General features: G+C 37.2%; 4 protein-coding genes and 2 long non-coding RNA genes across 20 annotated transcripts; 3 read left to right on the forward strand and 3 right to left on the reverse strand.

Moving 5' to 3' along the window:
* Positions 1-15,711: 15,711 nt before the first annotated feature.
* On the reverse strand, positions 15,712-25,534 carry LOC135448522 (uncharacterized). Of its 2 annotated transcripts, XR_010440484.1 has the most exons (6): positions 25,423-25,534; positions 24,200-24,346; positions 22,556-22,629; positions 21,503-21,801; positions 17,841-17,972; positions 15,712-16,688 (listed from the first exon to the last, which is right to left on the reverse strand). It is a non-coding gene; the product is annotated as an uncharacterized LOC135448522 (long non-coding RNA). The 2 variants fall into 2 exon arrangements; XR_010440483.1 differs by lacking the exons at positions 15,712-16,688; positions 17,841-17,972 and having other exon boundaries at positions 20,489-21,801.
* Positions 25,535-35,173: 9,639 nt separating this feature from the next.
* ARHGAP11A (Rho GTPase activating protein 11A) lies at positions 35,174-47,139 on the forward strand. Of its 2 annotated transcripts, XM_064713420.1 has the most exons (12): positions 35,174-35,376; positions 37,869-37,939; positions 38,262-38,358; positions 38,877-39,127; positions 39,600-39,760; positions 39,871-40,017; positions 40,626-40,700; positions 41,335-41,502; positions 42,636-42,771; positions 43,089-43,197; positions 43,937-44,084; positions 44,471-47,139. In XM_064713420.1, the coding sequence occupies exons 1-12, from the start codon at positions 35,248-35,250 to the stop codon at positions 46,051-46,053; spliced, it is 3,075 nt and encodes a 1,024-aa protein (XP_064569490.1). In that variant the 5' UTR covers positions 35,174-35,247; the 3' UTR covers positions 46,054-47,139. The 2 variants fall into 2 exon arrangements, with proteins under 2 accessions (XP_064569490.1, XP_064569491.1); XM_064713421.1 differs by lacking the exon at positions 40,626-40,700.
* Positions 47,140-48,684: 1,545 nt separating this feature from the next.
* On the forward strand, positions 48,685-84,117 carry SCG5 (secretogranin V). Of its 12 annotated transcripts, none has more exons than XM_064713422.1 (7): positions 48,756-48,860; positions 49,136-49,203; positions 50,000-50,232; positions 61,417-61,566; positions 64,449-64,561; positions 69,212-69,265; positions 83,365-84,117. In XM_064713422.1, the coding sequence occupies exons 1-7, from the start codon at positions 48,810-48,812 to the stop codon at positions 83,701-83,703; spliced, it is 1,008 nt and encodes a 335-aa protein (XP_064569492.1). In that variant the 5' UTR covers positions 48,756-48,809; the 3' UTR covers positions 83,704-84,117. The 12 variants fall into 12 exon arrangements, with proteins under 12 accessions (XP_064569499.1, XP_064569494.1, XP_064569503.1 ...); XM_064713428.1 differs by lacking the exon at positions 83,365-84,117 and adding an exon at positions 71,335-71,406 and having other exon boundaries at positions 48,780-48,860; XM_064713429.1 differs by lacking the exons at positions 49,136-49,203; positions 83,365-84,117 and adding an exon at positions 72,617-73,309 and having other exon boundaries at positions 48,685-48,860.
* LOC135448036 (uncharacterized) lies at positions 79,243-87,669 on the reverse strand. Its single transcript, XR_010440382.1, has 4 exons — positions 87,347-87,669; positions 82,194-82,284; positions 81,318-81,449; positions 79,243-79,862 (listed from the first exon to the last, which is right to left on the reverse strand). It is a non-coding gene; the product is annotated as an uncharacterized LOC135448036 (long non-coding RNA).
* Positions 87,643-96,597, forward strand: GREM1 (gremlin 1, DAN family BMP antagonist). Its single transcript, XM_064713436.1, has 2 exons — positions 87,643-88,865; positions 95,349-96,597. Exon 2 carries the CDS (start codon positions 95,350-95,352, stop codon positions 95,902-95,904), a length of 555 nt encoding a protein of 184 aa, XP_064569506.1. The 5' UTR covers positions 87,643-88,865; position 95,349; the 3' UTR covers positions 95,905-96,597.
* Positions 96,598-110,598: 14,001 nt separating this feature from the next.
* Positions 110,599-239,061, reverse strand: FMN1 (formin 1). 2 transcript variants are annotated; one of them, XM_064713531.1, is made up of 18 exons: positions 237,153-239,061; positions 234,972-235,089; positions 225,770-225,802; positions 216,645-216,706; positions 199,224-199,990; positions 195,501-195,651; positions 185,414-185,501; positions 176,691-176,752; positions 175,525-175,613; positions 170,753-170,882; positions 169,213-169,359; positions 165,961-166,020; positions 163,947-164,067; positions 152,528-152,620; positions 130,696-130,747; positions 127,470-127,619; positions 119,198-119,282; positions 110,599-118,150 (listed from the first exon to the last, which is right to left on the reverse strand). In XM_064713531.1, exons 1-18 carry the CDS (start codon positions 238,542-238,544, stop codon positions 118,106-118,108), a joined length of 3,645 nt encoding a protein of 1,214 aa, XP_064569601.1. In that variant the 5' UTR covers positions 238,545-239,061; the 3' UTR covers positions 110,599-118,105. The 2 variants fall into 2 exon arrangements, with proteins under 2 accessions (XP_064569601.1, XP_064569602.1); XM_064713532.1 differs by lacking the exon at positions 225,770-225,802.
* Positions 239,062-239,519: the final 458 nt, after the last annotated feature.

A 239,519-nucleotide genomic window follows, 5' to 3' on the forward strand; every position in this document is an offset into this window, starting at 1 on the left:
GCCAGGCGAGCCTCTGTGCCGTGCTGAGGTGGGGGCACAAAACTCAGGTGGCCGCGTTCATGATTGACATTTTAAAGGCTTATCCTGCGCCTTACGCTGTCCCTCCAGTTTAACTGCAGAGCAAGGAGAGGGGCCCTAGTGGTGTTCATGGTTCTTGTATCACGATTAGGAGTTTATGAGTGCTCTTGCAACTCAACGTTGTCAACTTTTCCGCTTCTGAGAAGAAATGGCCAGGCAAGAAATCTGAAAGGGCAAAGTCACCCTATATCTTGTAACCGAAATTTGCCCAAATTGTCTTTTTTTGAGAAATTCACTCAACAGAGCAAATATACGGGGTTCCGGACATGCTGCATTATCATAGTTTTGGAGCTCAGTTTATGTTTTTAAACATTACTTAGTCATCACAATGCCAATGTGCCTCACACCAAGATTCAGACAGATTTCATAAACTGGTTCTTTAATTCTAAGACTAACTGACAAGGTTCAGATATTCAAAGTAATTTTCTGCCAACAATCTGGGCACATTTCAGGTTTCCAAAATTATAGTTTTGCTCACTGGCTTTTCTCAGAGGCAGTGAAAAATACCATTATCACAACAGGGCAACTTGACTTTTGCTTTGCTGAAGAACTTCAGGTAAAAGGAAAAACCCTACATATTCCTGCCAATCACATTCAGTAGGTGCCATTCTTTTAAGTACGTTTTAAGGTCATTTAGCATAGAGCTAGGAGTCCACTATGGTTTAAGAAACCCAAATACATTAATATATATCCAAAGTCACATATCATCCTCTGTGGCAGTTGTGTTGGTAAGCCAATCTCCTGGCTGAATTGTACTTCAGAGAAGTACATCCCAGCCATCTTTGCTTTTTCTTTAACGCATTTTTCTTAAGAAGTTCACATGCGTGCATACATACACACACAAATAGATGGAGAGATTGAGGTTAGACAGAAAGAGTATGTTCTGGCTTTGTGGTCTGAAAGTAATCCATAAGTAAATCTTACAGTACACAATCTCATACAAATGTTCTGTTTATGTGCCCAGACAGCAGCTCTGACATACTGACCCCTGAATGTGACCTTTTGATGAAATGGTCTCCTAGTGTAAAGTAGATTCATGCTTGGTTTGTTCTCAGAGGATCAGAGATATGCTCTATGGAAAAGCAAGACATTTCTTCTATTCCCAGAGCTCCACTCAGTAGTTAAAGTATAACATGATACTAAGCCCCCATGCTAGCAGTTACAAGATGCTTTTGCCTAGGACAGACCATATTGCTCCCAAGGGAACATGACCAGCTAGATATTTTGGTACTCATGTGCTCAGATTCCTGGAAGATTTTGCCACAATAATAACTTATAAATTGTATTTTACCATCAGAACCAAGTGAAAGAACCATCTTACTGCCTCAGCTCAAGCTGGATCTTTGGAGTTTAGTTGTTCGTCAAGATACACATTTTCCCCTCCAAATTACTGCAAGACCAAAAACATAGCTTGGCCTTGAATCAGAGTAAAAGTAATTTTATGAAAGCTGTGATTTCAAATCTATTTTAAGCTTATTCAGTTTGCTGTTTTTCCTGGGTCCATACCTGCTCCCTAGAATGGGCCAACTAGTGGTGCATGTGCTACATACAGGGGGTGGAACACAAAATCCAGGGAAAAAATAAACTAAGATAACCTAAATAAAAATTATAGATGTTCTTTCATACAGTACTAATTATTTAAATCATTTCACCACCCACTCATATTAGCTCAACTGTTGCCACAACCAAACGGTGCATGAGAGTGAGACGATACATTTTCCCAGTAGCATTTACTTAGATCTATTTAACATAGATGATTGTAAAAGCACAGCCTCATTCTGAAAGCTCTTCAGTGTCCTTGTGGTGTGAGATCATGAATGAGAACGGTCCTTGGCACTGACAGAAGATCTGGTATGTGGCAGGGTCAGTAGACAATATTAGGGAGGCAAGCCAGATAATATAGTGTAGGAAGCAGTTCCAGAAAAGGAGAAAAGCTTGCTAACATACTTGGTAAGAACACAAAATAGAAACCTTAGAAGAGTCACTGTATGAAAAGTCAACATTGCAAAATCTTATGCAAACTAGGTAGTAATCAGAGTCATTGGATGTAACAAATTGTCCTCAGTGAGAGGCTACCAGCAATTGCGCATGAAAAGCTTCCATCTGAGCTGTGATATGACAAAGGTGTGGCTGTCCTGTAGTGTCTGCCCTGTTTAAGGTATCATCTAAATGTACTTCTCTGTTATAATTAAAGTTTGTAGATCTTAAAACTCTTAAAACAGTTTGTTGGTGTGAGTGTTGATATCTGTTGTAGCTAGCAGAGTGGTTCTAGTGTTTGTTCCAAGCCTGGGTTATCCCTCTTGATTATCATGATCTAGGCTTTGGGTACATTCACCAATTTATCAAATATTTCCATTTTTGGAAGGTTGCAGGGTTAGTGCAGATTTTGGTCTGATAACCCCATTGAGGTTATCAGACTTTGGGTGATTCTCTCGCTACTCTATACTGACATTTCTTCTGTAAAGGTTGCTTCAGTTGAACATTAACATCCAGCAGTCAGCCTTTAGTTGAACAAGGTGAGAGACACAAACAGAATTCATGAAAGCAGAAAAGAAAAAGCTTAGAAAAACTGCCAGAATCTAGAGTAGAGCATGGAATACTTGGACTTGCTGGTTTCTAATTTTGCCAGAGCACTTTTTGAGTTATTTGCCAGCCATGGATTCCCCAGCATTCTCAGTGAACACTCAGGCTGGTGGTTACAGCTACTATGAATAACTTTGTTCACTTCAAATGCCAAAGGTCTGTGGGGTGGATTGAATGAGCCCAGTCCTAGTAATGACCCATGTGGGTGTAAACATGCTGCCACTTTATGGAATATCTGTGAGTCTTAGTCTTGGAAACTATAGGCAAGACATAGCTTGTGGGTAAAGGCAATAACTTTTATCAGACCAACTGGCACACTTAAAAAGCTACAAAATTTTGAGTAGATTTAACAAGAGTTTCTGTAGGGAGTCTCAGAATCACACAATGTCTGACTTAGGAAGGGACCTCAGGTCCAGCCTTCTGCTCAAAGCATGACCAGGTGTTGGTTGCTCAAGGCTTTATTTAGCTAGATCTTGAAAGCCTCCAAGTCTGAAGACTGCATAGCTTCTCTGATAAGCCTGTTAGAACATTTGACTGACCTTATGGTTAAAAAATCTGGAAAATTAAATAATCTCTACATCTAATTACTGTCTAAGCTTGTTTTCATTTATTTGTTGTCTCTCATACTCCTGCTAAGCACTGCTGTGAAAACCTTATTGAGGGAGCCTTCTCAGTAGTAGTCAGTCGGCTCTTGCATCTCCCCTGTGGCCATCTCTTCTCCAAGCTGAAAAGGCCAGTTCCTTTAGCATGTCCTCTCAGGACAAGTGTTCTGTGGCCCTCTGGTGAAGGCAATACAGTTTGTCGATGTCCTCCTTGTGCTGGGATGCCCAGAACTGGATCCATCTAGTGGTGGTGAATCACTTCTCCCTCTCTGCTGGCTCTGTGAGTACAGCCCGGGCTGCTGCTGGCCCTCTCTGCTGTCAGGGCACACTGCTGGCTCGTGTGCAGCCCCTGCCTGGCAAAGCCTCCACCTCCTCCCCAGCAGTGCTGCTTCCCCACTCGCCAGGACCCAGCCTACATTGGTGCAAAATCTCTTCCTTCCTAGGTGCAGGACTGTGCATCTGTCCTGGGTCAGTCCATTCCTCCAGCCTGCCTGGGTCTCTCAGGATGGTAGGCCTGGTCCCAGGTGTACTGAACTGTCATCCCAATTTAGTGCTGCCTGCATCAACTAGAGGAGAGAGCACTGCACCAGCTCCCCCAGCACTGCTCACTGCTGGTCTCCAGCTACAGTAAAACACCTGCTCCCTGAGCCTGACCATTCAAAATGCTTTTTACTGGGCGTGTATCTAGTTGGTCTGGTCCATCCAGACCTCCCGAACTGAATGCAGTAGTATTACAGGAGGTCATGTTGAAATCGAAAATTTACTGAACTTAAAAACCAACAATATCTGGAAATCTGTGGAGTTTTGCCTATATTATACTACCTGATTCTAATAAAGGCATTATCTATCCCTAAAAACTTTGTCTTGACTGTGTTTTTAAGCCATTGCAGTTATGACAGTATAACCACGAAGAGAGGCCCCTTGAAGACTTGCGAACTTCAAAATTCATATCTCATGTGTATGGGTGTCAATATTGCCTTTAACTATAAAACAAGGTATCATTTCTTTCACAGCATCTCTGCTTCCATTTAAATCATAGTATAGATATGTAGTGGGGGCAAACAAAGAGGCATACTGGTGGGAGTTGCCATTTTCAACTGCTTTGGTTACAGAAGTTAGATGGCTTGTTGTCACTAGGGAATGAGGATTAGAGAAGTAAAAATATTGTCTCATGACTGAAATAAGTAGAAACTTCTTGTGCGTCTTCTGTAGGCTCCAGAGTGTTCTTGCTCTTTAAGTGACGATGCCAAAAAGAGCTTTCTACACATTTATTTGTTGTATTCTTCAGGTGCTGACTGGTCATTCTTTTACCTGCAGGAATTGCAGAAATCTGAGTATTCAGTAGTGAAAATTAAATAAAAACCATGTCCTTCATGCAAAGGACTAAGTAATGCTGATTAGTTTTTGTAAAAAAAAAGTCCTCATAGTCTCATTTTGAGTACTACAACTTCTGTGGCCCTTTCCTTGTGCATCTGCTCCCCTTTTTTAAATAGAAAAAAACCCTCTCACTGTTCTTCACAACAATGAGTGAAAAAATCTTTTTTTATATATATGCAGCTGTGTTTGTAAATATTTATCCAATTGCTTGGTAATATACTCTGAAAAGAATTGCATATGTGCTTGTGAAAGTGTTCATATATTCCAGGAATGCACATGAGCACATGGTTTTGCAACCCAAATTAGAGCTTTTCTCATTCAGTCCAGGAATTTTGAGACTGGTAAAGGAATAAATGCATCAGGTAGTGCATATAGTACTCCAGTGTCATCAGTACTCTGATTGGGATTCTGAGCAGAGACAAATACCTCCAAAATGGCCAAATTCCTCTTCCCTTTTTCTTCTTTTTGGATAAATCTTACAACATGAAGTGAGCTAGCACAGTAAAATTTAGATATTTCTAATTTTTAATAACTTGGATGTTCCTTCTGTGTGCACTCTGGGCTCCCTCACAGATTTAAAAGTCAGCAGGGAGTCTAACATCTGCTTTAAGAACTATGCCTAAGTTTATCATTAGGTGCATATACAGGTAATGTGCAAGCCACTGATTGGCAACAGTCTTGCACTATCAGCCATGTATAATTGAAACTGAGATTTTGTTGTTGCTTTTAATCAAGAAAATTTTAAACAAAAGTGGATTAAAATGAATTCTTCTAGTAAAATTTAGAAAAAACAATTAAGATGTATCTTGATAATAGATAAAAATATCAAGAGGTCTGGTGGGTTAGGAAATGCTACTAACTGGTGGCATTCTTTGAGTAGATTCACACTGATTTATGTGGCTGTTAGGCTCAATTCCCCAGCCTTGCTATTGATTCAAGATTTTGATATTTTTCTATTTAGAAGAATGCTGAATTACAGTAAACATTGATCATCTGCCTATAGGATCATCTGCCTACCTTGCATGAATTTCAGAAGCAGCACAGATTGGGGCAATATGCAGTGAAAGATCATGATATTGCAAACTGAAATCTGTATTCTGTATCAATAAAATCATTCTAGCATCAGCAAAAGACAAAAGTTTTTATTTACTTTAACTGAGTCCCACAGCATTGTCATCATAACTTCTATTTCTCTCCTGTAGCCCATAGCAAAGTAGCTTTCTTTCCTTTATGATCTTTCAGAATAAACATATTTGGTCAGATTTGATTTGGTTGCTTACATGTACATACAGTTTGCCTACTGATTTTGATAAGAATAGCACAAAACACCTTATTTCTTAAAACAGATGTGTATAAAGTATGGATAGATAAGGTGAAAAACAGCTGGTACCCTTGAAATAACTGTCTAGAAACTCAAGATACAGAAAGGAAAAGCATAACAATACTACTAAGAATGCTTCTTTTTGGTTCACCATCTGATTTAAGAGAACAAAATAGCTACTTAAACAGGATGTAGATAATATCACCCCAAACCTCCTTTGTAAACATTTTCCAAGGAGACAGTGATTAGCTACTTCCTTTACAGGATATTTCTTGGTCAGCAGCAAGAGGCCAGACATCATGCTCTAGAAATACACTAAGTGTATTGTTTAAACATTTTTCAATTGGTTTCACAGTTAAATTGTTGCGGATATAACAGTCCCTTTGAAAGTATAACAGGATGAAAGTTGGGCTCTCAGAAGTGTTGGGGTTTGGTTTTTTTAATATAATGTTTACTTAAATTTTTCCTAAAATTACACTGGTCCTTCAAGTTAGAAAGAAATGTAGACATGGTTTCCATGTGCTTTGTTTCTGGTGGAGCTGCTTCAAAATTTCCAAAGTGAGTGGACAAAATTTGATTTTGCTGCTGCAGTGTTCAAGGTCAGTGATAATAATTTTGCCCTCATTACTTGCAGTGACAAACTCAGGGGTTGTGTGAACAAGTAGGAGTGACAGCTCCTGCTGACTGTGAGGTGAGAAGTAAGGAGTAGTCATAGGGGTTTCACAGGACGTGGGTGTGGTAAGTGGTGTTTCTCTGCCCTTTCTGACTCCATCTGCAGGGCAGGAATCTTTTCCAAGGGGAGTTCACCTTGGAATGCAAGGTTGTGCTGATTTGAACTACACACCAAACTGAATGCTGAAAATGTAATTGGACATGATATGCCACGTAGACAAGCCCCATTCTTCTCTACTGAGGGACTCTCCTGTTCCACCACTTTAAAGGAAAAGTTCTTCGCTCTTCTCACCAGGTTTTGCTTGCCCCTCTCTCTGTTTCTCTGGTATGCTCATTATGTGAGTCAAATGGAGAAGAAAGAAAGATAATGCTGCAAACAGTAAATTTACCAGCCCTGTGTGTGCATGAAGGGAAAGATTAAGCTCTTCAAGACTCTGTTTTCCCCTCATGTGTTGTCTTGTTCTCAGCAACTTTCTATACTTATGGCTAGACCTGGAGGCTCTTTCTTCCACTGACCCAGAAGAAGAGTGATAGACTGAGTAATTTAATTGATGCCTTTTTAAGCTGAAGAGAGCTGATACTTCATAATATATTTGGAGCTTTTTAGAAAAAGTCCTGAGGGTTTTTTCAAACCTGTTTACAAAACTTGCTACCATTCACAGTACTTTATTGAACTCGTGTGTGGTCCCTGAAGAATATCATCAGGATAGGGCAATACACTGGTCAGTCTCTATAGGTCTTACAGTTATGATGAAAATACCTTGAAGAGGTGGAGGAGCAAAACTGTTCTCAGACCCTTCACAGGAAAATACTTAACACTCTTTTGTCAACACCATCAAACTTACAGGAAGGGAATGTAAAACCTGCTCCTCAGTTTCGTAGATTTAATAGATGGTTTGAAATAAATGCTGTTGGGAACAGGATCAGGAAAATTAATGCAATAAAGAAAATTTTAAGTAATTTTTCTCTCCAAAAAATGGATATTGGTGGTCCATGGTGGCCAGATGTGACATGAATAGAGGGCAATGTCAATTACTTAGACCTAAAATGATGCAAATTTTTCTGAACTCCTCAGATCCTTTTCTTTTCCCCATCTTATAACTCCTTACCTTTTCAACTTTAAAGCAATGTGTATTGTTTCCTATTTTAAAGGTCTGCTCAGAATAGCAATATTGTTAAGTATTACTGCCACTTTACTGGATTAGATGCCCTATCCATGGCTGGCTTCAGTTTTAATCAGGGAGAGTAGATGTAGCAGTACTGAACAAACTGTAATGGTGAATATACACCACTATCAGTGCTCAGTAGCATATAAATAATTGAATTATTTGAAGGTATTTAGACAGCAATTCTGCAAATTCAGTGTATTCACCTCTAAATGCATCCTTATTGCAAAATGCCAAACAGGGAGCTGAAAATTCATATGCTGAAAATTAATCTTGTTTAAGATACATCCCTATTTATTAAGAGATCCTCTTAATAAATAGGGATGTATCTTAAACAAGATTAATTTTTAAGGGGTCCTTGTAAAGCCCTAGCCCAAGCATTGTTAGGTTCAGGAACTTAGTCTCTAATTACAAGTGTCTCTGAATATCTACCTTGGAAAACAATGCACAATTGTCAAGACATGCCAAAAACTTTCTGTGCTCACATTTCTGCTTGTCAGTCTACAAGAGGTTATGCAAAGTATCTGAAGCTTTTTGTAGCCTCTATTGTCTTTCAAAATTGTTCATTTGCAGCTTTTTATTTTTCTCCTTCAATTATCAGTGAAAAAGGTGATAGTACCTTTCTCTATCCCAGCTGAAACGAGGACAAACTTCTGAAAGCTTCTTAAATCCTGTGATATAAACATGAACAGTGAGGACTTACGACAACTTGAAAACAATACAGTAGTGAAAGTTAGAGTTTCTTCTTCTGTCTGAAGAATGATCATTTGTGTGTGTTCTCTACCTATCTACCTGTCCTATTTTATCACTTCTTTGGAATTTTGAAAGGAAGATCTGTTAATGTTTGCTCAGGATGACTCACAGGTTAAAAAAAGTGTGCTACTTTTTTGTCAAATACAAATACATTTTAAAATTTGTATTTAAACTTAGTATTATCTTCAAAAGTTCAGAAAAGAGGAGGGAAAAACATTGCCAGTAAACTGTGTGACTAATGAGTCAGAGTAACTGAACTAGTGTTCATAATGCAGATTGGTTTATGCTGCCTTTAAGAGCATGCCACACATTATTATTCTCAGCATCAATTACAGAATACTATTTAAGACTGTAGACAAATAAAGAAAGAAAGAACAATAAAGAAATAAAGAAATTGTGCTTAGATGGATGGGTCAGATTCTATCAATATTCAAATCACTATTTTAAATGGTGCAAAGTATTTGTATTCAGATAAGAAAGTTAAGTTCTTTTGTCTCAGTCTATGGTTGTGACAATGAAAAATAATTCAAACTTTAAATCAGAATAGGTCTGTAGACCCCTTGGCTTTTTTTGCAGGATAAGTGGCAAAAAATAGATAGTAGCACACTGTAGGGGTAATTGCTGTTTGGGTTTCACAACCTTATACCTCTTTAACCTAGTTTGATGATTCCTCAGGCACCCAGTGGGAAGCATGCACATGCCATACTGACTTTACAACATTATTCACCACCACTAGAAGTCAGGCAACTGGGTAGGTGTGCTAGACCATCTCATTTTCATACAAAATTCCAAGATTTTGTTGTACTAATCATTGTGGTGATGTTCAGAGAAGCAGACATAATTTTAATATTTGGCGTGCTTCCATAGGAAGTTGTTCCTTTGGAGCTGTGTAGATTGCAGAACATGCCGAGGTATACCATACAGAACTGGAGAGTTATTTGATTTTTTCTTTTGTTTTTGTGTTTTATTTGCCTGTATTTCCTTTTATTTGCCTTTATTTTAATTGCCTGTATTTACTTACATACAGTATGAATTACTTTGCAGCCACCTTTGCAGGCATTGTTTGTAGGCCTCAAGTACTTTCTTCATTTACCTTATTTTCCTGTTCCTTGAACCCTAATCTCAGTGGTTTTCAAAACATCAGGGATAAGAGGGAATTCAGGAAGTCACTCCAGCTGTTTAACAAGCCTATCTCAATCATGAGCCTTTTCTTTCTCATTTTTGTGCCATTTATGTATAGATCAGAACACATTGTTTTGAGCATTTTAAAAATTTTTACCTGTTGTGCAAATGCCTCCTTTCCCTTTTTTATTTGTGTCCTGTCTCTGGCTCTCACAAGACAAATTATTTTAAAAAGCAATAACTGAAAGCTCTTTATAGTTGGTTTATGGAATATATTTGAAAAACAGCAAAACAGTCCCAGTATACAAAGTCCTTGAGCGACCTTTTGAGTGATCAAACACGATGCTTTTTTGTAAGCTTAATTCTTTCAATATTTTTCATACTTTGAAAAATTTCTTAAAGGAATGTTCTAACTTGAAGCTGTTTAACTTAGCTAAACCTTTGTTAATTTATTTTATTGTCCATGGCCATATGGTGGTAAGTTCTGACAATTTTAGTATAGTTAATCACACAGAACCTGGGGTAACTAAGGAACTACCAACATGGCCATTTTACTAAATAACAACTGTTCAGCAGGATTGATGCCTCATTCCATAGAGTATTTTGTCTTTCAAAATCTTTAGACCCAAGTTAAAATTCTTAATATTCTGACATAGCTGCTTCCTCAATCTGGTGGCATCTAAGCTCTGTTTCTGGTCAGGCTAGTAAGCCCCCAGCAATCAAAATCCATTGGCTATTTGTTCCTCTGGATATGTTGCTCAAATCTCCTCTTCCAAGGAAGTGTTCTGGTAGTTGGTAGTGTTCATGTTTGTTGTGTGCATTCTCCATTTTCGTTTTTGTTGTGTGCACACAAGGGGTTTTAGTTATTGAATAGGAGAGTGAGAGCATCCTACCCTATAGCCTGGCATTTAAGACATTAGGATAAGATTTGAATTTTTACAGAGAGAGGAAATAATTGAACTTAGGCATCCCCTAGAATGCTATCATGAGTGTCAGAGCATTCTCTATGAGTGAGAGCATCTCTATTAGGGCTCCCAGTATCTGAGCCCTTGAATTTAAATACATTACAAAACCAGACTGTTAAGTTCCTTGCCCTTTGAAGGGAATCTGTCTTCAGAGAAAATTCCATAACCTCATATTAAAGGAAATGTCTCCTTCCAATGATGACCTCTTCTGCACCTCAAATGATGTTTTAGGATATAATCTATCAGAAAGAATGGCCATTAATTGTGTTCATTTGCTCCCAGCTCAGAATGCAGTCTTTGGTCAATCTGAGTAGCTTTAGGTTCTGGATTCTGTTCCATGGCCAAGCACCTAAAGTGTCTTGTTAGTGCTCAGAACTGTTAGCCAACTCTGTGTTTCATGGCTAAAAAGAAAGCTGTGGAAGGGCAAAATACTGATTTTAATGTAAGAAGCTGATGCAAGTATCTTAACTAAGGCAGACTTCCTCTTTAAAATATTTCATCAAAATCCAATAAACATGTCTTAGGTATTCTGTTGCCTTATGCTTCCATCTTTCCTTGATTACATCACTTTTTCACATTGCAATTGTATTGCTACTGTTTGAAAGTACCACCCTCTTAAAATGTGCAATCACAGTGATTGCACAACTAGCTGTATTCATTACTATAGCAACAAGAATAAAAACGTTCTCTAGCCCATCCCATGTAAATGGTCTCTCACTGCATTTTATTCTCATGCTGAATGAACATGTATGACACAATGGAAATTGTGTGCTTTGGTTTGGTTGAAGGCTGCTCACAGTGAGGCAAGCGGAACTGAATTTTACTGGAACCCTTGTTTTGAAAGGGGAAATAAAATTTCTGACCTGCTCTGGAGTACTCAAATGAAACAAATGCACTGGCTCTCCAGCTTCCATCACACCCTCCTGCTCGTAAGGAGACCTCACCAGCCGGACAGGGAGCAGTGATTGTAAAGAAGCAACTTCCAGCACGAGACACGTGCTCAAATGGAATAGTCTAATGTTAGAACTTCAATCATTGCCTTCCTTGAGCCCCAGTGAGGCCTTGTCTATGCTGATATTTTTTATTAGCTCTTGCCTCATTATGGCATCTGAGATCACTAACATAAATATTCTCCATCATGAACATAGCTTCATCCCTCTTTTCATCTGTTTCCTCTTTCTTCCTTTAAGTACAGCAGTGAAGCTCTCTGCTGCCACCAGTTCTACTCTCTGAAGGAAAATCTGGAAATCTGATACCATCCTTCCATGAGCAGTTATTCCAGGTAATTTCCTCCTTTAAACCTCAGTTCATAATATTGCATTGTTTTATGAGGTTTCATTTTGTTGTTGTGTTTTTATTTAATGAAGATTTGAATACACATGAAGACTCTAAAACATAACTGAAGAAAGTGCACAGTTCTGTTTATATCAAAACAAAAGTAGTATGATTTCTCTCACGTGAATTTTCCTGCTATCAGGATGGCACCTACAACTGTACCCCTATTTTCACACCATTTGTATAATATTACCTTTGAGACCAAGACTTTGGAATTATGTTATCTGTGAGACCAATACTTTGTCTGTACATTACTTTTACTGTACCAGTTGGCAACAGCTTGCCAACAGGTTCAAAAGGCACTACCAGGACGTGTGTGCAGCCATCCATACACACCCATGGTGATTGCACAAGTTTCATTTCCTTAGCAAACCAGACTGAAAAAAGACACAAAACAGAGAACTCAAAGCTGTTTCTCCTAATCCAGCATAATATCCACATTCTAGCAAGTGAAACAACCCAAGTATTTAGTTTCCCCTGTAAGCTGTATGTGTAAAAAGCAGCTCCATTCCCTGCTTATCGGGCTTAAATGCAGGAAATCCTTTGTTTGCTATTAGTCAGTTGTGTAATTTTGGTCAAATTCTCATCTCCCTCATCTCATTTCCTTTTTTGCCTGTTTAGAAACAGTATGGTCAAGCAGGAACAAGCACTTTGTCCATGTCTTTACAGTACTTAGCATGCTGATGTCCATGAAAGACTCAAAAACATAATTTATATAGCAACATTCCTTTTGATAATTATTGTATAATTAACCAAAACAGAAACAATATTCAGTCACCAAAACACAAAAAATAGAGCTGTTCACAACTAACTTTCTGAAGTCTTCCTGCAGATTAGAGGGGATTTGTTTATCAACTAGCCAAATTTAAGCTTGTACAACTTTTTCTGGATAATTTAAATGAAAAAAAAGAATACAAATAGGCTGCTTCTTATGAAGAACTAATCTAAATGACTAGTTTCTTCTCCTATTAAGTACCCTTCCTAAGGATTCTTCTCCTAAGCAATCATTTATTTGACTATTTAGAATATGCCAGGATCTTAGGAAGGAAGGATTACTGTCTTTTTTTTTTCATAAATTGAGATTAAAAACTACATAGAGAAAATATTTTTTTTTCAGTTCAAAAGGACTACACAAGCCTAGCTTACTCATTACCTTACTACAAACAGATCAAGGGATGGGTTCTATGATAAAGTAGTAAGGGCACACCACACCCTGCACCCAGTTCTAGCAGAAAAAAGGAGAGGTTTTCCTTCACACTGCTTCTCTGAGATACTGTTTACCTCTGCTTTTCTTTCAGCACAGACTAAAACTATGGATTTGTGCCTTAGGTTTAACATCTATAAATAAGGGTTCTGAACTGTTAAAAAGCTCTTATTGATATACCCATAACTGTTGTAGTCTGATTTTGCATGAGAAATGTGTGCTGTGCTTTGGACTATTACAGCAATGATCCCACAAAGCCTGTGCAAGTTATGACAGTCAGTGAAACTTTAGCTTAGTTTGGATTAGATGTCCATCATTCGCCATTTATGTTAAACCAGAAACAAGTTTTATATTGACAGAGTCACCTTCTTCCTCCAATTACTTTAAGGTCTCTTTCTTCTGTACAGTGTTTGCAAAGGCAAATTTCTCTTTCATGCAGTATTTTTAGGAATTTCCAATGTTCAAAAACTTCTGATAATTTTTCCTATCTGATTGATAACTAATCAAAAGTTGTTCCTGATTCATAATTGGAATTCAAGAAAAAAGCTTTGAAAATGAGATAGGCTAGCATACACAACGTCAATTAACAGCCAATTACTCAACAATTCTTCTAAGCTGGTATTAAGTGATGCTGCATGCAAATTAGCACGGAACAGAGGAGCAATGATTACAGTTAAACTGAGGTTTAAGACATGGAATAATGAGAAGCAAATATGTTTTCTGTGCTAGGAATGTGAGAACTGTCGTTCTAGAGTGAATCAATTCTCCTTCCTTTCGACCTTGAATCTTGCATTTTCATCGTGTGTACTTGCAGACTTCATTGACTTATTTTTTACTTAGACTGCTGCTTAGGAAAGAATTCCAAAGAGCTGAAGTCCAGGCTTGTGATGAATGCAACAGTACTACCACGAAACAGGACCTCTTCAGATCCCTTAAATGGAAAAAAAAATCACTTTGGGTTTGGGTATTAATTCTATTTTTTTTTTTTTTTTCAAGTGTCATGTGGTCTTTGAAGCAGCACATTGTACGAGTTTTGTGCACTAACTACAGAACAGTCTGTTCTTAGAAAATGGATAATGCCTCACCAAAGAGCTGAAGTATAAGGAAACTGGTGTCAGGAAAGGCATATAAAATATCCTAGAGAGATGTTTTCTGTCAGTTGGATGCATGACACTTGTACCCACAAATCTGTACATGAAGCAGAGAAGACTCTTCTTCGGGTCTTGGGCAGGATAAGAGTGATATGATGCATGTTTTCAGGACAAATCCTTACACCTGAGATAAGTGAAGTTGATGTTTAAAAATCTTCAAATGATGAATATGGGAAATAACCTGAAAACACAGAAAATATTATTTAACATTCTAATGGAAAAAACCCACAGATATTTATCCTTTCTTATCAGCAAATTCAAAAAATATCAGAATGTATGAAAAAAATTACTAAGCTTTGCACATTTATAAAATCTAGCTCATATCTTACTGATTCTGCCATTTGTTAAACATTCATCATTACACTTACATCATATCTAAAAATGAGTCATGCACTTCTATGTAGAATTTCAATAACATCCTGGTTGCTAGGCTACATGTGATCACTCTGACATATAAAGTACCTCTTGGAAATGGATTTTTTAAAGTATATAATGATCAAATTTGTAGAATTTGTTTATTCAATAAGCATTTCTGCCACTAATTAGGCAAAACAGCATGATATTTTATGCCTTTAAATAAATATTTAGTTGTATTGCACGTGATGTCTAACAGACACATATGACTTTTTTTTCCATTTCAGTAAACAACTTTTTATTTCTGCCATATGCATGTGAAAGAGTAGTTTCTTGGGTGATTTTGGCTTGTTTTTTCCCCCACTGTCCATGCCTGTCACCATTATTACTTGTCTTTAACTGGTGTTTATCTTTGCTTCATGCTCCTCCTAGCTTTTTCTGAGGACCAATCAAAGAAATCACCTCAAATATGCATATGGATTTTGACACATGCTTCTATGTCTTCATCATAGAAGTACAGGCTTGTTAGTGCACATTGGCACTGGGTTTGTTCCTGCATTAACTGCTTCCTGGCAGAGACTGGGGAGATTTCCTGGTGCCACCACTCCTCCATTAGTCCAACCTTCTCCAGAATTTGTGCTCATGACAACATCTGAGCTTTGGGACCAGAGCTATCTCTGCCACACTAGTATTTAATTAGTATCCTAAATGACCTGTGGGAAAAAGATCAAACCTGCAAAGTTATGGGGTTGGTATATGAGAACACCAGAGCTCAGGCTTTCTGTAAAACTGGTTGATTAAATGAATTACCTTTTTCGGTTCTGTTGCAAAATCAAAAAAACCCAAAAAACCAGAAGGTGCATTCCTTCTACGTCAGTCCAAAATATTTATTTCTTCTAGCCAAACATTCTTCTTAGTATGGATTCACAAAAAAATACTTAATTGTGATTTTATTCATTTATTCTATGTAGCACTGGAAACATTTTGTCTTTTCAATTTTTTTTTTAATTTAGTTCAGGCTTGATTTTTCAAAATAAAACTTCAAAAAAATTTTCATCATTTATGAAACAAAATATTTTGCCCAAAAAATAGCAAAAAAAGAGATACTCATTTTCTGCCTCTTAGCATTTTCACATTCAACTATTGTTAGTACAGTAGAACAATATTTCTTTATTGATCATAAAAAACCCCCAGATTTATATAAATGGTCATTTTGGTCATTAGGTAAGCATGCATCAATAGACAGTGTGTACCTAAATAAGAACATATTTTTCCTGCAGGACTCCTGCCTGATGTACCTTCAGTGCACATGATAATCAGTGCTCAGCACTGATTAATAAATAAATGATGCTGAGTGCTAATTATTGAGATGCCAGTATTGTGAGGGGGGAAAGTGGCATTGAAAGGGAAATTGCTGTTATGTGGTGTTATTGCTGGAGCTCTTAGAGGGTCATTCTTCAAACAACACTTGCTTTGTCATTTCATTAAACAGTTCAGTTGGGAGATACAGGAGTGTGATAATGGAGTTTGCTGGCAGCAAAACGTGTCTCTCACTAACACAGAAGGCGGCGGCAGTGCCCAGGAAGACCTGGGTGGCTGTAAGAACTGGAACCATACACAAGGGATAAAATGAAGTACTGTCAAGCACAAGTATTCTTTGGGACTAATACTGAGAGTTTCTGTTCATTTGTGAGCTTACTGGCGGGAAACAGCTGTGGTGGGACACAGAGGTTGATCTCAGAATGATTCATGAGTCACTGGTGTGACATGGCTGTAGGAGAGAAGTGCACCAGGTGACACTGGCCACAGCAGTGCGGGAAAGCAGTTGGGTTATTTGATGGGCAGGAGCAGGAGTATCTCATCTGCAATAGCTCTAGGCATCCAAGCTCCAGAAAGATGATTTCAGAGTGAAACAAATGTTATGGAAGGAGGTGTGCCATTTCTCTGCTCTAGTCCAACCTGTCATAAATCCTTGTTCATTTAGCTGGATATATGACATTTCATTCTAAAAAAACCCAAAAAAAAAACATTAGCAGGAAAACAGAAATTTTCTATGATGCAGACTAAGCATTAGAAATTTTTGGCAAAATGGTCAGTAGAATTTAGAGATGAATGGGTTATAATTTTTCCTACTGTGGGCATGCAATTCTGTAATCATTAAGATTGATTTGGAACATTTAGGAAAATAATTAGATTATGTGGTAGTCTGCAATTGCATCTTAGGTTGAGCAACCTATGACATAAATTAGGTCTGATATTTGTATGGTCCTCTAAGGAATTTCCCATTTCCTGCAGTATACTGCTCAATGACTTATTTACAGTTTATTGCAGTCTGCACTGAATACAGGAATTAGCTTCCATTTTACAATGTCTGATATTAATAACTAAATTTAGTAAAAAGTGAAAGAAAACCTGTTCATGTTGTGATAAAGAAAACCAAAGTGCAAGAATAAAATGCAGAGAGTTAAATCAAATCATGTTGCATGTCCCATGTAAGATATCTATAATCTTGTTTTCCAAATATTTAGAAATTTATATTAAAATCATACTCATCATTAACTTCTGCTGAGGAAACTCAGCTCTGCTAAAAGTCAGATCATAGGTACCTTATTTTTTCTGTGTCTTGAATGATACTTAGATTGCATAACTGTATGGAAGAGGCAATTTAATATAAAATCCTCCAATATGTTCCCAAACACTAGTTCAAGCTGTAGCAAAATACCGTATTTCTTTTCACCAGATTTGTCCCTATCAAAGAGAGATATTTTTAAAGCAATGCTTTGTCTCAAGGTGACTGCTAAGGGTTGAAACTGAAATGATGCTGAGATACAAGCTGTGCAAAAGACTTAACTAGGCTGAATTAGTGTAATTTGATTGCTGCTCTGATCAGTCACTGTAATTGTCTGCCTGAGCCTTGTTAGAGGATCAGCCCCCACAGGCTCTATTTCCACTCCACAGGGTTTCAGTGGTAATGCCAGCCCAAGGCACTGCTGTCTTTGCCACGCCTGGGCAGCCATGACTGCAGTGCTGTGCTCCACGTCCCCTGCCTCATACCTGACTATGGAACAACGTCAGACAACTGATACGCCTTGTTTGTGCATGTTTTCTTATTTTTATCATAAATCATTCGAGCCCTCCAGTTCACAGAATGACTCACATTGATGCTCTGGCTTCACCTAGAAGGGGGTCATGCACCACCACTTGAGCCCAGCACTTATCAATATGAATGAATCCTCATAGAGCCATTGCTTGCAGAGCACGTCGGTGTTGGACACGAGATGTCTGACCACTGCTTGGGGAGACAAAAGAGTTACCAGTTAATTACCAGATGAAACAAGTTTTAATCAGGGTAAGAAAATCCACAACATCACCTTGGAGAATTTAAAAATGTCTGACTAGATTGATTAGAAGTTGATTGCATTATTTAATCTTTTCATGCTACACAGGTCTAGAACATAGACCACATGATGTATTTTTGCTCAATTTTACTCTCAAAGGTTGTTCTCTCTTGGTAGCTGAAATGAACAGAAATACCTAGCTAGTAGCAAACAGTAGCTTGAAGAATTTCAGCCCAAATATTTGCAGTTTGCTAGTTAAAAACAAGAAAAAAATAATTTCTTAGTATGGAAAATCATAAGGATTAAAACACTTAAAAATGCTAACCCTATAAGCATTGCACTTACCATCTTATATAAAAAAAGTCAGGAATATTGTTTTTGAGCTGTGGTTTTACCCTGTCTTTACATGCTCTACTTTGATTTTGACACTGCTTGTACAAGTGCTTCTAAAAACTGTGAGCTGGTAGGTGCCTTCAGAATGGGCTTCTGAGAAATCTTTGTGCCTGACAGGTTGTGATTTTGTAAAATTTGACAAAATGAGAGCATTAAGCTCATTACCAAATACCAGTTTCTTCTTCAACTTTCTTTCTCAGTCATGTGCAAGTAGTTTCTGTTTAGTCAGAATTCCTGAACTGTCAAACCTGAACTTTTCTCACACTAAGGTGCTGCAGGTTGCACACGTGCATTTGAGAAGTCTTCCTTCAGATGTTCATTGAGCTCTTGGATTTGAGCCAGAATTCATATGTTTTTCATGCATTTCCTGTTACATTACTCTAGCAAACTCACCTGCCATAGGCTTTAACCAAAAGGGTCATTTTTGGATACCATTTCTTTCAAAGAGAAGGTAAAAGTTGGCCATTTTAGCGAATGCACTAATTAGAGTAAAAGCGCATCTTTCTTTTTTACATGCTTCTTTTAGGTGTGAAAAGCAAGTGAAAATTTACATTTCTTCAATAGATAGACTCTACTTTCATGTTTGTATGGCATGTAATACCCAACAAATCAGACTAGATAGCTTTAAAATAAATTCGACAATTGAGAATTATATTTTACTCATGGAACAAATTAGTTAAGGGAAAGAAAGGAGTAAATTTCCGTGTAGAGAAGACAAAACTACCTGTTATTGAAAAAGCTGCCAAGACTTGCTCACCTAATGCAAAATTTATCCTATTAGAAATACTGCTTTGGTTTCACTATTTTCTCTTCCATGCTCTCACTCTCCTCTCAGAGTAGTAATTTATTTGCTGTCTTTAAGAATTTAACTCTGTACCCTGTAATCTCCATGATTCAGTGATTACTTTAAACTCAGCCACCTAAGAATACAAATAACACTTATAATTCTAAAAGTCAGTTTAAAAATTAGCCTTAAATTCTAGCCTACTGATGACTGACCATCTGCATTCTGATTACCCCACCTCTGTATACACAAGCATTCAGATGAAAGACCAGGGCTGTGGACCATATCCAATCAAACACATCTTTTGCTGAATGCATGAGATAATGCACAGGCCTAAATATTATTTTCCTATAGGGTGTCAGAAACTAAGATGAGAACAGACTAGGTTATGTATTCTCCTATTTATACCTACTTTTATCCTCAAGAGGAAAATTGAATGTATATGTAGGTAACAGAAAAAAAGCCCTTTTAGTGAGAGCCTTAGTTGCCCCACATTCAATATTTAACTATGTATTCAAGAGACAATTTCCACTATAGAAAGAAGCAATTTTCAGAGATTACTACAGATAAGTACATAAAGTTTTAGATGTTATTAGCAGTGTTTCTGAAATTTGTAATTCTTGATTAAAGAGGAGTCTATGTCACTCAGCATTAACCCAAAGAAAAATACATATCCTTAGGCTCTAAGGAGATCTTAAATGGATGTTCCTTTTACAGCCTGAGTATGTGTTGGAACTAAAATAAAAAGAGAGAAAAAGAGCAAGAAGTTCTGTAAAGAAACATCAACGGCCATTAGAGAAAGAGCTTTTAAAAAGAAGACAGTAGCATATGGAAAATAATCAGGCACGGCTATATAGAGAAGAATAATTTTGAAAGTAATAGAATGCTCAAAAATGGGTAAAACTTGCTTGTGAGGTGTCTTGTCTTTAGTTAAAGCAATTTTTAAAAGGTTTACCAAAGGAAAGCCTCCCTAAATACTATTGTCAATGGAAAATAACATTTTTTATTCAGATATTGCAAATATAGTAAATGTCTGGTTATTGTTGCCTGAAAAAAATATATATAGATAAAATCAGTTCAAATGGATCAACCATTTTAATACATTTCAATAAAACCACTAGAAACTCTGTGTGGCTTTGAAAGTAACAGAACATTTTCATTAAATGGAAACATTTGTTGCCAAAAGAATGGCGCTTAGTTCTATCTCTTTAATGAGCTATTTTTGCATTTAATAACTTGGACCATTTACCACTGAGATTGATGACTTTTTAAGGCTGTTGTTAACAGTGTTCTTCTCTATTTAACCTTGTTAAATCTTTAAATAGATATCCTTGTATTTCTCCTTGATGCTAAAAATGGCTTCCCTGACAACATACCTTTTAGTTAATTTTTAGATATTGAAAGTTTAAAGTGGCCTGAAATGCCCAGTGTAATTCTGAACCTGAATCCAAATTGTTACAAATTACTGTCTGAAATCTGGATTCATTTTGTGATTGTGATGCACATCCTTCCTTTTCAAAATGCCTTCTCTAGTAAGTGATCAGGAGCAAAACTTCATCCAGTCATCCAGCATTTCAGCATAGAAAGGGTGATGCAAACCACAAACAGCAGGGCACATTTAAAATTAAAGGGCCCATTAGGCTCTTCCTTCCTGTAGGCTCTTTGAAAAATTCAATTACCAGAAATATCAAATCAGGCATATGCTTTATATATAGCATACCACCGTTTGTTTGGTTTTGGTCTAGTTCCTAATCTCCTATACCATCAGCTTAACATGTTACAAGTAGGCTAATGTATAGCTATAATTAATTGCATTAGTCATTGAGAAATAAATTCAAATACTAAACTTGGGAAGTGTGTAATCCAGAGTTAGTATGATTGTCAATCCGGACATTATTAACTCAAATGTTAATAGATACAATATCAATTAACTGCTAGAAAAGAAATGTTTTTAAAATTGAGGCAGCATTTTGAAGGTATTTCCAAACATTAACACATTTTAATTTTGTACCATTTTCCATTGCAAACATTTAAGAATATTTGAATCTGTAAACAAATACTAACAAAATATGCCAAAGCATGCAGAAATACAAACATAAAAAGTAGGTTCCTAGTTTATTTTTCTCAGTTCTGATTTTTGTTTTCAATTGCTGTTTTAAGGCTGCTCAGAATATTTGCCAGGGGACCAACAACTCCTATTTTACTGAAGGAAACAAGTTTTTTACACAAATAACTAGAACGCAGGTCATACTGGAGACCATATGTACCCCATTGGATTGATTAGATTTGATATTTTACAAGTACCTGGTCCGCACAAACGAAAGAATCTCAATTGTTTTTTAAAAATTTGCATGTTTTTTGTCCAGGTCACATGTTACTGGTGAGATGAAAGACTGCTTTGTTCTTCACAAGACTTGTCCAAGTCACTGAATAGAGTGAGTATCATGTCCTTTTGGTTGATTATGTCTTCATCTCATCTTCACCTTGATGAGAAAGCATGGAACAAATTTGGACAAACAACATAGGAATCAGATGCTGCAACTGTGTTGGCCATGCCACATTGAGCAAACCCAGCAAAATCTTGTTTGACTTGGAAACAAACACTAGAAATCAGAGAGAAAGGTATGTCAGTACCAGTGGCCACAAGATCAGAAGGCTATCGGTTAGGAACAAGTTGAACTCCACCCAAAACTCAGAGACATTGGTGCTTTTTGTTGGATGCTTTTTTCTCTTTGAAAAGAGGTTTAGGTTGGTTTGGGTTTTTTTTGTTTTGGTGGTTTTTTTTGTTTTTTGTTTTTTTTGGGGGGAGGGGACAGGGGGAAGACAACTGTGTGAATTATGAACATTTTTCATTTATATTTCAAGAGAAATTTCTGTCTATATTGTCTTATGCCAAGTTTATGGTTCATCTCCCTGGAACAATATGCCAGTGCTGTGTTTTCAGAACCTGGCTAATTGAAAATTTCCCAAGTTCTTGCACAGGAGTGACAGACACAGAGCAGAAGAATCCCTTGGCTAGAACAGGGATTGCACTGTGTTGACACAAATTGATTCACTTCCAACTGAAAAAACAGGTAAATTTTCATCTTGGTTAAGAGTTTGCAGAACAAGAACTCTCATATTGTAAATTTCTCAAATATTGCCTGAAATTATGACATTTCTGAGAGGGGGCTCTTTGCCAACACTGGGTGGCATTGTACAATATGGGACATTATAAAGTAATAGAATATGTACACAGATTTTTACAAGTTTATCATCTGCTGCCTTCCAGCCCTCAGGTTGTAAAAATACTGCGAGGAACTCACAGCTAGCTTAGGTACACATACTTGTGCAGCAGTTTTGAGCACACAGACAGACCTGATGACTTTATGTTTCCCCTCAAAGGAAGTGTTCATGTCTTCGTATATAATTAGTTCCACTATGAAGAACACCTTAGAAGAGAAAGATTTGGTTCTCTTGTTAGACTTGTGGTTCATGGGGGGGGATGGGGTTGGTGGTGAGGTAGAAGAGAGGGTTTTGCACTTAGTCATAAGCGGTGCTGGGAGCAAGTAAAACCATTAGTATAGACTAGCTCTGTGTGGGATTCCATTACCAGCACAGTAAGAGATACTCACAAACAGAGAGTGGTTTCAGAGAAATGTCACAGGATGGAAATTTCATTCCTTTCCAAGCTCTGAACCTAGGAGCTCATTTCCATTAGGGAACAAGAAAGAACAATAATAAATTTCCATGCAGAGCAACACCCCCAGTGCATCGCATAACACAATTGTGCACAGGGGGTGTTGCTCTGCATGGAAATTTATTTAGACAGATATGTGAGCTACATTCCTGATGATGAGTGAAATTCGTTTTCCTGACAGTTATGTGATATTTTATAATATCACATCATCATGTGTGTCTGTCAAGAACTTTCGCATTAAATTCTATTGAAGAGGCACAAAGGCAAGTTCAGTACAAACACAAGTTCAGTACAAACACCTATATTTGAGGAAATTAACTGGTTTTTAAGGAAATCAATTGAGTTATTATCTCAATAATCTGAAAAACAAGCTAGAAATAAAATCACTTCCCTGTCTTTTACTTTTATCTCTGTGGTTTTACCTCATGTAATTTTAATGCTTGTTTCTCCTCTTGTTGTATAAAGTACAGCATAACCAGAAGGACCCACCTGACTAAAGTGTATCTGACAAGTCTTGATATATATGATTTTTTTAGCAAATAATATGCAGCAAAACAAAGAAAACATTCTCGGTCTTACATTTTCAGTGGTAGTTAGCTAAAACAGAGACAAGCAGCTATTCAAGTTGCAAGCTGGTTTTAATAGGATGCTATTTCTTAGGATGCTACAAAGCCAGAAGGATTTTAATGGTGTTGCTGATGATTTACAAATTAATTAGGCTCATAATCAATAAAAATAAGGAAATAGAGGGAATCATGATAATAATGGATGAGATATGTTTTCATATCCACAGAGTTTTGAAAATCTTTACATTCGTGAAATCAGAGCATTTAAAACTTTAAAGCTACAACTGGACTTTGTTTTTAAAAGTAGGAGCCACTGTTGCAACTTTACCTGTACTTGATAGGAAAATCCAGGTCTCTGGGGTGCTTCTTAGTGGCTACACCAGTTATTCTTGGTTCTGACTATTGCTATGCATCATGTCCCACATAATTTGAGATTATCAGTCAAAATGGCATTTAAATTCAAACAGCTCCTAAAACATTATGGCCCTTCTTTTAAATATTAAATATTTAATTCTTCTAAATATTGAATTCTTTTAAATATTAAATACTATTCCAGCCAAGTTTTAACTTACGGGCACAGGTCTCAGTAGCAGAAGTTAAACTGTAACAGTCTGACTGTGCTGACACATGAGCCTGCAAGCAGTGTGTCTCTGGGGCCAAGAAGGACCATGGCATCCTGGGCTGCATTAGGAAGAGCGTGGCCAGCAGGTTGAGGGAGGGGATCCTGCCCCTCTGCTCAGCCCTGGAGAGCCTCACCTGGAGTGCTGTGTCCAGTTCTGGGCTCCTCAGGACAAGAGAGACAGGGAGCTCCTGGAACAGGTCCAGTGAAGGGCAACAAAGATGATGAGGGGACTGGAACAGGTCACTTATGCGGAACAGCTGAGGGAGCTGCGCCTGTTTATCCTGGAGAAGAATGAGAGGCAAAGCTGTCAATATATATAAGTACCTGAAGGGTGAATGTCAAGGGGATGGAGCCAGGCTCTTCTGGATGCTGCCAAGTAATTGGACAAGAGGCACAGGAAGTTCCACCTGAACATGAGAAATTACTTCTTTACTGTGCAGGAGCACTGCAACAGACTACCAGGAGAGTTGTGGTCTCCCTCACTGGAGATATTCAACACCTACCTGGACACAATCCTGAACAACAGGAACAATCCTGAATAAGTGACCCTGCAGGAGGTTGGATTAGATGATCTCCAGTGGTCCCTTCCAGCCTCAGCCATTCTGTGATGATATAATTCTGTGACAGCTGCCAGGGGGGGAGGATCATTTCCAGCACTTGAAGCCCTGTAACTTCTGTTCTTCTCTCCTGTGTGCACCTTGTCCTTCTACCTTATCCCTCGGCTGACCATGTAAAGCCAACAGAGCTACCCTGTCCCATGCAGAAGCCATGTCCCTCCAGCATGGGACTGTATTTCAGAGGTGCAGGAAGGGCAAATGGGTGGAAAGGCAGGACCAGCAAGCCACAGAGATAACTCTGCTTGGCTTCCCGTGCTCAAACCCTTCACACACAGACAGGTTTCGAGCACATCGTGAGGAGGAGAGGGAGGCAACTTGGCAACACCACTGCCTTACAGCCCTGGCACGATGCAAAATTCCTGGGGGTTGCATTTGGAGCCCTTTTGTGTGGACAGTTAAAAGGTTTGGGTTTAAGGACATTCTATCATATGTCCCAGAGGTCCAGAAGCACTGAACACAGTACTGCCTACATACTTTCAGAAACTCACATAACAAAGTCATTTTCTGAGCATGTACTTTTAAGATTTTAAAGTCTAAAATATTTTCATTAATTAATTTTAATTATGGGAAGGTTTGAGCTTAAACTGGACATTAAATACACTGAAAATATATCTTGGAGAAATGAGTAGAAAACTAGGAGCCACCATCAATGGAAAATGAAGAAAAAGCCCAAATAATCTATTTTAGTTTAAGAAAAACCCAAACCACACAAAACCAATTTGTTAAGAACCACAAGTTACCTGTTGGTTTCTTCATACAGTTCTTTTCATAGTCAGTCATGTAGCAGACATTTGTTGGGGGTAAATGAAGGTGGTATAGAATGTAATCTTATCCCCTGAAGAGTTGCAGCTGAACCAATTACTAAAGATTAGGAGCAGGCCTGATGTTAGCAGGTCACACCTGTAGCCAATAAGAAGAGCGTTATAAAAGAGTGGATCGGTGGAAACTGGAGTCAGTTGGCTACTGTGAAGGCAAGGAAGAGTCAATGCCCAGAGGAGCTGTCTACAAGAAATATCAAGGAGGTGCAAAACTCCAGCAATGTGGAACCCATACAATAGAGTGACAATAGAACCTTGCTATGTAATGACAACAGATGTTAGCCTGGTGTCATAGGCTTGAATCTCAGTAACTGACTGAAAAGAGTGGGAAGGATTTTATTTTTTTCAAAAAGCATCAGGTAGAAAGTGACTTGGTAAAGATGACAGCTGACTAAAAAAAAACAGAAAAAGCAGCTGCCTACTCTTTGGAGCAGCTGAAACTGAACAGTTTGACAGGAAAGGATGCAGCTTGTTTTCTTTCATGCTCTATCACCTCACCCAGCAGTATTAGCAGCATACATCAACAAGACTGTGTTCAACAAAGAGCCTGCTGAACATTTACAAGTTGCTTGGCATCAGATACGCTGTACTGCACTAACTGCTGAAAGCCAAGGACCTCTCCAGAGGTGCCTTTTGTTTTGCAATCAGCATATGGTTTCTCAAGCAGGAAGTCAGCTTCAGGGGTGGTGGTTTTTCTGCAGCTAAGATAATCAACATAGGAATTGTCTGATCTTTGTACGTTTTTAAACAGATATTTTTGTGCAGTTGATGGACTGAGTTAAGTAGTTTCACTACATGAAAATGACTAATAAAGCTATAAATAAATGAATGTAGGAACTACTAATGACAATTTCTTCACATTCCAACATTGAGGGTTTTTTTCAATCTATATATTTTAATTCTGTCTTGAGTACTTGTATATTTATGAATGATTGAAACCAAACAGAAGAAATAGTATGCTTATGCAGTAATATGCTAACTACTTCGCTTTCTCTTGTCCTGGTTTCAGCTGGGGTAAAGCTCATTTTATTCTCAGTAGCTGATGCAGAGCTGTGTTTTGGATTCAGTAGGAGAATAATGTGAATAAAACACTGATATTTTGGTTGTTGATAAGTCATACTTACCCTAAGTCAAGGACTTCCCACTCTGCTCTGCACTGGTGTGGCCTCACCTTGAGTCCTAGCTGCAGATTTGGTCACTGCAATATAAGAAAGACATTAAGCTATTAGAGAGAATCCAGGGGAGGTCAACAAAGGTGGCGCAGGGCCTTAAAGGACAGTCATATGGCTCACGTCACTTCAGCCTGGAGAGGGTCCCTGAGAGGGGACCTCACTGCAGTCTACAGCTTCCTCATGAGAGGAAGAGGAGGGGCAGGCACTGATCTCTTCTCTGTGGTGATGGTGACAGGACCCGAGGGAATAGCCTGAAGTTGTGTCAGGGGAAGTTTATGTTGGATATTAGGGAAACCTTTCCCCACAGGGTGGCTGGTCACTGGAACGGGCTTCCCAGGGAAGTGGTCACAGCACTGAGCCTGACAGAGCTCAAGAAACTTTTGTACAATGCTCTCAGGCGCATGGAGTGATTCCTGAGGATGGTGCTGTGCAGGGACAGCAGTTGGACTCGATGATCCCTGTGGGTCCCTTCCAACTCAGCATATTCTGTGATTCTGGACTTTTCAGTGTCCCATCCCCTGCCAGTGAGGAGGCATATGAAAGCTGGGAGGGAGCATGGCTGGGACAGCTGCCCAAAGAGATTCTATAATGTAAAAAGCTACAACCAATATATAAACTGGATGGAGTCACCTGGAAGGGGGTCAGTTGTGATTCAGGAATGGGCTGAGCATTGGTCAACATGTGGTGAGAGATTGCATTGTCAGCACTTGTCTTTCTTGTTTTAACTCCTTCTCTCCCTTTCATTTCCTATTATTATTATTCCTTTGTTTCAATTAGAAACTGTTCTTATATCAGCCCCTGAGTTCTATTCTCTTTTCTTTCCTGATTCTCCTCCCCATGCCATCAGTGGGGGGAAGGGGAAGTGAGCGAGTGGCTGTGTGGTGCTTTGTTGCCGACTGGGGCTAAACCATGAACGTGAACAGGGGAAGTTTTCCTTCACTGAGAATTACACGATGTAGGTTATTTAAATAAGTATCTGACTGGCAAAAGAAAAATTCCTACAGCAGTCCTACAGCTGTGACACTGGAGATGGTGGATGCCAGTCTCCCATTCCTGACAAAATTTTTTTCCAAGAGCATTTGTAATTCATAGCCTGTTTCTGTTGGAAATGTCTTGCTCCCCTTTTCTCTACCTCCTTCTGCCAAAAACAAATGCCACAATACAAAAAGTGCAGTATTTAGTTATTTTGTTGTATTCCGTTTTTATTATTTCTTGTTTTTGAAGGAAATATGGATTATAACCATTTACTTGATAGAATAGAGGCTCAGAAGATACTGTGATAACTTAAGAGTAAATTAAAATTGGATGTAGCGTGGGAAGCTAGGATGACACGTAGTGTTTTCACCTTGACAGCCTTTCAGTGGAGGTGGCACAGCAAAAGATCTTGACACATCTTGACATCAGCATGAATGCCTTCAAGTGAAAGGCAGGTAATTGTTTTCAATGCAGTAAGAATCTAAACTGATCAGTAGTCATGAGGCAAAAAAAAGAATTTCTGTATTTCCTAGATGAGTGCTGATCTTACGTATATTTTTAGAGAGAAAGTAAGTAGCTAAAAATAACAAAAAATATTAAAATAACATGTATAAAAATAGCTATATATATAAAATTAGAATTGCTTTTCCTAGTGGAGTAAAGAGCGGGAAAAGTCCAGCATTGCAATTTGAAAATTTGAACTATTTGGAAATATCATGATAAAAATGGTGCAATATTCCAGAGATCACAAAGAATGGGAGAAATTTAAGTATACACCAGTAGGTTCTATGTGTATATTTCATTAGCTCTCTCATTAAGCTTTTCTGTTCTTTTTGTTTCTGAGTTGTTGCCTTCTCATTCTTAATGTATTTATCCAATGGCATCCTGGCCGGTATCAGGAACGGTGTGGCCAGCAGGAGCAGGGAGGTCATTCTTCCCCTGTACTCAGCGCTGGTGAGGCCTCACCTGGAGTACTGCGTCCAGTTCTGGGCCCCTCACTTTAGGAGGGACGTTGAGATGCTTGAGCGTGTCCAAAGGAGAGCAACGAGGCTGGTGAGGGGCTTGGAGCACAAGCCGTATGAAGAACGACTGAGGGAGCTGGGGTTGTTCAGCCTGGAGAAAAGGAGACTCAGGGGTGACCTTATCACTCTCTTCAGCTTCCTGAAGGGTGGCTGTGGTGAGCTGGGGGTCGGTCTCTTTCTCCAGGCAACAACAGACAGAACAAGAGGACACAGTCTCAAGCTGCGCCAAGGGAGATGCAAGCTAGAATTAAAGAGGAAGTATTTTACAGAAAGAGTGGTCAAATACTGGAATCATCTACCCAGGGAGGTGGTGGAGTCACCATCCCTCGAAGAGTTTAAAAAAAGACTGGATGTGGCACTTGGTGCCATGATCTATTTGAGGTGTTAGAACATGGGTTGGACTCGATGATCTTACAGGTCTCTTCCAGCCTAGAATTTCTGTGATTCTGTGATTCTCTGCCAAGCCTGTACAACAGATAAAGATCCACCCAAAAATAATAGAAAGGTATCTATATGTGCAAGAGTTTTCAGAATTGTGGCCCTGTAAGTAACATGGTTGTTTCAAAACTACGTTTACATACATCCCTCGTGACAGCGAGATGTCAGTGCTTTTTGTAAAAGTAACTCTAATGAAAATAGGAGTAATAAATGTGACCATGCTACTGCCAGCTATATTAATACTGCATGTTTGTGTCTGGTTTTCTCTAAAAGTTTGTCAGTAGATGAATTCAGATCCAAAAATGGGTGGTAAAGAAGTTATTTTGTGGTCTCTTAAACAGCTGCCGCTGTCTAAATTGACATCTGATTTTATTTCATATTTACTAACCCCATATTTACTTCATATTTACTACAACCCCTGCTCCTGAAAATGTACATGGTGCATGGGCTGAATATTTTGTGTGAGTGTATTTGAAGATATGTTCTCTGCTGATTTGGACTCCATAGCCATTAGAGGTCTTTGTACTTAATATAAAGGTAACAGGATCAGGCCTTATAGGAGTAATTTATGTCTAAGTCACACAGTACCACTTCTACTCAGTTACAATTACTGATGCTTCAGGAAAAAAGGGGTCAGTATGTGGTTAATGGGACTAAATTCCAGGAGACCTGGATTAGATATTTAGTTTAGCAATTGATCTTCTTAGACAAGCCAAATCATTGACCTATGCCTCTTCTACCTAATAATACCCCCACTGTCTTGCTTGCTTGGATTCCAAGCTTTTCCTAACAGATCCTATTTTCTTATTGGATACACTTAGCACCTAACATAGGGAGGCTAAAATGCTAAGTCCAGCAGGCACATTTGTAATTTAAATGTGTTAAAAGAAAGGGAAGGGGAAAAAAAGATGTAACAAAAATAACAGTGAAGATTCCTTCTCCTAAGCAATTATCTTTCTTCCAGTAGGAAAGAAAAACAAGTGAATTTATATAAAGAAATTAGATGAAAGCAACTCCAACGATGGGCACTGGGCTATCACTACAACCCCACAATGAAAAATTGTGTAACTGATGAGTATAGTATGAATAGGGGGAAAACTAAGAAAGGAAACTGTGTGTACACTCTTCAAGGTAAATTAGCTCAAAACCACACACCGGGTTGCTTGGGCCAAGGGATGTACTTAGACATGCACAGAAGAGCCCTCCAGTGACATGTGCCTCACTGTACAGTCTGTGAAACTTAACAATTTCATGTACGGATTTTATTTCTTCAAATACTCTCCCTGTTGGAATATTTAAACAGCTTATTTGGGCCTCACTGCACACATGAAAATCCCATTGCATACGAGAAACAGAGAACAGAATTAAAGCAAGGGAATCTGCAGCTTCTGTCCTCTGTTGTTTTCCAGTAAAGTTCTCTTCTGAATTGGCAAAAGAAATTTAGTTACTGCTTGTTTTGCCTAACCCAGCTCTAGCCCTAGATAAAGCAGCACAACCCTCAAGCCTGCACTGATTCCTAAAACTACACACATTCCATTGCAAAATGATCTAGTGATCATTCTACCTAGCAATGCATTACATTTGTAATTTGTTAAAATTCTAACGCTATTGTGACAGTACTTTGATAGTACTGATGTGTAGTGATGAACAATACTCTTGTAACATTTAAATTCTTTAGCACTCTTCAAACATTCAAAAAACCAAAGGACATTAATTGTGTAGGCATTGCTTAAAGCTTAAAAACCTTTTTATGCAAGAAATTAAGTCTTCATCAAGAAAATAACTGTTGAAATCTTAATACCTCTCAATGACAGCCACATTTGAAGAGCAATTTTATAGCATAATGATCCTTGTTGCATAATTTGGACAGACTTTTGTTCTCATTTTAATTTCCCATACACTGCTTGCTTTACCATCTCTCCTTCCCACACCGATTAAAAGGGAGAGATCAAAAGTCAGAAGAGAAAATCCACCGAGTTTGGGCCTGGAGTTAAACTTCTAAAGGCTTCAGCACATCTCCTACTTCAGACATGCTATGGCAAATCTGACTAAAGCACTGGGTGCTTCACAGGAGACTTGGGCAGCTGCATTCCTCCTGAGATCCCACTGCAGACACAAGCCCAACAGAGCAACTTTAAACCCCCCTCACCTTCCACCCAGGACTAGAATATCTAAATTTCCTGTTCTTTGATTTCTATGTTCTTGAGACATCTAAAATATGAACCTAGCCAAATGATATGCCAGAAGAAGAGGCACTTTTCTTTCTATTTTACCTCATATTTAAGGTTGTCTGAAACTAGAAAAGAAATAGAAAGACTAGAAATCAGTTTCTTATTCCAAACCTTGCTCCAATGATCTGATTTGTTACTTACTTCTGAAAGTAAGTCTATAGGACTGGGTAAACTATAAAATGGAGTTTCAGATTCTTGCTTTATTATCAGCTGGAGGAGAGGTTTAAATCCATCTTTTATACATTTCATACAGTTACAGACTTTTCCAAGGAATGCCAATGTAAGTGCAGGCTGAACAACATGAAAAGATGACAACTGGGAACTGGACTAAATAATTCCTCATTAAGAGAGAAAGCCAGGAAGAGACAAGAACGAGTAAGAATGTTCAGAATGAAGTGTACTAAGAGTCAGATTCTGAGGACATCAGTGATTGAACCTCCTTTGTGCAGCTACTTCTCAGAGTTTCTCCTGAATTATACAGCCTGGCTTTCTCCTCATGTGGTCTTTACTTTTCATAATCTGCCCTTATGGTCTTTCTTCCCTCAACTTGTCTGTTGAAGAAGTAAGACAAAAGAAGTGCTTGTACTGCTAGAATGTGGGATACTTACACTTCCTCCCACTGAGTTCTGAGTTCGTTCAGGGAGGGGGCACTTTGGAGTAAGGTCTGTTTTTCACACACCTCATGTTACCCTGCTCTTTGGTTTTGCTTCCTCTGGCTGATTTTCTGGTTGATTTGACCACTAACTCCTCTGAGTGGTTACGCAGAGAAATGAAATTATTAGTATGCATTTAACTTCTCTTTCAAAGCTATCATTTCTGCAGTAACTTCCAAAATTCACAAAATACCACACTAAATGTAGATGCTCGGGGTTTGGGGTTTTTTTCCAAAATGTAAACATATACCTATATATGAATAATGAAAAAATTGTCTGTGTGGGGATGCAAACATTAATGTCTAACAAGCAAAAAGGAGTGTAAACTTGGCCCACCTGATGATGAAAGAGAATGATGTAATTTACTTCACCCAGGACAGGACTTCACTAATAGCTGCATAAAATTACAATTATATAAAGTTCCAGAAGGTTGGCATGCCAATTCTGAGACAATTTGGGGCAGGGGGAGGATGAGGGGAAGATGCCTGTCCTGGTTTAGGGCAAATTTTTGGGAGGAAATTTCTGAAGTGGTCTCCTCTAGAAGGCAAATTCAAGTGGCCCCTCCCCCTAGCGGTTTGGGAAAGATTTCCTTGGAGAAAAGTGGAAAAAACTGTTTATTTAACAAGCAAAGAACTCACAAACATGGAAAAATGAATACCATTAAGCAATGGAATGTCTCCTTGTTGTGAAGAGATGGCAAATTCAGGAAGTCCTTGTTGTGGGCAGCAGCTCTGCTCACCCAGTGTGTTATCAGTCCCTCCTGAGCTGGGAATTGCCGTGTCCTGGGCCGCTGTGGGCCACAGGCATGAGCTCACAGTGTTTCTCTGGGGTTTCAGTCCTGAGCAGGTTTGAACAGCTCCAGGAAAGAAGACACAGTCTTGGGAAAACTTTCCTTGCTGCAACTAATGGGGAAAAGCAGTGAAAAACAAAGCAAAACTCCCTGTTTGTCTCTCACTGTCCATGCTGCAGACAACAGAGAAATGCTGCAGAGAAAGAGAGCTGAAGCTCCTGCTTTTAAACAGAGTCGTCCCACCACTTCTCCTTCTCCCCCCTTCGCTCTCAGATCTACTTTAAAAGCACAGAACTCACATCTAGCATAAGCAGAATGGACAACTGGGGATACAAGCACCACACAGTCATGCCAGGACAATGCCAAATAGCTGGTTATTTTCCCTAACTCCATTTCAAATGGGTGTCATAGATTTGAATTGGGATGCTACAACTGGTTGCAAAACTACAGTTCTTATTTGCAAAGCACTTTTTCCTGCTCCAGTCTCTACCTGCAAATAAAACAGAAACATGCCAAAATAGTCACCAAAAGAATATTAACATATTTGACAAATGGTATTAACAAAATTTGGATAATACTGTCACTTTAAATATCTCCTGCAAAAGGTAAAAAAGTTATCCACACCACTTTTTTTTAAGTAAAAATAATGCAGTAGATACTATCACAACCTCTTTCTTCTTAAGTGAATACTGAACAGAAAATACTCAATATGTAAAATTCTGATATATTTATCCAGTCACAGCTCCCCCTTGTGTAATTCACCATTACTACAAAATACTAAGTTGGAATAGAGATTGTTTAAATTAAATTTTATGGTAGCTATTTACTTGATTACTTTAATTTTTCTCATATTTAGAGAAATTTAGTGATATTTTAGGGTTGAAACTTTGTATTTTCATGCCATTTTAATGCCGGGATGTTTCAATGCTAGGACAGATAATAATACTTACAGTAAGGATACACTAAAACCACATTTAGAGGAATATTACTTTTGTACAATGACATGATTTTGACATCCATAATCAAAATCATGGGGCTTTACTTAAGAAAATTTGTATCCAATCTGTTTTTTATTACTGCTGCTAAGTCTTTCTTCTATATAATTTGTAAGAGGGTTCACATTTCACTGACATTTGGAAAGTTCTATTCTCTTATTCTCTAGCTTTTGTGTCCCTAAGTGCTCAGAGCCCTGTAATGAGCTTATTATCATTCTGTGTCTAAGCTTTGTGGTAATCTTAGTCTTTCTCTCAGTGAAGTAAGACTCACTTTAGAGCTAGTAACAGAACACTTGTAAAGGAAAAGCTGGAAAGCTTTTTTTTTGTACAGTGCTTTTTTCTGACTACACAGAAAGACAGCATTTGGTTAACTGTAGCGCTGTTGGCACTTGAAGAGTTACTTTGGAATAGGAAAAAAAAAAGCAACAAACAAAACCCAAAAAAACCAATCCAAAAAACACCAAAGAAAAAAGGAAGCAGTTCTTCCTATAATAGCCGGGTGCAAAGCCCAGAATGACTCTGCTGCAGGAGGTGTCTGAGTTCACTGTACGGAACGGGCAAGGGAACCCAAACGTAGAAAATACAAGCCAAACTTGGTGCTAGTGGTTCAAGCGTCACTTAAAGTGTGGAGTGTGGCTTTGTCAGCAGAAAATGATGGAAGTAATGGATCACCTCGGGCAGACCTGCACAGAGCCCACGTAATGCAGGGGAAAGCAAAGACAATGACGGGAGCAGATGGGAAGAGCCTCGAGATTCTCTCTGTGCTGACACCTGACTTTCCCTGGCCATCAGGTGCGGTGGAAGTCCAAATGCAGTCTTTCTGTGTAGTCAGAAAAAAACACCGCACCAAGAATAAGCTTTCCAGCCTTTCCTTTACAGTTTATCCCCCAAACTGCGGTGGGCAGCTGTTTTTGAAGCTTATTTTTGGAGAAAGAGACACTTGTTTCCCAGTGACCAACCAACTGAACCATCCCCAAACTCGGCACCGCCGGACACTTGTGCGGGCAAGGGGCGAGCACGTGTGTGGGACGAAGCAGATGTGGGGTCGGAGGGCTGAAGCCACTGAGGGGATGGAGGGCTGAGGCAGATGTGGGGACCGAGGGCTGAAGCCACTGTGGGGACGGAGGGCTGAGGCAGATGTGGGGTCGGAGGGCTGAAGCCACTGTGGGTATGGAGAGCTGAGAACGTTCCCACCGCCCCGCCCCTCCTGGCCCTTAGGCATCCATCGCGATCGCCGGCGAGCGGAGCCTTGGCTGCGCAGGCTCCGAGGCGGCGCACGGAGGCAGGCGCGACGGGCAGCCCTGCGTGGCCGTTGGGCGGCGGGGGCCTGATTTCGAACGGCGAGCGGCCCAATGAGAGGCGCGGGCGGGGCCGCGCGCTGGGTTTGAGCCGGGCGGTGAGCGCAGCCGCCATGGCGCCTGCCGGGGTCTGAGGGGCCGGGCTGGGGAGAGACAGCGCGGGGGGCGCAGGGATGGCGGAGCAGAGGCGGAGGCTGGTGCGGCTGGCTGTGCTGGAGGAGCTCAGGGCTTCGTACGGGATCAAGGTGAAGAGCGGGAGCTGCCTGGCGGCGGCCAAGGCGCCAGGAGCTGCAGCGGCGGAGGTGAGCGGGGCGGGGAAGCTCCGGGGCTCCGCTCCCCGGGCTGGGCAGAGTCGGAGCTCCCACGGGTGCAGGGGCTGCTCCTGTCCCGGGAGCGCTGCTTCCGGCAGCAGTGGTGTTCCTGTAATGCAGCGGCTCCTGCCAGCCCCCAAAGGACATCGCCTCCCGCAATGGGAAAAGAGCTTTCCCCCTTTCCTGCAGCGTGCTCCGGGGGCCATACAGAGCCGTGTTATGGCTCGGGAAGGCAGCGGCTCCGTGCGGGGCTGCCCCCGCCCCCGGCAGTTCGGCAGCCAGATGGCGAAGGCGATGTGTTCCTCTTTTGTCCGCGGGCTGGCTGGCCGCTGAAACACCCACGGTCGCCTCTGATCCGTGCGAGAGCTTTCTGTGCTTCACTGTGACTGATGTCGCTCAGGACGGAATTCAAATCTTAGTAATTGTGTTATTTCTTGAAATATAGCTGCGGTGTTGTTTCTGAAAGCTGTGTGTCTTCTACGTGATTTCTTAGATTTTTGGATTTTTTGAAGGGCTTTATTTGCATAGTTTCTTAGTATAAAGCATGACTAAGTAATTTGGCACAGACAGGTCTTGCCTTGCTTTGCCAGTGTTCCAGGAATGAAATCTCTCCCGTGACCTTAAATATCAGGTTTGAATTGGATGAAGGAAGGGTTTGCTGTCTCATGACTGTTATTTAAAACTGACGTATTATAATGGATGCCAGCACTGAGTTCCATTAGAGAATATTGATCTTCTGGTAAACTCATTAATTTATAAAATGTGGACCATGGTCAAGTCCTAAACAAGATCACTGTGCAACTGATAAGGCACAGAGCTGAACATTCTCAGACTGAGCCTTTCTGTAAGGCTGAGAAGACAATACACAATGCTGCAGTAATCCTTGGTCAGTATAAACTAAAGAAGTTGGGAAGACTTGCTTGAGGTGGGTTGTTTGGAAAGGGAGAAAGCAAGGGTAAAGTTGGAATTAGTTTTCTTCCCCTTGTCAGTATCAAACATGGTTATAGACTCTTTTCCATTTGAAGGGAAGATAATAGGAACTGTGAGCAATATATGTATGTCTTGATAAAAGTTGTCCTTGTTGCTGTCTGTAGTGCTTAAATTGTATGCAAGGAAGAAAATGCATAGTTAACTACTGAGAAGGGTAGGAAAAGCTACAGAACAACATTTGTTTTGCCAAGGAATATCTTATTTCTGTTACAAGGGAACAGACATAATTTTATTGGCTTTCTTATTTATTAAGAAGCAATTAAATCACAACTTCTGATACTTCAAACAAAACCTAGTGAAGTGAGCATGTCAGTTAGGAATTCTAAATGCTGAATTCCAAATCACTGGAATTTTCTAGTATGTAATCTTGTGCATACAGAAAAATTTTATTGGCTTTCTTATTTATTAAGAAGCAATTAAATCACAACTTCTGATACTTCAAACAAAACCTAGTGAAGTGAGCATGTCAGTTAGGAATTCTAAATGCTGAATTCCAAATCACTGGAATTTTCTAGTATGTAATCTTGTGCATACAGAAAAAATGTTCTTTGGAATTAATTTTGTTTTTGTAGCTTTGGTAGCAGCCTGGAACACAATGACAGATGTGTTGCTTCTCTTTCCTGACTCTGTTATGTTTGTTTTGTGTAGGACAGATTAGATTGGGTCCCATGGGTTAGTTACTGATTAACTGTTTTCCTGACATGGGCAGCAGTTGAGTTTCAGCTGTGAATGACTAACAGTTTGCATTCAGCTCTAAGAACAAGTTGGGCATAATCCCCGTCCTCTTCTGGCTGGGAGAGGGACTGCCTTGCATGTTCTGTAAACATAAGCACATAAAGTAGAAGTTCTAGGATGTAGAAATTGTTGGTGCTGTGGGTGAACATCAGTAGTAATGACTGATGAGCTTTACTCATTTTCTAATATGTAACATACTCTAATGTCTTGCTGTAAGGCAGTAGAGAGCAGAATTTTAAGAACAAGTACTAAATATGAGGTACTGATCAGTTGTCTAGATTGTTCTGTTGCATTGAATCCTTCCTAAAAGAGCAATCTTGAGTGTCTGAGATGAGGAAAAATTTATTTTAACAAAAGTTATTTTAATTGTCTTGTCTTGATTTTTAAGAAAAATAGGATATAGTCAATTTGAAAAACTAAGGTGAGATTCCCAAGCAATCTGGTTAATATCCTTATTGATTTGTGAATCTTATAAGAAAACTAACTTATTGTAAAATAAGAAGTGTAGAACATACTGCAGAAATGCTTTCTACTCTTTCACAATCATCTAGGGTGTTACCTGCCACTAGAATCAGTTTTAGATCTCTGGAGATGACACTGCTTTTCCAGACAATACCTCTTATCTGTCTTATCTGAAAGACTTTGTTTTTTGTCTTAACTACCCTTAATGTCTACTTGTGGAATGTGTGCTTCTTTGCAACATGTGGTTGATAATTATTTCAACTTTTGAGTGACAATATTTGGATTTTGTATTTCAGGGTAAAATCTTTGGAATATCTTTTCATGCGTTGCCACAATCACTTGTGCCGGAGTATGGTTATATTCCAAGGTAAAATAACAATGTATTTTTAGATTTTGTGCTTATTTTGCTTTCTTTGTGGTATTGAACCTTTGTCAGAAGAAAGAATGTAATATTTGTTCCATGCCTGCTGGACCTTCTGGGGGTTGTAAGAATGATTCCATGTGGAAAAGGAGGGATGCAGAAGTTAGACAGGGAATTCAGAGCTCTTATTCAGATGTATTTCTTTATACTCTTGTAATTTGGGGAAGTTATTCTATAATCTAAGTTTAACAAAAAATGATGAAATAGTTTTTGTGGGAAAACCCCAGGCTTTATTCTGAGCACAAAACTGTTACTGTTCTTTTCTCAGCTTTCTCGTTGATACGTGTGAATATTTGGAAGAATATGTTCATACTGAGGGACTCTTCAGAAAGTCTGGATCTCTTGTTCGCTTAAAAGCTTTAAAGGTATTCTCTAAAGCTGCTCTTTTTTTCTTAATAAGCTGCATTTTCACTTGGCCATGTTCTAATTTTTGGACTCTTTTCAGTCATATTCAAGTTCTGATACTGGAAATAGATAGGTAACATTGCCTGCTTTAGAAATGATAGGAGATCTAGTCCAGAAGCTGGCAGGCTTCACCTTTTTTTGCCTTTTAAATATCTTGCCTTCCAGGTGATGAGAATAGTTTGAGACCAAACAAACCCATTAGAATTTGTGCACACTGGATGCTATGAGGATACTTGTTTAGCAGTGTTCTCCTGGTGGAGGGAGGATGGGAAGCCTCTAAATTAATACATATGATCTGACAACCTTGCCTGTGTCTCATCGTCAATAATGTAGTTGAGTAAAACATGAGAAGGCTGAAACTAACAGTGGGGAAGGTATGGCTGTCTGTTGTGACAAGGGCTAGGGCATTACTGCCCAAATTTAGAAATCTGACAATATGCTGAAGACTTTAAATTGTGTTTCTTGTGTAAAATTTCAGAGCAAACTGGATCAAGGTGAAAACTGCCTCTCGGCTGCACTACCATGTGATGTTGCAGGGCTTCTCAAACAGTTCTTTAGAGAGCTGCCAGAACCCATCCTTCCACCTCACCTGCAGGAAGGCCTATGCAAAGCTCAGCAGCTTGGAAATGAGAAGAAGACTGCAACCGTGTTGCTGTCCTGTTTGATGGCTGACAGAACAATTGCAGCTTTGAGATACTTTTTCAACTTTCTGAGAGCTGTGTCCTTAAGGTCAGTGTAAAGGCTGTGCTTGTAAACAGCTCTGAATTCCCTTAACTGCTTCTCTGTCCAGGCAAGTGCTGTAACTTTGTGAGTGGTTTGCCATTTTAAACTTTGATATGTGCAGATATTTACTTAATTCAGTCATAGTCTTTTATTTCATAAATCCAAGGTTTTCTTTATGAAAACTTAATTAACTGGAGACTTGACTTTATTCAAACTTTGTTCAGCAGAATTACCATAATTTGATACCTTGCATTCCCGAAAACTGAGAGGGTTCTAGAACTTCTTGATTTCAGTAAACATAGTTGCTCAATTATCTGGCTTGGAATGCATAAATCTGTACATTAATCTTGTTGTATAAGCACTCCAGGGAATGAGTCCGTTTTTATTTTTTTAACTGCATTTGTCTTATTTGGTCTTTTCTTTCTCCGCTGTTTATATTATCTAATAATTTGAATTTAAAAAACCTTTTCTTGTTAAGATCCAATGAAAACAGAATGGATAGCAGTAATCTGGCAGTGATTTTTGCTCCCAACCTCTTGCACTCGAATGAAAATGAAAAGATGTCCAGTAGTACAGAGAAAAAAATTCGCTTGCAAGCTGCTGTTGTGGAAACACTTATTGACCACGCAGCGGAAATCGGTAAGGTGATAAATGCTTATCAGCCTGTCTCAGTGCACCACCCTGTGTGTGCAGCTTTTCTTTTCTACTTTAAAGAATCATTAAAAAAAAGTATCTCTTAACTATTCCAGGACAAGTACCAGAATTTATCTTGGAAAAGATTCCTTCCATGTTGGGTGTTGATGTCTTTCAATCTACTCCCTCACTGTGGGGCCACGAGGACAGTGAAAATGAATCTCCCAGTGAATGTAAGAGGAGGAGGCACCGAAGTGTTGGGGGTAGGTATGTTTTGTGGAACTTTTAAAGCCAAAACCAGAATTTAGACTTCAGGTAGTCTGACCCTAAGCACTTGCTTCTTCCACAAGCAGAACAGATGTCTTCAAAACTGGTTGGGTTTGATTTGAAAAATGTATATAAGACTTCAGTAATCACATTATTGTATATTTACTCAGAGTTTTCTTCTCTTGTCTACTAAAGAAGCTATTTTGGATTTGTATAGCCAAATTAATGTTTTGGCTTTTTGTTGAGTCAACTTCAGATCCTGTTGCAGAAGGCTATAGGGTTGGTTTGTTGTTGCTAATTTTGAAATGGTACTTTAATGTGTGTTGTACTTCTCTGCTCTGTTTGTTTGTTTGTTGGGTTTTTTGTTTGGTTTTTTAAAATAATGTTTATTTTAAGAAAAATAGATTTTTCAGCTATTGTGAAAGCAATAAAAACTATGTTGGTGGGAAGATCTGGGTTATGATAATTCTGTACATAAAACAACATTTAAACTGATTTACTTTCTTTCTCCCTGAAAAAAAAATATGAGTTAAGTGTGAGTTGAAAATAGAGCAAGACAGGCTTCACATTTAAATTTGATTGCTCGGTGTGTCTTGCATTTCAGATATTGTTAGTGGAGCATTGAATAAATTTAAATCTAACAGAACCCCCTCCACTACACCTCAACAAGACAGCAGCGGTAGGTACTGGTGTATTTGTACTGAGTAAAGCCCATGCAGTATCTTCTGGATTTGTTAACTATATTCAATAATATTTTAACTAAAGAATTAGAACTCAGTTGAAGGCTAGTGATTAAGTTTAAATTGTTTAAAATGGAATATAGTTACATATTTATTGAGGATACTGCATTTACTGTAATTCTTGGAGCAGCTACAATCACTGCAGTAGTGGACTGTGTGGTTTAGCTCTGTGGGGATTACCCAACCAAAATTGTGCTTTCTAGCTAATAAACCACTATGGCCTCAGTGCAGTAGTGCAGCATTTAATCATCCCTGGAATGAATCTGCCAGGACTAAAATTCTTTCACACTTACTGTCTCTAAAGCTTTCGGCAGATGACTTTACATTTACTTCCTCCTAATGCCTATATTGTTTTATTGATCTGTGGGTTTGGATTTTGCTATCTGGTACTCTAAACTTGCAAAAAACCCAACAAAATAAAAAATCCAACCCTAAGCTATACTGATTGCTTTGCATGTTCAAAATGCATGCACTTTGGCTAAGCTTTTTTCAGAGTTAAAAACCCAAAACAACTATTTACTAAACTCTCCAGCTTTTAAGCTATTATTGCAGATTTGGTTTTCTTAATTTCAGTCCTTTCATCAGCGACTCCGGTGGTTCTTACTCCAAGTACCAAGAGGAAACTTCCAACTGATTGCTCTCAGGGCTTGTCCAGCAAGAAGAGACGCTCTTTTAAGCACAATTTTGCATTTGAGTTTTTACCAAGTAGCATATTTAACAGCAGCTCAACACCAGCATCAGGTACAGTGCTGTTACTTTTTCTTTGCTGCTTTTAGTGAATGTTGGTGGCTCTTAATTTGAGTGGAGCCATTTGTTCTTGTTAGACAGTCTTTGATGCTCATTGCTAAAGTGTTCCTTGCACTACTTCCCCATCTTGGTAAACAGTGTATGTTTATGTTCATTGGTAACTCATGTTACATAGACTGAGCAAAAGCCAAATTCTCTTGCTTGTTTTTTTGTTCTGTTAATCTCTCATACTTGCAATCCTGATGTCCTTTTACCTTTTTTACTCTCTATCATCACTCAGGTTATGCTTTTTTTTCTTGGTGCACAAATCCATGAAGACTGCCTATGCTTCCAACCTTTTGGAAGTTGTAGCCTTTTGTCTCCTAAATGCATAAATAGCTGATCCTAGCTCTATGAGAAATGTAATTGTTGCTTTTATAAAGCTTCTTTCTTGTGTCCTATCACCTCTTGTTTTTCCTCTAGATGCTACATCTCAAAACTCTGGAGAAAATTTTACTTTGGTTTGACAATGCTTTAGTACCACTTTATTCTACTAGAGTGCTTCCAACAATCAAGCTATTCTGAGAATCCTGTTTTATTTTATTTCATTCTTTTATGTTCTGCCATCTGAAGTTAGAGTGAAAGGATATTTCTAGATTGGCTGTTTTGCTTGATTCCCACCCCCCCCCCATCCAATAAGTGTTATAAAGCTTAGTGCTTTTTTTATTAAATCATTTCATGTTCTCCATGTTTCTATGGATAAGCAAACAAAAGCAATGATGTTTTATAAGGTAGCAATTCAAATAATAATGCACACTTCAAATAATAATGAGGCTAAGTCTAATTTTTTGTTCTGAGCTCTTAAATTTGAGGAACTGATCTGATGATAATATTGTGGAGACTTATTTGAGGTAGTGATATCTGTAGCCTGCAATTAATTGCATTCCAGCCACTTTTATGGATGCTACAAGCAACAGCTTTGTTTAATTTTAAGGCAGAAATCAAAGTAATTTCAAGGCAGCACTCTACAAAATAAGCAAAAAAATTGTCCTGTTTAAAAACCTGTTCTTTATTGTTAACTTGTAAGTCTTTATCTGAAAAAAATGTGACTATTTTAAGTTCATATAAATACAATTTTGTCCCTGTAGTTCAGTTTGAAGCAAGTCCTTGTGTGTGTCTTGATTCATCACAAGCCTCACTATCTCCTTCAACCATGGGTGAAAATCATGTGTCCAGTACAGGGAATAGAAGAAGTAAAAGACTTGCGAGCAAAAAACTATACAGGTAATTAACTCTCAAAACCTAAAGATAAATTGGAAAGGTGTGTCTATACCCCTTGAATAATGACCTCAATCTGTCCCTAAAAATATTGGGTTTGGTAAATTTTTATAGTAGTCTTATAACCGCCAGACCTTCTGATGTCGAAATTGAGCTCAAAATAAAATAAGATCTGGTATTGTAGCTTTCTGTGCCTATTAAAGAAAGGTGGGCAAGAAGGCAATAAAATAAGTAAAACAGAAGGAAATAACTGTGAATAAATATTAGGGTGTTTTCTTTGTCCTCCTAAAGAATTTGTCCCTTCTTCCCTTGTGTCCCTTCAGGGTTGAATCAGGAAAGACAGGTTGTTTTTCTCCAAAAATAAGCCGAAAAGAAATGGTTCGTAGGTCTTTACGCTTGAAATTTGGTTTGGGGAAAAGCAACAGAGAAGTGGTAAGTCCCCAGTCCTCCCATTAGACTGTAGATTTTAATTCACAGTTTGGGGCATTGCTTTTCAGGAGCAGGAAGGATGTATTTAGTAATGGAGGGATCCCAGTGTTAATTGAACCTGCTTGAGAAGAAGCTTGAGGTTTAGATGCGTAGCAGTAACAGATCAGCTTGTACTGTGTTTGACTGGCATGGGGCAAGACACTGAGGGAGCCCTGAATTGACCTAGGAGCAATTCCTTGCCATGTAATGTTAATCTTACCAGTAAAAATGGGATGGGGATAATTTGTGGAAAGTAGCCACTGCTCAGAGGCTTACTGAGAACTGGCCTGACTGTTGTAAGTGATGACCTTTGCATCCTGTGTGGGTTTGGGTTTTTTTGTCTGTGGTGTTTGTGTGTCCCTTTTCATCTTTCCAATTCTCTCCCTCATCCTGTTGGGGAATGGGGAAAATGAGCAAGTGGATGGATGGGAGCTTGCCTGCTTGTTGGGATCAACCCACCACGCTTGTGATCAGTGTGTGTCAGAGTGTCTGACCTGGCACTGCTCAGTCACTGTTCACAGTGGGATTGAGTCTGCCTGACTGCAGGGAGGCTCTTCCCCTCCTGGGCCTGCAGAGGGGAAGTATGGCCAAGAAAAGGCTGCTGTGGCTGATTTGTGTAGTGCTTTCCTGAAGTTTCATCTGTAAATGAGATTCCAAATTGCAAGTTTTATATAAAGCAATTAACACTTTTTGTTTGTTCAAGAATATTGTATCAGGATCTGCAGCTGGCAATAGATCAGAAAATATTGGAAGGCGTCTTGCAAGTCAGCAAGGTTTGGAAGGCAGAACGGAATGTGCAAGAAGAGACGTACTCTTCAGCCCGTATGTCAATGAAAAATTCCCTAAGAAAGGTGATTGCCTAACCAAATATATTAGATGGGGAAAACTATTTTTACTTTGCAAAAGCAACTTTATGGATAAAAGTATAAAAGCAATTGGATTAAAAGTATGCTTCTAGCTAAGTCAGAAGTGACTTACATGTTAATGGCTTCTTGGGAAAAATAATTGATTTAGAACAAGCTGTGTTTCTAATGTATCTTAGTACCTCTCTTAGTTAAACAAGAGGAGATGCGCTATTTCACTTAATAATATAACCTTTTTTTACATTTCTGAAGTTTAAGGGCATAATAGCATCTTTAAATTCAATGCTGCTTTGATAATTATTTTTCAGTAAGAATTTTGTCTATGGTTATTAAAATCACAATAAATTATTCCTAAATGCTGTATATATTTTAAGGTTCAAGGAATGTAAGCAAGTCAGAAGAAAACTTGCTAACTCCAAAATGTCACAATAAAGTAGTTCACCGAATGTCATGGAACAGTCCTGCTCTTACGGATTCTCAGGTGATCAGCAAGAATGAGCAAATTCTGCCTGGACACTCTGAAATGGGAGCCAGCTCTTCAGAATCTGTTTTGATATTTGGAAAGCCACCAGTTATTCCAGATGAATTCAAATCTGCAACTGTAAGCAAAGAAGACAACAACTTGGAACTTGTGCTGTGTGAAGATGAAAGTAATTCAACTGCAGAAACATTACTGAAAGTTAAGCAAGCCTTCTCTGCATCTGGGAGTATTCTTCACAATTTGATAGGTGATAAGAAATCATCCCTCTCAGTTGTAGCAAGTGAAATATTAAATGAAAGTCCATGTCCCTCAGGGCTCAGTTCTGCAGAAGAATTGTTAGTGGAAGAAATTTCTGAAAATCTAGCAAATGTAAAATCCAGAGAGCTGTTGCACCCATTTAATCCATCTTCTGCTGCTGATAAACATCAATTAAAAAAAGAGGAAATTGACATTTTGGAGAAAAGAAACTTCAAAACTTCTACTGAGGTTGAACTTCAGGTCCCGAAACCAGATAAAGTAAAAGAACTTCCTATGCCTCAAGTACTAGCCAAGGAAGATAAGTTTACTGTTGAGAACAGTTCAACAAAAGATGACTTACACAAATCAGATTTCTCTGGAAGAAAAGAGGAAATAGAATTAATTCACTCAGAAACAGCTGAAATCTGTATGGTGAAGTGCTGTAATTTGGAAGAGGGTACTGCTAAACCTTCTTTGGCAGGACAGCTGCCTACTTCACAGTTGCCTAAATCACAAAATGAAATGAGCAACCAATACTTGAAAGCTGAAAATTCGGGTAAAGTTTTAACTAAAACATCAACTGTTTCTGACCATGGGAAGGTTTCTGACCACATACAGTGGTTCAACCAGCTTTCATTACATGATAGAAGTTCTGCAAGCAAAACAAATCCGCCCCTGAAGTTTCAACGTACTCCAGTTAGACAGTCTGTAAGAAGAATTAATTCCCTTTTGGAGGCTAACAGACAATCTGTAAGCTCTCACACGGTTAAATCAAATGGTGTTGGTTCACCACTTGTTAAATCTTTGAGCTATGATTCTGCCTTATTCCCCTGCACAGAAAAGCCCTCAAAGAATTCCATGCTTTTGCCTCGCAGGAGTGAAAGCACACGTGGCCAAGTTTCTGTAGCTTGTAAGCAGCTAGACTTAGCATCTAAATCATGTTACAAGCCGTTAAATCCATCAGACAAGGCTGATGCTTCTCTCAGAACTGTTGGAATCCATGAACAAAAAGCAACTGTTCATCCATCAAAGTCTGTTCTAGAAGATCTAACCAATCATGAAATGGTTAAATCCACTTTGCAAGTTAATGCAAATGTAAGTGTTCCAGGTGCTGGCCCGGGAAAATCTGTGATTGCAAGAAGTGCTTCAGGAAAAGAGAGAGTTCGTTACAGAGGCTCTCCAAAGAATCCAATATCAGATGTAAAACTGCTACCAACTGCAAAGCCAGTAGACTTATAAGATCAAATGTGATGGCTAAATGGATTCTTTGTAACTTGGTTAACCTTTGGAAAAATCTAAATCTGTATGTTATTTTCCTAGTTCTTTTTATTTGTAATATTTCATTTGTTTTAAATGAATGAGTTGTGAAGATGTACAAATAGCAACTTGTTTCATGTTGAGGTTTTCTTCATTTACTGAAAATTCTGTAAATGCTAGTCAGTTCAACTAAATGAATTTGATTTATAAGAAAAATAATCTGTTAATCTGTAAATAATCTAACACAAATGTTTGTGTTAGATCTCAGGTTTTGATTATCTCAGCATCTAAAACTATGCTGCATCTTCCAAAACTTCTTGCAGTATTTAGATTAAGTATCAAGTTCAAAAACAATTTCTCAAATATTTAAAGCAAATTAAACAGACATATAAAAGGAAGTGTTTTGATGCTGAGTATTAGTAGTGAAATTTATGTACTTTTTTTAGTTTTAAGTGTACTGGAGCACCCCTTGATACTACTAAGTTGGACCTCATGTGAGCTCTATTTGTTTTGACACAATGTGGGGTTTTTTTGGTCGGAGTGAATTGGGAGTGTATTTTACTTGTTTAGTAGGTAAATCTCAAAATGCAATCCATGCATGCACACACACTGGAGAATTATTAGAACACATGGAAAATAAATGTGCAATTTATTCAAGATTTGAAGTCTTAAAACTTAATCCAGTGTTGTTGTCTGCAGTAGGTACCAAGTATTTTCAGTTATGAATAATAAAATTGTTTTATCTTAATATGAGAGGGGAGTTTTAACTTATTTTTAGAGCTGTAGAATTATGTTAACTAAGTGGTGCAGAAGCCGAGTTTAGATGCTGAAAGTGTTGCAAGAGACGAATGTAAGAAGCCATAGCGTGTTAAAGGTTGATTTGCACAAGCAAATGTTTACATCTTTTGGAATGAAAACTGTTTGTCTGTCATCAGTTGTAAAATTAGTTGAGTAAACACTTGAAACTGTTCATTAGCTTTTTATATGTGTGAATTGCTTATTGGCAAAATGTTACAGCTGAAGCACTGGATACTTTTGGTTTTAATAAAACCATTGTTTTTTCCCTTTTCTGAGCTTGTTCTTCTATAATGACTTGGAAAGTTTGATTATGCTGTTATATGCAGACTGTAGACACCAAAATTAGTAAGTCTGTAAATACTGAAGCCAGAAGTAAATCTGTTCTGGCTGTCCTTTTTGTTCATCTTAGCTACATATTGGTACTTCTCACAACCAGCAAAAGGCATGATGCAGCATAGCTTATCAGCAGTGGCTTTCTGAACTTCTTGAAAGGATATGTTAGTCAAAATAGTCAAAAGAAAAGTTCTTTTCCCTGTCTCCTGCACCATTTATCCACCAACTTGCAAGTTGAATTGGGTCAGCTCGATCTGTGGAAAACTCCTGCCTCACTCTTGCTACATTGCTGTACAATCTAATACCAAGCAGCCAGCCATGCAAAGATCTTAACCAGATTGCTTGGTGGTGTGCTAAAGAATGGGAAGCTTCAGTTTGATGAAGTAAAGGAGTGAATAAGGCAGCTCACCACCATCCAGAGAGGAGGCTGCTTCTCCTGGCAACGTGCCCCTACCTGCTGGCAGATCCCTCCATAGGCTGAGCAGGCACCAGAGCACCAGGGTTTAAATCATCTCATGGAGGTATAAGTAAGGATCAGCAAAACAACTTCAGCGGTCATGGCAAGGTGGTACGAGCTGGAAATAGGACAGAAGGAGATAAACACAGTGTCAGGAAGAAAATGAGGTCTGACTCCTGTAATAGTGAGGGGTCACACTGATTTTTATTTAGAAGACTAGGACTTGTGATTGTCAAAGCTGCATTAGCATTCAAAATATTTGGTACATATTAATATTATCCTATGTGGTGCAGTAAGCTAGTCCTGAAACATCTAAACTTGGCTTAGGGGGAATTTGGAAGGGCCCTGACAAAGAAAGCTGTAGCTGAAAAAGTTCAAATTCTGTTTTTAGAAGTTTTGCAGAACAGTTTGGCCATACAGCCCTTTATATGAAGTTGATTAGGTTTTGCAGAAAGAAACTAGATGCCAACTGGAAGTCCCTACTGCTAAATCCTGCAAGTTACACCTTGCATAATGTACCAGAGACCAGTCAAAAAAAAAAAAACAAAACAAAAAAATCTACACGTGCAAATGTATTCCATGGAATGTTGTGGTTTATGGGGTATAATTCAGAGTTTTTCTGTGGATAGTTATATTAAACTGGGATGTGATGCATTCCCCTGAGTAACAGTGAAGGCGTGATCCATAAAACAACCTTTAGAAGCTACTGTTTTGCCAAGCTGTGTTAGATGAGAGACTCCATTTAGCAAGATACTGTCGTAGTTATCTTCTTGATAACCTCCGCTCTGGATGATGTGTCTACATTTGCCTAGTCTGGAGCTGTTTACCTCCAAATCCTTGGAGATGGTTGCTGTGTTGCTGCCCTGCAAACCTGCAGTTAGGTAACACTATCACCCTGTAATAAACCACTGATCATGTTATTCTAGAGACAGAAATCACAGCAGGAAGATGGATGCTCTCCCGGGAATATCCAATATCTTATTTCTGTCACCATTAATGCATCAAAACCCTTCAGTTTCATTTTCAGTCCGTTAGGTTAAGAAGGGAGGTTTTTAATACCCCCCGAGCTTTGTGTGTCTGTGGGACACAGCAGCGCTCGGTGGCGGCGGCACCGCGGGCCGTTCCCTCCGGCCGTGGCTGCGCACGGAGGATGCGCGGCCGCGGAGCCGCCGCCCCCGCAGAGCCGCGCTGGGAGCGGGAGGTGAGCGGGGCGCTCCGGTCCGGCGGCTCCGAGCTGATACCGGCCCGGCAGAGGGGAGGGGATCCCGGCCCGGCTCTCCGGGGCGCGACGGTGCGGGGGTCAGCGGGGATGCTCTATGAAATGCAGATTTTCCCCCGCAGCGGCGGCTCCCGCGGCCATGGAGCGGGAGGGCTGCGGGAGGAGCGTGGTGCGGCGGGGGAGCCGCGCACAGGCGGAGCGGGGAATGTTCCCAGCTTGGGGGTTTTCAGCCATTTTTGCCTCAAAAACGTTTCCAGGTGCCTTGCGCCGGAGGCTGGAGCACTGGAGCATCTTTAAACGTCTGGCGTGAAGAAATCAGGCGGCTGTGCGTGTGTTGAGGAATAAAAGGGGAACTCGGGGGGTTTGTTTATCCAGGGGACTGCAAGTGATGCATTTCAGTTAGACTCTGATGTGACGGGGAAAGGAGCTTTAAGAAAACAAACATTCTGATTAAAATTCAGCCTATCAGATGACCGTAAGCGGTACTTGCTTGTTGTGGGCTTTTTTTGTTGTTGGCTTTGTTGGTTTTTTTTTTCCTAATTAAACTACACTGTGCTGCCATTTAGTGAAAGAGATTCAAGGAAACAAACATATTTGCTTCAGCTGGGAAAGACGGTGCATACGACATCGGAAGCCTTTTGTCTTAAGGTGCAAACCAAATACATCCAGGTTGTTCGGCAGTCTCGTATTGTTGATTTTCCAGGCAATGAAAGAACAGAGCCTGGAAAACACAATTCCTGGAATGAAGAGTTCTTGGCTTTTAGACCAGAGCTTTATAAATAGCATAGTAAACATGGAGGGGGTGGAGGGGTGGGTGGTGGAGTGGATGATCTATTCTTGTCAAATGAAAAAGTGGATTCGTTTTGTTAGCAATGACTGTTAATGTTACGGAGAAATGGAAATCAGCAAATTGATATTGCAGTTTGCTGCTTAATATTTCTTTTAGAAGATAAGAAAATATCTACCCTATGGCTCTCCCCACCCAGTTTCCAGCTGGCTGGAGTGCCCTAGAACCTGAGGTAGTAAAGTACAGTAGTAGGATCAGGTGTTATCTCCACCACATATATTGGACCTTTTCCCCCCTCCTATAATTTATAATCAAACTCCTTTCTTTTTGACAGGATGAAAGTGGCTGCCACTATGGTGTCTACCTTGCTTTGCAACATGGTGTTTCTGCTGGCATTTGGATTGGCTTCAGCTTTTAGCCACAGCCCCAGGACACCTGACAGGGTTACTGAAGCAGATATACAGAGGCTGCTCCATGGGGTTATGGAGCAGTTGGGCATTGCCAGACCCCGGGTAGAATATCCAGCACACCAGGCTACCAATCTTGTTGGTCCACAGAGCATTGAAGGTACTTAATTTCTGTTTAGCGTTCTGATTATTTTTTTTTCAGTATGCTTTGGTAATAATTAATATTTTTATAGATACAGAAAATATCCTGAGCTTAAAGTCATAGATGTCTTCATCATGTTGTTGCTTGATCTTTGTTTTGAAATCACCATCCATCTTACACCTTCCTTAATGTTATGTTTTTGGTAGAAGTAGAGGGGTTTTTTAATGTACAGGCTTTGCAGAAAAAGTTATGTTGTCTTGGCATTGTCCTCAAAACAATTGGTTTGCCAAATTATTCCTGAATGTTATGTATACATATATTACATATATTTTTGTCATGAAAGAAATATTATCTGTAGAGTCCAAATTCCATGGATTTTTAGAAACATTTGCAAATCAGAAGAGATCAAGTGTTTGTGGTGCCATATGAGATAAAGGGATAAACCTTACAGTGGTGGTGCTCCTCTCCCTGTGTCCACTAGTAGCACCTCAAAACCATATTGCAGGGATGAATGCTCTGGGCTCACCTTTATTTTTTTTTTTGGCCAGTACTCTGATCTCACACTGTGTAAGTTTTCCTTGGAATCGGTCTTTTATGGCTATGTAAATAATTGGAAATATCTGGCTCAGATGTTAGGATGTTGGCATAATGTTTCAGTATGTAGCTATTTTAACAGAACAAACCAGATTTTATTTTGGCATGACAGCAAGAGGTTGAAGGTATGAAATTCCAAATATTATTGTTTATGTGTGAATATCAAAACAGGATAGAACCCCTCAACCTTCCTCTCAGAATTAAATCAGTCTGACAGTGCACCGAGACTCCACACATCCTAAGTCTCTGTTCTCTATTTATCCTCATTCTGATCTACAGGCTGTCCTGACCAAACAGATACAATTGCTTTAATGACGCTGAGGAGAGGATTAAAGCTGTAAAGGCAGATAATTTCTACCAGACAACTGCAGACCTAAGTGTATATATATATATATATATTTACTAAGAAACTTTGATGGACACACATTTTTCTGCAAACTTAAATAACAGAGACGAAGTTTAAAGAGCATAATTTGGTCTGTACCTTCTCTCCTTTATGAATGTTCACACATAGAGAAATTGGGACAGATGGTAGAAATGAGTAATTTTAATTTCTATTTGCCTTTTTTCCCTAGATATTGTTTTAAAAAGAGAAACCTTAGAAAATATAAGCAAATCTGAATCTCTGGCAAATATTTAATCTCAGCTGTTTGATGTTACTTTCTAATTACAGTGGTAGCAAAATCAGATGACACATCTCTTTGTATAAGTATCAAAAGTTTTCAGGTGTTTGTTATATTGAAGTAATGCTGGTTTTCCATTTGTCTGTACAGTCTTCCACAAACACCAGGTTGGACAAACGTTTTCTATTTCTCCTTTTTTTTTTTCTTTTAATAAAAATTCCATCTGTATGTCATAGAGTAAAACTAAAAGATGATAAATCCAGTAGCTTTGTCATATTTAACTTTCCCCTCTTGCTCAGATGAGGATGACTCTTTTTTTTTTTCTCAAGCCTACTATGGATATTTAACCATATTTAACCATAAAATTTCTGTAAAAGCGAAACTAAAAAAAGGACACTCTTCAGAAAATACATTTAGCAGCATACTCTCTCTTTTTGAACTGATCAGATAATTTTCCTGTTGACAGATTTAAAAAAAATTACAGCTTTCTTGTTGATGGATTAAAAAAAAAAATATTACAGCTTGTTAATTGAAAGAAATTTCTGCCTTTTCTTAAGTTGTAATCTATAAACACCTGGCTTTTTGTCACTTAGCAGCATCTATAAAAAAGACTGGAAAACATAGAAAATCAAAATAGGGATTTTTAATGAGTAGCTGTGTTTCTGTACTTATTGCTCAGCTTATCACTAAAATAGTATGCAGGCCTTACTGGGCTATACTCAAGGTTTCTACAGATAAGAAAGGGGCTGCAGCTATGTTAAAAGAGAACAAAAGAATAAAATAAAAAAAATGCATGCAACATTTCAAAATACACAGAAGTTAATTTTTCTGTCTGGTAGGGCATTTATGAAGTAAGAGACCGCACTTTTCTTTTCTTTCCTTGCATGCTTACAATTTTGTGCCAATATTTAAGGTTTTTTGTTTGTTTGTGGTTTTTTTGTCATTGTTTGATTTTCAGTTGTTTTTTATTTTCTGAGGACTGGAAGGGAATAAGCATATAATGTCAATTTCAGGCCTATTACACCCTGCATAGGACGACCGTAAAAATCTCACTTAAACACATGGGGGCACCAGCAGCTCATCTTGAGCAGTTTATAGCGCTTAACTTCATAATTGGAAATGGGAAGTCCCATTTTGCTTTTGCAAATATCATTGCCTACCATAAATTCAGTACAACAGAAAGCCTCTTGTGTGGTTTGTTTGTTTGTGTTTGATTTAGTTGTTTTTAGTTCTTAAAACCACCCAAACAGAATGATTGTTGGTAAAGGTGCTGGCATGACAGCCCAGAGCCTGAAGTCTTCAGTCTGCAGAAAAGGCATAATGCTGTCAGCTTCAGTGGCTGCATCAAATGATGTCTCTTAAATTGTGATTGTTTGCAGGTATAAAGAAGTTTTAAGAATACAATGCCTCTCAGGGAGGCTTTTGATTCTCCTGCAGAGACTCCTCATAGCTGCTGGAAACAGGCTGGGGTTTATTTGATTGTTTTGAAAGGAAATGAGTATGTTTATTGTTTTAGGAAAATGTAATTACTGTTTGTCAGATTGAGATGATAAAATTCAAGAGACTCTGGAACATTATGCAAATATGTCTACTAACAACTGGTAATCAATGGCTTGTCAGCACAGCCCCTGTACAAATATCACTCTACAGCATCCTGCTGTCCATAAAATTATGCAGATTACTCATGCATGTTAATAGTGTCTATTCTGTTTGCATTTTACTAATAAGACAAGTAAAGGTTTTCTTTTTAGTAAATAAGAGTATTACTTTGCTGTCTGTCCTGTCCTGCAAGACAGGTACTTGTTTCCTACAGGAACAGTAAAATCTTTGTATTAGAAAGTTACAAAAACTTTTGCTGATGAATTCCCTCATGAAACCAGCACAGAAATTAATTACCTTTGCACTGATTCACTTTCAGGTTAACATGTGCTGTGCTTATGCCCCAATATATTTGGACTTGGGTGACTGCAGGTAGTATTTGTGCCATATCTGGGGCTCAACAAGCCCAGCAGTGTGGTGGCTGCAGCTCTTTGCTGCAGTTTTTGTGCTCTGTGCCAGAGGCTGTGCCAGCATCCGGGGGGAGCTGTGCTGGAACGAGGGGCAGCTGCTCAGGGCTGAGCTGGGGCACACCTCCCACAGCCAGAAAGGCTGATTTGTTTGTTGTTGTGGGTTTTGGTTTGTTTGTGTGTTGGCTTTGTTTTGTTTTCTTTAAATCTAATTAGCCCAGAAAATATTATTTCAAAATTTCATATGGACATCTCAAATTTTTAAGATGAAATGGAAGTGGCAAACTTACACGTCTTTACACAACAATATGTGAATATCTAGATTTGTAGAGATTTGACTAAAAATACCTATTTTCTTTGCATTTTGTTCAAAAAATTGTAGTGTTAAGTGTAACCAGAATTTGAGTATCAGGCAGTGATGCATGTCATAAGAGAGGTGCCTTAGAATGCTGATTTCTGAATTTAAGAGGTAATGATGGTGCCAAATGACAGCAGTGACTTGCAGTGAAATCTCTTTATCTGAGTGATATGGCACAGGTCTGTGAAGAAACTGCACACAAAATGTTTATACCTCTAACTCCACGAACAGGAAAATGATGAGGTGGCGTGACTTTATTTTTATTAAGGAAAAATCTTTGAAATTTGGCCTGTAATATCCTTGATTCCATATGAATTTATAAGCCATGAGCAGCAGTGAACAGGAAAGCCAAGCTGGTGTTTGTGCTGCTGCCTGGAGGTCGCACCAGGTCACCTCAGTGTGTTTCCAGCTTTCCCTCTTGAGGAGCAAGGGCAGGATCCAGCAAGGGCAGTGGTGTTAGCGCTGTGAGCTCTGCCCCCAGTGAGCTTTGGGAGCTGCCCTTCCTCCATGGCCCAGAGCTGCAGCAGCGCTGCTCCTGTGTTCTCAGTGTGGCTGGGCACCTGCAGGGGAAGTGCTCAAATCTAGTGTGCTTGTCAGAGAAGTCAGCCAATGGAGAACAAAAGAAGAAAAGAGAATTAATCCCCATTTCTCTCTAGATCTGTTATTTGCAGGTGGATACGACTGAGGAACCCGTTTAGATTTGAGGCTTTGAAACCTTCTCTTGAAACATCCTCCTGTTGTGATTGCAAGAGAGTGTGCAGGCATCACATTCCTCTGCTGAGGAGCCAAGAAGATGAAGTGACTCCAGCTCTTAAAACATCCTACTAACCCCTGTTGTGTGGTACAGACTCCTGCTGCTAGTCAGAAAGTCATCTTTAAAGGATGCCACCAAAGGAGAATGAGTCCCATCTCAAGCAGCTTCTGGGAAGGATAGATGGCAGGTCTGTAGGGATTTAGAGTTAAATAGCTTGTCATCTACCTAAAGATAATCAATCAGTTAGAATGGGATTTGTAGCCACAATTATTTTTTGTACATGTTAGTAGAGGGAAAAGTCCAGTAGGAGAAGTAAGAAAACTGAAGAGGAGAGGGAACATGATAGCTTCTGTATTGTTTGATGCTTTATAGTAACTGCATTTTCTACTATTGGCAGAAGGTATAGAGAAATGTAATATGAATCTATAAAATTCCACCTACCATTGGAATATGGTCGCAAAGTATTTTTAAAAAGTCTATCAGTGAAGGTTGGCCAAATTATGATGATCCCTTGTGTTTAAAGATTTTTTTCTCTGCTTGTCTCTCATGAGGAGATGGAGGGGGGACCTCACTGCAGTTACAGCTTCCTCATGAGGGGAAGAGGAGGGTCAGGCACTGATTTTTCCTCGATGGTGAGCAGTGACAGGGCCCAAGGTAATGGTAATTTCAATAGGCTGGATATTAGGGAAAGGTTCTTCATCCAGAAGGTGTTTGGGCACTGGAACAGGCTCCCCAGGAAGTGGTCACAGCCCCAAACCTGAGAGAGTTCCAGAAGCTTCTGAACAATGCACTCAGGCACACGGTGTGACTCCTGGGGATGGTGCTGTGCAGAGTGAGGAGTTGGACTTGATGATCCCTGTGGGTCCCTTTCTGCTCTACATATTCTGTGATTCTGTGAGCATGCCAGGATTTATACCTTTCTGCATTTTTTCTCAAAATAAGCTGCATTTCCCATGCTTGCACCTGAATTTTAAATTAACTTGCATTAAGAAAATACTTTTAAGTTTACTTGGTTCTATGAAGAGATATTTTAGATATCTAGAGAAGAGGAGTCTCCTCCTCCTCTTGATTTTGGTGTTGTGCCAGGAGGTAGGATCTCAATCTGCTGTTGAACCAGCTGGGGCTTTGAGCAGTCTGCATGGGGAATGGAATGGAATGGAATGGAATGGAATGGAATGGAATGGAATGGAATGGAATGGAATGGATATGAGTGGGGAAATGAACACGAAAATGTTGTGACGTTCAGCGGTGCAGTAGAGACAAAACCGTGGATGTTCTGGATACTTCTGGTCCATCCAGGCTTCACATTACAGGAGTGAAAAGAGTCTTCTCTGAATGTGTTGGCACTGGTGGAGCATTTGGACTTCTCGTGCAGCTGGTCTCAAGTGAATAAAGTGCTAGTGAACAAAGTCTTACAGTCTTTCACTCTCACATTTGCATTTATAGGATTGAAATAATGTCCCATCCCTCGTGGGATAAAGGAGGTCACTGTTTTCCTTCCGCTGCTGTGTTTCCCAGAACCACATGCTGCACACGTGGTCAGGAGTGAGGTTGTGCTGTGGCAGTGACAGGAGGGTGCAGTTTGCTGGCTTGGTTTCATTTTTTCTCACTCTGCTGGTGTGTGGGGGCTGCAAGGCAGGGTGGCAGAGGGGCCCCTGTCTGTGTGCTGCACGATGCACTGTGTGTGTGACACTGTGTGTCAGCTTATTCACGTGCTGAAGTGCAAGAGCCACTGCTCAGCTGAAGGACAACTTAATACAGCCCATCAGAGGACTGTTCAACCAAGGCAGACATAACAGTTTTCTTTTTTTTTTGCTTTGTCAGCAAGTGGCTGCTGGATTTTTTTTGTTGTGTATACAGTTTGAATAATAATGACATATAAGCTACTGTTATAAATTTATTGTGAGAGGCATGGGCATTATTTTGGTCCTATTTCACAATAAGAGCCTTTAATATCTTAAATATTTGTACTGTTTGTAATTAAAATATTGGATAAAACTGAATTCTTTGCTGAAAGCAAGGTCAGTAATTGTACGATTTGTGTGCTTAAGGCTTTAGAAAAAAATGCCCCTCTGCAGAGAAATAGAAAATTAGTCTTTATAGTTTTAAGAAACTGTGTCATTAAGGAGAAGACAAGCCAAGTCTGGAATGCCTGAGCATGTATAGCTGTAGTGTTTTTGTGTTTCTCGAGGCATGCTCTTGAATGGTTAAGGAAGTTGGCTAGGTTTGCATTTTTCCATTCTTTGTTCTCCTGTGCTTTTTCTCCTTCCCTATTCTCTTTTTTAGCAGCTTCTGTGGAATAGACAAATGTGGTCATTTATAATTTTTTGAGTTCTTCTCACTTCCCTTTGCTTAATCAATTTCAGCAAGCAGGATAGGACTCTAGGAAGAAGCTAGCAGAATTACAATTACAGCATTGGGGCTTTAAAGCCCTTTGAAGTGTTAGAAAGGGTAGGGAAAATGTAAATGCATTTTCTGCATTCAGGACCTTTTGAGAGTTTACATGATGATGGTCCTGCAGATAATAAAAGAAAAAGCAAGTTTGTGGGTGGTGTCCCAGTTTAACATGTAAGAGCACTGGGGAGCATTCTGTCAAACCTGCCTTCCACCGGGGAAATGTTCCTTTTGAACGTGACAATGACACAACAAATGTAGATACAGCAAGGTGACTGGGGATGAAAGTGCAAGACAGTATGGGAAGCTGTCACTTCCCATAGGAAAAAGGAAAAAGATGTATTTCTGATGTGATGAGGAGACATTGTAAACAATCTTGAAGATTTTTTTGTGATAAGAACAAATAGTCCAGATTAACAAAAGATTTTGCAAAGTAGGAAGTATGGTATTACATTTCTGATTAATATGTGTTTTTGCCCTTGGGAACCTTGGGCAAATGAGAAAAGCTGTATCAGGCTTCCCTTGCAGCTCATGTGTGCTTGGAGTTTGTACAGGTTGAGATAAGAGATGTGATTTTTGCCCAGGGAGAAGACCCCTGTGAATCTGTGAGGGGCTTGGACACTCTGAGGCACCTAGTGTGACTTGCTAAGTAAAGGGCTTTAACTTGGGATTGGGGATTTATTTATGATCCTTCCTATTTCATATCTCTGTGCTATGATTGGCCAGACTACCTCTTTTCTGAATTCGTGACTGGGGAAACTTTCTTCACTGTGACATGGGAAATGGTTTCCATGAGACTAAAAGGCAAATTTGTCCTCTTAAAATGTTTCACTCTTGAAAATCATTCTCATTGACTTTGTTAAACTGACTCTTCTGGGGGACAGCACTGCCTGTTTGTGTTTGACATGGAGGATTGCTCTCCACAGATTTGTTCTCAGTGCTTTGCACAACCAATAGATGGGTAGCAGCAGCTAAAACTTCAGTGGACTAACAGCATTTCCATTTTTTTTCCATTGGATGTGTTTGATCAGGGAAATATTTGATACCTGGAAGAAATTAGTTGCTCTTCATGTTTCTTTTTCCTTTTTTTTTTTTTTTTTTTCCTTGTCCTCCAGGAATGGAGTGGCTGTGTTGTCTGCGTGGGTGGGACACTACTGCTCTTACAAAGAAATGAGCTGAAATGTATGCACTTTAAACTTGTAATCATTCCAAGGATCTCTAACTGAAATCAGCTGATCAAATACTTTTCCAGAATTATAATAATGGTAGAGGCATTGTTCTTTTTTTTTTTTTTTTTTGTTTACCACCCTGCAGCAGTTCAAGACTAGTGCTAGATGACTACATATATGCATATATTTTAAATGAAATTCAAAGCTTACTTAGGACAATGCTGATCTTAACCCAAGAGATCTAGACCTCTAGTTTATCCTATAGGAATGTGAAATACCTAATAATAAATGCTCACAAAAATCCTGCACATGAAAGGGAGCTGATTGTTTTGGAGTGTTTTCTTTGTTAGTATGCGACACAGAAAAGCCTGTTCATCTAAGTAAGGAGACATGGAAAAAACCACAGATTTATCTAGCTCATCCTTCCTCAGTACAAGGGTATTGTCTGTACTACTCTGGATTTTTGGTAGTCCAAGTTTGAATAATTTAACAGTAATATCTCTCATGATTCCTCTGGATAGGAAATTATGAAAATTTCTTGGTATTGAGTTGCCTTGTCTTTTTCTTTCCAGCTCTGCCTCAAGGTTCAAGAAACTGATCTTCTGCTATTTTTTTATATATATCTGACTGTATATGTATGTATTCCAATATTTTGACTTGGTAGCTGCAGTGTATTTAATCCTAATATGTTTCTTTAAATCAGTAATTTTATAATACCAAAACTAATGCAACTAATGAGAGTTACTGTAATAGTACCCCGACTTCATATATTCATAGCATTTCATTTTTATTATTGTAGTCTTTGCTGAGTGTACTGTTTATCCGAGTTTATAAGAAATGAGCTTTGCTGATGCCATTAAATCACTCAAGTGTGCTAAATTATGGCACCAGAGCAGGTGCTATTGTCTGCAGCTCTTTCGGAAAGAAAGGAAAAACCCTCAAATGATCCTGGACATTTATACCTAAAGGAAACAATCCTTTATATTAATATAAAAAGATTGGTTTGTACTCAGTCAAGGGAATTCCTGGCAGTCGGTTTAAACTTACATGTATATATAGCACACTGGAGCCTGCTAAGTACCTCTGTTTTCTTTATGGATGGAGCTTTGGTGCCAAGAGGTCTGCGCCACATGCAAGCACAGATAGGCTTCTATCTGATGGATTGTCCCATGGTGAGCCCCATAATGCACAGGATGTTCAAACACGTATTGATTGCGTGCTCCTGTAGTTTACAGCAGAATCATAACCTGGTGCTTTTAAGTACATACATGTAATCAATCTTCATGTGAAGGAGCTCAGGACAAAAGAAGACTTTTGTGCTATATATTAGACATGATATTAAATTACATTAGTTATAGTTTTTTTTAACCTCATCACCATAGCATTATTGTGTTCTGAGTGTGATTTTTGTGTGGGCTATGGACTAAAGCTCGCAGTGGGGATAGTGCTGTTCTGGTTTTAGAACCAGGTCTCGTGGCAGCTACATGCCAAATTCCCATATAACAGAGATGCAGTTTTTTTATAGGGGTGGTTTTATGTTTTGTTACATATCTTTTCTGCAACACTGCATGACAGAATAAGAGACTTGTCCTTGAGGGGGAAAATTAGCACATTGTTTAGATTTTAGTCCATTGTGCAAATAAAATGGAAATATATGTACTTATAGACTAATTTTCTTTGCTATAATGCCAACATCCAACTGGTCATTTGCAAAATCAATTTGCAAAATTTGCTTCAACTGCCATTTCTAAATGTAGAAATGAATACAAAATTTGAATTTTGTATTAGAGTGCCTTCTGTTAGCAATTTTTGCAAGTGATTAAGTTAGCTCACAATGTTTGGCTATATAAAAGATGATTTATGCTGGTAATATTTATTTGTAATTTGGGACAGGAGTACTTGAATGATTCTTTTGGAGCAACTTTCATGTTCGGAGGCTTTATGCACATCTTCTGGATCTATGAAAAATAAATACATTTGAAATAAGACTATTTGGTGATACTATGGTGATTTTGCTATTTATCCAAGCAGTTGTGTCTGCATTCATTCTTTAACTCATATTTTCCAATTGTTCAAATTCCTTTTCTCTCAATTCATTGTTAGTAGAATTTATATGTTGACTGTATGTTGTTATCCCTCATTATATAGGGCTTAAAAAAAATACTTTGCTGTCACACAACCAACTCCATTGCTGCAGTCTGTGTGGTGGATGTCTTTGTCAGGGAGAAAGAACATGCTTGAAACTAACGTATTATGTCTGAAATTCAAAAGAATAGTGTACAATAGTATTTAAAAAAGCTCCACAAGCAGCTGGGGTTTAGCCTGTGGATGCATTTGGCCAGTAAGGCATGCAGAAAAGATCTGGGGCAGATAATTATTTGTAGAGAGGCATGGAGAGAGAGCATGGCCTGAGCTTGGTTCCCAGATCTTCAGTGGAAGGCCCTGCTCATCAAAGACGGGCCCTTGTGACACTGAGGTGTGTGGGAGGTGGGCGCAGTGCAGCAGCGCTGGGTGCAGGTGCCCAGGCACAGCAGGCCCAGCGCTGTGTCCTCTGCCCCTGCCTTACAAACCTGCTGCACGCTGCTGCTGTAACCCTGCAGTGATGCTGCCCTGGGTCCCACGGGGAAGATCTTGTGTGTTAAAGCGTGAAGTCACTGCCTGGCATGCTTTGTAACACACTGACTGCTGTGGAGGTATATGTGAACATCAAGGACTCTTCGCCGCTTTTCATCATTACAACAGGAAATGCAAATTTACATTTAAGAATTGGTTTTATTTAATAATGTTTTTCTAGGTGTACACAACCAAATTTATTAGAATACCGTCTTAAGCCCTCTTGGGACTTAATTTATTAATGTATTTCTAGGCTGTGCAGGTAGTGTTTCTTTCTACAGCATCATTGACATTGTCTTCCTGCCATGATGCCAATGTCTCCAATTCTTAGTTGCCATGATGAACAGTAATAGTATCAGTGACTGAAGATAATTGTGCTTTAAATATATCAGGTTTCATGATGTCTATTTCTTTGCATTTTCTTGCCTAAAATTTTCATAGCTAAGGAAAAAAACAACCATAAGACTAATAATGTGTTTCCTAGTTTCATTTTTAATTATCTAAGTTACTGGATTCAGGTCACATGGTTATGTTTCTAAAAGAGATACTTGAAATCTAAACTTGGATTTGTCTCTAAAACAATTATATATGTAGAGAGAGAGATATATTTTAAATTGTAGATTACTTGCACCAGCTAAAGTACTTACACTTTAATCTTGTGAAACGACTGTGCATAAATTGTTTTTGCTAGGTGGTGCTCATGAGGGTCTCCAGCACTTGGGTCCTTATGGCAATATCCCAAACATCGTGGCTGAGCTGACAGGAGACAATGTGCCAAAGGATTTCAGTGAAGATCAAGGATATCCTGACCCTCCAAATCCCTGCCCTATTGGAAAAACAGGTAATTCAGCTCTGCCCTTTGTACCTCTGGCTTCACTGTACCTCATCCTGTCTTTCAGCACTGTACAGCCTGTCATGAGAAATGAGGGTGTTTTTTCATTCTATACCCCAGGACAAGAACTGTTAAGAAATTGGATGTTTTACTGTTTCAGATGAGCTTTTTTTTTTTAATCTTTTCTTAAGAATATGTGCATATCCTGTATTGCTGTATGACACTGGAGAAGGTGGAAGAAATCATCTTGATCTCAGAGTAGAAGATAGTGGGATTTATGAGAGCATCATGTTCCCAAAGGAGTTCATTTTTAAGCTGGCCCCTGAAAAAAGTTATTCTGTACAGATGAGATTTACCCTTATTTTAGAGACTCTCATTGTGCCAAGAGGAATGAAACTGTCTGCCCTGATCTCCAACCCAGACCATGAGTCAATATTTAAGATCCCTCGGCTCCAATCCATGCAGCTTTGCAGCTCATCTGTGCCAGAAGAGGGGAACGGCAGGGCTGGCTGGGGCAGCGCAGCCTCCAGAGCAGAGCTGGGGCAGCGCAGCCTCCAGAGCACTCGCGGGCTGTCCGTCCGTCCGTCTGTCCGTCTGTCCCCAGGCCGACACTGCGCCGGCACCGAGCCTGGGGGCTGCTGCCCAAGGGTCACTGAAACAGCCCTGCGTGTGCATGATGCGCACATACCCTGAGAGAGCGGGTCCCCTTCCTCTTGCTTGAGCCAAGGAATGACTTCCAGGACTGAAAGCAGTAGTAAAACACCCATTGGCTGCCTTGGGACCTGGAACTGGAATGAGAGCTCTGATTTTTTGTTTGTCAGCTAAGAGATCCTTTCAAAATGTTTTCTGTTTAGTCTTCTTTTATATTATTTGGATTATGCAGAACAGTTGTCAGTATTCTTATTTAAAATGTTCTAGCTATCTTAGAATTAATAAGAAAATAATATTTGTTATAAAAGTTTTTTCACTGTGAAGTGTTTTTGCATTTCATTCAAAAATTTGACAACATTTCAAATAGTCCTCCCTTACTGTTTCCTATTACAGCCCATTTGGTGATGATGCTTTCATCTCTTCTGGAATAATACCTCATCTTCCAATTTGTTGTCTGACAAGTTGCAAATGATGGGTTTAGATTTTCTCACACACACAAGCGCACACATGGACTTTCTATCTTCCGTGCTTGTCCATTAGACTTCTGTTCATGATTAGATACATAAATTAAAAACATGGCATCCAGGGAAATGCCTTTGAAAATCCCTTCCATTTTTTTGTCTTAGGTGAAATAAAAGTTGTTAGCTAAGCTAATACAGTCAGATCTGAACACGGGACTTTGCAGGGAAGTGCTGCCTGCTCAGATAAATGGCTCTGTCATAGGTATGCTGTGAGTGAAGATACTATCTGCTAGGATTAGAGTAAAATGTTTTTCAGAGCCTTAAATGGAAATTCAAGTGGTGACTGTATTATGCATACAAATTACCAGAGGCCTTCCTCAATCAGGTCTGTGGATTTGCTTAATGGAAAACAATTTTTCCAGTTACTGTCTACATTTGCACATTCCACAGCAGGAATGCATGAGCCTGGAGCAGCTGAGTGGAAGACTTTGGATTAGCAGTCATAGAGGACACCCATGTGTCCAGCTGCCCTTTGTGTTTTCTACCAAAAGACACAAATGCTCTGAGGTCTACCACACTTCTCTTGTCACCTGTTTCTCTCTTGATATAACCTTGCCCCTGATGAGACTGAAATGATTTGTAAATGTTTTAATAGTTTCTGAGTTACTGAGCTAGTATGAAGAGTTTTCCCCTGTTTTCTATTGGCAATTTTATTTTTTACCAGTCCCAATGAGAAAAGAGAGAAAGCTGGATCTGTTGAACTCAGAATAACCTCCTCAGGTCATTGAATCAAGTCAGTCTTAAGTCAAGGCTTTACCCACATCTGAGGGGAAAAGACAATCTATCTGCAGATCTTTTTACACGATGACACGCACGGACAGAAGGGAAAGTCCGCAGGTGTGTGCTCTGGAGTGCCTTGCTCTGGCCCTGCAGCTGTTTGGATGGCCAGCATCATGCCCTGGCTGGTAGGATCTCCTTGGGTATGTCTGAGAGGAACTTGGACTGCAAGCTCCCCATGCTGGCTGAGCAGTGGGAGCTCCAGGAGCAGACTCCATCCAAAAAGCTACTCTGGCCTCAAGTTACTGAGCCTTTGTGTCAGCTAAAGATGACTTACTTTGGTAAAAAGACCCCAAGTTTATTTTTGAAAGGATATAATCTTGATGTGACGCTGCCCACGAAACCATCCATTATGGTTATAGGAGGTTTCTGGACCAATTAGATTAGTTGCCAATCTACAGAAATGTTTTCATCATAAAACTTCTCCTACATAGCATTTTTATGAGGTCTTATGATGCAGAAATGATTTTCAGGCAGTTTGAACAAAGTAGCAAACCAGAAATGGAGCTCCAGGAAGAGCTAGCTACTCAGTGAAAGAAATTCTGTCTTTGCTCACAGCACTGTTTTACCATGATTTTCAAAAGTATTGCCTTACCAATTTCTAAAATGATTTGTGAGCACTTAAAAGGGAAAAGAATATCTCTTCTGAATCAGAACAGGATGCAATTCTAGTTAAAATCAAGTGCAACAATTAAAAGAAAAACATAAAGGAGGGAAAGAGCTTGGAAAATAAACTCCTTCAGTTTTTATTAAGTTGTGAGGATTTTTTTTTAAACAAATACATTCTGAAAAATTTGTTTAAAAAAAAAAAACTGGTATTTTCCAGTCATCCAGTTCTTTATGTTTTTTTTTAATTGCATGATTGCATTTAAGAAGTTTGCTGACTAATGTGGCACACATTGTGTTTCAAAGCTACTGAGCACTCAGTGCTTTCTTTTGCAGTTGATGATGGGTGTCTGGAAAACACCCCAGACACAGCAGAGTTCAGCAGGGAATTCCAACTGCACCAACACCTTTTTGATCCAGAGCATGACTATCCCAACAGGGGCAAGTGGGTGAGTACATGCTTCTTGCTTATTTTTGTTGCACGTGAAACTGGGTAATGTTTGCTGTGTGGGACGCTATGAAACCATGAGGACTATTGTCCTTAATGCTGGAAAAGTTATCACCCTGAGGGAAACTTCTCAAAAAAGGTGAACTTGGCCTGAAAAACAAAAATAGTGCTTGTGATTGATAAACACCCCAGAAAAACAGAAAGCAGAAATCCTTGTTCTATTACATGTCCCAAAGCATGACAGCTCGATAAGTGCCAAAAACCACATTTCAAACTACAGTGAACATGCAGCCAAAATTAGTGCAGAGTTTAAGATTTCAAAACATAAGATGGCCTTAATCTGAAGGAATATCCAGGTTCAGTGACTATTCACTGTTCAGCTACATATATAAGAAATAGAAAGAAAATACAGATAGATAGAGTTCAGCAGCTTAAAACAGCTTAAAAAATCTAGGATGACAATTTGCCTTAAGAAATCCTCCTCACCTTAAGGATTTTGGAGGACTTGAAGCTGCTTCTTCCTCTAGTCAGGTTATGCACTGTGTTATATTGAACACCTGTTTGACACATCACATGTAATAAACACAGTGAGCTACACTAAGGGCAAGAATCTTGCTCCGAGCATACAAGGACTTTAATAACTGCAGCTAGACTATTTCTGCAGGCCAGAGGCTCCAAAGAAAGCTCTGCCACTTAATCTTGGATTACATCAGTTAAAATGTCCAATCCCAAATCCATTTTCAGGCGCCAGGAAAACAATAACAATGATCATAATTTATGCTTGTAGAGCAAATAATGAAATCTCATTTTACATTGTTATAACACTTCAGATTGCACTAAATCAGTGCTCTGTAAGCATACATCGATAAATGGACATGTTTGGCAGTCTCTTCTCCTGCTGTAATTTTGAGACAATGATTCATCTTCATAATCAAACCAGTATAAGATTTATAGTCTTAATTACTTATGTGAGTGCTAAATTTCTGGAGAGAATCATGCCAAAAATCCAAATTTTGGAAACTTGTTGCATTCTAAGTAATTACCATCAAAGGTTTTCATTTAAAAAACACCAGATGGTGAACGTTCTTATTTATGCCAGATAAGGCTGTTAGTTTTCTTATTATTCATGAGTACTTTACTTCCATAATACCATTCTGAAGACTACAAAGGCACTACTGTAAATCTTTGTCCTATAGCAATATTTCAGAATCAAGCATACATACTGTGTTGTCATCAGCAACATATATACTTAATAAATGATAGTAAATCATTAGTGAATCCTGGGCTTTTTTGTATCTCCATCCATCACTACTAATTCAGGAGAAAAAGCTGCTCATGTATGGATTAAAACACTTTTGGGTACTAAACAGTAATCATATTTAGCTGCAGTTTAGCCAAGTCCAGATCTTTTTAATTAGCGATGAAACAGCTGGTCATGTGCATGAGCAAATATTCTGCTGAGATCCAGGAGAACAACCCTGGTCATCTCCTAATTACATATTGCCAAATGGTAAAAATATAAATACAGTGGTATCTTTTTGTGGCTGGACTTTTTCTTTTTAATTCTCTGGAAAAATCGGGTAAACACTCTTAAAAATTAGCCGTTTGCTTATGAAGCAGAGCTGAAGTAGATCAGATCCTTTAGGGCACTCGCTGTTGTCTACAGTAAGTTGTAAATGACCAACGCAGCTGGCTGTGGGCTGCCTAGTGGGTAGCTGTGCATCCTTACCCTCCTGCTGCCCCCAGCGCCTGAAATTCCCTCTGCCCACAACAGTTTGCTCCTGCTTCTCCTGTTGAAGGGCCCGGGCCGGGGGCAGTCGTGGTTGTGTGCTCACAGACTGTGTTTCCAGCAGCTCTTGCCAGCTGAGTGGCACCAGGCTGTCAGCACCAGCTGCAGCTCCTGCAGCCCGTGTCTGCTGGGCCCATGGAGGCTGGCGTGTGCTCCCAGCTCCTGGGGAGCCTCTCCCCGGCCTTTTCCCACCACTGTGTGCTTGAGGAAGTGTTACAGCTCCCCGTGAGCCAACATGCGTTCCTTAGTGTAACCACAGAAAAACCCAGATTCCATTAGCAGGTCATAAAAAAAGGACCTGTTTGTCCTCCTGGGACAGAAACAGGTTGGTTGGGTTGTTTTGGTGACACACTGTCATGCTTGCAGAGCTGTGGGACCTCTGCAGGGTCCTGTGAATAGCACACATTTTATAAGGGTCAAGCCAGTCTAGAAGCTGTCTCATGCAGCAAAGTACGTGGTTATGCAGATGCTAAATATTACGTGTAAACACTGCTAATATGTCTGCAGATACAAATATATAAATCATAATAAATATATACTGGGTTAGGAGTGGGAAGAATTTTTCTGTCTTTGGGACCGCTCCCCATATATCAATATGCTGGCCAATGAGAAGTCTCAGGAACAAACTCTGTTTATAGAGTGAGATCCATGGCTTGTACTCTCCTCCCCTCTCCTCATATGGGGAAAACACAGAGGGGACAGTGGAAATTGTAGGATGAGTGACTATTGGAGTTTTCTATCCTTGTGTACAACTATAGTTTCTAAGATTTCAGAGTTTTTCCCCCCCAGTTCAGGCTCTTCCTTATAGGACATGCACACTTTCTGTGTGCCTTTCTTGCATCTTGCAGGTTGGCTCTTTGGATGGTTTGAAGAAGTGTTGTTGGCATCCAGAAACACTTGCACACAGATAATTTACACTATATAATTTACAATCAAATGTGAAAACCTCTTACGTATTTGGTTGATTTAAAGCATTTTAACTTCTGATTTTTTTCCACCCAAATCCCAGCGTGTGGTACTCTAATCCAAGTAGCCAAGAGGATACAAAGGAAGCTCCAGGAGTGAGGGAAAAGTAGAAAATCACATGCAGCATGTCTCTACATGAGGTGTGTCTTTAACTGAAGAAAAGTCTGTGCCTTCATCCTTCACAACCTCTCAGTGAAGGATGAACACTTCATGGGCAGATTTAGGTGGCTGATGAGGTCAGGCCATTACGCAGTGGAACATATTTTCAGGATTGCTGTTATCATACAAGTATGTTCTTAGCTCATGCTCCACAACCATATTTGCTTTGTAGTCCACATAATGCTACAGCAGTACTTAGGGTCTTAAAACATTTTCTCAAACAGACTAAACAAAATATGGTTTCCTAGAGCAGAGATAGTTCAATTGTAAGAAGTTTTTCAGAATGACAGAAATGTTAGCTCCAGTAGTCCATGAAATTATTTTTATTTCAGAAACACCCTTTTTCCTCTCATTAAAGTACAAGGTCAAATACTTTAGACAGAGAAGCTTTGATGGTACTTTGTTTCCTAAGGAGAATAATTCATGCATCCTTGAGTTTCCTTAAAATGTTAAATTTAAGTTTTCCTGAAGTGAGCTCGCATAAGTGTGTAGCCAAGAATGTCCCCCTTGGCCAACTTCATCTCTGTTCCCTTTTGGAACAGCTCAGACAAAATAACTGAGGTTGGACAAGAGATAGGCCTTGTGAATTTGAGGTTTAATGAACACAAGAAGTACAAAACAGACAATTTTGGCAGATTTCATTGTAACACTTGAAGATGTTTGTTTTTTCTCATATCAAGGCTGCAGAGAGAGTTAGACGTGTTTGGTGAATTTGTCTCGTGCTAGAGTTACACTTTCTATTTATATAATCAATGTTAGGTCAGTTGTTTATAGCAGAATTAATGGCCTTGTTTATATAGTCTTCTGCTTTTATACATGTAATTCTTCTCTCCTTCCATTTTCAGGTTAGGGTTTGGTTTTGGTTTTCTTCATAACATAGAATTGAAACAAAATGTGTTGAACATGTGTGTGTTATTCCAGACTTTATTAGAATTCACTACTTATAAGAAATACAACAATATGTGGATGCACTTATGTAAACTATGGTCAGAGGGGGTTTTTTGTGTTGGTTTTTTTTTTCATTTTCTTTTCTCATCATCATAACTTTCTCTTCTGCCAAGATGTTTCTGGCAGTTTTTAAAAGGTTTGCCATTAAAAATGTTATAGACCAAATGGTTTTTAGAAGCTTTATTGAGGGCACTACTTAAACAAAGGAAGAGTTGGCGCTGAACTCCTTTCAGCAGAACTTTGCACTGGCAAGTGTTGATATCTGGAAGGGAATAAGCAAAGACAACAAAACAGTAGGAATGACGCCTATTTCTGTTTTTAAAAGGAATTAGAAAATCCCTTGTAAAGCAAATTTTTTTGCTTCTGTTCTTGTGTCACCTCAAATATATATAAAGATATACCAGAGGCAGGACTCCTGCTTCTTCTCCCTCACGTTCTTATTTTTTCTTTTTCCTTCTGCCTTTTCTTAAAAAAAAAAAAAAAATTATACCATGCGTCACATGATAGGGAACATCCAGACGGTTCAGCACATACTTGAAGTCCTTATTGCCTGAACACAGGGCATAACATAGTGGAAAATTACTGGCTTTTAAATTGTTGGTAAGGCTGTGACTTCTCCTGACGAACTGTGAATCTTAGTAGGAATACACAGATATTTGTTTGTGGTTTATTTCTCCCATAAAACAACACACTCCTCTAGACTTGATAGTATTTCATAGCAGAAGTAGTATTTTAAAAGAAGAGTGTAATGGATTTGATGGCTGTGTTGGTTTTTTTTTTCCTTTTCAGAACAAGAATTTACTCTTTGAGAAAATCAGTGATGGTCCAAAAAGAAGAAAGAGGGTAACTATCTGAATATTTCATAGCCCCTATATAATCTAGAGACCTAATAAAAATTAAAACCATATTGCTGAAATGAAGAGATAGTCTAATGCATTATACTTTAGATTATGTGTCAGGAACTCTCTGTGATAAACTGCTATAGCTAGCTAAAGGACTGTGCACTGGGCACAAGCCTTATTTCTCAAAACAGACTCTTGCTTTCAGAAGATACACTCAAGTGTAGAACATTATAAAACCTTTTATTGTCTGTCTTTTAAAGCAGATCCTATTTGCTTAAAACCATTTAAAATTATTTCAAGATCTCTAAAATAATCTCAGAATTTGAAAATTCCCGCTAAAAATATTAGTAAATTTAATTACCACTATCTGTGTGTGTGAATATATTTTTGGGTGTAAATAACACTAGAGGTGGTTCTTTATCTGATCTACCCCAGATGAAACTCCCATCTCTGTGTCCCTTGCTTGAAAGACAAAGATGAAGAGGTTCTCACTGTTCTGCTCCTGTAACAAGGAAGGCAACCCACACAGAGAGATTCTGCACAGTCTGCCTCATACTCTCTCTTTTTTGGTAGCGTCAGCCTTTCTTTAATTAAAAAAAAAAAATCACTTTCAGTAAGAGTCGACATCTTCAGCTTTGCTGCTGTGTATTATTTTTACAAAAAGAAAAAGTCTAGCTCTCTGCCAGAAAGTAGCTTTTCAAAATATGACAGCACAGTTTATATTGTAAATGAAGTAAATATAGTTTAAAATAACAAGCATAAGCAAAGATGATTTATTTATTTAATAACTCTCAAATTTTAAGTCTCTGCTAGAAAGGGAGAAGATGAGTTGATTTTTTTCCTGATTCAGACATCACTGGCAGCTGGTACTTCAACCATAAGTTAATGATCTGCAAAGAAGTCTGTTCCACAATTTTCAGATGAAGACAAAAGTCCTAAATAAGTACAATAAAAATGAAAGATAAAAACTCGTGCCATCCTCCTCTAGATCATTATATTGCTTATATATAGTAATCTATTAAAGCTGACCTGAGCTTAGTACTTGCTTCATGCTTACATTTGATTTTTGAGTTTGTTAGTTGAAAAGTAAAAAAAGGTAGTCACCTGACTTTAATTTTTAAGTAGAATTTATTCTGGAAATAATTCAGCAGAATATTTATTAATAGCTAGAACAGCATGTTAACGTAGAATTCATGCAACACATACATGAGGGAAAAAAAAGAAAAAAAGAACATTTTCTTTCTGTGAGCTGACTGACATAATTTGATACAAAAGAAGAAGCACTAACTGGAGGCACTGGGCAGCTACATGGCCAGGGGTAGCCCAGAGTTTTGAAGGTGAATTGCTTTACGGACTTATGAAATAATCAAGGCTGATTTTCCTTGCACCTACATGTCACTTAATGCTAAGTTCATTAGAATTTAATAGAATCAATATAATTTAAATTATTTTAGGGTAAAACTGTAATAATTACTAATGATTTAATGAACAATTCAGAATCTCCACTTTATCAGCAGAAGAGTAACCTAGAACTATCAGCAGGAGAGTGTGTTTTTCTAGAAACCAAGAAGTCCCCTGGATTCCCCTCCTGCCTTTTGTGCTCCCTGCCACTGCTCCCTGCCTTTCCGCACTGACACAGTTTTGGGATCTGGCAACAAATTGATTTTGAATGTCCCCATCTGAGGTTAAAACAAGTCCTGTGTAACAGTGTGTCAGCCAAAGTGTTTTGCATTATATTTTGTGTTTTCTTTTGTTGGTTGAGAAGGATTCAAAATTTTATGTAGTTTCATTCTCTTCAACTTTATTTCAAAAAGTAGCAAGCAAGTACCATTTCAAAAAAAAAAAAAAGACCAATTAATCTTCCTAGGAATCTTCAGATAATTCTTAGAAGTTTATGCAATGGTTGAATTTCACTAAATTAACATTAAACAGAACTTCTTTAAACAAACACAAACAAATCATTTACATATGTCTTATTTCTAACAATTTAAAGCATTGGAGTTAGTTTATTTTCAAAGATTTTTCCACATTCATTTCTGGTTCTTAATATTTTTCTGTTTTCACTTGCAGCAGGCAAAACACCCAAACCTAACAGAAGTAAGGCAAAAGTGCTGCTCTGTGCTATGACTAAGTATTAATGATAGCATCCACAAATCTGGAGAAACCGAAGGGCCTAAACTGAAGATAGATAAACCTCAGATATTTTCCAGAGATTTGACAAATACTTCAGATAGCTGAAAATAAATATTTCATGCCCATTATGAATGCTTTTTTTTTTTTTTTTTTTTTTTTAATTCCTAAGTTTTGGTGAAAGAAGCACAGAAATGTCTCAACAAAAGTAATTTCTGGGACACACAGTCAGCCTGACAAGAATCAGGAGATACTGGAAAATTTTCATTCCTCTGAAGTTTTTATTAGCATCAAAAAGCCTTCATGCTAGAATTTTTGCCCGTATCTGTGTGAAGAAGACAATATACACTTGAATTTTGCTTACACTGACACTGTAACAAGCCAGAAAGCAGATGTAAATGATACTTAATACTGAAGCTCCACTGAACAGCTTGCCACTTCGCAAATACAGTAAATACATTTTACTCCATTGGTATAGATAAAATTCAAGCATTTCTGTGTTACTCCATCTACGATCTCCAGGCAGTTTTGAGACAGGATCTGTTCATCTTCAGCCTCACATTGTGCTGCTTGCATGGTGCAAAGTGAAGTTCAGCCCTCTCCAGGAATCTTCTTTCCAGCATTCCCTTCTTCTGGCAGTGCTACGAGAGCCATTTTCCATGCCAAAACCTTGTTTGGCTCTGCTTCTTTGCCAGCAGCTTTTTATCTCAGCATCAAGAGAGGAAGCAAGGAGGGGTTTCCTGGAGAGGAGACAGGCTGAACAAGAGGCTTTGGTCAAACTGCAATTGTGGTCTCTGATTTGTATCCCAGCACAATGGCCATCAGGGGCTGGTGATTTGAGCTAAAGCTTACCTGTGCTTCTCCAACAAGTTCTGTCCTGCCTCAAGAATTAGGGAGTTAGAGCTGCTGGTGCTTCTCTGCTGAGCTGAGGAAAGGAGGAGTGGAGCAAAAACGCAGTGTTTAATTGAGATTGTTCTATATTCCTGAAAAGCCTCCTTCACTTGTATTCCTTTCAGTGGATTGAATTAAATTATTGTGAAAAAAGAAAAAAATAGAAACAAAACATTGGTTGACTTTTAGATCTAATCCCTGCCAAAGCAGTTTTTCCCATGTCTGTAAATATATGACAGATAAGAAATACATAAATATGTTCACTAATCCTAGTTACCTTTTATCTGTTTCCCTGTTTCTAATAAGTTTAAATAATTTTAAACTTTTTCAGAGTGTGAACCCCTATCTGCAAGGACAGCGACTGGATAATGTTGTAGCAAAGAAGTCTGTTCCACAATTTTCAGATGAAGACAAAAGTCCTAAATAAGTACAATAAAAATTGAAAGATAAAAACTCATGCCATCCTCCTCTAGATCATTATATTGCTTATATATAATCAGCTATTAAAATCCTTGTGAATGGCAGCATGCTTATTATTTATATAATTGTAGATTAAAAACAGCTGTATTTATAACAGCATGTTCTCCTAGATGATAAAAGTATGGTTCTGCTTTTTGTTAAGTTATGGTAAAAGGATATTTTTGTTGTTTTTATTTTAGTCATGGAGCAAACTTTAAAAATGTTAGTCATTTTTGATAGCTAATGTGAGGTAAATGGTCTTAATGAGAAACTTGTAAATAGGAAGATGAAAAAAAATGCCAAGTCTGACTCCAGCATTTAATCTTAAATGTTACTGTGTTTGACACATGAAAATTATAGTTTTATGTTTTGTTCACAAATATTGTTACTTAGCAAAGACAAAGTATTTATTTTACGCAGGGAATTTTGGCTTTTGGTCCATTTTAATAAACATTTAAGCAATCTACAAGGTTTGCAAAGTGACATTTTCCAAAATATTTCAGAGGCTCGTTTGTCTGTTATTGCTGTGCAAATTTAAGAATTAAAGAACTGCTTTTTGACTGTATTCACTGAAATGTTTTTCTGTTAGTTTTAATCATTCCATGCCCACAGCTCTGCTGAACACTTGAACATCTTCCTTCCTTATCAATGGAACTGTTAAGTGAAAATTAATCTCCCCTGCTGTCCTTTGTCTCAGTAACTGCAGCATTTGTGCATTACAGTGTTGTTAAATTATAAGTAAAGATGGAGACATTTGTCTGTGTTAATAAGGTTGTGTCAACAACCTCTGAATCTAAATCCAGGATATGAAGGTCATTACAGTTGATCTTCTGAAAAAATATGCTACTCTTATACCACTTGTAGCTATCATTGCTATTGAATTTGTTCTGGGAAGCTTAAATTGCCTTCTTGCCCCTAGGAGATGGAAGAACTTTATATTCCAGAGTTCTCCCTTTCTGAAAGATGAGAACACCCCTGACTATTTCAAGCCATGTGAATGGAACACTGGAATTAGGGAAAATAGCATTAGTTTACAGCTGATATTACAAATAATATGAGGGAAATAGTGAGGGAAAAAAAAAGTAGTTTCCTTTCCCATCCTATAGAAAGATAACAGGGAAATAATGATGACCTCTTAGAAAAAAGAAAAAAAATAAACAAGAAATTAAGGTTCCTAGCTATATAAAATTAAAGTTAATAGGATGGCTCAAGTATTACTGTTGTTGGCATTTGCTTTTCTTGTCCCACCTCTTAGTTATTTGTAATAAATTATATATGTAGAGAATTGGGCCTTTCGAGCCAAATATGGGTAGATTGCAAAATTTTGGAATGGACTATCATGCCTTTCATCATACTTCCTTTTTAAAAAAAATCTTGAAGAGAAAAATGAATAGTATGTCATAAAGTGGGGTTTATACTCACACAAGACACAAGCATGAGGAATTTCAATGAGTCACAGAGCTCCTTTGGCTTCCAGTGGCTGGAACAGGATGGGAGCAATTTAGCTATCCCTGCGACAGAACTTGGATTCTCTGCCTCTGGACCTTACTCTTTTTATCTGCACTCCTACTCAGTCTTCAACAGGTATTGAAAGCTGCAAATCTACAAAGATTGATCCAAAACCAATAAAGAGTCTATATGTATAATGGCCTAAATCTGACTTTAAAACTTACTGATGCCCAGTGGCCCAGAGTGTGTGAAATGGTCATTCCTTCCACCCAACCCTGCTGCCAGCCACTGGTGGAGCTGCAAGGCTTCCAGGCATTTGGAGGCCACACTGCCATTCCTAAGAAATTGGTCTTTCTTCACATCCTTGACTGTTCCATCGATACTTCTGAAGCAATCTGAGTTACATTCTGTCCTTACAGCTCCGGTAAAATCCGTTTGAATCACAAAAATGAAACAACCATGATGGCAGTTTATTTCATTTCTAAGCTCTTTTTAAGGACAAGTGCATAATAAAAGGAAGTGTGTACAGTAAATGGGGAGCTTGAAAAGGGAAGGGCAAAGAAGCATTGCTTGCTTAATAGTATCAACAATCCCACATGTAATTTTGTGAAGCACTTGAGGTCACTCCAACCCTGTGTGGAAATGTGAAATTCAGCAGTGCAGACTGGCCAGAACAGGGGTACCAGGCAGGCTGCCTGCATGCCACCAAGAGAAGCTGCCCTCCTGTGTATGACAGACCTGCACAGTGCAGGCAAAGGAAAAAAATCACAATTCAGACCTGGTTTTGTCCTTAAACACAAGCAAAGAACAAAGTAAAAATCTTTACACAAAACGATGTGTCTTACAGGAACTGTCGGCTGGAGCAAGTCAAGTGTGTGGTGGTGAGCAGCTGTCTGCTGAGTTCATCAGGCAGCTTGAGTGCATCACCAGGAAGACTCAGAAGTACTATTGTGAAATTTTAATAAAATATAGCTATTGCACCACAATAATGAATTTCATTACTCTAATTTCAGCTTTATGGCAGAGCTGTCTTTTGGTACTGGCTAGTCCCATACTGATTAAAAAAAAAAAAAAAAAAAGACAAGCAAAAATCCTTGTCCCTCCTACTGTTCCAATTAGAGTCCAAACATCCATATGTAGTTTTTTAAACAGAATAATCACAGTGCTGGTCTTTCAGAATCAATGAACAAAGATACCAACTATCCCACCTCACTCAGAGTTCACTAAACCAATATTTACAAGAATGTAAGTAGCTGCACAGGTGTAATTGCCCTTTTACCTTTATGATGCATGTGAATTAAGGAGCATGTATATTGATACTGTTGTTTAGAATTTTCATCAAATTAAAACCTTTTAGAGTATTTTAAAATTTGCAAGTGTGTTAATTACCTCTAATGCATTAGAGACACAGTGTGCTAGAAGGAAGCTATACAAAATAAAATGTATTGCCCTGAAACATTGATTTTGTCTGGTAAAGAAATATTCATTACTCTAGTTTAAAAAAAGCACTGTGTAACTGATGAGAATATTTGATTTGTGACACAAAACTTACTCTGGGGGTGCATGTGCATACACACACACAATACACTTTTCAAAACAATACAGTCTGATAATAAACTCATTAGTAAAGAATATAATGATGTTAACCCACAGAAGAAAGTAATATAAATATGCTTAGTGAATTGTTAAGGAGGGGAAATCATGATATACTTCTAATTACTGGCACATTTGCATTCACCAAATGCACTAAAACCATGCTGCTATCTCTGCAGCAGCTCAGGGCAATCCAAAGAAAATGGGTACTGCTTCTCTGATGTCAGAGTTCTGAGAGTCACTTCCAGGACTGCATTTAAAGCTGGCCTGAAGCTTATTTTATCAAAATGTGATGAAGCCCATCTAATCTCTTAAACTGAGGAAGGGCACAGGCAGAAAGATGACTACTGACTCCTTTAGGTTTTTGGCTTTGTTGTCAACAGAGTGACACTCAAGCCCCTTTGTTTCCATATGTCTGTAGCTGGGGAAGCAGACAGCAGCTTTTTCACGATGAAGAGGAGACTTGCCTTCAAATCAGGCTCTAAACAGTAGCTCTATGGAAGTGTTGAAAAGGCTTTGTTTTCATTTTCATGCTGTACAAAAAACTAATTTTTGAACATTTAAATTTTTTGGAAAAAGCCCATAACAACATTAACCCAAAATAAACTTGGAATCTTCTGGCCTGTTTGCTGGTAAGCTCACTAAACCAGTTCTCACCTCAGCTTGTAATGTGATACAATTTTAATGCAGTTACTTTTTTTTTTTTAATGTAAATAGACAATGCCTGGATCTGTAGGACAGAGACCTTAAAGACAACTTTTCAGTTTTCTGAAGTCACACACCCAGATTTATGGAAAGAGAAGGGCAAGACAGAAAGATTCAGAGGATGCTACCACAATCCCATGAAAATTTAAGATGTCCAAGGAAAGGACAGTTCCACGCGATCCACAAAGGAGATGAGTATGTCCACCATTTTATTAGCCAAGCGTCACTTATCTGTAGGATTTAAGGCACCTCTCCATCTAAGCCAGAAGTATCAAGGCTGTCAGGGAGAGGACATTATCTCAAATTTTGAGACACCTGAATCCAACATTTCAGGTTAATTGAACTGACAATTAGATTGAATTATATTTCTGCTATGCTTGATATAATTAGGATGTCAATGTGATATGCCCTAAAGAGAAGACAGCAACAACAAAAACCCAACAGAAAACGTTGACTCCACTGCCATATGAATATGTATGCATACACTTAAAAATTCATTTTTGTTTAAAGGCATGCAATTACCTTCAATACTCTTTAAAAATAATCATATTCAGGAATTATCTCAAAGAAGAAGTGTACTTTTAAAATAAAGAAGTTACTGTGTCCCTTAAAATGTCTGTCAGTTTGTCATGCCTAGGGTCAATGGCAGATTCCAACCATGAGCAAAGAACAAATTCCCTTGAAGGGCTCAGCCACTGATGGTGATCTGCTTACATGCAAACTAAATAAAAACTGAAAACAATTGTAGGCAAAGGATGTGGAATTGCCATCATGAAGATCCCCATCACTTACCAATGCAGCTGACTACTATAAGACTGGGAACCAAGCCAAGATTTTCAAATACAAGAAAATGGAAAGTTTTTTCTCAAGTACACTCATGGTCTAGGTCTACCATGCGCAAGCATTTTGCTGTTAGGTGAAGAATGGCACTGAGCTCCAGTTTACCATCCTAGTTTACCATGAGAAGGAAACATGTAGTTTCAGTTGTCATGCTTGCTTTATTTATGATGATGACTGCTTTGCTGAGATTACGTGAGTCCTGATGGTTGGGAGAGCTGCTAACCATGTGTTCAACACATGGGAGCATAACAAACATTAAATACGAGTGTCATGGCAGTAGCATTATCAAATGGAACTTAAAGAGCTTTAAAAAATCCCATTTTATTAATGAGGTCTGTATTTGTATGTGGGGCAGAGGTAGACGTGGTAGGAATTGAGAATAGTTTCAGACTTTAAAGATTAGGTAGACCTGAATCACCTCTTTTTCATTTTCCTCTGTAGTGCCTGTTACCAAAACACACAGAATGCAGCTCCTAATGCAATGCATGGTTGTCTTTTAAATTTAATCACTGTTTCCTCATCCTACTCTGTTCTCCAAGAAAAACAGTGGTGTGAGTCAGTGGCTGAATTTCTTGGTAAACTGAGGGAGGCAAAGGAGGAAGCCCAGATAAAAAAAAGGAATGTGCTTCTTGTTACTAGTCTCAAACTCTCCCTCCTTCCCTAACCAGTGTCATTCAGCCAGAGACCATTAAATGCATAAACACTGACTCCTTTTACTCCAGATCTTTGTTCTGAGCCTAACCACCATAAGACAGTGTTACTTTCCTGGGAAGCACTGAAAATCTCCATTACAGATGACAGTGATTTTTGGGTCTGGGTATTTTGGTAGGTCACAAAAGGTGCATATGGCTTGGATGCTGAATTCAGACATCTTTTAACTAATTCTTTATTCTGAGAAACACAAAAAAAACCCCAAGCCCTAGCAGTTATTTCAGTGCAATATCTGTATTCTAATGCCCCAAAGTTCCCTAAAAGTGTCAGAAATTAGGCGGTTCTGATTCCTCAACTCAACAGAGAACACCTTTCTACATTGGAAATATAAAATACCACAATGTGGCATTTTATATTTCTAAATGGACAAAACAGTCTCATGAAAGAGCAGGTTAGTCCATCCAGAGAAGCACTCATAATTCGTCATTGGCTATTTTTTCCCTTTCTTAATGGTGCAGTGACTAAGAGAATTGCAAAACTTTGATTCCAATGAGTAGTGCAGTGGCTGTAAGATTTATGGACTTGAAAGCTGTGTTAAGGCACTTGAAGAAACCTATTTTTAATGCTGCGTAAACCATTGATCAAATTTTTTTTTTGAAAAGAAGAATTTAAGTAAATTCTTTAAAAGTCAATGTTCTAACAGACAAGCATGGCTGTTGTAGTTCGTGCACAGACCCTGGCTATTGGCTGAATTCCCCAACCCCACGACTGAGCTGACACAGGACTCTGCATGCCTGGGTAATGTATGTGTGCACAAGTGAAAAATAAAAGTACGTCCTGCTTCTGACTCTTTATAGCTTCATCCTGCTAATCCCACAGTGTCTCCAGCTTTGCTGCAGCCTTTCTGGTGGCTACTGCTCTGAAGTTGTGCTGTCTTGGAAGGCTCCTTTTCAGGCAGTGTCTTGAGTATGAAGTTATCCAGCAGGCAAGCAATATATGCCATAATGATACACATTTCTTTCAGTTAAAAATATATTAATTGGTAGCTGAGACTATTTTCTAATTTTTAACCATACTGACTATTTTCTGCTGTGTTTTTACATTCTCAGCAGCAACCTTTAAGCCCTTAAAAGAACAAGAACTATCCACAAAGCTGAAGATAAGGCCCTCATAAACCTATCCTAAAATATCAGCTGCTTGTAAAAAACACTTTGTGTCTATCCTGTTGTGCATCTGGAGGTTCTTGATCGGGAGGTTCACAAAACTGAGAATAATTTCCAATTAAAAGAAGGGTGAACAGTTGCAAAGAAGTGCTGGCTGCAGTAAAGGCCTAAGCACCCACAGTTGGCCTTGTGTCCAATGCAAACAGCAAAGCCCAAGCACATGCTCCTCAATCCCTGCCTCTCTTTCCTGATTCCTCAGGCAGCTAAAGCCTATGCACAGCTATGCTTTCCTGAAATCATGGACCTCAGGTGCCTGAACTCCTATACATGCCTAGGACTGTTTGAGACTCAGTGAACCTGCACAGCTCTACACCTATCTCAGTCCTAAAGCCAGCCTGAATCCACAGACTTGGCAATTCTTCCCCTACATTCCCTGAGGGAGCAAGCCTGGCAACTGCTCATCTCACACAGGCCTACAGGACCAGGCATTGCACAAAATACCACAGCAGACATAGACAGTTTAATTAAAAAAACTGAAAAGTGTCTGTAAGAGTTATGGCAAAAGAATCAAAGCTCTAATGACACCAGAGAAGGCAATCAAGAATGAACACAGATTTGCTACCCCAGTGGTTCATATGACACGCTGAACACAAGGATGGACAGGGTAACTGGGCTCTAGCCAGTCCTCAAGGAGTGATTGGGTAGCTGGGCAGACACCTGAAAAAAATACAAGAGTAGTCTGAGAGATGGCAAAACCCAGCCAACCACCCACCTCCACCCTCCTGAGCAGATGGCTAATTCTGGCTCCTTGTCTTGATTTAGTTGTTTTCTGAATTGTTGAACAGTTTCAGCAGGGGAGGTCCAGGTCTCACACAAACAGGCTCTCATGGTTAAGAGGCTGCCCCTCTGGGGGTGCTGGTTGGAACACCTCCAGTGAGTACACAGACACCTTCTCTTTTCTGATTCCTGAAACACCACCAGCCTCCTTTCACTCACTTTTTATGTATTGTTTTTTTTCTTCAGGAAAGATGCATTTAGCTGCTACCCAAATTCTTGGAAGAATGTTACATTTAGCGAGACTTGGAAACTAACAAGAGTTCATTTGCTGGACTGTGCATTCTTTATTCTAGTAACTTCAAAAGTATCTTTAGATCATTTTGCATCTTTTGAAAAGGAAGCATTTAAAAACTCCACTTCCTTACTCACTACTAGCATTCCAGTGACAAATTTAATCTTGCAATCATTGTAATGGATAGGATTTGCTGACCAAGAGCTCCAGCGAGCCCACAGGACCCTGTTAGTGTTCCTAACATGACATCCCCTTACAGCAAGACATGCCATATTATAAGCATTTTCAGCACTGAGGTTAAGGCACAATCTTTTTATCCACACCAGCATGACTAATTCTCTTAAAGGTGGTTTCAGGTGGAATTTGCCCCATTAAAATGTGCATGTCCAAGTACTGAAGGGTTTTTCAAAGCTTTTACATAACCTGGTGGCAGTGTACTCAAAGCAAGAGGGATCTGAACTCCAAATCAAACAAATCATTTGATTGCAAAGACTAAGCCAATAGAAGTACTTGGCTTTACAAACTACTTCTCTAAATTAGGAACAAACAAATCACATTTGGTTATCTTGGGGGTTTTTTTCTCCTGGAAAGGTGGTTTTGTTACACCTGATTACAGCAGTCACCTCCCCTCCTAATCCACAGAGGCTTTCTAAACAAGCTGTCTGATCTCCACAGGACAGAGATGAGCCTGTGCCCTCATCTGGATTTATCTCAATTGCTAAATGCATCAAGATAAAAACCACTGTACTTTGTCTCTTGTAAGTTTTTACATCATAGCTTTCTTAATGTAAAAACTTCAGCCAAAAAAAAGGCACAGCCAAAAGAACCCATAAACCCTGAATCCAAGAACTTACTATATTAATAATTAGGGTTTCTTCTTTGCCTTGCAGCACAGGAGAATATCCTGTTCATTTATCTTGTCTCTTTTTTCAGATCAGAAGAATAAGAAATGGCTAAGATGATTTTTTTTAGTGTATCAAAACTTTTAGAGACATCAGTTCCCAAGGAGTCTTTCCTCTAAGTGTTCTAGTATATTAAAAAGTATTTTCTTTTACTGTGAATTCCTACGTTCATTCTGAAACCCTGACAAGAAATAATAATACCTCCTTCACAAGAAGTCTAGTTCCATCTGGTTGAGAACCAAAAAGCCCTGCCACAGTCTGATTTGAAGTGTAATTGATTTGATCACTGGCGATTTCACTTCTTCGCTTACGTCTTTAGTGCATTAAGACTTCCTGGGGAGGGGAAAGAAAACTGTTTACATTTTTTAGACTTTTTATAAGTGCATCCAAAAGCTCCAAGTGTTTGGAGCCTGATTAATTACAAACACCTAGAGGACTGCTCCCAGTCCTATTTACAGAATCTGTCCTAACATCAAGTGACTTAACACTTTTTCAGGCACTTTGAATCACATGTTGTGAGCGGGAGAAACAATCATTCAATCAAACTGCCAATGAAAGCAGCCAGTGGAGAACTGCTGGGCAGTGTGGTCAGCCCCAGAATGCAAGATGACAGCTCCTTCTGAACAGCTCTACAGAAAGGAAGAGTGATGTCTGCTGGAGCTATGTTTGGAGAGTTAAGTAACAGGACTCAAAAAACTCTAATTAGAACTCAAGATAATGCAAGAAATGAGAGATCGATGAATAAATACCCAACTGCCCTCAGCCAAACAGGATCCTTCTGACAAGGAAACAGAAGAAGCAAAACAGAGCAGTTGTTGGAAATATAAAAAAAAAGATTTGGCCTTAGGCTCATGTGTGTAGTTTCCCAGAAGTCTTTTTTTTTTTTGGCAATTTTTGAAAGAGTAAATTTTTGGTAACCATACAGATTAAAAAAATAGACTATTTTTGTGTGTTGTTATTATTGTATTTCTAATCTTGAAGTCCATAAAGTTTAGCATTTTAATATGCACCCTAACTAGAAAGTTCTTTAACAGGGGAAAGCACTATATATAAATAATTTCTTTTAGCAAGGCTCACCTGACTGAAGTCTCTTGGATTGTTGTGTGTGCTTCACATAATACACTCTGAATAGTTCCACTGAAAACAAAGTCAAGCATCTGGCAAGCCCCTGCAGGATTCAGGCCCGAATCTAATTTCAGCAAAAAAATGAAGTATGTGCACAAATCCACCTTTCTTACCAAAGCACTTAACTATCAGTTTGCATTTATGTATATAGGAAAAATATGATATAAGTCAACCAGCAATTCTTTTAGGAAAAGGCAACTGGTTAAACAATTCTTTGTCTGCCTTTAAACTTTTTTTTCTCTATGACAGTGAAAACTTGGCATATTCACTGGAAATATTCTTTTTTTTTTTATTGGGGAGAATTAGAGAAGTTAAAAGACCTTCTTCCCTATTAAAAGCATTTAGAAATTTCAAAATGGATGTATTCAAGCACATTGACACAAAGTTGTGAAAGTTAAAAAAGGTATGTTTCATCTTTCCAGATTATGTTGAGCTTTCAACTCCTCTTATAAATTGCTTATTTCACAAGTTTGGTACTCAATCAGCTTTAAGGACTTAGGCCAAAATTATTCCTTTGAAAATTCTGTTCCCTACTGAAATTTATAGGTGGGGAAACGGAGTCAAGAGAAAATTGGTGTGATTGAAATAAAGTGAAGGATGAAGGTGGGGGGGTGAACTTGTCCCTCATACCTGTTCTTGACAGGGAGTCTATCTAAATAAAAATGTCAGTGAGGAAGAGTTTTGTTTCTTCCCACCTCCATTAGTATTCTCTCTGAGAAGTGCAGCAACTGATGCTGCAGCAGTACAGCTGTTAAACAGAGTTCTTTCCTTCCTGTAATATGGCAGCCTTTTTTTTTTTGTGACACTGGATTTTAGCTAGAAAATGCAGAAATTCTATGTTGTTGTCTCAAACAAAAATCAGACAAAAAAAAAAAACTTCAGATCTTTCATTCCTGCACAGCTACTTTTTTTTTTTTTTCCTGGTATTCTGTTTTTACATGGCTACTGCCAGGAAAAGCAAAAAGAACAGATAAGATTTCAATTTTGAAAGGAGGGCAATGGAATAAAAAACCAAAACCAAACCAACCCACGACAAAACAAACCAAAACAAACGCCTTGCAAATCTCCTTACATAATAAAATAGCTTTCCTGTCTCTCTTATTCTTTTTTTGTTTCACTACAGACACAAGTGGCAGAGCGAGGAAAAAAGCCTAGACAGATCTGTTGCCTCCCTGGTGCCCACCTCACCCTCCAGAGCGACACTGTGTGTGTGCTCCAAGGTTGCACAGAGTCCCCCACGGGTAACACCCTGGAACACAGCAAGCTGCCCTGCATCACAGCAAGAAAAAGTAAAAGGGACTATTTTGCCAGAACTGTGTACAAGATATCTGTTCATGTGTTAAAAGTGTATGAAATCTGTCTGAGATGTTGGGATGCAGTAAGGTTCGGGAAAGGAGCTTTTCAGTTTTGCAGCATAATTATATTTCATAGCTGTCATATAGTGAAATATGCATGCAAATAACACATTGAGCTCCTCAGATGCCTCTTTCCATACTTCCCAGTTACAGCTTCATGCTGTAAGGGCTTCTGATGTTCATACAAACTCAGTTTGCTTAGCTGAGTCACTTCTCGCATCATGTTGCTCCAGAAGTGCCCTGAAAGCAAAGCTTGTCAGCAAACACCTCCTACAGCTCCAGGAGACAAAAGAAAAAGAAAAGCAAATGCACGAGGGCAGAGGGATTTTATGACTTTCATTTTCTTGGCAAATTCTTTTATAGTCATCAAGTACATAAGATGCATCAAAAAATTGTGAAAAAGAGTTTAAAAAGTTTAGCTTGACATATGACATTGCTTCATTTGGCATTAACGTTTATATTTGTTCAGCAATCAAACTTCATCCTAATAAAATAAGCTTTTCTAAACAGCTTTTGAAAAATAGTCACATATGGATTGTATTATGTATGTAGGTGTTTTGAGGCCAGAAAACATATTTTTTGTTCTCTCTCTGCATCACATAGCTGAGTGGAATGCTGGTGGGTGACTGTGGCTCCTAGGTGTGGACATCATTACAAGCCCACAACCTCACTCTACACGCAGTATATGCCAAACAAGAAATGTATATGCCAAACATTTTCAAACATACCAGGACATCATACTTTTCAGAGCAGAACCCAAGACTTTTGAATTACTTAGATGCTTAAACATTTTCTCTTGAACTCATTTATTCGTTTGATTTCTAATGTCCTATTTATGAGGATTTTCAAATTATTCCTAGATCAAGCAATATTTTGAAAGTAAAAAACCCTAAAATACTTCATTTTCAAAAAAAAAAAAAAAAAATCCTGCCCCAAAATAAGCACTTTTCCCTAATTAATTTTCTTGCATGCAGCTGGTGGAAATCTGTGTGTTAAAAAGTTGATGTTCTGTCAACATAAATATAAAATACTGCTTTTTCAGTAAGTACAATATTTTCCAACCTCCATCATACAGACATTAATTCTAAAACTCAAATGAGAGAGAGATTAAAATTCCTTAATTAAACAGAATCTTGCCAACATGAAGCATAGTCTTAAACTTGATTTTCCAGTACATTTTAAGAGAAATTTAACTCAACTCAGAATACCCTCAGCTTTTTTCTGGTACTACTTTATAAGGCTTGATACGAAGCACAATGTTACTTAAATTAGAGCATTTTTTCATATAATCATCTGCAATGGAATAACAGGAGAGTACCTGCACAAGAATACCAGGTCTGCAATGTCAGTATACCATCGTGAAACCAACATGCACATCTCTTTCCCTCACCTCATGCCAGCTATTATTGTTTGCCTTCTTAGGTTTGAAATAACGAGCAAAAAACCCCATTTTATTTGCTGGTTTATGATGAAGGTTTTTATCCATCACTTTTGGATATGTCTAAAATCCACAGGAAACTGGATTCTTTGAGTGTCAGTTCTTTCCTATGACAAAACAAGGAGTGTTCTTCCCAGAGAAGCTCACACACCTCAGCAGGAATGTAAGGATGGACATTTCCACGAGGGACCCACACAACACACACTACCAATACCTTGCTTTGGCCACAAGTCATGAACCACTTCTGAGACACTGCTGATCTCCTTCACCAAGCCAGGAAGGCAGCAGTGCACACCACCAGTAACTCAGCAAGAGCTCAGTCAGGGCTTGCTCTAGACTCGTCACAGCTCAGCTAGAAAAGCTATGGCTGTGTTGGTGAGAGAAACCAAGCTCCTTCCTCTCCTTAACAGAGGAGTTCAAAATACCAAGCAAAGCAGTTCAGATGTGCCCTGTCTCTGTTGGACAGCCTGCCTTACTTCTGACCTGGAGGAACACATCTAGAAGTGAGAGATACTGGCTTGCCAGGTGTATTAAAACCAGGATCTCAGCTGTCATGGGTCACTTACACCTCCCTGAGTCATTAAAAGCTACTCCAATTTATTCAAGAAGAGGCTCTGGCCCCTGTGAGTTTTGGCTTCTCTGCAAAGGCTTTCAATAAGGTGCCAGCTGTCCTGGCAGTGAGGATACTTTGAGTAGCACCCAAAGTTAGCAGTAGCACACAGGAGCTCAACCCAATAACATTTTTCTCTGCAAGAATAAAGTACAGCACTTCCTTTAAGCTTACACAATTCTTACTGTTCCATTGAAACAAAGAACAACTCACACAGTGAATACCAGCAAGAAATGAGAGAGGAAATAAAAAAAAAAAAAGCCAAGCAAAACAAGAGCAAGCAGGTAGTTGTAGTTGTCAGGTTCACAGTACGCACCACTACCATCCAATGACATTAAAGCTCTTCATTTCAAACCTATACCTATACCCCAAAAACCTGCACATTTCCATAGGCCTCTTTAACACTAAATAATTAAACAACATTTCCCCATGATTATTCCAGCTCCAATTAGAAGCCCTGATGAGAACTGACAGAATTCAAGTCTGAGTATGGTAGTAGGAAGAAGTATTTCCCTTTCAGCACTGGGTGCTTTTTTAACCAGTCTTTGCTTGGGATGTAACCAGCACAGCTGAAGCTTTGGAGCAAACCCATGGAATGTTTTGTTAAGGATTCCAGCAGAAATAAAGAACTCTTCCAAGCTGGAAATTATTCCGGATACCTGAAAGAATGATGGGGGAAAAGACGTATTTCCCCCTGCCTCCCTCAATCTCAAACAAATAAAGAGACTTAACATTTTTTTAACATCCTTTTAAAAAATATTTAAAAATTTTTTCTGCTTTCATTCAGTCCAGATGCAGCTCTAATTATTTATCTTGTTGGTACCCATATTTATTTTTTGTATTTTTGTGAATGAGCAAGCAAATACTTGCAGAAATAATTCTACTTTCCAACTGTCAAAGAAATCTGAACACTTGTCGTGCTTGACCCAAGGTGCTAGTGCACACTTGGAACACTGCAGATCATGTTAAGGGGAAGAAACCAGATGAGAAGATATGGTATAGGATATTCAGCTGCAAGAAAAGGAAGGTGGATCTTGAGGAGGGAACACAACTTCTATATCAGGGTGAGACACAGAGCAGGAGAGACCCAACAGACCCCTTCAATTCAATTCAGCTGCTCCACAGAAGGAAATGGAAAAGACCACAAAGTCTCAACATACTGAGAGGTGGGACTGGTGACCTTTTCTTTGGAATCACGAAGGAGGGACACCAATTACTTAAAAACAAATAAAATAAAATACAAACAATAGCACTTTTATGAGTAAAAAAAAACCCCAAACAAACAAAATAATACAAATTCTCTAGGCCTCTCCTTCTACCCACATAGATGTCATTTGCTGTAATTCCTTGCCAGTAATCCTTCCCCCCTTAAATGTCTTTGAATTTCAGTGGCTCCTGCACACCAACTCATTTTCTCTCTCGTGCTGCCACCTACCACTGCGCTGTGGTGACTTGCCCTGTGAAGTGATGGTTTTTTTAACAAGTTGTCACTAAATGTGTGTGAATTATTGTAACGGGCCTAATTTACTACCTTGCTAAGCACTCAGGCTCTAAGGGAAGCCAAGTCTCAGTCTCAGCAAAAAGCAAGCTACCGCTAAGTACTGTCAAAGTCAGAAACTTGGCGTCTTGCCTAGCTCTGGCACCCCTAATGTAGCAAATCCTTTCATTTTAATTTGTCTTCCCCTTCTGCAAGTAAAACTACCTCTTAGGTGAGATCGGGGCCTGTCTGAGGTGCAAGGCGGCTGCTGACTGCTGGTGACAGAGCAGGGCTCGTTTGATTCACGGGCAGTAACTCGTGCCCAGCAGCCAGGAGAGCCCAGACCTACCGGCACCACCTGCAGCACTCGTGTCCATGGCAGAGCTTGGCCCAGCGCTTCTTCTGCGGCGCGATGCCCGCAGCTGGAGGCGGCAGCTGACACACGTCTCCGTTTAATTAGCAAGCCCGAAAGTCAGCCCGTGGCTCAGAGGCTGCTCCTGCCCGTACTGCTTGTGGGCAGCCCGGTCAGACACCGGCACCGGAGCGCTTGGAGGACGGGGGCCGGCTAGCACTGGAGGAAGCGCAGGCTTGGCTGCGGGCTCTGTCCGCCCTCCAGGGCTTGCCCCTCGGTACCCCCAGCCCGACGCTGGCAGCAGATTCGGGGCGCGCCTTCGGGCAGCTGCAGCGCACGGAGATGTTCCCGGCTACTGCTGGGACGGGCTGGGTCCCTAAAGCGCTCAGCCCCCGCGGTTTCTGCCTCCTTTCGGGCGGCCCCCGGACCCGCGGGGCTGGCTGAGCCCGGCTGCGCTGCCCCGACGGCCGCGCCGCTCCCGCCGGCTCCGCGCTCCGCCTCGGCGGGACGCGCCGCTGCTCCGCCGGCCTTGCCCCTCTCGGGGGGCCTGAGCAGCCCCCCGCCCTTCGAGAGACAGCAACGGGACAAAGTTAAAAACAAAAACAAAAAACAACCCTCCCCCAAAAAACCAAACCCTCAGTGATACAGAGCCATGAGCGCGGGGCTGCGGATCGGGAGCCACGGTTTAACACCCCTGCACACAGACATTGCCAAAGAGGCTTTTTCCTCCAAAGCTGCGAAATTCCCGGCACACTGCAGAGCCTCAGAAAGCCAGTTTGCAATGGGAGGGCTGCAGAGGCGGCTGCCTCCCCCGGCCAAGGCAGGCCGGTCAGGGGCTCCCCGCAGCCGGACCGCTCGGCCGGCCGGCCCGTGGGCAGGGGAGCGCCCAGCGTGCGCGGAAAGGCGGCGGAGGCGGTGGGAGGGGGGTAGGGTTTAATTCTTCTTAACTGTCATACTTTAATGGGGATGGAAAATGTGAATTTTCTGTGCATTCCAGGAACAATTCCTTGGGGTGGTGACCTTTAGCACCGATTCTCTGAAGACAGGAAAGTAGTCGAGTGTTTATCTGGATGACTGAAAGCTTTCCCTGGTGGAAGTTTATGGAAGTGTTAAAAGGGGCGGATAACACGGGCTTTGGAGGCGCTTGTCCAATGATCTGGAGGGGCTTGGAGAGCAGATCTCAGCTGGCAGACATTTAAATGGGAGACAGCTCGGCGCTGCTGCAATTTGTAGGCAGGACCCGACATTCTCTCTCTCTATGGACTCCCGGGCAGCTTCGGGCTCCCACGCCACCCGCTCCACCGAGTGACCCATCGCTCAGAGCCCCGCAGAGCCCCAGCCCGCGCCGAGGAGCCGCCGAGCCGAGCCGAGCCGAGCCCCGCCGCCGCGCAGGTGAGCTGGGGCGCGAACGGGTCCGGCACTGGCGAGTTCGGCCAGTGTCTGTGGGAGGCACAATGTTAAGCTCTCTATCCTACCTTCAGAAAGGGGCAAGGGAAGGAGCTGTTCACCGGTGTCTAGCAAAACTCCAGGGCGTCTCGGTTTTGCAGGGGGTGACGCCCGTCCCTCCCGTCCGCGGGAGCGAGGCGCACCAAGCTTTCCGCCGCAGCGCTGGGGATTAGGGCACCGTCACATCTCTTTCGCCTCACAAGCACGGGGACTGCAAAAGCCCCGTTAGCTCTGCCTCTCATCTCCGCCTACAGCATCACTCCCGACAAATTGGATTCGGCGCCCACCCGAGACACGGAAAAATCCCGGCCCGGCCTCTGCACGGAGCGGGGCGGGGGCAGATCCCCAGATGCCAGCCCCATCCCATCTCGTCCCGCCGAGCTGCCCTCTACGAGGCCGCTCAGCCCCCGGCTCTCTCCTGGCCCGCCTTTGCAAACCTCCGCTCCTCGGAGGAGCGTGCTCCGGGTACCTCAGGAGCTCCCGGGGCGGGGTGCGCGCAGTGCGGGAGCCTCGGTGTGTGCCGGCGGGGCCGGGTGCCGCGGGGCGCAGCCTCCGCACCGGCAGCGCCCCGCGTCCTTCCCCGCGCAGCCCCGGGCGGAGCGCGGCGCCCTCGGCCGCCTCTCCGCCCAGCCCTCCCACCTGACTCGGAGCCGCGGGAGTTTTGTCGAGCCGGCGGCTCCGTGCGCCCGTCGGTGAGCGGTGCCCTCACGGCGCTGGCAGCCCCTGGGCCCGGCCGCGCTCCTCCCGGCGCGGGGCCAGCGGCGCAGGGCTTTCCCTTCTGGAGGGCAAGCCTGCTTGCTTGCCCCGTCTGTTTCAATACGATCCCCCGTGGGTTTGGCAGTCCTTCAGCGAGTTTGTCCTCCCTTGGGTTAATCCAGACGGCGGCCGTGCCCCGTGGGAAGAGCCGTCGGTGTCGCCTGCCGCCGCCAGCAGCGTCCCCGCCCTCGGGGAGCCGGGCCGAGACGCTCCCGGCCATGCCAAGCCAAATCAAGCCTGCGGTCTCCCCGCCTTGCCGGCAGCCGGCGATCCCCGCGGCGCAGCCAGGCTCTCCGTGTTACCTCCTCGGCTTGGGCGGTGCGGCCGTGCGGGGGCCGGCAGGGTGCGGGCCGGCAAGGTGCGGGGCCGTGCGGGGCCGGCAAGGTGCGCGGCCCCCGGCCCGCTGTACCGCAGAGTCCCTCCCCGGCCATCAGCTGCGGCCTCACTCCTGGTGTCCCATTTGTGGCTCCTCTTGGCGAACGAATGGCAAGCGAATCCCGTTTCGGTCGCCAGGGCTGAGACACAACCTCCCTTTGCACAGCTGGGGCTCTGGGGCACCAGCGCGCCTTTGGCTCTCCCTGCTGCTGACAGACGCCGGGTTTATCAGGCGCTTTGTGAGCGGCCACCTCTGGGTGCAGTGCCAGTGGCTCCCCAGCCTCAGCTGCCTCTGAGCCCGGCCCGCGACCCGAGGGCTGCAGGAGCGCTCTGCTCCTGCCCCGCTCCTCTGTGAGCCCGGCACACCGGGAATAACCAGCCAGCGTGCGCCCTGGGGCCCTGGGTGGGTGACAAAGGCACCGATGGCCGTAGCTCTCCGCTCCTCTTCAGCCTTCAGTGCCAAGCTGTGCTAAAGCATTTGGCTTTTTTCTGTCGGCAGTGCTACCCAGAACTGCGTAGCTTCTGCTGAACGCTCTCCTTTTCAGCACGCACGGCAGCGCAAAGAGAGAAGCAAAGCTCTCCCGGTTGTTTAGGGCTCCCTGAGGAAATGTGTGCGCAGGGAGTTCGGCGCTGGGAAGCTGGGAGCTGTCAGGCTGCGTGGGCCTCTTCAGGCGAGGCAAACCCGGGTTTGGTACCAGCCAGGGCCACCATGATGTTCAGCATCCCGGGAGTCCCATAGGATGTTCTGCAGAAAAATAGTTTCTTAAACGGGGAATTCTCAAGGTTTCAAGGGTTGGTTGGTTGGTTTGTTTGTTTGTTTTAAAATTGCTGCCTACACTCCTTATATGTCTCAAAACCCCCCATCTCTATGACTCTCAAGAAGAAATTTTCTGAAATGTAAATAAATCCAAATTCTATGAAACACAGATGTTAGTTTTGCTGTCTTGATTTCAGAAAAAAATGCAGTTTTCTGGGAACTGCCATTACTATGCTTTTTTAATATTTAAAAATACAGATCTATGAACTATGAAAACATTACATAAGAGTGTTTCTGTAATTCAGACGTAATATGCAAGGCATAAAATTATTCTGATCCTTCGGGACAAAACCACTTCTATTTTCGCAGTAGTCAAAGGGATTGTGTTTTGTGTCTTTCTATGACTTGTATTGGAAGTCCACCAAATAATTGTTGGTTGTTTTTTATTTAGTTCTTCATCAGATTATTTTTCATGTTTCTTCTGAAGCACAGGAGTCCATGGCTCTTCATAATATTTTGCTAATAAAAGGGGTTTACAGATGAGGTTACAGGCCTGTTAAGATCTGTGACAATTTTGCTGGGTATTTCAACCAGCTTTCCATCCAGATCTTTTAAACAAGTTGTGTTGAGCTAAAAATGTCATTAGTAACTTTCTGACTCTGCCTAGGAACTCATAGGGAAATTCTGTCTATGAACTGACATGTGGAGATCCTTAATTCATAGCAGAAAATGTATAAATGAAAAAAAATTACAAACTAATTGCATGAAATAGTAAACCTGAAAGAATTTACATTTCTCTTTCAATAGTTGCTAGTATTAATCCACACGTTTCTTAATCTGTTTTAGATGATGAGATCTCAGGCTCTAGATAAACCACATATGAAGTGATATGAATGTTAGGGCCCAATTCTGCTCCTGTTTGAAGTCAGCAATAAAACTTCTTTTGGCTTTAGGACTAAGAGCTTACAGATGATGAAAAGTGGAACTCAGCAGTGGAATATGGAAAGAATAGAGTTTTGTAGTATTGTGTTACTTTAAAAAAAGAAATAATAATTCTGTCATATCTCTCTGGATCTGAATGAAATGAGGGAATTGATCATTTTGGTTGTGGTCAGCTGTTTGTTCAAAGGATTCTTAAATGAATTCTCCAAAGGATTTCTTGTTATGCCAGTGTAACAGCCAGTTGGTATCAAGTAATGAAAATTTTGCTGAAACATGGAATATAAGCTTTTACAGCCTGATTCTCACAGCTGCAGAGCTACAGCTTCTGCAGAATTATGACTGTAATGAGGAGAAAGAGCATTTACTTCAGGAGACATTTCTCTTCAGTAAAACTTTTGGTATGGTAATGCTGATTTTAGCTAGTCCTACTGTCCTCTTCTCTGTTTTACTTCTTTCAGTAAAAAACCCTGCTAAAGAAACATTCACAACTGCTAACTCATAGAGAGATGAACCACTTCACTTCCTAATGTGAGCCAAGGTGTCATCTTCTCTCATAAGCAGAAGCATTGATTGCCCTGGCACCAGAGGTGTTGCAGGATGCCCATACTGCATTTTGGCTGCTTTCCTTCCTGAGCCATACCACTTCACTTTCCTTTATGTTTTTCATTTTAAAAATTAAAATATTAATTTTAAAATAAATTTTAATCAGTTATTAAAAAAAAGATCCTGCTTAGCTGCTGTTCACACATCCTCTTCTGAATTTAACCTGTATTTATCCCTACATTTCTGAATTACTTTTAGATGTGTGTTTCGGAAGTGACCATAACAAATGTTTCTGCTAAGTGGCTAATTTTTATTTGAGTTACAATTTCTTTTATGGGCATGTAATGCAGCTTCCACCTTTAAGGCTGGAAACCAACCCAGTGAAAAATTACCTCTTCCCAGTTTAGGATTACACTGAAACACATTCTTGCATTTCCTTAGGGATAAGCCTGTGCTTCATAAAGTTGCATGAATCTGGGCCACAGACCTTACAATGGTATATATTACTATGAAACTCTCCCCAGATTCCCATCCCAGAATACACCTCATTTTTGTAGGACTAGACCTTGCTGTGCCATCTGTGGTGGAAAAAAAAAAAAAAAGAAAGAAAACAATGTGTAGCTAATCAGTTTTAAAAATAAAAGTAATCCAGGAATATGCATGTTGGTGGAACCTCATCCAAGTTGTGGGACACTAAATAAAATAAACACCTGAAGTTTTTTGGCACTGCTTACAACCTAGCAATTTATTTTCAACTTCAGGCAATAACTTTTTTTTTTTCTTGTAAGACTGGCACCATGTTGAGTAAATAAAGTGCATATTAAAATAGTAGTGACTAGACAGTCACCAGAGAAATAAGAATAGTTTTGGAAGAAATCATTCTGATCTCTTAATGGAATAAGCAATAGTTAATAATTCTCTGAAAACTTTTTTTTAAGAAAAAATTAAAACTAAGTGTGTCTAAACAATATTCAGGTTGTAATAGAGATGAGGAGAAAACATCAAATGAGAAGTCCAGGCTGACACTTGAAATTATGCTGTGTTGTTCCTTAATTGGAATTCCCAACTTATTTTTGTCTATGTCAAAGTCTTAAGGTTATTAAAATTGTGCGTTCCACACCATATTTCATTTAGATACTAACAGCAGCCCTTCCAGATTGTCTGTTGGAGTCACCAACTGTATCATTCTTACACCCCTTCCTTGACTGCCAAACACAGGACATGCTGGTGCCCAGAGTACTGAAATGATGTGTACATCTGTGATACATCGGGAACCCTAGGTGCTCTAGAAATCTGCTGACAAACACTAACAATTTTAGATCCACAAGCAACTCCCTGAATGTAGTAGAACCCCCTATGACACCTTCCTACTTCAGGAATTCCTCTCTCAATCCATTTATGAGAAAGGCTGTTTGAACAGCACAACGTTTATTTTCTCCATGTGACTGGGAAGACCTAATAACCGAGAAATTAGCAGTTATTTTTTACAGCAAACAGTACTTACCCTGAGCCTCTGCTGAGTCTCTAGGTGGCCCTCACAGCGCTGGCATTTGGCTGCTTTCCTGCCTAGTTGTGTGGTCTCAGCAGAGCGGATGAGGCCGTCCAGGACAGTGCCCATGGTTTCACATGTTTCTCGGGCAGTAACACAAGAAGGATTCTTCAATTTAAAGGCTTTTTTTTTCCATACTAATAAAGCAAGTCAAACAAGGGATATAACTGCAGCATTCCAAGCAGGTAGAAAACAATGACTTCCTCAGCATTTTTTTTTCACAGTCCTTTTCCTTTTTAATGCCTGTGCCTCTTCACAATTTTCGTGTTTTACAGTGGTTTTTTCACAATTAGTTGCTCATTTCTGGTGCCTTCCTCCACGCTTCCACATGGAGAGTGTCCCTCAGAGACTTATTACCTCACCTGACTGTCTTGCTACCCATAGCTCCTTTCAGAAAAACTTGGGGACCATGGTGCTTCTGGAAGGGGGAAGTGTGACACTGATGAGCTTCTTCTGTGCTGGTTGGTGTTTTAAGCTGACGGAACAGCTTCAAGAACTCAGATTTGGGGAGCAACAGAAATGGTGGAATAAGGGAGGAAAGTAGAAGTAGGAAAGTTTTTCCTACCCAATAATTAGGTTTGGGGCAGCCATACGGTTTTGAAGGACCTGATCATCTCCACTTAACTGCACTTCCTGAATTGGTCTTTCTTTTATATGCAAAAACTCTGTGATATTTAATGTCATTTACAAAATTCTGTCCTCCAACAACACCATTCTGTGTAAAATGAATAAAATTTAGGGATCTGAAAAATTCTCAGTACTGTGATTGCATCTGTATTACTTCAATCAAGAATTCAGCACAATGTGTGAGAGGATGTAGTTTGAAATTATAAGACACATGTCTTTTAATGTGTACCTAAATATTCTTTTATGTTTGTTGCCTGACTTGTTGCACATCTCTCAGCTTAAGCGTCATTGCACTCAGATACATTGGACCCCTTTGGAGGTGCAGTGTGGCAGAGGCTGGGAAGCTGTAAAACAGGCTGCAGGTGTATACAACATATACATTATATACTGGATGTACATTATTCAAGGAGCTGTATAAAGTTTCTGAGTCTGATTAGGAAACAGAAATCTAGACTACATCTGCTGAGACAAAGACTTGAGCCCTCTGGTATTGTAGATAGCTGTATCATGTAATGAATCCTTGTGTAGTATAAAATTTGTTCTTCCATCATTGTAAGTAAGAAGCAATCTTCCTGTATGTTAGTGAGCTGTAAGAAGGGAATGAGAATGAGGGTAATGCACTTGGAGAAAAAAGCTGGAAAAAGATGGAGGACACACAAACAAAATTTTGTTTGGGCTTACTTTCAATCCTCTATTTGAAAGCTTTTATCACTTGGTAATTTGGGAACAGCTTTCCAGCTGGTACAGGCTTGAATTCTTATGTTTTATAAGTGTGTGTGCGCACATTTTTTTATGGAGCTGAAAATGTAGTGCATACCTGGCTTCTGTTGATATCTGAAATCCACAACTGTGCTTTATTTCCTCACCTTCCTTCCTGCAGGATGGTCCGCACGCTGTATGCCCTCGGTGCCCTGTTTCTCCTGATGGGGTTTCTGCTGCCAGCGGCCGAAGGCAGAAAGCGGAATCGTGGATCTCAGGGCGCTATCCCTCCTCCTGTCAAGGATCAGCCCAATGATTCGGAGCAGATGCAGACACAGCAGCAGTCAGGCTCCAGGCACCGGGAGCGAGGGAAGGGCACCTCGATGCCTGCCGAGGAGGTGCTGGAGTCCAGCCAGGAGGCGCTGCACATCACCGAGCGCAAGTACCTGAAGCGGGACTGGTGCAAAACCCAGCCCCTCAAACAAACTATCCACGAGGAGGGCTGCAACAGCCGCACCATCATCAACAGGTTCTGCTATGGCCAGTGCAATTCCTTCTACATCCCCAGGCACGTCCGTAAAGAAGAAGGCTCCTTCCAGTCTTGTTCCTTCTGCAAGCCCAAGAAATTCACCACTATGACTGTTACACTCAATTGCCCCGAGCTTCAGCCCCCAAGGAAGAAAAAAAGAATCACCCGGGTTAAGGAGTGCCGGTGTATATCTATTGACTTGGACTAAGTGGAGAAAAAGTAGCAATTGCACTCTGACTGTATGCAATCACCGCCGTTGTGAGAGTGAGTGGCATGAACTAGCCTACCTTCAAGGCTGGGCAAAACTGAAAGGGACCTAGTGAATTACCTAAAACAAGAAAAAACCCCCCCAAAAGAAAGAAAAAATTAATGTAAGGAAAGGGCATGCATGTGTGTGTGTGTAAGGGAGAAAATGGAGATATGGATGAGCAAATGCATGAATGTTCACTACAAAAAAAAAAAAAAAAGAAACCAAAACAAACCAACAAACAAAAACAGCGTTTGAGACATTAAAAAACCCCTAATTACCCATAGCCATGAATTAGGTTTCCGAATTCATGTGTATATTCACAATTTTGCCGCTTGCTGGGAAAGTGGAGCTGTGGCTTTTGCGAATGTTCACCTTTGTGCTATTTGCTTTTACTGTATTACGTGAAACATCAAAGCCAGAGGACAATATATTTCAAAGCACGAATCTATTCTTATATAAGAAATAGACAAAGAGCAATTTCAAGTGTAGCACAGCCATCACTGAAAATAGAAGCTGTGTTGAGAGTTTGTAACACGCTTCTTCAATAAAAGAGCTGCAATCCAAAATCCATGTCTGGAGAACAATGGGGGGATGTGGGAGTGCTGAAAAGTCAATATAGGTGGATGGGAAACAGATCTACAGCAACTTAGAAAGCAAAAGGTCAAAGCAAGTAGACAGGGAGAATACAAAAGGGAGTAGAAAAAGGAAAGGTACATAAATAGGAAAACACAGAGGAAGAGATATTGTCTTCTGTTTACGTTTTGCTTTAATTTATATACCTAGTCATATATTACATAAATTAAAAAGAAACTATATACCAGGCTATAAATATACTTCTGATGGCTCTCCAAACCAAACAGAACCCATTCTTATGCCACTAGATCCATTTGATGTCTTTTATTTCTGATATCAGTTACTCTTCATATCTACATATATATGTATATGCAGTATCTTTTAGGCAGTGGTATCTATACATACATGCAATGAGTGTGCCTACTTCATTGTGTGTAACCAAACTCTTCTTTTTCACACACATACATAACCACAGCACAAAAATCTTGCTAACCAAGATCAAGTACAGAATGGCAGTAATTTAGTACATAAAGAGCAGAGCAAAAATTAAAACAAGCATCATGTGACTGAAAATGCAATAACCACACAAGAGAAAAGAGACACGACATTCATGACTAGTAAACATTGCATTGTTATTGTTATTTTAGCTTTGCCACAGGCATGCAGTTTGTTGAAACAGAGATGCAGAACTTTGCCAGCAATGATCCTCTTTTTATATCTTTTACCACAGACTTGAATTTAAACTGGATTTGGAGTAAGTAAAGAGAATTTCCTGAACACTTAGGGCTGACTGCCCCTCTCATCTGGGGGGAAAAAACATAAAAGGGGACACCCTATTTCCAACAGCTTGATGACTCTCACCTGTGAGGTTATCTTGTCTTTTCTTTCCTTCAGGCTTAGGAGTTTAAAATTGATCAGGGCTGCAAAGTTTGGCAAGAGCACAGAAGTTCCTACAAAAAAGTTATTTTAATGAGGTGTGTCCTGGGATTGGACCAGAGAGGCAGCACATCCATGCATGTTGTCCTTGCTATCCTGAGCACTCGAAGGTCCACACTTACTGTGTGATGGGTCTTGGAGGGTCCAGGACTCAGTTTCCCCACTCAGCAGCAATATTCTGTAGGATTCACTATCGGTATGACTCTGCTCTCTCCCACCAGATGCCTCTCTCCACCACAAGGTGATTATTTGGACATGATTTCTTGCCATAGACTATTAAGGAGGACAATTCTGCCCCTGGTAACATGCCCAGAGGGAAAGATATGAGTGGCATGTCACAGGTGCATTCTATGTGGCCTCATTTTATCAATTTTCCCACCTGTTATGTAATGCATCATACATTTATTGGTGATATCCCGCATCTCTACAGCTCGTCCATTTTTGTTCTAAAATCCACTGCTGTGAGGTCTGTGTTTGTAAAATTAAATGATTACAGCCCATTTATTGTTATTATTAAAATGCATTTCTTTTGGTATACTCTCACTCAGCAGTTTGACATGTTTTCATGGATTTTAAAATCCAGTTTTAAAATCTGGAATTATAGGAGGTAGGTTTCCACTGTGTGGAATGTGAATAGTTAAACAGAAAGATAAGGATATTTAATGTTATTATTAATACAAATTCTCTTTCACTGATAATAGGCAGGGAATATTTTCATTTAAATTGCTTTTTAAATTTTTTTTCCCCAGGGGAAAGGGCCAACCTCAGTCATTGCTGGAAATTTTGTACTAGCTTGGGTTTTTGTTCAAGAAATGGGAACACCTTATGAATGATTTTTTTTCTTCATGTAGAATTGACAGCAAAATTCACATTTTCTTTGACAGAGACTGCTATGTCCCTAACCCCTTAGCTGTTAAGCATAGCTTCAGAAACTCCTTTAAGTTTTGTCTAGAATTCTCAAGGAAAATTGATATAAGTATTCCAAATCTTTATGTTCTAAAACTGCCTGTGCATAGATCATGATGGAACTCCCTTTGAGGCAGATCCCCCTCACCCATATGAATTGCTAGTCATTGCCTGAGAGTAAGAAAGTTCTGCTAACTTACAATTATATGAGATATTTAATATCAACCACAATATGTATTTAAATGTCTGCTTTATTCTAAAAACAATGGACTATATAACCTAAGGCTGCAGTATTTTCATGCTCGGTCTCACAAAGCAAAACTTGGTTTAAAATGAAGTTTTAATTATTTTGTAACTGAATAGAATTGGAGGTTTTTTTCTTCCCAGCATTTTATACGTCATTTTAACTACTAGTAACAAATAAATAAAATATCTTCTCCAGCCTGTGTCTATTGTTGTTTGTTTTTTGGTTTTTTGTGGTTTTTTTGGTTTGGTTTTTTCCCCCCCTTCCTCAAGTTTCCAGCTCTTTCTGGATCTGTTGTACTTTATCCTGACTTCTGTGGTTTCTTCTAATTATAAAAGGCTTTACATTATGACAATAAGACATAGAGACAAGCAATGGCACCATCATTCAACACGGCTACTTCAATAAGGCTTTTAAATGAGATCTGTCACTTGCCCCTCACCCTTCCACAATTTATAGAAGGAAAATCTCAATCTTTGCTCACACTTTTCCCCTTGTAAACCATAGAGTGACAGTTGAAAATATAAATCAGCCTTGAATTGTTGTAGAGTTAAAGCTGGAGTTGGCCTGCCTGCCTTGTGCCTTATCTCAGTTTGGTGTTTAGCTGGCAGTTAAGTCCCACTTCTGGAAAAAAAGAGTAAGGAACACCTTTACAATACAGCATATTACAAGCTGCAAACAGGGACAGAGGAGATGCAAAAGAATTATAAAAAAAGAGCAGGAAGATTTGTCACTGCTGGCAGCACATGTGCAAGGCCAGGGTTGAGGAAGGACTGCAGCCAGGGAGAACACATTTCTTCAAACTTTCCACCCTTTTGGTTTAGTCTTACTTCACATCTAACTTTGTCGTGCTTCTAAAACTTGCTGGAAATATAATAAAATCAGAATATAAGAATCTTTTTTTTTTGGAAGGTAATCGACTTTTTCTGGTCTGAGGTATGGGCACAGTTGAGCAGAATGTTTCTGTGAGAAGTTGTGCATATCTATCTTTATTTAAATATTTAAACCAGAGAAAAACCTCCTGGACTTAGCTTTCTAGTACTCCATGGAACCATGGTCTTACTAATTATATAGTAACATATAATTTAATTATGGTTTATATTTGTCCTGCATACCAGTTTTGAATTGAAGATAATCTCCCATGTGCTTTATAGTTAGTTAGAGAGACCAAAAGAAGGCAAGAGAGAGAATTCACACACCTTGCTCTGCGGTCAGGGATGCAGGCAGAACAGAGACCTGCTTTCCTGTGTGCCCAGTGGGCTGGGCTGGGTGTGTGAGGGGTTCTGGTGTCTCTGTCAGCCATGTGCTGCTGGGAGCTCGCAGTGTGCGATTCCGAGCGCCGGGAGCGGAGCGCGGGCTCTGCCGGGCGCTCCCATCTGAGCCGCACATGTGCGCCGCGGGCACCGCGCCTCCGCTCCGCCAGCCCGGCACCGGGCACTGGCCTTGGCAAAAACGGTGGGGTAACCCCACCTGGTCATTTACCTTCTCCTGAGTGACAAAACAACCCAAACAAACAAAATCCCACTCCCAAAACAGAAAAAACCCAACCCAAACAAAAAAAAGCAGAAAGGAGAATTAGAACTGCACCCTTGGGGCTGATGTTCCTTTTCCACCATAGATGTAAACCTACAGGTTTTAGTTCCAAAATGTTGCTTGAAGGAGAACAACCAAGTGAAAAATGCCTAGATCTTATTCACTCCAAATAACTCAAACCTGCCCCAAAACCCACTTTGTTAGTTACTGAAATACAACAGTTAATTTTGGCAGAAGAACATCCAAATTTTTTTCTGAGCTGTCCTGTTTACCTGGATGGTTGCAATGCACTAACCAAAGGGGAGAGCTGCATCATTTAAATTTTAAGGGACTGAAAATTTAACATGTATTTGTATTTAGCCAAAACAGTGGTTCATATTTTTAATAACCATCAGATTTATTTTTTTTTTATCAGCTGAGATTGAAATCAGAATTCCCCAGCAATGCACAAGTGTCACAGAGAGTCCCAGTGCAGATTTTTGATGCTGCCTTGTAATGCATCTATATAAAAACATCTGAAGCCTATGCGCACTGCCTGCCTGGGAATGTAGCTGATGACTTAAAGTGCCTTGTGTGGCTTGTGGCTGCCTGAATTCTTCCTCAAGCTTTCATGGGTCTGGGTGGAGGAGTACAGAAATTTTAACTGTCATTTGCTCACTTTTCTATTATTTTCTAAAAGTTTTGAAAATGAAATTCAGAATCCACTTTTTTTTTGAAAAATCAAGGAGCAAGATATGAGAAAGTCTATACTGATGTAAAAAAAGATTATTTCAGATTGCATTAAAACTCCCCTAAATTCTAGGCTGTGATAAGCAATAACTCCTCCTTGCTGTGGTACAGATGTAGATCACATAGCTTGGGGATGGATCAAATGGAAAAATTACACTGACTCACAATAAAAGTTCTGCAAAGAAAATTGGAACTTGCCACATAAGCATTTCTTTTTTTAAAGAATCCATTGTGGAAAAAAAGTAATATTCCAGTTCATATTACAAGAGCAAAAAGGAACAGAGGTTAAAAAATCTCTCTCTCCAGAATATTTGAGAGCTATGTCTTACCTTTCTGTCTAGTAATATCAATAAGTTTTCTGCTGAAAGCAATTGGAAAGAACCAATGTGTTATTTACAGCTCATATGGGCTAGAATACTCAAATTCATTAATCATGATTTTATCATATGGCATCACAACCGAGCACTATTGAGATTTTTGATTCATATAATGATGAATTTGCAGGCAATATTGTCTTTCTTTTATTTAAATTTTTGTAATTCAGTTTTTGAGGTGTAAGGACACATTAAATTCTGTATTTAAGAGAAGAGATGTACTCTCAATCTTAGCTTTGTATTATTCTATTGTTCTATACAGAGAATTAAAAAATCATGCTATATAGGGATAACATAAACATACTTCTCTAAAAAAAAGTGTAAAAGCCAAGCCATGTATTAGTTATATTTAGAAGTCTGAAAAATGTATATTGGATAAGATCATACATAAAACTATTGAGTACTGTGCCAAAATTCTTAATAACACACTTTAGGAGTGACTACAATGACACTAGTTAGAAGAGTAGTCATGAAGAATTTCTTTTTTTAAGGATGGGGACAGGGTTTTGTGTATTCAGTTAAGTTTATTTCTAGACAATTACCCTGAATGGATGAAGTCTTGCTGAACTTCTCTCTTTAGGATCTGAAGGACCTTGAATGTTCCTTTGAAAACAGATGTTCACGAGAGACGTGATTTCCATTTTTGTTGTTAATTTGTTTCAACTTCAAATGAATGAGGAGACTAGAATTTGGGTGTTAAGTTAGATTTAGCAAATAAAAAGGAGAGAGAAAACTATGTGTACAATGGCAAGAACTTATTGAATGGATCTAAATCCTATGGTAGGTAATTTGATCTAATTTTTGCAGAAAGGCAAATGCCAGATGTTTGCTCCACTTTGATCTTAATAACACTTTAGGCTGCAGACAATAAGATTGGTTTAAAATTTATTGTCTCTTTGATTTCTCTATTCTAATGCTTTTTAAATTCTTTACACAAGACAGATCTATATATAGGCAACTGGGGTGGCATCAGAAGCATTGTGTACTTAAGACATTCTTGAAAACCTCAGTATGGAACAGTGTTTGCTTTTTTATGCATCAAAACAAAGCCAGATTTTATACAAGCAACATTCAATTTTCATTTTATTATAATGTCTCTTTTTATTTTGCGTATGAAGTTCTGACAGTCGCATCTGTGGCACAGCTCCTTATATGCTTTTATCTTTCAATAACCTTATTAAAAGTCAAGACAATATATTAAATCAACATTAAGCAGCAGGAGTTGAAAGTTAAGCTAATCCATTCCTTTGCATTGGGAGTGTAATCTATGTAGATCTCTAATTTCACCATTGCATTGCTTTTAGTGTTCTTTTTGTACAGAATACGCTTTCTGAAAGGAGAGCTGCTGCTGAATGAACACCAGTGAAAGATTCTGAAGTACCATAACATCCCAGAGGTGTCCAACTTGCCTTTGATCTGGATCTTCCCATTCAAGGAGAACATTGCTCTGAGAATGTGAGTTGAACTCATCTTAGAGCTGCTTTTTAAGTGGTCTCAGGTTTCTCCCACAATCTCTTATATATTCACTGCTCCTGAGAAATGGTTAAAAGCAAGCAGAATGTCTTATCATGATTCTCTAGCATAGTTCATACCCACTGCTCCCTTAGATCCATGCATGATGTCTCAACAATTGGTTTCACTCTGCTCAGCTCAGTAGTCTGAAAGTTCAAAAAGTCAGTGTCAGTTTTTCTCTGAAAGAAATTCTGAACTTTGTCTGGTGATGAAAATGCCATTGCTCAGCCAACAGAGAGAACAGCTACCCTGGCAGGTTTTCTTAAGCTGTCAGCCTTGATCAGAAGTCAGCAGGCTCCCTACTCCTGCACAACTAAGTTCAGTTCTTGCAACAAACTCCTTTGTAACCCAAAAGAAAAACTCCTTCCTTCAGAATCAAATATTTTAGTTCATTACCAGGGACAAAGCATTACACACAGATGTACAAAATGTTCATCTCTTTCTATCACATAAGCTAAGTGAGAAGACTTGCAATTAACTCACCTCAGGAGAGAAGCTGGGTGAAACAAAAGACTCTTCCAATGAGAATTGTTCAAATGCATCTTCACATCTTTTCTTCCTTACAATTGCTATGACAACAGAGGAAAAAACATCTTTATTTATCACTATTACATTGAAATACTGTTTGCATATTTCCAAAGCACATTTTGCCAGTCCTCTCCTTGACATGATATACAACCTGTGCCATTTGAGAAGGAGCCATTTGAAACGACTGGACAAGAAAGTCACAAAACACAGGGAGGTTTTAATGGTAATTAATTTCAATGCATAAGCACTGATTACCTAAAAGGACATGAGTTTTCTATAGAGGCATGATGTTATGAGACTGAAAATCTTTTGCAGCACTGGCTTTTGTACATCATAGCTGAAAAGTGTACAAATGCTACCCAGTGAAATTTAATGGAAGGCACACAAGGAAAGATTTTAGCCTCGACATTTATCTTTACCAACACATGAAACCACCTTGATCTGTTTTACTGTTGATGAAAAACGAAGGTAGTGTCTATTTCACAGGAGAGGATAGGAAGTAAGAGTCAGTGTGATGGATGGTGAAAAGAAACAGAGGGCAAGAGCAAAGAAATATGAGTGTCAGGCACTGATCTCCAAGATGAGGTCTAGTCTGCTGTCAGAATGTGTCTAAATAGCTTATAAATAACAGGAGAGATGTATTGGCATTAGTGTGAAAGGAGGAGTGTACTCAGTTTGTACTGTGTTGTCAGAAGCGAGCCATCTTATATTTGTTAGCTATAAATAGACTATGCAAGTACAAATCAAGCACAGATCAATTCCTGTGAAAATATTCACTTCAAGGCATTTATCCAGCAGATAACACAGCAACAATCTCTACCATCTCTATCAAATCTGTCAAATTCATTCACAGGGACATAACTACACTTCAGGTTGGCACAAAAATCCCAAAGAAGTTTTAATCTCATGAACTTGTTACAAGTAATAATTTCATTGCAAATGCTTGAAATTTATTCTTTGATTAGTATTAGTCAATGGGTGAAACAAACTCTACTTTCTCCCACAGGGACAAATGAGTGTTACCAGAGAAATCTTTTAATCTTCTGTAACGAGTCTAAGTGCACCAATTTAGGATGATGTCACTTTGCCTCACCAGTTCTCTTTAACCTGTTAATCCCAACAGCAGCTCGATTTCTATCTGGGGCTGACATGCTGGGAAAAGGAAGACCAAAATCACTTGTTGAGGTGACACTGAAGGGTTTATGCTAAGGGAAACCCCTGGAAAGTGGGGTACTTACATCTTATTTTGCCAGCAAGGGATTGAATTAAGGGAGGCCTGCAGGACCAGAAGTACATCTGTGGGGCACCCTTGACAAGTTCAACAGTTTGCTGCTAAAATCTCTCCCTATCAATGTCAGAACAACCAGCATCTGCTGGGAAGTAACCTGATTTATTATTACATGCCAGATATTTTAATGATATTTAGGGAATGTTCCATTCAATATTGCAAGTCCTGCTTGATTTAGGCAATGTTTCATCTCCAGTGACTTGTAATAAGTATGTTTTTCTTTGATTTACTATTTCTTTGGCAATATTAACTAGTCTTGGTTCTGGAGTTTTTTGGATTTCAGAGGCTTCAATAATTCAGTTTGCTGATGAACAGCATACTGTCCAATAGCTAGAGAAATTGGTTCTCCAATAACCTATGGATTTTGTCTCTAGGAATAAACTAGTCATAGGGTCTATTCAAATGAAATGCTACAAAGGAATTACAGTCTGTAGCCCTCCCTCAGGGCTCATTGTTGGTGATGATGAGAAGTGTATACCTACAGTATTCATTCAGGTCAAAATAGCCTGGAAGTTGGGGTGGCAGCTTTAAATTTTCCAGCTTCAGCCTCATCTGTTTGTGTTTGCATAAAACACTAACCTTACAGCAGAGCCTCAGACAGGACTGGTTTCATGCAGAGGACACAAGTGCCAAAGCCTGTGTGTAGGGCAGTGTTTGACTTCCATAAGGTAAGGCCTGGAGTGCACATGACCCTGTGAGCTGGGATCGGATGTTACACCCCGAGGCACAGGTCAGCATGTCCGTCATGCACAGACGAGATCGGCTGCACCTCTCGCTTGGAGAGGGATGTTATTTTCTTAAGGAGCAGGATGTTATTCCTAGAGGTCTGCCCCTTGGTAGGGTCAAGAGTAATATTTTATGGTTAATGTTTATGATTAATTTTGGCTGTGGCCTTTCCTTTCAGAATTTGTATGGTGTCAGTTCAAGTTGGTAAGGGGAAAGCTTGACAAGGTTAAGGCGTGAACCGTCTACTCACTTTTCCTTCCAAAGTAAATACTACAACAACAATGCACATGGGAACCAAGCAGCACATTCCTAAATCAAACCAGAAGATTCATACAGGGAACTAAAACAGTAGGGTCCAAGAGAGTGGGTTTTGCCTTTTGTTTTTTTAGTCCAAAGGATACACTTTCAGAAAGATGCCTTGGGAATTAGGTCAAAATAATCCCAGGAGCAAAAAGGGCAGTTGGGCATCAGATTTCTTGTGCTCACATTACTTAAAAATTAATATTGTCTTCACCCCCATTCTCTCAAAACTCTGCTGAAGTAAGGCGACTGATTCTCAGCTGTTTAATGCTGTTCCAAGGAAAGAACATGCATCACAATGTGATCCAAGTTTACACTAATTCTTACTTTTGGAAAATATCCCAATCAACTTCCCAACTTTGAATAGGATCTTTAGATTCACATGTAATTTGTTCTCTTTTTAAGTATGTGAACATGGAAACTGTTTTCCCTTCATGTTTTTTATTAATGTCATGATTTGTCAACAGGCTTGCAAGTGTCCACTTGGTTTGATATTTTAGAAGATACTTAAGATCAGAAGAGATGGGAAACCTCTTTTAAAATCTCAAGATGTTTTTGGTGCAGGGACATAGCATATAGTCCCATAGCTTGCTTTCTGTGGCAGTTTCAGCAAACAGAGAGCAAAGTATTCTTGTGATATTGTGAAAACCTCCAAAAAATACTACTGTATATAAGCAATAAATATAACTTCAGAAGTGTGTGCATGAAGCAGTCTCAGAAACCCATCGTAGATCTGCATCACCCTTTTGGAGTGTTGGAATGTATCATCCAAGGGGTGTGGTGGGAAGATCATTGTATGAAAGTTTCTGATAATGACTTTGAATCTGGAAGAGAGGAAAAAATTCTGGCCTTGGCCAGAATGTTTGTTACTCATTCTTAGGAAATATATTTTTTTAAATCAGAGAATATATCTCACCCTGTGCTTTCATTTAAAATTCTGAGCAATTAAAAAATCTTTCAAATCTTTAATAGCACTGAACTTCAGACCCTAAGGGTAGCAATGTGATCCATAAGTAAAACCCTATCATGAATGCATAGCCTTATCAGGACATTTGCAGTGCACCACTGCACTTCTCAAAGACAGGATTGCTACGGTTGCTGTGAATCCCATATAAAATGAGCACTGTCAGCCTTCATAAACAGTGGAAATCAATGATTATCAAAGTAAAAAACAAAGGGGCATTAGCACACTTGTCTGATTCACATCAATCAATAGCCAAAAATACTGCTACAGATGCTGCAAGAGCGACTAAACTAAAACATCACAATGTTTCCATTTTTGAGGTTAATAAGAAAAGCAAAAGAAAAAATACCGACCTCAGAATTTAAAAATGTTTTCCTTGACTCACACACATGGTTTTTTGGAGCTCAACTGTGTATGGCCATTTGTGGGTTAAGCTTTTTGTAACAAGCTGATTTCAAGTTTTACTGTTCAGCTACTTATATATTTATAAAGTTCTCAATGGTTGATTTACACTGTCTTGATTAGTTATGAATCACAGAGTGGAGTTTTGTGCCTGACTCTGTGACTAATTGAATCTGAAATGAAAACTTGTAAGTACGAACATACTTACAAGTATGACCAAAAATATGGCAGAGAAATTTAGAGATCAATTATTGGAGCAATTTCAAATGGCTTAATCATTTCAGTCTTGGAATTTGCAGCTTGAATAAATCTTATTATTAGTAATGAACAAATATTGGAGCTGGATAAATGCACATGAAACTAGCAATGGTTTCTTAAACAGGGAGGGAGAAAGAGGAAGAAAAATTTACAAAGAGGAAACAATGCAAAAGGAAAAAAAAAAAGAAAGAAGTCTTAGAAGTCTTATAACACACTGTGACTGAAAATATTATTCCTCACTCACCCCTCACATTCTTTTTAAGAAGCTGCAGAGGGTTTTCATGAAGGCCCAGCATGCCTAAACAAGTTTCACTCAGAAAGAATAAGTTGTAAAAGTTAAATCACCACTCATTTCTTTTGAGCCTGTCTTCAGCTGTGATCTGTGGAGCTTTAGTTTCTCCTTTCAGGCATAGATAAAACAGTACTGTAAGACCAAACTTGAAAACCCCTAACTTTTCCCAAGTGTCTGGGAATTGCCTTTATAATTTCACAGCATTTCTTCAAGCACCAGTGTGTATAGTAAATGACCTATATACAACCCAGGAACTTCTGGAGCCCATACACCTGTTCATCCACCATCCTACAGGAAAGATTTGGCATGTTCATGAATGTGTCAAAGATTGTCCCTAAGAAGCAAAAAGCCCTAGAGCAAATGGACACAATGAAATGTAACAATTATATAGAAACCAAAACCAAGACTTGCAAACTGTTTTCAACACTTTTTTTGATCCTTACCAAAAACCTAGCATGCCTGCCTTTGAGGCTTGCACTTTTTTTGCATCTGGAAGCCCTTGGTTTGTTGACTTAACAGTAGCGGCATCTCAAGAGCAAGGACTGCTTTGTTTGACCTACTGTATTCATCAATATTTGCATTGCTAATTTCATTATTTTGTAAAGGACCTTGGGATTTGTCTCATGAAAGAGGTTACACATAGAAATCCCCAGTCTGCTTTGATTAAAGTTTTTTGACCAAAACATCTCAATGCTCATTTGCTTTTAAATTATTTCAATAACTACAGTTATCCAGCTTTTGGTGTTGATTTTGCATTAGGTGTCCTTTCCTAAACAATGCATGTATGAAAATTTCCTTGTAGATTGCTGAAATACAGATATTAAATCTATGACTGGATCAACTTCTTTTGCCATATCAACAGAATAGCTTCTCTTAGAGATATATATGCATTCATATTTTTAAAAAATATGCATATGCCCATATATGTACCTGCATATTTATATAAAGTAATTTAAAAACTGCCTGTTTTTATTTCCAGATTTAACCCCCGGATAAATGGCTGTGAGATTTACAGACATGAAACAATTAATCTCTGAAATTATTTAATTGCATAGCTCTAATCTGCCATTTAATTAGAGGCAGCATTTTGCTTTATAGGATTTTAAATCACTGTATCACAAATTATTTCTGTATTTATGAAGTAACATTGTCAACAGTTCCAGAGCTTAAATACATTAGCAAATAATAAATAATACTGCATCATAGAAAATAAGATTTATGTCTGATGAGAACTTTGTGTGTTCCGAAGAGTAGCATTTATTTTGGACCTTCAGGATTTGCCTTACAAATTTGGACTTCTGTTCAACGTGTATGTTATTATTTTTGAAAAGAAATTCACTTTATCTGATATATTTTCTTCCCTGCCTGTGGTATTTTTATCTCAGAATAACACAGGCACAACTGTATGGCAAATACTGCTTTTCAGCTTGGTGTTGTGTTGCTAAAAACATCCTGCAATCAAAGAAGCATAAAGAAAGTTCAAGAACTTCAGGCTCCAGCACTTCTTTTGGACCCAAGGACTGAATTCAGGTTCTTAATGAATGAAGTTAGCTGTTCAGGTGTTCTGACATCCTGGCATATCAGGATTCCAAAAATGCTTACGAAGTCCATCTTTTCAGCAGCACATCAATTTTTTGTTTTAGAGGATCATGAAACTGGATTGCAAATAATATGGGAAGGAACAGAGAACTGTCTATAAGCTGGATTGCTTTGCTTAGCTACTTTTAATTAAGATGATGTAACTGATTACATACTACTTAACTATTCAGTGTTTATCTTGATATTTCTAACATGCTCATCATTGTGGCATCTGGTATGTCTTTATGGACTCACAGAATGGTTTGGGTTGGAAAGGACTTTAAAGATGATCAGATTCCAGCCCCCCTTCCATGTGCCCCTGCCAGATTTGTCTAGTGCAATTCCTATGTGTCCCCTTCTACAGAAAATTGATTGCAAACAGTTCTTCATATTTGGTTAATGTCTGCACCTTGGTGATTGTTTTTGGCAATATATCTTCAATTCATCTATGTAGTTGAAATCCTTAGATACTTGTCTTTTCCAGTCAAACCATGATGAAAAATGCAGATTTTTCAACCCAAAATCCATTAATCATGCTGCTGTAGATTTGCCGAGTTTCTCCACTCCCTCTTTTAACCTGTTGTGATTTTCAGGGTCAGTCATAGAATATATTTGCTCTTAATTTCTCTTGACATGATCACTCCATCCTCTGCTTGACTAAGGATAAGGATTTTCAAACATATACATTAATAATGTTTCCAGAAACATCCAAAACCAAATCACAGTCTTCTGGTTTTAAATTTATGTGATGTGTGAAGCTAAAATCCCACCCAAAATTGCCTAAAACAAATCTGTCTTTCGAGCGTTGCTGAGCATCCTGCTGAAGATGCTTCCAGTTCCTGTAGTCCCCAAAATGGTTAGCTGCTGAATGAAATCACAGCAAAATTTTCTACTGAAACTGTAATTGTTTTCTGTTCTGGCTGCAGGAAAACTGGAAAAAAAATACATTAATGACAGTAAGGTTTCCTACACTACCAATATATTTATACAAGTAACAGTAAAATCTAGACAAAATTATAATTAAATTCACAGTTTTTTTCTTCCCCTAGAAAACAGGATACAAACATTCATGTTTGGATACATGGATAATAGAAAACACTGCGATTCTATTTTATGATGATTTTTTTGTTAGTATGGTCTGAGTTACTGAAAAGCTTTTCAATATTATGCATCTGGAAATGTGAAGAGTTGCCAAAAGCAGGATGAGAACTAAGGAAAATCTTCATCTTCAGATGTGTGCAAATTGTTTCAGATTCACCCCCCCAAAAATACCGTCAAGACATTGACTTCAGAAAGGTAGATATTCAAATTCTTTGCAGATCTGAGAAATAATGTCTTTTTTAACACGCACACTGAACCTGAGATATTAACTGTGTCAGTAAAGTGTTGTAAATAAAAGAAGTTATTTAGACAGAATTTTTCAAACAGAGAAACCTACAGAATCCCAATAACACATTTTGCATACAAAAAAGAAAATTGAAAAAATTATCAAAAATACTGAGGAGGAAAATATAGTCTTTTATTTACAGTCAATGTCTCCTTAAGAATTTAGTTTAAAAATAAATACTCCATCCCACAACAATAACTATTACAAAGTCATTCATAGCACATGTTGGTTTTTGAGAAAATTATACTTTCAGATACACAGTAGAAACACACACACACACACACACACGCACACACATATATAATTACAACATGGAGCAGGGAAAAAGCACCTGAATCTATTTAACTTATTCTTTTAAGACATTTGTAACATATTGAATCAGGAACTATTCCAAGGAGTTTAATTCTGAAAACCAAAAAAAGCTAAACCACATTAATATTACATTATTTTTGCTTTACATATTGTAGGATGATAAATGCAAAGTTAATTTCAATTCAAAGGACAGCAAATATATAATTGCTGACTGTATTTGCAAACATTCAAGCAAAGCTCTGATTTTATTAAAGCAAATCCCACATGGACATCAGAGGCCTAAATGCTGTTATGTCTGTGAAACTTGCTAGGTACACATAGAACACTCAGCATTGCAAGAGATTTTACCATTTTGCTACATCTTCAAAGAGAAGTTAAGCAGCCAAAGAGGCCTCTCTTTTGATGATTTTGTATCATATGGAGAGAAGAGACGAAAGCATACCAACAATAATAATATTCAACAGAGCAAATATTTAACTCAGAATGATTGGAAAGGAAAAAGAACCCAAATAGCTAAAGGGAGGTTGAAAATCATACTATAATCCTACTAAAAACACTTTCCAGTGGTCAGGTCTTGATTTTTCATGTCATATTATTTTTCCATTTTTGCTGTCTTAGCTTCTAAATGTGGCAAAGCTTTTAGTACAGTGAGCAGTAGCTAAGTACACTGGCAGGGGCAGCTTTTGTTCTTGAGGCTGATATACTCTCCAGCAAAAATAGTGTCATTATATATCTGTATTTCTTAAAGTATATAGCTCTGTTATTCCTGGGGAACATACAGTAGTCATCATCTGGGCATTCACAGCTTTGCTGAAAGCACCTACTTGGAAAGAAACTGCTTTTATCAACTCTCTATGCAAAGTCCTTATCCAGTCCCATCTGACAAGGAGCATGAGTCTTCCTTTGCAATAGGTATCATGGTTTCAAAACCAATGCAATATGACAAGCACATTTCATTTGACATAGCTTTTGGCCCCCAAAATCTGTTCAATTTCCCTCTCAAATCTCTCCCTTCTCTGATCTATATGGAGATGAAAGTGTGTTGTTCAGGCTACATGCCTGATGAGCACACACAGAGATTATTTCACTTGACCACAGTAGCACTCAGGCCCCCTTAGAAACTTACCCAAGAAAAGCTGGCTTGATTAAACAAATCCCAAACAAACCCAAGCAAACACTTGAGTTCAAAAGAAAATCCACAAGGAAGATATAGTGAGGTTAATATTGTTGTTTCAATGGCACTGCAATGTTTTCACTCTTTACAGCCCTTCTAAAACACACTGGACTGTAACACAAACTATAAAAATTAATAGAATGAGAAAAAGGTATTATTTTTATCTGGAATGAAATCAGTTTTATTTATTCACCTTCCTGTCAGATATGAAAAAAAGTCTAGAACAGAACTGTGAGCTTGTTCTGCTTTGATTAATTACAAAATGGTATGCTCCCATATAAAATCTAGAAGATACCCATACCACAAAAAATCATCCTAATCAATAGAAAAAAAATTATAAGAACATGGCTTTTTTCCAGTTTATAGTGATTAGCTGCTATTGGCAAATACACCTCTAAAACTACTTTACACCTAAGAAGTATCAGGGTCTATACAGCATCTATGTTAATATGCTGACAACTGATGCTCCAAGCTGTGGGAAGCAGTGCCATAATCTTAGATTGGTACCCAGTTTCTGCAGTTTCTATAACACACTGTCTGTGGATAGCTGCTCAGGATTTATTCAACAACAATGGATTGTATTTACAACATGCCAAATCAGACAGTAAAAGTACTAAACTACAAGCTTGGCCCCTCTGGGAGAAGTCAGAGAGAAAATGTACTATATAAAGTACTCAAATGCATAGTTCAGAGATTGAAAAATCATCTTGTGGAAGATTAAAAAAATTAAAGACAATTATCAACCAGTCAACAGATGTAACAGGTCTTCTTTCTACAGTCACTTGAACTTCTATAATGATGCCATTCATCAGTACCAATATAGTACACAAATCTCAGCCTGTCAGTACTCTTCAGGTCTTTGAGCTCACCAAATACATAATGGTTCAATGTTGATCACAAAAACATCCTAACATTCTTAGTATTATTTTGTGCCACCGTTAACTTCTAATTGCAATGAAGACTGCAGTCATCAGTGACGACAGAATTTGGCCCCATCACTTGGCCCTATGATACAAGTACCAGCTTATGATTGAGAGAGGCTGAGAAGGCAGATGTCATGGCAGCTAAACTCATCTTACCTCTAGGACAATATCAATGCTCCTGCCAGGACAACACTGGGAAAACTGAAACACAGCTGTCTGTCAGGACTCTGATGATGGATTGCTCTTTTAACAGCTTTTTAGTCAATATTCTACTGGTCAAAGCACAAGAGTAAGACAATATAAGTGATTTTGTTCATATCAAATAATCACGTGATCAGTACATAGGCACAGGATGATGCTCATATACATGAATGCAGCATTTCTGAAATCTGTAAAACCTAATGAGCGGATACATACAACTCTACAAAACTTTTGCTATTTTGGAAGTCTTCTAGCTTTTACCTTAATCTGGAAATATAGGTGTGATCTCTTCCCTTTTGAAAATCAACCATTGAGATTATTTTCCAGTCTCCCTTCCAGGAGTCCCCCAGGCAATCTATGCTCAGGGAATTCTGTAGTGTAGCTCCTGAGAAACAAGCTGCTGGAAACTGATGGATAAAGCAAAGATGCCCTGAAACAGCCTTCTCCATCCTCCAAAAGCTCCCAGGACTCCAAAACCTTTGTAGGCAGATCACACCACAGAAAAGAAATCATGTCCCACACTGGGACAGTTCAGTACAGTTTTCCTAACAGGATTCTAAAAGATTTTATCCAGTTCCATGACCCCATGGTGTTCCCTATGGATATTTTTTACCATGTGGGCCAGAGGAATACAAGCATAAGTAAACCTGCATGCATATATAAGCACTATCAGCCTGTATAAAAAGGCTTCTTATTTACTCAATATTAGCTTATTGAAGGTGAAATTGAGGTGAAAGAGTATGAAATGAAATTAACCAGAAACAGCTAATGAAAAAAAAAAGGTGCAACCTTTAGTTTAGTCTGAGATGACACCTGGCAGAAGGAGACCACAGGAAATGCAGTGCTGTTCCACATTAGGGAAAAGCTTATGTCACTTGATAATGTCCTCCCAGGAAGGTGGAGCACTCTGTCTCGAAGCCATTTATCAGTTCAGCATTTTTACTTCATTGGTTCTTACATTATACAATCTTTTATATCCAGTGCTTAAATTTTACTAACAGGTCCTAATTTAAAAGCTTGAATTCTATGATATATCAAATAAAAATTTAAATACAGTTGAAGCTTGCAAAATTTCCTAAGATGGTACTGTTTAAGTATACCTCATTTTCACCAAGTGGAAAAAAAATTTTTGTAACATTGTTTTGAATACTTTTAAATTGAGAGAATTGTTTATAAAAACAAGCAAGAAAAGGTCTTGTAGGCATTTTGAAAAAAAAAACAAACTTGCAAAGCCAAGTATTTTTGATGAGGTCTACCAATTTTGCTTGCACAACTTCTGAACTTTAGATCTCCAAAACAGTTGCATAAAATTCTTACAGTTTAAACCCTATTTAGCGGTGGAAATATTTAGTAATGATATTAGCAGGCCATATCTAAAAGTAGAGACAGTTATTTAAATCTGGCACCATGTTAACTGTACCCAAGGTAAAGTCTCTTGCAGATGCTCAAACCTTTGACTACTAAGGAACTAGGGTTTCTAGGATTCTGGGATTTCTCACTGTGCAATCTAAAATGCCAGCTTTCTCAGACCTAGCCTGGGAATCTCCAAAACAGTGTTTAATTTCAGAGCATATAAATTTTCTACCTTAATGCTGTAAGATGCATCAAACAAATGTTAATTATTAATAATTTGAAATAGAAATATTTATATACAGAAACTGAAGTTCATAGTTTCTGTTTTGATGCAAAAAATTCTAAGTTAAATATAAAAGTTTAATATTCAATATATACATTTACAAGGCTATGATAAAACACAAGGCAAAACAATTGCAGGGGTTAATGATGGCAAAACACCTGTGTAGTTCTCATAGTTAGATAAAAACCTAATGAAAAAATCATTTTTCAGACCTCAAAGACACTAAAAGGTCATCCATTTTAAAATCAACAAGTGATAATGTTGTAAATAATGTAAAGAGGACTTTTCAGTTTATTATCTACTCATTGTACATTGAATTCTTCCTAATAATTTGATTTATAAATCAGTACTTGTCAGTGTATTGTCAGTGTGGGTAATAAGCACCTAATGAGTAACATGGGTTTTAATACTCCTATGCTTTACAGCCTTTGAGAAGCTTGGCAGTAACAGAAGTAATGAAACCAATACACAGCAGAAAATTCCCCCTCTTGAGCCACATCTACTTTGCAGTCACAGAAGTGACTTCTGTGAAGTGAGGTATTTTAAGTTAAATTGTAACTGAAAATTGTAACTGTCTAGCTATTGCTGCTCGGCTTAACTGAGTCCACTCTTTACTTCCTTGACAGCAATGTAGACATGTACCACAGACTCCTGTTCCATTCCATCATTGTAGTTTCCTTCTCCTCTCCTTCTGTCCTTTTATTCTCCCCAAACTAGGAAGCTCAAGGTAAAGTGAGGCATCAAACTAAGGCCTAAAGCTTAAAACATAATGTTTGGTGACCTTTGGTGACCCCAAAGATGAGTGGTGGTTGATGCACATTTGTTATGCCTGAAGTGTCTAAATATTTCAGAAATAAACAGCTTATGTAGACATATCTGTAAATATCTCCTCTCTAATACACAATTTTAGTTAAAGCCAGCTCCTGTGGCTTCAATCACTGCCTGAAGACACTTGTGGGAATCACTGGGGGAGAAACTGTGATATTTACCTGATGAATGCCATCTTACAGTCTTCATTAAGACAATGAATCAAATAATCTAGGTGTGCTATATAAGTGTTTGAATCTTCTAAAAAATAGCATTAATTCTCAAAACCTTGGCAAATTGCTAATTTGATAAAAGAATTATAAGTCTGATCAAGGAATGCTTTAAATGAATAATTTTAATTTTAATCCCTTTTTATATACATTTTTCAACATTTCAAAATGAAGTCAATTTGAACTGAAAAATGAAAATTCACATTTAGAAATTTTGAAACAGGATATTTCAATAAGTTAAAACCTTTTTTTCCACAATATACTTTTAATGGGAATAATAAAGACCATCCATTTTCACAAACAGTGCTGCTCTTGCTGAATAATACTTCAAGTAATTAATTTCATTGAAAAAACTCTCAGTCAGGTCAAATGGCAATATACACTATCTTCATGATAGATAGAAAACTATATAAAAAAATAAACACTGTTTGCTTAAACACTCATCAGAATTGCCTTGCTTGCTATTGTTCTTTGGCTTTTATAGGCATTATTGCTCTTCTTATTTATCACTAATAGTGTTGAAAAGAAATGTATGTCACCTAGTTAGTGGAAGACAGGAAACTTAAATCTTTGGAATTTTCTTTTTCTCTGCAATGGGACTAGTCAGAATACAAATCAGATTATTTTTGCTGGCATGTTGTTGACTGCTTTCATAAGAATTATGCTTACATATCTTGAGTATATCTGTAGCAGGTCTAAACTCCAAACATACAAGAGACTCTTGAGTCTTTTGTTTTCATTTATGCAGGAATGAGAGGGACACTAATTTAAGAAATCTGCACTGAAATCCTAAGTTAAATTATGAATGTGTCTCCAAAACTGCTATTTTTCTTAATATAAATGTACGCTGCTAGGGGGGGACTTTGCCTAGGTTTAATCTCAGTCTCTATGGAATTTGCTGTATGATAACTGATGTCTGTCTCATGCATATTCTGTCCAGTTTCAAAGCAAAGGACTAATGCTATTCCCCTACTAGCTTTTTGCACCTCTTTGCTTCACCTAATTTCTCTTTGTAACCAACTTCAAACCCCATTATCATAAACTCATTTTCTCTCTTGTGGACAGCAAGCAGAATCACTTTTCTCTTTTACCTTAAATTAACTTCTGCTTCGAGATTTCTCCTCCTGAGAATCCAAATCCTTAAAATGCAATAAAAATCTTCAATTAATGGTGGGTATTCAGTAGGGTTATTTCTAGGCTCTGCCACTTTATGGCAATGGTTGTAATGTTACAGGAGGACAGCAAGACCCTGTTAATTCTTTCTGAAGTTTTACTTATTATATTATATGTGTGTGTGTGTGTGTGTGTGTGTGTGTATATACACACACATATACACACACATATAAAAACCATATATATATATAAATATGTAGGTATGCTTGACACATTCTTCATACAAATACAGAGGAACAAGAGCAGGCTGCATAATGTATTTTAGAGAGAGATAATTGCTGTTAAAAAGAAAGCTTTCAATGGAATTAAAAGTCAGATGTTTAATGGCAAATGCCTAACTTCATGGAGAGATATTATTGTATCTTAATGAATAATGACCTATAAACTCATCACTTTATGGAATTGTTATTTGCAATATATACTGAAATAAAAATATACATTTTATAATTTTTTCTTTCGAAGCTCAAAATTTAGGAAATGTTAGATTAAAACCATAAAAATAATAAATCTGTTATGCCATCAATCACAAAACTAAAGAATTTGAATATTCCTTTTTATGTGCAAAATATTACTCCCATTTCAATGAATGGCATAAGCTGAAGCTTCTATAAAAATATTCATAGTAAAATACAGCATGAATCTATACTTACATTTAATCAGTTTAGAAAGATGCATCCAATAGTTAGTCACTGTAAAATTATTTAGAATCAGTCAATCTTACCTCAGTTACTGCTGAAGTAACAAAAGTATGCTGCAATAGACCTTTGTGAACTGAATGGCATATTTGCTCTCATCTACATAAAGCCCTGTAAATAACCTACAGGTTGTTAGTCATTACTTAACTCAGCATCCAAAATGCTCATTTTAGCTCTTCCATATTAATACATTATACACAGAATATTTTAATAAACCATTGACAACAAGATGCATTTTAAGCAATGTAAAGAACAGTTACAGAAAAAAAAATTGACTTCCCACGTAAAGACCTTCTTAGAATTCCCTCCACTGAACATACAAACCCCTCTGAAGGAACTCAAAAGTCTTTAATGGATTGTCTTGGGATAGATCAGCAAAGCAGAACTCAGTATCTAACATAAGGTGCTTCCTGGCCATTGGTGTAGTAAAGCATCAGGAAATGTATGAAATCCCTGCACTGTTTTCATTCATCTTCCTTCAGTTGGCAGTCACACTGGCTTCCTTCTGACGTAGTCTTTCTTTCTGTTAAAGAAAAAATAAAGAGTTTTATTTTAATTCTTGTCTATAATTTTCCATCTCCTCTCAAGTTCCCATGAGCTTTTGGTCTAGAAGATGAAGAAGTAAGTCAGTTTCAGTTTTCTTCAATTAAAAAATGCTTGGAGCACTCAAAGACGGTTTAAAATTTTGAAACACATTACTTACTGAGTTTGCTTTCACTACATACTTGTCAAATACTGTGTACCTTTAAAAATACACATCTGTGATGACCACTGCAGCTAGAGAAAATGAGATACATTACAAATTCATGTGACTCTAATACCTGCTCATGTCTGGAATGGCTTCTGCTGACATAAGGGCTCTAATTTAGCATTAGCTAGATGATCTTGCTTAATGACCTCTTTCCAGGCAAGTGCAGTCATTCATATCTCTGCTGCCTGACCTGCAACTGATACGCTCTGCTGGGAATGGAAATAATACCCTGATTCCTTCATGTACATTTTCTTCCCTTCTCTTGCCTTCTAGAGTTTGAGAAATGCTTGTCTAACCTATATGCCTTGCACACAGATAAAAAAATGAATTAAATACAGTGCAAATTATCAGCTCTCTTACTGAGTTGTATCAAAACCACTGGTGTACAATAAAGAATAAATGGGAATTTAATCCCTTCTACCACTATTCCATGGAGAAAACAAGATTTTTAAGGTTTTGAAAAAATCAGACACTCCAGCCATTGGACAAATATACCTAGTGAGCTTCTGCACTTCGAAGCATGGAAGAAAATACAAGAGACTACAGTGGAAGGGAAGAAGAAAGCACAAAAGCAACTCTTTTTGTTATCTAAAATAGCAGAGCCATGCTTAGGCACAATTGAACTAAATGTTAAACATAGCTGTTGACTACCAAAGGGAATAAGCTTTAACATTTCTCCTTGTGAAGAAAATCACTCTGCTGCATTCAAACTAAAACTACTACGCTCTCCAACAACAGCAGAAACCAGCCATCATTTTGAACGACAAGAACGGTGTCACAAAACCCCTTTGGAATGTCATACTGAAAACCACATCATACCAGGCTAGCTGTAGGATTGATTTTCTTCGTTTCAACTTTCTTCTCTGCAGTTAACTTGCTCACTGATTGCTGAGCCACTTTAATTCTGAAACAGAGAAAAGGAGTCATTAGATTTGATGAAATGAAAGGTATTCTGGCTCTGCTGGATATATACTTTGTAAGAAGCCTCACCAGTAACTTTTCTTTGGGCACATTCGCCCAACAAACACTACTTCTATTTTAAGGCACTTAATAAACTACCAAAAGTAGATCAAAGTACATTTTCAAATGGAGAAAATCAAAAGCAAAAGGACAGCCTGTCTGTATTGCTCCTTGATAATGTCATTGGAAAAATGATTTCTCTCTTCTTGCAGGATCTGGATTTTATGTAGTATCTTTCCCACCAAAAAAGCTGTGCTATCAAGGCAAAAAGATCCTCCTCTGGAAAAAAAAAAAAAAAAAAAAAAGAGCTAGCTGGCTTACTCTGTTGTACACACAGAATATGCTATTTTAGCAGGCCATTTGTCAGGCTATACATTACATTTCCTCTGAAAACCTTGAAATGAAAGCATCTGCCAGTTTTCTTGGTAATGTTTTCTGTGTTGCTTTGGATGGAACTGACTGACCAGCCTCACTGATGTGGCAATAGGAGGTGCAAGAGGTTCTTATCTCGGGACAGTTAAAGCTGTCTTGTGTACAGCAGCAGACCAGTCTGCCAAAAGTACTGTAGAGATAGAGATAAGGGAAAAGAAGAACACATCTGATTCCTCTGCTTCTTGCCTTTTACTCTCAGGGTCTTGCATACAGAACCTTTCCTTCTGTGGGGATTTAACAAGAAGAACCAATGAGAAGTTTAATCAGGAGGAAGAGGAGAAACAGAGAACTAAAGAAAAAGGGACTTGATTCTCCTTGTACAGACTGGAAAGTGCATAGGAAATTATGTGCTAAACAGTGATAAAAAGGAAATTCTTGGCACTCCTAATAGAGGATCTTTTAGGATCTTTTTAGCACCAGTGCTAAGTGCCTCTATAATACTGATGGTACATTCAACTACTTTAAATTCTATATGCAAAATGCAAGAAGACGGAGGTCGGGAGTGAATTTTTACAAGCAAGGAGAACTCAGTAAATCAATTTTCAGTAATGTACAGCAAGTCAGTCTTTTACTAGAAGCAACACAATTCTTGGCACTCTCAAACTGAAAAATTCTACTTTCTTCTCCTATTTAACTTTTTCCACTGGCAGAAATAATTGCTACGGCCAGTCAAAACACATTTAAAATACCCTGTCCAGTTCAAATCACTTTTGACACACTAAATTTTTGAGGAATTTTGGAAGAAAAGCAAAAAGAAAAGTGGATTATAGCTGCAATTACTGATGTGTACTTCCTTGTTGTAACACTAGCAGCAAGCTGGATTCTTTTTAAAACACAGAACACATTCATATGTCCATTACTGTCTTTATCAATGCTGGAAATGTTATCAGTGTTGGAAACAAAAAATTTCTTCTCAACGTATTTTAGAAGCACGTACAGGATAATTCCTGGTGTTGTCTCACTTTCGAGTGCTTAAGAAGAGGAGAAAACAGTTACACTACTTTGAACTAAACTTACTATTTATTATATTATTATAAATGATTATTCTGTACATTTTTTAAACACAGCTGGTGTATTTTTAGAACTTAATTAGTGTTCCCTGTTTCTACATGTAAACAACTATGTGACAACACACCATTCCATCCCTTTATTTTTGTTAATCTGCACAGGATTAATGCAGGATGACTGCATCCTGTGGACAGCATGCTATTCCTCACAGCTACAACATTTATGCAAGGATGATGATGAATTTCAAGATGGTTTTCTTCTCATGAGAATCACACCAAGTGCTCAGCTTCTAAACTCTTCCCTATTTTGAGCACATTTTCTATCTGATCATATTCTCCTTGGTTCTAGAAGTGTTTTCAAATAGTTTTCAAATGCCTTGAGTCCACGCTTTCCCCCAAAGGTAGAATTATAGGGATCACAAACTTTTAGATTTAAAAAGAGAAGATTATGCCTGCCACTGATACAGACCTAGCTCTGTATTATATGGCATATTTTCACTGTTTCTAGGATATAGTGATGTTCAAAAATAGAATGAAAGATGGAGCCAAATTTTCAGCAGGGCCTATTGCAAAAGGAAAAGGGGTAATAGTTTTAAATGAAAAAGCCAATTTAGATTAGGTACAAGGAAGAAGGTTTTTACAATGAGGGTGCTGAAACAGAATCAAGCCCTGAGATGGAGGGCCACAATCTACAGGTCACAGTCACAAGGACAGTTTCAGATAGAGAGCACTGGAGAGGACAGAGAGACCAGAAGGGATGACAGAATAGCTGAACCACAACACAAGGGTGACTGAGCACTGGAACACGTTGCCCAGAGAGGCTGTGGAAGCTTCCTCACTGGAGATATTCAAGAGCTGTCTGGACACAATGCTGTGCCATGTGCTCCAGGATGGCCCTGCTTGAGCAGGGAGGCTGGACCAGGTGAGCCACTGTGCTCCCTTCCAAGCTGGCCCATGGCTAACTGAGCAAGCAGTTATGAGGCCAAAACATTACAGAATGCAGCTCACTCAAGCCTTCAAATCTGATGAGCTGCAACATGGATGTGTTCAAAAGAAAAGTTATTCTCCTTCAACTGTGATCGAAAGAAGTCAATGCACCTTAATTAATAAAGAAGATATGGTGTCAAACTGAGTGGTACTGCACATTAGCACATAATATGGAAAAATATTGAATTAAACATTTAACAAAACTATGTATTTTTAAATATGAGAACCATGACTCCAATACTGCATATGTACCCTTACTATAATCTATGCGAATGTAATTGGCTTTTTCCTGACTCTATGTGGCAGGTGGTGTCTTCCCCTGTAAAATGGATGAAAGCCAAGCCTCAAATTAGAAGTGATTAGTGAAAAATAAAGACATTATTTTTATTCAAAACTATTTTCATTCTGTACCTAGGGATGCAGAAACCTGATCTAAACATAAGGCTGTGTTTATTATAAAGAAGTTTCCTTTGTAAGCTCAGGAAAATACGTTTTTTCCTTACAGGAAAAGATATTACCAATCCAGGGACTAAGTAGATAAACTGATTATCATTTTCACCTCTGCTTTCCACTCAAGTCAGACAGATGGCACACTCATCCTCTGAAGCTTCCCAGTTAGGAAAACCAGAATCCCTTGTAAATGAACCAATTGCTGTTCACATATTCATGTTCTGGATCTGTTATTGTGCAACAACAGAGACCAAATTATCTGGTTTTCTCTCAGCTTCTGAATAATCTGGAAAATCCATTCTTTTCACTTCTACAGCTCCTTTCATGCAGCTGGTGGGTTATGTGGATAGCTGAGGGTTAGGAAATAACTTGGAATGACAGTTCTGTGTCACCTGAGCTTCCCATGACTAGAACTTTAAAAATCTCCCATAAAACTGCTTTGGCATAGGGAAAAGTTGTGCAAACAAAATTTCAGATATGGGCGGAAATGAACAAGCGGAGGTAGCTACAGTCAACATCAACTGTTCAATCTGGAGCCAAGCTGCATACCCAGTCCAGACCCTTAACACAGCTGAACAGTGACTTCCCTTGGGACAGTGAGAAATCCCCTCAGCTCACATTCCTTTCATGTGTTAAATGCCTTTCTACTCTCAGTCCTATTTCTGTATGCAGCTCATAAACTAAACTCTAGTCATAGCTCCATTTCCTGAAAAATGTTAGCCTGTGAAATAAAACAGGTTAGATTTCAGTATCAAAATTTTAGAAGACAGGTGTTTGTGTAGTACCTGGCCTGGCAGATGGTTTTACAGAGTACCTGACTGGCTTTAAAAGAAGTCTTATGCCAGATTATGAAGTTTAAACGTAGCCACTTCTATTACTGTGTTGTACAATACAACTTCCCATCAAGCCTTCAGGCCTAAATCTTCCACTAAGAACTTGGCCATTACTGATCAAATCCTTAGATTGCATGAAAACTAATTGTTCACTAACTAAATTAGTAAAATACAGTAAAATGTATGTTGTCAGTGGATTTTGTCATTAAACCTCAAATTGCCAATGTTTGAAATGTTTCTTTTTATCTAGATGTACTGACAGTGGTTTATATACAAAGTCATCTACAAAGTAAGTGAAAAATTTCATCTATGTAGCAACAAGGAATAAGATATTAAATTTTTTTTTCTTTTAAGAAAGTTGATGCATAAGAAAAACCAATAGGAAGACAAGGGCTGAAGAACAAAAATATACTTCAGTTTGTCTGAGATGGCCACTGGCAAATATTTAGGACTATATAAAGACAGCTAAAGCCTAGTGATAATCAGCAGAATGCTTTTGCAGCTGGGAACTCTCTTAATGTGTAAGTCCTTCATAGATTTTGCTAATATAATTTTGTGTTGCCACCATTTAGAAGCAATGCAAGCTTTTACCATCTGTGACATCTTGTGACAAAGTATTTCTGTTTTCAAGATGAAATATATAATTCTGTTCATTAAATAGTGATCATGTCTTCTCCAGCTATTGAGACAAATTTTGGTTCTGTTTTTGATTTCTGAATTCTGGCCTATTTATATGCAGATTCAATCTGAAAGAGATTACTTCATCCAGTACAGTAACCATTGTAGCAATCTTATCCTTGCAAGAGTCAGCAGTGAGCTGAGTTAAATTAAGAGCAACAATTCTTTTCTGTTTTAATTATTTCATATTTGAAGGGTAATAGGCATAAACATATTATTGTAATCTTTGTCACATTTATTTTGCAAAACATAATCACAGTTTGTGATGAAATTCACTTCAAACTACTAGTATTTCTTCTGTATTTATACTTTTTCCTTATTTCAGACTTGTCTAGGACATCCTCTTAAAATATTATTTAATATGTATAATGGATTTAAGTTGTTATAAATATGTATTTGTTTTGGTTCTGAATTCATAGACATGCCCACTGCAAGTAAAATTAGTACTTTAAGAAAAGGAGGTGACAGTGGAAGTATCTGCAATCCACCTTGCTCTAAGTACTTTATTGCCAAAAACTCAAACATTTTAGTCTTCAATTCAGTTATCATCTCAAAATTTCATACACAGAAAAAGCATAAAAGCCGTTGCTGTACCTGAATGCATACATGATGTAAATTATAAAACTGTCAAGAACAGGATTTTGATTCAAAAGAGCACCAAAAAAAAGTTTAGGTGCACTTACATTCAGCTGTTTGTCACAGAGGATGTGATTGTCAAAGTAAATTTTATTTCATTGTACTTGAATTCTGGTATTGAAGTGAAAGTAAACTGTCATCCTATTCCTATCAGATATATGGTTTGGAAAATAGTTTTTATTTTATCCCTATAGTCATTTAGATATCATATATCATATATCGTATATCATATCATATCATAGTTTTTTATTTATCTGTAACTCCATCTTGCATTCCCAAATTATGTGCAAATTTTGTCCAGGAAAGAGACAATGACTCAATTATATTTTGCAGGCAGCTAATTTATTTTCATGGTGAGGTTAAATGCAGGGCAGCTCAGCTGAAGTGTTTCCTCTACTTTAAGAAAAAGTGTCATTGAAATCTCATTAGATTCCTACAGTTGTCTTACATTTGGCAGCCAAGCAGCTTTAGACAAAACAGGCTCTTTGCAGCTGAGACTGTCATTTAGTTAAAAACAGCACTCTTTTTTCCTGAAACTCAAAGATTTTAAAGATGTCTGTTATACAGTGCAATGGAGTAAGTTTGGGATATAAAATTTTAATTTTGGAATCATAGATCTTTTGAACTATTTTTACTAGTATTAAGTTTAACCTAATAAATTTTTAATAATTCCTTTTATTAATGATCATTCTGTCCATGATAATCAATTTTTTATGTGTCATATTTATTGAAACACAAATTACAATCCACTATTAACGTTCCTATGTAAATGTAATTAATTAGCTAATTCCTATGCATTTTACATTGGGTTTCTTCATCTCCTGAAATCTGAAAGGTGGAATAGGAAATATGTTCACATAATGATATCAATGCCTCCGTTTCAGAACTTACATTTGCAATTACTGACTTACATTGATGTTTCTTCCTCTTTAAAACTCCCTTCAAAACAAAATAAGGGTTCATAATAAAAATGTTCTCTTTCCTTTTTTTAAATTGAATTGCAATCTTTAAAAATGCACAACAAATAGTGCATCCAATTAATTAGCTAGTTAAGGAAGACAGCTGTCCATTCCTGTCATTCTAAGGTTTTTAGTTACCAGTGTGTACAATGATTCTTCCCTTGCTTTCAAACTTTTTTGGACAGCAGTTCATCAATTGTTCGTCGTTAAACAGGACCCTTAAATGATTAAGACTTTACAAGACATTTTCAGGTGATGAAAAAAGCTTTGCCATCATTCTAATCTATTGATTTCACTGTGTCCTTCTTTTCAGTAGCACACTACAGAACAATTTAGAATGGTGAAAATAGCTCTTCTGTCATTCTAATTGACTATTTACACAAGGCTCCTCATTTTAACAGCTGAATGAAATTTTGATGAATCCCCCAAATCTGAATGTAAAGGGCAATGAACTGTCCTTCTGAGACTAATGAAACTTTGTAAAAATAATTCGAAGTGAGCTTTGAAGAACAGTCTATATGACCCAGAAAGTGTCAGCACCTAGAAGTATTACAGTAACTGCTGCTCTGCATTCTACTGGTATTGCTTTACCTGGAACAGGAATAAAGGCATCTGTCAGAGGAACTGGTGATATATTTGTTCTGTGTTTTTATTTGTAGATTTGATTGATACAGCTATTAAACCACAAGAAACGGTCACCTCACAAAAGTATGAAAGCACACAATATAGCAGTCTACTTACAAAGATTTTGTGATTATTGTATTAAGATAGTTAAGAAGCTATGTATTGTTAACACTTCAAATCGATTTACTTGAAAGGATCATTGTGTACCATTAGCAAGGTGCTAATTACATAAAAAAGAAAGGTCTGCATGGTCTGGAGTTTTTATTCTCAGGCAGTTAACTTCTATTCTTCCCAACTGCTTTTGGAACAAAAATAAGTCATGATTCAGCAGAAAATTTATCCCTGAGATGATCTCTATCATGACCATAGCAATATGCTTGGTTTTTTTTTTATTTTATGCAGTTTTTAACATGTAAACCAAATTTGCATATTGATTTAGATACAAAGAAATAAAAGATTCTTTGTAAATGTTTGCATTTGTCAGTTTCAAAAAAAAAATCAATCAACAAATGATACAAAAAGCTACAACTATCACATGTTTTAAAACTGTAAGATCTATAAAACAATGGTGATAAGGTTGATAAATCAAGAATTCATAACTTCTACATCTAGTCCTTCAAAAAACCTACTTTATAGGAACTGAAAGCTCCACTGATTTGAAGCAAAATGGAAAATATAAGTGTAAATGAGTGTTCCACTTTTGCTTGTTCTTTTAAAGACATTTTAATCTACCTCTTTGTTAATTTGGTATAAACACCTGGATTTAAATTTCATGCTGAAAGTAATTGCTCCATTCTTTTCCAAGGAATGACTACATTACCACTCTAGGTCTTTTCAAATGAATTGCAACATGCTGAGCGTGATGAGATTGTAGTAGAATTGCTTTTTTTTTTTTGTGTAAAAGACTTAAAGTTTCTTTAAGAAAACCAAGAAAATAATTGAAGGTTTTAGGTTTTTGGGTTGTTTTACTCTAACTAATAAAATCAGGAGACTGTTGTGAGATCTAGCGGCAAGCAGTTTGATGTCCTCAGCAGGACACCAAAACTCAGAAGTAGTGCTGTAAATTCAGTGTGGGGCTTCGACACTGTGCTAAGTGTGGCCTGAATCTCTGGGGCTTCTCTTTGATGCAAGTGCAGTATATTAACTGGAAAAGCATTCACTTTTATTTGTCTGTACTGTCTGCGACAGCAATATCGCCTCATTTAGGCTAGTTCAACATGAAAATGCACAGAGAAGCAATCTGTTATAAATTAGCACAGCTCTCCTTTCATTTTACTAGCTAGTAATTGGAAGGGGTTACAAAAGTGTAATTTATCAGATTATATGTGTTTATCTTTTTGTGGGGACAGCATGCCTTTGGTGAATTTTCCTACGCACCCTGAGGGAATAATCTTTCCTTGATGTCCATTAGATCTGAAAGAAAACAATGACGCCTGTGAAATATAGGAGTATAATTTGTTGGGTTTGAGAAGCAGCAGTTTCCCAGACATCTAAAATGGTATTAATGACTTTATTAGAACCTTACCGTTCCTTGGAAATGCTTTTGCTCTCTCGTTTCCAAATGGTCTTGAAGTCACTGCAGAATTCGTACCACACCGTGAAAACGTAGTTTGGTGTGATCTCCTTCTCACCAGGCTTTGGCTTTATCCCAAAGTATCCCACTGTTTCTTCAAAGCTGCAAGGCAGGGGGAAAGAAAAGAAACCAGTCAACACATAAGCCCACTGGGGAAACAGTTTCTCTGATTCAGTAGTCAAGGCTGGCAATTACCATACCTTCTCCTTAGCCTTGGAAATCACAGCAGCAATTCTCACTAAGTATAACTAACCTTCCAACACCCACCTCTTTTCCAGGAGGGTAACTTACAGATGCACGAGTCACCACAGAGATCTGTCACACTGGCAAATCATGGGTGTTCAATTATAATGAGAAAAGCTTAACTTCTTGCCTTACAGGAAATGCTGTAATATATTTATTTTATTCTGCTGAACTTCATCAAGACTCTATTCTCCCATTTATCTTTACTGAAGGACTCTGGAAAAGCCACACACCAAGTCAGGAAAAAATCTCTAGGTTTGACTGAAGATAGTCTTCTAGTATTTAGGGAGAAATGGGAGTAGCAACAACCAAGCCACAGACAGTGCCAATAGTAATTCTGCAAAAGTTTTACTGAAAATAATCTCCTTCCACATGTGTCAATAAACAATTAATTTTAAAAAAATACACTGCCAGCATTTGAATACTTTTAAAAAGATTTTATAATGTGGCTGTTACTGAATTACTATACAGCTGGACATTTTCAAAGTATTCTTTTATTACAGACAGTAGTTCCAAGAGCATTTTAACTGATTGTGCATTTTTAACCTTTATGACATTGCTTTGTAAACATAAAATGGAACAACTCACATAACTAGGTACTTATATAAATAAAAGTATGTTCACTTTTGTTAAAGTTGAATCTCTTTTCTCTGCAAAGTAGATGCAACAATCCTGAATCATTTGGTGATATTTATTAAAAATAATGCTATAATTTAAAAGCAACAGTAACAACATATTTAAAATAAGTAATATTTCCTGGAATAATCATTTTATTTAATCAGAAGAAAGCTATATTCTTCTTCAGACTTGCAAATAGGTTCTTAATCTAAACACCGGAGGTGTGAATCTTGAAAATAAAATAAATAATTTTGAAGACCTGTATTGAGTCTCCAGCCATTCAACTTGTTACATGAACAATGGATGCAGCTTTGGCATCTTTCTTCATTTATATTTGCATTGCATGTTTTCATACAGAAATACAAGGTTAGGCCCAAGATTTTTTGACTTAGTTTGAAATTAAAGCTCTTTAGTTGGGTTTGAAGGATATAAAGTATTCAACAAAAACTAAAGATATTATCCAAAATAAAGCAATATATGCTCCAGCTACTTCACAAAGAACCTTGGATTTTATCCACATGAGCCAATATGCTCTGGGGTTTTTTTTTTGACACTTTAAAGATAGAAACCATGCTGTGCAATATCCCATACTGTTCAAGGTAAGCTATTAAAATAACAGGTTTTTTTAATCCTCATATGTGATAACCTTAACCTTTTATATTTCTTGCTAGGTTTTTCATGAAACATTTAACTGTATTTCAAGGTAATTGATGTTCCATATTTAAACAATCAGAAAGAAATATGTGTATATAAAGCCATAACACTCGGAGTTAATGGGTCTTGCAGTGACACTAGGAGGAGAAACAGAAAAATAAATAAACAAACAAATAAAGCAAATACTGCTTTAAATATCTGTGCAAAACGCTTTAGTTTTCAGACTCTAAAAATACTAAAATACCTTAGTCATAATTATGTGGTTAAAACCATTTATGGTACTGGGCAATGTCATGTGCATTACATTCACTTGGGCCAAATACTCCTCAGCTGTTCACAGCTCTTTCACTGGGATAGCTTCACCAGGAGCAGCAAGAACAGAGGCTCTTCTCAGGTTTGCTTCATGTAACAGCAGCCCCAGGTACATTGTGCATTCTTCAACCTAACAGAGCCCTTCGCCATCCCTGCTGGAGCATACAGAGGTGGGATCCTGAAATCCTGCACCGTCTTTCTCTGCCTTCATCCTGACACCTTGCATCCTCTCTTCCTTTCTTCATCAGCCCCCATTAGCACTCCTTTGCTTTCACCCACATTAATCTGGCTTCCTGGGCTACTTTCTGCCTTTCTAAAGTAGCAATTAAAAATACTGAATATTCAGTTAGCAATTAAAAACTCCAAACTCTGTGTTGGACAACTAATTCCCTAAAACAGCTACAAACTGGGTGCAGCTCCACACCCTGGAGAGTCTATTCTACTCCAGAAAGGCTACAAAGCACGTAGGACAGGAAAGAGCCTTGTGCCAAGGAAGTTAGGTTTGCAGCTAAGTAGAGTCAGTCAGAGACTTGAAATGAGGAGGTGAAGCCCCAGCTGCCATCAGCCAGTTGTTCAGCCAATATTTAGGGATCTTCTGCAAGCAGATGGGAGCAGCTCTCCTAAGACTTGAACTGCATTTGGGAAGTGCCCCTGATCTCCCTCTTCCTGACTGCCTAGGAAAACTAACTGAGGTGTCTCGGGTGGAGTGAGTACGGACTGTGAAAAGTACAACTAAAATCCAAACTACCACAGGTCTGCCTTCAGTGACCAGGAAGAAAAAATATTGATGGGACGAAAAATTAATTTACTCCAGTTTATTTCTTGAAGGTCCATAGCTAAGATGGATGTTTCACTCTCACAAAACTACAATTTGGTAAACAAAATGTATTAGTAACATTAACTTATTGAATCTTTTACTATCAATCTATAAATCAATCTCACTTTTTCCATACTTTGACTCTTTTGGCCTAAGTGAGGCACAAATATTCAAGCAATAAAAACACTGGGATTTCAATGGCTTCTTAGGCGACCGAGTGCTGTATTCTAAGTGCTCATAATGTCCAGTGATGATGAAATACATTTTTATGTTCTAAAGTAGTTAACCAGTTATCTATCTTTTCTATAAAAGCCTTATTCAGTTCAATGCTGATAATTATAAAAACCTCAAACACAGTACACTGTTTGGATAAAAACACAAATTAAGTTTTTCCTGGAAGATTATGTAAGAGTTTTTCAGGATACATATTACTTCTATGAAATACAAATCCTTTTTGCTATTTAATGTAATTCCTAAGTTCAATAATATCTTTGATCAAAATAAACTGTTAAAGAACACTAGCAAAAATCTTACCATTTTTGAGCATGTTCCAAACTGTTCTCTTCTTTTTTCCGTTCTTCTTTAGCTGCCAATGAGAAACATTTTAAAGGTATAAATAACTGTCTTATTGTTTTAGAAACCCCACAGATTATATATTTCTTCTTTTCAAAACTGCACAGTTTGTATAGTAAGCATAACAAAAGTAGGAAACACTTGCTAATTTTCAATTTTTACATATTTTTTGTATACAATGAATGTTTCTTCTGTACCAATAAAATGTATTGGAATTGGAAAGTAATTTAAAATCCATATAATAATATACAGTGTTAGGCATAATTTGAATAAAATGTAAATAATTAAACTTCACTTTCAGATTTTTTTTGAAAAGAAAATATTTTGTGTTTGTTTCTTTATTGTTGCAGGTCAGAACTTATAAATTTAAATGTGTTTCTGCACAATAAATGACTGAAAGTTCAACTGCAATTGAACAGGTACCAAACATAGTTAGCACAAACTGCTCCTTAGAGCTGTCACATTTTGTTCTGGAAGCTGGAAAGTGAAAACACATGTAGTAGGTTTTAAATGTATGGCATGTACATGATTTTTTTTGAAAAATCAGCCAAGAATTTGAAATATGGGTAGTGGATCTGAGCCCCTCTATTACAGAATGCTCACATGAACTACTTAAAAGGATTTGATTTTCAAAAGATACACATTCTCTACTACTGGAAAGGTTTCCTGACCTGGATACTCAAAGCAAAACCATTAGTTTTTGTTGATCAAGTCTTCTTAATACAGAAGAGCAACTTCAGCTGCAGCAGAATACCACCTATATAAAATACTGCTACTGTTGAAAAGTCATTCCTACTCCATATTAAAATAATCCTGTAAATGGTAACCTTAATATAAACAGAATTCAGACAATTTTTTATACAAAGATAAAGAACTTTATCTTTTTGCATCTCAGTCCACAGGAGTGCCTGGCTGAAGTACAGTTACAAACTTGAGTTCACAGACAAGGCCATTGAGAAACTGGTCCCGAACAACTCCATTTCATTATAAAGTGACTGACAAAGAGGTTTTTACTATGATAGTTTAAAAGGAAAATAAAACTTGATTGCTTCAGCACATCTGCTGTTAAACAAAACAAGTTAACCTCAACTCATACATTTCCCTGCCTTGGGTAAGTGTGTTGGAGATATTTGTTCCTATTATTTCAATGTGGCCAATAGCCAGAAACAGTGTTGTGTGCCCTTTGCAGGGAAAGCAATTAATTCTATATGATTAGGTTCAAGACAGCTGCAAGTGAAATATATAGGGCAGCTCTGATTTATCCCATTCACCTCAGGGTCCCAAAATTTGCCTAAAGTTAACCCAATATACTTAATTCATTATTTTAATTTTATACCTTTAAAAGCAGAAAACACAGGTTGGCATTCTACTGATTCATAATGATATAAAATTAATTACACAAGCTGAACTATGTATAAAATTGTACAATGCATTATTACATTAATAATTTCTTCTTGGTTTTCGAAGAGATGGAAGATTAAGTATGGCAAATTTCCCAATATAGCTACATTCCCAGCTACAACAGAAACAGTATCTTCAGGTCCCTACCCATGAAACACAATAACTAACAAGGACAATATGTTTATACATTTATAGTTAGGTGGCAAGACCGGATTGACTGTTTTTAATCTTGCAAGAACAGGATAAGGAAAGATAGTGGAAAGAAGTTTAAAATTTTATACAAAGTAAAAAAAATGTGTGACTTTTAGGAAGAAACACACAGAGTCTACATTAATATAACAGTGTTTGTGTACCAATAAAAGGCAAATCAGGAAGGAAGAAAATAGCTGTATTATATGGCAAACAGTATTTTCTGTATTTTTAACTGTAAACACGTCCACCCAGGAATTGTTTAAAAGCATTTATTTGAAATTTATATGTTGAGACTTGTTTAAAAAATAAATGAACAACTCCATGTAACAAATTCTACAATGTGTAAGACAAGAAACTAGAGCAATTCTCTTATTTTCCATAACATTTCTAACTAATTTTCCACTCAAGATCTGAAATATCCTGCTCTTTTTCTCCCCCTCCAGAACCTGCAGTGACTACCACAATCAATGCTGTCAGTATAGGTTTCCATGAAACAATGTAATTTCCTCAGGAGAGCCTTCAAAGCCCCATAGTCAAGATACCAATCCTTACCTAATTTGTGGAGTTACTGAAGACAATTCATATGAATTACATAAGTGAAAGAACCTATTTTTTTTTTTTTTAATTTCTCTAGCAACACCATATCTGCTTGCATAGGATTTGCTTTTTGCAGAAGTGGAATGATGTAATCCTCCCACCCTTAGACCACGTGTTTGATTTCAGTTTCATCAAGTTAAGACTATATTAGCAGCCATATCAGACTGGCACGGGAATTCATCCAGCCTAATTATGCTGCCCCCGGCAGGCACCGAGACAGGTGCTCAGTTAGAATTATGGACCAGGACAAACACACTTCCCTAAGTGAACTCTCTGCCTCTGAGATTCTGTAGCTCATACAAAATGTTTCCTGCATGAGTGGCATTGTAATGTAAGCCTCAATGGATTCTTCTTCAAGAACATGCTCATTCTTTGCTCAAGCTTTTAGAAGCTTTTTAACTTCCAGACCTGCTGTGGCAAGTGTCCTATACCCCACTATATGCAGCACATTTTGTTTGTTTTGAAATGGACACCTGATATCACTCTTGTATCAGAGAAAACCTGACTGCAGTAAACACTGCAATATGGTGTCTACTGGCATGAGCTTTGTGATTAGGATGCTTTTGAAGCAAATTTCCTCAGTATTCCCCATTTAATGAGCATTGCTTTGGTTTGCAGGTAGGTTTTGGTGCTTGTAAATTAATTTCCATTAAGAGGAAACTAAACAGCAAGCTCCACAGCAAATGGACTCCAATATTTAATAGGGAAAAAAGGACTAAAATAAAATTTGAGCCTTCAGACATCTTTAAATACATGAGATGGATGATCTAATTAATTTGCCTTATGAATCGCATATTTGTGATGACTTCCTTTTACTGAAATGCAGATGTCAACATGAAGATTCATGATCCTCTAACAGTTTAAAAAATGAAGTAGTATTAGAGTGAAATGGTAAAAAACCTCTCCAATTTATTCTTTCTAAATATTCTACTTTTTGAGGATGGAAGAGTACATGAAACACTATATTGAAAATGAGAAATTACCAGAAAAAATTTTTTTTACAGGTCTAATGTATGCACAGCAGCTTCCAGTTACAACAGAGCCAATACTCTTCATGCATCAGGCTACTATGAAACAGATCTCTTAAGAGCAAAGGAAAGAAAATACTGGATACCAGTACAGACTGAAAACTGAGAAGGTCAGTAACTAACAGTGGCAACAAGAGAACGAGGATGCACTAAGAAAAGTGCAGGGAAAGACGAAGAAAGACAAAGAAAAATGGGTAGCCACAACTACACAAAAATCTCTCAGTTAATTCTGCCCCTCTAGTGAAAAAGTCTAGTCATTGAGTCTGACTAAACAAATTTTCTGGTATTTCTCTCAGACCTTAAATATATGAATGCACTTAAGAATGTTAACTCACTCAAGTGTATTGATTTAGTTGGACACATTACAGCTTTTCTTTTGTTTTTCAGTATTTTACTACTTTCCTAATTGAAAGATCTGATGCATAAAGTTTTTACAATTTTTTAAAGCATTTTGGAGCAGTGAAAATTTCCACAATTACAAGAAAACTTTAACAACTACCCGTTAGGGTGGAGATATCAGAACTCTTCATTTTATATTCCAAGGCCAAGTTCCTGTGATTCAAAAATACATGCTTTAAGAACTTTAGGAGACTGCTTTGTAAATTACAGTGTTTTCTGCATAGGAAAAACACCACCCTAAAACAAGCTATTTGATTTTTTTTTTTCCCTTGAGGAGGGAGATATGCCTTTTCTGACTCATGTCTTCCAATCAATCACACTTAAGACAGAATCTATAGTAAGACATAGACAAAAAAAAAAACCCAACCAAAACTCAACCTAAAAAGTAAACAACAAAACCAACCAATGAACCAAAACAAAACCCCTAATGACATTCCTCTTGGAGCTTTATAAATCCTGGACAGAGACTGTTAAAACAGTGACAAAAGGTTATTATGATATTTCTAGTCTCACGGGAACCCACCTTCCTCATTAGTCAAAACTAAATCTCTTAGGTAGGCATGTTGAAATGTAGCCAAAACATGAACCCCATCCTAGAAACATAGTATACCCCCCAAGAGGTTATCTTTTCCCAAGGTGAGGAAAGTCACATTCTATGACATTATCAAGGTAGGAGAACAAGTGACAATTGACCTTGTTTTCTCAGTCTTTGTAAAGCATGAACCATGCTTTGAAAGCATTATCACCATTTGAAAACAGATCCAAATCTCTTAGATATTATCACTGGTGATATACTTGGGTATCAGAAGTTGAACCCAGAAGGCTCCCAGGCTAGAAGTGTAGTAGATCTATTTCTACCCTCAAGTACAACTGTCATGCAAGAGAAATTGTTTAATTAACCTGTTTAATCAGGGATTTTGGAGAATGGAAGAAAAACCTCAAAGGTGTCCTAGGTGGGCAAAATGACTACAGAGGATCATCAAAACCTCTGCAGTTATACAGTTTTTCTGTTTCTGAACAAAATTCTTGATGTGTTCAAACTACTAGCACACTGCACTATGGTTGTGCTATGATCAGCAGGATTAGAGCAGGATGAAATAAGCCTTCTTTGGTTTTGATTTCAATAGATCTGTTAACACGGAAAATTTTTGAACAGATTTAATTTTTAGAAAATGCTTGACTCAAGCCATATTGACCTAAAAGTAGCATGATGGAAAACAAACTTTTCGTAAGGATGCCCTTGCTAGTACATGGCATTTCTTTGAGCTGCAAAGAACTACCACAAACAATCTCAAATCCTTCCCAAGGCCTGCTATGTTAGAATCACTATGGGTTAACTGTGGCCAGTAGCTATGCACCCCACAACCACTCACTCACTTTTCCCCCTTCCCCCTCAGACAGACAGAGGAGACAACAGGAAGAGCAAAAGTGAGAAAAAACTTATGGGTCAACATAAACACAGGTCAATACATGAAGAAAAGGGGAAGAAAAAACTGAAGCAATGCAAGGGCAGAGTGATGCCTCACCATTTTTGGAGCAATACTACCTCTCCCAAAATCCTTTCCTCTCCTTCTTCATTGCTGACCATGGCATTACATGCATGGAATGCAGAGTTTGACTCAGCCATCCAGGTTGTGACCCCTTCTAATTCTTGCCTACCCATGCCTATCACTGAGGGGACTGAGTGGGACAGAGAACACCCTGACAATGTGCAAGTGCTGCTCAACAATAGCCAAAACACTTCTGTACTATCAACACTGTTTTAGCCACAAACCCAAATCGCATCCCACACCAGCTGATACGAAGAATATTAACTCCATCCCAGCTGGAGCCAGTACAACAGCACACAGCCATGGAGAGAAATCACACAGCCATGGAGATGAATCCTGAGATTTAGACAAATTGGATAATTTGGCTGTTTAAATACATAATAATCAAGACTACAGTGCTTTTAAAAAAAATTATAGTAAAGGTGTCCAACAACTTGTAAAGGTGTCCAACTTTCAATGTCCAGCATGTTAAACAATCTGTAGTTTTCAATGCAGTATGAAGCTTTATTGTTCTTGCTGATGATAGCAAAGCCAACAGCATGTAGCTAACAATTCATTAAAGTGTTCATAAGTATCATCAACACCCATTTAATCTTTTTATTCTTAGCGTAATCTCACCATCTAGAAAAAGACTGGGCTCTACATAAAAGGCCAAGAATAGAACACATTAGAAATGTTATAAAATAATTTATATTATATAACATGAGAAATTGTATTTTAATACCTGACACTGCCAGAATCTGCTTTCTTGAAATGCCAATTTTAAAGGAATGGAAATAAAATCATAAGCATCTTCCAAACAAATTTAAAAATGTCAAGTGCAAATAAACAAGTATTAACAAAAATCCACATATGAATGCAAAAGAACGTAGATTCAGAAAATGGATTGTCTTAATTTTTTAAAATTTTGAAACCCTGGAAATATATTGCTTTTTAAAAACATGGTATGACTAACAAGTGTGAGTCTGGGTGCTCAGTATGAAAATTGGGGCCTTGTAATTGTTAAAGACATGGAAAATAATTTTCTACTCTAGTGTCATATGCTACTAGGATGAAGTTTTTCATTTCATACAGATTGAATCTAATTTTAGAACAGTTTTACTTTTTGAAAACATATTATATAATAAAGAATTTAGCAGCAGAGGGTATAGAAGTCCTCAGAAATTAGGTACTCACAGTAAAAATAATTCTGCAATTTCAGATATTTATACTTTTAATTCTAATTACTGAGCAAGTTTTCTGAATAATCTTAAATTTTTCACAAATTATGATGCTTCAAAAATTCTAAAGGAGTTGTGTATCCTGATCTAGGAAGAGATATTCTCGAGAAACATCTGTCTAGAGCTATACATAAAACCTGAATTTTCTCCTACTTCTTTATTTTTATATTGAGTTACTTCTAATACAACTCTGTATTTTGGGAAACAGTATTACTTTTAATTCAGTTCTAAACAAAAGAATTCTTATTACTTAGTTAATTCCATGTATAAACATAGCAAACATGAGAGAATACTCCAGTGTAAAACATTTTCTGTTTTTTTTTGTTGAACTGTATTAAATTTCAAATTTTAATATGAATGCAAATTAATTCCAATTACTACAGTCCACCATCCTCATGCTGGTGCTTTTTTGCCTTATAAAAATGCTGCATTTCAGAAATAGTGAAAAAAAATTATGTTCTATACACGACTTCCTAGCAAATAATTTTCTAATATGTATTACTTGATAAACTGTCTTTAGCCAGTTACGAATTTCTAATTGGTAGGCTTTATAAACTCACGGAATTGAACAGACAGCCTGGGAATTCTATGGAAGTATTTGACTGTATGACTAATACAGTTTTCTATCATAATGCAAAAAATCTCCACATAAAACAGTCCCATGCCCATGGAGAGATTTTTCCTCTAAGCTTTCAGTTAAACAAGAAGCTCTGGGAGAATGGAATCAATGAAACTTGGGTCTACTGTGGGTCTGTACTTCAGCTAGTTCCCAGATGGATTCATTAATGTTTAATTAAGGGGTGAGTTCACGGTACAGCCTTGCTCTCCCTGGAAGGCTAATAGGGTCACTCTTGTCTATTTAGCCACGTATTTTTATTGAGATTTTAAGAGCTTAATATCTCAGGATCTCTAACCAATTTTGACCTTGTCACATTTGGTAAAAATTGGACAATGCATTAAAAATTATTGGCAGGGGAATAATCAAAAAGCAGTGTGATCACATGAGCCTTGTTTCTTTTATCTCTTCTTTAAATGAAAATATATCACATTTTTAACATGGAATTTGGCTATGCCTTTTTTTTTAGACAGTTTAAATACTGGTATAGACATCTTAAATCCTTTCAAAACAATCTTCAGAACACTTGCTGCCATGAGGTCTTAATCACCCTTCCCTGAAACAGTTCTCACAAGTTTATTTTCCTCTGCAGTGGTGCAAAAGTTTTTTTTAACTAAGAAACCCACATCCAATGATGTGAATGTATAAATGTTCTTACAGCACAAAGAGTCTCTGAGCAGTCTTGGAAAGCTTCTTAACAAATAAATATCCCACAAGTTACCAGGAATATAAGTTGTCAATCTGTATATTAGGTATGCATCAAGAAAAAAATCAATGTTTACCATACAGAAATTGTTAAATATTAGATTCAGTATTTTTAATGTTATGAAAACACAATGAATTACAGACACTTGCACACACAGAGAGACACACAATACCAGCACAACATGCTCAAGCAACACATTCAAGAAAGTGTTTATTATCATAGGTAATAAAAAACCTAGGAAATTATGCTTTCTTTTTAAAGTGATAATGCTGTCTATAAATGTGCCAGAACAAAGTGTTGAAGGTCATTTTACCAGAACATTAAAGCTAACCATGAAGAAAAAAAAAAGTTATATTTATTTTCATAAATTTTTTTATTTCTTAAAATGTATGTTTCTTGGTATGATGCTTCTACTGTATTTTGTGAAAGAGGATTTTTAAACTAAACAAAAATTAGCTACCATACAAAAGAGTAATTTTTAATTAAAACTAGGACTAACCCTAATCTTATTTTCCTTTTTTCTGGAGGCATTAATTAGAAAAGAAGAGTTAGCATTGCATTTTCAATTTTATTCATTCAATTAAATTATTTGAAACTCCATTCTCTTAAAATGTAACCAAGGCATTAATCTCACATTCTCCCACACTTTGGTGATCCAGATAATAACTATTTTTTAAAGCATGTTAATACTCAGCACTAGAAAATATATTTTCTAATTCTACTTTCTTTCTAATAAACACCTGTAAAGTTGTGTTTTAATTCCAAGATTAATCTCTGACTACATGTATCTAAAGAGTTTACGGAACTGAACAATTAGTTCTAATCCTTTCAAACAGAACAAGGTTAAATTCAATCTCTTCTGCGTCTGGGAAAACTAACTATCCAGATTATCTGTAACTACAATCTCTTTTTGTAAGCAGAAGTAAAAATTTTGAAGATTGGCCCATTCTTATACCAAGGACCATATTTTTAAATAGCTGAATGATTATTGAAAGCCAATAAGAAGTAGGTCATCTCAAAAAAAAAAAAAAGAGTACTATTGAGGAAAAAAATTAATTGATAGTGAATCAACTGCTAATCTGGGTAAAGCATGAATAATTATACAAATATAATTAAACTAATTTCAGAAAAGCTGTGTGAAATCTGTGGCCTGAAAAGTCTGAGGAGAGAAAATCCATAGCAAAGCCTCCTTCTGTGGAATGATAACAGTGATTTATGAAGCTCGAGTTATTTCTGCTGATTGGGCTCAGTCAAGATTGGTTTCACATGATCAGCTAAAGTACAGGAATCCGTGATGTGTTGTGGCCCCACACGTTTGAACACACTAGGACAGCTCTTCTAGGTGATCCAAACCTTGGGGCGGGGGGTTAAAAGCGCTGCTTTGTTTCCCTGCATTTTGCCCTCATTAGGACACACTCCTCTGCAAAGCTGGCCACTTCTGGTGGTCGGGAGCAAAGTCTCATTGTAAATGCACAGCAGGATAGTGGCAAAGCTGAGATTAATTCTCCATAGATTTATATAGACCTTTCTCACTGTTGATTGCTTGTACTGTTTCAAAGGTGCATACGTTGCCTTTTTTTATTGCTGCTTACTGACTTTATTCCAGCATATGGTGGTTGGCGCCATGACACAAAGTGAACATTTTATACTAGAATTAAAGTGGATATTTGACAGTTTCTGTCAGAAAGTTCAGAGCAAAGAATTTGTGAGACAAGATTTATTGCATATTTTATATGGGACACATCTGTTTCTTTGCTATGTTTCTCTTTAAACAGAAAAATAGCAATGAAGTTTCTTTAAGAAACAAAGGCTGTCAATAAAAAGCATGAACAGAAAAACTGCATTATTGAGAATGAATTGAATCAGTTTGACCTTCTAAAAATGTGTTGCTTGTAAGTATGACAATCACTTTTCCCTTTTTGCTTAGCCCTATAGACTATAGATTTTCAAATACACAGCTACCCATATTTGAGAGTAAACAAAATAAAAATGAAAATCAAATTAAACCTAAGTATTGATATCGGATATTCACATTTAAAAGCAAGGTGAAATTATTAAGGTAGATTTTTCCTATTTTTTTTAGAATCTGTAACTGCATTTTAATGATGTGAAACATGTCAAATAAACACCCCTTTCTCTGAAAATGTCTTCTTAAACTATAGACTATTTATAAGGAGATATACAGCAAACTTACCCACATTTATCTATTAATATAACTAAATCTGATGTAGTTTGGCCTCTTTAGTTTAATTCAGTCTTCTTAACACTGAATCAAAACTGAATTTGAAGAACACCTAGCAGGATTTTGTTTCAGAAAAAAAATTTGCATGCATTAAACAAGAAAGTAAAAATCTTTCAATAAAATTCTACATTTTTAACCAACAGCAGTACTGTTTAGAAAGATTCATATTTAGTGTAAAACCCTAAGATTCAGCTTGAGGAACATGGTGTTCAAATAGGTAGAATTAAACAAGAACAAAAATGAAGAAAATATATTCCTCTCAAATCACATATGCTTTTATGAAAAGGGATGGGTGTCTTATTACTTCTAATTAGAGAGAACAACAATAGAAAAAATCCTTCTGTTGAAATATGCAAATTCTAAACAAATAGTTATGGCAAATAGTTAAAAATACTTATAAGCTCAATACTTTCTTAAACAAAAATATTGTAATTTCCTCTATGAAACAACAAATATTCATCAAATTATTTCCTACTTACAACGCATTAATTCTTTTTTTTTAACCCAAAGATTTTCTAGAACTTCAATTTATGTAGGAAAACTTATCTAGATACTAGTTTGAAAAGCCTTTAATTTGAAATAAAATGTTAAAAAGAGGCAAACTTGGACCTGGAGTATTTCTCCTTACCACAAATAAAAAACAGGATACTAACATTAAAAAGTACTTTGTTAGGATTCTTTTTAATGATGAAGAAACAAGAAACACCAAACTGCATTCAAGTACAAGGCACTGATATTTTTCTGAGCTTGTCTTCTCTGTGATAAACACTTAGAAGAGTGTATTTAAAAACAGGATCTCTCTATTTCTAAATAAAAACCTGCAAACCTACTATTCTCCTTATGGGGAGATCTTGGGAAAAGTAAAGCATATGTGACACATTAGTCAGGTCATCTGATTCATTCTTTGAAAGTACTCAGATACAGCCATGATGAGAAAAATGAGAGTGTATATAAAAAAATAAATCTCAGCCTAATTTAAGACTGGGAAAATAACAAGAGTTATTACTGCATCTACCTGATCTATTCTGGTGTTTTACAGCTTGCTTATTTTCTATTGACTATGCTGGGAGCATAGAATTTTTTCCTTGCAGTGTATGGAAACATTTTAATATGTATATGTTTATTCTCATATAAAAGGAAAGAAGAGGACATAAGTATTGGATAACAAGTCCAGGGAATGTGAGTGCACCAGCTCAGCACATCACTGCAGACTTTGTGCTTGCTGTACTACTAGGCCTTTATTATTACCTCTGTGTTTATGAGATACCTCCTATCTCTTAGAAATGGCTTTTACTCAATAATTATAGCAATAATTAAAGTTTTATTTGACTTCCATTTTGATTTGATATTGTCTATTGGGCCACACAAGCACTATTTCTGAGAAAGATAGTTAACATGAATAATTTGCATCTAAATTCTTATGTTGTAATAAAACAGTCATAATAAGCTTAATTCCTCTTAGTTTTTGTCTCTGTTTGAACAAGAAAGTTTTAAAATTTAATTAATTAAAAAATTTAAAAGTTAATAAATCATATGTAGGTGAAAGTAATAACATACACTGGAATTTGGTTCACTGCATCTATAACCACAGAATCTTCTTTACATCAAATATTTAAAAGGGCAACTTACTTCAAAAAAAAATCAGAAATTTGGAAAGAAATTTTAAATCCTGAGAAAATTTACTTCATTCATGATGAAACCAAACCTGTATCAAATTCCATTACAATGAAAAAATGACTGGAATTTAAAAGAAAGAACAGTCAAGGGAGAATAGTCAAAGTTCCCCTACCATTATTTCAAATAGACATCATAGAATTTGCTCTCCTCATTAAACCTGGGGATTCTCTGGTCTAGGAGCTGCCCAAATACATGCAAGGAAAGAATTCCTGAAGCATAAAGCTTAATAATCTTTAACATATGCCCTATCCAATTCCACTTCAAGTCAATGGTGGGTCAAGCCCTTTGTGTAAAACTGAAGTTAAGGAAACACACTCTAAGATTTACTGATAAACTGTACTGATAACTCCATAGATAATCAAACTAAACACATTTTATAGAGCAGTTTTTTCCTTTTAGCATGATACTTTTTAATGTTTGAAGATTTCTGCTTGGCCAGAGAAGATACCCTGTTGTGTCTAGTCAGGTATCCCTGCCAGTCCTGGGGCACCAGCAACCTCTGTAATCCCACATTCTGTTCCAGAGACGGCAACACTTTGTGGAGGGACATTTCAGACTGCAAGACATTCCCAAGACTTCATACACATGCTTTGTACAAACAGTTATACCCTGAAGTCAGTTCAGAAGCTGAAGCACTTAAAAGCTATTTTTTGACACTTTCAAAATGGTTGACTTGGAACAATGTTTAGACAGCTGAAAACTTCTGATGCTAAAAAGTTTGAATTGATTTATATGCCATGAAAGAAGTACTGTTCTAATCAATTTCATACATACATCCCTTAAGAGAAATTAAACTTCTGATTTCTCCACCTCAAGGTGTTCAAAATCATGGTAAAGGCTCTTCACAGGACAAATGTAAAGTTTTGAATATCTTGCCCTGGCATCTGAAGTATTTAGATGCAGAAGCATCAGAGAAGTTACAGGAAGGGTTGAATGATGACCTGAAATCAGGCCCTTTTTTTACATTTTGGAGAAGTCTGTCTTTAATCACAGCTGTAATCTCACAATACTGTATTATCCATATGGTTTTACTCTGTCATTCCTCTATTTTGAGAGCTTAGTAGCAACCTGGTGCTATGTCCTTTAACTAGTTTGAAATTTCTGATAACTGCCCTATGAACATTGTGATTAATATTTCTGTTCTCAAAACAATGGTCCATCCTGTTCAACAAGACTGGAGGTTTTACCTGTTCTTAGAAAGGAAATCAGAGCTCACACCATAAAAGAATCTAACATAGAGAGCTTCAATTTCTTGATGAAATGTTCAGCGTCTAGTATTTTTTATCAATCACACCGGAAAACATTAAAACAGGATATTCATGTGCTTGCACAGGTCCAAAAAAATGACTGAGAAAAAGTATTAACATACCAAAATTACAGAAGTCTACAGAGAAATTCCACATAACTGCTTACCAGATTAAGCATGCTATTGCCATAATCAGTTTGTATGATATGGTGCACTGAAGGGCTTTTCCAGGCTTAATGGTGTGAAATTACAGAGCACAGGGGACAAACACAAGGCAAGAGTGACCAGTGTGAGGTTAAGTGACTGGGGTCTCCTGAGACCAAGTGTATTTGGGCTTTTCATTATCTAAGTGCATGAATCTCTTCTATCCAATCCTTTCCAATTCTTGGCTCTGCTCTTTCCTTGCAGCAGTATCTTCCATGTATGTAAACAGCTGCTCATGAGTTATATAATCTAAAGTAATGAATCAGTGAGCATCTCCATTTCCTTCAACAAACCTTTGATACTCTATCTGTTCAATTCTGACTTTGAATATCAGAACATGAAGACACAAAAGGAAAAAAAGAAATAGGAGATCATGCAGGAGATTCCTAAGAGTATAGTGAAAAAACCCAGCTGGACAAAAAGAAGAGCCTAATAGGATCTCTATGCAAAGCCAGCATATATAACCTACAGTTCTATTTACCTCTTAAGCCTATCCTAAAGAGAATGGAAGAAATACAGTGGATTTTAACAGCAAGTAGAGGTTACAATGAGAATTTAAAGAGGATGCTGAACTCCAGATAGCTGATAGTGGTTATAGTAAAGGCATCAGTAATTCTAGGAGTAGATTTTATAACTATCATATACATAATAATTTTGTATTAAATCAAGGGTATTAACACGAACATTCATTATGTCACTTAGCTGCTATTAATCCTTCTCTATCATGTCATGCCAGTGACTTTGTAACAGCCATGGTAATTCAGTATACCACAATCAAATTGTAAGGAAGTTGGAAGGAACTGTTTTCTATAGGTTTCCTCCTTGTTTTCTAAGAGGAGATGACCACTGCATTTTCAATTACCAGTTTTTCTAAATTACATTCATAATACACAATAATCTTCCAATCTGTATAGTAAGAAGTGATATAGTGAAACTGGCTATAGTAATTTGATGTACATCTGCTTCAAAAATAATAAATTGAAAGTTTCCTGAAAAGTCATAGCTGTAATTAACACCAATTTTCAGGACTTTGATGTTGATAATTCTTCTGGTAGTGTGGGAGAAAATACTCACTTCAGAGCAAATTCTTGTTCTTTGAATCAGTTCATTGTCAATATTGCATTACTTAGGAGGCATATGGATGCAATCACATTCCAGGACAACTTATTTGGTGTCTTATGGACTGGGGCTATTGTCTAACTATATAATCTCAGAGTACCCAGCAGTAAGGTTCTGTGCTTTGCAGACTCATGCCAATTTATGTAAGTCACTCTTTCATCTGTTTAAGTATGACAATCTTTAGAGTGATGAAAACAGTTATGTCTATCACAAAGTTTGAAAGATTAAAGTAATTCTGCTCCTGGCATATAAAACAGCGTTCCAGATCTGAACACAAACTCTGCCTGCTCTGTAATGTCATTGCTGGGAAGCATAAAAAGTTTTAAGCAAACATTATCACTGCAAGGAAGTATGACATATTTTTCATGTTTGACACTGGACATAAATATCCTCCCACACTGTTTAATGTGAGAAATGCATATGTGTGGCAGAGATAATAAAACATCTCAGTGAAAACAAATGAAATGAAAAAGAAGTTACGATAAGTAGAACAGAAATAAAGCTTTGAAGTTAAAAGTCTTCATATCTGTACATTTTATTCACAAGAGGAAGAAGCAGTATTTGATATGCAGAGTGGATAGTCACACAATCTGGAAGAGTCTCGTACTATGGTTATCTGTTCAGAGAGATAAATTTTAGCTGACAGAAGCAGCTTCATACTTGCAGGTAAGAAAAATCTGGTCAATTGGAAGACCCTTGCAAGTGCTATTGCTCTTGTGCTGTTGTTTACACATGGTATTTTAACAGACAGCTGTTACTGAAATGTAACAGTGTTCTTAAAAATGATTCTTGATTTTCTTACTTCACTTGTTCAGCATTAAAACATTCAAGAGCTTAACAAATAAAATGCAACACAAGCACCATAATCTGTAATCTGACATGTATTTTAGAGCAGAGGAATACAACACAAGTGGGAAGACAAGTATGTGATAATTTCATATACAATTTTAGAATACTTCTATTTCTTTCTGTTAATGTTCTTGGAGAGAAAAGCTGTAATTTTACTGCAGAGAATCAAGAATTTTAAATAGTTCCCAGAGGTTTCTGATATTTTGGGATGTCATTACAGACAAGCTTTACCAGGTAACTGCTTTGAGTAACAACTTAAAAGATAATCTCTGTATCTGTCTTAAAAACAATATAATATTGTCACACTATGAAAGAAAATAAGTGACAATGCAATTTTCTTCCTAATCTTTGACTGTAGTAAGATGTATAAAGCTATGTCCTGATGATATTAAGAGAGAAAAAATAAGTATTATTTTATCTTGGAAAAATGGTGCCTCGGTTCTTGACTTCTGATTCACTACTGCTAAATGACATTAACATCTTGCTTTATACTTCATAGACTGCTTTGAGAGAAAAGCAGCAATTTTGAGTGGAAATACTTTTTTTCCTGTAACATAATAAACTATTATATTATCTTCCTACACCCAAAATATGTACAGGGCTATAAGCTAATAAAAGGTTGCTTTTCCAGGGTTAATACAATAGATGCTACTAGATGAGAAGATAATTCACCATGTATGAGCACCTGAATCCACCATGTATAGCACAAGAACAACATCTTGGAGAGAATATTTACATATTGAGGAACTAGTAGGAAACGATGAACAAGAAATTCAAAGTTGGCCAGCTGCCATCTTTTACCATAGACTCATAGAATGGTTTGGGTTGGATGGGACTCTAAAGGACATCTCGTTCCAACTCTGCTGCCATGGGCTGGTTGGAACAAGTAAACCAAGTGCTCAGAGCCCCATCCAACCTGGCCTTGAACACTTCCAGGAATGGGGCAAATCACAGTTTCTCTGGTCAAATTGTTCCTGTGCCTCACCAACCTTACTGTGAAGAATTTCTCTCTTATTTTCTAATCTAAACTTACATTTTTTTTCAGTTTCAAGCCATTCTCCCTTGTCCTATCTCTACATATCTTCGTGAGAAGTCCCTCTCCAGCTCTAGATTTAGATACTGCAAGGCAGATTTAGATGCTGTAAGGTGTCCCCAGAGCTTTCTCTTCTCCTGGCTGAACAGCCTCAACTCAGCTCCAGCCTTCATGGCCTTCTTAATAGAATTTATTTATTATCTTCTTTCCCAATGGACTACCTCAATAATCCTCTGTGGTGCACATCAACAGGCAGATAAGTAAATGTGGCTCAAAATTCCTGTTCTATACCAGAAATCCATTTGAAAGTGCATTGGACTGGATGCATGCCCAGGTAGCTACTGCAGCCTGGCTAAAGTTATTAAGATGAAATCACTCAGCAGTTAAAAGTGGATTTGTGGACTGTTTCCATATGGTTGCTAAGCTTGTCTGAAAAACTCACTAGCTCCTGACATAATACTGTGGTGACTAGTTTGGTCTATGACTGTTTTTCTATTGCACAGTCCCATAGATAGCACAGTGTTGACCTTTTATGTAGTATACAACACACAGCAGTTGTAGCAAAGCAATTAATCTAACCAATGTTTCCCAAATGTTAGGCTAGAATTCTAAACATAGGACAATTTCTTTTTGTTTGGGATTAATCTCAATAGATGACTCTATTTTACTAATCACTCCCTCTCCATCTTGCTTGTTACCTTGGTCACATCAGTGTATCACGCACCTTTCCCAAATAGCTTTACTTTCCACTACTAATGAAATTCAAAAATTGTTCTGTTTCGACATCAGACTACTCACTTCCCTGACTCTGTTCTAAATTAAATGAATTCCTGTAGTGGCAGAGTCTTCATCATCAAGATGCTTTATTCTTAGAGAAATGAAGAGAAGCAGATACGCTTTTCCTATGCTAACTAGCATAAAGACTTCATTTTCACATTCCAGTTCATGAGGGAGGAACCCAAGCCCAGATTTAAGTTTTTGCATGCTTTCTGACCGGGACCCAATGAAGAAGAATTTGGAAACATATTTTACAAGATCCTGCATGAATTTATTTCTACATTTACTAGAATGGACAAACAAGATGAAATAGTCAGGTGGCAAAATAAGAAAGAAATTTAATTAACATTAGTCACCTACTCCTGTATGTCATTTACTTTCTCATTTGTATTATTCTTGAGGGAATGCACAAGGAGAATATGAAACACCATGGAAAACACCAATGGTTAATAGCCCTTCTAGTGACCTGCACATTTGCAGTAACAAAAGTAATTTTTTCTCCTTTTCAAAACAGAGTAGTTTGCGTCTTTCTCACAGTCATCTAAGTATTCTGATTTCTTTTTGGTGAGAGATAGTTTCATATGAAAAGAGGAGTTTTTTTCTAAGAAATTCTGAGCAAGAATTTAATGAACTAAAGAGCATTCCAGACCACACAATAATTTCATACTTTCAAATACCTTCTTGCATATCATAGCAATTTAAAAGGAAAATAATTATGAATATATTTTTAACCGCCCCACACGGTAATTTCAATGGAAATACAGTAAGTGAATACTAATTTATAATAATCAATAGTTCTCCATACTATAGGAAAACTAATATAATTGTTGCACATAATTAGATTTACTAAAGAATATTTCAACTTTGTGAATAATCTAAGCCTTTTCCAAAAAGCATAGGCATATCAAATGCAGCTAGTGAAGCATTAAGACAGTTTACACAAGATGTCTTTAATGTGGGATTCACTAAGTACTTGACAAAGATTATCTTTCACTACAAAAACTAGCAAGAATCATTATTTAACATTCTGTGTATCAGGAAAGAGGGGCACTCTCTGAAAAGGATATTAACCAACTGCTACCATCACATATAAAGTAGCTAAACTGGGAATAGAACCCAAAGCTTCTGGCACCTAATTCCCTGCTGAAGGCACTGGGCTACATTACATGCAGTTATACAAACCAGCACTGACATCAGCAGAAGTACAGTTTATCCCCTCTAGCATTTTAGAATGTCAGTCTCCATAACACTCTCAGTGTTTTTTGTTACAACACAGCAAGTATTAGATTTAATTGGTATTAATTACAATTAGGAAATGTAAACACTTCAGTATAAGCAAACCGGAATTTTTTTTCCTTACAGTATTTCCAACTTCACATTGGCTAGAAATGATGGGAATTGCGCGTGTGGGAAAAACCTCAATATCTATGAGTTCCAGCCGCAAGTTTCAGAAAAGCATCTGAGTTTTGAGTACTTGCTGTGAGCTGGCAGAAAGATAACAGACAATTTTTTCTTACGTTTGCTAAATCAGCCACAACTCTTTTTTAAACAAACAAAACTGAAAACAGATGCTTATTGGATGCTCAGTATTATCAGCTAATTTCAGAGAAGCGGCTGAGTTTGCAGACACCTCTGACCTTGACATTTGTCCAACGCCTACTCTAGTGCCATTAATCAAGATGGATTTCTGTGTTATTTTTCCCTATCTTTAATGTGGAATTCTATAGGATTTCCATTCTAATGCCCCAGAAAGTACCATCCACCATTATAAAGATTCAAATCAATCAGGTGATTGACAGAAAAATAGAGTCAATCATTGTAGAATCTGACAACCTACTGAAAATTTATTTCAGAATAAGGTAGAATTAGGATGTCAAAAGATGAGAAGTAAATGATATAAAATTAGGTGTGTCTGATTAGATACCATAAAGCATAACATTATAAAGCAAAAGAAGAACAAGAGAACATGAGAAAAAGTGGACAAGTGTGTAATCCAGGTGGTTTTTCTCCTTCTAGTATACAAAAGAGCTCACTAAAAAGTGTCCCAATAAATGTAATACATAGAACTTACTGTCCTAGGACAGCTGCAGGAATGTATTCTCTCCCTCTCTTTTTAAAAAAATATATACATTATTTGCACACATAAGGATAAAATTTTCTGTCACACTGACAAAGATAAATATACCTCACTTTTCACATCAATAGGCATAAACAGGGAAAATATTTAGAAGAGTATGTTTTTCTATTTGAAATGATAATGCACAATTCAATTGCAATTTTATCTAAAGCAGAACTAGTCTTCTTCCAATATCAACTGGGTACTTTTATAATATTCCACGCATAAGAAAGTGGAGTATGATAAAAAGGGTAGCTCAGTATTGCAGGAGAAACCAGGTACTGGGTTGGCTTTATTTTTTAAGACTGTGTTGATATGATTTGCAATTCCTTCTGCTGGTTTTGGCTGGTGTGGAGCTAACTTCACAGGAACTCCTATGGTGCTGTAAATTGGATTTGTGACCAAAAGAGTGTTGATAACACATCCATGTTTTAGCTGTTGCTGAACAGTCCTGCACAGCATTCAGGCCTTCTCTATTTCTAATGCTGATATGCAGAAAGTAGGCTGGAGATGAACAAGAAGTTGGGAGGGGCCAAGCCAAATCAATCAAAGGGATAACTCATAGCACAGAACATCATGCTCAGAAATAAATTTGGGAAAAAAAGGAGGAAGCAAGGGAGAAATTCAGAGTTTTGATGCTTGTTTTCCTAAGTAGAGGTTATATGTGATGAAACACTGCCTTCCTGGTAATGTGAAATTTAGAAATGTGTGTTCTAAATGGAACTTAGAAATACTGTGGCCAACAAGATTAGGGAAGTGATAAAACACACTGTACTTGGCACTGGTGAGGCCACACCTTGAATCCCATGTTCAGCTTTAGGCCCCTCACATAAGAGAGACCTTGAGGTGATGGAGTGTCCAGAGAAGGGCAGCGGAGCTGGGGAAAGGTCTGGAGCACAAGTCCAACAAGCAGCAGCTGAGGGAGCTGGGGGTGTTTAGCCTGGGGAAAGGGAGGCTCAGGAGGGGCCTTATCACCCTCTGCAACTCCCAGAGAGCACAGGGGGTCAGTCTCTTCTCTAGGGTAACAAGTGACAGGACAGATGTGTCAGGGGAGGTTCACACTGGATGTTGGGAAAGATTTCTTCACTGAAAGGGTTATCAAGTACTGATCCAGGCTACCCAGGAGAGTAGTGGAATAACCATCCCTGGAAGAGTTCAAAAAGAGTGCATAGGGACATGGTTTAGTGGTAGAACTGGCAATGGCGGGTTAATGGCTGGACTTGATAATTTTTAAGAAGTCTTTTCCAGCCTTAATGATCCTAAGAAATGGATCATTTGTCTCCCCATGGAGGGGCAGCAAGCAAACAGCTGAGTGGTGCTAAGCTGCCAAGTGCACAGACCATGAGAGTCCTTGTGAGATCCAGGGTGCAGCAAGAATTACAGAATCTGTGATACCATTGTGGAAGACACCATTTGGTCAGGGTCCTGGCAAGACCTGGGCAAAATCGATTATTACAATATTTTGGCAAGCTAGATCAAGAAACATGCTGGAGATCATAATGGTTTGTAGAAATACAAACACATACACGCACACACACACACATTATATATATATATATAAAATATATATATACACATATATTTAGTACTAATTCAATCTTGATATCATTGTTAAACTGTAAGTGAAAACTTTCAATTAAATGCATTAGAAAGACGATGAAACTGTCCTGCAGTGACATCAAGATTTCCATTACATTTTTTGTTTTAAAAATTCTGTGGTGAGGAATTTGCTGCTTAAATACTGTCCAAATACACTTGCACCATGGCCTGGGAGAACTGCAAAGGAGAATATCAGCTTATTTACCAGTACAATGTAACTGCTACTTTTGAAACAGCTTGTTTTTAATTGTCAAAGTATTTACACAAGACAGCCTAATGAAACAAAGTTATTAAAAAGACTTTAGGACAACCTTCGTAAAAAGGATTAAGCTAATTAATAAATTACTACAATAATCTGAATGATCACCAATATTCTGTCTGGATGAGCAGATTCAGGTAGTTTAACTGACTTCTCAGATAGAAAACTGTTAAATTGTTCACCATTTCTATGAGAAATGCAATTAAATTCTCAACAATTCTAATATCTCTGTCAAAAACACAGATTTTTTTTGTTTACCCAAGAAGATTGTACTCCTACAAGGAGAGGGGGGAAAATCTCTTCCTGCATATATCTTCCACAACTGCAGAAGCAATGGTGCTGTAAGAAGCAGGCGATGGGGAACACAGTAGGAGAAACAGGAAGAAGCAGGACTGTTGTTTTCAACAGCAACCTGCATTTACATTGCCCTCAGTTGAGCACCAAGTTGCACCTTGGTTTTCACCCACTGCCTCCAGACTCTAACCTGGTAAATCACTTTTTTAATGCTTATTTCTGTCTCACACAAGACAAAAATCTTTAAATATGAATAAGTCAGTTCATAAGCCCAAACTAGGGAGAAAAGATGACGTATATATGTGGACTTTCTCTAAAAGAGTGTCTTTCACTCTTTTCTTTTTTAAGTCTTTGAAGCTTTATATTCCCTCTGATAAATTTCGTCTGTGATTAATATATTTTTCATTTTGCCTACAAATAATAATAAAGAACAAAGCACAAAATAACCAGTGGGAAATGGGTGAGATCAAGGGAGTGATTAGCTTTGACAAGTGATGTCCAAGATCTGTATAACATATATCAACATATATGAACATATATTAGGCCCATTAGGAACATAATCCACAGGAATTTTCAGAGGAAACAGATATTTAATGCAGCTTCTATTACACATAACTTTATAAACCACTACACTATTCGGCAGTAAGATTTTTTTTCAGATGTGGTTACCTTTCTGAAAGAATTCCTCTAATTTCTCCTTGAAGGGCTGGAGATGTTCTTCAGAAGACTCTCTGCAAACTAACTTCATCTGCTTTTCAGAGGCTACAAAAAGATGAGACATATTTATGACAGAAGAAATGTACCAAAAGTAGATTTCAGCTCCATAGGAGCCTACCTCTAAATACTCACCTGAATTTACTTTAGAGGTTATAAATAAGCACTAAGAAATACAAATACTAGTCAAGCATGCTAAATAAAATATTCTATATGTGTTTAAAGAGTAGAATTTGTCTTTAGTAAGGAATTTGTTCTAAAACTCCTGCAGTGTGCTAGGGCTTGCTAATAACACAGCTTGCCTCACACACTAATTCTAGATGGTATATTTAAAGCTTTAAAGTCTGTTTCTGTGGTGAGTGGAGGATCCTTTGTATCTGAATTGATTTTAATCAATCAATGTCAGGCATCCTATACTCAACCATTTTTCATGAAACAGATGCAGAAATTCAGCATTACTTGAGTATTCCATCCCCAGACCATGATATGAATTAGTTGAAGTATGTAAGAAAGTGAACTTATATATAAGTGCAATTTGTTTACTATTTAATCTATCTGCTATTTTAAGAACCAATGTCATGCCAATTTCTGAAAAACTTAATTTCATTTGCCAATGAATTTTAACAGGCCTAGAACGTCTAATAAACTTAGTGCATTCCAGTGTTCCACATTAAAGATGACAAGAGGCAGAAATCAAACTGAAATTACTTTCCATTTAGCAAATGAATTTATAAACCACTACAAAATTTTTCTTCTACAATTTTTCATTTCCAAGAAGCAACACTTAGATGGAAACTTATTTTGAAGTTAAACCAAAGACTTACAGTTTGACGGCATGAACTGTATTCACACCATATTGCTACCACCATTAAACAAAATTTAATGTAAAACTGTTGAAATGGAAGTTGAGCCTGCGTGATTAAAATGTCCCATTATTTAAATTTGCAATGTAGTGTAAAAAGTCAAGGGAAGGTTGAAAATAGATGCATTTTACTGTGCAAGTAGTATTGTGCTTATAATCCCTTGGACCACCAGGACGTACTGAAAACAATCACAGATTTTCAATTAATTGAGAGCAGAAATACATTTGGTCAATTCTTATAGCAAAATACCCATTCCCACCCAAGACTATATTTCAATTTAGCAACCCTCCATGACTCAAACTGCAGGTTGTGTAAAATGGCCTGGGCTACACTCTAAGTTCATCTTTAATCTATGGTCTTTTATCCGGTAGCACATGAGAAACCTTTCAAATGATTCAGAGCAGAGTAAATGGATATTTGTTTGTATGCCAGAAAGTAGGCAGAATGGAGTGGTGATTTAAACACATCATATTCTGTCTTTTAAATACATAATGAAAAGCTTCTTTCTGAAAAAAATGTCTTTCTGAAATTCTGAGGAATCTGAGGGAATTCTGAGGAAGCTGACAGCTATCACACCATACATACAATTCTCCTCTCACCATTCCAAAATAATCATTTGAGAAAATGAAAAACCTGTTTCAGCATTACTGAGTTCAAACAGATGCAAATTCTCCACTAATGTAATAAACTTTTGGTTCTTTTCCTGGGTATGAGCTGTATGTTAGTGGAATTGAATGTAATATGCTATTTTGAAAATTGTTTATTTCTAAATGAGCTATTGCAGAAAAAAAAAAAAAGGAAAATACAAGTGTGCAAAAGTATTTGAAAGCCCTTACAAATTGTTGAATGTACATCATGCTTCACCCACTACAAATCTTGGCCACAGAAATGGAAAGCATTAGCAAAACATTAAAACAAAGTTGGAAACTGCTGATTATCAGTTTGCCACTGTCTTCAGATTTAATGCAGTACTTGGCTCAAAAAGTTCTTTAAAAATCCCCAATATAAGTGAAAATATTTACAAAATAGAATGTCTCTCACTTAATGCCTATTGGGCAATAGTCTTAAAACTCCACAGACACTTGTAAATCTGTCAAACGAATCATGGCTCATAAACAAACTTTCATGTAAAGAGCATTTCTGTGTCAATCAGACACAATTTGGAATTTTTTAAGCACCATTTTAAAAGTAAACGCAAAACCAGAAATAGTTTAAAGTTGATAACAGTAAATTACTAACTATTTACTCGCCGGAACCCCTCAGTAGCATTTACAGGAATCAGTCTGACAGCAAAACCCAGTATCAACACCATGAATTCCTATAAACCTGTCAGTGCCACTATCCCCCATGAGTTATGCCTCTGTGAAAGCTGCTGAAGCTGCCCTGCTCCTGTCTGGTCAGAGCATGGCAGGTAACACTGCCAGGCTCGCTCTTCCACTCAGCTACAACGCAAGTATATCTTTGACAGAAGGACTACTATTTGACAATTCTTTTTTAGAGCCCTTGCCTTTTCTGTTTCCAAGAGTATTTGAAATAATACTGCAAATGAATTCAGTGCAGGGCTAAATAATCCCAAATTTCTGTGTGAGAGAATCCATGATCTTTGGCAGCACACAAACCTGTTACGCTACTGGAATCTACACACCCAGATGAAATCCTAATAAACCTCTGACAAATTTCATAAATTAATATTATTCAGCAAGTGCTATATCATTTTCTCATGATTTAGTTCCTTTGGTATTACTTTATTACTTTTTTGTTTGGAAACAACTTTGCAAGCTAAACAAATAGTTACTGGTGCAGAGGCATGTTTACCCATTGGACACCACTGCAGGATCTGGTTATAGTCTCCTGTTATTACATGCACTTAGGTACACACTCACTGGAGCTGTTCACATGGAATTAACTGAATGCCTTTTGCACTATCTACAGCTTTTGCATTTCTGTACAAACTTGCATGTAAGTTTCTTTTCAGATAGAATTTTAAATAATGTACAAAAGGCAACAGATTCATCTTGATTCTGTGGGAATGTGGTAAGAACTTTAACTTCCAACAGCAAGAGGCTATGCTGCTACTGACTCAGAAAAGTTTCAGAGACAGTTTTTTATTTGCACTTTTGGACCCATATTGATCATCAGTACATACAAATAATAGGAACCCACAAATGTTCAAGCACTACCACCAAAGCCAGAGCAGGGCTGACTAATATGGACGTCTGTGAATAAAGCAGAGATTTCCCTCTGTGGAGCGGGAAATTCTCTGAGACAAAACTATCTGAGAAAAGCATAAATGGGCATCAGACTGTGGTAGCACTCTGTTCTCAAGCTCAGTCTCTGCTGCCTTAAATGAAAGTTAACAATTTAACGCAAAAAAGTGTTAGCACACGTAAAACTACACCCAACCTACTAATTGCTTGTATAGCTACTGTTCTGTGAAGATATTTTCAGCTAATTTAAAAGAAGAAATATTCTATATAAAGAAGAAGAAATGCTTCTATATAAAGTTTCTTTCTTCACAAATTAATAATTCCTTTTTCTTAAAAAAATAATCCAGAGGATGGAAGATAATAAGTCAAAAGTCAGTCTTTGAAAGACATTTCCTCATGACACACAGAAACATGTAACTGTTTAGGTGCTCTAGCTGTCACATATAAATGAGACGGAAAAAACATTTCAGTGACACATCCTAAGATGTGGAAAATGAAATAATTGAATTAGTGGCATACAAAAGAGTTTAAAAAGTTCACCTGCCCTGAATGAGTCAGACATCTTGACAATTCTCACAAGTTTGATCAGATGTTCCACCTTGGGCTTTTCTTGTAAGTTCAACAACATTTTTGAACGTTTAGAGTTAGTGATGGCATACAGAGGAACTTTCAGGCCTATATTAGTTTCAGCTATTCTAAAATTTTTTTAGCTCCTTATTTGGTGAAAGGGCACCAACATATTATACAAATCATTTAAAAACCCTTCTGTTAAAATTGTTTCCCAGGAATACATTTAGCAAAATGAAAAAGACTGCTAGTAAAACTAAATATTTTTCACACCATAGCAACATATCTGAGACTCTGCTTAATGTACTCCTTCTGAAATAGTAGTTTACATTCAGGGCACCCTTCAGCAGAGAAGCACACTGCAAGGGACAGAACAGTACATATAAATGATTATAATGACTAAAGCCTCGTAATTTTCCAGTCAAGCCTTTGAAAGATTCCTTTAAGTGATTCCAGTACACATGATTAGTAGAAACTTTTTAAGTGTCAAGATCCAAACATACAGAACTCCACACATCATTAAGATCTGTCAAGAGTGTAGAACTGTGCGCTAGCAGAATCTGCTGAGAAACTGAAACATTTCCCTTCACTTTGAACAGTACAAAAAAAGAGAATATTTTGAAACTGAAGAGTCTTGTGTGGGTAATTGAGAGGGAGACAATATTTTTAAGAAGCAAGAATAATATTTTAATCAGATGAGCTAAGATTTTTACTGTGCTAAGAAAGAAAAAGACCTTTCAAACATTTTATCACTTATTGTACTGAATAAGGGATCAGACATAAGGGAATTGTGCAATGGCTGAAACAGTTTATGAGCTGAAACTGTAAAATCCAGAGAAGTGATCTGTTTTGCTCTCTATTGCTGGATCTCTGATTTTATGTGCAAGACAGATCATAAAGTTGGATCTAATTAATTTTTCCGCCAAGTTGGTGAAGTTTGGTTCAGCTGAGCTTTCAGCTTAGATTTAAAATCATGTAAATTCATAAACTACCAGCAATATTAGCAGGAACATTTCACAAAGCGCCTATTAGCCCCACTACTACTAATTTGCACCCCACAGTCTGAAGTAATGCAGTTTCAATCTTTGATATGTGACTGTCTCAATTCTAGCAGAAATCTGTCCTGTCTCTTACTGCATACCTCCATAAAGAGGAAAAGCTGATGAGCTCCATAAACACGAAGTCACAGTTCCTCCCAACACCAGTATTTACCACCCTCCAAACTACATAACTCATTATCCATCATACACATTGATAGGGACAGTATTCCTCCCATTCCCAGATGTACGCTACCTGCTCCCAGATGTATCCTTCATAGTTATGTAACTAATGCTTTAACATACACACATGTATTTATTTATTTATTTAAAAGGGCACACAAAAAAGTGCACAGAAAATCATAAGCGTGGTATTTCCCAGATTCATTTTAGAATCTAAGCATTTGCAGAATGATTTTAACAAGAAATTTCTGAGAATTCTTCAGCCAAAGGAAAAAATATACTAAAAAAATTAACAGCGTGCCATTGTTTAACCAACTGAAAGCCTTTTCCCTGTGCCTTTGAGCACACATGCAGACATCTGCTTTCAGGGAATAAAGTCTTCAAAAACATAATTGCTTTTCTTCTCTATTATATATTTGAATGCTTAAACCATTTAAACCATTCCATATTATTCTTTTTATCAAAATCTAAAGAATCTAATGAAATTTTAAGAAATTATCTACCTAGAAAAATTTATACTAAATGTATTCACATATGAACATTACCAGTGGAACATTGTCAAAAAGTTAGTTTTATTGTAAAATCAAATCAGGTATATTTGATTTTACAATTTATTTGATTGTAAAATCAAATCAGGTATATTTGATATATAAAGCAGGTATAGAAAATGTATTTTAAATGCCTGTGTTGGATCTTTCTAAATCAAAACACAGTGAAATACATTTCATCCTGCTGAGGCAAAAGACTATTCAAAAAGTGATCAGAAAAATCTGAGAATGAAGAAGTGCCAACTCTTGCAAAAAAACCAAACCCCTTTTCCTGTACAAAGCCATTTGCTTTGCTCTTTTCCTTACACAATTTTGCATTGCCTCAAAACAGATAATGTAAATATTGGACTGTGCAAAAACAGTGAAATCACATACAAAACAACCTGCTTCTTTTATTCTATTGCCCAGAGAAACAACACATGCACTTATTTGGCTCCTCATGTTCCACCACCCAGTTCAAATTTCTGTTTGCTTGCACTTCCACAATTTTAAAGAACATATAACCAACAATGAGAATTAAATTATGTATGTCCTGTAAATTATCATACAACTCTGCTCCTGCTGGGAAGACTTTTTGACATGTGTGTTAGACAGACATTTCTCTGACAAAAGCCCCTCTTTTAAATTGACTTAAAACATTTAATTTAAATTAGACTAATGCTTCAATTGGTTGAAAATATTTTAGAAGAGTATGTTTGATAGTTTTTTGAATACTATCCCCCTAATAAATAAGTAATCATCTTTTATCAACACATAACTTTTGATTCTACAAATTATTTACAAAGTTAATACTCAAAATTGGTATAATGCTTAGAATTTTCTTGCGGTGATCCAGTAAACTTACTGTCTATCAAGCAAGTCAAACAATAGAAAAAACCCCTCAACACTGTAATCCTTGCACTGTGGATCATTACTGTATCATAATTTCACTAAAACTGTAGTCCACAGAACAGACTTTACCATAGGCTGTATTATGTATGAACTAAATCTATAATTCCACCGAAATAAATTATAAGCCACCAAATCAATTAATCTCTAGAACAAAACCAGGTTATAGTTAATTAGGGGATACCATTTGGTTGCAAAACTTTTTCACTCAGTTTGAGGACTCTGATGGGAAAAGACATTTAGGAATTTTAAATTAACTCCTTGGAATAATACCAACAAAACTTTTCTGACTTTGTATGTTTTCCTATTGATAAATATATTCCCTTCTAATCCTTGATAAATCTAGATGTTTTTCAGTACTTTAAATTTGGAAAATCAGTTTTAGTCTGCATGAACTGATTATTTTTCTTTTTGCAGTTTCATCCTTAACTCTATTTAAAGTAACTGTTGCTGAAAGCATGGCAAATGAGTGACTCTTTTCAACTTCCATCCATTTCTTATTTTTAAATTCTCTTCCATGCTTTGCAATAGAATGTGATAGCTACCTGAAGAAGCACTGAATGAGAGCAGTGTAGATGAGGCAGTTTAGTCTGGTCTAATCAGCCATGCTGAGACACAGCGTTAAGACAGTGACATGACTGGCGTGGTGCTTGTTAGTCACATCCAGTCCACTGGACCTGTTTCTATCAACAAGAATATATTTTATACTATATAAATACATATTAATACCCGAAGAAAACTATTTATATTGTCATGACATTTAGGAATGAAAATTAAATGAAGCACCGGAAGAAGAGGCGGGAGAAGCCGGGTATGTTCAGCCCCGTTTAGAGAAACGGGCTGCCGATCTAGATTTTCATGTCAACTATCTAATGAAAAACTAGAGAGAAGGCAGAGCCAGACTTTTTCAGGAATGCACATCTAAAGAAAATTGAGCAGTAATCACAAGTTGCAGCACAGAAAATCCTCACATGGGATAAAGAAAAGTACTCAAGATGGCAATACAGCACTGGAGCAGGGGCCCAGAGAGGTGCTGCCGTTTCCATCCTTAGATTCAAAACTGAGATGACTTTGGCCCTGTACAGCCTGATCTAAATACCAAGTTACTTTTGCTCAAAGGCTCTGGACCACAGGACCTCCAGATGTACATTCCAACCTACCAAACTGCACTTCTCTATCATTTTAAGATATCTGTAATGCTTCTGCATAAAAACCACTGTGAAAATGGCCAACACAACATTGTAATTTCTCAACTTTTCTTGCATAGATTTACCTATCTTTTAATCTTTTCATAAGGATTATGCAATTTTATAAAATGGAGTTGTCATAAACTTAAGTTTTGGTGAAGCTCTCCCATTTAAATGGGGAAAAATTGAGGTTACATACTTATGAAAGGTACAGATCTGTCAACAACTAGGTTAAGAGGTGCCCAATATGAAACCATGTCTTCTGTCTCAAACTGACAATTGTATAGCAGATCCTTAAAGTGTTCTTTTTATTTTAGATTTTTTTTGTCACATACGTCTTTGCAAACACGTACATATGTACACACACACACAGTTAAGTTAATTATATTTAAAACTTATATACAGTACTGAAAAAATATTAGTATGAAAATTGCAACCACTATTTCTACTGGTGGCCATGAAAGGAGGGGAAAGTAAAGGGTATGTGGATTTTCAAGGGAATCAGAAAGTTACAATCTCTCTCATAGTAAATTTAATTAATTATGAGAAAAAAAGAAGTGACTTTTCAAAATCCTTAGTATGGGCCTACCTTGGTTTCCATTTTTAACAGTTCAATAAATACCTTTGCTGTTTCATTTGTCAAGAATAGAAAAAAAGTTATAATGAACATCACAGACTATTACAGAAGGCATCTCATATTGCTTTCTTTTGAGGAACAGGGAAGCACAAAATTTTAAAATTTTATGTACTGTATTACAAAGAAGAGGAATGAGTATGACAGATGGAAACAATCTACAGGGCAACTAATTAAAATTGTTCAACTTCAGACACAGATTAATAAAAGCATTCATGGTAAAACTTATTCTAGTCTATCAAACTTTGGTAAAGTGGCTTTCTTTCTGAGTATCTTCTTATGATGATGTATTTAAAACATTCTGTATTTATTCCAGAAGAATACCAATTTCAAGAATACCAAGTGGCATTGTTCAAATTAGAAGGTAAATCATATTTGGTCACAGGAAAAGAAAAATGTGGGAATCATTCACTGCCCTAGACAAGGAATAAAAAGTCTTACAAACTGAAGCAAATTTCTTTCCATAACTCTACATTAACTGGAAAGCTAGCAAGGCTAGCATGAGTTAAATGAATAAATGTATTTGCTTATGATACTATGTAATATTTGAAAGCCTTGGAAATACACCAACAGACCTGGAGTGAAAACCTGAGTTTACAGAAATTTCTTTCTAGTTGGATATTAGAGTGGAACCAGATTTAACTCCAAAATTTTCATCCTACCATCCAATATTCACTTCTTTCCCCTTAAAGCCTATATTAAATGCATATTTTCGTTTCTCATTCTTTTTAACCGAAAACACCTATGATTAAAAAGATTGTTCTGGAATATGTTTTAAAAACCTGTTGGATTAAGGTTCTCCAAAAACCTTTTTGAATTCCTGAGTCTACCTCCAGCCTAATCCCTTCAGAGTAAAGTTAGCTTGTACCTTTAAAGTCTAATCTGAAAGATTTAAAAATAGCAAATTGTATGGAACTCAATCTGTTTATCTGAAAAGGATGAAGGGGTTGGTACTCCATCTAGATTTGAACTTTTGGTTCCACAGTGTCTAGGTATTTCAAACTAGAGGTTTATACCACGAGGTTTATAAGACTCGACACTCATGATAATTCCATCTTTCCTATGTTAATATCCATGTTAGAAACATAAATGAATGCCTTGATAAACTAGTCAAATATATTTTTAAATACTAAATGACAAATAATATGAAAAGTAACTATCAAAATTTCCATTTCAGTTGCAAGAAGTGATATGCTTCTTTTTTAAATAATTTCTTAGAAATCTCATAAAAAAGGGAAGTCACTAGCAGGAACATTAGTTCATTACCTAGTGACACGATGAAAACCTCTCTCCCATTTATTGCCTTTGTCTCATCCCACTTCCAAGGTAATCTGCTCAAGACTACCTTAGCCAACAAACTGTGAAACAAATCCAATGTACCCTATAACACAGGCAGCCCCAGTTAATATTGTTCAAATTATTTACATCTGAAGGGCCGCGCCTGTCTGGATAGCTGGGCCCGACGCTTCTCTGGACTTGCTTTCTGCTACTCACATCTGTTTCAGCTTTAGACTTTCACTGGTATTCTGCCAGCAGCCACAACTTTTTAATGGCTACAATAAACTACAGAGACTCATCAAATCTTTGTTGTACGTGTTAAAATTATAACCTCTTCAATTAAAATTCTGATTTAAAAATTAACTAGAGTATTAACTGAAGAAAAAATTTGAAAGGGAATCTTTGAAAAAAGATAAGTTCTTATATGAGCGATTGCTTGTTTAAATGTAGGAGAAACAATCACAAGGAATGCTTGCTAGAATCTGTTGCATATTCTAAGTGATAAAATACCAACATTCTGAAAACATTTCCACAACCTTTTTTGTTTCACATCTTTGCTGTCATTAACTTTGTGTGCTAATTGCTGTGACTGGCTTTAACACACACCTTTACAAAGAATTATGGAAACAACCTCAAGATAACAATTTTTCTAGATTTTCTATAAATACCTACAAAAATTTGGTTTAGAAGACAGAAATCAGTGATTACAAGAAAGCTGAAGTTTTTATTTTAAGAGTAAAAGAGTTCAGCTTTTCCTACTCGCTGTTTGTGCCTTTGCAATGTAGAACAAATATGATGTGAATGCTCCAGCCTCAATGCAGCTCCTGCTCGACTAAGATGTATGACAGCAGGACTACATGCTGAAAAAGTACAAGATCAAACACAGATCACGTTTCTACAAAAACTAGCCCAAAAGAGGGCAGGCCAAGGGGCTTACAGGGCCAAGCGATGAGAGGAGATAGAGCACTCACTTATGCCTGGGTCGAACAAACAACAACTGATACTTTCCTACCACTATTAACCTTTGAAATTATCCTAAGGATGGCAGTGACCTAATCCAGCAATTCCTAGCTGTAAGGATAAACTATTTTGTAACGGTTTTCAGCGCCTTTCATTGAAAAAATTTGAAAACAATTATCTTGTTCAATTCTGACTATAAAAGGACTCCTCTAGACTGGTGCAAACATGTAAATCTAAATGTAAAACTTTTTACATGTTTTTATGCAGATTCTCTTCTTAAACTCCATCTTCTACACAGAACTCCCTTAGTAAAGTAGAGACTTTCCTATAACAAGAAAAAGGCTTAAAATATTCAGTCATCATTTGTTGAATTTATTTTAGAAAATTACATGCAGCACAAAATAAAAAAGAAACTGCTTGAAATACTTAAGAGCACAACCCTTCCTACTTTATTTCCACTCAGTACCTTGATTGATAGATGAGTTGGGTTTCTGAGCCCCTCTTTATAATAAACATTTTTAAATGTTTATTTTATGTCCCAGGGTGAAAATATTTTGAACTGGAGCTTTCCATTTCCCTTTGCTCTGCCTTGGCAAGCTGTGTCTTATTTCTACATTAATAGTATTCAACTCTTTCTTGTAGCTTTTAAATTGTTGTTATACAAGTACTGAAGAAAGTATTTATGTTATGGAGCTAACAGATATCTACAGTTAAACACATAGTTCTGGAGAAGCCAGAGAAAAAAATTCACAGATAACTGAAGGAATATTCAGAAAGATTTCTTTAGGGGCCTTTAGATTGTAAAAGGGAAAATTACTTTTCAGGATCTCTACTTTCATTTTTATTAAGTCATGAGTTAAATTTTTTTTCTTTCTAATTTATGTGAGTAATTTGTGCCACAGTGTAAAAACTCTAAATGAATCAACACTATAAACCTAATTAGCAATAAGAAAACCTCATAAAGATCACATTTTAAATGGCACTTTGTTGTTAGCAGAACAAATGTGAAAGTTCCCAGTTACCTTCTAGATCTCTCCTCAGTTTCCTTAAGTCTTTTATTAGGTCTTCAAATTTAACTTGGGAGGCCTGGAAAAAATCCTGTGGTTCTGGTAAAGGAAAAATACTCTTGTCTGTTCCTGCTTCCTAAACAAACAAACAAACAAACAAGCCACTATAAAAACTGAATGCATTGAAAGTGAAATAAGTAGCTTTTAAAAAAATTCTCATCTATGCAACAGTGTTATAAAATTACAAAAATCACATATTTTAAATCATTCTTGCTAAAACAACATCTCATTCAAGATTAAATATCGACCATTCTGAGTATTGAAACTTCCTTTCAGAAGTTGTAAAGCAAACTGAGCTCAATTTAAACTTTGAAACAACATTAAACACAGAACATTTCAGTTAATTTTATGTTAATAAAGGTTTAGATAAGGGATTAGAAGTTTCTTAGAAAAAGATAACAGGAATGCCCATTTTAATGCAAGAAGGGATCTTATGCCAAACGTTTGTGGTTTCACTCTCTCACAATTCATTAAAAACACACACACTTTATAAGCATAAATTGGAAACCCTATTCATATATTTCCTGAAGCACTTCACACAGATAAAAATACACAGTTGAATGCTTATGTGGCTAAATAAATAACAGGGGTTAAAGCCTGCATGGAACCCCTAAGTATATACCTTATTTTTAGCACAGTAAGAAAAAATAATCAGAAGTAAAACAAACAAAGCCAATAGAAACCCCCCCCCCACATACAAAACAAAACAAAATAAAAAAAGACCCAGCAACCAACCAACAAAAAACTTTTATAAGGTTCAAAGCAATATCTCAGTGGAATTTTAGGAAGTAAAGTATGTATAAATGGTATTAACAGGACTTTGCTGTGTATAAGCATATATTGCTGAGTTTGAAATATGCCTGCATGGATTTCAATCTGTAATAAAGGAAAACGCATAGGTTGGAGAGCTAATTGCTTAGTGAATGGGGAAAGAATAATTTTTTAGTATAAACATTTTGGTGGACAAAGTGCAATGGATGATAATTACTGTGTTTATTTACTCCCAAGGAAGATACACAGTTTTGTTTCACAAAATTCCCTGAAGTAAAATTACAGCATAGGAGGAAGTTTGCAGAAATATTAACTAAATTAATGAAATAAATATTTTAATAAATTCTTTAGAAAGTATAAAAAACCCAGTTCCCCCAAAAAATCCAAACCAACAAAAATACCAACGAGAGAAAACACAAGGAAAAAAAAAAAGAGAAACAAACAAAGCCAAAAACCTTAAAGAAAGAATACTGATACAGATCTATATATCTGAGGACGACTAACTCATCAATGCTACAACCTTATGTAAGAATTTAAAAAAAGAGAAGAGAAAAAAAATTAAATTGTTGAAAATCATTGTTAAAATAATTTAATAGCACCATTTTCATATAAAATAAAATAGTTCAAATTTTCCACTCAATAAATTTGGCTATGGCCAATAACAACAACAACAACAACAAAAAAGAATGTATATAATACATATAACTGCATGTACAGAGGAGTATCAAATAGAATAGAATGGAACTTACAGCAGCATTTCAACCCCTAACTTCACCCCCACCAGCTGACCCACCTATCTTAAAATACCAACCTGTCCTTGCATTTTTTGTCCTGAGAGAGAAATCATGCTTCTGCCTTCCAATATCATGACATCAGAAGAGATTTTACAATGTTTCAGCCACCCAGATGTACTAAGGCAGGGCTGGAGAGACCACCTGTCCAGTCTGCATCAGCCACCGCTAACTGCCTGCAGTGGTTCTATCAACAACCAAGGTCAAATTTTCCCAAGTCTTACTTTGAAACTTAGAGAAGTTTCATGCCTACTGAGGTACACAACTATTACAAGAAAGCAAAAGAAATGGATTTTATTTCCCCATCTGAGGTACTACATTCAGATTTTTGTAAAGCTGTTACAAACCCTTTCACCACCTCTTAAAGAAACCAAGGTTTGGAGAGGCTGATAGAGCAAATCCTTTACCTTATCACAATGGCGTAGGTAGTATATGACAACATAATCCACAAGATTAATACCATTGTCCTAGAAAAAATTAAAAACGTGTGATTAACACTGATTCAGTGTGAAAATGTACTCCATTTAAAATTAAATGAATTATTTCGTATTGCTGTGAGAAATAGGATTCACAATACTTTTTTAGCCTTAGCATTACTGATCAAAAAAATTTGATCTTTTACAACAGCGACTTCATCATAGCACTACTAGATTCAGAGTTTATTTTGGTTTTAAATACCAGAAAAAATACATGTGGAGAAGAATACATGGGAGAAGCTTTTTATGTAATAACAAAAGGCATTACAGAATGATAATATTAACTCAAACAAAAAATATTATTCAATAATACTAATCTTAAACATAGTATCAACTAAATATTACCGTCACCTCAGGTACAATAATGTGAAAAGAATTTCTTGATTCCTATAGTCTCAATCATCTATAAGAAAGATCCAAAAAAGGCACAGATACTTTACATATTTTATTCTAAGTATGAAATCAGATAGCATTCAACTAAGAAGTATACCTCACGCCCTGTTACCATATAAATATGAATTTTAATTCTCACTTTATGGAATCACCATTTCCATGTTCCTGCGCACAACTGTAAACAGTATTTTATTTTGTTACATGTCATTGGGTCAGCATGGGCCAGATGAACTAAGTTATACATTACATTCAGCAATATAAAAGAACCATGATATAGGGAATTATATCTGGAATGCCTTTGAAGTTTTTTGGATGTGTTTTCATATTTTATATTGACAGGTATCAGAACAAACATTTGTATGTGAACAATGTCTGACTTCCTGTACAGAGCTGCCTTGTCTATGTGAGAGTCTGCAGCACATTATATTTTATTAGTATCATACACCAGCAAAATTCTTAACTAAGTAAGTCACTGCTGTCATGCAGGAAAAGCCACCCTACATGTTTAAGAGTTTTAGAAGCCATTACTGACAGGTCAAAAAATCTCAATAAAAAGTAACTTTCTAAGCTCATATGACAATAAATGACTTTTATGTGAAATAAGAGGTATTTAGCAGTGGCTCTTTACCTTAGCTCATGGAATTCAGCTCAGTTAAGATGTATTTGCTGGCAACTCACGAGAAGGGAATAATAGGACAAAGGAAAAATACCTTAATGCTCAAGTGTACAAGACCCTGCATTCTTCTCCTTTTCGAATACAGACTAACAATTACATCTGAGGTTTCACATCTCCCTGGACCCTATGAGTTTTCATGCATTTTGAAGGCAAATCTCAACTAATAACATATTTATTCTGGCTACCAGTAAACTGTAAATAATGTGGTTTTTTAGCTTGTTTTGCTAAGGAACAAGTCTTTCATAGTTATTTTTTATATATGCTAAATTCAGCCACATTGGGAAGTCCCAGAGATTATTAAATTCTATGAAGTTTATAGGTAAATAAAAGAGTGACACTAAGCCTAGCAGTTCTACTGAGAAAAGTCAGGCAAAGCTGAGTTTTACATTTTTCTTCAAGGCAGCTAGCCAGCCAACAAACGCCTGAGTAATGGAAACTTGGCCTGTTTCTAGCTAAGCTGCTGTTTGTACTGTGTCTTCTCCATGCAGTAGGACTGGGAAAAAAGCGGTTATATGGAACAGCTAAACCATCACAGTGAAGACAAAAGTAAGAATTAGAATCACGAAATAATTTCAGTCAGAAAATACCTTTAAGATCATTGAGTCCAACTGAAAATCCAGCACTGCCAAATCCATCAGTAAACTATATTCTTAAGTGCCACCTCCAGGGTTGTTGATTCCATCATCTCTCTGGGCAGCCCATTCCAATGCCTTATAACCCTTTCAGTGAAGAAATTTTTCCTAATATCCAAGCTAAACTTCCCGTGCAAGAACTTGAGGCTGCTTCCTCTCATTCTATTGTTTGTTACTTAGGAGGTTACAGTCTCCTTTCTGGGAGCTACAGAGAGTGATAAGGTTTCACCTAAGCCTTCTTTCCTCTGCTAAACTACCCCAGCTTCCTCAGCTGCTCCTTGTAAGACTTGTGCTCCAGACTCTTTACCAGTTTTGTTTATCTTTGGACATGCTCCAGCACCTCGACATCTTTAGGAGACAAAGGTCTCAAATCCTTTGGAAAAAGCTTTCATTAAAACACTGAACAATTCATCAAATGTGTTTCTACACTTTGTTAATGATGATAAAAGTAAAACAAGTAAAACAAAATGCTCCATAGATAAACTGTTTTGCTGACACTTCCTGTCTCACAAATGCAGTCCTGCGTACATGAAGCATAATAGGGAACAAAAGCTTAAAGTCTACATCTCTTGTAGTCAAGAAAGCATGTCTCACAAGAAAAGTAGAAGAGCATGAAAGTTTTTTCCTCACACATCAAGTCTATACCAACATCAGCAGAAAATTATCTCCTATTCTTTGCTGCTTCCTATATCCATGTGGTGTCTAGGTATGTTCTGGCAAGGAATGACTTCAAGCAGTGTTCCCAATGCCTACATTCCCCAACACCTCCTGCTCTGTCCTACAGAAATAAGAAACAAAGTAATCTCATCTCAGAAGGTGTCTAGCCTTTCAGTCTGACTTTGATCCTAGCATGACTAATCAAAAACCAGCTAGTGCTTCTCAATTTTTTACCAAATAATTTACTGCCATCTATGAGCATTTTCTCACGCATGCCACTCAAATTTCACATCCATTTAACTGACAATTAAAAAAAATACTGAAAGTATCTTGTTGGGTGTGACATCTCTTTGATCCCTTATACATAATTTGTTAGTGCATACACTACAATGAACAATTACAGATATTTTGATTTTAAACCTGATTTTTAAAGAGTTTTCATTTACACAGAACAATCTTCATTTAAGAGCATGAAAAAAGAATGAGGACATTTACTGTGTAAGACTTTAGCAATCTATGCTCTCTCACTTTTCTTTACCCTACTACTACTAAGTCCCTGCTAATAAAAAGAGACACACAGAAGTTCTCAGATAAGGTAATTATCCTAGTAGTACCAAACAGGAGAAATTAGATATTAAGGAAACACACACATATTCCAGAGAAGGAGGTGAAAAGCTAGGAGAAAAAAAGAACGAAAACTGTACAAAGCACCTAGTTTTTTCAAGGAAGAATGGTAAGAAATAAATTACTAACTCCTGCCAGATGAAGAAACAATAAAAAAACTCACTTCAGAAAAATTATCTTTAACCAAACATAAGTACTTACTCTGCTTTTGACATCTTTTAGTTTGGGGAGTATTTCCAAACCAAACCCATCAGCTTGACCTCGGGTCCTATTCCCTCCGTTCATATAATTTCCAAAAGCCAGAATCAAGCCCAAAATTTCCTTTACACTTTTCATGCTCAGCAAAGCCTGGAAAATGGATACTGGTCTGTAAATCTGGTTGACATAAAAATTCTAATTGCTAATATAAAATATTTTTTTCATTTTATTATTGCTAAAGTTTTTTTCTTGTCTGTTTTTACCTTGGTAGGTAGGGGAGCTGAAGCTGGTGCAATAATCAAAACTTTAAGAGAACCATTTTTTACACTATATCTCCATAAGATAAATATGTTAAATGTAATCCATATGAAGCAAATTATATGGCATCAAATACTATGTCAAGGACAAAAAGATTAATGGAAGATTTCTAAACATTCTCAGAAGACTTAAAAATCTTACACACAAGGAGGTGGTTTATCATGAGTTTGCATCATGCACAGTCAAATGGGGATGTGCTATTTTTGCTGTCACCAGTCTGCTTCTCATAGATCTGAAAATTCACATTCCTGGATCCATACTTAATCCAGACATAAGAGAGCTAGGACTAACTAATTACATGCCTAAGATCAGAAAACAGTTCTACAAACACAGTGTAGAACTAGGAAATTATTTTCAGTTACATATAAAGACATGTCTCAGTTGACAATCTGAGGCCACAGGCATAATTTTTAACTATGCAGCCTTATACACTGGATAAATCAGTTTCAGTGTGAACTTCTCATAAGTGAACTGAAGGCAATACGGCTTTCCTTATCTCATATAACACTGATTTTTCATACCCCCTTTGGAAAGGAAGGAAACAAGCAACCATTTCTATTACAAAGAAATCCAAAGGGGTAGAGCATGGGTACTCTGTGAAAGCAAAGCTAGTCAAGAACTAATCTTCAAATTAGAAAAAAAAAAAAATTAATTATTTTTTCTCGTTAGGATGTTAGACCTTTAGGCCACTATTTAATTTCTTCCCTAATTTTCACCTTGTTCTACTTTTCATAATTTGTTATAATTTAAAAGTCTTGTCCTTAGTCTTTCATATTGTGTAGATATTAGGTAGACTTTGCCCCATAGTAAAAATTATGCTGTATCAGGGTTACCAGAAATTAACAGATGCCAAGGGGATGTAATAAGATCATGAACATGACAAGCATCTACTGGCATTAACAGTGCTATGCAAATAAAAGGCAGTTTGCAAGGTCCTGTACTAAGCTTGCCTTATATTTAATTCCTAGTTTATGGAGATTATCTATTACATTATGCAAAGTAATAAAATCTACCATTTAAATACAAATACATTTCTACACACTCCATGGGACATCACATGCAATTAACTTTCCTGCTTCCCTCTTCCTTCTTTTAAGCAACTAAAAATTTACTACTACATTTATTTCCTAAAAAGCAAGATCAAAGTTCCTCAATTATGGTAAAAAAGAAGCCTAAGTACTCTAAGACAAATTTAAGTTTAAATTTAGCTTTCATGAGGACTCACCTTGGAAACACGAGTCACAATATCGACCTTCCGGTGCACTGACGTTATCCCTTCAAGGAAAACCGACTGGAAGATAATACACTGAGCTCGCTCTGCAAAGTTGGGGATTTGAGACAACTCATACAGAAATCTGTGGGGAAAAAGGACTATTAAGGAATCTTTATAATTCTTCTCAGTGGATTACATAATGGATCAAAGCCTACAGTACCATGAAATATACATGCATTCTTTCCTTTTTGAATCAAATCTGTCAGAATTTATAATTGTTATATTCTTTATGGTAAGAATGCATTAAAAATCTTATTAATGTCAAGAAAAAGGCAAGACATTAATCAGTATCATATCAACCATTAACTATCATAGCTGCACAGTAATAAACAGAGGAATCTCAAACTTAAATAATCCATTTGGAAAAAAAGAAAATCTACATAGCGCTACCTACCTACCAACTTATGCAGTCTTGTTTCCCTCAAAAATGTGCTCAGAAATACAGAACTCAATACATTCCTACAAATTTATTTCATAATATAAAATTTCTGCCAACAGCTTTCTTCTGATTCTTCGCATCAATTTTCTTTTTCTAATTCGCACCACACTTCCAATCGTATAGAAGCATGTTCTATGGGAACATACCTGGCTGTGTATTTAGCTCTAAAATACTTGCAGAGCATATCTGCCTTCAGTCACTACTCAGCAAAGTTACTAAGCCTTCATCTGCTCTATATCTGTTCTCACAGATATATATACATTCCTCATGACTCTGTTGTAGCTTTTCATCTGTTAACTCTTGGTAAATAACAATAAATGGAGGCATATTCAACAACTGTTGTGCAGACCTCACAAAATAAAAGCATCTCAAAGCATGAGTAATTCCTCCCTTTTCATCAATTTAAAATAAAAGACCTTGGCTAATAATACAAGAAGCTCTAGCATTTATTATAATAACAATAATAATAACAATAATTTATTTGCTCTTGGGTTTTTAATTCCAGACTTCAGAGATATAAAATCTTTCTTGAAATCCAGAAGCAAGCTTGTCTTTTGCTCCAATATCACTGTAGCGTCATTCTTCTAATCTCCTGTCTACAGATATCCTCAGATTCCCCTTAATGCAATGCTGTAAAGATTTTCTTCTCCCTCACTGAATTACAGGAAATTCAGTATTCAATTTATTAGCTTGAATTATTCTTAACTTAATTTTAATTATTTAGGCCAATAGACCTTATTTTTCCAAATTATTTATTTTTCGCAATAAATAAAAGCAGTATGTTTAAATCTGCTTTACATGTTTCTCATGGATGCTAGGCTTTGCTGAGTACATAGTGACTGTTTAAAAAACCAGCAGAATTCACCTGTGGCTGGTGTGAAATACTATGTTTTAATTAGACAATTCTTTTGTTTCTTTTGTTTCTTTTTCTTTCTTGCCTGATGAAAAAACCTATTGTGAGAGAAGGATCAGGGAGGCCCAGCTTGGCTCTTAGACTTAAGAAGTGGGAAAAAAGAAATGCCAAGCTGGTATTAATAAAAATGCTTCCTATTGGGAATGAATGGTATTGCCAGGAAAAAAAAACCAGGGTATTTTGCACTTTGTGTGAGAGAAACAAAGGAAAGAAAAACCAAACTCCTTCATTAAAGTTCTAACATACATACAATTAAAAAGTTTAAATTTAAAAAGTCAAATGACTCATATTCTTGCCCTCCTGTGAAAAGAGAACTATTTCCCACATGGCTGACCATTGAATACAATGTCATTGTGCTAAGAGTTAAAAGAGCATCAGTGTAAAAAGAAGATGTCTTCAGCTTCTGGAATTCAGAGTATTCAAAGTAAATACCCAGACAGAACACTTACAACCGAAATCTGTCACAAAAAGGAATCTTAGTGACTACAAATGTAGCAACTAATCCAAAAGTCATAGCATGAAAACTATGGCTGTAACAAATAAACCACCAATTCAGATGGACAAAACTTCAGAAGAGAAAGAAACATTCTTATTTCAATTTTACTCTAAGAAGAGTAGGTTTTTTACTTAAAATAATGATGACGTGGCTGTGACATGGCTTTTGGATGGGTTTCTCATTACTACAATTCTGATGGCCTAAAATAAACATAGAAAATATGCTGTACCTCTCCATGAGGTACATCGTACTCCTCTCTTTCAGAAACTGTCAAGAAAAAATGCTTTTACTTGAAAACTCCTTTAGCCTACCAGAATCTTCTAGTTAAGGACTTGAGAGAACTTTCAAGCCAGGCATATTGTTATGGTGTTAGTGTAAGAGAACATTCTTGCAGAAGATGGACAAGGAAGGCTGATTCTAAGGAGGCAAACTAATTTCCAGATGACATTTATCTGTATTTGAAGAATATAAAATTTAGAAGCAATTTCTTGGGAAAAAGGTGTATCTAATCCTGAAAGCCTCTAAGTATGACAGCAGGATTTAAACTGAAGTCCAAGCAGAGCTGTCTTCAAAGAGAAGCCAGTGGCATTACTGGGACAGGGATTATAAATCACTCCCTACTTCCTGAATCAAACTACATTCAAACCAGTACCATATTGTTACTATTTCCTTCATTAGTACTTATTTCACAGTGGAGAAGCCTACACAGACATTATACTACAACTAAATGGAGTCTCTTGGTAAGCAACTATAGCATCTGTATCCTGCTAGGAAAGTCTTGAACTGTGGCCAATTTTGCATTTAAATCTTTATCATGCCAATTAATATTAGCATTTTAACAGCTATTATAATGAAGAATAATTTAGGGGGGTATTGTTATATTGCTGTCATCCTTACAGTGTGTGCCAGATTTAACATCATGTGTGGAGAAGAACGTCAGTGATACCACTAAAGCTTTTTATCTGTCTGGTAATCCAAACATGTAAGAGTTTCCTTTAGACTTCAGTGAACTCAATTCAAAGGTTTCACTATATGAATGACAACTGTTAGTATGTGCAATCATTTGATAAATTATTTCATGTACACTTTTGTTCTGATTCTCATTAAAGACAATACTGAGGCTTATGCCCCACAGCATAATCACACAGAAATTTAGCACTTTTCTGTCTTTAACCTTTTATGGGGCTAATAAGTAATGCACAGCTCCAACAAATCCCCTGTTCTGCAGTTAGACTGACTTAGAGACTGACAGAGACAACAAAGCCAGGGGCACATGATCTACTGAGTTTTCAGAAAGCACATTATTTTGAAGGTCCAACAAAATTTACAGAAGTGCATAAAGCAAATTGTTTGCCCTTTAAGATACCTTTTCAAAAGCGAGTTTTCTTAACCTATGCAGTTTAACTATAGGGTAAAAATGGGATACTTAAGATTTGCAGAAAGAGCATTGAGTAATAATTGATAAAAAAAAAGCTTTTGTCTTTGATACTACTATTTCACTCTGAACCACCAGGCATAACTGCTTCATTTACAGTTCTTAATTATGGAACAATGATAGTATAAATCCGACTTTGCATTTAATTAAGATTAACCTCTCTCCACTATAAGTTACAAAAAAGACAACCTCCTATAACCTTAGAGCTCTACAAGATTCGTATTCTCCAGAAGACAAAATGCATTCATATTTATTTAACTTGGACATACAGCAAACAGACTGCCAAAGATTCAAGCTCTGGAAAACATCAGCTAGTCACACAATGTATCCTTATGCCCCAAGCCAAGGCAATGAAAACCATGGACATGGGATGCAAAAGTAAGCTAGTATACAAACTTTACAGATATTTGTCTTCTTAAGACTTACTAAAGAACAATAGCCTCTCTTCATCAAGAGTAAGATAACACCCTTATCTCCTAATATTAGTGTGCATTTACAAGGGAATATTTAGCTGCCTCATGTAAGGAGCAAAAGAAAAAAAAAATAATCTGTTCTTCAGCACTTACATTTTAATGGGAAAAAAAGGTATGAAAATACATTAATTATGACATTAACTATCATATACCATCTCTGTTTGAGTTCTTCCTCCTCCTACCCTTTCTTACACCAGAGACAGCAGAATAGACAAAATGGAAAAGGAAACAAGACAACAGAGAGGCCTCTGGGAAGGAAGAATTGAAAAGGATAAGAGTACAAAAGAAAAAAGGCAGTGAAGTAGCAGAAGACAAAAAACACTGATAGGCCAATGTCTGAAATCAAATGTCTACACAAATATAAAATTCAGGTTTACCGTTCTGCTCAAAAATTCTTGAGGATTCTTTCACATCAGTCTAAGGTGTATTACAACACAAGGAGCAACATTTAACTTTTTAATCCTAACAGTTGTCACTGGCCACAACAGTTCCAGGAGAACTGTGGCATCAGTCTTTTAGGTTTGCACTGAACCTAAAGCATCAGACCAGACTATCCAAGGTGTCTTTGACCATGGGATCAACACAAACCCTCTGTTCATGCAGCTTTTTCAAACAATTAACAACCAAAATCAGTTAGGCCTTGCTTTATGTAATGCTAATTAAGTCACAAATGCTCTAAGGGAAGGAAAAGCCTTTTAAAAATGTGAGAATGGGAACAAAATTCTTATTGATTCAAGGTGACATATTTTATAAGTTCTGGTGGCCAAAGTTGATGTAGTAAACTCTGCCATGTCTGAAAAAAGTTTTGTGATAAGGGCAAATTTTTCATCATGTCTTGAAATACACAAAGTTTATAGTTTTAGAAAAGCTTATAATTACCAAGAATTATGCATCAAAACTGCCTTCAACATATAATCAAAGGACTACATTATGTAATGAAAAAGTATTAAAAAATCCCAACAACTTACTGTTCTGGTTTATCCAGAAGCTTCAGTTCCTCCTCTTTTGAAGTCTGGTAATATTGCTTGATTTTCTCCAGTTCATCCTTTTGTGCTCTCTAAGTGAATTAATATAAACTAATTAGTTACTAATTAGTAAGAAATTAAGAAATTACTACTTTACCTGCTTGCCTGCAAGACAGCAATTATGTTTTTTTAACTGAGAAACATTTAGACTATGCAAAAGAGGGATGCTTAAAGATCTATGATAAATTCCTTCAGGGCCTTATATGCCATTTACTGCACATTACCATGCCCAAGAGTATTTTCCAAATACTTCTTGAATTTTATCAGGCTGATTCCATGACCACTTCTCTGGGGAGTCTGTTCCAGTGCCCAAACACCCTTAGGGTGAAGAACCTTTTCCTAATACCTAACCTAAATGTCCCCTGACATGACTTCAGGCCATTCCCTTAGATCCTATCACTGTCACCACAAAGAGAATATCTTCCCCTCTTCCCCTTGTGAAGAAGCTGCAGGCAGCCACGAGGTCTTCTCTGTTTCCTTCAAGCTGACAGGCCAAGTGACCTCAGCTGCTCCTTGTATGTCTTGCCTTCAAGGTCTTTCACCAACTTCATAGCCCTCCTTCAGATGCTCTATAACATCTTGTATATTTTTATACTGCGGCTCTCAGAACTGCCCTCAGCACTGGAGGTGAGGCCACCCCAGCTCAGAGCAGAGGGGACAGTCCCCTCCTTTGCCTGGCTGTGATGCTGTGCCTGATGCACCCCAGCACACAGGTGGCACACAGAGTTCTGTCCAGCTTCAACTCTAACTGAGCTTTGGCGGCACGAATTTTCTCCCCAGAGCTGCAAGCAGCATCTCTGTACTCCTCCCATATCAGCTGACCTTGCCTTCACTGGGCATACACATTCTTTTCTTGCCTTGGCTCCAAAAGATCCCACCTCAGATAAGCCAACCTTCTGCTTCATCTGCTTGAACACTTACATTTAGGAATTTCCTGCTCCTGTGGCCTTCATAAAATGGTATTTGAAAAAATAATCTGCACTGATGGACCCCAAAACCTTCACAAGCATTTTCTCAGGGGACCTTACTCACTAGTTCCCTGAGCAGCCTAAAGTCTGTATCCAAAATACTTTGGTGATTAAACACATTTTTACCCCACCTTTACTTACATTTTCATATAGGGCTTCCAGTGTCTCCAGATCTACTACAGAGTCATCGACACACAATATAGCTGTATAGAATACAAACACAAATTAGACACTGGATTAACACTTCAGTTCTTTTCCTGTGAAATGTACCAAAGGGTTCTAACCTAGATACAGGACATTTATGTTTCCAGTTAATTTTTTTTGTTCTGATGTCAAATCACAGCAGTCCGGCAAGAATGTTCTATAAACTCAGTTTCAGGAGAGTAAAGTTCTACTTTTTCTATCCAATATAATCAGTAGTCAAAGATGTGACCAGTCAAATAGCCAGCTGATTGTGTAGCTGCCCAGGCAGAAGAACATGGGACAAACAAAGAACAGCACAGATTTTATGTTAGCTTAGAAGGCTGGATAGGAAGGAATTGAGAGTGAGGATATTTAAGTCTCCCTGTGTGCACAGGAAATCAATGAGATACGCTTGTCTAGGAGCTAGCAATCTTGGTAAGTAGAGAAGTAGACCAACTTTCAAAGTTTATAAGCTATATAAATTTGCAAGCAGAAAAGACTGTGCTACAGTTTTTAAGTTATCTTCAACAAGTTCACATTTAAGTCAGCTTTATCCAATAGAAAACTATCCACATGACAATTTACAGATAAATCCTTCTCAACACCACACAGACACACATGCAGAATACTCTTAAGTGATTAATCATGCTTCATTACTAAAAATGGGAACTCTCAAAATGTTTCCTATCTTAGTTCCAAATATTACTGTGTTTGGAATATATGAAATTGGTGCTTCCAACATTTGCAAATGCCATTACAATTTAGGCAATTGGTATTGGAAATTCTTGCTATTGGAATACTGGTATTGGAACTCTTCTAAAAACTAAATGGGATTGCTTCACGGTGCTTTCTAACACACTGTAATGTTAAATTCCAGTAAGCTGAGAGATGTACAGTGGAATGGAAGTAACTGTGGATGTTTAAATTTTCTGAAACCAGCTTTTCCTCAAGATTCATAAGGGGACTAGGCACAATTCTTGAACTCATGGCTTATGCTTATATATTACTGAAAACATTAATCCCAAAAGAATCAAGGGCATAACCAGTGAGATATTATTAGTTACTACCTGATAACTTTTAATTCAACTGTATTATATTTCCTCAAATGATCCTTGGCTGCTTAGGAACTTAGAGGATTTTAAAAGCTCTTGCTGCATTTGTAATCCATGCTTGAAAGGGGCAAGGCACACATCTTTAAATAATTATTAAAAAGTAATAAGCTTTCGTCTGCTCTACCACCTACCCCATGATTTTACATTGTGAAATTAACCAGCAGGCTAGTAAATTTTCTCTGTGGCAGGCTAATTAATTTTATTAAAAGGTCCAGTGACATTTAGAATGCTTTAAAATTCTGCCTGTCAATTATTATTCCATCTGTTGACATTACACCTAGGTTAGAAGTAAAGAATTACACAGAAGACAGTATCAGTGAAAAATACCCAGTATTTCCAACCATTTTTGTCTTACTGGAAGATTCAAAACCCTCAAGACTGCAACCAAATGTAAAGCCTGAACCACTGAGACTGGCAAAAATCTTTGTTTAAAGAAAATTCCTTAAGGTTTGAATTTATAAGATTCTCTCTTATCTCCTGCAAAACAGTTCAAAGAGTTGCACTATCTTCTGTATCATCCAATAAAATTTCAAAAGAACCTAAAGATGAAAAATCTCTTGGAAGACTGGTTTCACAGTCCAATATATTTAATTGTTAAGATTAACAATATGCATATTGAGTTCAGAAACTTTCCCTTGTGGTTTAACTTTTATCCTATTTTAACATATTCTGAAATCTGCTTACAAGGAGAAATGTTCAAAGCAATATTGTACTTGAAATGCAAAACACGTAATTGATAGCAAAATTTTTATGTACAAATCTATTACGATGCCAGGAAGTAGTTTGGTAAAAACTCACTGTAATAAAAATATCAAGTGTTACACCACAAGCTGAATATTTCAGCCAGATATTTGTCACCAAAATGGCCCCAGAATCACAAAGTGGTTTTTAATGCTCTATTATGTTACCCATGTTTCTGTAGTCAACATCAGATCTAACAAATCAGCATTGTTTTGAAGTGACATGATAAAACAAAAAGTGTTTGTGATAAAACTAATGAAATACAATCTGCTAAACCACATATTTAATAGAATTAATAATAATAAATTCTAAGAGATATTGACATGAGTTATCTCTCTTGGAGAGAGCATGTGATTGTATAAAAGTACTCAGAAAATATTTTCTGATTTACTTGCTATACAACCTGTACTGCTATTATTAGCAATGGATGCACAGACAGACAACTGCTGTTAAAAATCAAGCCATACAGCTGGACATCTTAGGATGTCAATGTATATAGAGACACATTGCCAAAATCCACATAACCTCCTTTATTTCATCTTTATACATTTTATGCCATACACATTTGGAGCAGAAGACAAAAATGAAAACATGCAAATTTATGATGGGCCCATTTTTTGAAAAAAAATTATTTTGAAAAGCTAGAAGAAATTCCCAAATTCACAGGTGTCTTTGTATTCTTATTCTTAAAATATGCCACATGCAAATACATTCACAGTATTTTGTGTAAATTAGCTTGAATTGTGGCAGCTTAAAAAAAACACACTGCACTAGATCAAAGAAAGCAATTATTTTGATTTTCACTTAAAATAACAAAAGCTTTTAAATTTTTCTATGAAAAACAAAACCTACTTTTAATCATATGTATATTAACTTCACCAAAATTAATACAAACCTTGGTATGTTTTTCAAAAAGCTCTTCCTGATACAGTGAATTTAACCATGATAATTTACTGCATTAAATCTCATTATATCTGCTTACGTAAGTGTGAGTAATATAGGTGAAATCACATAAATGCACAAAAGAGGCTCCAAAATAATAAATAGCTATTACAATATCAATCATCATTGGTGGTTTTTACTTTCATCTTGCTTTCTAGTTAGCTGTCTTCCTTACACTGTCAGTTCAGTTACAATATTTCACCTACACCTCACAATATGTCAAAAGGAAGTAGACTCATGCTGTGAAAAGCTGGTAATTTTATTGGGTTCCTCTACCTTTAAAAAATCTGTTACTTGGCCAAGTCTGGTTTCTGAGATCCTTTTTTGCAGGGAAATTGAGGCAAACATTTTTATGTTGTCTATGGTGTCTGCTCACAAGAAGAAGAATTTATACACACAAGGATCATTAGTGCAGGGTTGCACCCATTAGGATATAATAACCGTCAGCTAGGACAAAAAACAGATCAGCATCATGCATTCAAACTAACAGGCACACATAAAAATACTTGCCAGCTACATTTCACATACTAAGAGCATTGTTTCAAATATAAACTTATACCAAAGGTTTTTAACATGCTAACTTCTAAAAAATTAATCTAACAGATTCCCTGCTGCACAGATTTTTCATGTATCCTGATCAATTCAAAAATGTAAAGCAAAAAAAAGCTGAGAATTTAAAGCATACTGTGTGCAGTGTACATACAACTTTAGAACTTAGAGTTTATTGTGAAGAATATACTTACCTCCTCTAAATAAGCTTAAATACCAACAGTCTTAAGGCAGAATCTGATATACAGCCTCACTCCTACTAAACACATTTTGGCTAAATCAGGATTTAAGTCCTGCTGATAGAGCTTACATGTACTCCCCAGTATCAAACATTTTAATGTGACAAAATTAGACTATGAAATATGAAGAAATCACCTTAACTGCTCCCAAATAATAAAACAGAAGTACATTATTTAAATAGAAGGTGCTTGCCAAAGCTCCATTTATTTGACTTGGAAGTACTTAGTTGTTTTAGGTACTGCATTCTGTTGAGTAGGGCTTGATTTCATGGGAATATGCAGCCCATCATTGGGAAACTTAAATAAAATTGTGACTGACCTAGTCAATTAGACAATGACTGTTAAATACTTGGCAAATCTCCCTATAATATCCAAATCCCTCTGGTTTACTTCTGACAAACTGATATGTTATCAACTTATTTAAAGGTTTTCTCCAGTATTAATTGCCATACAACCCCAAAAAAATATACGTAATAAAGAAGCACCATGGGCACAATGGAGGCTTAGAAGACTAAGAAAGCTCGAATCCTGCAAGAAGTCTTGAACAAAAGATTCTGGCACTAATGTTAACCTACCCACATGCAATGGATATCCAAAACAGATTAACAAAAATATATGTTGTGAATTTTCCCAAAAAAAGAGAAAAACATTTAATTTTAAATAAAATAGTTTTCCAACTTCTGAGATGGGTATGCAGCTATCTTTATACTTCATGCATAGTATACAGAATATATAGAATACATACATGTAATATTTTGGGTAGGTGGGAAAGTCAGAAAACTTTGGAACAACAGTTAAGATTTAGTGCCATAATGCATAACTTGAACCAAGACAATGCAAACCTATTTATAAAATCTTCTGTGTGCTCCTATTAGAGCAATCCCAGGATGACTAGAAATATAATACTGAATCAGAATGGTTATTAGACTGATCATTAGTCTGGTTGGGTTAATCTACAGTTCACATTCTTCCAATTTTTACTCCCATAAGCTGAAATGAAAGGGAAATCACAAAATTGAAGGCAAAGAGTCAGATGCTTCACTTTTAGCATTAGAAATCTCTATGCTAAGGATAAATGTTAAGTTCTCCCCTTTTCATAGAGGCTATATTGAGTCAGCATTGTAGTGCTACAGCACAGCTACCATGGTTTTGGTAAATGTAGCAGCAAAGTCTGCAGCTCTTCTGGGGGGAACATACTGCACTTTACTACCACAAAGGGTGCAAAAAGCTATTAACTGTGCATCTGATGTGATCCACCACATCTCAAAGACTTAATATCACGGAAAATACACCAGCATATATACCAGCAGACCATCTAGGTAATGCGCTCTGACAGCAACCAGCAATATTGGACAGTGAAATATTTCGCCAATGTAAAGAAGAAGAACTTCTGGTGCTCTACAATTTTAGTGGCAAAATGCAGGTACTATGAATGCAGGGAGGGATTTCGGATAATCACTCTTTTGAACATAAGACATCTACATTTTTTCTACATCCTATTTTCGGTAACTAAAAGTTTTTCATCTGGGCTGCCACACAATTTTGCCAGGTAACTCTTGAACAAGGATCTCAGCCCATGGAAAGCCAGTACAGATGACATACACTGCAGAAAGGAGTATTATTATGTGTTTTCCAGTGCACTGCTATTGCCAGCTACTATTTTGGAATGGTCTCAGTGAGAGGAATATTGTCCTGTTAAAAGCTGGGACAAAGACCTACACAGTATTTTTACATACAGCTATAATCAGCATTTCCCATTACAAACAAAATTGAAACACCTCGCTGTAGAGCAAGTTGTAGTATTTCAACAGCAAAACCACATTAATAGTGTTGATCCACAAGTTTGTCTCAAGTTGTAGTATTTCAGCTGAACAACGATAAGAGAAGACAGAAATGCATTGATATGAAATTGAGATTACTTCTTTAAGTGGGGATGCTTACAGCATACCTAAGAAGTGATGTCTGCTATTCCTCATCTCCTTTTATAAAGGTTTTTAAAAAATGTAGATAATCAGCCCTAAAAATAATCTCAAACCTATGCACAATTTGATTACTGCTATTTGTCTTTTCAATATACAGATCCTATATAGCATACTGAGTCAGACAGATTTTCTGCTTGCTTCTTCTGCTCAGGAAATGAGTAATATTAATAGTGGTCTAACAAAAAACTTTATTGTCCTCACCAGCATCAGATTCACCAGTGCTCAGAACATTGAAATACCTGGATTTGTTCTCTCCCACTGTAAAAAAGCGGAGCCTTAGGACAGGTGCAGCATGACAATGTTAACTTTCCCTGTGCATCATTTAACACCAACAGTACCCAAAATAATTAATTAGTTTTACGCTGTCTTGTCCTTAGACCGTACTCAGAAGCAGTATGGATATAAATTTATCTACAAAGGATGGACTTCATTCTCTTAAACAAATATGTGTGGGAGATCCCCCTCCTGAAGTGTGGTGGCTGGCGCATTATCAAATGCAAACTCAAACATCTGGATGCCAGATATGATCACTTGCTTGTTTTGCTCTGCTGAGTTATCTACAGAATATGCTGTGAAGCTATGTACTTTGAATTGAGAGGATAATCCTGTGGATGCAGAAATCTCACACTATTTTAAAGGAAGATGCAATTTTTCTTGTGGTTACTCTTTTGTCTTCTCTACAATTTTGCATGCATCTGTATGCACAGAGCAGTTCATCTGAGAATTTCTCTACCTGCATTCTATAACTGCTACCTAAGGTAGACTAAGCAGTACATCACACATAGACCATACATTCATTTGTACATGACTTTACAACAAACATGGTCATAAAAGTTTGAAATAAAAATTAGATTTTTTTTTCATTTCTGACTTTCTTTTGCTTCAGACTTCTACATTCTCTGTTGTAAGTGGTCGAACACCGTTTTTCATGTACTGAATTATGCCATGGAAATTGGCATGAAAAAAGGGATGAGTGCTTAATCTGCTAGCTTTTAGAGGTACCTCTTTGCAACTCCTCTTTAAATAAAAAAAAAAAAAAAAAAGGTGACGTTCATGACCCAATGATCACATGCTTTTTTTGGTTAGGTGTTGTCATGCACCATTTAGCCTACTATGAATTTTTTCCATCCAGTGCATTGACAACAGCAGTCTTTAAATAATTTGTCTGCTGGGAGGCAGGACTGCCCACAGATTTAAATTACACAAAATACTATGAAATAAACAGACATTAAAAGAGAAACAAGCATAATTCTAATGTTGTTTTCAGAGTAATGTACATTTCTAAAGGTCCCCTCTACAGAACAATGTTTTCCCTGAGTTTTGTGAACCGGTTTTTCATCCTAGATAGTCTCTGAACATAGACTTTGCTTAGAATCAGTCAGACTGCCTTGTTAGTATATTTTTTAGAAGTTCCACTAACAGTATTCCCAAATCCTGATGGTAGCTCCTAGCTGTTTCCATAGGCAAGAGGCAGCATATCCTATTGCTGTCTTGAGCAATACACATGGTGACAGGCCAGTCATTTGCTACCTCAGACAAGAAAGGGTGATGAGTTCTAAACTTTTCTTCAGTGACAGCATTGGTTTTGGTGTCTTTCTTCTACCAACACTCTAGTTTTCATTAAACTTCTAGTACTACCACAGCTGCATCTACAACTGCAAGTAGTGTAGTCTTAAAATGGATGTGTAGACAGCAACAGTTCACACTATAGATGTTTCAGGGAGCTCTAACTATCTCTGATCTTATCCTGGGGAATTTAGAGGCTGCTATACATGGAGACTGATGGCATGCCCCTAAAGCAAATCTTCTCATTTAATTTGATTCTGAAGCATGTTTGTGCACTCTGAGACTGCTCTGCAATGCAAACACAGCCAAGGGGACAACTGATACATGTGATTCAAAAGTGCACTGCTGCCTCAAGTTAAAAATGCTATTGGATATATACCTGGATATTTGGGTCATTATGGTTTCTCAGAATTGGTATAAATTGGCCAGAATATTTCAAAAGCTACACAAGTACAGCGAACAACTGAGAGAGATAGAGATGCTCTATTTCAGTAGAATATCATGGCATGGAAAATAAAAAGAAAACCAATCTCTGAAGATTCTTAAGAATATTACCCAGTTTTTGTAATAAAGCTTCTATCCTATCCCTGTGCTGCTGACACTTCTGCCAGCAAATTATTTAGATCTTTAGTAATAGTGGGTTTTTTTCATCTCATTCTGATACCTTTCACACAATACTGGCAGACACAAAGTTATTCCTTCTTTTCCTTATTCCTCTGCATCCCAAGAGACATCTGTAAGCCCTTGTGCTTTTAAAGTGCTAGATGCTCAAAGGCTCTTTTGAAATTAATAATAATCAATGCCAGCAGCATCTCAACACCCTACCCAGTATTTGCATGTGATGGAGGGAAAACAATAGCAAAAAAGGAGACATCAACTTGAGTTGTTCCAGCAGTTGTTTTAAATGGTGAATATTTTCCTTTTCTTAATGTGAAAAAGAAATAAACAATATCCTTAAACAATATCTTTTTAAATCCAGAACATAAGCAGACTCTCAATCACCCCAGTGTTCTGAAAAATCTGTATTTCTCTACAGTTGTATTGGCAAACTCAAATAATTTCTACCAGTAATGGAATTTACAACTGACTCGCCCTATGCTTTGAAAAATGCCATCCAGTAATTCTCTTTCTGATTCTTACATGGTAACATCAGTTCGGGATGTACTTCTTATACTGTTAATGAAGTAAAATGTAAATATTAAAAAATACTACTGCATGCTTGAAGCCTGAGAGATTTATGCATAAGCCCTCCATTTAATTCCTGTTGGTGGATGACTTGCTTTTGAAAAAGCAGGGAACTGCAGGGGAGGAATATGAAAACACTGTACTGAAAGTGTTATGCCAACTCTAAAGGTACAGAAAGAGTTGTACCTAAATTTGATTCTAGTTTTTAGGTGAAACTTTTACATAAACTGGAATATATTGGAAGAATGATTATTCTGGTAGTTTAGGAGACTATTCAATACACATACTGAGGGCTATGATCAAATATCTGAGGGTTATGATAAAATATCCATGCATAATACATTAAGTGTGAGAAAAACACTTACCTTGTTGAATATCCTTCATCTCCAAGTGCAAACTCGATATTAAAATTCCTACAGTTTGAGATCGCTTTCCATCCAGCAATTTGATAATCTAGAAAGGTGATGCAAAATGATCTGAGATCAAGGGAACACTCTACAAAGGATTCAGCCACTTTTATAACAGAAGCTAATTTGCGAATTGACAATGAATTTTAAGAAATGAATTTTAAGACTGAATTCTCACCAGTTCTACCAAAGAACATCACCTCTTACTTGTAGGATGCTGTTACATAGGAAAAGAAAAAGGCACATCAAATATTTATTCTGGAATATGCTTTCCCCCCACCTTTTTCTTTAAATGACAAATATGAACTATTAAAGACACTGAGTACACCACAAGTTCCTGAGTTTGTCTGGTAGTTTACATTTCAGTGTGAACAGGCTTATGTCTATTTTTTTCAGCAAAGAATCAATTCCTGACCAAGAAGAATTGAAGAATTGTCTTTTTATGTCCTCTCAGCACTACTTCTGGAACACTGGGCACTACTCAAAGTATTTCTTTTGCTCATGTCTGAATGTGCTTATTCCACACTGTTGACACTCCTCAGGGATTTCAGGATTTTTTTCACATTTGGGTACAGATATTTGAGAGTATAATATACTGACATTCAGACTGTAATACTTTCTGATGAGAGTTTAGGGGGAGATGAAGAAAGGAGGAAGAGAAACCTTTATGTTATTTTGGCTGGTTGAAATTACTTATAAAGAAAGGGATCAGTGTTGCTCAGATGTTACAAATGTAAAAACTTATTTCTCACAATGTCTGGGATATTGGTATTTGTGATTTTGATTTATTTCATAAGAAAGATATGACAGGAGCACATCACAAAATGCAATACAGACACAAATTCTTCAAAAATACAAAATGTTCTGATCGAAGCAGATGGCTTACTTCATAGTGTTGATGTACAAGAACTATCAAAAATACTAACTCCTATGAAAAACTAAAACTAATAGCTTTAGTTTAAAACATAATAGCTATGTTTTTCCCAAAATTTATATTTTTCGTATTTGAATATTAATCTATATTTCTCCAAATTTAATTTTATTATTTAAATTAAAGGTGGCGCTTATATTTGGATATTTAATCATAGTAAGAACTTAAAAAAATTATTATTCTTGATTGCTAGAATGCTTTTATATAACTCAAAGACAGTTAACTGACAAAATTTATATTAACTCATAAAAATGTTTCCTGTGTTTTATGTGATTTACAAATACTTGCCTATGAAAATACTTATTTAGATAGTAAACCTTCTGATTTTTATGAATTCCTACAATTATTTGGAGTACTGAAACTGGGTAATACATGCACAAGTTGGAACAAATGCTCTCTTTAACAAAGATCTGACAGAGATTTTAGGTCCCTCTTGTACGTACTCAATAATAAACTTATGCTAAAGTAGATACTGCATATTTTCTGCCAAAATTTTAAAAAATCTATCCTGAGATTTTTTTCTGCCTATATGTACAGCACATATGATGGACATTAAGAAATTAATACTGTGGAAAGTGTTTTGTTCAAAAGACAAAATAATTCAGGCTCTTTATCTTGTGAGTACACAAGCAGACAAGATGATTTTGCTCCAAGTTACCTTAAATGAACGCTGTGGAAGCATCACATCCTGCTGACTGATTCTTCGGAGCAAATGTAACTGCCTGGTTTATCACGGTCATCTCTGAAGCTTTACATGAATTTGCTGAACTCCACAGCACATTAACTTCTTACAGGGATAATTACAGGTTTGAGCAGTATGCAATTTGTACAGCATTCACTGACCTCCAAGCTGACCTTGTTCAGGGCAAATTCATAGGTTGTCATAAACCCCATTAGACATGCCTAGTTTGAGGCAAAACCTTTCCAGACTACAGCTTTTGTAGACAATATGACATTTGAAATCATTCCACTGAAGTATTTGTAAGTGCTACTATATCCTCCAGACATGATCAAACTAGCTCATATCACTAAGCAAGACCTCACCCCTAAACAATTTGTGAGAAAATCCTTAAAGAAAGCCCTATATAATTTTAAAAGTTAAACCAGAGATTAATGGTTTGAAACAGCAACTGACTGTATATTCACTTGCATTTTAGACAAATGTACACATGGTCACAATTACCAGGCATCAAGCTAGATGCAGACTACCTAAAGTAGCTTCAACCAAGTAACTGAAAGCTAATAATTAATTCATTAGAGAGCAAAAATGGAGGACCATGACGACAGAATAGTTTACATTAAGCATAAACCTACTTCAAACCCATAGTTATAATGCTAAGTATTATACTGAAATTTTGTCATAGATTTTTAGAATCAATGTGGAACTTGAAAGATTTTGCAGTTAAAATATATAATCAGTAGTAAAACAGAGAATTAATTTTCAAAGACACTAACTTTGTCCCAAATGATGGTTATTCTGTCACTAAGGGGGAATTACATATGTGTGTGAATTCCAAATAGAAAGGAGACACAAAAAATCAACACTTTTTCAGTTCAGTAAAAACATAAGGCAAATAAAAGGAAAGTTTGTAAAGACTGTGTTGAACTATTTAGTCTATGCTTTTAAAACACAAATCACTGATCACCTCTCAGCATATTGGGACTTGCTTGTAGCTGGCAGTGACAGGTAAGCAGCTACAAGCCAGCTGATGCTGCTGTGCCAGTTGGTGGGGTTTGCCAGCTGCCTGTTGCTCCTCCAGACTACAAATGCATTGCTGTAATGGATGTAGCATCTTCTGGCTTAGTGAAAAAATTGTGATGGCTGGTGATAATTCCTTTACTTCACTGATCCATAGCATTTTTTGATTTTTGCTGGTTTTCCCCTATTTTTTAATGTTAAGTTAGCTGATTTGCTGTACACAATTGTCGCATCTACATCTTTCAAATCTTTGTAATCTAACTAAAAAGTGAAGATATACCAAAGCTTGAATACACTAATAAATTATTCTGTCATTCCCATTAGAAGGTGTTCCTCTAATGTAGACAGAAATTTATTTCATTAAATATTGCACAGCAGACTTTACTGTTCTGTCGAACTGCAATGCCTATATTCTGTCCAGGACACTTACTGGTGCTGAAATCTGAATAGATTCAGTTTACTTTAGTGATTAAAAGTTAAATCCTTCCTCCTGGTGGTGCATGGATTCCTTCCATAACATTTAAATTTATTGAGAAAAGCCATAAGCTAAAAAGCTGTCCTGCATATTACAGCATTTCCCTCCATTCCCACTCACCAACTTTTACAGCAAATCAACAGCCTGGACCCATGTTTGGATTGCTGAAACCCTGTGCAAACACAGGAAGAATATTCTGCACAAGAAGCCAAAGTATGTCCCTCAAACCATTCTGCATAAACAATCCAGGAGTTACCAGTGAAATTTCAGAAGCTTAAGACTAGACATTATCTCTCATAGTCCTACACAAGGGAGAGCCAAATTTAACTACGTTTTCCTTAATGTGGGTGAACCATAGCTTTATATTTTTTAAAGTCTATTTACAATTTTATTAGCTTGAAAACACCACTACTTTTAGCCTTTTTCTAAAGTACACACAAATGGCAATATATCACGTTCAAATAGGAGGTGTGAATGAGCTAGTAAGAAACATTTCTCAATGTCTTTACTCCTATCAGAACTGCAAAAATTAGACAAACCGCAAAGTAGATGTTCACCCTGTGGATAATTTCTATATTTGACATGACTTCAGGGCTTTGTGATAAACAAGGAATGCCATTATTTTTCTCAGAACAGCATAAAATATAAAAATAAAGTGAGAGTGCCTCGGACGAGCATGCGCTAGCATTTTAGTACTTCTGCTTAAGTTTGAACACTGTTTATTATCTTATGCAGACAGCTGAAGACAGTCATTGTGTTTCACCCCTGCAAAGCTTCCAACATTTTCTGCAATATCTGCCCTTCTTGCGGAAACACAAAATTTATTAATTGTAATTCCTCATTTAGTTAGATGGACAAAAATCTTGCTGACAGGCATATCCCTTTCAGTTAAAAAAATGCAATTCACTCAAAATATTGACACTCTTCGTAAATGAGAACACATGTTAATAATTATGTGAAGTCTGTTAGAGATAATAGACAACAGAAAAGCCATTATCTTTAATGTCCTCCTGCGTCTTTGAAATTATAATCATTGCACTAAAGGGCCAAAAATGATTGATGGACTTTCATTTGGAGCATACACCTGACACAAATTACTTGACATTTGCTCTTCTTTTTTTTTTTGCAAGATGAAGACAGAGTAGCATCACAAATATCCAACTATCCTGTTTCTTGAAAAAGTATAGAAAATACTTGAGTTTTTGAGGATAAATTACTAACAAGTGCTCAAATATATTGGAAAAACTAACACAACGTCAAAATATGTGCTAAATCTAGCAATAGAGCTACAAAATACACATGGCAAAAATCACAGCAAATACATCTTTTTTAAATATCTCTTTTTCAAGATTTCAGAATATTAGGTTAATATATAATGAATATGTCTTCGATTTATTTGATTTATATTCAGGAGCTAAGGGACTTTTGTTTTCCTCCAATAATTTGAACTTTTCCTGCTGCAGATTCAACCACTTCAGAAATATAAAATAACTATGAAATAAATCCCACTCCTTCTGTATATTATTTATCCACCCAGAGTCTCTGGGAACGTCAGCAATCATCTCTTCTCCATTTCACGGACATCAACTCCAAATATTTACTGCATTACATTACTTCATATAAGATTATAATGCATCTAGTCTCAATTAAAAAAACATTTTATGAGAGAATAATTATATTTTTAATGTTTATATATCTTGCACAGTATTTTGTTCTAATACTGGGACATAACTAATATATTTATCTAGCCAGTAAATTCTCCCAACCAGAATAAACCAAATTCTATTGTCAAGACATAATATCAAAGCCTCAGAATACTATCATTATCTACATAATACATAGAACATTAAATGAAAGACTGCATACATGCAGAGAAAATAAATGCAAGAACAAGAGTTTCCTGCATTATTTCAGAGGGTGTACAATTGGAAAAAAACCTTAAAGTTCTTCCAAAGGTGCTACATTTTACAAAGGGCTTCAAGATCAAAGAAGCATGAGCAGCCACACAGTTTGCAGAGCTTCTAAGCCCAGATAAACATTACAATAAAAAAATTCCAGTCTTATGTATATATATTAGTGTACTAGAAAGATACACCCGACCTTTGCTTAGCCTATATGGGATTTACATTGTATCACCATCAAGTGAATGAACTATATTTTTCCAAAATAAATTATTATATTTCTAAAAATAAGTAAAATCACCTTTTATGCAGTCCTTTAAGTTGCATTACCATTGCTGCTAAGATTCCTAATTTCCATTCCTTTCTTCCCCCACACACTTATCAGAAGCCTCTAGAAATCAGTGTAACCCAATAAGCCATTTCTATCTGGCATGAATGCAACAAATTTGGGAATCATGAAAGTATTTTTGAAAAAAGTACAGCCAGCTGTTTCAACCCATATGACAATGGGCAGAAGGTGAACTTTATGTCTTTTAATTGATTAACAGAATCAAGATGTTGAAAAGGCACTCGAAATGTCATTCTGCACAACAAGACAACATTTCTGCACTTCAAGATAGTTACCAATTATATGTGTACCACTCTAAGCAAACTTTCCTAAAGATCTGCAAATACAGAAACACAATTTCCCTAGCCAAAATTTTTCTGCATTCCTTCGGTATCCTTGCTCTTAGAAAGCTTTTCCTAATTTTTCTTTGTAGCAGCTGCATGCACTTGATTACACTTATACTGTGTGTCCCAATCAACCTTCTCCTTTCTAGACTAAACAATCATAATAATTTGATTCTTCCCTTAGAGACTACTTCACTTTTCATTATTCTCCCTCTTCTTGACTCTTTACAGTTAGCAAATTTTTAATGAAGGGTTGTAGTGTCTAAATGTAGATACAGATCTTAACTGAGACATGGCTGAGTAGCGTCTTGCAAGCAGTACTTCTTGATCTATCAGAGTTCTGCTTTTCATTTTTAGTATTACCATGATTTGACAATTCATATTCCTCTTGTGAGCCACTATAATGCCAAGACTCTTTCCGCTGAACTATTACTAGTCAGTTAGTCAGCTGTACCCCATCTTATTTTTTAGGTAGCTGAATATTCTTAATCATATTAACCTTGTGGTTAATTGCATTAGCTTTGTGCTTATTTTTGTCTGTCAGATGAGATCTCAGACACATGAAAACCTTGTGAAGGATCTATTTCAGTACATTTGAAGCCTCTCACAAATAGGTGGTGGCTGCAGAGCTGGCATTCTGCTATCCAAGAATTAAGTGAAAATACAAAGTAACTACAACCAGCAGAGAAGTCCACAGAGTCCCCAGTGTATTCTCCTATTTTGACAGTGAGTATATATACGCATGAATAGAAATATTATTGATGATATATTGAAATATTATTGATATATTATAAATATTTGTATTACAAAACATTTTATTTTACTGTAATTATATAATATATATGACTATAAGTACATATGTATATATTCATATATATACTCAGAAGTTTCCCTTCTGAGCATAACTTGCCAAATGGTACTGGAAAATAGACCAGCCATTCCATTTATCTTAATCACAGAATCAATCAGGTTGAAAAAGATTTCTGACATCAAGTCCAACCTATGACTGAACGCCACCACGTCAACCAGACCACAGCACTGAGTGCCACAGTCAGTGTTTCCTTAAACACCTCAAGGGATGGTGACTGCCACCTCCCTGAAGAGTCCATTCCTAAGACTAATCACCCTTTCTGTGAAGAAATTCCTCCATGTCCAACCTAAATCTCCCTGGTGCAGCTTATATAGGACATTTAGACATTTCTGGCTGAAAATGGCAGGTGTCTATCAGCTGCAAGTAAAAGAAAGCAGAGCATACAGTGAATTTTTTAATCTGTATTGCCATACAGTGTCTACTACCTGGAAAATGGGTAAGAACAGAACTGAAATTTTTATAGGCTTTCCACAGAAGCATTCATTTGACAGCCTAAGCATACAGATTATTCCAATTGGTTTCACAAAACTAATAATTCTGAGAATAAACTGAGTAATATTGTTTTATTTGGAATTGCAAAAGAGTTAAATGAGAAACAATTACCCTCTAATTCAAAAGATAAAATCTTAATTCCAATTGAAAAAGGAACTTGACTGTGAGGCACTGATGTAATTCTCATTCAAGAAGCAAAGTATTGAATAATAATGTTTTAATAAGCGACCTGCACCATCTATTGGTCTGTCATTTCCCTCAAAACCAAAGAAGCTGAACTTAGTTTGTGTAAGATGCTATGAAATAAGGCATAGTTTGTGCAGAGAAGAGGGTTAGTGTAGGGAGTGGGTCAGTCCTACCAGGTATCAGTAAATAAAACAGCTTAACTATATTTCAAACACAAACTACAGCTTCACTGCTGTACCTATAACTTGCTCTGAAGGCCTTTTTAGTGAACATGAAAAAGGAATTTGTAAGTAAGTACATAATGACATGGCATCAGTTAAATCTATATGATAAGCCTCATATAAGATTTGTGTTTCTTAATGTCTGTAGAAATCATCTTTAACCAGACTATACAATTTCCTATAATGTGACAAGGGTACCATTTTTAAGATCAGACAAGCAGAAATTTATGTACTGAAGCAAAGAAAAAATTCCTGCTAAAACCCTAGTAGATATAATTGTTAGGAAAAAGGCAAGAAACGTTGAGAGCCAAAAGAAGCATAAGAAATCAGAAATGAAACCAGTCAAGCTGACAATTTTATATTGACCTACAGGAGTTCTCTGTTATTATCTACTAATAAATCCTCCTGTAAGTAAATAAAATGCCTCTCTGCTACTGTAACATTTGCAGCCCACCAAGACTGACCCACTGGAGCCAGCCTGCACATATCTGGGCTTTCAGAGAGACCAAGAAAAACACAGGACCATCTAAGAGGGCCAACTGTCTCTAATAACATTCAGCTGCTACGACAAGCCATTTAACTGAGAAAGGTGAAAAGACAGGATACACGAAAAGAAAATGCTTCTGTACTCAATGAACATTTTCTTTGAATTCTAAAGGTGGATTAATTTTTAATTTTTGATTTGACCCAATGACAGAATTTCACACTACTGACCATGACTTTGGTAAATTCTCACAGAAAATCCTACAGTTCCCATGGTTCGTAACACCATCATCACATTCCCACTGGTTTTCAAAACTAAAGACATGGTAATAGATATAATTTTGAATTTATTTCTAAGGGGGTTTACTTTTGTATTTTCCACAGTACTTTAAAGGAACCTTTTTAATTTCTTTAATTTCAGTAAAATACCCATTGTCTTAAAAGATCTTATTGCCTCTAATACCAAAGCAGAATAATTAAAACGTTGATAGAAATAAAAAGGATGTCTTGGTATGAGAATACACTGGTTGCTCACGAGAAATAATGCATATTATTATAACAATATGTTCTGGAAGTACTACCCAATTCAATTTTGGCTAAGCCAAGAGCGATCACTAAAAAATCATGCTGCTCAAACAAGTAAGTTAGTTTGCAAAGCAGCAAGGAAAGAGAAAAGCATAATTTCATCTTTCAGTATACAGGCCTAATTCTGTACCTGGTTTGCTGTCACTCCCTTGGAGAAGTAGATATACTCCCTTAATGACTGAGATTTTGAAATACAAAGGCAACTACTTATGCATAATAATTCCCCATAAAAGTTACAGTGATTAAATACTTCAAAGTTCTTTAGAAACCTGTATTTCCTATTACATAATTATTTCTGAAAAAAGGTAAATTAATGAAATGTAAAAATAAATATTAGAAAGAAGGCATAAGATATGCGAACTAATTGAATTTATGGATACAGCTGCTGCTACATATCACATTCATTTCAAGCATTTGCCAAGTAAAATATATAAAAATATTTTTTACGGAGATGTTCATGCCCAACATCAGTCTAATATTTGAAGGACTGTAACTATTATTTCTTTGGTGTGCATTTACAAATGCCAGTATGTCCCCATCCAGGCCCCATTTTAAATTATTTACTTTTTGCATCGCATGAATTTGAGTTCTATAAATTCTACAGCCTTACTGATACTTCTCATTAGCTGTTGCATTAAGACACAATACAGGGATATTATGATGAAAGATGTTCTGAAAGATCTGAAAGCCCCAACATGTATACATATTTCATGCTCTATGTATTATAAAATTGAAGGTAGCAAGCACAGCTCACATGCAAAGTGCCCTCTTGTGGTTCCAAGCAGGCCAACTCAAAGAAATTTAAAACACAATAAATGTTTCAGTAGTTTCTGATGTATAATCACACTGGTTTAGGAAAACAGTATTGATTATTATTCAGTCTAGAATTTTTCTGGCAGTAAATACTACTAATGGCATTTGTTTTTCCCATCTGCACGTCCCAATTGGCAAGTGCCAGCTGCCTCTGTAATGGCTCATGTCTAAATGCTATGGCAATGACACAGCTACTGCACGTAGCTTTGGCCATCAAGGACGTGATTGTCCTGCCCCTTCCTGACACAACTCCTTAGCTATATTGGAAAAAATTTGGCATTCCTTATTTAACATTTGGCTTTAAATTTCATTTTTCTAACAAAATTAATCTCAGTGGAAGAGAGGTTTGCTGGAGTAACTGAAGACAGGCATTAAATATACATCAGTTCAAGGGCAAATAATGGCCAAAATACTGTCACTTTCAGATATTAATTAGAACTTTAATTCTGTTCTCCTGTACAGTATTTTTTTCTACCTCATTAGGATGGGGAACTTTCATTAGCAAAGGTAAAAGATTTTCCAAGGTAAATATTAGTCCTGCATTCTCAAGCAAAAATTTGAGATTGAATCAGCAATCCATAGTTTTCTTTCTTGCTCATTCACAAAAAATCCAAAAATTAAAAAGGAGTTTACTCAAAATGAAAGACTAAACAGTACCACACATAAAAACAAACAAACAAACAAACAAACAAAAAACCCAAAGAAACAATAAATACCTTTTTGGCCTTGGTTTTTTTTTCGTAAGTCTCTGATAATGGTTTTCTTTTTTCCTGAGTGGTGTCTTTGGAGAATAAATATTCAAACTCAGTAGTGTCAAGTATATCAGGTTCTTCCAGTGATTCCCATAATGTTGGCATAGCAGTTTTCCTATAAAGGGAAAGGTAATAATAAAATTTCAAAACCTTATGAGAAACTATAATAGATCTGACCATAATAGATGAAAATCCATGATAGATTTAAACTCAAAGCAACACACAGAGCATTCCTTTCCTATACCTTGCTCTTGTAAGGAGTTAAAAGTTTCCCTATGAGTTTTAGTTATTAGTTTGAGCTCCTTAGTCCATGCCTGCTAGCCTATGCATCATTCGCATTGCACCGTTCTTGGTGCAACAACGGCAGCTTGTGCAAATACATGTCAAGAGATTTCTGCCACTTCAACTAGGATTAGAAATACTCCAATGTCAGCTTTTTTGAGAATTTCCCAGTAATCTATCTAGACCTATAAAAATAAACAATATCAACAAATAGTGAACAAACTTTATTCAAGCATATTTTAAGTGTGTTTGGGGAAATTTGTATAGGACCTGATTTACTTCATGTTATCCACAGATGTTGTATACTCATATTTATCCTTGTTGTAGTTCTGAGAAACTAGAGTAATTATGTGGCTTATATTTGGGAGACTAGCCAGTATTCTTCTCCATTCAACCAACTGCAAATTTTAAATGTGGATTATCTTTCTTTCTCTTTTTGCCTTCCAAGACCAGATTTAGTTTTGGATCAGCTGGGAGCTTGTTTACACAATCCTCCAGTTTTATCTGGATTAGGGGAAAATAATAGGTAGTGCTACAAACATTGCACATCAATTCTGAAAGGGCCTTGTTTCAAAATTTTCAATTTCAGGAAAATATGTGGGACAAAACTTCTGAGTGTTCTTGTCTGTTCATCAGTAGAAGGTGGGACCACATCTTCCAGCAGATGTCACTAAAAGGCAGTGAAATTATTTGCAATTAAAAAAAAGTGAAGAAAATCACTACAAAATACAAATGGCTGATGTCACTAAACATAGATGTAATATGCAACAAAATTGAATACCTACCAATTAAAAGGAGTCAATTTTTTTTCTCAAATTTAGGATTTTTTTTCTACTTAATACTCAACTGTCTACTATCATGAATGTTTAAGGAACTTTTCATGTTTTTTATTAACATCTGCTGATGCAGCATATTCTATGTCACAGGACATGCTTAGAGCTCCACAGCTTCACACTTCCTGATATTTGTTTTTGTGTTTGCAATACTGAAGAATGAAGGATTCTTTCTGGCTCTGCAACCAGAAGTCCGGGACAGGTTCTGATCTGAGCAGCAAATCCTTGAAGAAATTTGCAGTTCTAAAACAGACCATGAAAATGCTGGACCATTACATCTGGTAACCAGCAGTTCATCAGAATGCTACGAATTACCTTGCAAAAACTTGGTGAACCAGCACTGTCTCAGAAAGAAAACTTTTATGTAATTGATTCAATGGGAAGAATTTCAATAAAGTTTATTTATGGACTAACTATTCACTATGAAACAATTATGCCAAAGAAATACTGGGAAAGTTAAAACTAAATGTTCAAGACTCCTGCTCCAAAATATTTCAATTCTGAAAAATTCCAATTATTTTTAATTCTGAAAAACTAAGACTATACAACTTATATTTCAGTAATTTCCCTGTTCTTGTCAAATATTTTATATAAAATATTGACATCTTACAATGTTTTATTACACCAGAATAATGGTACTTTCTCATCAACATAAATTCAGAGCTGTAAAGTAAAATAAAACTCATATTTAAATTCACTTAACTGCTATGAAGATATTTACTTCAAACATATTTAAATATAATAAAGAAACCTGAAAATAAAATATTATACTACATTATTTAAATAAATACATAATTTATAAAAATCAGTTACAGAATAAATTGTTATAGAATAAATAAACGATAATAATTTCTAAAAATTAACAGTATATTATATTAATAATATAATATAACAACAATAATATAATAATAAGTAATATACTGTGTGTATATACTGTATAGCACATATTATGATGCATTATGGCTATAGTAATATAATTTAGCTTATTAAAATATTTAAATTTAGCATCTTGGTAACTGCTGCTAGGCTAACATAATTTTGAACACAGATAATAATGGTTTGAACTTTAAGATCCCAATAATAACTTAATTTCATTATTTGCATTAATACGGGACCTGAATTAAGGAACAACTCTTCATTAAAATAAAATAGTCTGTGGCACTTAAGCATCCCCCAAAAATCCTTTTTGATCCATGCTTCCTAATGAGCTCTGTATTACAGTAATAAACGCAGGAAGGAAAGTCAGTATCAGTCAAATCCAAAAAGAGCAGCAGAGTAACTGTGGCAGTAAGGTACTAATGCTGGTTCAGGAAGTGTGACTGGGAGAACTGCTTTTCTCCTGTCAGCTAAATAAACAGGTAGCATAAACAAAGACTGTAGGATAATTTCAAAAAAACCTGGCCAAAAATTGTTTATTTATGCCTGTTCACCAAATGACCCCTTCCAAACTAATTGACAAAACAGTGTATTTTGTAGTAACTTTGGATTTCAGGTATTCTACTGGAATACTGTTATAGAACTACAGAATTACCTGGGTTGAGAGAACCTTGAAGATGATCTCATTCCAACCCCTTTCCATGGGCAGGGACAACCTCCACCAGACCAGCCTCTGCAGGGCCCCATCCAATCTGGGCTTGAACACTTTCAGGAAAGAGGAATCTGCAGCTCCTCTTGGAAATCTTTCAGCGCCTCACCACTCCCACAGTAAAGAATTTCTTCCTTATACTCTACCCAAATCTACCTCCTCTAATCACAAATTTTACTGATACTGGGAGTTGCCCCAACTCAGTACAAGATCTTGCACTTGGACTTGTTTGCAGACCCACTACTCAAGCATATCAGGGTCCCTCTGGATGGCATCCCTCCCTCAAACACATCTGGGATTCTATCCCTGCCCTACATCACAGTAAGGGGGATATTCTTTTCAAAATTTTATATCTATTTTTTTAAAAGCTGTAGAGATCTCTATCAGTACTGAGACTCGTCCATAATGGACACTTCACGCTGCAGATTGCTGAGCTGCATATATTTACACATATGCTTTATTCTTCCTGCTCTGACAGAATTATGCACAGAGGTTAGGTTCCAGTTTAACTGTTTCCAGTTTCTAGAACTGGAATCACAGAGAAGGACACAATATAGTTCTCTGGAGAATGGATCACAAAGTGACTGGAAAACAAAAATGAAACTAAATTCTCCCCTGACCAAACTTTAACATTTCAATTCTAATGCAAACACAGACTTAATTTTAAGAAAATAAAAAAAATCTTTCTAATATCTTGGCTACCCTTTTACACTTTAGTGCTAAATCTGGGAAGCACTCTGTCACTATAGTTATCCATACAGTGCTTGAATTATTACGAGAAGAAGCCCAAATAAAACATGCTTTTGTTATGATGCAAAAAGTTTTCATTTATAATACATACAATTTTAATTTAAATATGACATTTTAGAACAACTTCTTTTTTCAGACTTCTAGAACCGATTCAGGTTTTTTTCTAGAATTATGTAAATTCTATGTCTCTACACTGACCTGTAAGCAGCAGCTCAAGTCCAAGTAAGTATATTTTACCTGTTATCTTGCAATTGTATTCGTGTCCAGTACAAAGGCTTCATGGGACGGCCAGGTTCAATGGCAGGTTTTCGAGGACCTTGGTTTGAAGATAAAGTGCTATTAAAAAACAACCCAGGCCCAGGAGGTGGAGGGGGTGGAGGTAACCCAGATCCAGGCAGTGGAGGAGGAACAGGAGGTCCCAGCCCTGGAAGCGGTGGGGGTGGTGGTGGTGGTGGTGCTTGAAAATTCCTACAGCCTTCAGAAAGTGGAGGTGGCAGCGGTGGACCAGATCCAAACTGAGATGTCAGTGAAGCTGGACCCATTGGCAAAGGTGGTGGTGGAGGAACTACAGCAGACAGTGAAGAATCAGGAAGGGGAGGAGGTGGTGGTGGTGGTGGAGACAGCATTTGTTTTGGTTGACAAGACAAGACACTTTCTGATGACTGTACATTGTAATTGTCCTTATTTTCACTTTGGGCAGATATACTATGTGTCAAAGAAGAAATATTAAGCTTTTTGGGTACTATTTGGTTATTTTTCACAGCTCTGTTTTCTTCTTCACTAGGCTTTATAAAAGTTTCTCTGTCAGTCTGTATACATACATTTCGGTATGCCTTTGGTGGGTTATCATCTTCAGTAGAAACACCAATATCCTTTGCTTTTTCATTTCTTCTGTTTAATTTATTATCAAGTTCATTCTTCAGATGTGCAATGGTTTCCTCAAGCTGAGCAGTTGAGACAGCATGTTCTCCACGAATATGGAATACCCTGAGTTCAAACTGAGACTGCAGAGCAACAGGAAAAAAACATCCTTAGTGCAAATATTTTTTTGAAGTGTTTATTTCGTAGTCTGTTAAAAAATCTTCACATTTGAACTATGTTCTTAATCAAAGTGGGAAACACTTCTCTTTCCCAGTTCTAAATGGTTTTATCGCAAGCTATCATATAACTGGACAATAACTAATCTTTAAAGAAATGTAAGCAGGGTGTCCTTCAACAAAATATATTTTGTAAGGAAAAATCCAGAACATCAATTTGGGCAAATTTTAAGTTGCACTTTATCTTTAAGCAGACTTACTGGTTTTTGACTGAATGCAATAATTAATGGTATATTATGGAAAAGAGGTAGCTTTTTCAAATGTTATTCTATTTAATGACATTAGTTAATTGCTTATTTCATTTCATATATATGTCATATATACATATATAGAGAGGTAACATGTTAGGAAGCAAAAAATAGATTAAACACAACGGAGGTTGAAATTCATTCAAGTTAAAACATTAAATAAAATAATATCTTAATTTATTAAGTGTTATCATCAATAAAATTCACAGAGGTACACATAAATTCTTCAAGTTTATCTCTGCAATTAGATTAAAATTTCATTTCTTTCAGATATATTTTAATCTAGAACTCAGGAAAATAAACATTAGAACCAAGAGAATAAAGACTATTTCACTGGATAACTAAGTAAGTAAGGAAAAAAACCCACTTTTCTTACTATATATCAGAAAGATACAAAACATTTGGCACAGAAATACCTCCTTTAAAAAATCCAATGCAATCCAATACTGCTATTTCAGGTTATCAAGTCCCTACAAGTTATTTTCTGTTATGCCATGATACTATCAGACAGCTGGCTGATATTACCATGATTCTTTGCAAGGCAATGACTCCTGAAAGAGAGTTTTTCATAGTTCTTCCAGGATCCCTCTACAAATATTTTGAAATGAAGTTTGACTAGATATGCAAACAAGATACTCATACTTACAGGAGTATGATCAGCTTGGACTCTAATCAATTTTGTAGGATAAAATCCGAAGTAAACAATCTGAACACACTGGGTATAAAATGCTCCTTTACACTAGCAAGTGTAAAGGTGGGAAATCAAGTTTGAAGTCTTACAGAGAGAATCAAACAGATTTGCATTGGAAACAACCCAATTTTGGTTAGTTTTATAGATGACTCAGGACAAATATGTATAACAATACATTTACTTAGCTTTCTTGCTTTTCCTACTATTAATCTATTGGCACTCATCTTCATTATTAGTTCAATTCAACTATTACAAGATTTTCTGCCATTTGAATTGCTCCAAAGACATTGCCTTTCTTTTTAAACTTGGCTTACTGATCCATAAATGAGGTAATGAAGTAACCTAAATTCCTTGCCTTAAGGAATTTAACTGGAGTTTTTTTATCATAGTACTTTGCTCCTATTGGACATCAAAAGCTCCATCACAGAACAATCTACTTTGAATGTTAAAGATTTTCCCAGCAGTAAATCTGAAGCCACCTTAAAAACACACTGTAAAAGAAGCACAGTATCTAACAAAACTATTTATTATATTTAAATGGGCATAAATGCAACTCTGTTAGTATTATAAGCATCTCCAAATACAGATCTCCAGTTTTAATTTACAATATAAAATTGGCAGTTTAAAGTCAAAATTATATTTGAGGTGAAAGAATGAAAAGCAAGAAAAAGCATAAAACTTGCATGTTTTCAGAATTATTTTCTGTAACTTGAAAAAACCCTATAAACAAGAATTAAAGCTAAAACCACTAAGCATTAGTAATAACAAAAAATAAGTAATATTTCTATTTAGTAATAAGTAAGAAACCAATTTTATTTTAATTACTTTTCATCTCAAAGTAAGTCTTCTTCACCAAAGTAAGATTACCTTATATACCTATGATAATACTTTCAACAAGTGTCAAGAACATGAATATTCATATGTGCTATTTTATATATACATGCATAAATAATACATACATATTCTTAACAAAAGTCTGCTTCCTGTAAAATATTTCTTAAAATGAGATAAAATGCTTTAAAGTCACATGATAAATCGAATGGAGAGCAAACATAATCAAAATGTAGTAGTTGGTCACAACTATCTTAGGCAAGATGAAATGTAAAACTATTTCAGCAGGAAGCAAGGTATTTGATGGAGGGAAGTTATGGGCAGAAGGCTGGAGGAGCAGAAGATAATAGAAAGCAGCTGAAACTAAAGCTTATATACATGAATGAACATTATTTCTGAAGAAGGGTAGAGGATTTTGAATCCTATCAAAGAAAATTTCTGTAAAATTGCTGTATAAAATGAAAGCAAGACTACAAAGAACAATGTGGGAGATGTTCATCAGTAAGCTTTAGATATATTTCTTTTCATTTGAAAACTGCATTTGCCACTTTGCTGACTGGTATAGAAGCCTGGTTGCTTGCTTCCCAGCAGCACTCATTTGAGAAATCTGGATTGTATAGCTACATTCAATACCAAATAAACTATTGCAAGGAACATATTTCTATTCCCCTGACCATTTCATTTTCTTGCAGCAATAATCTGCTTTTTCAGAGAGTATCAAATTAAGCCCTCAAGCCCTGGTCTATTGAGGTTCTCTGGCTTTCCATTGTATCAGTGACTTTTGCCAGTCAGCCACTGACATACTACTGTCTCTCCTGTACACACACAGAGAATTGATACAGCTGCCTAAATTTCCATGAAAGTAGATATGAATTTTTCCCAGGTTACTTCTACAAATACCATATTTGAAGCATGAATGTTTCAATAAAGCCTTATTACTATTTTTTCTTCATACTGCTAGCTTAAAAGAAAAAGCTCTAATGTGCTGAAATCAGATTTCAATCATCAATTTGAAAGTACCTTGTGAGTATCATAAGTCTAATTCACACAGCAATGTGCTACTGAAAAAAGTTTCCTTACTTTGGCACAATCTTTCTTGCATTAATTGTCAATAATAGGCAAACAATATTATGCTATTAAGCTAAAGTACACAGTCAAAATTCAGAATTCACAATAATTTTATCAGACAAGGAAACAGTATGAAAATATACGTGCTGCAGTTCAAGAAAGAGGGCTGCAGTGTACATAGCCACAGAAGGGATTGATCAGTGGTGTGGCAATTCTATGGGGAAAGGATCTGCAAAGGACAGCACATCACAGACTCATTGAGTCAACTCTGTATTAGGATAAAAAGAATTGTCATATGCAAAAAAAGTAATCTTTGTGCTTTATTCAGTACTAAAAGCTGTGTGTTTTTTCAGTTTAAGAGAAATTCTGTCCCTGTGTTCATGACCACTGCTATTGAAATTCGGGGCAGCTCATTTGGTCTTAATTTTCTACGTTAAATCAACAATGCCTTTTGTCTCCACCTCACCCTTACTGGATAATGCTCCCCTTGTTTCCTTAGTTCCTTTCTGCTTCCACGGCTGAAAAATACTTTCAGTGAACCCTTAAATTTCCTTTGCAAGACGTGATTCAGCTTGAGTATTGTCAAATGCCCTTTTCTATTCTGAATTCTAAAACTGGCCTTCCTGACTAATGTACCTCATTTTCCTTTCTTCCACGGCTCTCTGCTTCCACCCAATACCCATTTTGAAGAGGCTGAATAAACAGGCAGTTCTGTCTATCCTCCTTGATAAAATGTCTTTTGCCTCCAAATCTGCTCTTGCTTGAAATGCAGGCTTTTTTGCACCTCTGATTCTAACTAAAGAAGGTTCTTGTCTATTTTGCTTTTCAAGACTCACTAGTGCAGTTGTACTTAAAAATCAGTTTCTTGAATTTGTCAAGATTTGTCTGGTATCTGCCATTGAAATGGACAGGATCCATTTTCCTTGGGTAAAATCAATTCATCAAGCAAGTGATGCCAGCTGGCTCTCAGATCCCTCAAACACAGACATTTATATTTAAGTTTAGAAGGCCTGTGTTACCCTCTGCCTAAAAAAATTACTTCTGTTAATGGCTAAAATAAAAGCCATCCCTAAAAAAATAAAGACCTCTCTTTACTAAAATACATGAAAGAGGATTATGTAAATATCCAAAAATACTAATACACTGTAACCTGGAAAACAACAGGAGTGCTTGGATTGGCTGTCTAGTGTCTTCCTGTTTTCTCCCTTTACACCCATCCCTCTGGTGTATGTCTCCAGTGACCTCCTTTTGGCACCTGCTAAGTGACTTGACACAACACAGAGAAAAGAGGCAAATTATATTTTCTGACAATGCCAACAACTCAGCCTTGGTCCCATGGGACCTAGGAAATGATGAAGCATATGCTCAAGAAAGAAAAATTCCAAATATTGAATCCATGTACAATACTGTCATTAACCATTAAAGTATTAGATGACAAATCATAAATTAATCACAAAAGAAAAAGACTAAATCCTCTCATTCATGTAACCAACAGGTTGTCTAAATGTCTTTGGAATTAAAATGTGGATTGACATGGACAAATCTCAATACCAATGTGACAGCTTTTCACTGTGCTCTGATATGTGAGAGAAAGATTACAGTCTCATTTCATATGGTCAATATAGTAAATTACAGTCAATTAAATGTAGTCAACTGAAGTACATTTTTTGTTGTTTCACTGCTTTATATAATGTGATTTTATGTGAACAAAAACTTTTAACCATGACACAGAACTGCTCTAATACGAAAAGCTGTAGAACAATTTGTATGTATGAACACAAGGAAAGTGTATAAATTTACAGCCATCTACATTCAGAAAACAGTTGCTAACTTATTAGTCGAGACTTACTTGCATCAAAAATGTTTAAAAATCCTGAGAATTTAACAGTAAATAATAAAAAAGTTCCTGTTTTCAGAACAAGCAATATGCATAACTTTTGCTTTGAAACTAGCAAGTTCATGCTCACTGTCAATGCCTAATACTTTTTCCCAAGTGTTTACAGTGTAATTCTACTCTGAAAAGTGACTGTGTAAAAATGACACATATTTAATGAACAAAGCTGTGCTAGGTATATCAGAGACAGACCTCTTCTTTAACTGAGAAACACACACTTTTACAAGTTTTTATTCTAATTAGGGTGGAAAAATAACATATTAGGGAGAAAGTGAGCTTGATTTTATTCCCTTCTCTGACTTTTATACAGTGATTGTTACATCTAATTAGTTACTTATGCCAAGCCATGAAAATAAAAAAAAAAAGTGGGAACAAAGAAGACACAAAGTATCAAGGGATATATTTAGGAGATGTGGCTATTTTCTAGAGAGGAGGATATTAAAAAGGAAAAAGGAAAAAAAAAAGGAATAAAAAGACAAGAATTATTGAGTTGCCAATTAAAAGCTTTTTTTAATATATTTTACAGCTTTTTTTCTTAATAGTATTTTGGCCATTCAAGTAGTGTGCACAGAAAAGAGAGGAAAAGCAAATTTTTCAGAGAGAGCCTCTAACTTGGTTTTGTTCATTCTAAGTAATTTAATCTTCAGTTTTTGGAAGAGTTCACACTTTTTTATTCTTCTATTGTGTTTACAAAAGAAAAGAAGCTCTTTTTTGTTGAATCTGTGTCCTTGAAAAAACATACATTTGTTTTAAATTTTAACAACAATCAGAGATTTAGCAAAGGATTTCTCCACAGGGAAAAAAAAGTTAAACCCATGCCAGTTTGCATAAAAATCAAAATTCCTCTCTAACAAATACCTCAACAAACATAACAGTTACATATGGTATATCATCACTGTCAAGGGCACACAGTAAGAATTGATCCTACACCTCACAATAAAAAAGTAATGACTGAACTATTTCAAACAATCCCAGATCTCTAAATATTAATGTAGTCAATGCACACAGAGTCCAATTCTCTTTCCAATTAAAAAAAAAAAAAATAAACACATAGCTTTATAGAGGAAATGTAGCAAAAGTAGTTGGGACAACAAACAAACAAAACCCCCAGCCATTTCCTACTCATTGTCCTTACAGATCCACTAAACTCAATATGTACAAATAAACTGGCCAAAGGCTGACAGTAGAATACAGCGGGTACAGGAACTGAATCAGGCACATGGAATGACCCTTGGGTGTTCTAGGCAGGGCCAGGAGCTGAATCCAATGATCCTCATGGTTCCCAGAACTCAGTATATTCTATGACTCTGGGATTCTGATTCTTTCTTACTAGTGATAAGTTTCCAGTGACCTCCTAAGTATAAGGTAACAAACACATTTCCACTTTTATCACTCCCCAAAGAGTATGAACAGCCATGCAAAGCACATCTATGAGACAAGGACACTCTAGATATTTGCTGACCGGACGATGTATTTTAAGAGACTATTCTGTACAAGATACAAACTGCCCCTTTCATTACGGGCTGCAGAAAGTCCTGTATTCTTTTAAGCTCCAGCATCTTCTCTTGCTGCTCTCTGTGGACCTTCCATTATCTATTAATGTTCTGTGCTCTTTTCCATGCTCTTCACAGAGTGATCTCCAGGATGCCATAAAGTTTGCGTTCCTCATCCTTATTATCTTGTGTCTGCTCTGTAAATGTTTCTGTCAAGCAACATTAATCTAGGTATTGTTTCTTTCCCACACATATACACATCCTTCTTTCAGTCCTTTCATGGTTAAGAACCATCATCTAACAATTTAAGATTACACAAATTAAATCACTTGGAGAACTTTGTTATACAACACATAGCTCACACCAGCTCATCTCCAGTTCTTTTTCTACAGCTGTCCTACATACATACCACTTTACTCAGATCAACCCAATTAAAAAGGGTAAATAACTTCTCCATAACTTCTAATGAAATAATCAGATAGAGCCCTTGATGTGCCCCTGAAATTTCTTGGTAAACTTTCAAGATCCTGCAAGCATTATGAATCCAAATATATAGAAGAATATCTCTACTGATGCTCATTGCATTCCATAGCACACTCCACATTAAAGAATCCTATTACTTCCATTTCACCACCCAGTAATTGATGTACTCTACTGTGGAATCTTTGTGCCTACAGAGACATCTCACTGAAATCTACATTCTTCTTGATTTATATCAAACAGAAAATTGTTAATGCCTTGGATTCACTAACTTCTTACCACAGGCATGTTTGCTTAACAATGTTATTTCTTGAGACAAATGATAAAAAACTCTAAAAAACTGATGAAAATGATGAAATAATACACAATACAGCCAACTGTTAGCAACGTATGCTTAAAGGGGTAAATTTCAGGTTATTAATAAATAAATAGTAACAATAGATAATTTAACATTTTATGTAGATTTTAAATGTTCAGTAGCTAACCTATAAAATTCCCACCAAAACTAAAGTTTCTCATTTGAATGAATGCTTTTAAAAACAATCAACCCATGAAAATATTCACTGACAAAACCTACTTTAAGCCTGCATGTATCTCAGGCAGCAGTGAACTCCCAGACAATAGAATACCACACCCACCAGAATTTGCCAAGAAGTAGCAGCTACCAGTCATGCCATTCGAAAGCTAACAATCCTTATAGAAAGTGACTATGTGTTGATTCTCCTAAATGCAAGATAGCTTGTGCTAGGAAAAATAAATCCTAAATAATATGTAAAAAATGGGTACCCAGCTAAATTGACACCAACCTATAAATTTCCAGGAAAACTTAATTTTGTGGACAATTTAATTGGCAAAATATTTAAATATTGTTAAACTCTGCTAAACACTTAAATTCTGCAGAATGGAATGAGGAATGCAACACGCCAATAAACGTGAATGATATATTGCATGCAATTTCTCTGAGGCAAAGGTAATCAAAGTATGAAACCACACCATAAGCTAAAAATTAATTTCAAACTTTTGTTGAACTAGGACTATGACCAGTTAACATGCAAAATCTAAACATTCCCTTCCTATCAGAAACTTTGTGGTTACTATCTTACTCTACTTCTCACTTGAAGCTGTTACCATAGTCCTAGGACAGCCTCAGTTATTATGCACACAAAAATACTGACACCTATTCTCTGTGGTGGTGTTCAGAAGATTATATGCAATGAGGAAAAAATACCTTGAACATTGCAAATAAAATACTTTAAAATACAATATGTAGAAATATAGACTGATAATTAAAATGCTATATGAATTATTTGTTTTGATGATAACTTACTTGAGATAAGCCACAGTATTTCTCAATTGCCAGGGAATTACATGATGATGTGGCATATTTTACATCTGGCATGTAAAATGTGAAAGCAATGCAAAAAATGGCTGAAAACAAGTTGAAGATGAAGTTTCAGTGACAAAAACTACAGAGGCAGTATGGATCTAATAAGAAAACTGATTGTAGTAGAGAGCAAGTTGTCTCTGATCTTGGGAGAATGTTTTTGGACACCTAACAGCTTTTTTATTACTGTGGCTGATTAAAATGAAAAGCCCTACTACTAAAATGTTCTTTTTGATGAGGTTTTTTGCCATGAACTATAGACCTTGCAGTCCAGTGGGATACAAATCCTTTGATCCTGTGCAGTCACATAAATTCAAAGTCGTAAACCAACATTGAATTTGATTTTATTAGTGTGGCTGATGTTGCCAGAATTGTAATGCAACCTTGTTTTTCTTCACTTTTCTTCCTTTTCTTTTGGGGAGGAGATGGAAAGGAGAGTTTACTGTCAACATTGCTTCATCATATAAAGAGCTAATTTCTTTGGCAACCAGGCTACAAGATCAGCCATTATAACAAAGCTTTGTAACTATATAGGAAAGCAAAGATATATGTTCCTAAGTTGTAAACAATTATTTGAATTAAGTAAAAGCTGAAGCAAAAAGCATTATTAGTAAATCGCATGGAAAACAGCAACCAAAGATAAAATTACACATCTATAGAAAGAAAATGAGCAGCAATGAATACTTCTCAACAGAATTATTAAGTCAAATAGTGCCATGAGAAGAAAAAAAAAGTAGCTACACTTTTACAAACTAACAATTTTCATTCTTCATTAAGAACATAACTTTTGTCTAAAAGTTTTGAGAATTTTTAGATGATTAGTCTCTCTACCAAAATAGTGTTCTCATGTGCAATCAAAACAAAAAAAAAAAAAAAAAAAAAAAGAGATTCTACATGGATAAAGAGAAGTATAAGATCAATTATAGAAATGACTGTATTTGTGTAAAAGACACACCTATTTTAAACTAACATATACTGCACACTAATTATGCCTCACCACACTACTCTAGACATTCCAATTATAAAATTTGAAGAAAATATTGCAGAATAAAAAGTCTCAGAAAAAACAGCCTTTGTCGATTACTCAAAAGGGAGCAATCAGAACAATCTTAATTTTATTCCTTTCCACCAATGCTTCCATGTTGTGCAGCTATGCAGAAACTTTCTCTTCAACAGAACTAGTACCTCATTCAGTGAACACGTTGGGAGATATTCCAGACAAAAGTTAAAAAATCAATAATGAAAAGCAGCAAGCTTTAAAGACTTTTGCATTGTGTGTGCTAAAGTTGAAAGGTATGTAAGAACAAAGTGTGGACCCTCAGAAAGAGAAACAATACCAGTATAGTAAAGGCCTGATAATGCTGACCTGGAAAAACAGATTCTACACTTGTTCGAACTGCAAAATTCCTGCTGCAAGATGAGTCACAGGACATTTTACTCAGTTTTCCTCAAGCAGTCACCAATGATACATCTTCTTTTACAAAAAACTATCTTAAGATTCTGAGACTCAACATGTAGTTGCAAAGTAAGTTAAAAATGAACTGTGATTGAACATTTTTGCAAATGTAAACATCCCAATAAATTTGTTAAACCTTAGGTCCATGAATAATAAGATTACATGCCAATCCTAACACATATTGTGAAGTCCAGTTTATACTTAAACATCATAAAGTTAAAACTTATGACAGTAAGAAAAAAATGTAATGAGATTACTTATATTCAGATCAAATCTTGACTAATAAAGCAAGGGAGGGTATTGCTTACTGACCAACAAAATTAAAATCAAATACTGAATGGACTGTATTCATTCCAGGACAAATATTCTGGAGAATACTGCCCACATATAAGTATAACTTGTATTGTGATGCCCAGACCAAAGTCTTTGCAATCTATCTCCTACTGTTTTCTGTCCTAAATTCCAGGCTACCTCTTTTGCCCTTCATCTTGCCAGTCTAGTGCCTCTAGTACAGTGTATGCTCTAAGGACTGCCAGTCCTAGTATCTCTATTCACTGTTTTTTTCCTAAAATTGCACCTTTCACATCTCCATACATATGTCCAGCTCTGGTTGTCAGCTTTGCTTTGCAGTGGGTTTTCTTTCATTGCCTAATCATCAATAAGAGGGTCAGGAGACAGACTTTCATTTTGAAAGCTGTTCTGAAGGGTGTTCTGAAAGTTCTCTGAAGGGTGATCCCCACCTAATCAAGAGTAACTTGTGTCAACCATTAATCAGTGGAACTTAGTTTTGACCCAGTGTTATAAAATAACACTTTGGTGGCATTGTGGAAATGGCAATGAAACTTTTTTCAACACCAGAAGATGGAATCAGTGATCACCAGATTTGCAAAGTCAAAAGCTGCTAAAATCAGGTCTTTACTGAACATGAGAAAAAATAGTTTTATTTTAAAAAATTTATCCTCCAATTTCAGACGGATTTTCCCTTATTGGCAAAATGCTCATCCTTGACAAACCTGTCCCTGTTCCTGTTAAAATCAGGAATACTAGAGCCAGAATTTTTTAAGAACGGAATATTACACATTTAATAAAAAAATACTATACAACTACTAGACTCAAACAAATATCTGGTGTAGTAAATTTCAAAGTGCAGATAATTTTGGCAAGAAAGCATGGGGTACATGTTTTCAAAACTAAAATGGTAACTTTGATACTACTTAATTTTTAATGGCTTTTATAACTCCATTATGACACTTCAGTTAGTCTCACTTGTATACAATTGTTTCCTATGTTACAGAGATCTTCAATATCTGTGAAAATAAAATGTCCTCTTGTTCAAAGTGCGTGCTCTGCTTTATTCTCCTGAGTACATAACATGTTTATTCAAGGCAAGGTGATGGGACAAATTAACTTCCATAAACTATGAAAAATGCAGCAGGTTATAAGGAACGTTAAGAGTTTTGTTTCATCCCTAACTAAGCAGAATTTTTTGTAATGTGTCTAAATTTGAGCAGGAACTCCTTCTTTCTGATGTTCGAATGCTATAAATTGTCCTGCTCTATGCACATTTTAACTATGTACTACCATGTGCTGAAATAGAGCTAAAGAGATTTTCACTGTTTTCAATCTAGGGAATATGGTCTGTGGTAATTTCTTAAATAAGCAGGAGAATCCTTGGATCAACATGTGGAATTAACAGCATTCTGCAGCTGACATGAAGTTTAAACAATCCAAGTCTCACAGTGAAATTGCATTGAAAATAACAGAATGGCAATATGGCAAGTGGCCATACTGAAAAAAAACCGACAACACAACGAAAGAAGAATCTTCTGGGATATTCAAACTATCTGATAAGAAAATATTAACAATGTAAACATATTGTTAAAGGAAAATAATAATGAAAAGCATACATTGCATCAAAAATATGACAAATAGAGGAGAAGAATAGGAAAATTTTGTTTGCTGTAAGTATCAGAGCACAGCAGGAATGCTTAAAATTTCATCAATAATTTTATTATAGAGTATGATTTGAAATTGAAATGTGCAGATTTTTAAAATATTAACTAACTGGGGAATATCTTCACACAACATGAAGAATCATTCCAAGCTTCATTTCTGAATGAAGATGAAATTGTCAAGTGGTTCCAAAGAGACTTAGTGCTGTTTGCTGCAGAAAGTTACTGTTTTATTGCTCCTGTCCTTTGTTCCCTAATCTGCCACTTTACCTTCTATAGCAATGGCTATGCAAATTTTTCCGTTCAGGAAAATTTTTTTTTCCTGCTGGAATTTTACTATTTTAGGAAATGCAAACTTCAAAGATAATGTTGCTGCCATTATCTGGCAGCCTTAGGAGTTCTGAAATACAATTTCACAGAAGTTCAGTCTCTTTTTTCTCCTAACTTTTATGCTTTTTTTAATCTTGACATTTTTTCCCTTTTTTGCATCGCAGAGGCTCTGCAGTGAACAGGGAGAATTCCTCCAAGAGGACGAAGTAACCAAGAAGAAGATTCATAAAGGCACACAGTACGCACACAGTGGTGCAACCATACATTTAACAGTTGAAAGACCGTAACATTTCAAGTTAGGCAAGATTAGTATCAATAATTAACCACAAGCTGGGAGACCTTCATCAGTTCACCACATGGAAATGCTGAAAAGCCTGAACAGCTCATTAGGAAAGACTGACTAATAAACCCTTGCTGACCTTGGCTGCTCCTTTGAGCTGCAGCACCACCAGACAGAGAAGCATACCTGATACAGATTTTCTTCTCTATGTGCATGCTGGAATACAAAAATATAAGAGAGAACACTCAAAGCAACCAGCCACCTTATGGATGCATTTCATCTTGTAAGAGTTAAAACAACAATCTCACCCTGAAGCAAAACCTTATTACCAAAGTCAGCATATATCCACATATATTAAAAAGTTTTGGGTTTTATAAGTACTGTGGCATATTAAAGCTTTCAACACTATTAATCATTGGACCCCATATCCTAATAGCAGATTTCAAAACAGTGACTTTTGACAAATCATGATATCCCTATCCCATGCAAGAATTCACATATGCATGAACAAAACTGTGGGGGAAAAATTATTTTTCTCCAGAAAGGAATAACAAAAATCCTTAAGAGCATCCAGGTCAGATTTCTTTCAATTTAATCTGCTCAAAAGTATTCCAGTTTGTTATAATAGTCTACCTATAGATAAAGAAGATTTAGAAAAACTAAAATAGTGTAAGATGTTTTGATTTGGTGTTGAAATATCCAATTTGTGATGTATATCATGAAGTCAAAATTAAATTTTTCTTTGACATCTAAGTAAAAGACAATTTTATCTGCCAAAATAAAACTGAGATCACCCAACTCTATAAAAAGGCATTTTGATAAGCATTCTGGCATACAAGAGCTTTCAACACTATTCACCATTGCCTCCTACAGCTGAATTAAAAATTCCAAAATGTTGCAGAGAGAAGCAGCACCTTTTGTTGCACTCATGTCATAATTAAAGAGCAATAGAAGCATTCATAAATGGAAGCATACTGACCACAAGGAAAAACAAATGAGAAGGTGAAAAGACAAAGAGACAAGAAAGAACTTAGGAAGTATTAGACATGAAAAAACAGATTTGTAAAAGAATGAAATGGTCATAATAGAGCTAGAGTTTTATTACTTAATAAAACTCTAAATGTTTTTATGCCTTTGTGGTCTCACAACAAAATAAAAATAAATTATCTTTAAATTATCAGATAATTTTGAGTGGTGCTATGACTTTTCCTTTCACATTTCTTTTTCTTCCACATTTTTCAGTGTTTTCTGGAGCACTTTGAGGCACTGGTCTTTAACATCTATTTATGATATGAAATAATTTTCGAAGTTAAGGAAGTTCTGTGAAAAGGAAATTACTTTCTACCCACTTCTACATTTCAGCTCTTGGAACCTTCACAAAAAAAGCAAAAATGCAAACATTACCATGGAGGCCACAAAGGTCACTATGAACACCTCATGATACATTCTTCCCTAAATGAGGTCAGCTTGCTCTTTCATAATGCTACGGGCAGCTTTATACCAACTGCATTGCCATTCACTATTTCTCAAGTTTCAGTAAGATATTCATAACTGTCATAGATGCAACTATACAGGTATTTTTTTCTAAAATTTGCCAAGAGATCTTTTAAGAGATGCAAACCCAGGGTTTTATTATATGACATTTACTGAATTTTAAAATATTTATTTATGAATAATTTATAAGCTGGCTATAGCTAATTTTTTATCCAATACCTATTAATATTTCTTACACTATATTATATGACATGCATTATTTAATACTATTATGTAACAGAAATACCTGAAGATACTAATATTCTCAGTTTGGAAATATATAAAAGATCTAGTGAGCTGGTGGAAGCCTAACAATCTGTGTTGGAGAAAAACATCCATGCATAGGGTATAGGGTTACAGGACAGCTAAGGACTTTTCTTCCATCTTCAAAAACAGCCTTAAACTCCCACATAGCTAAAGATGAAGGGATATTTGGTAGGTTTGTTCTAAAGGCAACATGGAGACATCAGGGAAAAAGTATGCTTGAATGTATGCTTGAATTTTTACTCATTCTATCAATTTAACTTACAGGAAAAAAAAGCACAGCACAGCCTTGTGCAGCCATGTGTTGGGTTGAATATTAAGCACTGCAGACAGAATTTTGTCTTCAAGTAAATTCCTTTCTTTCAGAAGTCAGGAGTCAAAATAATTTACATTATTTTGATTTATGTTGTTGTCATCTACTCAGTTGGTTGTTAGGTACTCAAGATTCGGTTCTGCTGGACAAACACTACGAAGGTGTTGACAGCTACGACTTATCAATTGAGCAACTTCAATTTAGTTTCATAATGTGCAAGATAATTTCTGACCTAAAACTAAAACAGATACACAAACAGTGGGCAGGATGTCACCACACTCAGTTTAGAAGGACGTATGAAACATGAACAGCTGAAGGACTCAGCTGACATCTAGTGGCAAGGGCAGGGAAAGCAAAGCACTTAACAGCACAGAACAGAAATCGTTCCAGGTCTTTAAACTATATTATTCAGTATTTTGTTAACATTAAGTGAAAAATTCAAGAAGTCCTTTGAATGCAGCAATAGCATTACCCTTTTAGACATCAGACATTCATGTGGATGATTCAGTTGAATTATATACATTAATTAACCCTTCAAGAGTTAAGTGTTACGCAGATTGTCATGCAAGAAGAGCTGGTGCAGATTCATAAGTAATTGACTTGGTGTAATACATGTTATAATCTTAATAAGTATACACACTACACGACAAAAACTGAATTCAAGTGACATCATAAAAAGGAACAATGCTTCAAGTTTTGGTGATAACATAAAGATGGCAAAATGGAATACAATACAGATGTGCCCTCCCTACCCAGTGACTGTTGTGCATCTTTCAAGACTGCTGCATTCACTGAAACTTCAGTCTCAGATTCAGCATCAACCCCCAGAAACTAGTGGAATGGGTAAAGCCCTGGCTGCACTCTGGGTATTCGGTATAAAGTTTATAGGAAATTAACACAGTGATAACAAATATTGAAGAATTAAAAACAATCTGGAATTCCTGTTCACATACTCAAGAAAAAAAAAACCCTACAATAAGAAACAGAACAAAAGTACAGGGCACTTTCTAATGCTAAAGAATAAAAGTATCACTCAATTATAGGCCACTATATACAGGTTTCAATGAACAGAACCTAGATAATGTTGCTTACTTTCACTTTCAGAGGACAATTCAGTAATATTTTCAGAACTTTCCCATACATATAACTTGCATAATTCTTAACATTTCTCTAGGCCTTTTAGGAATAACAAAGACCAAGAGTCTACTCCTAACCTTTTGAAGAGAAAGTATGATAATCAAACCTTCTTCATAAACACCACATAAGGAATTTGGATTAGTTTGCAAAAGAGCTGCTTAAAAGACATTCCTGTCTGTAGGTTCCTTCAGTGCATAGCATAAAATCAGATTTAACCCAAGAATTTCCCATAGTTCGGATACTTACCATCATATTTTTCTGTTATACCATTAAAGAATAAAATGCAACAAAGTATAACATTAAATCATGACACCATTTCATTCCCCCATTCTATGTTCCCACTGAAATTTTATAATGTAAATTTCAACACATAGCATTATACAATGTGATCTGCCTAATGACACAGTTAATGTATCACTGTACTGGATTATCAGAATTGCCATGCTAGTAAATCTGCTTATTTTCCATTCTATTTACTTTAATGATGATGAAGGAAATACTGAATGTTTTGTAATTGATGACCACTAATGATTTGGCATACACACATGTATTAGAATACAGTGCAGTTATACTTAAGAATATATCATAATTGGTGAGAAAAGGAAGATGCTGGTAATTTTAACTAGGGGTGACCACCAAATTCAGTTATACTGCCATTTAAATTCCTGGTTTTATGATAAAACCACTCTATTGTAATATTTCACTTTACTTACCACAGCCAAGGGAAAGTGACTTCTAATACTAAACTGTTATTTCTGATTTTGATAACTAGTTGATCAAGTTTACACTTTAAAAGAGCAGACATCAATACAGAGTGCTCAATACTAAACTTCAGAAAGTCTCACACATGCTTATTTTCCTGTTAAAATTACAGAAAATTGCTTCTACAGAAGAATGTTTCACTGAGAAAGAGTAAGTAGTTAAGCATCAATGCCAATACTGCATTGCTGTGTTAGGTGGAAGAATTTAACAGAACAACAATAAGGAGAACTACAAAGAGGAAACAAATAAAACTGCTTTCAGACATCATTTATGAGTGCAGGTATAGATTTTAACAAAATTAATTTTAGCTGAGCTGGCAGTCAACTGAAAACAACTTCTAGAAAGAAAGAATTAAATTCTTAACATTTGATAGAAAGTCTATATTTGCACCACTTAAATCTGTAAAATGCACTAGACAGGGAAAAATATAATTACAAAACTATACCTTTAATGTTTCAATTTCTTCTTTGTGTTCCCTCTTCAAATGCAGAATGGCAGCTTGGTACTCTGTAGAAATAAAAAAAGTACATTCCCTTAGAGTCAGAAAACAATGTGCCATCTTCAGCATAGAATATTTCATACAACACCACTGGGTCCAGAGTGCAGGTGTAGGCTCTCAAATAAATGACCTTTTGTGGTGGTGATGGAAAAGAAAATCTGAACACAGTAATTAGCATTTTTTTCTAAGACCACATGACCAGATTTTCCATGGTGTTTCTGAGAGAAGAGGATAAAGCAGAGGTCTTCCATGCTAAGAAGGGAAAATACGGAAAAAAATATGACAGACTGAAATAAAAGGAAACCATAGTTTTGCCTTATTTTGCACATAAATGTGGAACTGATAGGATACTATGACATGCACGTGCATGCACACACACACCCTCACCTGATTTCTAAAACAACATGCATCAAGTAAAGTGATTTAAATGGACAAACATACAATCACTATACACAGTCAAACTGGATAAAACAGCAATCACAAATACAAATGAAGACCTCAGAAGGTACCAAACAGTGACATACAAAGAATTCTTTCTCTCAATTCTATCATAAGAAGAACAATCACAGAGTTTAAGTACAGAATCCTGTGAATGACATACAGGATAGCTCTGCCATTTAGCAAGGATACAACAAAATCCAAAGGCTGAGAGTATGAAACTGAAAGCCAGAGAAATTTAAATCAGCAGTGAAAAATTGAGGAGTCCAGGCATTGATCATGCAGGTTTAGTGATGGCATAGATTTACAAAACCTCTAGGACCACTAATACTACGGTTCCCCTTAATCCATACCATGCCTTCATTTGGCCAGATGAAGAAACAGAAACTCCTTCAAAGCACCAGTCACAGGCTTTAAGAGATCTTAAGAGAGTCTTTGGTAAGACACTGGCCCAGAAGCTACAGCCCTCCTAAACAAGCGACTGGAGTTTGTTGTTAGATGACCAAAGTCCCACTTCCATCTGTTTTCAAATAAAAAATTATCCAAAAGTGTGTTTCCAGTTCTCTGGCTTGGCTTCTGCCTCCTCAACTAAATCCTAACTTAAACAAGGTTTGAAAACAGGCCAAAGAATTTAAATTTTATTGTCAATGGTGTCTAAGACTAAGGAGTCTGCGTGACCCATTCAACAGAAGAACTAACAAAATAGTATTAAAAGTATCAAAGAACGGACCAAAGTACCAGATAAATAAAACATTTCAGTGTTTATCTGCTCTTTATTTTTTTTTTTCCTTTTTCTCTTCAGAGCACATGAAGGAAAGAGGAAAGAAAAGGTAACTTGATCATCACCATGAATTCTACATGACATGGAAGCTTTTAATGTAAAGCTTCCATGTCATGTGTACAGAGATTTTTTCCAAACACAGGTGAAGTTATAATCAAGCCGTTGAACTGATACATAAAATCAAAAGGAAACGGGATCAATATTTTATACAGCGTAAAATAAAAACCTTGGTGATTCCAGCGAGCTATAGCATCTATCTAAACTTCTCCTTGCCCTCTAACAGGTCTCTACTTAAGAGCTTTCAGGCCTAAGAGAATTGCCTGTCTGCTCTGCCGGAATCACAACTGGTTAGGTCTACAAACTTTAAGATTTTCTGCTGTTAATTCCTTTAGTTGATATTCCCTATGGATATAGGCTCTGCATATCCATTCACCTAAACAGAATATAAAACAATTGCCTCAGGTCCCCAGAAAAAGTTGTGACCCTTCTGGCACCTGAGCTGCCTTAAGCACTCAGTGTGCAGGGCATGAACCTTATGAATGTCCTGACTTGAAGGTTAGCTCTTTAGGGTCACATGATAACTGAAGCAAATAACAGGCTTTGAAAATGCTCCTAACAATCAGTTCTTAGTTTAGCTAACAGAAGGATACAGATCTGTCTTAACAAAAGATCTACTTTCTATGTGGAATTGCCCAATGATTAAAATTCTTTGAGATTTGGGTAAGAGAGTCATAATTCACCTATGATGACACAGACCTGCACTAGCACCAGAAGCAGATTTTTCACCATGTCTACCCATTCCCAACCCTCTGTTGTTAATTTTTTTATCTTGGCACAAATGTTTGTGCAATTAGAGAATGATGGAAGAACCCCTATGAATGAAATCTAAGACAGCACAAGAATTTAATTTTTTTAACAACAATTAAGTATATGTCATTGCTGGCAGTTGTTTTTCATTGCTTCTAGCTCAAAGCAATGTTCTAGAGATTGTTTTGTTTAAACTTTGTTCTAAAGCAGAAGACAGAGAGTAGCAATTCTTTTATCATTTTGTTATTCCTTGAAAATATGCTTAAAAAGTACTAAGCTAGGAGAATAAATAATAAAAACTATTTTCTTAAAACACAGCTATTGCATAAAAGCAAGTGCATCATAAACTGATATACTGTAACAGATTTTATAGATTGTTTACGATGATATAAACTGACATTCAACAGCATAAGTTTCTAATTTTATGATTTTTAACTAGAAGAAACTATCTATTGGATAGAAGGTGATATCCAGCAAAGTACTTTAATTCTCAAGCAAATGTTTATTTTTCTGTACCAAATATTATAACGCAAATCACATCACAATTATATTGCCTTGCATAATATAAAGTAACTCATGACCATTCCTTTTCTATGTTTTGTGAGGTCACCTTAATTTAATACAATTGTACACAGATAGTTAACATTTTAAGAAAACAACCTGTATACAGAGATGGCAATCAGAATCATTAAAACGTTGAAGAATTTGTCTAGAAAAAAATAATTTCATTCATGCAATTCCAAAAATCAGTTCCCTAACATACTGGCAACAGAATAATGAAGTTTAACTATGCAGTGGTGTTGGAATGCTGCTTAGGGTGGTAAAAATCAAAACAGCAAAGTAAACAATAATGACATTTTAACAGAAGGAACTATAGGAGAAACAAAATATGTCAGGCTTTATATGCTACTTAATTCTTAAATTCCGTTTAACTAAAAAAAAATCAATGTAGACTACACATAAAATCCAGAAATACCAAGGTATCACTGGATGATTTGTCTAGGTTAAAAATTAACAATGCCAGAGTTGAAGAAATCTGATACGGCTCTGTAGCCAGCCTGATTCTCACATAACCACTGGAAGTCATTCGGCCTTATGAGCCAAGACACAAGAACACCCGAGGGCAGGTCTCAGCGCTAGCCCAGACACAAGGCTGCAGCTGAACTGCACCTCCCACTTCCTGGTGCTGCCCTACCTTAGGGACCTTCCAGACCGACAGGGAGAAAAGCTTCTAATCACAAACCACAGCACGGCTGAGGCTGGAAGGGACCTCTGGTCTGCACCCCCACCTCTCCCAGAGCTGGCTGCCCAGGACCATGTCCAAATAGCTTTCAAATTCTTCCAGGAATCTACACCCTCCTCATCCTCTCTGGGCACCCTGTGCTAGTTTCTCACTCACCTTCACAGTGAGAAATCATTTCCTGATGTTTAGTCAGACCTTTCTGTGTTTCAATGTATGTTCACACTGATCCTGATACCATGCACCACCCAGCTCTCTCATTTTTGCACCCTACATTATAGGTCCAAGCTGATCCTTGTGTCACAAGGTGACTCTTTACCTAGTTTGTGCAATGTCAGGGGGGCTGCATTTTCATAAAATCAAAGAATCATTAAGGTTGGAAAAGACCTCCAAGATCAAGTCCAGCCTTTGAGTAAGTATCTCCATGACCATTAAACCATATCAAGAAGTGACACATCTACTTATTTTTTTGAATACTTCCAGGGGTGGTGACCTGTTTCAGTGCTTAACCACATTTTCCTAATACTCAAACTGAACCTCCCCTGGTGCAACTTGAGGCCATTTCACCTTATCCTATCACTAGCTGACTGGGAGAAGAAACCAACCCTGGCTACTACCTCCTTGCAGGTAATGAGCAATAGATCTCCCCTGAGCCCAGAATAAACAACCCCAGCTACACCGGCTGCTTCTCATAGGAATTACGTTCCAGATCCTTCATCAGTTTTGCTGCCCTGGACATGCTCAAACACCTCAATGTCAATTTGCTGAAGCTTTAAATTCTTTTATTATGACACATAACAGAAAGCTGATTGTACAAATATCCTGTTGTGCTTGCCTGGTCTCCAATGTGTCTGCAAGAAGACAGTGGCTGTAGAGCATAAATTTATCTTCCCCTTAAGCATATATTACTCCTAAGAACTTTGAGACAAATCAGATAAAAATCAGATTGCAAGTGCTAAGTGCACTAATCCTAAAAAATTACCACATGCAAATTAGGATTTTGTTACTGAGAAAATCATTTTAAAAGTCACTCATTTACAAAAGGCATTCAAGCTAAAAAGTAAACAATCACATTGCACAGATTCCACTCCAAACAGCTTGGAGTCTCAATTTTTATTTACTACCTCTAATTTACTACTTTTTCCTTTGTTTTCAGAGTATGCCATCCCAAGAAAAATGTAATAGATCATGTAAGCTGTTGCCTACTTGGGCATATTCATTATTTTCTTTATTTTTGGAACCTGACGCTACCTGCAATAATAATTATAACCTACTGAAGCTAAGGCAAACTTTCATAAAACTGATCATTTTTTCTAAGATAGTGGGATGAAGCAGAAATACATTAACAAGCCTTAAACAAATATTTGTTACATTTGCTGACAGCTAGCAACATAATATCATTTAATTGTAAAACGTTTCACTAAAACATTTTTGAAAGTAATCTGAAAGTTGGCAAAGTACATAGGAAAATGTATAGAGAACTCAGTGATGACTAAAGATATATAGTGACATGAAAATGCAAAATTTCCTTTTCCTATGTTGTTGTTGGAAAAATAAATCAATTATTCACTGTAAAAAAATATAATCTATTTCCATTTACTTGCATGTTTTGCCATAGCCAGCAGATAACATTCTGATGAGAGAATGCTAAATTTGTGTTCGGGTCTTCCCTACTTCTACTAAATTTGCATCAGCTGCAAATTCTCAAGTCTTACTTTTCCAGTTCAATTCTATTGTTTTATTACAGTTTTTTGTCTTACTTTTTTCCTAATGAGTAGCTTGCTAAATGGTTTTTGATAGTAACATATATATTTCATATTTCCTTGCTCAACTGCACGTTCTTGTAAGTTGCTTGGGAAAAAATAAACCACGATTTTTGAACTGATAAATTACATAATTATCATGATCCTGTTCTGCCACTCGTTGATACAGTCAATATTAGAAAGTATCATAACTTCCAGTCATGCTATATTTGGTTCTGCTTACGTGCAACTGCAGGAAGAAGTAAATCTAATTAGTATTTTATCTGATTTTTAAAAAATTACTTTAGCATTGAACATTGCAAAGACAGAACCAGTGTAAACAGGATAACCTTCCTTCCCTGTCATGTTTGCTATCAGTCTGCTTCATGATTTTAAAGTACATTGTCAATATGGATCGTATAAAGATAACACTGACTAAAACAATACCAGTCCATCTGGAACATACATTATTTTCTTCATCATTAGGTACTACAACATTTTAAATACTTCAGTTAAAGCCCGGAATTAACTCTACACAAGTAATGGACTGCAAGAAGGAAATAAAATTGTGTTTTAACTAGCTACCAGGTGCAAGGAGGAAGTAATTCTGTGTCCTGTAATTTCATCAAACATAGTATGTGAACAGATAAATAATTTTTGTTGAAGCACAATGGAAAAACTGAAGCTGCAACCCCAAACAGTTCAAAATGGTTGAATAAGGAAGATGGACACAATGTGAACAAAGAGCTTAAAGTGCTGTACAGCATCAGACAAGGAGTTTGTTACAGAATCACAAACATCTACTGTGTGAAACAGAGTATCATGCACTGTGAAACAGTGGACAAATGTCACTGTTTCAAATGACAGTGACAAATGTCACTGTTTCAGGGACAAATGCCCTTACAGACATCTGCTCGAGTGAAAACTGTACAAATACACAGAGAACATTAGGGGTATGGTATACAGGTATGGCACCAGAAGTTTTACTCGTGTTCTCTTGAATAGCAATTTTTAAATTAAAAAGTACCTGGAACCCAGAAAGCTGACAGATACCAAAACTTACATATAGGGAAAAAAGTAGTCCAATACAGGAAAGCTGCCATTAATGAACAGCTTATCCTGATTAAGTTATACAAAAAGCACAATCTTTTCAATAGTTATTGTACTTCATGAGTTTTAAATTTAAACACAAAAAACTTGAAACAAAGGAACATACATTCAATATATTGGGCTAATTTTTGAAGCAGTGCATTTTCTAAAATTTTGGCCCTGAAAGCTAATCTTGCAAATGAAATGTGTAACACAGGACTGCTTGAATCTACCCTTAACAATCACAAAAGCCAAGTATCTCAACAAGTGGAATATTCTAGTATTCATAGGCTTTTGGTATCTAAATATGAGCAATATTTATTGCCCCAACTGCTCAGCTTTATTATTTTTCCTGATCTTTTAGGATAAACATGCTCTCCAGGCAACAGACCTGTAATATCTGCGAGCCTATTTGGGACCATGGCTTCTACAAGGAAAGCTGAGTTACAATACTGAAGTGCTAAGGATATTGAATGGATGGTTTAGTTTCTGCTGATTTCTTTAAAACACACTGAATTCGCAAAGAAGTACACCTCTAATCCTCTTAGTTACAAATTCAGATGATCTTCAAAATGTGAACCATCTATCTGTATGATCAGTATTGTCAACTGTGTTCAAGAAGTTACATAGGAAGAGATGAGTGCTAGGATTTTCTTTTTCTGTTTCACAAACAAGTCTAAGATGTTGTTTACTTATTTGTTTCATTAGGATGAAAGAAAAAACATGAGATTTTTATGGGACAGGCAAATACAATCTGCCCACTTGCCTGGTTTCCCAGCAGGCAGGAAATAGCACAAGTGGCCTCCAACTTTAGGTACCTAAGAGTTTCTACAAAACTCTGCATGACCACCAGAATCCTGTGAGGAAGAGCCCACTTTGCGTGAGATTTAGGAATGGCACTCCCCAGTTCAGTGCCCCCACCAAGACTCCCTCAAATGACACACTGCTCTCTTGTTCCTCCTTTCCCTCTCACTTCCCGCTGAGATTTGGAGATGTTATAAATGAAGATCACAGGTCGAGATATGAACAGTTTACTGGAAACAGCAATGAGATAAGAAAATGAACAGTAATGGCAACAATATTAATAACAAAAGTATACAAGACTGAGGGTGATCCACATGCAAAAATGCTCACCCTGGATCCTGAGACAATGAACAATGGAGCATGGCTTCCCCTCACCTGACATGCTTTTTTTGACTGGAAGCCCCACCCCTAACAATGATATAAGGTGGTATCAAATAACATTAGGGTCCTGGGTGAAACTAGGACATGAGGAAAATAGGAAATGCTTGCAATTGAACTGTGAGGGAGGAAGGTGTCTCAGACCAGACTGCTCAAAAGTGCATTTAATGTCAGTCTATACAGACAATAGAAATTCCCTAACCTAGGATCACTAACGGCATGTGCAGGGAAACTCTAACAAGTTCCAGTACAAGTTGCTTTAATTGATGCAAAATTGCCTTAACACCGTCTTATTTCCTATGAAGTATCCATGCAGCTGTGACAAACATGATTGGACTGTCATTATGAAACTTAAAAGGGAACAGGAGGGATTCAAAGTACTTGGATTTATTTCTTCTAATATGATGTCTACTCACATCATCATCTAAATGGTGTTTCATGGTAGAATTAAGAAGTAGTTCTTCACTGACACAATGTAAGAAGAGTTTATCCTGGTCATAAGGTTTGTTTTTAAATCTTATAAGATAATCATACTGAATCCTCACCAACATCTAGTATTCCTAACTCAATTACAAAAAAGGATCAAGAAAAAGAACGAAAAACAAAACCAAATCTTAATCCCAACAAAGTTTTAAGTCAGTACATTGCTATTTTGTAATTCTATGAAAAGCATGACAACAGGAAATTACCCAGTGAATAAACATACACCGAAAAATATAAATGCTTTGAAATGTGCCTTATTCAGTATTGCCAGTTACTTCAGCAAACAACTGCAAAAGCAGTACGGCCAGTTGAATGAGATACTGAGCTACCTGGGCTAGTAGTGTCCCTGGCCCTAACAGGGGAATTGGAGCTAGAGGATCTTTAAGGTCCCTTCCAACCCAAACTGTTCTATGATTCTATAATTTGATAATTCAAAAGAGCTGCTTAAAAGGAGCTTCTGAGTCATGAGCATTTGTTCAAAATGTTTTTCTTAAGCTTCACTTAAAATCCAGAAAAGGCCAATGCTCTGCATGTCCTGCTCTTGGTGGGTATAAAACCGAGACAGAAAACAAAGACACAACAGGGGTTTTAAGTGAAATAAACTTCCAAATATCAGGTTAATATAGTGAATTCTTTTTCTTAAAGGACAATTAAACCTCCTTTTCCTTCAAAAGACAACACTACTGATTCATTACTGGAAGGCAGCCCTGCCCATGGCAGGGGTGTTGGTACTAGATGATCTTTAAAATCTATTCCAATTCCTTAATATACTATGATTCTATGATTACTAATGGCATTATCAGTTAGTATTTAATTAACTCTCACATGGTTATCAATGGGATTTTACTGTATTTCTTTGTCAGCCTTACATGTGCTGTTGTTCTGAATAAGGATCAGTATATGTCCAAATACTTTTCCATAACTCTGATGTTATGATCTATGACCATGTAATTTTCACTACTGTCTTTGCTCCAAAGACTTTAGGAAAACAAACAAACAAACAAACCACTGCCAAATTACAGCATGTCTAATATGAGAACAAGAAGAAAGTAACCTAAATTCCACTCACTTTAGTGGGAGGGCAGCCATTGAAACTGAAGTTCCACAAGCTAGAAATCTGAAAACAGTTCCTGATGTCTTATAGAACTTCTGTAGTCTTACCAAGTTCTTAGTTCTTCACAGGGGTAGATATAGCAGACTCAGACTTTATCACTTCTATTCCATCAAGGAAAGATAAATATGACCTTTATGGTAACAAAAGACACCAAAGAGTAGACAGAGACAGACAACATTATACTGTTCCACCCACCTGGTGGTCCCTCCTTGCAAAGCTTTAGGTGAGCTAGAGACAAAGCATAAGTAAGATGGTATTTAAGCTTCATTCAGAGAACTTGTACTTTACACTCATTAGCTTCATGTTCTAGCAGGTAGTCTTGCACACCCCCTGCTTTTCATTTCATTACTAAAAATATACAACTGAACTGGTATTTGAAGCTCCCCCTTATGTTATTTTGTCTTGCAAAAAATTATGAACTGCTTGTGAACTGCCAAATTTCTGAAGTGTTGCTAAACAATAGCTCAGCCTATCAAATAAAACCAAAATCAAATAGCAAGTACTTAAATAAATTTCTACCATGTAAAAATATCCCATGGATGTTCCTTGGTTAACCATGGGTCACATGCAACACTATGAAAACAAAGCCACCTCTGTAGTACTCCCCAGTACCAAAAACAGGCCACACAAACCGAATACACTTAGAAATATTTCTGTAAAGCTCTCAGCTTGATATATACACAGGTTATCATATCCTGATTTTATTCATTCCTCAAGACTTACAATTGGAAATAACAATCATGCTCACTCATTATTGTAATTTCACGTTGTGTGTTAAGGGAAGGAGACCAAAGCAGATCAGAAAGCTTAGACTTTTCTAAGAGATTAATTCCTTACAATCTGATTAGAAGACAGAAGTTTGGGGTGGGAACACTTTGAAGAATTCCTCATTCTGTTTTTCATTTCCAAAACATGCATTTAAAAAAGAAAGTTCTAGACTGTGCAATAGCAGTGACTGATATTGCTGACATATGTGACAGACAAAATATGCCACCAGGTGGCAGAAATAAAACATAAAACAAAAAAATATTCTTCATGATTAGTAAAGTATGAGACATGCTTCACTGTTTTGCAAGGAAAATACACACTAAAGCATGTGTGCTTTTCCCAATGCAGAGAAAACTGAAATAAAATTTGGATGTTTTGGACAACCTACATAATCAAAATGCCTAATATATGTTCAGTTCTATCATCACACAGAACTTTTCTGAGCACAAAGCAACAACAATGTTTACAAATGTACTCAATACAAGTTCATGAAAATCTTGTAATACTGAGTGTGCCGCACTCTTCACCAACATTTCTAAAAAAAAAAAAAGATACAAGCATTCACTGGTCAATCTGGTGACCTGAAAATTCAATCTACAACCCCAGAAATACTGGATAGGGTGGGTCGCAAGTTTCAAAGGGAAATTTTCACTCTTCAAAATCGTTGCAAAAAGCAAATACACACATTCAAATATTATTCAGTATTATACTATTGTGTTCACAACTGTGCAATGCAAGAATTACCTTTTCTTCTTTGGCAATAAAAGAACTAACCTACTTAAATCATTTTAAATAAAATCTTACATGAAAACCTTTCCCACAGAAATCTCCATAACTCACATTTCAAGTAGATGGGTTACTCCTCAAAATTTACACAGCAATTTAGGAAACTTCTCTACTGTAATCTCAAAACTTCATGTAGAAAGCATAAGCTTTGAAGTTAAATGAACTATATAGCCACTTTTGGTCAGTACACTCATTTTTGTAAAAAGCCATACATATTAAACTTGGTGTGTGGAAACATGCAAAATAATGTTAACACAATTTAAAGGTAATTAGAGAACAAAAGCTAGAAAACTTGAGTGCAATCTACCTTTCTTGAGATGTACCACACCCTGCAGTATAAAGAAAATCATTAACTTATAATTGTACGGATTCATTAAGTTTCAGAATAGTGAGGGTTTCTCAATGTTTTCTCCCTGCGTGGTAACCCTTGGTCCCACTTTCAATACTCCCCTTTACTGCAGCATTTGTTTCCTCCTCTATCTCCCCATGTAGTTCTCATCTTTAACCACCGGGTGTCAGAAGGGAACCTACTCACCACAGCTACACTTGTTAAATTTCTTTTCATTTATTTTTACAGATATATTGATACAACTTTCCAGGCTCTCCCAGGCTACAGTCATAAAACAGCAGCAGATTTTCAGGCTTTTGTTTCAATAAAAATACACACAAGAAATTTTCAAAATCTAAGTTGTTCCATCTTGGACTGGTTTTTATAAAGCATAGCTGCATTTAAGCATCCTTTTATAACTAGGAAATTAAAATTTATTTACGTTCAAAGAAATTCACAAAATTACCTATTTTTTAGGGATAGAAGATCGGATAAAATAATACTGCATGTTGTCTGGAAACAAGATTCTAATCCTCCTTCCCTCAACCCCATTCTATCTACTCCTACCCATCTTCTCTTCTTTAGTTACAGTAAAATTGAACTGTTTTACAGACCCATAATTCCTAACATGTAAGGATGCCGAATCCACAGAGCGGAAAATGAGCAGATATCCTTCACCTGACCTTAATTTTTGTTTTGGTTTTGGGGTTTTTTTTGTTTCATTTTTAAGATAAGGAAGAACCCTCCAAACCTAAAATTTCAAAAATTCTCAGCACTGTAAATATTCCAGTACAGTGAAAATATGGCACACATGAAGAAAGGAAACAAATGAAGAGGGACTTGTGGAAAATAAACAGTCCAAAAGAAGGCAATAGTCCAGTATCCAAATACAGTCCAAATATTTAAATAATACAAACACCAGAGTAAGCCTAACACAGGACATGAAGTATCTTAACAATAGCCACTGAATTCCCCAAGAATAATAGAAATGAATCCACAAAAAAACAGTTTCCTATGGAGAAACCAGCACCCCCTTGATGGTCTGTGATGGGAAGGAGGAAAATAGTTACTCCTCTTTCTGATTGCAAAGCAGTATAAAGCACTATTCAAAAGCAGTCACCTGAGTAACTTATCTGCCTGACCACAGCTCAGCTGTGAGGGGTTACAGTTACAGCTCATTTACCTGATAGCAGAGATGAATAGTTTCGCTTGTCATTTCACCCTCCCAGAAAGGCAACACTACAGGTACTGCTGCTGGGGACATTCAACACGAATTCTTTCTCAATAAACATCCTACTTCATTTTTACAAAACCACCAGGATCATGTTCACCAATGCAATATGGTAAACAAGTAACTCTTTTAACAGCACGCATGAGGAACAGATTTATTACAGAGTATATGTCTGTGCCATAGCAGAGGGAGCAAATCTGGCAGGGCTGATACTGAATTTATCTGAAAAAAAAATCCAAATAGCAGTTTTAGATGCAGGTGCAAATTTTCAGAAAGCATCACAACAAGCAAACAGTGAGACTGAAGAACAGGAAAGGGAATTCAGTAAAACTCAAGAGGCATTTCTTTTACACAAAGGGCTTCGTATATTTCAAAATAGAACCATGGAAATAAAATACAAAGTCATTCTTCTTGTGTACACAATGGCTCTTTCACTGTGTTTCAATTATATAACAAGAATCATCTCGTAAAACCCTGTGACTTTTGGGTCTTGGCAAAATTGGATTGCCCAGGTGCATAGTACAGTCTATATCTCAAAATTAAAACAACAGTAAAAGAAATAATTCACACAATTTGCCTTCATTATATTCAGGCAACAGATAAGTCTTCTCACTAGGAAAATATTAAACTTAGAAATCAGCTTTCTACTCCAAGTAGACTAAAGCTGTTCTGTATGTGAATTTCAAGCATGCTTGTATCCATGGCTACACATGTATGTCTATTCAGACATGGCTCTGGATTCTGTAAAACCTGTCCTTGTTAGGCACCTGCTACAAAACATGCACCCAGACTCAAAAACAATAGGTCTCCTAAAATTATCACATTTCTACAGAGAGTATGCATAAAAAAAATAAAGCAACGATTTTTATTGAAAAGCTGGAGCAAAACTCTTCTTCCCTCTCACCTTGAAAAAATATAATCCTCAGGGTATGGGAAGGCATGGGCATTTTATCCCATGGCCTTAGGTACAGTTATCATTCTGGAACTGTATGGCTGGTCTGGGCTTTGTTTTTTAGATTTTAGTTTGAAAAGTCAATATTCTTTCCTATTCTGCATCTCTATCTAATGCTAAGAGCCTATAAACAGAAAAGGCATTTAATTTGACTTGAAAAATAGGTCAGAATTCTTATCCTAATTTTACGGATGGATAAACTGTAACTTGGAAAGGTTCCCAAAAGTTTCCTGAAGCCATTTCAGAAAGTAGAAAAAAGACTGAAAATTGTACACAAATGCTTTAACAACAAAAATTCATCTTACAGGTGCCTATATTTTTGTTCCTGTCTCAAGAAATACAGTATGAATGACTGTCAGCTGAGGTGGGGAGGGAAAAGTAAAGGGTATTTTTGTTGCTTGATTGTTTCGGAGCACGGTTTTTGTTAGTATTTTTGAAGTAAATCTTAGCCAATACCTTCTGAATCCATCATATCATAGCTTTAGCTATCATAAGCAAGGGGAAAAAATGTCATTGTTACTCTAGAATACCATATGGTTGCCAAAATCTGGCTTGTAATAAAACCCTCAGCTTCTCAAAAACACACATGTGTATCTGTCTGATCATGAAACACTGAATTACATGCACCTGTCATGCTACACAATAATAATGCAGTAAAGTGTAGTAAAATAATTTACAAAAACTTTATGCACTCTAAGGTCTCATCAAATTGATCAGTGAATCAACCACAAAAGCACTACCTTGAAGCAATGCAAAATATCCTGTTTGCTATACTACTGCTTGATCTAATTCCCTACAGTAACATTTATAACAGAATCCCAGAACTAACACCACACTGAAATGAAATAAACCTAAATTACTCTTTTATTTTTTTTTTTACTTAGGATGAAACCAACTGTTGGTAGCCACTGTTACAACTTTCTTCAGGACACTTGACATCAAGCATTGTCTTTCTCTCAAAGACAAATTGTTCAAGGCCACAAAGGAAGCTTATGTTAAAGGAAGATAAGAAATCATGCTCTTATCTTTCACCCTTTTGTTCCAACCCTTATATCTCTCTTTCTCTCACATAAGCTGGTTATTCCCTGCATTTGGGGCATACGGCCCTACATCATGGCCACACAGTGATTTTCTTGCTGGAACTAAGAGTACAGGGGATCAAGGATTTGATTTATTCGAGACTTAGCATTAATCCTCTGCCACTATTTTGTATTTCATTCACCATTTACCCAGGTATTTTTTGTCTAATAAGACCTTTATCAGGCACCTCCTGATTTTCTAATTTACCTTGAAATTGTGCTTACATCTTCACAGACTGTCCTAGAAATTGTGGCACCATGGAGACAGAATTACCTTACTGCAGTTTTAAAGATGATGAACAGACAGACTGTGAGAAAATTAGGTTTTTAAATGTTTTAAATTTGAATTTAAAATAAAACACTGAATGAAAAAATGAAAAAACCTCACTAAATTAATTGATTTTCCAAATGGCTTTTTAAACATTTTCTCCCACAGGAATGTCAAATACTTCTCTCTCTCATTACTTTCTACATTTCTGTGTTGCTAAGCAAAAGACTAAACTCCCTCTGTTGTATATAAGAGAACTAGTTTGATCCTGAATACTAAAATTGTATTGTTAATAGGAATAACAGAATCTGTACATCTATACCACCTTAATGTGGAGACTGTTCTTCAAACATAAGCAGTTTCAGGAGCTGCAGAACCCATGCCTGAACTCCTTTTCTGGAACACGTGTTTGCAAGTGCTGACCAAGTCGTACACAGTAGATGAGACATTCATTATATGTGGATTCAATGTGATGCAGTATCACAGATCAATTTCTTCAGTATAGACATGAATTTGTCTCCTCTATCTGGCAAGATATTTTCACCACACATAATGGCTGACTTATCTACCCTTCTGTCAGAGTTAATGCTTAAAAATGGAGGAAGTCTCTCCAAGAATTATGGAGGAAAAGCAAAAAAAACCCTTAAAATGAAGGCAGAGGAACAGAAATTTAAGAACAAAAATATATTCACAGGAATGTCTTTGATGGAAATTATTTCCATGGAATAACTATAACCTTAAGTACCCTTTTTCTAGTCTTCCAGGACATAAATGTAGTACAGACTTTCTGGATTTCAGCTATTTTAGACACACTTCAAAGAAGTTCCAGTTTCTCTAGAGAACCATGCAAGCAGCTTGTGCTAATTACAGAGAGCCAGTTGACAACACAGCCACTTGCTCTATGGAAACACATGCATTAAAGAATTAGGAAAACATAAATTAAACCAAAATATTGCAACATCATCCATTCAATTCAAAATTAACAACTCAAGATTCGGATACTGCAGGAGACAATTTTATAAGTGCACAAGCAGTTACCAAATGCATGAAAAAAACTCATGCTCAGTTTTATCCCTAACTTCTTTCACTTCTAATACTCCTAACAGATCTAGTCAGCCTCACACACGTGTTCCTTGTTATGTCCCTTTGCTTTTCAGCTCCTTTCCCACACATCAAGCCAGACTATGAGCCTCAGGAGGGAGTTAGCCACTCCTCCAAGCTGCTCTGAGTCATTGCGATGTCTGCTGCATAGGCCAAATTAAGCCTGAATTTCTTGCTTCCACTAGGCAACAAGAACAATGAGGAAAAACATGACAAGGAGGTGAGAAAAGATCAAAAAGACAGGAATACTCTCCCTCAATATCCCTACCTTCCTATCATAGTTGTCATAGTGCATGGTGATGAAGAAAGTAAAACAAAGACACAGTGTAGAATTGCAAAAAAAAAAAGATTACTGCATTCCAACTTTCAAGTTTTCAGTCTTAAATCCTATTTTATCATGACAAATGAAAAAAAACAAACATGCTACCTCATAATGTATGTATATAGTTGTGTACCTTGTTAGAAGTACAAAGATGAACGCTGACAAATTTATCTTTGGATATGAACATATATTTTGTCTAAGCCTAAAATAAAGCTGTGCTAAATGAATACTTACCTCATAATTCATTCTCTTATCATTGTTTTCATATACATTCCTATTGCTTTGGTAAATGAAACCCTTAAGCACAGAAATTAAAACACTAACAGAAATTGAAATTGAATTGATTGAAAGTTAATAACACAATTTTTGAACTCTGAGATCAAGAATTTTCATTTCATCTTAGTAGTCAGGACAAGATACTGAGGTAAGAAATAGGGTTTTTGGTTTAGATGAGCCAATTTAAATAATTCAGATGATTAACTTGCATTATAGCCTATTTTTAAGAAGATCACTTCTAATGCATTGGTGGCTGGAAGGGAATTTTGGATGCAAAGGGGCATGAGAGGAAATGCCAGCATACACATGCACTTTAAAGGTACCTACTACTATCAGAGAGAAGATTATGAATTTAAAAGTTTTGCTGTATTGCCACATTCATATTCATAAAAAACCCCACAAATCCCAGAAATAAGACCAGCATTGAATACTAACCCTATTCCTATAACTGTATCACCACGACTCATGAACAGCACCTTGCTCCACTTGTAGGAGACTCTATAATTTCATTTTTGTGCACAATGCTTTAGAACAGTGGCACAAGTCCTCAGATCAACCAACCTAAGTGATCCATCATGTGCAACTTACAACTGCTTTCTGGGCATCCCTGAGTAGCTGAAAGAAACCAACCTGCCAATCTCTGCAGCACACCCAGAACTTCACTGCAGACTCAACACAGCCTTAACATGCAAACGCAGTCTTTGCCTATTTCCTTTGAAAGCACTGCTTACATCTCATCCCAGCTGAATCACCAGCGGTTTGTTTTCATTCAAATCCCTCTGCCAGACGCTGGAGCAACTAATGAACTGCAGAATCTGGTCTTTAAAAATTTGACTTAGCAAACAAACCATCAACATGTTGATGACACTACCACCCAAAATATCACAGTAACAAGAGTAACAATTTACATGGGCTCTAAGCCAGTCTGTCTTTCCTATTCAAATTTCAAGAAAGCATGACCTAATTCCTGTACAAGTAGTAGAATCTGGAGCTTTTGTTAATTCAGTTTTCTTTATTTAAGCATATGTTTCACCACAGATTATTACAGTCATTAGAAGGAAAAATTTTATTTGGGTAAAATAAAATATGGCAAGCATATAGCCTATAATAAAAATCTAAGAGTAACGTCAACTTGCTAACAGCTGAATACCTGTCCTGGTCATCTAAGTAATAGACTCCCAAATTCAGACCAATCAGATGAACCATAAATTTAATTCTATCTATTTAATTTAATTCTATATATTAGAACCATGTTGCTTCTGTCAAACCAAGTTTTCTCAATCTTCCAAGAACTTTTACGCTTTCATTATTATTCCCACATTACAATAAAGAAAGATTAATGCAGAGAAAACTGAAAAGAGGGAGAACAACTAAACAATAAAAAGCAGTAGACAGAACAAATAGGAGTACTGTTTCTCAAATATGTCAGATGGATATCCACTGGAATTAGAAAGAACCACACAGCATTACCCTGAACAATTTCTCACAGTGAAGTGGTATAAAAGTTTTTTTTTAGTTCCACTTAATAGTTTCTAGGTAGTATTTTCTAAAATCTCCAGGTACCTGAAAAAGAGATGGCCTATTGGCTTTCACTTTAATATTTCAGAGTATTCCTCAGTTTATGGTTAATTTCTGAATATCAAGGACTTCCTGTTTTACATTCAAGAATATAAATTTGAACCAGAGTTTTGGTGGGTAAAATAATCACTTTCTCCCTTGTAAGTATGTTATGTAAATATCTAAATAACAAAAAAACTCAAGAAATATTTTTCTGTGAAAAGCTTACCTGATAATTAGCATTGCACTTTGGACATAACCTTTCATACACTTGCATAGGACAATATATGTGGCTACTACAGAAGTGGCCCAGCTGGACATGAGCACTCCTTTGTTCATACACATGCTGCAATAATGGTGTTTCCATTCTGGACAGTACCAGACCAGAGTTCAGCAGGGGGCTGCCCCCTGCACCCAGGCATCAGAAAAGGCAGTCACTCAACTACTATCACCAATCTGTCACTCATTTGAACAAAATACCACTAAAAATTTACCAAGAAAACCCACTTCCTTCCTCACAAATTTATACAGGCAATTTTGTACAATATTCAGCCATTCACATTTAAAAATCAGATGCAGAATTAACAAATAGCAGTAAACCACACATACGAAACATAAGGTCTGTTTCTCCAGATAAGAAAATACTGTGACTTATCACCATCTCTGTATAAAACAAGATTAAAAATGTCAGAAACTAATTTCTGCAAATGCTTCACCACTTTGTTTTACCTGCTTCTGTGTACTTCAATCCTACTTTTACTTCTTCATGATTTGCTTTTGGTGGCGGCCAGACAGTCTGGAGTCTCCCTGGAGTCTTGTCATCTTGCTCTGAGGGACTCAGGTCAGGCTGTTAAAATCACACGAGAAAAAATTAAACTCTGCAGTATCAACTGATTGCAAACAGCAACCGACATGCTCAGCTCTACACATGTGCTCCAGAAAGATTATTTGTCTCATTCTGCTGATTGAAACAGTGCTCTGTTGGTTGGAAGGGACACAAATAAATCAGTGTAGAAAAATATTTTTGAGGAAGAAAGTAGCATAATGCATGTGACATGCAGTGATTTGTTGAAACTGTTCACATCACTGTGGAGAGCTGTCTGTCCTTTTGTGAACCACAGAGGTGGTCACGAATGCTAGGGTTTTTTCTGATATCTTCCTTCCAGAGTTAAATATTCCATAGTGTGCTCCTCTTACAAGTAAACATTAGAGCAATTCACCTAAGACATCATTTGACAATATAATTTTCTGGAAGCAGAGCTAGTTTATGAAATTCCAGCCCCACCCCCTGCAGATTGCTCAGTCCACATACCAGGTAATACTGCCACATCAAAGTAATGCTACAGCTGTTAATGGGACTGCACTGTCAACTGGAATGCTAAAATAACTCTTTAAATGGGGAAGGGGTGGAGGGAGAATGACCCACTAAACAAGCACTCTTTTAGAGGTGGGATTTTCTGGGTGGTTTTTTATATCTCCAATATTTCTGTAATCTGATTTTCAACATGTTACTACAAGTAATTGCATAGACACAACTGCAACAACGGTGCAACCCTGTAGGAAAATGGCCCCATAAATGGCCCACAGGAGCAAGGGCAAGGAAAGGCTAGACCCTTAGGCTCTGGCTTTGCCCTGGGAAAATACACATTTGCACTAGAGCGGACATTAAGCAGACATTTATAAAAGCCACTCCTGCTGACTGCTGTGCCTCCTCCCTCACTGTGTGTGATGACAGCTCCCCAAATAGGTTCGCTGAGAGCCACAGGAATGCTGACGCCAGCACAGCCACTGGTGTAAGCAGGAAGGAGCAAGCCAGGGATGGGAAGGGCACACTCAGACTGCACTTGCTGTACATTCCACAGCCAATGAATACCTGTTTTCTCCTTCCCACAGGTAATTTACTACAAACTGGTATTATCAGTTTACCCGAGTGTTGACCAGGATTTTTACTTTTTTTTTTAAATATTATGTAAGAATAAAAATTTGAAAGAGAGTATAACCAACACAGAAAATTAACATGTAGCTTCAGGTTTAAGGTACAATCCTGAAAATAGAATCTTTCAAGCAATTCTCCCTTCAGCCAACAAGAATCTCCTGGGCTGATTACATCTCCCAAAGATGTGGCTGTAAGAACTTTGGGTTGGGGGAATGCCAACCCAAAGGTTACTCATTTAATTAAAGAGTTCAAATCATATTCAAAGCCATTTATGATTGTATGAAAACTTTGCATTGATTTTTTTTTCATATAATAACTACATCTCTATATGCCTAAGAGCATTAACCTTGCAAACACTTATATTAATCAAAAACTTGAGTTGTCTAATTGAAATCACTAAGTTACACCCGGATAAGGTTAAATGACTATCAATATTTGAAAAGCCAAACATGTGCATGTAAACAAGAAAAAAAACCTTCCTGTTCCATGTCTTGAGCTGAAAATAACTTCTTGTAACAACTCTTATAATACAATTATTCCTACAGGTAAAATGAAATGCTACTTATAAAAATAAAATACTCAATGAATGAAAACAGAGCGAGATTCAGAAACTGTTAAATAATATTACAGTAAATATCTGCAGCATCAAAATGATTTAAAACCATAATTAACATATGGAGAACTGTCATGTAGAGATCTTTTAATATCAGATACTGATTGTTAAGTTCTCACTTCTAATTGAGAGGCTTTTACTGTTGTCATCAGTTGTGGCTGAATTCTGCTTCAACTGCAGATGATCAAAAATTCTGACAAATTAGCCCCAAAATTTCCTTGGCTGGGAATCCAAAATTTGAGATTTCCAAAAGAGAAGCAATTCTGACATTTTGACCTTAAGTCCCCAACAATAAAATTTAAATAAGAATATTTAATCCTTCTACTTCCGGAACTTAGAAAAAAAAAGGAATTCAACCTACAGATTTGTCTGATGGTCCATCCCCAGGTTTTGATTTTGACCTTTCAAATACAGCTTTCAAGGACTCTTTTTCATTTCTCATTTTGCGTTTCAGGGCTTCCAGCTCTGAAGGATCTGCAGTTGTTTCTTTCTTGGGAGGTCGCGTGAATAAGGCTTTAAAGGCATCCAGTGCAGATTCAGCAGGGCTTGATTTTATCTCCTCAGAGGGAAATCGTGGTTCTCTTTTGCTGGAGGCTTTGTTCTCTTGAGCTTCATCACTGTCCTCGGTCTCCCCAGATCCCTCAGCAGAGTCCTCAGTTCTATCTTCATTCTTGGAGACATCTATGTTTAACAAGTGTGAGAGTTGTTCTAGAAAAGTGGGATTTGCTTTAGGTTCAGATGATTTTTTTTTAATGGTCAAACCTGATGCAATATTGGATTTCTTAACAGGCTGTCGTAATTTAAGCAGAGCTAAATCATTCTCCCTTGGTTTAATTTCTGTAACAATTTCCCCATCTTCTGTGGTTAGTCCCTTTTTCCTGACACGTAGTCCACTGAAGAAAGCAGGCAGCTGGAAAGTCTTTTCAGCCAGTGCTGTTTTTTGGAGTGATATATTATCAACGGAAGGTCTTTGTTCTTCATCTGAAAGTTCTTGAGGACATTCTCCTGTAGCAAGCAAATGAGTGAATTGCTCATCCATTAACATTTTGTCTTTTCCATTGGAGTCATACTGTAGAATACCATCCAGCTCTTTTGGGAGCTGGTTAGAGAATGGTGGATGTAATTCAATGCCGTCTGTATCCACAGTGTCATCACTGTTGCTGTGCCCTACTGATTCTGACTCTTCCTTATTTTGATTGCTGTTGTCCAAGGCCTCAGCAGACAAAGCAGCATTTTTTAGCCCATATTTGCTTGCATTGTTCTCATCGGTGTCTAGGTCCTTATTCTCCGTGTCCGATTCTGTGTCACTTGTTGTATGAACCAAAGTACCTTGTACGAGAATAACATCCTTGTCATCATTGTCAGATTCAGACAAAGAAGGCTGAACAAACCTCAAATGCTGAAGAAGTAATTCATTTTGGTCAGCTAAGTCGAGCTCCAGGCCTGCCTGCCTGCCAGACATTGGGTCAGCCTGGTCACTGGTACTATCCACGCTGTGCTGATTTTCTGAGTCCTCATTACATCCATTATCATTCCTCTCATGCCAGGTGTTAGCGTGAGTATTTATATTGCTGTGCAAAGGTTGAAATGCTTTAAGCACTGTTTCTTTTGTAGGAGCTGTAGATTCAAGCTTAGTTGTAAGTCCAAACAGTGTTTTCACAGAAAATGTAGTGAGTGGGTTAGAGTCGCTTTCTGCTGTGTTCTTCAGGTCTAAAAGCTGACTACAGTCAGGTTTCCCATTATGTTCTTCCATGTTGCGTGAAGTAGAGAATAGGTTCGCTGGCAGCAGTGCTGCTGACTGCTGAGCCAACACTTACTGCGCGCATTCAGGCTGCCGGCGCTGCAACAGGCGGCCCGGCCCGGCCCGGCTCGGCCCGAGCAGGCCGCCGGCCTCCCGCGCTCCCGGCCGGGCCGCCCCGCCGCTCCTTCCGCCGTCGGGGCTCCCACTCCGCCAAGGGAGCAGCACAACGACTCTCCGTAAAAATCAGTCCTCGGCGGCGTCTGGAGCTTGTTCCCTCGCGCGAGAGGGGTCTGTCCCAGCACTAACCTCGGCTGGAGCCCGGCCGGCGGTCCCCCGGTGCTCCGCGCCCCGACGGGCTGCGCGCCCCCGGCAGCTACAGCAGCCGTCCCGCCGGGCCGAGCGCGCCGCCGCTGCTCCCTACTTCCTTGTCCCGGTGCGCCAGCGCTGGGTGGTTTTCAGCAGAAAATTCCTGACGGATTCCTTTGCATAGTCTTTCCACTAGGATAAAGAACTTCTTTTGTAAATCCATAATCACCAAAAAATGTCAAATGGAAACCCGAGCTAAGGACTCTGAAGCTTCCTGTGCCCCCTCCTGAAGCCCTTGGAGAGCCCCCAGTGCCCGGCTGGGCAGAGCCAACTCGGGCGAGCGCCCTTGAAGCAGAGGAAAGTAGGAAAAAAAGAGACTCTCTTCCGATTTGCTGGAGGTTTCATCTGGAATGCAGATTTCAGCCTCCAGGGCCATGAACAAAAACCAACGAGACTGGTTTCATGTTACCACTGTCCTTGCCCTGCACAGCTCCTGCTGAGAGGTGCACGCAGGTACTTATCAGAGGCTGCGGCCGCGCCCAGGGACCGGGAGCGCCGGGCGGCGGGAGAGCGGCCACAGCCCGGCAGGGACAAATTAACTGTTTAGGGATCGGACAGCCCTGTCCATCCACGGCACCAGCCTTGGGTGGGTCCGAACCAGAACAATCTCTGCTGACATAT

The sequence above is a fragment of the Zonotrichia leucophrys genome, chromosome 5 (assembly GCF_028769735.1).
Source record: "Zonotrichia leucophrys gambelii isolate GWCS_2022_RI chromosome 5, RI_Zleu_2.0, whole genome shotgun sequence".
NCBI lineage: Eukaryota > Metazoa > Chordata > Aves > Passeriformes > Passerellidae > Zonotrichia > Zonotrichia leucophrys.

What these genes read in the sequence shown, in the direction of transcription:
- ARHGAP11A (XM_064713420.1), top strand. Translation starts at nt 35,248, where the DNA reads ATGGCGGAGCAGAGGCGGAGGCTGGTGCGGCTGGCTGTGCTGGAGGAG. An exon ending in GAGGCACCGAAGTGTTGGGG is followed by an intron (nt 40,018 to 40,625) that starts GTAGGTATGTTT and finishes CTTGCATTTCAG; the next exon opens with ATATTGTTAGTGGAGCATTG. An exon ending in CAGCTCAACACCAGCATCAG is followed by an intron (nt 41,503 to 42,635) that starts GTACAGTGCTGT and finishes TTGTCCCTGTAG; the next exon opens with TTCAGTTTGAAGCAAGTCCT.
- SCG5 (XM_064713422.1), top strand. Translation starts at nt 48,810, where the DNA reads ATGCGCGGCCGCGGAGCCGCCGCCCCCGCAGAGCCGCGCTGGGAGCGG. An exon ending in TGGTCCACAGAGCATTGAAG is followed by an intron (nt 50,233 to 61,416) that starts GTACTTAATTTC and finishes TGTTTTTGCTAG; the next exon opens with GTGGTGCTCATGAGGGTCTC. An exon ending in ATCCCAACAGGGGCAAGTGG is followed by an intron (nt 64,562 to 69,211) that starts GTGAGTACATGC and finishes TTTCCTTTTCAG; the next exon opens with AACAAGAATTTACTCTTTGA.
- GREM1 (XM_064713436.1), top strand. Translation starts at nt 95,350, where the DNA reads ATGGTCCGCACGCTGTATGCCCTCGGTGCCCTGTTTCTCCTGATGGGG.
- FMN1 (XM_064713531.1), bottom strand. Translation starts at nt 238,544, where the DNA reads ATGGAAGAACATAATGGGAAACCTGACTGTAGTCAGCTTTTAGACCTG. An exon ending in TTGCAAGGAGGGACCACCAG is followed by an intron (nt 216,707 to 225,769) that starts GTGGGTGGAACA and finishes TTATTTCTACAG; the next exon opens with AGTACCAAGCTGCCATTCTG. An exon ending in TTGTGACTCGTGTTTCCAAG is followed by an intron (nt 169,360 to 170,752) that starts GTGAGTCCTCAT and finishes TCCATTTTCCAG; the next exon opens with GCTTTGCTGAGCATGAAAAG.